Source organism: Melanerpes formicivorus, unplaced genomic scaffold (genome assembly GCF_026170545.1).
Source record: "Melanerpes formicivorus ecotype bairdi unplaced genomic scaffold, bMelFor1.0.p_v2 SCAF_15, whole genome shotgun sequence".
Lineage (NCBI taxonomy): Eukaryota > Metazoa > Chordata > Aves > Piciformes > Picidae > Melanerpes > Melanerpes formicivorus.
The window spans coordinates 12,398,868-12,651,374 of NW_027142367.1; the positions used below are offsets into that span (position 1 = coordinate 12,398,868).

The following is a 252,507-nucleotide window of genomic DNA, read 5'->3' on the forward strand; positions in this document are numbered from 1 at the left end:
GGATCTGGTGGTGCTTCATTTTGCAGCAGAACAGGAAAGTTATCAAAACCAGCTGGGATTCTATGGTTATCCTTGACTACTTAATAAGACCTTATGTGTCTAATAAACTATCTTCTTACCCTGGCCCTACTTGCCACCAGGCAGAATCACAACAGTTGTGGGCTGTGGCCCAGCAGCTGCAGGTCATGCTGGGCATTTGTTCAATGAAAAGGCATTTTTGTGAAGGTTCTGACCTCTTAATGAGATGAGTGAGTTTTAAGGTCCCTCTGTGACTTACTCTAGGCAGCCTTGCTCTATCTAGCAGGAAATTTGGACTAGATGATCTTCAGAGGTCCCTTTCAACTCCCACCACTCTGGAATTTTCTGAAATCTGATTTATTGGAAGGCCTCTGCAGGTCAGATAGAATAGAATTAACCAGGTTGGAAGAGAACTCATCCATAAGAGCTCCTAATTTGGGGCTCTGCTGGTATGATACTTTCCCTTCTTACTCTTCTTTCATTTTGCTTCTAACCTAGTTAAAAGCTGCAGCTGCAGTTCAGGATCAGGTCTCAACCTGACCACACCAAGGTGGATCATGCCCTTTCCAGCTGTGCTGTGTAAGCAGTGGTGATCACTGTCTTTAGCTAGCCCAAGGATGCCAGACCAAGGCTGGGTCATTTGAAAGAACTTTTTATTAGTAATGCATAAACAAGAAATTGCATTTCAGTACCACATAACATGAAAACAAGCAGAAGACAATTCTATTGCCTTTCTCCATTAGAGCTGATGCTCCTGTTCTACCTGAAGCTGCAGAGATGGTACATGCACAGTGACAGCACAGAAGCAGAAGTTCAAAGGAGAAGGGTTTGTGCTTTCGGCCTCTTCATGTCCAAAAAGTGCATCTCCTGTTTGGGATTACCTTTCTTCCCTTTATTAAAGGAGAGGGGTTGGGGAGGGGGAACCAGCTCAAACACACTTCTCATTGTGTCTTTGCTTTGCTTTCTAGTTCACAGGTGCTGTGACCACCAGCCCTTACAATAGAACATGTCCCTCTTATATGTCTAAGCCAAACTGGGCCTCGGCCTCTCTCCCTTGCCTGTAAACTGGGCCATGCAAATGCAGCCCCAATATATACACATGAACTTTACTGATGCTTATTTCCACTGAACTTTGGAAGCCAACTTTCTGCAGCAGAGGCATCAACTCATGCCCATGCCCATTAATTCTGGGTTTAGCAGCCCCTGAAATCCAGGTTAACAACATATGGCCGACAGTCTGTCCTGCAAATGCCAAAGCATTGCTGGCTCCTGGACCAGCAGCTTACTGTAAAGGCTACAGCTGCATGGGAGGCACCAGGAATGTGTGTTTCCATACTGGATCTTCACCTTTTTTGCACTTGCAGGGCTTTTTTTAATCACATGGGTAAATAACCAAACAGGTCTTTCCCAGCTGTGAACTGTACATGAAGCATCCTGGCACCTCCAAAGACTTAACTGATCTGCTTAAAAATGTGGTGTTTTATGAAGCTACAGAAAGGTCTGTTCCAAGGGGTGTCCTCTAGAACTGTTCTACAAAGACCATCCTGACACCTTTGCAGACTGCAGCAGCTTCCATCACTGTTTCAAAACAGATCCTGAGCTACTTGTGTATCCAACACTGGGTTCCACCAGGCACAGCCTCTGCAAAAAACAGCCCAACTAGAGGAGACATGGGAAAAACCCTGAACTGCAGTTTAGTAGAACTAAGCAAAGCCACCACCACATAAGATTTCCGGTGTCCATTTGATAACTCTTTATCTCCATGTCCTGATTATGCTCCATCTCCCTTCATTATGACACATCTGTTGAGTGCAGACTACTGTGGTAAACTCAAACATCTGCTTGTCAAGTGTTGTAAAGTTTCAGCTACCTGGATTTCAGTGCACCTGAAGTGGTACCACTTTGTATCAGGTATCAACAGCTGGTGGAAAGCTGCAGTGCAGGATCCTGCTAGCTCTGACACTGAGCTCCCATCTCTTCCTCAGCATCTCTCAAAGGTCTTTATACACTTGGCAGTCCCTGTTTCTGCTGATGGAGCCCTAGGACACAGAAAGGCTCACAGCTTGTACCAGGTCAACCGAGCAACAAGAGCAGTGCTGGGATCTTCAGGGAGGACCATGGGCTCCTTCTGCTTGGGGCTGCTGGAGCTGGTGGGTGCTGCACACCCCTTGCACTGGGTCGCTGGCACTAACTCACCCAGTGGGAGAGGACTGTGGTGCTGGACTCTATTGAACTGCCATGGGCACAGTGCTCATGAACTTAGGTGTGAGGGAACAGGTTCTCTGTCTTTGTGTGCCACGTCAGGCTGGACTGATGCCCCCTCTGGTTGTTTTCCTACCAGGAACCTTTGGTGAACAGTAATTTCAGGTACCCAAAAAATCAGAAGCACAATAGTAAAAATCAGACAGCAGCAACAAAACAGATCTTTACAGCCAGAATTGATGGTCATAAACATTCCCAATTTGCCCTTAAGATGCATACATACAAAAGAAGAAGAAATAAACCAGAGCAGCTCCGAGTTATCCACAGGGAAATGGTCTAAAACGTTGTGGTACCACTGACAGAACCCATAAGCTGTAGCACCAGAGCATACAGTCACAGCACCTTTCCCTGATGCCTGTGTGCTGTCACTGTTTTACATATGAGTGTGAGCTCGTAAGAAACATTCCTAAGAGAGGTACAGAGCTGCTGGATGAATTAAAGCATGAAGGTAGCGATCAGGAGCCTGAAGTTGGAGCTTCTGAAATGAGTTCTTAACCTATAGAGAGCATGCAGCCAGTAACTAACTGTGGCAGCTGATGCTGAACCTGCCTGGGGAAAAAGAGGAGCTTGAAAGAGAAGAGAACATCAACAGTTGTGAGAAAAATGTCTCCAATTCTAGTTTAAAAACTAAATCAATCAAAAAACTTCTCCAAAAGCCTTCTAGCATTTCCCTCCAAAGATGAGAAGTGGAGAACTTGTCCTGGGCAACACACAGGTACAGACCTTCAGTGCTGGAAGCAGCAATACATTGGCCACAGAGGGGGTTGGCTGGAAATGGTGACCAGGTGCTAGTCACAGCACTGGGGTCACACAAGCAGTTTTATTGCTATTCTCAGAGTACTGTGGACACATTTCTGTCCCTTCATGCAGCCCAGCCAGCGTTCAGCTCTCACACCATCATCTTCATTAACAATTCTTTGACAAAAGGAACATCTGACTGATCTTGCCAAGCTACAAAAGCATGAAAAGGGAGAGACAGAACCTCTAAGCCAGTTTCCACATGAATAATTAACACAGACAAGGGCCATAATGGAAAGGGATTTTATTTTTGCCAGGTAACACCCCTCTCCGTGGAAAGGAAGCAATGGGGAAATGGTACAAACCCAGCAACACCCCCGCACTACTGTCACCACCAACAGCTGGAAGATCAGATCTGAGAGCTGCGGCCAAGGTCTGCTTGTTCCCTTCATCACCACTGTGAGGCAGAGCCGAATTCCCCACAACCAGGCTCACAGGCAAAACACGGTAAGCGATGCTGCCAGTGCTGTTTTTCACTCCTTGGGTCCCCCTGTGATTTATTTCAACAGACTTTGGGCATATTAATAAAGCTACCAAAACCAGTAACATATCAAAAACCCCTGACAGGGAGCTGAGTGTGGCACTTCTGCTTGCTCACCGGCAGTGCTTTGCTCTAAAAGTGCCTACGTGGAGGGCAGTCAGTGTTAAGGGGCCGAAAGCTTTAACTCTACTCGAGGTAACAGCCAGCACACACATAAATAGGACTCATTTCCTTCGTGGAACACCATGAGAGAGTCAATGCCCGTTGCATGATTGAGGGAGGCTTCTAAGTATTAGTAAATATATTACAACTATTTACAAAGCTTCTGGTCCCACCCCCTGAGGCTCTGGTGAGGTTCTGATGCTAACTAGGACAGGCTGGCCAGTGTCTGCGGCAGCTTCAGGATGCTGGTGCAGGCGAAGAGATGGAAAGCTAAAAATAGCCAGAGAGCCAGGCAGCCAGTAAGGCCTGCTCCCTCTGCCTTCCCCTGACTAACCAACCCACTGCTGCTGCTGCCAGAGCACAGCGAAATGCAGGAGAATGTGGAGCAGCTGTGCCACAGAGGAAAGGATAGGAGGGTGAGGCAGTCTCTGTATATTTTCTGAAGCCTGCCACAGTGTGTCAGCAGCACAGTGTTCTCTCCAGGTAAAAAGGGAGGTTATCCAGGCCCTGGCCCAATGTGGGGCAGTTTGTATGACTGGGGCCGTTTGTATGACTACCGTGTTGTCGCAGCAGAGCCTGGCCTGAGCCAAGGGCTGCCAGGCAGCCCTTGAGGGCAAAGCCTGGATGATGAGGCTCCAGCACTTCCCCAAGGCCACTCAGACATTGCCAAGGTGTAGTGGAGCACCAAGGGTCTTTTTGCACTTCAGACTCTCAAGCTTTACTTAGTCCTTCATCCTGCCTGTTCTGCAACATCCTGTATCCCTCTCAAAGAAACATGCTGGCTACCCTGCACCACAGTGACTCGAGGGAAGAGGACTTTGTGCAGAGGCCTAAGCAATCCTACTGTGTGGCTGGGGCAATTCCGGGAGAAAAGGCTAAGAAGGACAAGAGGGGAGGTGCCAAGTGAGATGTCACCTTGTCCTCCAGTCTCCCTTTCCTGAAGCACTGTGTAGCAAACATGCAGCCTGGTTTTGGCACGGAAACAAGACAAAGTGCTGATGTGACTGAGACCAGGCGACCCCTCTAGCAGCAGCAGAGCTGCCAGATCAGCCTGCCCGTGCTGCTCACCGCATGCAGTCCTACACCCCTGCCTCACACCAGAACTCCAGGTGCTTTCATGTGCAAGACATTGTTCCCAGAGGAACCCCAAGGCCAGGTCAATGACAGCTGACCTTACACAGGACAGCTTTGAGGGGACTCAGCCCTGAGCCCTGCTTTTCCTGTCTGCATCAGTTCAGCAAAAAACCACCCCAGTATTCTGATAGGCCCTGCATCTGTCCACATTCTCATTGTCCAAGGGCGCATTCAAAGAGATTAGGAGTGGATGACACCCTGGGAAGGTTTAAGGAGACTTTTCATGTGCTTTTCAAATCAACTCAAAAGGTAAGATGTGAGTGGCTGCTCCCAAGGCTGCAACATAACGTGCAAATACACTCTGTTGGGGAAGCCCTCTTCCCCTGGGCAGCAGAAGGCAACTCATGGTGGGGCTGGAGCCCAGCTACCACATGGGAGGGAGCTAAGCACCCCTGGCACCCCACAGAGAGCCTCACCAGGGCCAGCCCTTCTGGGCTTTCCAGTGTATGAGGGAGGATCTGGTTTGATGACCAGGTCTTTCAAATCACATCACAGAAACCAAGTCCCAACTACTTTGGAGCAGTTCTGAGGTATCTCTCATTAATGCAAAGTATAGAAATGTTAATAAATAGATCTGAAACTTCTCTGCTATGTCACTCTATAATACACCACTTGTAAGATATTAAATATGCCTCAGGGTATTAAAAAATCTACGAAAAAGTTACAGTAGTTGATTTTCAAGTATTAATAACTTGGCTATGTTAGCTTGGTTTTAAACACCAAAATTATCTGCTCCCTCCCCCAGTTATTGACTAAACTCTGCCTATGCCTGAATGAAAAGAAAAAAAAAGGCATTTTGAATGTAAAAAAAGTGCAAAAAAAAGAAAGAAAAAGGCATGAGATGTCAATGTCACACTGCTGGAGCTTCTCAACAGCTAGTCTAGCACTCTTCTGTGAGTGAATTAGAAAGGGAAAAAGAAAACACAAAACCAAAAAGAGAGAGATTGCTCCCAATCTGAGACATCTCTGTCCCAAATTATCAGCAGAACACGAATTTTTACAGCCAAGTTACAAGCCCCAGAAAAAATGGGGCTGACAGTGGACATGCTGCTGCCAGACACAACCACAGCAGCATCCCTGTGCTCCGTTATAATACAAATGTACACCTCACCCGCCCTGCCCTCTCAGGAACCACCAGAACAGCTTCCCAGCTGTTCAGATGAGAAGCCTCCCTTATTTCCCATCCTCCTCATCACCTGTACAGCTCTGTCTGCTACTAAAGTAAACTGCTACTAGTAGTTGTTGCCATCATACATTCAAGATAGAAAGTAAACTACTAAAAGCTGCTCAGGAGACACTTGGAAGTACACTAAGGCTTAAAGAAGTACAGCAGCTCAGGGGAATTGCCGACCACAGGGGCAAAGAGCTTCAGTGCCTCTTTTGCCCTAGGACACAGACGTTGTGGAGTCCTGTGTTGAACCCTGATCAACCCAAAGGGCTCAAGGAAAGACGGTTTTGAGCACAGCCGCTCACACTGGGGGCCTCGTGCACGCCACAACCCTTTGCTGGCTCAGCTAGGTCGTGTCAGATGGTGGTGACACCACAGTGACTTACTGTTGGCTACTGTGCTAACACTGACACTTGGAGACTGGGCTCTCCTTTGAACATTTGCAGCTCATCTCCTGAAAAAATGACTCAAAGCATGATTAAAAACAGACTGAAAGCAAGAAAAGGCTTCCTAGTTTCCACACCCATGTACGGAGGAGGCAACAATTTCAAACCCTTGCTTTCCTTCCAGCACCAGCAACTGCCCCAGTATGCGGTGTTCTGCGGAGCCCCTGGCGTGGCGTTCTGTGCCCCTGGGAACCACTGGAGTGGGGATTCCTAATGCAAATCCACACCAGTTGAGTGAGACAAAGCAACGGAACGAGAACCTGGTTTCGGTGACCGTGCTGATGGACAATGACCTCATGAAGACAGAAGCAAAGCAAAAGGCACAGGGCTCAGATCTCATTGATAGTCCTTTCCGAGGGGCAGTACTCCGAGGTTCCCGGTGACGACATGTAGAAGGACTGTGTCTTCCTTTTTAACCTGGCTCGCTTGTTGGCCAGGGACAGGCTGCGCCGGCTCGAATTGATGATTTCTGAAATAAACTTCTTGCAGTCCACACACACCTCCATTGTGCTCCAGTCCTCCATCAACTCTTTGGGAAACTCTTCCTGGGACTTATCCACAGATTTGGACCTCGATGTCAACCTGGAGGGCAGAAGAGCAGGAACTGTCATGTTATTGAACAGTGGCCCATGGGACACCCCCTTCAGGGAAACAGCACTCATCAGAATGAGCTTGAGCCCAATCTTCTTCTCTCCTGTCTCAAAAACAACACCAGGAGAGCAAATACCAGACAGGACAGCTTCTGCCTGCCTCAGCCAGACTGCAGGGTCACTGAGGGCACGGTAACACTGACTTTGGCTAAAACAGCCTTACTCATTACTATAAGGAGATGACACACTTGGCTAATTTGACCCACCATCAGAGTGACTCATGCACAGGGCTCCTACTGTAGATGTCCTCATAAAGGAGCTTCTACTTTAATTTCTTTGGTTTGCTTTGGCAACCACATGTGTATAAGATACAAAACCAGTAGGTAGCTTGATAATATCAAAGTGAGAAAAGAGTCAACCATAAAAAGCATAGAATGGTTTGGGTTGGAAGGGACCTTTAAATGATCATCTAGTCCAACCCCTCTGCAGTCAGCAGGGATATCTGCAACTAGAGCAGGTTGTTCAGAGCTCCAAACAACCCGACGTGGACTGGTTCAGGGATGGAGCACTACCGCCTCCCTGGGCAACCTGGGATAAGGGTTTCACTACCCTCACTGTAAAACATTTCTTCCTAATATCCAGTCTAAATCTCCCCTCTTTTAAGTTTAAAACCATCACCCCTTGTCCTGTGCAACAGGTCCTGTTAAAAAGTCTTACAGGCCCCTTTCAGTCCTTTAAGTCCTAAAGGCCACAGGAAGGTCTCCCCAGAGCCAAACAACCCAAACTCTCTCAGCCTGTCCTCACAGCAGAGGGGTTCCAGCCCTCTAATCATTTTTGTGGCCTCCTCTGGATCCTATCCAACAGGGTAATGTCCTTGTGCTGAGGACTCCAGAGCTGAGCACAGCACTCCAGATAATGAGAAAAAATAGGGAAAATAAAAGCTAAATCTGTGCAAGACATCACTGAATTCCCATTCAGGGAGTGATTCCAGCCTGCCAGATTGATCTCTGGAGAGTTTACTGACACCAGGATAAGACACCATTGACAGAGGTACTCCACAACTAAAGTTATAGAATCACAGAATCATTTAGGTTGGAAGAGACCTTGAAGATCAAGTCCAGCTGTTAACCCAGCACTGCCAGGTCACCACTGAAGCAGCACAGCATCACACGTGTCAGTTGGCCCAGAGTCATTTTTCACCTATAATGTGGAAGAGGTTTCAGATATGCTGATAGCATTGCTGTAGATCAAAGCAATGAGCAGAGGGGACAGGGACTGTCAAGCTTCCAAAAGGTTACTACAAGCATTAGAAACATTGGCAACAACAATTAGGGTGGTGGAACACTGGAACAGGTTGCCCAGGGAGGTGGTTGGAGGCCCCATCCCTGAAGATATTCAGGGTGAGGCTTGACAGGGCTCTGGGCAACCTGATCTAGTTGAGGATGTCCCTGCTGACTGCAGAGGGGCTAGGATTAGATGACCTTTGGAGGTCCCTTCCAACCCAGACCATTCTATGATTCTATGAGCAAACAAGGCAGGCAGCATCTTCTTAAAGATTGATAACTCAACATGCAAGATGGAGGAAGGGCTGTTTCCCACCTGGACATGCTCCGCAGCGAATGGTGGTGACTGGTGGAGGGTTTCTCTGGCCTCATAAAGCTCTCTCCTCTTTGCAAGGTGGAAGGACCCAGTGAGAAGATGGGGAGAGTTGAATATGGCTTCGATGGCAACCGCATCTGTTGAGATGGAACATGCAGTGTCACCACAAAGTCTGCAGCTACATTTTAGGAGGGGTCTCACCATAAGGTTACTTACTTTCTTGCAGCAGTGTGAGCACACAGGCCTGTGTAAGAAAGGGAAAGCAGGAATCATTTCACTGGCAAAAATGACATTCAAATCAATGAAAAGCAGTATGTTTGGGAGCTGGAATCCTCCCCTGTGCTTCCCTGAAGCAAATGTATTTATTGTTAAAGCTACTTCAGTGCAATAGCTCCAGTCAGGACATGAAGCCAAAAGCAAGGAGAAATGCTAAACAACTATGGCTAAATCAAAAAAGAGAGGGAAAAAAGGCAAACTGGTTTTGCTCTAAAGAGTACTCTTTTTGTGAGGAGGTAAGTCAGTGATTCCACACATCTCCAGACTTCACCATTTCACTTAAAATTCCCTTTCCCTTCTTCCCCCATCAATACTCCAAAAATAATGCACAAGGAAATGTTTCCCCCAGCAACAGAGATTATGGAACTGTTGCCTGGGGAGTCTGAGTAAATGCCATCTCATTCTCCCATCAGCTTAAAGAAGAAATGAGCCTTCCTCTCACCTTCAGCCAGGAGTTTCAGTCCAAGGAGGCAATTCCATCACTGAGGAAAGAACTCCCTTGGCATAATTTTTCTGTAACATTGGCTGTTACAGAAATCAAAGCAATTGAGAGGAAACAGCAGAAACATCTGAACGTTTCTAACCTGTCAGTCATCATTTTCCCCTCTGAAGCACTACTCATTTACTACCAGATACTAAATACTTACCTCTTACAGAACTGACAAGTGTAAGACCAGGTAAAGAAAGAAAACCTTCTTGTTCGGCAGCAAAAGCAGAGCTAGAAGAAGAACGCAGAGAGCAACTGTTAGAAGAACACAAGAACAAATGGACATAAACCTCTGTCATGACAACAGGCAATATCTGGACATACTGAATGATACTTTCAGATTCTTGTTCCTCCACCTTAAATGCATTAAATCTTTAGATTAAATCTGCACAGTAGACACAGGTAAGCCTGTAAGTAAAACACTGCTGTGAGGGCAGAATACACTTGCTGGAGGTGTTGAAGCACAAGACAGAAGTGTGAGGAAAGGACACTGCTGGTAAATACCAGTTCCCAGTCTGTACTTTACAGAATATGATGTGGTAATTAATGGGTTCCCTAATAATAAACCTCCTCCTGTGGTCACATGTTGTCTGACTTCTCTGAAGGCTTTCATTCCTTCTTTGCTTGATAGCAAGGAGTCATGTGAAGAACTTGTAGTTCCCTACTGCTTTCTGCATTTTCTGGAACAGAAATGCTAAGCAGTGCTGCAGAAGGACAGAAATCCCTTCAGCCTGTGAAGTTCACGCGCACACACACACAGAGAAACGTACTCTGCTAACAGCAGATGCTCCTGCATTTCACAGACAACCTAAACAAACAAGGGACTATCATGATGAGTTGTGGTAATTCAAGGAAGCTGACCCATGTGCCTGGTGGATGCCTCCTCTCCAGCACAGGGTAAGAAACAAATGTGCACCAGCCTCCCATAATAAGCCTTGGAGCCTCCCCATAGCCAGCCCTACCTTTCCTTTCTTGAGAGCAGTGTAGACATCTTTATACTGCTGGTACTTTTCCAGCTCTGCCTTCACCAGCACCTGACGGATGTGCATGACCTCCTCCACCGTTAGAGCTAGGCATTCCACTGGGTAGCAGAACTCCTCCTGGAAGCCAAAGAAAGGGTGTTATTTTGGAGTCAGAGGGCTTCTTCCAGACATCAACCTAGACAACCAGCCACCTGGTTAGTAACTCCAGAAACAGAGGGCTTCTCCCTTCCAACTGGAATAGCACTGGCTCTTTCATGGGCATCACATGAGTTCCAGACCATCAGAGACTGCGTGTGATCTAAATGGTCTGATGTTCAGCCCTTGCAACAATGGCAGTTTGCTTCATCTTTCCTCCTCCAACCACTTGACTGTCTCTGATACTGTAAAGATTGGTTTCAAAGCACTCAACATCCAGGTTTGCGATTTGACAGGGAAAAGGTAATTTGGCAGATGGCATTGCTTTTAAAGACAGTGTTTGAAGACACGCAGCTTCTCTGAGACTTTGTGATACCCAGGGTGGCCAAGGAAAGTTGTTAGTAGCCCACTCTAGCAGAAATTTTTATTCAGTGGTACCACATCTTGGTGCTCACATCACCGGAATCACACCAAGACTGCTAAAAGTTACATCAGTTCCGACAGGAAAGTTCTCCTTTCTGCCCCAGGAAGGGAACAGCTGCAATGTAAGCTTTACAGAGTAATCTCCCAACAGGAAGCAGGAGAACTGGTTACCCAGCGTTGCATTATTAATGGCAGAGACTCACACAGAGGCTAGCAACACAACTTCCCACTTGGAAAATGGTGCATCTCTCCTGTATTCCAGCATTTAGAAGAATATTGAGCAGAGAGCTCCTGAATTTGGTACCAGAGAATAAAGAACACCAACCCAATTTGTAATCCAGCCCTGTAGTTGATTACACATTTCCAACAGAAAGACAGAAACCTCTGTAGGAACTCCCATCGCTTTATGCTCGGCGAACCTTTTCAGTCAGCCCAGAGGGGCTACTGTGCAGGAGCAACAATGTCATGCACTGCTCCCTGAATAAATGAAGGGAATGTCTCCTGCAAATACAAAGAGGTGGCTGACAGTTCCGAGGCCTCATTTACAAACTGAAGCGATGGATGGGATTAGCTGTGCAATGCTCCATTTCTGTCTCCTCAGAGGTCTGTTCTGTCTTTCCATTAGGTCAAAAAGAAAAATCTTTCTAGGTTGCAGACCTGGCAAACATTAGCATTTAGGAACCACCACATTTTTAAAAGCTGTTGTCTTACCTATCTAGAAAGGGAACACAAAGAAACTTCGCTCTGTTTAAGGTACCCCACAAAAGCCTAGGATTAACTTTGTTAGATTTGCCAGCTAAGCCTTTGGGGCAGAGGGCCCCCTGGTTTTCTGGACAGAGCAAGCTCCATCAAAAGCAACTGCAGTTTGCTCTGAGGTGTGAAACTGCACAGCCACAACAAGGTGACCTCTGCTCCTCAGGAGCAAGTGTACAGCTAACAGGCAGCTCTCAACGTTTCTTTCTGGGTTCTTCCCATAGCAACTGCCTGGCTATGGAGAGGGCACCGCTGAAAGCTGGGACAGATGGGAGAGGAAGTGGGTGGGAAAGCCTCACGCAGACAATGCCAGCAACACCCCTCCGGTCTGCATCCTGGGAGCCTGAGGGAAGCTGTCCCGGCTGAATGAGCCTGACTGAATACTTGTAATCAATCAGAGCTTTAAGTCCTTTAGAAGTAGGTGTCTTACTTGAAGCTCTTCCTTCCCCCTCATGAACGCCCATTCCTTTAACCATTCCTTTAATTTACAGAGCGATGACGTCAGGGAAGTTTGCTCCTTTGAAGAAAGTCTGCAGATCTGCTACAGGTGTAGAGCAGGCACTAGGGGAATAGTGTGGGCCTGTTGTTGTACCAATCAAAAATGGTCATCACTAAGGCATGTAGAAAGAGCCAGCAGGCAACAGGGCAAACATAGAAAATGTCCACATGTTTAAATGCTAATGTTTTAATTCCAGAGGTTACACAAGGACAACAAAATGTTAATGCAACATTAAATCAAAGATAAATATTACGCTGATTTCAGAAAAAACCCTCTTCTTGTGGTGCTTTTTGGTTTGGTTTTTTTTGTCCCTTTTTTGGAGTAAAAAGTACACAAGAAAATCTTTTGTTTCTACACTACCTCTAAGGCATTGAAATTAATTAAAAGTATGCTAAAAGCTGACTAAACTTCATTACACAACGACGCCTTGGAATTCTTGCTCAAACTTCCAGCGGGGATCTACACTCCAGGCCTCTCACCTATAGCTGCCTCTCTGCAACACTTGCATACAGCAGAACGTACCACAGACAAAAAGGGGGGTGACTGGTCTTGGTCTTTCTGGGACTGTACTCAACACTCATTGCAATATTCAAGACAAGTCAGAATTGGTAGCTTTAAAGGAAAAAACCCCTCTTACTTAAAACCAGTATTTCTGAAGTTTCCAAGCTCCTCATGAGAACTGGCTTAACACTCTGTGCAGTCTTACTCTATACACCATAATAACTTCAGATGTAATTTTGGTTGTACTCAGGAAAAGCAGGTAGTAAGAATTGCATCTCCCTAATGTGAAATAAAGTGCTTTGTAGGTCACTTTCAGCAAACAACGCCCCTAAAAGCTCCTTGTGACTAACTGGTTCTTACAGTAAGAAAGCCCTCATAAAAGTCCTCATTAAAGGCTGGCACCAGGCATTCAAATGAGCTGGCCCAGTAAACTGCAATATGAGCAAGTGCAGGATTAGCCTCTAAACTCTGCAACTCACAATGAGGCAAGCACTTTAAACACTGCTTGCTTCTGCAGACTGACATTTTCCAAGAAGTCACCTGGGCATCTCAACTATAAATTCTCCTGCAGCAGGTCTCACACTCTCACTTACCATCTGGGACAAGAAAAAGAAGGGGGGAAAAAACTTATTCCTGTTCAGGGATAAAGGGAACTGGGTTTTTTGTTAGGGAATTCACCTGTCCTGGTGCATGGCCACTAGTTACTGCATGTTCTGATACCTGAGGATCAAAACCACATGTAGGTTTTCAAGTAAAACCAACTGCAAATATCTTTCCACTCTACACTTTTGTTAGAAACAGAAAGCCTTATTCTTTTCAACACAGTCCAAGGATTGCAATGGTTCTGCTGGATTTTTGCTGCAGGATCTTCAAGTGCTGTAACATTTAAGGTCTGTCCCATTGATAATCTTGTCATGTTGCATTTTTAGTTTGCTGTCCTTTCAGGATTGATTTCTTTTCCCCATGAGGTGATTGAAGACACACAAATATCCTACACACATTGAAATCAGTGTCAATCAGGTGCAGTGTCCCAGCCTGAGCTTTAATTCTTGCCACAGCTTAGGAAGTGCTCCCCTAGGCGAGGGAACATGCTGGTGAAGGTGATTTCCAAAGCCAGCAAAAAGAGGCAAACCTTTGTGGGTTTCCACCTGCTGGCAAAAGCTCTCTCACAGAGATAGTACATAGCCCCTGCCACCCCACACATGGCTGCTTCAACGGGATGAGAGCTGAGCAGAGAAGCTGTTTGCACAGTTGAAAAAAGTGGTCTGAAACTCATCCTTGGAAATAAACTGGTTATCCTAGGAACCTGAACAATAGATAGGAAGCAGAGAAGCGAACGCTGTGTGTAAACAAAACCATTAGCTTTGGTCCTCTGGGTCAGGAAAAATAATCATGATAATAATTCAAAAAGCAATCAGACATTCATTTGTACATCACAGGACACTGGCTTCTCCTCACCAATTACGCACCGCATCAGCTCACTCCAGCAAGCATCTCACCAGGCTGCTCCCCCCCAAAAAACCTGAGCAGCCCTGCCTCTCCATGTTGGGTGACATATCAAAAGGACTCCACTGGGCATCTTTCCAAGCCTGTTTCCCCTCCCCACCTACTTAGGTCTAACTCCCTCTGTCTGATGAGATGCCAGTTGACAAAACCATCGTTAGTATGCAAGACAGAGCAGTTTGTTGCTAATCCTGCTAAGAGACGGTAGCAAACTCCTGCCTGTTTTCACTGGCATAGTTATTGACGAGGTCTCCTTCACCTTGGAGAGAAACTGCGGTCACAGGAGCAGGTTGATAAGAAATGAAACTCCATCAGTCCTGGAGGAAGGGATCAAGAAGTCAAGTAACAAAGTCAGTTACACTCTGCACTCAGCAAGCACGCTTGCTCCGGGAACAGCAATGTTACATACGCGGCATCTGGTGCAGCCACTGAAGGGAGCTGACATCTCTCCAGGGAGGGGAAGGTTTGCAGTAAGCCAGAGAGTGGACCTGGGCCAGTGCCAGCATATCAGAAATCATCTACTAACACTGGAAACAAAAGTGTTGTGGGGATTGGCTGTCACACCCTAGAGGGCACTATTGCTAAGGTAAAGAATTCACTATCCAGGCATCACATGAAACAATCTTATTAACACAGCATCACCTCACTATTGATTTTCCTTCCTTCTCACTTCACAGCCAAAGCCAAGCCAGGGGACTGTTCTCTGAAGTTTTAAACCACTCAACAAAACATAAAAGAAAACCCCAAAATTAACCAGTAAAACCTCTCTCATATGTCCCCACATTAGCCTGACTGACTCAATGGCTTGTTCATACAGTCACAGAATGGTTTGGGTTGGAACGAACCTTAAAGATCATCTAGTTCCAAGATCCCTGCCATGGGCAGGGACACCTTCCACTAGATCAAGTTGCTCAAGACCTCATCTGACCTGGCCTTGAACACCTGCAGGGAGCAGGCATCCACAGCCTCCTTGGGCAACCTGTTCCAGTTTCTTATCATCCTCAATACAAAGAATGTCTTCACTTTTCCTTTAGCATTTCTAAGAGGGAGTGGAATAATTGAATTCATTTTTCTGCAGTGGATTCATTTTGGATATCTTCTTCTAGGTGTATGTCAGGGAAGAGACTGACAGAGGGAAAAAATGTGCTCAAAAAGGTCCTATTAAGAAGCTGTCTGACCTATTTAAAATAGCAGCTTAATTAGAGGATTTTAAGTTGTGTGATCCCTTTGAATATAATTGAGATGACTTTTTCAGGGTAAGATACTTAGATGCACTACAAGTGTGATGGAGCAAATGCCTTAGTGTAGCATACAACTCTCTCTCCCCTCTGCCCCTTAAACAGTGAATGACTCTGGGCCTATCAGAAAATAAAACTTGTGCTTCCACATGCAGTGAGGGCAGTAGGCAATGACAAGGCAAGCCATTTCACATGGCAGGATTTTCAAATGCATGCTGAAGAAACTTCCAGCTTGGTTCTGGTGCAGCATGTTCTGCTCCAAGTTGTCTTTGGCAGAAGACTACTCATGTTGTGCATTCACCAACATGCTACTGCCTGACTTCCACCTGGAACGAGAAACTAGATTCTAGATGGAAGGGTACAATGAACCAAATCTGGCAGACCCTCTGAAAAGCAGGAAGCATGTTGTGGGAATATTTGGAAGTTACTTTCCATCTAAGAAGTTTGGATCCTGGCTGCCATCTCTCAGGCCAAGAGGAGCAGTCTTCAAAGCCCATTAATACACTGCACAGCAAGTGATGGGGTGGCTATTCCCTTCCCTTCCAGACTAGAGTGTGTTTATTGATTTCTCTTTTCACCAGCACCTCATGGGGCGTACTTCAAAACCCTGCTGTTAGGAAAAGAGTTGAGGAACATATCCTGCATGAAATGCCAAAGCACCAAATCAGCAGGTCAGCATAAACACACCAGGATTTCATACCCTTGGCTGTTTATACTCTGTTGGAAAACATCTCATAATTAAAGCTAATTGATCAAATGTACTGTGCTTTCTTTTCAAGCCATAGCACAGGGGGGGTTTACCTCAGTAACCTCAAGAAGGTAACAAAGACAAACCTTGATTTGGATTACTGCAAGTGCTTTCATGTGTATAAACATTACCACTTGAGCTCTTAAGGTGGGCAGAAAAGAAACCATTCCACTCCTACTAAAACACCTCTGACAACTACAAAGTCCCCCCACATCCATCCACTGCTTTGGAATTGTCTCTGTTCAAAGAGAAAATCAGCAGGGTGAAGTTCCTCTGTGTTGTTAACGCTCTGAAATAAAATCACGACACGTGGCCTTACCCAGAGTCCCACTCAGTGCCAGTGCTCCCTGAGGCACGAGGACCCGGGCTCTTGGATACACACACTAGAGAGACAAAGTTCAGTCTTGACTTCAGAACACCTTTAGCAGCCGAGGGCTGTTTCGGAATTGAGAGAGCTTGCTTTGAGTCAAGTTCTAATCACACTGCAGCCAAGCTTTAATTTTCATTACACTCTTAGCATGCCTCTTTTTCTCTCTCCTACCACCCACTCCACTTACAAGTGATCTGGAGCTCTGTTTTGAAGGTGGTAGGAACTGTCTCACATTGGTTGGCGTTTCCTTTTCAATGGAGTGTCTTCTCTGAGGTGGCTGCCGTCTCTCAGGCTGGGGTGTAGATGATATGGGCAAGAACTTCGGAGGCGCTAAGGATTCACCCAGGATGAAAAAAATTAGTTCTTTTAGGATTGACTGACCCTTGGATAAGGTTGTGCTTTACACTGTACTTAAACCAGACATTGATTTGCTCCAATTCCCACCACTGGTGGCTGAAGTTACATCCATACCAAAGAGCATCTTCAAGATGCGTATCACGTTCACCCCCCTTTCCAGGTTGAGAGCACAGAAATACTCCTAAACCCCACCAATGCGGGTGTGCTACTGCCCAGACACCACTGCACACAAATTCAATGTTTCAGGGTTATTCTGCCTATTTCCCCACTAAGCACAGCACACACATGCAGATCCTCCTCTCTTCCCAGTAAGGAGTCAGGAGAAATAGTGGTGGTTCTCTGTCTTTCAAGCATTTGCCATGGCAACAGAGATGCAGGAAACATTTAAACCGGTCTTAGATTAGAGGATGTTTCTGCAGCAACAGATTCTTTTATGAGCTGAACATGACCAAATTACCCCCCAGTTACTTGTGTTATCCTCTGCAGTTCCACAGCAGGTATGAAATCTTTTGCTTCACAAAGATATCCACACACAATGGAGACTGTTGCCTTCCCATCCTTAATCACATTTCATCTATTCAGCAGGCTCTAGGGCTCAGCTTTAGAGATGTATTTCATTAACAACACTCAGCTTCAGCCTTCTAGAAAAGTTCCAGACCAAGTTCACAGCACAGAAGATAACAGAAGTGTGCAAAAGTATGGAGGTCTCTCATCAAAACTCACTCTTTCTGCTGCTGGTGCCTTCTTGAGAGGGGTCTTCTGCTTGAGAGGGGGAGATGCTACTGCTACTTCCTGATTTGGGCACTGACTCCTCCTGTGTGGCAAGAGGTAAAGAAACAGAATCCATCAGGGATTGTTTCAAATTGTCCTACTGATTCCCAGCACAAAGAAATCACGGATTCACACATTGCATTGGGTTGGAAAAAAACCTTCAAGGTCATCTTGTCTAAGCCCCCTGCAATGATAAGAACACCTCCAACTAGATGAGGTTGCCCAGGGCCACATCAAGTCTGATCTTGAGTATCTCCAGGGACAGGACTTCAACCCCATCCCTATCCCATCACAAGCTATCAAAGGTATTTTGCACCACTCAATCACTCAGAGCCCTAGATGAAGTCCTCAGGAAAACACAGCACCAAGTAAACAGCATTTCCAACACCCAGTTTCATTAAAACCTGGTAAAAGAATGGCACGTAGCTGGAATTCACTGTATTTAACTATCTTGTGAAAGGACAAGATCAGAAGAGAGGTTCATGAGTCCACTGGGACCTGTTGATTTTCCTTGCTGTATTCAAGGACTCCTAAGATTTGCAGCTACAGCAGACATGTTAGCTCAGCTTTGTATCTCAGGCTATCAAGGAATGATCAGCACTTCGATTTCCCTGGTCTCCAAAAGAATGAGAGCCACTCATACAAGAAACCCAGGGAAAGAGAAGCTAATCTGGTCTCTGCTGCACTAACCCCGAGTCCTGGTGCATTTCTCCTTTCTTCTGTATTCAGAAGCAATCTCAGACTTTACACAAGCATCACAACAGCCCAGAGCAATTCCTGCAAGATGAAGGTGAAATGGGCTTTGACCAACACCTTTCAGCTGGCTAAAGCGTTATGCCACTCAAATCCTTTGCTTGCACCTAAACGCTCTGTCTTCAGACACCAGATACCAGCAAGATACAGATCATGACAGAAGCCTCCCTAAGGAACAGAGCTGAAGGACTGAGTGTGAATGCTCTTTAGCTCTAATGTGAATGCTTTCAACTACGGAGACTGGCAGCAGTTAAACTGTCAGCATTTACAGATCAAACAAGTGACTGCTCCAAACCAAGCTCAGCAAGTGGCTGAGCTTCTCTCTCACAGATCTCCTGAGCTAGAAGAATTGCATGCAGGAAAGCCTCTGGCTGCGTGGTTGGATTCTATGGTCACAGCAAGTCAGGAATAAAAGCTGGCAGGATTGCCTCAATGAACACCATGCATCACAGGACAGAGGCCTCTATATATGCCAGTCAGGTGATCTGTGCTTCATGCTTAGCTCCAGGGTATGTGTTGTGTGCGAGGACACTGTGCTATGTACTGTTTGTGTCTATGGATTTAAGGAAGAAATCTTTTATGCTGAAGGTGGTGAAATGCTGGCCCAGGCTGCCCAGGGAGCTTGTGGAGTTTCCTTCTCTGGAGAGATTCCAAAGTCTCCTAGACAAGGTTCTGTACAACCCTGCTCTGGGTGACCCTGCTTCAGCAGAGGGGTTGGACTAGGTGATTTTCAGAGGTCACTTCCAACCCCTACTCTTCTGTGATTCTGTGGTTTCCGGAGGTAAAACAGCTGATACAGCTAAATGTGCTCTCAAACTTGCCTACAAGCTTCCCATCACAACTGTATAAACAACCACCCCAGAGAGAAGGGAATCACAGAATGGCTCAGGTTGGAAAGGACCTCCAACCTCCTGTCATGGACAGAGATGCCTCTCCACTAGAGCTGGCTGCTTAAGGCTTCATCCAATCTGGCCTTAAACACTTCCATGGAGGGGGCATCCACAACCTCTCTGGGCAACCTGTTCCAGAGTCTCATCATCCCTGTACTGAAGAACTTCTTCCTAAGATGCAATCTAAACCTACTCTCCCTCAGCTTAAAACCATTCACCTTTGTCCTGTCACGGGACACCCTTATGAAAAGTCCCTCTCCAGCCTTTCAGTAGGCTCCCTTCAGGTACTGGAAGGCAGCTACAAGGTGCCCCCAGAGTCTTCTCTTCTCCAGGCTGAGCTCAGCCTATCCTCATAGCAGAGGTGCTCCAGCCCTTGGATCATCTTTCTGGCCCTCCTCTGAACTCAATCCAACAGTTCTATGTCTGGATGGCTGCAGCTTCATTAAGAAGATGCCGTTTTTATATCTGCATCAAAAATCACTCTTAGTTTGCTGCTCCTGTCTGCTACACCAAGACAAATGGCATTTCCTGCTCCCCCTCTGAAACTGTGACTTCAGTTGTGATGCAGAAAAAAGCCAGGGCAGAAAGCAGGAGAGGTTTGTACAATCTTCATTCTTGCCAGCAAAGGGCACAGGGCTGTGTCAGACCTTCCCTTTCACCTCCAACCGGCACCACCAAGTGTTGGGTGTAGTCTGCATCACAACACGGCTGAGAGAACAAAGGGGATGCAGAAGGAAGAAAAAGTGTCTGTGTCACAGCTCATTTTGAGGTCCACAGCTCAGCAGGACAGCCTGTCATTTAGGGCATTACACAGCCATAATTTAACTCCCAGTGAGTGAATAGGTTAATTCAAATTGCAGGTACAGAGGTGGCCAAGTCCTTTACAGACAATGCTACACACAAAGTAAAAGTCAGCACAGAAAGAAGACATTTTGACAGAGCAACCTATACTTCCTTCAAACGTGCCACATCCAACCTCCTTCATCAGCTCAGGGGATTCCACCCAAACCCCCCTCAGTCTGTCTATTTACACTACCTCAGCACTGCTCCTGAGCCCCAACCACTATTCTGCTGGGCATTAATTGTCTTAGCTGCTTCACCAGCCACTTCTGTTGACTCCAACCAGCACAGCAGCTGTTCTCTGTGACAAGTCCATGTGGCTGATTTATTTTCTGCTTATCTACTTCTTCTATAGGACTTTGTTTGCCTACACAGTATTCCCTAATCAATAGTCAGTCAGATACCTGATTTCCCCCCACTACAAGACCAACTTCGTGTTTTCCTATGCAGAGTTGTATTTCCTGACTTCTGCTTATTTTTCCATGTGAAGCATCGGGTTGCAATAGCTTCAGGATGCACAGAGATACAAGCTGGGAAGCTCTAAGTTCCAGATCCAGCTCTCACTGACAGGTCTTTTACTGTCCTGCCCAGTTTCATTCATACTACCAAAACCCCAGGCAGCCTCTACTGCTGAGGGATGTCAGAATGCAAAAGAACTTCTGCTCTCAGAACAAATGCACCAAATTATGCACCCACATGAGTCACCCATAGGACAACCCCTAACACAGAGGGCCAGCCTTTCAAAGACCAAGGAAGTATGCAAAGAGATAAATTTCTCCCCACATATATTTCTCTCCAGCCTCCTCTCTTGCAGCTTGGTCACCATTGTAAGCAGCCTGTCAGGAAACCCCTCCTTCCCCATTGACTAGAGAGAAAGAGATTCAGGGAAAGCTGCCTTCCCCATGTTGAAATTAGGCTCTGTGAAGGAACCCCACCTACGTGTGCTTCCCAGGCAGCTTCACTGTCAGAAAGGTCCAAACTCAATTAATAACAGTACTGGTCCAGAAGCAAAAGCTCATGCTGGAGGATGTAAACTGTTGGTAAAGGATCATACATCATGCAGCTTTTGAGGCTAGAGAGCTTTTTTCAACTCTCTCTTTTTTTAGGCTTTTAAAAATCTTTAACTCTTCATTTGAAAGAGGATGGATCCAAAGTTGTTTCTCCATCTAAATGGTATTTGCTTGTCCCTATCTGTGAAACAGTTGTTGGGTGTTACTGCCCGAGCCTACGCAGAAGGCTAATGACCTGACATCTGCACCAAACTGCAGCCCCTCTGGCACAGCTCATGTTCTTTATTTGAAAGCTGGTACTGTGAGTCATAGAATCATAGGATGGGCTCAGTCGGAAGGGGCCTCCAAAGGTCATCTAGTTCAACCACCTCTGCAGTCAGCAGGGGCACCCTCAACGAGATTAGATTAAGCCGCACCTGTTCCAGTGTCCTCATGGTAAAGAACTTTTTCCTAGCATCCAATCTAAATATACTCTTCTCTAGTTTGAAGTCATTACCCCTTGTCCTGTCACTACAGTCCTGCAGTGACAGCTCCTGCATGACTGCCAGAAGGGTGCAACACATCTACCTGCATTCCCTATGCAGAATGTGGAGAGACAATGGGCATTCAGAAAATAAGTGAATCACAGAAGGTTTTGGTTGGAAGGGACCTTTAAAGGTCTTTTAGTTCAACTCCTCTGCAGTCAGCAGGGCCATCTTCAACTACAGCTGGATGCTCAGAGCCCTGTCCAACCTGACCTGGAACAGCATTAGAGGTGGGGCTTCTACCACCTCTCCGGGCAACCTGGGCCAGGGTTTCACCACCCTCAGTGTGAAAAAGTTCTTCCTTCTCAGTAATGTAAATCTCCTTCTTTTAGTTTAAAACCATTGCCCCTTGTCCTGTCACAGCAGGCCCTGCTAAGGCTGGCCCCATCTTTCTCATAGGCCCTCTCTAAGTTTTGAAATGCCCCAATGAGGTCTCTCCAGAGCCTTCTCTTCTCCAGGCCGAACAGCCCCAACTCTCTCAGCTGTCTGCACAGGACAGTAAATGCTTGGTTTAAGGCAAAAATGAGTGTTTAACCTTTTAAAAGACTATTTCCTTTACAGAGGTCAGATACAACATTTTTGAAGGTCTGTGGGCTGACAAAGCAGTGATGGAGAACTCAAATGATAACCTGCAAAAATCACTTCTCATCTGATCAGTCCAGGAGATTAAGGAAGAAGACTCAGTTCTGACATCCAGAAGCAAGCTGTGTCTGGATTTTTTTTACCTCAGAATCTGAGCTGTCAAGTTCAGCCAACGTGGGAGCCTTAAGGAGCCTCTTGCGTTGCACTGTCACCTGTGTGGCCCCATTCTGCTTCCCTTGTGGTGCCAGGCCACCGTTCGCTACAGAGGCATCCGCTGCTTTTCTTCCAGCTTCTGGCGTAGGCACATCTAGCAAAAGAAACAGAGCAATTGGTGTTTGGACCCAGTTTTCATTTTGCCTTCTGAAGCCTTACTGCCAAGGCAATACACACAAAAGGAAAGCAAATAATTGTGATAGATGTGTGCAACTGTTTGGCTTTAGCAATACATTGCTCAGAGAACTACAGGCAGTGGCTTGTGCTACAGAAGCATTATGAAAGAATGAAAGCAGTGGAAAAAGCAGCGTGCACAAAACTGAATACCAACCTCAGACCAGCAGCAGTGGACTTTAAATAAAGATCCTGTGTTATACCTGAAAATTTCTGCCCTTCAACTCACTCTGCAATTAACTACATAGCAAGTATCAGAAGAATGCACAATTCCATCTGGACAAGTGGGTTTCCAATCAATCTGCAGACTACAGCACCCAGAAATGAGGAGATTTGGAATGAAGTAAACCTAGCTTTATCCTGTGAGGACAGAAGCACACTCTATTCTGCAGCAGAGAGAAGAGGAATGAAAATGAGCTAACCAGCTAGCATTCATCAAAAATATGCAGAATTCTTAGGCTTGCATGGTCATTTGTATTAAACATAGGTCTGTGATGTCAAACCTTCATGTAAGAGGCTGAAACATGAAGCTCCAGTTCTGCTTTCATTTACCTGAGTTTTACAAGGATGCAACTCCACTAAGTAAATTACTCAGGATTTCTGCCAGCATGCAATGAAGATGCAGCTTGGATAATGTAAACCTTGGGTCTGCTGTGTGTAGCCTAGCTTAGAAATTAAGATAATGACCTAGGCTTTGATACTTTAGGAAAGCTTAGAGTTTGGTCTGATAAATTAGTTTTATCCCTGTAAAAGTACAAAGTGCAGTACTCCAATCCAAAGAAAATTATGTTGGAGGGACAAAGAAGAGAAGCTTCTAATCTCCCATTTGCATGCATGCCTAAGCATCTGCTCTTTCTGCAAATGGATTTTTCTACCCATGTAATTATAGGACTCCCTCCCCAGGCTTGTAATGACAAAGTACCTCCTGGTATTTAAGTCTAGGGTAATGATGAGTTATTATTCCCATTTTTATACATGGTGAAAAGAGGCCCAGAAGGTCAGGTGGCTCATACCTTAGGTTACCAGGAGGTCCACGACACAGAAACAGTATCACCCAGGTGCCACCAGTGCCACCAATGTAAGCACTCACACATGGTTTGGAGTTACTTACATAGCTGCCCTGGTACAAACAGACACAGTCACTGCTGCCACAACACACATGGGTAAAAGTCATTCTTGGAGTAGGAAAATTAAAACTACACAGTCTAGGCAAAGCCTCAGCTGCAGTAGTAGGCCTGGTTTACAACATTCTCACCAGAGCACCTACTGAAAAGGAATAAGGAAAGGACTAAGTTAAATCAATATATATTTTAAAGAATTAATTGGGTTGTTGTTAAATGCTGGAAAGTGGGCAGGAAGGACAGAGGATGTATTACATTACAGTTCCTCTGTAAACCATACCTTCCACTGGGTGTATCAGAAAAGGTGATGATTTGGACTATTAAAGTCATGGAGACATTCCAAACCCATGAATCTGTGTAGTGCAGTCCTATTATTGCCTTTGGGTCCTCCCTACAAAGAGCTTCAATCAAAGACTTAGACTCTCTAACCCTTAGTTCCTATCTTCAAAGGCTTTGCTAATGGGTGTCCTGACTAGCACCACGGCTTACAGGTCATGGGGTTGTTTTTCTTCTCCTGGATTTCAGTGAGCACAGCACAGGCGTCCTTCCACATCAAATACATTCCTGCTCTAACAGCCGCTCAATGCCATCCCAGCAAGTGGCAGCAACAAACCAAGAACCCCTCCCTGCTGCCAATACCACTGCTTCAGAACTCATAATTAGCTGGCATGCAGCTGACTGAAGAAGCCCAGGGTTTCCCAAATGAGCAAAACTTCTGATTTGTGTTTTGGTGGCACAGGGCAGTTCCTGAGTGGACCATCCAGTGAAGCAGCCCCTGCACCATCAGCGCAACAGCGAAAGGTGGTGTCCCCTTTTTCAAACTTCTTGGGTGGTGACCTCCCTGCCTCCTGCTTGGGAGTGTGAAGAATAGCCTCTAAGTACTGTTGGACTCACTGGGAGAATAAATGATGAGAAGGCCAACAGCACTGCACTCCCTCCAAAAAAAACCCAAATCACATGATAGAGCTGGGGACAGGAAAGAGGAGGGGACCTCCACCAGACATCCCCTAACACTATGGGAGGTGATGGAACCGATATCCAGGGTGCACCACAGCTTGTTTTCTGTTGGGTTTGTTGTTGCTTTTATATATATATATATACACACACATAATTGTGTGTGTGTGTGTGTGCATGTTTTGTTTCCTAAGAATTTAGGCTAAATTTCTTTAGGCTTTAGAACTGGAAATTTCTGATCCCTTCTGGAAGTAATTTATAGAGCCAATCACTATCTCCAAAGCCTAATGTGAATTTAAATAACATGTAAGAGCTGTTCACACATCTAAGAGCTGTTCAGACATATTGTTGTGTTGTTCATACACTGTTTTATAAGTCTTCTTGAAACACCAGAGAAGTTTTAGGTGAACCAAGAAGCTAATGCAAAATAGCATTTGTTTTGAAGGACCCTTCAGGGGGAAATGTCATTGACCACCTCTAAAGGAAAAACAAAAACCAAACCAGGGAGTTCTTAGAACTTGCAAGCACTGAAGAATTACAACAACCAAACAAACCTATCAAACTCCCCAAAAAAGCAAAATTAGAAACCCACCCAATTTATAAAATGGTTGGTCAATGGTGCCCAAGTTGAGACCATCATTCCTGCACTTCCAGTACTGGATAATCCATGAACAAATGGATGCTCATAATTTAAGGAAAGGCTCATGAAACTTTACAGTTTAGATTGTATCTGGTTCCAAAATGAAACCCAGAATTTGGTAGCAAATTATTACTTGAAGCTATTTTAATGATGTACCTGCATTACTAGGAAGCATTACTAGGTGAGAGATAATTGTACATCATCATAAACAAGGTAAAATTAGTCAGGGTAAACCAGTCAGAAACAAACCATGGACTGATGCTTACCAAAATGCCAATCTGACAGAAAAAATCAATGGCCAGTTCTTTGAAACAAACCTCCAGTTTTACTTTTCTTTTTCAAATGGATAGTAGTTCACAACCCCTAGTTTAACAGAAAACCTACATGTTTTGAGGATGATTCAAATGATATGTTAAAAGGCTTGTGCTAGTAAGAGAGTGGGGTTACGATTTTATTAGAGTCAGACACCCTGGGAGGGTCTCGTTTCTCCCTCTTCTCAGGCAGCAAGCACAACCAACAGCACCTGCAAACTGGATGAATGTTTTTGGTTTCTTTGGAGTTTCTTGTAAACTATCATTGCAACAAACAAATGGAAGAAGGGAAGGCCTGGATTTGGTTACTTGATATTTGTGCTGTCCTTCCCTGAGTTGTCTTAAGAAGAGGGAGACCAACAACTCCACCCTAGGATAATATGAAATGAGCCTTTATTTACAGGCAAGATTATGACTCTTGTGAAAGAAGGAATTAAGCAGACCACAGATGACATGGAAACCACAGCAGGCATGTAACCAGATGATGTCTGCCTCCTCACCAGCTCTCCTTGGCAAATAATAACAACAGAAACCTGAATTTTGTTCTATACAGCTCATTTGAGGACAAACTTACCGTTTTTGAAGTTTAAAAGAAGGTTAAAATGGGTTAGCAGAATTAATATGTTTATTTTTTGCTAGCTGTGATAATACACTTGAAAAGATCATATAATGAATAATGGAAAAACAATGTGCTGCTCCTTTCAGGGGATTTACATGTTGAAGCCAAACCTAAGAACTGAGAAATTGGTAGACCAAACTGCCAGTCTTTTCCTGGTGTTTGCATCCCATTTCTTGTTGTGTTATTTAAATTAAGAGATTACCAGGACCTGGTAAAGTTCCCTCCTCACACTAGTCTGAGGCATAGATTGTGTAACACTAACAGTGATACACATCACTTTACAGCAATAATCCCTGTGAAATCTGGACTGAAATCATGTTTCCTTTTGCTTCTCTTCCTGCAGCCCCCCACCTCCAAAATGTACAAACTGTTTCTGAAGCAGCAGCTTCAAAGCACACAGCATTGGGGTAGGAGCTTGAGTGTTTAGAGTGGGAATGGCTGATCTGGTGAGCTGCATTCAACACACTGCTTCGAAATTAAGCTACTTTTAAGCTATTTTTTCTGTTAGAGGAAGTGGGCAATGACTGCTCTGGTCTTTAGTTGATACTCAGACTACCCTCATTACAGGTGATTACTGCTTGTTCCTTCTATTCTACCAGTAGGAACCAGCAATGTAAAATGAGGTCCTCCTCTCCCTTTCAGAATAACAGCAGGGAGGTGAGTGGAGCTGTGCAGTGTGGCATACCAACTACACTGTCTTGATGCCAGCAGAAGTCCCCTCAGAATTGGTCTGCATCATCCCAGTCACAGAGCAAGCACGCTAAAAGCCTGCACCTGCCCTTTAGCACTGGGTAGGAAACACTTTAGTTTTTCAGCTGGTTTGTGTTTTCACAACAGCAGTTCCATCAAGCAGAGAGCAATGAAAGCAGTGAAAAAGCAAGTGTGTAGAAAGAGTGATGAAAGCACAGCATAGTTTCCCCACCTTCAAAACAAAGCTAAGAGGAAAAGCACACAGAGCAACAACATTCAAAACTTCTGCTTATCTGCCTCCTATCAATATCCCAACCCATCTCAGTCATTTGTGCTGCTCATCTGCTGCCTCACATCTAACTGGAATGTTTTATTAATCATCTAGAGTTTATTTCTAAAGACAACTTATCAGATCACTCAGTCTTGCCACATCATACTACTTGCTGAGAACCACAACTTGAAAAACAAAACCAATCACATTTGGAAGATGGATAAAGAAAACAAGAAGAGTTCTTCAGTGGTCAGTCAAAAAGAGCAAATTCCAATAGAGTACAGATTGCTATGAAGGTAACCTCTTTGCAACAAAAACATGATGGCAATGAATTAATGGATCATGAAGGGAGCTTTGACAAAATCTTGTCTGGATTTAAACAAACGAGGATGTCTCGGGATTCTTACAAACAAAAAGCAAAAGAAGAAGCAGACAAAACACACGAAGAAGGACAGGTCTGAACGTTCACCTTTTGCTGGTCACTGGCACGTTCAGGTTTAGTCTTCAACCTGAAGGAACTTTTGGCCTATCTGAAAGTAGGAAGACTTTCTGGCAACTGAAGTTTGCCTGTTTGTATTGTTACCTGAGCCCCCTGGGGACCTGCCAGCTTTCAGGGGATTAAAACATGACACCAAGTACATATGTAATGCGTATGCCATCAGGCAGATGTACAATATGCCATGAGTGTAAGGTTTCACAAAAGGGTTTGAGCTGGATCAACAGCTTGCCACCACGTTTGATGGGGAGAGCCTGTTCCTCCCATCCACCCATGCTCATCCCCTGCCCTCAGCAAGCTCTCTGATCATCTGATCAGATAAGTGAGCAGGTTTAAAACACTAAAAAGCAGAAAACCAATCTGGTTAAAAAAAATACATAGCCTGTTCCTGGCTTATGTGAGTTTAACCAGGTCATCTTGTGAGTAAATGAGCAGGACTGGCACAGAAGAGGAAAGGGAATCACACGCTTGAAGGGGAGCTTGGGGAGAAGGAGGAAGAGCCAATGTAAGAGATCTCTTTGGAGACTAATAGCAAATATTTCCAACCTCCGTGATGAAGGTTTTAGACCTGAGCATCCTGGAAGTTTGTTGTATAATGAAGGAGGAATGAATTTATTTTCTGGCTCATAGGTATAAAATCTGTCTGATGTTGCTGTTTTGGAATCATAGAATCGTAGAATTGTCAGGGTTGGAAGGGACCTCAAGGATCATCTAGTTCCAACTTCTCTACCATGGGCAGGGACACCTCACACTACATCAGGTTGCTCAGAGCCCCATCCAGCCTGGCCTTAAAAACCTTCAGGGATGGGGCTTCTAGCACCTCCCTGGATGACGTGTTCCAGCATCAAGAAGTAGAACATGCTCCTACAGTTACTGAATGTCCTAGCTACTGGCTCACAAGAGGAAACTTTAAATGTGGTATGTGAGAAATTGTAGTATTTGGCTTTCACAAGGGGAATTGCTGGGGACTGTGAGGTTTGATCTTTGGGTTGATTGGTTGGTTGTCGTCTTTGTTGTGTGGGGTTCGATCCTTGTGTATTGGGAGAGAAAGGTGAGGCATCGACATGCATTCTGCAATCCTTTCTAGAGTCTGGAAAAACTCTGGGCTGCCTTATTTTGGTTATTTATTTAAAGAGACTTCCATCACTCTATTTCAGGTGAAACATAGTTATTTCCTATACTGTAGCAGTTTGGGCCAGGTGCCCCCTGCTGTGGCCACATAAAGACACATCTCCAGTGTCCCGAAGGTCCAGCCCAGTGGGTGGACACGGGAAGCTGCACATTCCATCCCACAATGTCCTGCTCCCTATAAATTTACCTGCAAAGTCCTGCACTTCCTCTTTCTTCCCTCACTGCTGTCTGGTAATGGGGGGAGCTATCTCGTGGCCTCTTGGGCCTGGCTGGAGGTGGGAGATTCAGGCTAGATGTGAGGAGGAGGTTCTTTACCATGAGAGTGGTGAAACCCTGGAATGGGTTGTCCAGGGAGGTGGTCGAGGCCCTGTCCCTGGAGGTGTTTAAGACCAGGCTGGATGAGGCTCTGGCCAGCCTGATGTAGTGTGGGGTGTCCCTGCCCATGGCAGGGGGGTTGGAACTAGATGATCCTTGTGGTCCCTTCCAACCCTGAATGATACTATGATACTAAGACCGGGGGAAAGGGCAATGTCAGATCTGGCCAGCTGAGATTAGCCTAACAGTGGAGGGGGGGCCAGGAGGGGGGGGGAGGAAGAAAACCCTGGGGGTTTTGGGTGTACCCTCAGGTGGGGATGGGATGCTTTGGGTATGCTTTGGGATCTCTTTTGTCACTGTGCCTGCGGTTCTCTGTAAAATATTCACTGCTTTTCCATTTAAACTTTCCACCACTTTTGCAATCCGTTTGTCTGAGTCTCATGTTTTGCCCACCGTGTATACCTTGGCATCCTTTTGTGGCATGGGAAATGTAAGTATGGATAAGTAATTGATTTTCATTTTTATTTTCACTGACCATATCATGGAAGAATCCCTTCAAGTTTCTTTCTTAGATGGGAATACAACAAACAGATGGAACAAATGTCACAACAAACACAAAACCCACGTCAGGTGTTGCTGCACCTTTTACCTGACAAGTCAAAACTGTAAGACATGCTAAGTGGTCGGATTGCTGCGAAAAACAAAAAGAACAAAGAAACAACAAAAAGAAAACAATTTAGCTGTTAGGAAAGCAGAGGGGGAAGGGAAACAAAAGATTAATTCTACTTGAGACGTTTTGGATTCTGCTGTCTAAATCCAAAATGTGTCAGCAATGCTATATTGCTTTACTGTAGTAAAGCTCAGGCTACAGTAGCATAAATGGGGCTTGCAAACAGAGCAATCATAAATGTATTTGTACAGTTGTAACATGAGACTTGGAGAATTCAATAAATCAAAGTGCAAGTATCTTAAAATTGGAGTATTGTGAATTAAAATGCCATGAAAAGAGGGAAAGGAGAGAGGAGAAAGAGAAGGGAAAGAAAGACAGAGAAAAAGGTGGGAAAAAAATTGAAAGTGCAAAGCCACATTTCACACAACTTTCAGTGACCTGAAATAAAGATAGTTCTGATTTTTTAAAGCATAATCTGCAATGATTATAATTAAACTAATAAAGAGAGACACTCAAGCTAAGCTTGAGCAGTAGTTTCCTTGAAGAGGATGGAACAAAAGGCCAAACACAGTGTGATTTGTGTCAATTCCTGTTCCTTTCAAAAACCTTAGGTGGATTTAGCCTTTAAAATCTATCCCTAATATTATCCTCTTGTTTCTGGGCCTCTAACCATTTTATTCCTAGATAAGAAAGTGCTCAGATGTTCTTTATGTCTGGAAAGACCTACCTTTATTTCCAATTCAACAGTGTAATTCAGGGAGTGACACTCCAAATGCCTCTCAACTGAACCCAAAATTTCAGTGCACTAATCCAAACAAACAAGCTAAGCCAAGTGATAAGAATGCACCAGAACACATCAAAACTGACATGTGCTGATCTGGTTTACTTAGGTGATAAATGTGCAAGTGGGTATGAGAAGGCCTGGCAGCTGACATACCACTGCTTTAAAAGACGGTGAAAAACAAGGTGCTGGGACAATTTTTGCTTATGAGAATAAATCTGTGCAGTAGGAGTTGGTTGGCTGAGTCAGAGTAAATGAACTGTGGGTATTTTTCCCACAGGTCATTAACTAGACATCAGCCCCAGACAAGAGCTACAGATACAGTATCTTAAGTCCTTGTCCAAACTTAGCATAAAGGCAAACGCATTTTAAAGCATAAGGGTGTTACCACCTAACGCTGAGTCCTGACTAAAGGTTGATAAAACCTCTCCAAGCTCCATTAGCTCAACTTGCTTGAGCCACAAATTCATGCTTTTAATTAAAAGGACATGTAGCTTGAGGCTGTGTTTGTCTGGATAGCTTACTCTGGTGAGTTTAGGTCATTTGAAAGCTCACTCCAATTCCTCCACTTAATCCTCTCCCTTTGTGAGAACTGCCACCAAGATTCAATTACCATTCTCAAAGAAGTTTTAGACTGAGTGCCCAGCCACACACTGGCTTTTCTCTGTGGCAGCTCAAGGTACAGAAGATCTTACTTGCATGCATGGGCAGAGCAGATGGACAAATCTTGTGGCTGCTGGGAAACACGTAGCATAGGTCCACTCAGATCACTGAGGAGGGACTGCAGCAATGCAACTCCCCTCACTTCAAGAGTAGTTGTGCACTTGAGTAACAAGGAATAACTCTGGCACATGTGTAATGTACCTTATAGTCCCAAACATTTCACTTCAGTGCTCTTTTTTGCTTCTACTACTTCTCTTTAATAAAAAGTATTTCTGTCCAGATGGTGCAAGTGCCTCACATGGTGTTTCTACTTTGATTTATAATCCTTAAACCTCATTACCTTACACATAGTTACACTAAATTATGTTCAGTAGTCATCACTAGCATCACTCCACTCCCAATTCTGCACAAACACATTTTATTCTAAGAGGAATTTCAGACAGAACAATCATTTCATTGTGAGAAAGAACAAAATCACTTTTTTTGACATAAGAAAAAATTATCTTGAAGGCCTTTGCTCTTTGTTCTCCTTTATGCCAGCAGCAAATAAACACTTGGGAAATAAAACTTGCGTGCATCCCTTTTACACCTCCAATCATATGGCTTTTAATTTGAACACTTCACTGACTGAAGAGGAATTACCACAGTTTCAGACCTCAAAAGTGAAATACTTTAACAAAAAAATGAAGATTTGATGGAAGACAGGCCTCCCTCACTGGAGGCCATGCCCTGAAGTGAGCCCAGGAAATCCTAATGAGTAATACACCAAAATGTAACATCCTTTCAAGAAACTGTTTATTAAATGAGCCATTTTGTCAGTGAGAAATATGAAAGATCTACTAGATCAAATCTGCTGTCCCTGAGAGAAAATGATAGGTCCCAGATGGAGAACATTTAAAATATTGAGACTGAATGTTTGAAAAAAAAGGAAGGAATCATTCAGTGTTTTTACAAGCTTTCTTCATCTGGAAAAATATCTAGGCCTATTAGAAACATTAATTGAAGCAGCAAGCATAAACTCAATCCCAATCAAAACCTGGAAGGCCCCCCCAAAAACAATATACAAAACACCGTGCTTCGAAAAATGCACCCAAGCAGTCAGCAAACTCTGCTGAGCACTTCAAAAACAATGCAACAAAGCAAGACTGATGAAATTGTTTTTCTCTGGAGACAATGGGTTGTCACAGTCAACTCGAAATCTGGATGAGAGCCTTTAAGCACATGTGCAAACACAAATATTTTGCATAAGGCAGTTAGAGAGAGTACACAGATGAGTTATTTCATGGGTTTCAGCCATAATAAGCCACTTTTGCCCTTGAAAAATCCAGCTAGCTCAGCTTTTCTGATACAGATAAAACCCCATGCTCTTAAAGCAAAGGGAATCACAATGTAAGGCTACATTGGCCATGCTTCTGTCATCAGAACTATTGAACCAATGTAAATTGGTGAGCATTGGGAGAGCCCAATATCTGAATAACTGTTGAATATGCAGTGCAGTGCAAGCCTGAGTTATTTGCCCCCTCAAAATACATTCAATCACAGGTTCCACAACACAGACAATGAAGCAAAGATTTAGATTTAGAAGAAAAGCAAAAGATTCAGCGAACAAAAACAGGTTTCAAATTAAAGTAAGGAAGCTGATGATGCTAATAATAGGAAACAAAGAGAACAAAATTAATCAAGACAGACAGGCAAAGAATACTTGCAGATAAGTAAGGAATAGTGCTCTGGGGAGAAGCAATTCACAGATTGCATTGGGTTTGAAGGGACCCTCAAAGGTCATCTTGTCCAACCCCCCTGCAGTCAACAGGGACACCTCTAAGTAGACAAGGCTGCCCAGGGCCACATCAAGTCTGATCTTGAATGTCTCTAGGGACAAGACCTCAACCACACCCCTGGGCATCCTGATCCAGTATTTCACCATCCTCATTGTGCAGAACGTCCTCCTTATGTCCAACCTAAATCTCCCTTGCTCCAATTTCAAACCCGTTACCACAAGCCCTTCTGAACAGTCCTCCCCCAGCCTTCCTGTAGGTCGTCTTCAGATACTGAAATGTAGCTATAAGGTCTCCTCAGAGCCGTCTCCTCTCCAGGCTGAACAGCCCAAATTCTTTCAGCCTGTCATTTTAACTGTTCATGTGCAACAAACAAAATAATGCCATTAAATTAATCTAATACTGACATTAAAAACTTGAAGGGAATCAAGTCCTGATCCGCATAGGATCTTGTTTTAAAGTACAACTTAGCACAACAAATGCATAACCCTAGCAAAGCCTGGAGGTTCTTTCTTTATCTGAAGGGACAAGAATCATTTTACTTTCCTTGACATCTGCACAGCCCATCACTAAAATTGCTGCTTCTTAGGTGGGAAGTTTGCTGTGGATACTGCAGGTAAAAACCAGGAGTGTGCTTACCCAGCCTGCTGCGCCGTATCTCGTCGGGGGAGACCGGACGTAGCTTCCTCTCTGACTTGATTTCCTCCAGTATCCTTTCATGAAGGCTACGTGGCCGTGGTGGGGTTGGTTTCAGTTTTCTTGCTGAGGCCTCAGGAAATGAAGATAATCAAATTTACATCAAACAGTGCTAAAGGAGATTTCACAGGGTTTTGAGGGAAAAAGTGTGGAGTCCTGTGGTCTGATTTTACATGCGCTCAGCTATAAACTGGAAAGAGGATTGTATTTTCCCCCGACTCATCATGATTTCCCAAAGATAAAAGGCTGCTGGGAAAAGCAACTGTTAATGGGAGGGTGGCAGATATTCCACACTGTTCTTTTAAGAGATTATGTTCTATATACAGACAACAATATTTTGAAAGCCCATGGCAGACAATGTAATACTTAACATATTCCCTGGACAGAAATGTCCTTTTTAATGGCACATTTTTGTTAGGAATGAAGCCCACTGGATTACGTACAGGATTTAGTGGAGGTCGGGATCGGATGAAATCCAGGATTATTTCATGGGCACTCTTTTTTAATCGAGGTGGAATGTCACCATTGACCTGGAAAAGAGAAAGCAAAAGATGTATTTCTGTGGTCTGGATTCATAGTCATGCAGATGATGAAATCAACTTGAAAACTCACAGCAACCCTGACAGTGCTTGCAGTATTCTGACACCTGCACCAGAAAACCACACCAGTTCTGTGCACAGCAACAATCCATATGCAGAGCACAAGCAAAATGCAGGTAACGGCTTTTCAGCTTTGCTGCACAACAATCACAACTGCAGCAGCTTTCATCAGCAACATTTAGGATTTGGAAATGATTCAATTGAATGTCAAGGATGCAATTGTGTCCATGGAGAGAATGCAGGTGAAGAAAGCATCTTCCTTTGAGGAAAAGGAGAACACCAATTTTAAGAACATTTAAGAGCATTAAGAATTTTAAGAACATCAATTTGAACCATGTCTCACTGCTGACCGTTACAGTCTCTGATGCTATGTTTTTAGCTCCTGAGGGAACATGGGTGCTTTTCAAAGGCCCCAGTTTTCTTGATCTCTTACCATCTCAAGGGTCTAGAGCACAGATGTTATGAGGAATGGTTGAGGGATCTGAAGTTGTTTAGCCTAGAGAAGAGATTCAGAGGAACCCTTATTCTCTACAACTGCCTGGAAGGCAAGGTTGGGTTGGTCTCTTCTCCCAAGTAGCAAGTGACAGGACAACAGGAAATGGTAGAATTATCAGGGTTGGAAGGGACTTCAAGGATCATCCAGTTCCATCCCTCCTGCCATAGGCAGGAACACTTCCACTAGATCACATTGCCCAGAGCCATATCCAGCCTGGCCTTAATAACCTCCAGGGATGGGGCTTCCACCACCTCTTTGGGCAACCTGCTCCAGTGTCTCACCACCCTTATGGTGAAGAACTTCTACCTAATGTCTAATCTAAATCTACCCTCCTCTAAGTTAGTCCTATCACTACCTGACACCCTAAAAAGTCCCTCACCAGCTTTCTTGTAGGCCCCCTTCAGGTAATAGAAGGTCACAATAAAGTCTCCTTGGAGCTTTCTCTTCCCTAAATTGAACAATTCCAACTCTCTCAGCCTGTTCTCATACCAGAGGTGCTCCAGCCCTCTGATCATCCTCATAGTCCTTCTCTGGACACATTCCAGTCAGCCCCTTAGAGAAGATTCTGCCCTTCCCAGATAAGGAAATGGATGCAGAGTCCCTCCTAGGGAACATTTCATTGCATTTTTGGGCACTCTTTCTGGAGGGACGCTTTCCAAGTTCCCTTTGTTCCCCACCACCACTCCCTTAGCTTGCCTGGAATGAATGTCACACAGCTTGGCACAGAATACCAAGCTGATAAACCCTGCAAAACACATCAGCTTCCTAAATTTAGCTCAGAAAAATTAAAATGGAAAAGGTTTATACTAAAGGGTGATTTGACACTTCTTGATGAGGACAGTAATATTTACAGTGGTGTGATTGACGACTTCTGTTTAAAGCCTGAGCACTTTTTTGAGGCCAGCATGTTTTGTGGGATTATTAATGAAACGGGAAGTCTCTCTTCCTGGGGTTACTGTTCATCAGATGTCAAAGTTGATAGCTGAAGTAGAGACTTATTACCATCAAAACAGCCATTTTGTCAACTGATAATCTTCACTCCAGCCTTGGGGAACAGCTCTCTGCATGACAATAGGAAATAAATAATACATGGCTCTGAGCCTTTCACCTCAGGGCACTTTATGCCCTGACTTAAAGCCACCAGGGTACAATTAGTATCAACATTCCCATTTGATTGGAAAAGGAGAAATGTAAGATTTGCTTAAGTGATTTTCTACAGGATACATGGGGAGCTGGTGGCAAAGCAAGTGAATGTTCCACAGCCAAGAGCAGGAGCACTGGTGGCAGGACCTACATTCTCATACTTGGCACTCAGACACTGATATGAAAGACACTCAAGGGAAGCTTTTATCCTCTCTGTTCACACTACATCTATTTCTTTGCTCGAAGTCTCTCCATAAATAGCAATTTCACATGCATCTTTTAATTAATGAAAAGTCATGGCTCTTGATTGAAGTCTAAATCAGATATACATTGCACAAATGTAACCATGACACATGTGGGGGGGGGAACAAACAGTAAGATTATCTTTACCTTTTTCTTTTCTCATACCAAATTGGCCCCAACTGCAAAACAGGATTTAAATAAATCATAGAATGTTAGGGGTTGGAATAGACCTCCAGAGATCATCCAGATCCCACTGCCAAAGCAGGATTACCTAGGGCAGGCCATACAGGAACATATCCAGGTGGGTTTTGTAAGTCTCCAGAGAAGGAGACTCCACAACCTCCCTGGGCAGCCTGTTCCAGCACTCCATCACCCTCACAGCAAAGAAGTTTCTCCTCATTTTGAGGTGGAACTTTCTGTGTTCCAGTTTATCCCCATTCTTCCTTGTACTGTGTCTAGGCACCACCAAAAAGAGACTGAAACCTTCATCTTGACAGCCACTCCTCAGAGATTTATGGCTATTAATAAGATCCCCTCTCAGCCTTCTCTTCTCAAGACTATATAGCCCCAGGTGTCTCAGCCTTTCTTCATAGGAAAGATACTCAAAATACTGTCAAACTATCTTACGTCTTCATGTGTGTAACCCAGTTGTTGCAGTGCAGAAAAGCATAACCAGTAATTATTAAAAAATCAACCAGAAATTTAAAGATTTAAGAAGCCAGGGCACAGAAAAATTAGTGTGTTGTCAATCTCCTCACTCACAACCTGCTACCATCCCATTTTAATGTATAAAGGTGGAGTTCCAATTAAAAAGCCCCTGCAAGTGGCACTTAGTAACCTTTGGCTGAAGCCTGAGCTTTAAAAGCAGTGATGCCAAACAAGAAGTACATAGCACAATGCTTTCACAAAACCCACAGCACTTATCACTGATACTCAATTATTTAGTTGTGTCACTGTCAAAGGTGACAGCATTAAGAACGAGAGTGCTACCTCTGCCATAAAGCGTGATTAGGAACTGTAAAGCTCACTGCTGTACTCCACTCTGCAGGAAAGTGATGAAGGCAAAAGATGAAAAGAGATGGTTCTCTGAGTAGAGCAGCTGAAAGCAGCTGAAAGCAGCTGAAAGCAGCACCTGCTACAATTAAGATCTGTCCATAAGAAAACAACAGACTTTGTAACGCCCAGCTGGGCAAAATAGACATTCAAATTGAGGGAGAGGATTCTGTCCCTCTGCTCCACTCTGCTGAGACACCACCTGAAATGCTGGGTTCACCTCTGGAGTCCTCAGCACAGGAGAGACACGGACCTGCTGGAACAGGGCCTGAGGAGGTTATGAAAATGATGTGAGGGATGGAATGTTTCTGCTCTGACACCAGGTTGGAAGAGTTGGGGTTGTTCAGCTTGGAGAAGAGGAGGGTCTGAGGAGACCTTCTTGTGGCCTTTCAGTATTTAAATGATGCTTATAAGAAAGATGAGGACAATCTTCTTAACAGGGCCTGCTAAACCAAAAGAAGGGAGATTCAGGAAGAAATTTTTTACAGTGAGGCTTGTGAAACTCTGGCCCAGGTTGCCCAGAGAGGTGGGAACTGTTGCATTCTTGAAGACATTCTAGGTCAGGTTGAACAAGGCTCTGAGCAATCTGATCTAGCTGAAGATGCCCCTCTGTGATGTGACCTGATGGCCATGCAACAAGTAAGTAACGTAAGAGTCTTCAGTTACTGTTCACTAAACACTGCTCAAGAAATACAGTGAATGGTGCACATCTTGCAGCAGTGACAGGAGAGAGAACTAACTGTGAATCACTGTGGAATTAAAAGCTGTATCTTAACACTTAAGCATTGTAAGGAAACCTTAAGCCTGTAATTTAATTCTTAAATTTCCCAGTTTCCAAGTGCCAACTCTAGAAATGCTCACAATTACTGTTTGGGAGTGAAAGCTCCATAGGAGAAAAAAAATACTATTAAATCTCTCCAGGAAGATAGTTAAAGATTAGTAAATGCCAGAATGAAAGTTATCTTGTTCCCACAACAACCACAGAAACAAGAATTCTTGCCTTGTAGGGCCAGAGAGATGACAGATTTAAAGCTATTTTGATAGGTACTGAAATGCCAGCATCACTGAAACTAACTCACTCAGTTGCTTACACAAAACCCAGTACTTGGTATTTTACATCTTGGAAACATAGAACAGAACAGAACAGAATAGAATAGAATAGACCAGACCACACAGAATTAGGTCTCTCCTAACTCAGGCCTCACTCATTCTGTGTCAAGCTGCAGTCCTTTTTTGTTCATGCTTTGCAAATTGTTCAAGCAGACTGCAGCAAAATGCAAGTTACTGAATGTAAGGTATCTAATAAGAAATACTATTTTTCTAACCAAATGTCATTAACAGTTGTCAGGCTTAGCCAGTAATCACATTGCAGGCAGTGCTACAGGTACTGAACCTGCAGGTGATTGTAGTCCCAGTTCCTGTTTATGCTCAGAGGTCACTTTGGATATCTACCCAGTCAACCAGACATCAGGACAAAAATAGATGCTCGTAGGGATTTTGTGTGCAGTGAGAATCTGGATGAGCAAAGCAGCTGCTGTGCCTTGAAGACCTACCAATATAATGAAGAAGATCGCTTCTGAAGAGGCAGAAGCTCAATGAATTAAAGGCCAGTCTGACAAGAGCAACCCAGGCATTCCTGTTCAAACAAACTATCCTGATTGCACCTAGTCATCAAGGTCCTGAGGGGGCTGCTCATCTTTTGCAGGGGACAGTGAGAACCACTCAGCTCAGTTCTCTGTGTTGTCAGTGGAAAGACAGATGACATAATCACCTGGCTATGTTTTTTACCCCACTCATTTCACACTTAAGCCACATCTACTGCAGCAAATAAAATCCATCCAGATCTTGATAAGGAAAATACTTTCAGCTCATATATAAAAAGTATTTATATTTGCAACAGAACTCATGTATTTGCTCCCCATGTATTTGTCTCAATTTTTCTCTCCTTTACTTCTTTTTCTCTAACAATCTCTGATAGAATAAACTGCAGGCTTTCTGTCTGTTTTGTCTGCCCACCATTTCCCTCACTGTGTCTGAATTGTTCTGGTGGAATCATGGCTTTCTCACTAACAAAGGTTGGATGACACCTTGAGCAACCTGGTCTAGTGGAAGGTGTCCTTGCCCATGGTAGGGGGATTTGAACTAGATGATCTTTAAGGTCCCTTCCAACCCAAACCATTCTATGAATCTCTAATTTACTGTTCACATGGAATCATCATTTTAAGGTTCTCAGGAAGAAAAAAAAGAGAAGATCAAAAAAGGAAAAGAAGCTTTCAGGTTAGACAAACACTAATGATTCTCTTACCATGACCTTCCTTAAGGTATAGCGCTTGGATCTAATGTCATCCATCAGCATTTCATAGGGTGTGAGCTGGTACTCTATTGGGAGTGGGTTGTACTGACGCTCTTGGACTTTCTTCAGTTTAACACCATTCCGTAAATCTCGCATCACTTGGACCCAGAAACGAGCCTGGAGAGAAAAGAGACATTTTATTTGATACCTTGCCCTTCAATATCCCTTCAGATTAAACCAAAGTTGTCCATTAAGACTGACAGAACTGGGGCTGTTTGGTCTTGAGAGGCTGAAAGGGGATCTTATCCACATCTATAAATATCTGAGAGGTGGCTGTCAAGATGAAGGTTCCAGTCTCTTCTTGGTGGTGCCTAGACACAGTACAAGGAACAATGGGGATAAACTGGAACACAGGAAGTTCCACCTCAAAATGAGGAGAAACTTCTTTGCTGTGAGGGTGATGGAGTGCTGGAACAGGCTGCCCAGGGAGGTTGTGGAGTCTCCTTCTCTGGAGACTTTCAAAACCCACCTGGATGTGTTCCTGTGTGGCGTGCCCTAGGTGATCCTGCTTTGGCAGTGGGATCTGGATGATCTCTGGAGGTCCCTTCCAACCTTATGATTGTATGATTCCCCTTTCAGGGCACCAGCAAATACATACAGATGTAGTCCTTTATTTTTAACACATCAATCAAAAGCCATTTTATTTAATGTAAGCCTGTTTTGAACCCTCATGAGTGTAACACTTTGTTGCAACTTGCAGGACTGCAGAGTCTCACCTCAAGTGATGTTCATCTTTAAGATAACAGATAATAAGGATTTCAAATTTTCATACCATAAATCTGTGTTTCCATTTCAAGTTTACTGCAAGCACATCAGGAAAGTTTCCAGACTTATAGCTAGCACTGTGTGCCACAACACAAATTGAATCCAAAACTTTGTTTCTCATAGGATCAGAACTTTCTTGCCAAGTTTCCCAACAGTTGTTTTTCAGACAGACATTTTGCAAGGGACTCAATTGGTGACTCTGCCTACTGCCTGGCTGTCCCTTTGAAGGGCAGTCAACATGATACCTGCATAAATCCTCCTGGAGGCACTACTGACACAGAAGAATAGTGAAGAGGTGATTTGGTACAGTCAGCATGGCTTCACCAAGAGCAAATCCTGCCTGACAAACCTGGTGGCCTTCTATGAGCAGGTCACAACATTAATAGATGAGGGGCAAGCAACTGATGTCATTTACCTGGACCTGAGCAAAGCCTTCGACACTGTCCCGCACCACATCCTGCTCTCCAAACTGGTGACACAGGGGTTTGATGGGTGGACCACTAGATGGATAAAGAACTGGCTTGATGGCTGCACCCAAAGAGTGGCTGTCAATGGGTCCATGTCCCAGTGGAGGCCAGGGACAAGTGGAGTCCCTCAGAGATCAGTCCTGGGACCTGTCTTGTTTAACATCTTTGTCGGTGACATGGACAGTGGCATTGAGTGCACCCTCAGCAAGTTTGCTGATGACACCAAGCTGTGTGGTGCAGCAGACAGGCTGGAGGGAAGGGAGGCCATCCAGAGGGACCTTCACAGGCTGGAGAGGTGGGAACAAGCCAACCTCGTGAGGTTCAACAAGAGCAAGTGCAGGGTCCTGCATCTGGGTCAAGGCAATCCCAGGCACAAATACAGGCTGGGCAGTGACTGGCTGGAAAGCAGCCCTGAGGAGAGAGACTTGGGGGTGCTGGTGGACAAAAAGCGCAACATGAGCTCTCAGTGTGCACTTTCAGCCCAGAAGGCAAATCAGATCCTGGGCTGCATCAAGAGAAGTGTGGCCAGCAGGTCAAGGGAGGTGATCCTCCCCCTCCACTCAGCTCTGGTGAGACCCCTCCTGGAGTACTGTGTCCAGTTCTGGAGCCCCTATTACAAGAGGGACATGGAAATGCTGGAAGGTGTCCAGAGAAGGGCCATGAGGATGATCAGAGGGCTGGAGCACCTCTCCTATGAGGACAGATTGAAGGAGTTGGGGCTGTTCAGTCTGGAGAAAAGAAGGCTCTGAGGTGACCTAATTGTGGCCTTCCAGTATCTGAAGGGGGCATACAGGAGGGCTGGGGAGGAACTTCTTAGGATATCAAGTAGTGATAGGACTAGGGGGAATGGAATGAAGCTGGAGGTGGGGAGATTCAGGCTGGACGTGAGGAAGAAGTTCTTCACCATGAGAGTGGTGAAACCCTGGAATGTGTAGTCCAGGGAGGTGGATGAGGCCCCACCCCTGGAGGTGTTTAAGCCCAGGCTGGATGAGGCTCTGTCCAGCCTGATCTAGTGTGGGGTGTCCCTGCCCATGGCAGGGGGGTTGGAACTAGATGATCCTTGTGGTCCCTGCCAACCCTCACTGATTCTGTGATTCTGTAAATGTACACTCTCTTTAAATTGCAAAAGCTTCTCCATGAACACAGTCTAAAGGAAAACTGTAATCCCGGGATACTTGCATTGTTTCACCTGTTTGAGAAGGGAGGCTGAGACTCCATTTGGTTCTAACTTGTGAAGAGTTACTAATAACCGATACGTTAAAAAAACAGACACTGGTTTTAACATAAACCAAACAGCTTTAGGTAATCATTATAAAGAAATACCAACTACTGGCAATGATGCTGAATCATCATTAAGTTCTTATCTTACCCAGTCAGCATTTTTTAAGTCATCGAGATCTGTACTGGATTCATCGCTTGCTTCTTTGTCCATCTCCTGAATCTTCTTCAGATTCTGCCAATGAAAAGAAAATGAGTCAATGAATGCATGATGGCATTGCCCTCCAGTAAAACTGCAGCCTACTTTTTGACATCTGCTGAATTATATTGTTTGGGTATTCTACTGAATGTTTCATGACTTGAACAGCAATACTGTAAAAGTAACTCAGAATGCTGTTTGAATATTTCTCTTAATTGAAAAGTGGACCTTAAATGCAGGGAAGCAAATCCTAAGTTTTGAGTATGGAAGGACTTCATATAACAGCATGACAGAGGACAAGCTACAGACAGCCATTTTAATATTCCTTAAATTGGGCTATTTACAGGAAAAACCCCCAAACACCCAACCACATAGCAGGTCTGTTAAGCTACAATGCAGAAAAATGTTACTGACTTGGCAAGGATCCCATTCATAGCAAAATTATTATTATGGGCTGAACTCAGGGCAGCTCATTTCTCTAGGAGAAGAAATTCCCAGAAAGGTACTTGTGAAAAGAAATAAAATACTAGAAATCCTTTGCACTGAACTGTGACTGTGTACTGAAATGAAGTAGTCTGTATGACTACACTATTACAGACTGATCTAGTGTGGCGTGTCCCTGCCCATGGCAGGGGGGTTGGAACTAGATGATCCTTGTGGTCCCTTCCAATGATACCCTGAATGATACTATGAAAATAAATAATAAGGTAAGTAGAAAAAATAGTAAGTAATAAAATCAGGTAAGGAAGAGGAACAGATATTTCAAAGGTAAAAGCTGCTATTTAAGAGCAAGACTGGACCACACATATTTGGAAATGATTGTCTGCAAAGCAGCAAAAGAAAAAAAAAAAGGCTTTCACACTAACAAGAATAAGAAAGATAATTAAAAGTTAAAGGAGACCAAAGAAGAGACAAGCTTGCACACAGACAAGATTGTAAAGGCTTTGCAGAAATTATCTTACACACATAAACAGCTACACGGGGTGCATCAAGAAAAGCGTGTCCAGCAGGTCTAGGGAGGTTCTCCTCACCCTCTACTCTGCCCTGGTGAGACCACACCTGGACCATCATATCTAGTTTTGGGCTGCCCAATTCAAGACAGAGAGGGATCTACTGGAGAGAGTCCAATGAAGAGCTATGAGGATGATTAAGGTACTGTGTGGCCTGCTCTGGGTGATCCTGTTTTGGCAGGGGGGTTGGACTGCATGATCTCTTGAGGTCCCTTCCAACCCCTAACATTCTGTGATTCAGTGATGTTCAAAATGCTATCTCTTTTTTTGATTACTTCTGTATTGAAATGATCTGGAATCAGCAGTACAAACAAATTCTCAATACTTCACTTGTACAGAGATTTTCCCAGGAAATCTTTAACAATATCAATCTGTTAACAATGTTTGATCTGTTTACTAAGTCCTCACTAATGTATTCAAAATGGACAGTTAAATCCTCTGCTAACTACTTGTTTATTTTATGAGACTAAAGCAGCAGGTCAGAGATCTGACAGATACATTTATCTATCAAAAATCTTGTTCTCACTGCTAAGTACTCAAGCTTTTCCTTTAAAGAAATGAAACAGTATCAGTTTAGCTTCTGAGCTTTCCAGAAAACTTTAAACCAATTGTATTCTGTGAACTGTTTCTTTTTTTTTTCTGAAAGTAGTTCCAAAGCTGCCTACACATCCCTGGAAGAAAGTGCAGCACTGGAAGAATACTTAACTTGCACATTTAACAGAGTGTAAGTATCAATCAAGCTTGGTTCCAGAGATGGCACATGTGAGTCAGCCACCACAGAGGTTTTGGAAAGAGAGCAGATGGGTTATTTATTGTCTTATTTAAATAAGTGACACACTTGCTTTCACATGAAGGAAGAAATACTATCACTAACTATAAAAATAAAATATGTAATTTACAGGAGGATTCTAAAAAAAACTCAAAGCACCAGCATTACAGAAGGAAATGTATCATGGGATGATGTGGGGACATTTTGGCATGACTTGCAGTATCACCACAGGATACCCAACTGGGAAAGAATGCCTTCGTGGAAACTTGCATCAGTCCTGTTGCTGTGGCCAGCAATGACACTTACAGGCAATCAGCTTTTTCCAGGGAAAACAGGCAGAAATAGGAAGAAGGATATCATAAAGGCCTCACTTACTCGTATTTTTCAGCCCAGGTTTCTTCTTTTCTGTGCCATACAGTCACAATAACCATTTCAAAAACAGTATTCACAGTATCACAGTATAACTTAGGTTGGAAAGGACCTCGAGGATCATCGAGTCCAACCTATCAACACAGACCCCATGACTAGACCATGGCACCAAGTGCCACGTCCAATCTCCTCTTGAACACCTCCAGGGACAGTGACTCCACCACCTCCCTGGGCAGCACATTCCAATGACAAATGACTTGCTCGGTGAAGAATTTCCTCCTCAGGTCCAGTCTAAACCTCCCCGGTGCAGCTTGAGACGGTGTCCCCTTGTTCTGGTGCTGGTTGCCTGGGAGAAGAGACCAACCCCTTCCTGGCTACAACCACCTTTCAGGTAGTTGTAGAGGGCAATGAGGTCACCCCTGAGCTTCCTCTTCTCCAGGCTAAACAATCCCAGCTCCCTCAGCCTCTCCTCATAGGGCTTGTGTTCAAGGCCTCTCCCCAGCCTTGTTGCCCTTCTCTGGACACTTTCAAGTGTTTCGATGCCCTTCTTAAACTGAGGGGCCCAGAACTGGACACAGTACTCAAGGTGTGGCCTAACCAAAGCAGAGTACAGGGGCACAATGACTTCCCTGCTCCTGCTGGCCACACTATTCCTAATGCAGGCCAGGATGCCATTGGCCCTCCTGGCCACCTGGGCACACTGCTGGCTCAAATATTTGTGAATTGGTGAGTCCAGCAGATTCCACACAGATGCTGAGGGGACTGGAGCATCTCTCTGATGAAGAGAGGCTCTGAGACCTGGGACTGTATAACCTGTACTGAGAGGGGATCTTATCAATACTTAAAGGTTGAGAGTCAAGCGGATGGGGCCAGATTCTTTTCATTGGTGTTCAGCAATGGGCACAAACTAGGACAGAGGAGATTTCACTTGAACATAAAGAAAAACTTCTTTCCTGTTGAGGGTGCCTGGAGGATTGGTCCTGGCTTCCCAGAAAGATTCCAGAGTCCTTCACGGGAGATACTCCAAATCCACCTGGACATTGTGATCCTGTAAAACCTGCTGTGGGTAACCCTGCTTTAGCAGGGGTTAGACTGTATGATCCCCAGAGATCACTACCAGCTCCTATTGTCCTCTGATTCTATGAACTGTAAACTATGTGTTTTCTTGCAAACTACTAACATCTGCTGATAAACTGTAAACCAGAAAATCATTCTGATATTTTCTCCTTTTCCTAGTTGTAATAAAAAAGCTAACTTCAGTAAATGAGTTCACAACTCTCAGATACATTCCTCCTTTCCATAATGGAAGGTACATACTCATTTTTTGTAAATTTCCATGTTCCAGCTGCTTAACCTTTACTGAACTGTTCCAAAAAATTTGCAGCAATTACCCATCTCAGCAATCATGTTCCCTACTGTACAGTTTATGCCCAAAGGCTCATGCCTTTGACTGACATAAATATGCCATCAAGCTAAAAAGATTACAACCTGTTTTTCTTAACAGCAGAAAACAAGAAGGAAAAATACCAAAACCTTGAATAGCTGAAAGTTCTTCCAAATAAGGCAACCATTTAATTAGTTTCTCTGGAACATAGCTGGAGGGGGAGTTTCTATCCCAGAAAGTGCAGGTGTAAGCAGTGCTGGCTACACTGGGGAGCTGCAAGAGCAGAACCTGCCAACCAACAGAGAAGTCTCTCAAAAAGTCTTTTGATCCAAATGAGCTGATAGAAACATAGGCTACTGCCAAAGCTGTGCTCCTAATCTTTCCTCATCCTACCCAATTGCTCTAGCTGTTTCTTTCATAACCAGCACTAATCTAGGGATAGTTCATTCACCTCCCTGGCACCTAGTTCAGACCCCTAAACACAGCTCATCATTCAATTTAGTCAAGAACAGCAGGAAGGAAAGAATTTCCATCATTACAGAAGGCAGAAAGCCGTGGAGGATTGGGTAGAAAAAGAAACAGCAAGCGCTCAGTCCTTGTAGTCAGTGCTTAGGAAGGTGGCTTTAAATTTCCACGACCTGTCAGGTGCAGCTTGGGAAGGAATAAATTCACTGTGACAAATGATTATGTTTAAGCTTCTAGACTAAATGAAATATTATCACTTGCCTCCAGCATCCCCAGCCAGCATCAGCAGGTTTCACATTTGTTTCCATCGTAAATTATGGAAACCAACATATTTACAATACAGGAAAGCATTTGTCAGAACTTAACTGTGATCCAAACCCCACAAGCAGCCTCAGTGGCTGCAGTCATTTGTTCTTACCCTGGGGACAAGGGCCTAAAATAAAAAAGCTACTCCAGTGGAATAAATACATGGCCTAAATGGGTTTCCATTCCACAAAGCAGAAACATCTTATAAGGGTTTTTCTGAACCATCTCAGAACCTCAGACCCATACCACAGTCCTGATTCACCTATTACAGCCTGGGTGTTCACGTGAAAGGAAGGGGCAGATGTGTAGGAAGCAAATGTTTTTCACTAGCTTCAGCTTTTTCTAAACCATGACAGCACTTGGTCATTTTATAAAATCCCCTGCAATTTGTGACAAAAGCTAGCAATAAAAATATCAGATGTCTCCAAGTGAGACTTGCTGCACTATTAAAAGCAGGCAGTTGATTTGCTGCTGTGTGTCCCACATTTGAGACACAGCTCTCCTGGCTTTGGTGACAGATGGGGAGTTTATATAAGACACTTGTCAGCACAGCATCAAAAACCTGCTTCCACAAAATGCTCTCTAAAATGCAACATTTTAATGAAGACAGCATTCGTGGGAATTCAGATCTGGCCTTTGTGTTTCACCAATTGCAGGATAGTCTACAGCAGTTTCCAGTTTATCTTCTTTATTTGGAATCATTTGTTTGCTGATGCAAGGAATTCTTATGCTGCTATCTGCAGGACTAACAAAATAATCTTGCACATCTAGGCTCAATTTAGCAATACACAACCTCCACAAAGAGGAAAAACAGCTTTTAAGATATTCAGCTATCCCACTTGGGTTTAAATTCCAAGGGCTTGGCCAGCAGCATTACTCCAGTTCTCTAAAAAGACCCAAACCCCATTTAATTCAAACAGGACTGGTTAAATCAGTCACTGAAAAGCTCTAAAGCAGTATCAAATTTCTCCATATAAAGATTGTATGGGTCAAGGTATTTTGCTCAGCTCTGGAAAGGGTAGTAGTCACCATGATGTTCAACAAAACTGTTCAAGAATAGAGGGGGGGGAAAAATCTCCAAACCAAGTGCTTGGTTACTCAGTAACAGTTACTGAGTGACAGGGGCTGCATCCCTTGAAAAAACAAAATAAAACAAAACAACCAGTAAAAAGCCCTCCCCACCCAAAGAAAAACAGACAAACAAACAAAAAACCAACCACCAAATCAGCAACATTTTCCTTATTAAAGCTCCTAGCTGGGAGTATCAAACAAATCCTTATTATTTTACTTTGCTCTGGTGAGGCCTCACCTGGAGTACTGCACCTAGGTCTGGAGCCCTCAGTATAGGAAGGACATGGACCTGATGGAGCTGGTCCAGAGCAGGGCCACAAAAATAATCAGGGGGTTGAAGCACTTCTGCTGTGAGGACAGGCTGAGGGAGCTGGGGGTGTTCAGCCTGGAGAAGGGAAGGCCCTGGGGAGGCCTAATAGCGGCCTTCCCGCTCCTGAAGAGGGCCTACAAGAAGGATGGAGAGAGCCTCTTTACAAAGGCCTGGAGTGACAGGGCAAGGGACAATGCCTTCAAAATAGAAAAGAGCAGATTTAGATTGGATGTTAGGAACAGGTTCTTTACTATGAGGGTGGAGGAACACTGGAACAGGTTGCCCAGGGAGGTGGTTGGGGCCCCATCCCTGGAGCACCTTGAGTCCTGTGTCCAGTTCTGGGCCCCTCAGTTTAAGAAGGACATTGAGACACTTGAATGTGTCCAGAGAAGGGCAACAAGGCTGGGGAGAGGCCTTGAGCACAAGCCCTATGAGGAGAGGCTGAGGGAGCTGGGATTGTTTAGCCTGGAGAAGAGGAGGCTCAGGGGTGACCTCATTGCCCTCTACAACTACCTGAGGGGTGGTTGTAGCCGGGAAGGGGTTGGTCTCTTCTCCCAGGCAACCAGCACCAGAACAAGGGGACACAGTCTCAAGCTGCGCCAGGGGAGGTTTAGACTCGAGGTGAGGAGGAAGTTCTTCACCGAGCGAGTCATTAGTCATTGGAATGTGCTGCCCCGGGAGGTGGTGGAGTCACCATCCCTGGAGGCGTTCAAGAGGAGATTGGACGTGGCACTTGGTGCCATGGTCTAGTCATGGGGTCTGTGTTGATAGGTTGGACTCGATGATCCTCGAGGGCCTTTCCAACCTAAGTGATACTGTGATACTGTGAGATATTCAAGGTGAGGCTTGATGGGGCTCTGGGCAGCCTGATCTAGCTGAGGATGTCCCTGCTGACTGCAAAGGGGGTTGGACTAGATGACCTTTGGGGGTCCCTTTCAACCCAGACCATTCTAAGATTCCATGACTCTATGAAATCAAGATGGGGCTACAAGCCTGATGACAGCACAGTTGGTAAAGTGGAGTCACTGGAAGCTTAGAAGTGTAGGCAAAAGTGAAGGTATGAGCAGAGAAGCTGGTGAATCAGTTTCTTTCTCCAGCTGTACTTTCTGCAACTTCAAGGAGCAGGGTATTTAGCAGGCTTTACAGTCACAAGGCTATCAAGAGTAACTTGGCTAATGATGGTATTTTGAAAATAAGTTAGCCATTAACGTTGTTTAGGTACCTATTAACTACCTCCATTATCATATTTTGTACAAATAATACACCAGTAAGGGCACATCAAATGGAAAGTAGCACATGACTTTGTTGTTTTCCAATTGAGCCTTTGCATGGCATGAAACTAGGAGGAAAAAAAGGAAGGAAGAATATAGAATAGAATAGAATAGAATAGAATAGAATAGAATAGAATAGAATAGAATAGAATAGAATAGAATAGAATAGAATAGACCAGACCAGACCAGGTTGGAAGAGACCTTTGAGATCATCGTGTCCAACCCATCATCCAACACCATCTAATCAACTAAACCATAGCACCAAGCACCCCATCAAGTCTCCTCCTAAATACCTCCTGTACTTAATTGGAACTTGTGAGTTTATGTTGTCATAGAGATCAGACTGAAATATATCCAGGCAGACTGAAAGAATGTCTTTACATCAGGAAGGACAGAAATGAAAGACAACATGATTTAAAAGAAAAGTAAGAAGATGCCAGCTTGGGAGCTTTATCTGTATTCTACCAAAAACCTTAATTGCAAGGCAAACTGTGGATAATGAAATTATGGGTGAGCTTTTGATTGCAGTGAAAGTCCATACTCATCAAAGACAATTATAAAAACATACAGTCTTAATTAGTTTGGAAGGAATATTAATCTTGATGCCTTAAGGTGTAGTATCAATGTCTAAAAAATTTTAAGATGAGTCAAATCTACAGCAGCATATTAAAAGCTATCTGCCTCATGGACACTTCTTGTATTTGATGCTGGTCTGTATCACATGGTGTCTTTCACCACCAGTTGTGGAGTTTATCACCCACCACCCACTCATGAATGCCTAGCTCTGCTGTAGGTTGGTATTTACTGGTACCACTCACAGATTCACACAGTGGTTGAGGCTGAAATGATCTCTGGTCAGCTGGTCCAGCCTCCCTGCTTAGGCAGAGCCATTCAAAGCCAGTTTCTCAGCACCATGTCCAGGTGGCTTCTTAGTATCTCCAAGGATGGAGAATCCACAATCTCCTTGGGACAACCTGTGACAGTGCTTGGTCACTCTCAGTCAAAAAGTGTTCCAGATATTCAGAAAGAACCTCCCGTGCTTCAGGGTGTGCCCACTGCTTCTGCTCCTGTCACTGGGCACCAAGGGAAAGAGACTGGCTCCATCCTCCTTGCATTCTTCCTTCAGCTATTTACAGACATTGATGAGATCTCCCTGACCCTTCTCTTCTCCAGTCAGAACAGACCCAGGTTGCTCAGACTTTCTTCACAGGAGAGATGCTCCAGTCCCTTCATGTTTGTGACCCCTCACTGGACTCTCTCCAGTATGTCCATGTCTCTCTTGTACTGTGGAGCCCAGACACTGAACACAATACTCAAGATGTGGCATCACAGGACAGAGTAGAGGGGTAGGAGAACCTTCCCCAACCTGCAAGCAGTATTTCTCCCAGTGCAGCTCAGGAAACTGCAAGGTTTCTTTGTGACAAGGGCACACTGCTGGTTCACTCAGCCATTAAGTGCTCATGGAGCATTAACTCCAGCAGAAGGAAAGCCTGGGCAGTAACAGGGAGCTGAAGGAGGGTGAGGGCAGATAACCCCTCAATAAAGCAGGTTCCCAGTGTGGATGGCAGACCAGGTGGATCCCCAGTCTGATTCAGAGCAGCAATTTCTGCATTCCTGTGCTCATGTTGTCTCTCCCTGTCTCTCAGTGACACCTGGATGCCTCTTCTGAGCAATGTGGGTGACCTTTTCAGGTACTTCACATCAGGAACATTTGCTCATGGACATCACTTACTTGTACCTACAGTTCTGTCTATGGCTAGGTGACAGGAAAGATGATCTCAGTGACTTTTGGATGACCCTGATGAAGATTTTTTTTTTGTTATACGTGAGGTCCATTTTTATCAGATATTCAAATGATCTTTCTCCTCACCATACACACGTGCATTTTCCCCACCTTATTGACCACTTTTCCCGACACATAAACAAAAATAAAAAGGGAGAGGTCCTCCTCTTGTGGAATTTTGCCACTGCAATTTTAAAAGCTCACTGCTTGAGATGAGAAACAAGCTGCACTCCATTTTTGTCACCAGCTATAAATGCTTAAACAGCAAGATAGAGAGTTTGGAAGTCTTGGCCCAACAAAAGACCACTTCTGGGTGGCAGCAGATGGTACTCAGGGTGGATCTGCAGCAAGGACACCTTTCACAGAGCCTAAGGAGCATAGAGATGCTGCCAGCAATATCTCCCCAGTAAACTTGGTGGAACACATCACCTTGCAGAAAGATGCAAGTTAGATCACATTAGTTAATTGAATTTCAACCCCACCTTTGAAGCTGCTATACCACAGAAATATGTGATTTTTACTACTGTCTGTCTGTCTATCTATCTACCTACCTATCTACCTATTTATCTATCTATCTACCTACCTACCTACCTATCTATCTATCTATCTATCTATCTATCACTATCTATCACATGGTAGTATTGCACCTTTCTCAACTCTGCCTTGAGTCCTGTCCTATGCATCCACTACACTAAACATTCCATTCTCTTTAAGACCAGAATTAGGATCTCCCTAGGTTTTATTGCTGACCTTTCATACAAAGGGAATCAGACTGGAAATAAAAACCACACGGCATCAAGTACGTGACAAAGTGCCCAAACCATTTCATGAGACATCTATTGAGATGACCTGAGCAGCTCACTCATTGCTTCATCATTTCTGATGAATGCATTCACCCACAAGCAGGCCAGTAAAACCCTTTCTAAAGCCACACTCCATTTGTTACATGACAGTGATGCTCACATGATAGACTGGAGAGCACATAACAACTCAGTATATGTATTAGCAGCAAAACACATTACAGCTCTACAGGCCTATCCGTCCTGCCTCCTGATCTATCTGTCTGGAAATCCTGTAGCTTTCAAAATCCTGGCAAGTTTTAAAGTGCCAAATTGAAAACAGCATCACAGCAGTATTTTGGTTTTTCTTTTCATCTTTCACAGCTTATTTCTCTCCTAAACCTGTCCTAGGTTATAGCATAAAGAAGATCAGATTTGGTCCACTCCCAGCAAGTGAATTTCTACTGTTAAAAATTATCCCTAACAGCAATGTTAGCTTTTTAAGAACCTACTGAGTAAAAAATATTAACTTCATATATCTGGGAAACAGATGCCCAGATGCCATCCAGTGGTCCTAGAAGGAATCCAAGACCGTATAGCAGCCCTCCAGTACCTGAAGGAGGCCTACAAGAAAGATGGGAAGGGACTTTTGACACAGGCTTGTAGTGATAGGACAAGAGGTAATGGACTGAAGTTTGAGAATGGTAGATTTAGATTGGATATTAGGAAGAAAATCTTTACAGTGAGGGTTCCCCAGGGAGGTTGTGAAAGTTGTGGAAGCTGCCTCCCTGGAGGTGTTCAAAGCTATGTTGGATGAGGCCTTGAGCAACCTGGTCTGGTAGAAGGTGTCCCTGCTCATGGAAGGTGGGTTGCACCTAGATGATCTTTATGATCTCTTCCAATCAAAACCATTCTATGAATCTATGGATTTCAAAGTAATTTTTATACATAGGAAAGTTATTTTAAGTAATTTTAGAGGATTCTTCCCCTTCCACTTTGATCTCACATCCTTAACTGTGTCTAGGTGTGAGGGATTCTAAAGGAGGATCTCCAAATATACTGACAGTTTAGAATTCTTGGCATCTTTAGTGTCACAAACACAATACTAAAGTATAAGGTTGTTTGTGGTGGGTTTTGTTGTGTGGTAGTTTGTTTTTTTTTAATTAGAGTTGATTTATGTAAGTTCTTTGTTTTTTCCTCCCCAGTTATCTGCCAAGGCAATCACCACAAATGTCCTTATTGAAGTATTCTTTCCCTCCCTAATATTTTTATGACAATAATAAAAGGAATTTATTGACTTGAATTGTATTTAACCATGCTTCTCAAGAATTAAGATTGATGTCTTTTCAAGAGAGAAGAGGATATAAACAATACCACAGCTTTTACTGGCACAAACTGACTGTGATCATATGATCCCTGTTTGCCTGAAGTATAAACTGTAGAGGTCATTTTTAAATGGTGTAACAAGGTTTACAGCATTCTCTTTGTCTTGGCTTCATACTTATTTTTGTAATTTGTACACTGCATTATTTTCAACATTAAATACATTCCAAATCATAACACAGTTGGATGAAAGCTATAAGCAAGAATCAAGCACGACATAAAATCAAAGTATTTGGATTCCAGAAGCTGCTTGTGAGATTATTTTCTTGGGCACTTTTTGTATGCCTACTGAGGGACTGACCCAGAGTAAAATGAAATCAAAAGATAAAAGATCTGGCCTTGGCTAGGTGCAGCAATAAAAGTCTTACTGAACTCAGTAGGGCCAAAATTCCATCTGTAAGGATTACTTCCTTTGACCTAAATGTGCTTTGAATCAATCCCTAATAGCCTTTGAGAGGCAAATGGCTTCTTTCATTTGGGATTAACTCAGTGTGTGCTCTATGCTGTGATCAGATGTTGTTGGGCTTTCATGTCCAGTTACAAGGTGATTAAATAATTTGCAAATTCAAAACACTACTTTTAACAATCATTTAAAATGTTGATAAAACACAGTGACACTGACAACAGACATGACTTACTAGCAGACATGACTTACTGCTGCTTACTGCGGTCAAAATGGTCAAGAATTACTGGAACATTCATTCCTTTCTGAGCAGAAAGAAGAACGCTAAAAGATCTTTCGTATCTTTGAGCCTCAACATGGACTTTTCAATAGCTGTTAGTTGAGATGTTTCTAGCACAGGTCCCTCAGTTAGTGTATCAGACCTTTAAGGGGCAGTCATCAAAAGCTGAGATGTGACATTAATGATGTCAAGGTTCAAGAGATGTATTTAGCACAGAGATACTGTATCCTGACTGCTCTCTCTACCATTGGACGTATATGAATCGTACCATTGGCACTTCAGAAAATGAGTGGCTCTTCAGCTATGCTGACACAGTCAGAATTATCCTTGTATGACACTGCTTGAGTTTAAAAATTTATTTCATTCTGAGTAGGACTGGAGGAAAAATAGAGGAAGAATTTGACCTCATGCAACACAAAAATATTTCTGAAGGATTCTCCTCTTTGGATGTATGCTGCTCAGCCAGGAAGGAAAGACAGCATCAGACCCTTATGTCTGTGATTTGGTTTGCATATTCCACCATCAGCTTAAGGATAAAAGCTCTCTTGTGCTGCTCTGAGGCTCATCTGCCTCTTTAATGAGCTGATTCAGCTCATTAACCTGACAAGGAATGACTCCTCTTTTTTTGTTTTGTTTTGCATTTGCTGTATTTATTTCCTAGAACCAGAGGAAGAAAAACAGTGAGAGCATGTGTGTATGGGTGGAACAGCTCTGCCTCTTTCAGCTGCAAAATTTTCAGATCAGCCTATAAGATCTTATCCTGCTTTTCAAAGGTACTGTAGCTCTTGACTTACAAAAGAAAATCCTTCAGGGATTCATTAAAAAATATGGAAGTGTGGTTACTTGACATGCTGTCTTTGATGAAGAAACCAGCTTCAGGAAGCATGTTTCCCCTCCTGCCCTTCCCCTCCTGCCCTTCACCTCACCCACCAGCTTTCCAACGTAACCAAGACCTCCACCAGGTTAATACAGTTGCTTATGGAACTGTTCTGCAGGTCAGGTCACTGAAACTACCTTTACTAAAAATCGATCTCAAATTATTCTTCAGCCAGACCATTTAACTGCAGTCGTTCAGAAGATGGCCTACCAGTCATGAGGAAGAGCCAAGCAGGCAGTGGAAATAAGCATAACAACCAAGAGGCAGAAATTTTCCTTTAAGTTGGCTCGGCTGTGCAGCTGTGTGACAGACAAAGAAACCAATCGTACATCAAAGGTAAGGGAAGCTGCTGACTGAGGACAAAAAACAGGCAAAAGGAATCTCAGACAATTTTCACACGAAGATAAGGCATGAGAAGGAGCTGAGGAAACAAAATGAGATGAGGAACAACAGGCAAAGCTCTGAAGCTTCACAACATCCCTGGAACACCACAGAAGAAAAACTTTGAAGAAAAACTTCCAAGAAAAACTTCTGCTTTATTCCTGAATAGACTAGTCACAATTGATAGAAAGAGACCTGTAAATGGTGATAAGGTCAAAAGTAAAAAACCTTTAGCTGCAGAACTGCTCTCCCTGAACACTACAGATCATTTCCCCTAGCATCTTGACATTCACTACTGGCTGGGCACAGAAGTGATTTTGTAAGCCTAATTCACACAGTAATGAGCTCAAAAGCAGAAAACCTTCTCAGACTGCTTACCTCTTTTGCACTTTTGATTTTGGCCAGGAAAGTGTACAGCTCCATGGTTTCGGCAAACAGAGCCCGACATACTGCTTGGTAGTGGTTCGGCGCCTCCGACCGGGTTGGCAGGTGGGCAGCACACAGCTAGAGAGAAGAACAAAGAGCAATATCAAAACAATGCCCAACCACCTCTGCTACTGCTGCAGAGCATGAGGTGACATGAAAGCAAATGAAAAGGAACATTTAGGGAACAAATATCCACTTGAGTTTAGGCAGAGATTGGGGGGTGTCTTCTAAATCTTCTGCTGTCATTTATAAGGAGTTCTATATGGGTGGTAAAAGGATTGGTTGACTGCATCCTGGAAACCTCTGCAAATGAAAACATTGCCTTTTCACAGAATCATAAAGGTTGGGAAAGACCTCCAAAATTATTGAGTCCAAACATTAACCCACCATTGCCAAGCCCACCACTAAACCATGCCCCTAAACAACACACCTACATGCTTTTTTAACACTTCCAGACACAGCGACTCCACCACTTCTCTGAGCAGCCTGTTCCAGGGCTTAATCACTCCTTCAGTGAATAAATTTTTCCTAATGTCGAATCTAAATGTCCCCTGGTGCAACTTGAAGGCATTTCCTCTCATCTGGTCACTTGTTACTTGGGAGAAGAGACTGTTTCCCACCTTGCTCCAACCTCCTTTCAGGTGGCTGTAGAGAATGAGAAGGTCTCCCCTCAGTTTGTTTTTCTCCAGGCTAAGCAACCCCAGTTCCCTCAGCTGCTCCTCACAACTCATTTTCTTGACCCTTCACCACCTTTGTTGCCCTTCTTTGCACATGCTCCAGCACCTCCAATGCCCCAAATATTTTTCATTTAACAAACAAATAAAACAATGACAAAAAAAAGATGATGTAACTGTGATGGGGAAAAAAACGCAGCCTTGCCATGTCCCAGTGGAGGCCAGTGACAAGCGGAGTCCCTCAGGGATCAGTCCTGGGACCTGTCTTATTCAACATCTTTGTGGGTGGCATGGACAGTGGCATTGAGTGCACCCTCAGCAAGTTTGCTGATGACACCAAGCTGTGTGGTGCAGCAGACAGGCTGGAGGGAAGGGAGGCCATCCAGAGGGACCTTGACAGGCTGGAGAGGTGGGCACAAGCCAACCTCATGAAGTTCAATAAGAGCAAGTGCAGGGTCCTGCATCTGGGTCAAGGCAATCCCAGGCACAAATCCAGGCTGGGCAGTGACTGGCTGGAAAGCAGCCCTGAGGAGAGAGACTTGGGGGTGCTGGTGGACAAGAAGCTCAACAGGAGCTCTCAGTGTGCACTTGCAGCCCACAAAGCCAGTCAGATCCTGGGCAGCATCAGGAGAAGTGTGGCCAGCAGGTCGAGGGAGGTGATCCTCCCCCTCTCCTCATCCCTGGTGAGACCCCACCTGGAGTACTGTGTCCAGTTCTTGAGCCCCTATTACAAGAGGGATGTGGAGGTGCTGGAACAAAGTGTCCAGAGAAGGGCCACAAGGATGATCAGAGGGCTGGAGCACCTCTCCTATGAGGACAGACTGAAGGAGTTGGGGCTGTTCAGTCTGCAGAAGAGAAGGCTCCGAGGTGACCTCATTGTGGCCTTCCAGTATCTGAAGGGGGCCTACAGGAAGGCTGGGGAAGGACTTCTCAGGATCTCAGGTAGTGATAGGACTAGGGGGAATGGAATGAAGCTGGAGGTGGGGAGATTCAGGCTGGATGTGAGGAGGAGGTTCTTCACCATGAGAGTGGTGAGACCCTGGAATGGGTTGTCCAGGGAGGTGGTTGAGGCCCCGTCTCTGGGGGTGTTTAAGACCAGGCTGGATGAGGCTCTGGCCAGCCTGATCTAGTGTGTGGTGTCCCTGCCCATGGCAGGGGGGTTGGAACTAGATGATCCTTGTGGTCCCTCCCAACCTTGACTGATACTATGATACTATGATTTTAAAAATCAGCAAGAGCCATGGAAGCACAGGCTTCACCTCAGACATTCATGAATATTTCCAAACAGACAGAGCTGATGTTTGAAGCCTGCAAACCTCTGAAAGCCTTCTCAAATCAGTACGAATCACTCACAGCTATGGCTAAGCAGTCGGTCCAGCATTGCTTTTAGACTAAAACATGCAGCTCCCATTTTCAGCGAAGAGAAATTCCACTGAAACCAGACTTTATATTTCCAACAGCGAAGCTGAATGGTATGAGCAACATCCAGCTTCTACTACTGCAGAATAGCTCAGCATTGACACTAATAGTTACAGTATCTTTTTCCACTAAGTTAAAACCACGGCCTCTAAGTATTTTTCACAGACATCTTGGCTGGAAGGGGACAGAACAAAGTTACATCTCTAATTTTTTCCCTAAACAGTTTTAAATTAAAACCCTCCCCAAAGCTGAAACTAGAGCACCCATATCATGAATCACACTGCTGTAGATGTTAAAAATAACCCCAAAACTTAACAAAGGCCTTAACATCTGTCTTGTTACTGTTGTTTTATTATACCTATAAATACAACCATATACATAATAAACCAGCTATAGAGTGAAAACTAAGAAGTCCAGCACCTGAAGGGAGCCTACAAGAAAGCCAGGAAGGGACTTCTTACAAAAGCTTGTAGCAGTAAGACAAGAGGGAATGGATTGAAGCTTGAGGAAGGCAAATTTAGACTGGATTTTAGAAAGAAATTCTTTACAGTGAGGGTGATGAGACACTGGAACAGGTTGCCCAGGGAGGCTGTGGATGCCCCCTCCCTGGTGTCTCTGACAATGGCAGTGGGGTTGAAAATGGATGAGGTCTCTTTCAACCCTTCAAGGTGCTTCCCAGCCCAAGCCATTCCATGCATCTATTAGCAAGCTGAAACCTGAGACAGTAGCCGGCTACAGTCAGATCTCAGAACTAAAGCCTGAGACAAAAGCCTGTTTAGAAAGGCCCTTAATTAGCCTAGTGGCATATTGGTCTAAATCTCTCCTGTTATTACAGTGAACACTGTGGTTACAAGGGCCACAATGCAAGTAAAGTTCAAGATGCTTTTGCATATCGCTTTCAGTGTGATTTAAACCCAGACTGCCACTGCAAGGTGTGGTGCCGTGGCCTTCAGGTGTCCATACACACTGATGCCATTTTGCTGACATCAGGGCTTGTGCCCTAACTCCAAGAGGAACACTCAGCCAGACAAAAATTAACAATGCAGAGGAAGCAGAGCAAGTGACAGTGATCCTCCATGGCATGGACACACCCACAGAGGTGCAGGCAAAACAGAGCAAGGGGAACATGCTGCCCAAGTGGGCAAAGGGAGGAAGGGTTGACCCACTGCTTTTGGTGGTGGTCAGGTTTAGATTGGCTCAGTCTCACTGGCAAGTTCTTTTCTAAGGCCATAGGTTCCTTGCTAGCTTTTATGTTCTCCAATTAGTGCAACAATAGAGAGCTCAGTGGTCCCCCTTGCTCAATTTCTTAGATTCATTTTTACAAGCATAATATGGACTCTTGCAGTATCATGTTCTACTTATTGTACCCTTACACCTTTCTACTTTTAGTGGTAAAAAAAAGAATATATATAAGGAAGGGTTATATACATGAGAGTGTATTTTCCTTCCTTCCTTACACATAGGGAATGCAAAGCAGACATGTCCACAGAACTGCCCTTGATCTGTCCCCTTTCAAATTCTATACTGTTTATGATAATGGCTAAAATTCTCTTACACTCTTCAGATTTATTTCTGGAAAAGGACAAAGTTGACAGGGAAAAAAAATTCCCCCTTCCTTTTTTTCTTCCTTTTTCTTTCCTTCTCACCACCCTCTCCCTATTTTTTTGTTTTTCTTTCCTTTTTTCCCTTTTTAACAAATCATACTATCTCCTTTGTAAGTAAAGAAACTCCAAACCAGCTGCACCTCAAATGTGTGCGACAGTGGTGATGCACACCACACAGACAGAAGCTATTAAATCTTTCTTTTGTCTTCATGAAAAAGATTAGTTAAAGAAATAAATTCTGTGTTCCTTTCCCTCAATAACTAATCAAGTTCTTACCTGCCTTACTATGCTTTCAGTAAGCTATTTCTGGTTATTAATTATAGTGCAGATAAAAAGGGTTTCATTCCAAAATACAGCTCTTACAGGAATAACAATGACTATATGAATAACAACAGCAATTTCAGAAAGGTCATAAAATGTTGTAAGTCTTCATAGCTGAGAATAAAACCTTATTATTATAGAGATGGCACACAGGGTTTTGAGATTCCCCCCCCCCCCCCCCCCTTATTTAGAAACATATTAATTAGAAACAATTTGCATCAAATATTGAGAAACTTAATGAAATGCAGCAGTAGCGAGTTCAAGCAGGGGATGGATATAAACTTCATTCTATTACTGAACACAAAGCCAAGCAAAAAAGAGATTAACTGGCTGCTCCTGAACTTAGTTGCAAAAGCAACCACATAAAAAGTTAACCTTTTGGTTTGCAAACATTAGGCTGCAGATATTAAAAGAGGGCCAGCAGCTAACTTTCATGTTCTGAAAAATCAAACCCTGAGTGAGCTTTTATTATGTGAAGATGCATTACATATAAAAACTCTTTGTGGTAGCATTAAGTCAAGTGCCTCTGCATACATTTATGGACTGGGGAAAGTAAGTCTGAAGAAAAATGAAATGCAAATAGGACAGACTGATTTTTTTTTTACTTTTTTTTGCTCTCTGGGGCCCCCAACACAAGAAGGAGATGGACCTGCTGGCGTGGGTCCAGAGGATGACCATGGAGATGATCAGAGGGCTGGGACACTTCTCCTGTGAGGACAGGCTGAAGGAGTTGGGGCTGTTCAGCCTGGAGAAGGCCACTTTTCAGTATCTGAAGGGGATCTACAGGAAGGCTGGGAACTGTTTAGAAGAGCTTGTGGTGACAAGATGAGGGGCAATGGTTTGAAACTGGAGCAGGGCAGATTTAGGTTGGACATAAGGAGGAAGGTCTTTACAATGAGGGTGGTGAAATACTGGAACAGGTTGTCCAAGGATGTGGTTGAAGCCCCATCCCTAGAGACACTCAAGAACAAGTTTGATGTGGTCCTGAGCAACCTGATCTAGCTGGAGATGTCCAACTGCAGGGGGGTTGGACAAGGTGACCTTTGAGGGTCCCTTCCAACATGATGTATTCTATGATTCTATGATTTATTGTAATGCATTGTACTTGCATGCTGTTCAGAGTACCTGACAAGCTAGAACTTCTAGCACGAGCTCAGCATATTTATCCACGTTAAAAAAGCATTTAAAATCACATCTCATTTTATGACAGCATTTGAAAAGCAACGTTAATTGTAACACACTACAAGAATCACATTCTGAATCTTTTAATAACTGAGATAAGAAAGGACAAGCACCTAACAAAGTCCTCCTCCCCCTCTTACTATGACATAGCAGGCATGGTGCAAGAAGGATAAAGATGAGGTCTGGTTTTTTTTGTCCCCAGTCATTCAGAATGCACTCAGGAAAGGAAGTTCCTCTGCGTGCTGCTTATTCCAACACTTGTCTTTTCATCCCTCCTCTTACAACTTAAAACTATCCTTAGAAGAACAAATGTGAACAGTGCCCAGAGCTTAGTACAAGGGCTAGTTGTTCTGTTTCCAAAACGTCTCAAGAAGTATGGCTGAAAATAAATGAAGTGGTTCTCGCAAACTGGTGAAATACCAAAAATATTATCAACTACTGAAAGATTAATCAGCTCCATCTGTAAGTATCTCCATTTGCAGTCATTGTGAAGAGCTGGGATCTAGCTAAATTTCGTTTTCTAACTAAGTCTATCCAAAACCCAGCTTGACCCAATGCATTCAATCTTTGCTTAGATTGCTAAGAAGATTAAAGACTCTTTCCATCCACATTCAGGGTTCACAGAGAAAAAAGGCATTATGTAAATAACACAGCCTTGCCAGCTCCTCTGTCCAAATTCATCCTCAACTGACTAGGAGACAGAGTGCACCAAGCCAAATCAGTGTTAACAGAAATCAGCATTTAACCATCCAAAGAGATCTAACAGCATTTCTTGCATCTGTTTAAATACATTCCATCAAAGGCTCCATACAAGTCATTCACCCACAAAAATTCAGGCAAGGTTGGGAAAACCTTTTTGGCTAGGTATATACTGGAAGTTTCATGAAAACACCTGGCCTGCTAGAATTAAGATTTTAAAAGACAAGAAGTGTTTCCACTTGCAATCATCTTGGGCAGAGAGCCTGTGAGGATGCTCCAGAGAGAAGAAAAGCTCTTTTTCCCATGAGCCACAAAGACAAGCTATGCAAAAATATACTCTAGCAGCCTGCAAACACCAGGTTAAGTGTTCTAAGAGCCTTGGAGTTATTAACACAGCCTTAAAAGATGTGCTTTTTTCTTAAGCAACATGAAGAAATTACTTTAACCAACAGATCACCAAGACTGCAACCGTACTAGGTATTTGCCTTAGCCTTTGCAGTGTGGTAATGAGAGAGGTTTGAAAAATAAACCAGCTTGGGATGCCTTTCCAACTCAAGGTTATTTTGGGAAAGATTTTCTCTCTTCTTTTTTTTTTTCCTCTCTTCTTTTTTTTTCTCTCTTCTTTTTTTTTCCTCTCTTCTTTTCTCTTTTATTTTCTTTCCTTTTTTTTTTTTAATACATAACCTTTTATTCTTATCAATATGAAAACCAAGGAGCCATCTGCCTGATCAGAAACATCTTAACACACAGCACCTATGTATTTGTAAGACTCAACTGAGCATTTTCTGAAATGCTTCTTTTGCTTTATTATCCAGAACAAAGTGTTCAGAGGTTCAAGAAGTGTTTTGACAGGGGTTTGTAAGATGTTTCTGTCTGCTAGGACCATCCCTTTGCACAGGAATTAGGCACTGTGCAAGTTTTGAGGTGACATCTGGAGCCAGCTTACCTCCTCCCTACTAGTTCACAGCTCCTCTTTCAAACTTTTCAGGCAGAGATTTGCCCCTGGCTCCAACATTTGTAACTGCAGTGGGCCAAGCACCCACCGATCCCTGATACAGGACTTTAGGGATACAATTGTGAGGTAAGACAAAAGGGATGGGAGCAGAGATAGCTATTAAACCACAGAACAAATTCACAGAGAGTACAGAAATTACTCACAGAAAGTTGCTCTTCTCAAAGATACCTGCAGAAGGTTTGTAACTTTTTTTTTTCTAATTGGTATTTTAATTTTGCAAGTAGCATGCAATGTCCATGTGCTTGATGTATGAGCTCCTCAGTAATTTCACCCACCTCAAGGAAAAGGTAGTTTTTGTGGAAATTAACAGATGGGCAGAGTCCAAGGGCATGGGATTTCACATGTCTAAGTGCCAGGTTCTACACACTGGTCACAACAACCCCAAGCAGGGCTACAGGCTGGGGTCAGAGTGGCTGGAGAGCAGCCAGGCAGAAAGGGACCTGGGGGTACTGGTTGATAGTAGGCTGAACATGAGGCAGCAGTGTGCCCAGGTGGCCAAGAAGGCCAATGGCATCCTGGCCTGTATCAGGAATAGTGTGGCCAGCAGGAGCAAAGAAGTCATTCTGCCCCTGTACTCAGCACTGGTTAGGCCACACCTTGAGTCCTGTGTCCAGTTCTGGGCCCCTCACTTTAGGAAAGATGTTGACTTGCTGGAATGTGTCCAGAGAAGGGCAACAAAGCTGGGGAGGGGTTTGGAGCACAAGCCCTATGAGGAGAGACTGAGGGAGCTGGGGTTGCTTAGCCTGGAGAAGAGTTGTCAGAGGAGACCTTATTTCTGCTTACAACTACCTGAAGGCAGGTTGTAGCCAGGTGGCAGTTGGTCTCTTCTCCAAAGCAGCCAGCACCAGAACAAGAGGACACAGTCTCAAGCTGCACCAGGGGAGGTTTAGGCTGCATGTGAGGAAGAAGTACTTCATAGAAAGAGTGACTGGCCATTGGAATGTGCAGCCCAGGGAGGCGGTGGAGTCACCATCACCAGAGGTGTTTAAGAAGAGACTGGATGGGATGCCGGGTGCCATGGTTTAGTTGATTAGATAGTGTTGGATGATAGGTTGGACTCAATGATCTCAAAGGTCTTTTCCAACCTGGTTAATTCTATTCTATTCTAAATCACTATTTTGTTGATGTCAAGCACCTCATTATTTACAAGTTTTCCTTCAAGCCTGGTCAGGCTTTCCCCTTGAGCCGGTAGTTGCTGTTTTGATCCATGTCTTTCGTCGCTTTGTGGATGACAAGAGAAGAACTATTTAGTGCTCTACTCACACAAGTTCATAATTTAATGGCTTAAGTAATCCTCCCCATAAAATGGCTTAGCAAATGCATTCTGTCTTTACTGACTTCTCTTTCTAATATGAAAACCCCAAGGCAGGAACAAAGCTTTTGCATTTATAGTGATCTTGGTTTCCTCTTAAGGATTGTGAAAACAAACAAACAAACAAATGTAGCTGCTGAAATCAAAGACAAAACTACAAATGGGAATTAGATGATGCAAGAACTGAAAACAGTGCTTTGCATAAAATCTTGATCCATAAAAGAAGTGTCCAGCAGTCTGTATCATACAATCTTCATCATCACTAACTACTCTCTGCTTTGCAAACTCCAAGGATTAAAGACCTTGAGCAAATTACTTATATACGTGGTTACATGTCACACAGGAATGGACTACGAGATGTTTTCATATGCTTTTCTGCATCAAAACTTAAGTCAGTGTGGAATTTGAAAGACTCAGATGGGTAGACTGTGTTTGGGAAATGCTGCAGTGCCATTTCATGTCCTGTGGTTGGTTTGGGAAACACAAAGCCCCATTTGAGCAATTCAGCAATGCACAGGACAAAACCGGCACACAACACAGGACTTTCTTCTCACTATTTACAGTGAGGGTTGTGGATGTCCCCTCCCTGGAGGTGTTCAAGGCCAGGCTGGATACTGTGAGACTCAGGGGTGACCTTATCACTCTCTACAGCTCCCTGAAGGGAGGTTGTAGACAGGCAGAGGTTGGTCTCTTCTCCCAAGCAACCAGTACTAGAACAAGAGGACACAGTCTCACGCTGTGCCAGGGGAGGTTTAGGTTGGCTGTTAGGAAGAAGTTCTATACAGAAAGAGTGATTGCCCATTGGAATGGGCTGCCTGGGGAGGTGGTGGAGTCACCATCACTGGAGGTGTTCAGGAGGAGACTTGATAGGGTGCTTGGTGCCATGGGTTAGTTGATTAGGTGATGTTGGATGATAGGTTGGACACGATGATCTTGAAGGTCTCTTCCAACCTGGTCTGGTCTGGTCTGGTCTATTCTATTCTATTCTATTCTATTCTAACCTGGTCCAGTGGAAGATGTCCCTGCCCATGATGATGATCTTTGAGGTCCCTTCCAACCTAAACCATTCTATGAATGAATTCTGTTTTCTTCTAAACAGAGTATCTGTCATGACATTGTTTCCTTCAGGTAATGTTTGCCTTGAGGTGCTAAGCACTGTGATTCATTTTTTTTCTTAAAATCCTACATTTCACAGCTACATGAAGAGCTTTAATTAATTTTCCACACTATTAAGACTGAATTTAAGCAGTGATGAAAGTCTTGTTAAAATTTCAGCAGACAGTAGCTGTAAGACTAACACTCCACTGAAACACCTCACTTAGAAACCTGAACCTTTTCCAGCAGCAGACACAATTAAAGGTGAAGACAATTTGTATTCTGTTACATTTATACTAGACTGGCTTTAGGAAAACAAGTCCTACAAATATTTAACATGACTACAAACGTTCAAAACTCACAAGGGTGTTAAGGAATGGAGAGCAAACTACAGTGTCCATTACTGACTACATTTCAATTTTGAAGCCAAATCCTGTACTTTCTCATGCTCAGTGAACCCTATACTTACTCTTTATTAGCTTTCTAAACACAGAATGAAGACCTCAACCATCAAAACAGACTTCAAACGAAGGTCAAGTTGTGTTTTTGTAAGACAATGATATTTCCACTGGATATTTTGATATTGTTTTTCCTCAATGGCTGAGTAATTTTATGTGCTAGGGCAGATTTCTTGCATGCACATAAAATTTCATTTCTTCTTGAAAGCTATTAAGCTATTTTCACTCCTCAATTACACACACCCCCGCCCCGAGATGTTTCTGGACTATGTGTTAGGTGTACTGTCTTTACACAGTGGACTAACAATATCCTGCTTCTCAAAGAGGAGAGTTTCAAAAGAGCCAATTAAGTGAAAACCAATTCTGCATTCTCCCTTAGTTTGAGAGAAAGTGGTGTGTTGTTCCTTAGCAGAAGAATGGAGGAATTAATCATATAAATATGCAGTAATCTGAACTTGCTAGCTCTCCTTCTTTGACTATTCAGTGGCACATCAATGGGATTATTCATGAGCAAGGGAGAAATCAGACAATTTCTATTTTTCCCCTTCTTTTACAGGAAATGTCAACCAACTCCTGCAGCATTTTAGCAAAACTACAAGTTAGCCTGTCAGCAGCAACCCATTTCTGAATCTCTGCCTCTCAAAGCATCAGCTCTGTGTACACTGGGCTGCTGTCATCTGTGCCATTCACACACCTGCATTTCGTGCAGGAGCAGTAGCGTGAAGAACAGGACGGAGGCATCTGGGTAAGGGAAAAAGCTTCAGAAGCTGAGTTGAAGCGTAGATGGGGAAACATGATAAAAATGGATAATTAAAGGACAAGGGGAGTGGCTGCACACATTCACAGGGTGACCTGTAGTTATTTAGCTAACAGCCCATTAAGCTGTGGAACCACCCTTTACATTATTAAATAACATACACCCAAACAACTGATAACAAAGAGTTGCACCCCTGTAATGTCACTTTGTATGGTTGTTTGCTGTGCTTCTCAGGCCCTCCTCAGGGCTGGAGGGTGCCTTCCTACTGGAATTACTACGTCTGTTCAGCAGAAAAGAGGAGAGTTGGGATTGTGTGAGGATGCTTGGCATACGCAGCAGAGAATGAGAGCAGGATGGATGCCCTTCTTTCTTCCCCTCTCCCCAAGCCTCCATACAAACATACAAAGCAGCCATTACACTCAGGGTACTGCTTGAAAGACAGCAAAAAGAAAACCAACCCAGAACACCTCTGGAAAAACAGGAGAAAATAGTGATTACTTTTTTTTTCAACAGAATAAGACCCAATTTTATCCAAACTCAGCAGGAAATGGTAGGGAATGACTCCTAAATCAGGAACCAAATTTGACACACAGCGAAAAGTACAGAAAGAATAACTCAGGAAAGGTTTCTCTATCAATTTTTCAATAATACCCATCAGTCTCATTCCTGCCGAGTTCAGATGTTTGCATACTCACTGAAAGAGAGATAATACATTAATGTAAGGCAGTTTTATTCATGAGTCACTTAAAATCCAATTAAAATACATCAACTAAAATAAAAACATGCACTTTTCTTGGCAGCAATTTAGAGTTCATGTATAGAACTTTAAAAAAATGTGTGTGGGAAGCTTGTTTGTTTTTATGTAAAGCACTGAAACTTCTCTCTGTAGACATAATAATAATTTGCTTTCATGTTTTGTCCTGAAGCATGACTTTTTATTCCCATCCAAAAAAACCAGATTTCCAGCTGCATAACTACACAGAACAAGCTTTTAAGCTTCACTCCCAATGAATAAATCCAGCAACTTCTAAGCAGTCTCATTTTCCTTTCATAAGATCTCAGTGTGTGAAACCTATGCTGATCCTTCATGTGCCATACTCCTTATTTGCAGTAACTTTTGTCAGGAAAACCAGGCCTGGAAACTGACTGCATGAAAAAGCCCTACAGAAAAATTCTTCCTCTTCTTCTAGGTGAGCATGATTAATATTTTCTTCTTAAAAGTTACAGCCACTGAATTTACACTGCCATTGTCTTAGCAAGCATACCAGTTATATAACTGTTACTACTTAAAACATTAAATCTCCCCCCCCCAAGAGAAGTACTAAGAAAATAATATCACCCACAAGTTATTGATCATCTGGTTAAAAATAAAGTACTGCAGTTTTGATTCAAATACATATCCTTGCTTGTTTAAGTGTTCCCCTCAATTGTTTATAGTGGAGCTGTCCTTTTCTTCTAAGCACACTGCATTCCTGGAAATTGTCTCCAGTATGGCAATTACTAGAAACTGAATCTGACTCAATGGCTTTGACATACACCCTGGATATAGGTGGGATTAACCACCTGTAGGGATTGCAGATGGTGTTTATACTGCTCTGAATGCTCAGAGACTTGAGGAAAAGGTAGCTTTACTGCTTTGCTTTGGCTCTACACATTTCTTGCCAACAGGAGTAAAACCACCACTCTGTCAGGCATTCAAGGCCACACCATACATCCCAGGTATCACTAAGCCTACACCACGGGGACTGGAGTGATGTTGGAGGGGCTTCCTCACCACAGTTGCCTCACAGTCCGTGCTGAATGCATCCTCTCATCCTTGTGACACTAGAAATGACCAATTCAATTTTGCCAATGGAGATCTGAGGCTGATGCAAAGCCCACTGAGCTGCTCAGGAGTCTCTTCCTATAAGGAAAATTAAAAGATACTGGATCAAAGCCATAGCTGACTAAATCACAAAGGGTGCTGGAGGGCATTTTTTATCACTGTGCTTTGATGGTCCATTTCTAATCTTATCTGCAAAAAATATTTCAGTCCCCATATAGAAATTGAGAACACACAACTGTAGGGAATTATTATGCATCTTGTTGTACGTTTTAGGTCCCGATCACGTAGGCATAGTTATGAAATACAATCTTCATGATTTCTAATCAAGAGATTGTGAAGATTCCCGTACAAGCTAAAGGCTGATCTCTCAAACTTGGTTTTATTTTCACATTGTTATTCCTTGGAGGGGACAGGAATGAGTCCTTGCTTCCAAAGAGGATGAACAACACATGATGAGAGCCCAAAGATACAGAGCTAAAGAGATCCTCTCTTGCTAATGAACTGAATTCAGGAACATTTCTTTTCTTCCCTGGGATCTGCTTTTTCTAACAGTTATCTTGATTATTTCAAAACATGCCACTTGAGGAAGGGGGCAAAGCCACGCACCTTGGCCAACCTCCAACTGCAAAAACAAGCAAAGTTTGGTCTATTTTCAAAAAGAGATACCTGAACTTTCAAATGCTGAGTATTCTTTTTGAAAACAGTTTCTTTGTACATATGCAAAAAAAAGGCATTGGAAAAGACACACAGAATTTAAAGTGTTTGAAGAGCCTTCCTAATTCTTATTACCTTGCTTTTAAGTAGCATAATGCAAGTTTGCACTTTTCAACCACATCACATCCACTCTTATCTAAGAAGTAACTTTGTTGATACAAGAATGTTCTGCAGAAAAAGGGCTATGGCCTTGACAGAGAATAATTCAGGAGAAAAATAAACAATGAGAAACAGCAATAAAGAGAAATGCACAGCACAACCCAGCTACCAGGCATCTCCTCATCAAAATATTATTATTTGAAGGAAAGAAGAGAAAATGGAAGGAGGCAAATCACTGCCCTAGTTCTCCAGTCAGCTGCTGCACGAGCACTTTGTTTTCAAACACAGCTCTTAAAATAATTAAACTACCCTGTGCCAAGTGCTCCAAGGACCTGCACCATAGATAATTGTTTACCTGTTCTCAGTTACATATCACGAAAGATCTATCTCTGCAAGTCAGGGAGGAACTCCCAGCTCAATTCTTCAACTTCAAAGCTACCTTTAAAAAGCCCTGGCACTTGTAGAGGTATCTACTCCATGTCTGTTGCAATTGATGCTTTTTTGTGATACGTTTACCAATGCTTTCCAAAGCTGAAATGTCAAAGGCATTAAATCTTTGGAAGGTAATTAATACTGTAGTGACCTCAGTCCATGGAGAATAAGGTTATCAAAGGGGTGATCATGGTAAAGCACTCTCCTGTGTGTAGTCAAAGACCAATTGTTACTCTTGGGTAACTCTCTTCTGTACTGACATTTTTCATGATAAAGCCACCTTTGAGGGCCAAAACTTAGGGCAATTCTTTTTAAAATAAACAAGAGCAAAGTACAGGTAATGAGATACTGAGATATGTAAATCTGTTTCAAACATTGCTACCCTTGGCAAGATGAAAGCCAGTTTAACACCCACTTCATATAGAAAAACTTGATAGTGATGGATAACTGGCAAAGTGCCTTGACTAGGAGTTTGTTGACAGCTCTGAACTGAATTTAGGATGTACCATCACATCTACAAAGGGGCTGGTGTAAAAGTGATGAGTGTTAAAGCTTGCAGCTTGTTCTGCCAGCAAAGATGGCTGAAGACATTGCTTTCTTGTCAAAAAGCACCAAACTAAGCATTTCTGAAGGACTTCTTGCCAATATTTTTAAGTATACATCAGAGTCCCACAAGAAGGACAACTTCAGGTGGAAGCTTGGGGAGGCAGGGAAAGGGAGGGGGGCTTGGTTCCCTCAAACTCTGTGTGATGCCAGCAGGGAGCTGCCAAGAAACCATTCTGCTTGCAGCATCTTCATTAGAAGGCCTTGACAGCTGCCAAATTAATCTCAGAGAGAGGTTATCTTTACTTGTCAGAGAGGTAAAGAAAATTATTATTCATTTTATTGTGGTAGGCATGTAAGACAATGGAGGTTAGTGGGGGGTGGCCTACTTATCTTGCCAGTTATCTCACCTCTGCCATGCACCCAGGCAGAAGTAATAGCCAGTGGGAATTCTTCAGTTTAATCTTTAAGGTAGGAAGTGTCCCGGATGTGACAGACACACAGATCCTGTTTTACCTGCTCACTTGACCCTAGAGCCAGGCTGAGGGCAGATGAGTGTCATGCATCTCCCGTCCACCAGGAAAGCACCTGAAAGGAGCTGGCATATTCCTTCTTCCTCTCTCCTACTTCAGCCACTTGTGACAAAAAGTGGGCCCAGGTAGGAAAGCAAACCCAACTTGTAGTGTTCAGAGGTACACTTTTAACAACTATTAGTTTTTAAATGGTTTTATAGAATCACAAAATCACAGAATGGTTTGGGTTGGAATGGACCTTTAAAGGTTACTTGCTGAACTCCCCTGCAGAAAGGACATCTTCAACCAGAGCAGGTTGCTCAGTGCCTAGTGCAAATTGACCTGGAACAGTTCCAGGGATGGAGCTTCTACCAACCCTCTGGGAAACCCAGCATTTCACCACCCTCAGTGCAAAAAATGTCTTCCTTCTCTCTAGTCTAAATCTCCCCTCTTTCAGTTTAAAACCATCACTCCTTGTCTTATCACAACATGTCCTGCTAAAAAGACTGTCCCCATCTTTCTTCTATGCTTCCTTTAAGTACTGAAAGGCTGCAATAATGTCTCCCTGGAGCCTTCTCCAGGTTGGACAAACTCCAGCTCTCTGTCTGTCCTCACAAGAGGCCTGTAAGGACAGATTTCAACACTTCAGCTGAAGGTGACACCCTGAAGCCAAGTGCCTCTGGGAGGCAGACTCTTCACTGGAAAGTCCCTGGCCAAGTGCCTTGGTTCCAAAGGCAGGAAGCACCATCCCCAAGACAAGGAACTGCAGTAAACACCTCTCCTTGGCTCACTAACACATTCAAATGTGGAAAGCACTGACACCACCCTTTTAAACCCAGCACAGTGGTTACTTTCAAAGCAAAGCAGACCATGGGCTGACCTCCAGTTACACTGCCAGAATGAAAAACCAGGACAACTCTTTCAGACACCAACTGACGTCACCTTAATAAATGAAACCTATCAACGTAATTCACTTAAATACTTTGTCACATTCAAAGCTGCTTTAAAATTACATTAAAGGGATTTATACCTACTGTCCCCAGCTTTCCTGATGAAGCTTAGGTACAGGAATCCCTTCACTTTCTGTCCAGCTTGATAGGGGCAAAATTAACTTAGTGAATACTTTTATTTCCAAATGCCTTTTGTGTTTTCTTCATGTTTTGTTGTTGTTGTTTCTGTCTCTGGGGTTTGTTCGTTTGCTTGTTAGTTTTTTTCACCCCGAGCCATTAAAAATATTTCTAGTGTGACATGGTTAGTCTCTCCTGACATGAAAAGACCTAATAAATGTCTGACTAATACTCTCCTGAACCTCAGGTTTTTCATTAGTTTGTTAGTATTAGATGCTACTGCAGAAGTTAAATCTATTATATAAAAACTTAACCCTATAGCTCATTTTCCTCCCCCCGATGCCATCATGGTTTTAAACATCACTTTATAATCACTCCTTTTTAAAAAGTGGATTGAAGGCAGGGGTATTTTATGGCCACCTATTCAGTTGTCTGTGACTGTATAAAATAGCTTTTTACACATGAGATAGTGGACTGGCTGACACAACATGATAAGAAGAGATCAGTTCATAAAGAGATACGGCATCATGAGAATTTGCTCATCTGAAGCAAGTGTCAGTCTTAGTGCTCACATCAAGAAATCCTGGCATGCCAAAACAGAAAAACAAACACAATTGCTCACTAGGACCTTCTTGCCTCAATTCCAAGCTTGCTTTGTCCAAACAGAAAGCCAAGTGAAAAAACCATGCAGCTCTTTTTTGGTTTAAATCACCCAGAGTAGCTTGTTCTTCCTTGCCATCATGAACTCAGTAACAATAAAACAAATACCTGGTTCTTCTAGTGTTTAAAATCAAGTTGATAGCCTCTTTCTCAGAGATGCAAATACATAAATAATAGTAAAACAAAGAGGTTTGTTCTCTCTCAGGGTCAAAGGGAAAGAAAAAACCTCCTCTGTTTTCCATCCAACCAGGCTTCCGAAAAATGTCTTCATAGTGCCTTCCTGACAGGCTTTCAACAAAGCAAACTCAGAGTAGCACACAAAGCATTACCTCCATGTGCAGCTGGCTTCCTTCAGCACAATCCCTTAGTTCCATGCCCCTGCCAATCCCTCAGCTAAATCTTCTTTGTACAATTTAGTTTGGGTCTCCAAACAACGAGGAGCCACAGTTAGTGCTCAGTGCTGCCAGCAATCGCACTTCACCTCCCCACATAAAATGCCTGAACTCCCAGGCCTGCTGACTTCCTACAGCACCCAGCTAGCCTACACCTTCCCTTCAACACACGCTCTGTTAAACTTCACAAAGAGCTCCTCTCTTGGGGCTACTGCACAAGTTGCTGTGAGTTATTAGGAAGGCTGCAGAATGAAATAGTTCTCCACAACTGTTCAGTCTGCAGAAGAGAAGGCTCCGAGGTGACCTAATTGTGGCCTTCCAGTACCTGAAGGGGGCCTACAGGAAGGCTGGGGAAGGACTTGTCAGGATCTCAGGTAGTGATAGGGGAAATGGAATGAAGCTGGAGGTGGGGAGATTCAGGCTAGATGTGAGGAGGAGGTTCTTCCCCATGAGAGTGGTGAAGCCCTGGAATGGGTTGTCCAGGGAGGTGGTCGAGGCCCCGTCCCTGGAGGTGTTTAAGAGCAGGCTGGATGGGGCTGTGGCCAGCCTGATGTAGTGTGGGGTGTCCCTGCCCATGGCAGGGGGGTTGGAACTAGATGATCCTTGTGGTCCCGTCCAACCCTGAATGATACTATGATACTACGAACTACTTATCCAAGGCTTGTGTGTGCAGATGATGCACAAGCTTTGGGATGGGGTGGCCCAAGCAGTGCAGTAAAGCAAAGCTAAGACGACCCACTGAAGCCATCAGCTAGAATACTGCTTGTCCCATTGTGTGATTCCATTAAAACTATTTAGAAATCAATCACTTAAAACTGGGAGATCTTATTGTGGCCTTTCAGTACTTAGAGGGGGCTGGTAAGAAAGATGGCGACAGTCTTTTTAGCAGGACTTGTTGTGACAGGACAAGGGGTGATGGTTTTAAACTAACAGAGAGGAGATTTAGATTACATACAAAGGAAGAAGGTTTCTTTTAAAAAAAGGATGGTCAAATACTGACCCAGCTTGCACAGAGAGGTGGTAGATGTGCCATCCCTGGAAACATTCAAGGTCAAGTTGTAAGGGGTTCTGATCAACCTCATCTAGTCCTTGCTTAATTGCAGGGAGGTTGGACTAGATGACCTTTGCAGGTCCCTTCCAACGCAAACCATGCTATGACTCTATGAAATCCACTCAGGGTCATGTATCCAGCAGACAACAGTCTTTTGAAAGCTACTTCTTATGACTGCTTCAGTTACAATACTATTGAAGTATGTTGCAACTACAGGTTTTAAACAAACCCTTTAAACAAAATCCTTCAACTAAGAAATGTAAAACATTCTCTGTCTTCAGAGCAATCTTTGGGATAAATATGATATTCTGACTCTTAGATTCAGATCTTCTTGGGGTCAGCAAACATTACTTATTTCTTTGTATCAAATGACCTTATCTCACTTCAGTGTTTTTCTAAAATACAGCATGCAGCAGTGCACTGAGCAAAGGGGAGCAGAAAATAGCACCATGGGAACACAGTAATCAAGAGCATATTAAAAACATCACATAGCTAAAATAGAAAGAGTAATATTGTGGAAAATTAGAGGTACTTAAGTCAATTCAAACAACTTTCCCCCAAATGTTTAATTTCTTTTAATGCTGTTACTGGTACTGAAATAAATGCACCAAAAGAAACTTTGCCTCAAGCCCAAGGCTCCCTCTTGAATAATTCAAAAAGCAAGAAGATCACAGTGGCTTAATTAAAGGTCCCTTTCTCTGTTTCTTTCCTTTTCCCATGTTGCTGTTACAGTACAATATGCCTCTGTGAGGAATTAAGTAAGCATCTATCTTTGTACCATCTCTGCTGCTTCCATTTTGTTTGGCAATGCAATTATGCCACCCTTAAAGTAACTGAACTAGCAATATCAACAGCTGCCATACCCATAGGTTTTTACACAACTGCTAGCAGTAAGAAAAACTTCTGAGCATTCTCAAATTTAGCCAGAACTAGGAAAGGGAAAGCTTCCACAACTACTTTTCCTCTCCTGAATGGGGCAATTGATTGTGAGGCTCCAACAGCTCACAGAAGTTAAAGATAGCAAATTTACAGTGGACAAGCACTTGGAGATTCTGCTGGTGGACCTTTCATTTCAGGCTGGAAGGGCTAACGTATTTCTCCCCAGTTAAATCAACTGGCCTAATTAAGAAGCTCTCTCCCACACCATAAATCCTGCTTCTCTGGTACCTGTAGAGCATGAGAAGAACACCTATACTGCCCATTTCAAACATGCACAACTGTACATGCACAACTTCAAAACCGCAGAAACAAGTTAATCTGCTGTTTGGATTTTAGCCTGTGAGGGCAGCTACTTCAGCATGTTGAGCACATAATGCTACATGAGAGAGAAAAAGGTACAGCAGCTTTGCTTGTCACCCTTCATTTTCTTGGCTACTAAAACATGTATCACACACATGGTGTAAATAATACATGGAGTACTGATCACATATATGGGGTATTCCCTACGGAACGCTGGCATTACATGGTAATCAATGAACACTTGTGCCTTACAGTCATGACAGAAGATGTCATGTGAATCTGTATAAAAGCAGCCTGCACTTTTCAAGTAGCACGAGGAGTCAGTACAGCTAAAAAGTTATCTGCAACACCATGAACATCCCAGACTGCAAAGTCTGTGTGGTTGGGAACTAGATTCCAACAAGATGAACCTTTGCCAAACCCTTATATAAGACAAGCTGCTGTCCTGGCTAATTTTTCTGAGCAGATCTACTGCCTTTACCAGGCTGACAGTGAATCTGAAACATGCATCGTGGCCTCATGTCCTCATGTGCCCTATCAGCTTTAACACCTGGAGAGGGTAGGTGAGTTGAAGAGACATACATGCTGAAGATCCCTTCAGCTTTGGGCAGGGCAGGCTGCATTGCCTGGCTGAGCACTGGGGTTCATTTGTTGGGCAGAGAAGATATGGGTCACTTTTGTAACAGCAGCTCTGCTTTGGTTTTACTTTGTTATGGGTCACTATAGCACTGTGTTAATTGCCCATTACCCTGATTTCTAGTCATTAGTTAGGATTTCAAATTAATCTGATCAAACAAAACGTACCTTGTGAAAGTAAACACTCATTGATCTGCTTTAGCCTCCTGGCTCTATTTTAGGCGGCTCAGGCTAACACAAGCTCTTTGATGGATGCTTCAGACTAAACCTCAGGTTCAGACGTGTTATCGCTAGCAGATTGCTTTGCACATTTGACATATCTGCGTTCTGGAAGGGAAAACTGAAGCTCTGTCATGACCAAGCCTGCATTTTATACACTACAGGACACCACCACCACCAAAGAATTCTTCCACCTCTACTAAAAACTGCACATTTTTTTAGCCATGTATAAATTATTTATAATAACTGCAGTACAAAACAGAAGGCAAAAAAAGTCTATGCCCTGTGCTGCTTATTTCAGGTGCATAAAAGCCACACAAATTTCAGGTGGATTGTAACCTCCCCGTACATTAAAACAATCTGAACACTCCATCTGTGTTTCCTGTTGTTGTTGGACAACTCCTTGGATTCCTCAGGCTATTTTAGACCCTAGACAGGTTATACCAGTGTAATTATGAGAATTATAGGTACAAGGGTTTGTAACTGGTGCAGATGCATTACAGGGAGCCACAATGGGAAGATAAAAATCATCACAGAAAATGTGATATATTTTTTTTCTTTCCTGGCCTAGAATAAGAAACTCCAATCTATCTAAGCCCATGCTGATGGAAGAGATTGTTTCCACTGCTGTATGTGAGAACAGAGCAAGGGGGGTGGGGGGTGGGGGAAGAGGAAAGCTCATTTTCTAATGGGAAGACCAAAGTCATGGCATACAATTTCCTTCCAAGCACATTTGGTATAATGCAGTTCTATGCTAAACCTCTCAAAACAAACACTGTGAAGAGTACAAAATTACTTCCACTTCTACTCAGTTGCCATAAATCCATTTGCTCTGCAGCTGTTTATAAAGCCCTTCAGATCAAACCTCTATTATTGCTGTTAAATCATTTTATTTTTAAACCCAACAACATGGAGATATTGCTTACACATTACAAAGACTCAGACATGGAGAGAGACACTTCTGCTCTATTTTGCATTGTCTGTCCTCCACACAGCCTGCACAGTTACCAGAGCTTCAAACACTGACTCCTTTCATGGCTCAGTCAGCAGCACAGTTTACTCAGCCTGCACAAATAGAATCATAGAATCATTTTGGTTAGAAAAGACCTTTAAGATTATTGAGTCCAAGCCTTACCTAACACTACACTAACAGATGGGCAGAATCCAACAGCATGAGATTTAACACATCCAAGTGCCGGGTTCTGCACATTGGCCACAACAACCCCATGCAGGGCTACAGGCTGGGGTCAGAGTGTCTGGAGAGCAGCCAGGCAGAGAGGGACCTGGGAGTGCTGGTTGATGGTAGGCTGAACATGAGCCTGCAGTGTGCCCAGGCAGCCAAGAGGGCAAATGGCATCCTGGCCTGCATCAAGAACAGTGTGGCCAGCAGGAGCAGGGAGGTCATTCTGCCCCTGTACACTGCACTGGTTAGGCCACACCTCGAGTCCTGTGTCCAGTTCTGGGCCCCTCAGTTTAGGAAGGAGGTTGACTTGCTGGAACGAGTCCAGAGAAGAGCAACAAAGTTGGTGAGGGGTTTGGAACACAAGCCCTATGAGGAGAGGCTGAGGGAGCTGGGGTTGCTCAGCCTGGAGAAGAGGAGACTCAGGGGTGACCTTATCACTCTCTACAACTACCTGAAGGGAGGTTGTAGACAGGCGGATGATGGTCTCTTCTCCCAGGCACCCAGTACCAGAACAAGAGGACACAGTCTCAGGCTGCACCAGGGGAGGTTCAGGTTGGATGTTAGGAAGAAGTTCTATACAGAAAGAGTGATTGCCCATTGGAATGGGTTGCCCGGGGAGGTGGTGGAGTCGCCGTCATTGAAGGTGTTCAGAAGGAGACTTGATGGGGTGCTTGGTGCCATGGGTTAGCTGTTTGGGTGGGTTGGATTGGTTGATGGGTTGGACACGATGATCTTGAAGGTCTCTTCCAACCTGGTTTGTTTTATTCTAATAAAGGTTTATTCTACCAAGTCTGATGCTAAGCCACGTCCCCAAAGAGTTACACTGCTAAAAAGAACAGCCAAGGAGAGCTTGCCCCCTCATAATTTCAGAGGTACAAAAGTTAGACAGTTGCACTTTCAGGGAATCAAACAGCTGGGATTACAAAAAGGGCCTCAAGACACCAGGTCTGTGGGGGACAACTGAAGATTCACAGGTAGAAGATGATTAATTTTTGGCTAAGCCAGCAAATCAACCTCAGGTACTGTTACAACAAAAGTAAAGGGAACCCTCATGTGGAGGCACAGAATCCCTTCTCCCAAAAGAAGATGCATCAAGATCAAGAACAGCAATGTGATGCTAAAGTGCACTAAGAGCAGGTCTCAGGAGAAGAGAGCTGATCACTTGTATTCATATATTGACTGCAATGGTTTTGAAAAATGCTATCTGCCCAGAGTGGTTGTAGAAGGCCCCTTCCCTGGAGGTGTTCAAGGCCAGACTGGATGAGACTTTGGGCAACAAGTCTGGTTGACAGCTGTCTCTGTCCATGGCAGGGGGGGGTTGGATTAGATGATCTTTGAGGTTCCTTCCAACCTAAGCAGCTCTAAGATTCTAAAATATGATTCCATATTTAATGCTGCTGCCTTTCTTTTTAACATAAAATGTACTGATAACACTTGGGGCACTGGTTACCATCTCAGTATGGCTCCAAAATATTCACCAGCTACAGAGAGTTACAAGGTACACTCCAAGATGCTTGCTTTGAATTGAAACATAAACACTCCTCTGCAGGCTCCTATAAAAACCCTAAAGCAAACCCAGAACTAAACAGACTTCCACTCCAAGAAAGCTGAACCTACTTTAAACCTCATGGATTAGGCAAAAATTACAGGCCTTGGAATTCCATCAACATGAACTCCAGGCCTTTTAGCAGCATGAACTCTGTCACAAGCAAACATCCAGACTGTTTGTTTTTCACTGCATTTTCTGGTTCATCTGTGACAGGGTCATGCCATAATAACGTATGTTCTCAGAGGGAGCCTCCAGAATTCTTAGATCTAAATGTAGATGTTCTCATCCCACCTGTAATTGCATGGAGAAAGAACATTCTCTCCTTTTCCACTACAAATATACACATGCCATAGATAGTTGATCTGTGCTACCATCAGAGTATTCAAAGCAAAACAGAAGCAGATCAGTATCATCACTGTAAATTTCAGTTCCTTCCAGGTGAAAGAGGTCAGTCCTATAGCTGATCTACCAAGGCATATGAGTTACCTAAATTTACAAGTTTCTCATTTACAGACCATGCCAATGATCAAAGGACAATATAGAATCATAAAATCAACCAGGTTGGAAGAGACCTCCAAGATCATCCAGTCCAACCTATCACCCAGCCCTAGCCAATCAACTAGACCATGGCAATAAGTGCCTCATCCAGTCTTTTCCTGAAGATCTCCAGGGATGGCAACTCCACCACCTCTTTGGGCAGCCCATTCCAATGGCAAATCACTCTCTCTGTGAAGAACTTCTTCCTAACATCCAGCCTGAACCTCCCCTGGCACAACTTGAGACTGTGTCCTCTCATTCTGTTGCTGGTTGCCTAGGAGAACAGACTGACCCCCACCTGGCTACAGCCTCCCTTCAGGTAGTTGTAGACAGTAATGAGGTCTCTCCCGAGCCTCCTCCTCTCCAGGCTAAGCAACCCCAGCTCCCTCAGCCTCTCCTCATAGGGACTGTGCTCCAAACCCCTCACCAGCTTTGTTGTCCTTCCCTGGACATGTTCCAGTACCTCAACATCTGTCTTGAATTAAGGGGCCCAGAAGTAGACATAGGACTCAAGGTGTGGCCTGACCAGTGCTGAGTACAGGGGAAGAGTAACCTCCCTTGCTCCTGCTGGCCTCACTATTCCTGATACAGGCCAGGATGCCATTGGCTCTCCAGGACACCTGGGCACACTGCTGGCCCATGTTCAGCCTACTATCTACCAGCACCCCCAGGTCCCTTTCTGCCTGGCTGCTCTCCAGCCACTCTGTCCCCAGCCTATAGCGATGCTTGGGGCTGTTGTGGCCTAGAAATCTGAAATATGGGTGCTTTTTGGACAGAAACAGAACCAGTTCTTCCTCTTCACTTACAAAACAAAGCACAAAGATGGATTCCTACCAATAAAGATATTGCAAATCATTACCTTGTATATTCTGCCCCTCTACACTACTCTGGTGAGACCCACCTGCAGTGCTGTGTCCAGCTCTAGAGCCACAACACAAGAAGGACATGAACCTGTTGGGGTGGGTCCAGATGAAGCCACAAAAGGGACAGGAGGGCTGGAGCACCTCTGCTGTGAGGACAGGCTGATAGAGTTGGGAGGCCTTCAGTATTTGAAGGGGGCCTATGGGATAGCTGGAGAGGGACTTTTTACAAAGTCATCCAGCAACAGAATGAGGGCTAATGGCTTCAAACTGGAAGAAACTCAATTTAGATTAGACATTAGGAAGAAATTTTTCTCCATGAGAGTGGTGAGGCACTGGAACAGGTCGCCCAGGGAAGCTGTGCAGGCTCCAAGCCTGGGATGTGTTCAAAACCAGCTTGAATGGGGCCTTGAGCAACCTGGTCTAGCAGGAGGTGTCCCTGCCCATGGTGGGGGGGTTGGAACTAGATGATCTTTAAGGTCCCTTCTAAGACAAACCACTCTATGATTTCTTTTAACAAGATCACACAATACTGCACATGCTGCACTAAAACGAATTTTCATATCAATTCAATGCTCTGTGCAGAGATTTCCTAAGTAAGGAACCTTACTTAGGGGACCTGGGTCACTAATTCATCTTTGTGAAGCAGCAGTTGCACAACAGTTAAGTTCTGGTCAGAATTAATGAATACTATTACTGCACCACCAAGAAGTAATTGCTTAGGCAAGGCCACTGAGCACTGGGGGCCATCCACCTATATTTGTGTCTGAGACAACAAGGTGTGGCATGGGTACAGATAAAGCTCCTGTTAAAATTAACTGTCAGGAACAAAAGGTGAAGATAAGTATGAGCAAAACATAGGTTCAGAAAAACCACTGCCGCCTCGGATGATTTCTACAAGACCTGCAGAAAAAAAAAGTAGCAGAGACAGTGACAAAGGTTAGTGTCACAACCTGCAGATTCTGCTGAGAACCTCTGCTCTGAAGAAGAACCTCTACTCCCTCTACCCTGAAGAAGAGCTAAGTCTAGTACTGGCAGTAGTAATTTGGCTATAGTGATGTTGAAAGCTGGAAGCAATGACAGGGCTGGGGCTAGGACTGCAGTTCAGCCCAGCAAAATCAGTACAGACTAAAAACTGCTACTGAGAGGTTCTATGGCCTTATTTACATCTGAAATTAGAAGGGAATGCTGGCCAAGAATAAAGGATAATACTGGAATTAGGGTTAGGATTGAGACTCAAGCCAGCGGATATTGATGAAATGCAGCTTAGAAAGTGTCAGCAGGTTAAACCGAAAAGTCGTGCTGGCTTAAGCCATCTGGCTGCACAGATCTTTGAGATAAGGACTGAGATAACATTAAGATTAGGAGTGGAATTAGGGTTTGACCATACTCTGGAAGAGGTTGATAAACTGCCTCATCTTGTTTCAGTATCAGGGAGGGCCACACGTCTTGATAAAGGTGCCACATGACAGGACTTCACACACCCTTAGCAAGCCCAACACCACCCAGCATGCCAGGCCTACTCTGTCCATACCCTCTGTTGACCCAAGGCTCCTCAAGCCATATATGTGTTGACAGCCTGCCGCATTCCTAATCCTTTAGGGTCACTGTACACATGTACAGTGTCCTTGTGTATGTGCAGAGCGAGCTTGGCACTCCCGAGATCTACAGCTTTGCTGTACCCTGTACGTGCATTGTGTGTGGAGACTGCAGATGAGGGCAGGGAAGAGGGCCCCAAACAAGGGAAGCATCTGCCTCAAAACATCCACTCCTTACAGTCTCTTCCTCTGCACTAAGGCTGCCATATCCAAAACACATCAATGATTAAAAGACTTAAGTGTCTGGCAACCAACGTCTCCTCCCTTCATAGATACAGTTTTCAAAACAGTGGATGGAGTCTGTGCAGCAGGTTAGTCCTGCCAAGGAAATCAAAAGTCAAATCAGCCAAATACACTGAGAAGCAGCACAAAAGCTTGTCTGTGCCTTCTCCAAACAAGAGCTCTGCCAATGATGATCTTGGCAGTGCTATTTAGCACTTACCAGTTCTTGGGAGCAGTTGTCCACCACATTAATCAGCATTTTCCAGGTTAGAGGAGGGGTCAGGATTGACTTTCCCTACTCTACATTACAGAAAAACTTACACATATCTATCTTTGTTTTAAACATGAAATAGGCTCACCTACATTACTGATTTATGGTGAAAAACTCAAGTCTTGGTGGCAGGCAGGCCTTGGACCTTCCAGTATCTGAAAGGGGCCTACAAGGATAGAAAAGGACTGTTTACAAAGGCCTGGAGTGATAGGATGAGGGGCAATGGTTTCAAATTAGAGAAGAGTAGATTTAGGAACAAGTTCTCTACCATGAGGGTAGTGGAATATTGGAACAGGTTGCCCAGGGAGCTGGATGGGGCCTCATCCCTGGAGATATTCAAGGTGAGGCTCGACAGGGCTCTGGGCCACATGATCTAGTTGAGGATGCCCCTACTCACTGCAGAGGGGGATAGACTAGATGACCTTCAGAGGTCCCTTCCAACCCAGACCATTCTGTGATTTTGTGTGATTCTGTGGACCTGACAATGAGACTTTCTGTAGAAGGATAAAAGAATTCAAGGACAAAATCATGTTCATGCTGGAGACTGAATAGTTAAAAACCTTAAAAAATCAATATAAGCAGCACAAATCCCATCTCTGCCATTGTCCAAGCTTGCACTTCAGAGAATGCAGGGTAGGCAGGAATGACAGTTGCTCAATTCAAGAAGCAAACCTCCTTCATCATTCACTATCATCTGTGAGGAGAAAGCTCCATGGTGAGCCTTGCCAAGAGGAAATTACAATAATCGAGCCTCATGGTCACAAGATCACACACTACTGTTGTGAATCAGTCACTAGGTACATAAGGGTGTAGCCTGCAACTTAGATTCTCACTTGTGGAAAAAAAAAACCAACAAACAACCAAGAACACAAAACCAAACAACCCACACAAAAAACCCACCAAAAAAAAATCCACAAGCAAAACATGGTCTTAGCCCTCAAAAGGTACAAAGTCAAGAAAAAAGATGCGCCGAGTTTGCAGTCTTGTAACAATTGTGGCAGAATGATGCAGGCTCTGCCACTGCAGTAGTGACACAGAGCAGGGAATACAGCCCAGGCAAAGAGCTAAGCCTGCAGCAAATATGTCATGCAAAAGCAGCAACAGAGAAGAGGTTTCATAGATTCATGGAACCATTTGGTTAGGAGGAACCTCAAAGATCATCTAGCTCCAACCCCCCTGCCATGGGCAGGGACACCTTCCACTAGACTAGGTTCAAGGCCTTACACACCCCCAGGGAGGGGGCATCCATGACTTCCCTGGGCAATCTGTTCCAGTGTCTTACTACCCTCAATACAAAGAATTTCTTCATAATATCCAGTCTAATTCTGCCCTCCTCAAGCTTCAATCCATTCCCTCTTGCCCTATCACTACAAGTCCCTTCCCAGCTTTCTTGTAGGTCCCTTTCAGGTACTGGACAGCTGTGGGGGAGTAGAAGTTAGGATGATGTAGAAATGCCAGCTGAACATCAGTTCAGCAAGGTGAAGTCACAAAAGCAGTACATTTGCAGAATGACAAAAAATTCATGGCAATAGAGGCTGCAAGTTAAAATGTCTGATGTTGATGTTCAAGCCTATAAATAGGCAGGTTCTTCAGACCAGCAGAGATAAGATATTAATGAAGCAGTCCAGAAAGATGCCATTCACTGGCCTTAACAGCTGAAACCTGACCAAACATCTTCTTACCCTTTTTTGTGTTTCAGGGATGTGCACCAGAGGAACTGACAGGAGTTCAGAAACATTTTTGCAGCTTAGCTCTTCTTGTGTACAGAAATAACAGCCTTGTAAAATAATCACTTCTACTAGCCACTGCTCTCGGCTCTGTGTATACAAAGCTCTCATATGCCTTTGCACTAAGCAAAACTACCTCTAACAATCCAACTTTGATTATAAGGCCATTCTTCAACCTTATCCTAACCTGGGCAATGGTGAGTAACAACCCAACTTTGATTATAAGGCCATTCTTCAACCTTCCCCTAACCTGGATGATGGTGAGTAACATAGTGAACACCTATTCCCAAGAACTGGGACTGCATTTTGCCAGACTGGAGGAAAAGAGGATATAGGATACAGAATACAGAATTAACCAGGTTGGAAAAGACCTTCGAGATCATTAAGTCCAACCTATCACTCAATACTATCTAATCAACTAAACCATGGCATGAAGTGCCTTATCCAGTCTCTTTTTAAACACCTCCAGTAACGGTGACTCCACCACCCATCTGGGCAGCACATTCCAATGGCCAATCTCTCTTTCTGTGAAGAACTTCTTCTTAACATCCAGCCTAAACTTCCCCTGGAACAGCTTGAGACTTTGCCCTCTTGTTCTGGTGCTGGTTGCCTGGGAGAAGAGACTAACCCCCACCTGGCTACAACCTCCCTTCATGTAGTTGTAGACAGCAATAAGGTCTCCCCTGAGCCTCCTGTTCTCCAGGCTAAGCAACCCCAGCTTTATTTAGAATAAACCTTTATTTAGAATAAACCAAACCAGGTTGGAAGAGACCTGCATCTACACAACAGCATGCTGTTTGGAGCAGCTCCATGAGGGTGCTGCTAGCCACCTCTAAAGAAGGTGAGTGGGCAAAGGGAGTGGCAGAGAGAGGCGAGAGCAAAGCCACCTTTGCTCCTGCTCACAGCAAGGGCATGGACTCAGCACAGCAGGGGCTCAAAGGACAGAGTACTTCACCCAGCCAAGCTCTGCCCATCACAGGGAACGCATTTATCTAACTCTTGCTTCTCTGAGGCAGGGATCAAAAACAAAGGCATGAAGCATTTAGCTTTATTTCTGTTTGCAGAAACAATACAAAGGCATCTCAAAAGTTATTCCCATTCCTGTCTTCCTCCTTTACAGTCAATACATCCGAAGTTGCTTGTTTCAGGAGGGTCCTGTACCTGTGTGTTAAAGTGTCCTGATGTGCAATCTGGGACGCTCTTCTAGTGTCAGAGTGCATCGCCGCACTCTGAATTTTTGTGGCATACTAAGCTTCTGGTTCTTAACTATGACCTGCATTTATGAAGTAGTAATAACCAGCACACAATTTTCCAACCTGTATTAAAACTCTCAGATTATTTACAAGTTTAACCTCTTAGACAAATTTTGTCAAAATCCATGCTCACTAATACCTTTGTCTGTACTAAGAGCTCACTGGGCTGTAAAATTTGTACTAAAGACTATTCTGCAGAGATTAGAGGGTTATACTTCCAAAGGATTGTTCACAGTAGCCCAGATAACATTAAAGAACTTGTTGCAATTAAAATTCATCAGCCCTATTTCCAAATCTCACAGCTCAGCTCCAGGACCACAGCTATGATGATCACCACTAAAATACTGTGTCCTGACTCACTCCCTACAAATAAGCTACCCTTATAAAAGCACTCCTTCATCAGAGAAGGATGGCAATGGAAAAAGCTGATAAGAAATAATTAATACCACACTAATGAAAAGGTGAATTAATTGAAACAAAGTGTCCAAGTGTACACAAAGTAATTCAACGTGGAAGGATGACTGTTCAGTGCATGGTTGACATCAGAATGGGATGTTAATGCTACATCCAATGATAAATTTAATCATGGATTTTCTGTTGCTTACTGTCAAACATGAAATACTCCTGCGTGTCATTTTTGCAAGCAAACCTTACAGAATGACCAGGGAAATCAGAAAATTATACAGCCAGTGCCACAACTGGACAATAACACACAAAAGAGGGTTTATTTTCTTGCTGATAAAACCAGTGAAATAGGAGATAAACCGCCCATTGCTGTACCTTCATGACGTCTTTATAGGAACGAATGGCCTCAACTTCCTCATCGTCGTCATCCTCCTCCACTCCTTCATCCAGAGCATCATAGCCTTCATCCCTACTCCCATCTGTTTCTGTGGAATTAGTCATGTGGTCAATAAGCTGCTCCAGCGGAGGACTTAATTCCCGCTCTTCATTGTCCTTCAAACCATAGTCCAGGGCTTTGTATATAATAATCCCCAGCAACTCGATAACCTATACAAATGAAAAAGAAATATTTAGTAATGCCATTTACATGGATGAAGGTCAGCCCAGAGACACCCTTTTCTGGTGTCTGTATAACAAGCTTAGCATTGAAGAGGGCAATAAACAACAAAATTAAAGAGAAAATGGAACTTCTAACATAGTAGAACTTCAGTAATGCAACACAGTATCACAGTATAACTTAGGCTGGAAAGGACCTCGAGGATCATCAAGTCCAACCTATCAACACAGACCCCATGACTAGACCATGGCATCAAGTGCCATGTCCAATCTCCCCTTGAATGCCTCCAGGGACAGCGACTCAACCACCTCCCTGGGCAGCCCGTTCCAATGACGAATGACTTGCTCGGTGAAGAACTTCCTCCTCACCTCAAGTCTAAACCTCCCCTGGCGCAGCTTGAGACTGTGTCCCCTTGTTCTGGTGCTGGTTGCCTGGGAGAAGAGACCAACCCCTTCCTGGCTACAACCACCCCCCAGGTAGTTGTAGAGGGCAATGAGGTCACCCCTGAGCCTTCTCTTCTCCAGGCTAAACAATCCCAGCTCCCTCAGCCTCTCCTCATAGGGCTTGTGCTCAAGGCCTCTCCCCAGCCTTGTTGCCCTTCTCTGGACACGTTCAAGTGTTTCGATGTCCTTCTTAAACTGAGGGGCCCAGAACTAGACCCAGGACTCAAGGTGCAGCCTAACCAAAGCAGAGTACAGGGGCACAATGACTTCCCTGCTCCTGCTGGCCACACTATTCCTAATGCAGGCCAGGATGCCATTGGCCCTCTTGGCCACCTGGGCACACTGCTGGCAACACAGAGCACGCAAGAGCCACACCCCTACTGCTTTATTATTTCAAAGTGTGAAGCTAAAGTTTGCAATTTAAAAAAAAAAAAGATTTCCCTTTTTCATTCCAATCTAACAAACCTCAAAATAACATTGCTGTAGATTCCTAAGACTGTATTACACACATATAACTGGTTTAGGTGGAGGCAGGGATAGACAAAATTAAAGGAAAGACCGAACTAAGATGAGATGCTTCCCTCCTCCCACAAATTAATGTCATTTGGAAAATGCCCTTCAGTTTCTGCAGCTCTTCATCGACCTAAGAAGCAGCTGGACACAGCTCTGGACATCCCAGTGTTAGCTCGCTAAGCACTGGGACATCGGCCCACAGGAAGTCTCCTGCCTGTGGCACAGCTTGCAGAGGTACACTGAAACTACCTACAACTGGATTTCATAGTAATGAGATAGTGTCTCCATTTTTCATTGAACTTGAGGCTTCCATTGTGTACTCTGTCAAGAGCAGAACGAACAGACAACCTCGGAGTGTAAGCTGGCAAAAAAATATCATGAACGTACCAAAATGCTAAATGCACATTTTCTTTCTTGGCATCAATTGTTTTCTTTATGAGTGATATTGAAGCTTCTAGCATTTTAAAACTGTGAAGATGGCACTTCAAAGTGAGGAGTCTGGAAATGGGTATTAGTGGAGAGGGAAGGTAAAACAGGCTTCCCAGAGTAAACCACAAGAAGGTAATGTCACTGCTGGAGATCCTTGTCTGACAATGGGAGTAGGACTGGAGCTGTTGCATGTAATCTCTGATCTTCCATGTGTGTTGTGACAGCTGGCATGTCACAGAAACAAGCAGGCTCCAGTGTAGGAGGAGTTGGCACTACAACAACATTAATAACAGGGGCATTCCTAAACACACCAAGCCTTGTTATCAAATGCCATTTCCTCTCAGCTGGCTACTGGTACTACCCTGCTCAACACACTTTTTAATGCACATTTTTTAAAATTCTATTTGGCTGAATAGGACAAACCCAGATGGGTTCTTAAAACATTGTATTTGACTCAGGTAGCAAAGTATTTTGGTCCTAGAAGCTGGAGGTTAGCAAAGACTTCAAGTGATATCCTATTAGTTTATTAAGCTGGAGGTTAGCAAAGACTTCAAGTGATATCCTATTAGTTTATTAATACAGAAAATTTAATGAAGTAGCTGTGGTCTGACAGCTTTACACTTGCATACTTCATTCCTCTGCTGGGATCACTTTACAGCACAAATTCGCTTTGCACAAACAAGCAAACATAAAACCCACCAGCCTCTTCCAAATTACTTCCAATACTTTTGGTAACTCTATTCAATATAAATAATTTCCCAATGCTACTCTATTGAAATGTTTTTATATGTATTTGGAAAATAATCTTACAATTAAAATAAGAAAAGTGATTACACAAATTAATGAAGGAAAACCTCACTTCATTTATAATTTTGGAGAACAATTTCTGACTTGGGAAATGCCAGTGAGGCAGAAAAGTATACCAGGGAAGCATCACTGCCTGCTTGCTCAGTTCTCATACCCTTCCTCAGACTAAAGCATGATATAATTGTAAGATTGGAAGAGACTTTTAAAGGTCATCTAGTAAAATCCCCCTGCACTGAGCAGGGACATCTTCAACCAGAGCAGGTTGCTCTGAACCCCATTCAACCTTACCTGGAATGTTTCTATGGATGGTACATCCACCACTTCTCTGGGCAAAACTTGCACCAGTGTTTCACCACCCTCACCATAAAAATAATTTCTCTCTAGCCTAAATCTCCCCTCTTTCAGCTTAAAACCACCACCCTTTGTCCTCTCACAGCAGGCCCTGCTAGAAACTGTCCCCATCTTTCTTCCAGGCCTCCTTTAAGTACTGAAAGGCTGCAGTAAGGTCTGCCCAAAGCCTTCTCTTCTCCAGGCTAAGCAACCCTAACTCTCTCGGCCTGTCCTCACAGCAGAGGGATTCCAGACCTCAGATAATTTTCCAGCTTCTTCTGGACCTGCTCTAGCAGGTCCATGTCCTTCTTGTGCTGAGGGCTCCAGAGCTGGAGCTGGGCATACTTCTGTCCTCACCCACTTTGGAGACGGAACACTGTACCATATAAACCCTAAAACCAGCTGTAACAGATCAGCCTTTATGTTTACAGCATATCTGGCTTGCTTTTCAGAGAAGGTATTTTGTAGTAACCATCTTCTAGAATATATCTTGTAGAAAATGTGAAAAATGTCACCAAATAAAATATATTCTAGTGGTAGACGTGTTTTCCCTGTAACTCAGCTCCTGAAACAACCTCAACACACACCCCTTCACCAACTGAAAGGGAACAAGGAATACCAACTTCATTTCAATTTGAAGTAGACCCCAATGAAAGTGAAGGATAACTGAATAATGACTTTGATATTTTAAACACCTAGGAGTAAAAACCAATGTAAGCTACCTCTAACTTTAATAAGAACTAAATTTGAAATAACTTAACATATATAAGGAGGACTGCAATGGCCAAATAGGATGCAAGGAAAAGAATGTCTTGTGCCATGTAGCGGTGGCTGCTGAACACAGCTTCTGCATTTTGCTACACCAACACTTCAAATGAATAGAAGGGGAGGTATAAAGAGCACTCTCTCTGCCTCCTATTTGGGAAGAGGATTAAGGCATTCAAAAGCACCATGGCTAAAACTGGATGACAGCTGCTGCTTTCTTTGATATATCAGCAGTGGGGCTTTTGCAGTTCAGTAATATGGTTTGTGCATTTTCATATGCTACGAACAGATTCCATAATACATGCAAAGCTGACACAATGCAGAAGGCTGCAAAGGCACCAATTCAGACCTGAATTTCAGTCTCTCAGCTCCTTACGTAGAAGCTGTCTTATTTATTCAGTGACTGTCAGTATCACAAATTCTTTTTGCTGAATTACAAAGCAGCAAACATCTTAAGTGAGAAACTTAGCTTTGACTTGCAGTGGAACAGCACACTCAGCACTTTCAGTAGTAATGGTTTACTGAGGATCTTGTAGAACCACACAAGTGCCATGCAAACATCAAACAAAAGGCACAGAGTCATCAATGCTTCCAAAAAAAGTCACACAAATAAAATTTAAGTCTACATAACTAGAAACAGAACATACAAGTTTAGACAGTCAGCCCACTGCTGCTTAAATGCTTGAGTGCTGTCACTTGGCCTGTAATACAAATCAAATACACACAAGAAAAGGAAAAGCTTTTCACAGATGAATGGATGAATTGATAAATATGTGGGGGGTTGCAAACAAGAACCTATTTTTTTTTTTAAAAGCATTAACTACTTACAAAGAGTCACTGGTTCTAAACTGCACTGTTTGCTAACTTCCCACAAAATAAATACTTCTGGCACCTAACAGGTGACAAGCACTGGCATAGTTTTCAATTTGATGTGAAAACAGAGGCATAACAGGAAAATAAAGGGGTAAGAAAGGACTTAGCAAGGCTCTTTTAAAGCAGAATTGTACACTGACACACCAAAACAACTCCAGGATGCTGAAGTTAAGTGCCAGCACAAACAAATATGAAAGAAGTAAGACTGGGGGCGGGGGAAGGAAGTTCTGCACCTTGAACTTTAGAACTCATTTGCTCCTGATTGCTTGAAATTTTGCAAAGGACCTGGTCTTTGCAAATCAGTATGTGGCTAAATAACTTTTAAAAAATAAGCAAGGAAGTCTGCATTATTATGCTTCACACCTTTTCACCAAGTTCTTTTGAAAGCCATGGCTTCAGACCAAAACCAATCCTAACACACCGTCACTTCCCACAGACTGAACTTGTACTCTGTTGTGCTTAAAACATTACCAAGAGGGGAATTTTATTTCACTGTGAGTGTTCTTTCCATTCCTACACCAGTCTGGATTGGTATTACACTGCTCCTCTCTAGCAGCTTGTGATAAAGCTCCTGCAGCACTTCAAACACAATGCACAAACAGTATTCTCATGGTCCTTACACAGGCAGCAAAACCCAAACAAAAACTCTTCAGGTTATTTTGGTACACAAACACTGCCTGGAACTTTCCATTCAGTAGCCCTTCCTCCCACACTGCCTCTTGGAAAGGGATGCATTATGGTTTTAGGTCTTTTACATGACACCAATTACGCTCTTACAATGAACACTGCCAATTTCAGACTCTCATAAACTCCTCAAATACACAGCCTTTGTACAGGAATAAAACTTGTTTGAGACTTGCAGAAGTCTTGAGTGAAATGACTGCAAGGGGGGTTAACTTCAGGGAAGAATCCTTTTTTCCCCTCCCTTTAGCATATATATCCCTGTGACTCTTCCTGAAGCTTGGATGCAAACAGGCAGAATCTGGATGCCATCCCCCCACTCCCCCCACACACAATAGAGCACGGTCTGAGCTTTCATCTCCTTCCTAGGCTTGCCCCCGTTTTCAAACAAAGCCACAAAGCCTAAGGACAGACTTGTACTTCCAGCAGCAGAGGGTTTTTTTTTTTCAGCTCAAATGTCTGTCCCCCTCTGAAGTTCTCCCTTCTTCCAAGAGCCACTCAGGTTTTGTATCCCTAACAACAAGTCTGAAGATGCTGTAAAGCTCCAGCTCCTAAGGTGAGTCAACTAACTGTTGAGCTTTCCCATTGGAACCTCAGATAGGGCAAGCAGTCCCAACAATATTTGCATTACTACTGTGCTGTCCCTTTATGACCTATAATAATTTATTATTAGAAATTTATACTACTATTAATTTTAAGAGCTCCCATTTCTTAGCAGCAGATGAACTCCAACACACCTCACAAGCAGAATGACTCTACCTTACAGTAAGAGTGTTGAGAGTTCAGAGCTGGCATTAGCCATGGCACTCCTTAAAGCAGAGCTTCTCTCTGCCACCACCCCTGGAATTAGGCAGCACTTAGTCAATCTGCAAAGACCAACCTGCCTTTGCTGATGCTAAATTAGAAGCTCCACGTCATGCTTCTGGAATCGTAACATGCAGAGTAAACACATCCACAGACAGCCTTGAAGTCAAGAGTTATGTATCTTTGGAGAAGACACACAAACACACACAAGTTTGTGTGCTAAAATTCTGTAATACAGTCCAGAAGATAGGCACATTAGCATTGTCTGTAAACCCAACCATCTCTCTCCAGCTAGATGACACAGAGAGAAATACTCTGGTTTTCATCTCCATTTGTAATTTGTTGTTTGTTCAGTGTCCAACTCTGGAACTGAAAAAGACCAAGCTTTTAGGAAGGGTGAACAAATATTGAGGTTAGGATAAACCAAAGTAAACTTCTGGTTATTTACCTCATCCTTAGATGCCCTACATAACTCATGGAAAAGTATGTCTCAATAGGTCATTCCAAGAGATGCATTGCTGCCACTGCATAGCTCAGGTACACTTCAGTAGTCTTTACTACAGCATCCCCTGTGAAAACAGGCTGGCATTACCCAGGTCTTGATAGCTGGGGACACTGCTAAATTTAAATATGACCTTCACTAAATTAGAGCAACTTGTAATAGACCATCAAATGAGATCAGTGAAAAAACTTTCAAGTGTATCCAGGCAAGCAGCAAGGATTCCTAACAGTTCCAGTGAAACAGATGAATCACTCATTTCCAAAGAATACAGACTTAAGATACCGGATTATTTAGCTTCCAGGCAACGTTGGTTTGCACTGAAATGAGGAGATATTGCTTTCTGCAATATAATGAGCCCTGCTACTCAAGGCAAAGCAGAATAAGAATGAAGAAAAAACAAACAAGCAAACAAACCCCAAACAAAAAAAAACAAACAACTCCACAACACAACAAAAACAACAAACCCACAAGCAAACAAACAAAAAAAAAAAACCCAACCCAGAGTATATCAGGTCTAATAGAAAATAAATATGAATGGATATTAAATACATCCTTTAACAAGATTCAGTCTGGTTTTGATACAGTCAGAGTTAGGAAGTTTTCTCTGCTGTATTCAGGGCAGACCTTTTTCAAAACAATTTCATAGCCATGCATCTCTGAATGCACTACGTGGGTAGTGAGACAGACTTACTGAATTCTTTCCACTATTCACGTATATGTAAAGAAGATTCAGTGGAAGACACAAAACAAGCCTAAAATGTAGAAAAAGAGGATAGTTTGGGGTTTGGGCATTTTTTGTTCCCCCCAAAGTGCACATGAATATATTGAGCTCATTTGTCTCTAAGGAAGAAGCAGTAATTCAGCTGTAAGTATCATAGTATCATTCAGGGTTGGAAGGGACCACAAGGATCATCTAGTTCCAACCCCTCTGCCATGGGCAGGGACACCACACACTAGATCAGGCTGGCCACAGCCTCATCCAGCCTGCTCTTAAACACCCCCAGGGACGGGGCCTCAACCACCTCCCTGGACAACCCATTCCAGGGTCTCACCACTCTCATGGGGAAGAACCTCCTCCTCACATCTAGCCTCAATCTCCCCACCTCCAGCTTCATTCCATTCCCCCTAGTCCTATCACTACCTGACATCCTGAGAAGTCCTTCCCCAGCCTTCCTGGAGGCCCCCTTCAGATACTGGAAGGCCACAATTAGGTCACCTCGGAGCCTTCTCTTCTGCAGACTGAACAGCCCCAACTCCTTCAGTCTGTCCTCATAGGAGAGGTGCTCCAGCCCTCTGGTCATCCTTGTGGCCCTTCTCTGGACATGTTCCAGCACCTCCACATCCCTCTTGTAATAGGGGCTCCAGAACTGGACACATTACTCCAGGTGGGGTCTCACCAAGTAGATTAAGGCTGAAAATGCAATATACACCCACAACTTATTCAAAAGTTCTGATCATTTTCAACGTGTTTTTTGGTTGGTCAAGTTTCACTATAGTTATTATGTAAGGAGAACTAGCATTTACTAGCACAGATGAAAGCAGAATTTATTCCATTGTATCAGTCTCAACCTACATTTTATCTGCTATATTCAAATACTGAAACAAAACCCTCATTTTCTTCTAGTTTTTGTTCATACATTACAATCCCCAAGATTAAGACAAATTGTCACTCTGTTACTAAAGAATTTATCTAATCTGAAGGAATTTCATCAAAGTGACAGGCCATCCTGAAATTAAATTCCCTGATTTAACTGTGGAGACTCCAGTTAACAGCTGAAGCTCCAGGAAAAGAATTAGGTGCAATAATTAAGTAAAGCAGATGGTGAAAGTCATTTGAAAGTTCATCAATCATCTGTTCACATCGCTGTTTGAAATCCAGGTCATGTTTTCGTGATCCTTCTTAAGTGAGGCACAGAGACAGTGATGACATGAACAATTCTATGGTTGGAATCCATTTGCTTACACAAACAGGCAGAATGGGCATCACCACATTCCTTACTCTGGGCTTAAAACTACCTCCAAATTGTCTTGAAATATCCTACCTATTTAGGATTTCAGGCACAGTACCACATCTGGATTTTTTAAGAAACATTATTTTTATCACAGGCTATAGAGACAGAAGCTTAACTTCAAAGCTGCTAATATTCTGAACGAAGTACATAAAAATGAAGTTTGTGGAGAACAGGTCTTACAAAGAGTGGCTGAGGGAACTGGACTTGTTTAGCCTCGAGAAGAGGAGGCTGAGGAGAGACCTCATTGCTGTCTCCAACTACCTGAAAGGAGGTTGGAGTGAGGTGGGGGTCAGCTTTTTCTCCCTATTATCAGGTGATAGGACAAGAGGAAATGGCCTGAAATGGTGCCAGGGGAGGCTTAGGTTGGAAATTAGGGAAAATCTCTTTACAGAAAGAGTGGTTAGGCAGTGGAACAAGAACAGACTGGCACAGGCTGCCCAGGGAGGTGGTGGAGTCACCACTCCTAGAGGTTCAAGAAACATGTGGACATGGCACTTCACGACGTGGTTTAATGGCCATGCTGGTGTCAGGTTGATGGTTAGATTTGATGCTCTTAGAGGTCTTTTCCAACCAAAACAATTCCATGATTCTGTGAAAGCCCCAATGACTGTGTAAATGCTACTTCAAGACACAAAGTCAAACTACATTGTTTACTTCTGTTCTAGTTCCCATCTCATGTAAAGCCATAAAACTGCTATTACTGTTCAGAATCATAGAATCACAAAATCATTCGGGTTGGAAAAGACCTTTAAGATCGAGTCCAACCATAACCCAACTACCATAACCACTAAACTATATCTTGAACACCATGTCTACACACTTCTTGAACAGCTCCAGGGACAGTGATTCCACCACCTCCCTGGGCAGCCTCTTCCAATGCCTCACCATCCTTTCCGCAAAGAAATTTTTCCTAATATCCAACCCAAACTTTTCCTGGCACAATGCTTCTTACAGAGAAAAGGTGTTGTGTTTTTTTAACAATAGTTTCAATGCAGCACTAATCTGATAAATCAGCAGATGGTATTATCACAGCAGAACCATTTAATGCTGCACCTATCCAACCAAATCAATTATTACTCTTTTCAGCATGTGTAACCCATCAGCATTGCTGACTTCACTAAATAAAGCCAGGCCTAAACAAAGTTTTGTTTTAATGAAGAAATATAGTTAAACATCTACATATAGTTTTAGATAGAAATAAAAGGTAGCTGAACTCCGTGAGTAAGCCAAGAGAAGAATCAAAGACCTCAGCTGAGTACCAAAAACATGACCAGGCCACAGAAACTCCAAGAGGGTCAAATCGTGCAAGAGAAAGAAACTGGTGTTTGCCATATCAGCCCTTTGAATAAAGCTTTATCTAGTTCATATGAGAGTACCAGATTAACTACAGCAAGAGGTTTTGTAGCGAGAGGGAGAAACGACCAGCTCACGGAAAACTGGTGGAGAGGAGAATGAAACTAGTTCAGTAGCTCTGATCCTGTGTATTTGTGCATGACTGGTTTAAATTTGGCTGATTATTGCATATCTGCCCATGGTCTGTCAGACAAGCTGTAGAAGAAAGATAATAAAATGCTTACAGTAGCTTTGATTTGGTTCAGTTTATGGTAAGCATTAAGCAATGCAAAAATCAATACCACTTTTCTTCAAAGTATCTACACAGCTCAACTAATCTACTCCAAAAGTCACTTTGCATTAACTTCTCCATCTTCTCACACATCTCATTTAAACCACTGCAGCTGCCTGCTACAGACTTGGCTCCCTTTTAACTAATCCAAAAATCAAAGTGAGTTAACGCTTGCTGCAATATAAACCATCTCTTCTGTGAGTCAAGAACTTTCTCACACTGATTTTCCCCAAAACTGACTGCCAAAGCCAAGCAAACAAAATACCTGTGCCATGAAAGGGATTATTTCAAATAAAAATTCTTGATTAAAGATTTACATTTGCCCATATGCCTTAGAATCTTTCCAGCAGCAGCTCTCCATAGATCTCACAAAACTTAGCCTGGTTTCACCATTTGTCAGAGTTATGTGGTGGACATTTCAAGTGTCTCACAGATGATGGGCTTCACAAGAGACAGATGAAGCACCTCAACAAGTTCACAGTTGAGAACCTGACAACTCTTCTGGTTCAACTGCAGCTTTCCTAAAATCCATCTTCAATTGCTGAAAACAACATGTGCTTCTGACTCCTAGCAGGCTTCTCTTATCAGTTAAATGGACTAATTCCAAGACTTCACGCTGACACAAAATGATGTCAAGAAACAAGCCCAAATGTAACCACAGAACAGATTCACAGATTGCATCAGGTTGGAAGGGACCCTCAAAGGTCATCTTATCCAACCCTCCTGCAGTCAGCAAGGACACCTCCAACTAGATCAAGCTGCCCAGGGCCACATCGAGCCTGATCTTGAATGTCTCCAGGGATGCGGTCTCAACCACATCCCTGGGCAACCTGTTCCAGTATTTCACCACTCTCACTGTGAAGAACTGTCCAACCTGATCTGGAATGTTTTCACCCCTTGTCCTGTCACAACAGGCCCTGCTAAAAAGATTGTCCTCATCTTACTTATATGCCACTCTAGGTACTGATATGCCAACAGTAAGATTTCCTGCTGCCTTCTCTTCTTGAGGCTGAACAACCCTGTGGTGGGTTGACATTTCCACCCAACATTAACTTTACCAGACCACCTCAGCTGGAAGCAAATGGAAGCTGTATTTACAAGCAAAACTATCACAAACCCCAACTCTCTCAGACTGTCAAGATAGCAGAGGGGTTCCAACCATCTGATAATTTTTATAGCCTCCTCTGGACCTGCTCCAACAAGTCCATGCCTTTCCTGTGCTTGGTGGCTTGTCCAGCTCTCCAAACACCAGCACCCTCAAGTCCTTCTCCACAGGGCTGATCCCAATCCATTCATCCACCAGCTTGTGTTGATAACAAGGACTGCACTGACCCAGATGAAGGACTTCACTCTTGGTCTTCTTGAACCTCATGAAGTTCACATGGGCTTACTTCTCAAGCTTGTCCAGGTCCCTCTGGACATCATCCTGTCCTTCAGGCATGTCAACCACCCAACTTATCATAGTGTCATCTGCAAAATTGCTGAGATGAAAATTCTTTCTAGTGAAATCCTCTATCCTGTTCAGTGCATTTTTCACTGCTTGGGAAACTTGAGAGGCTCATAAATCAGGCTAAAAGATCCAATCCTGAGTCTCTCCTGTGCTGGGACCTTGTTAATGGATGTGCTAAAGTTAGTTTCTATACAAGCCATTCACTTGTCCTCAGCACAAGGCAAAACAAGATATGTGAACATGTATCTGAGGTAACATGGCTGCAAGGGGAAGGAGGAACAACCAGGGCAGAGGGACTGGTCACATCTACAGCAACATTCTAGGTCAGATCTAATGTGGCCCTAAACAATTAATCCCCGGATCAAGGATTCCCAGCAAACTCCTCCAAGATTCCTCACTGGCTTGCAAAGAACAGAGAAACACAGGGAGTATAAATCCTCTTGGACTTCTGACACTTTGAAAACAAGAATAACACAGCAGTATTATGCCATCTTCCCAGCCACATTAGCATCCTTTAAGTGACAGAATGGGATCCCTGCCTGTAAAAAAAGGACAGGGCATTCATTACGTTGATACTGCAGCTAGCTTCCTGACTAGGAAAACATCACACTTTGTAAAATACCAACCACAATTCTGAGTGTATAGCTTGCAGGTAAGTGTTGCCACACCACCTTTAAGTTGGAACATAGTGGCCTAGTCTTAACACACAAAAAAACCCAACCACAGCATTCAAATCCTACATCAGTCTCATCTTTACACTCCCCAAACTCCCCAGCAAAATAAGATGAGCTGCCCTTCCTAAACGACACTGTAAACCAGGCATTACCTCTTCCACCCAGTACTGGAGAGCCAACTTCCCATGCAGAAGGCATATGGGATGAAGGTCCTGTGGTGTTTCCCTAATTGCTATTTTCTTGTAAAACCTTACACTGGTCATTTTCTCTCTTCTACAACAACGTTACCACCTGTTACATGAGGATATTGACCTGTTTTCAAAGCTTGAGATGAGAAGTGCTGTGCAAATCTAAATTGTATTCCTGCATGTCACACTCACAGGCTTAAACACAGCTGAAAGTGCCTCTAATCATCCAGTTTCCCCTATGATTTTTTTCCCCTATAAACTAGGGGAAGGGAAAAGGAGGACAAGTACATGCCTGAGGCTAATGGTGAGGCTTATCAGCTGGGTGAAATGCAAGGCACAAAACTGCTTTTCTTTGAGAATATAAAGCAAGTGATTTATTTAAATGTAAGTAGCACAGGTAGCCAGAGAAAACAGCTCCTAAAATTCGACTACCAGAGTGTTCTAAACTTCAGAGGAAATAAATTCTGACAGCATCATCCCTTTGTCTTGTTATACCAATGCAATTATACCTACCAGTCTACAGAATTAATGACTTCAAGTTTAAGAATCAGGAGAAAAGGCAAGGTCTGAATGATTTGGGATGTTGTGGCTTTAAATTCCAGTCCTTAATTTAATGAATAATCCCAAAGTATTTTTTTATATCCTTTAGGAATTTAACATTTTACAAACTTTATCATACCCACACGCTCTTCTGGAATATCTTTTGCAGCATGACAGTTCCTATTATACCTCCAAAAGAAATTGCCTGACAATTCCTAGATCAAACAAAATGAAAACAAGGTTGCTTCTGCAGAGACTTCTCCTACAAGTGAAATCATTTTACCTTGAGGAAATAAATAAGGAGGGTTGCAGGTTTTGTTTGGTGTGGGGGCAGGGGTTGTTTGTTTACTTTTTTAAAGCAATGAAACATTCAGAAGGCTCCCGCTCACTGCAGGGATGTTGGACCAGATGACCTTTAAAGGTCCCTTCCAGCCCCAAATAGTCTATAATTCTATGATTACAGAAGGAACAATAAATTCTGCTGGACTTCCATAAGCTTTGGAACCACCATTCCTGCCTAGACAAGAAACAAGTTACTCAAAATTAATCTCTTCAAATTGGAGAGACATCCCTTTGATTCTATCAGAGAACCTTTGTTCCTTGTTCTCTTATTTTGTAGCTCCCCCAATAAAACTGTCATTGTATTACAAATATAAGCCTAGATTTCAACTAAATGAGCTCAGTCATCATTGAATTGTAGAAACATAGAATTCTAGGGGTTGGATGGGACCTCCAGAGATCATCCAGCCCAACCCTCCTGCAAAGCAAGACCACTTAGTGCAGGTCACACAGGAATGCATCCAGTTGGGTTTTGAAGATCTCTAGAGGAGACTCCACAACCTCTCTGGGCAGCCTGTTCCAGTGCTCAGGCACCTCCACAGTAAAAAATTTTTTTATCATGTTGAAAATGGAATTTCCTGTGATTGAGTTTACATCCACTGCCCCTTGTCCTATCATTGGGTATCACTGCAAAGAGACTGGCTCCATCTTCCAGTCAGCCACCCTCCAGAGCTTTGTAGACATTGATAAGGTCTCCTCTCAGCCTTTTCTTCTCCATACTAAACAGCCACAGATCTCTCAGTCTTTCCTCATAAGAGAAATGATCCAGTCCCTTAGCCATCCTTGTAGCTCTCCATTGAACTCTCTCCAGTAGTTTACTGTCCCTGGGGGGCAGTAAACCAGGGAGCCCAGAACTGTACAGGATACTCCCAAGTATAACACTGACCTTTCTGGCCACCAGGGCACATTGCTGTTTCATGGATAACTTCCTATGAACCAGGACTCCAAGGTCCTTCTCTGTGGAGGTATGCTCCAGCAGGTCAACCCCTAACCTGTACTGGTGCATGGTGCTAGTCTTGAAGGAGTTAATGATCTTTAATTAAATTAGTTTCAAAGAGCATCTACTCAACTACTTCCAGGGAATCAAAGGTTCAACGTTTCAAATGCCAGTGAACAATTCATATCTGTGACTTCTGGAGCTCCGAGTTACTGCAGAATTTGGGTTTGATTTCTCCTCATTAACTTTTGCATGGATTATTTTTCTCCTTTGTCCAGCTGTACTGTGCTTCAGAAGGCTGTGCTCTCACATAAACTGTCAAACAGCCTGCACTCTGCCACTGTTAATGTCCTCACCTAGGAGGAGAGTCTTGTTTAAAGACTGGGACCATGAGTACGTGACGGACAAAGTGCAGTGAAACAATTTCAGAGTACATTGGTTTTAAGGAATAACTATTACTGCTCAAACCGGGGCAGGTGGGTGGGTGTCACCCCCACCTCTCCTCTGCTAACATGAAAGTCCTTGTGCTGCAATGTGGTCTTGCCAGATCTGACTGCTGAAGAAAGTCATGCTTTCTTGACTGCCCAAAACTAAATTCTCTGTGCTACTGTGTGCACTCTCCATGCATGTGCAGATGCACTCTCTGCCTTACCACACATCAGCTTTGGCTTTAGGCCAAAAGAGAGCACAGCACTGCAGAAACCTCAAAGCTGTACTTAAAAAAGAAGTTGCATTTTAAAAATAAAATACAAGTGTCCATTGTAATATGAAGAGCTAAACTCAGCCTTAACAAGGAGTGACAGCATGGCTGTTTGCCATAACTATTTAATATTTTCAGATAAAATGCTTGGTGTAAATATAATTATAATATATCATATATTATAAAATATAATATATAATAATATAATATATAATAATATAATATATAATAATATAATATATAATATATAAAATATATAATTATCCTGGCCTGCATCAGGAACAGTGTGGCCAGCAGGAGCAGGGAGGTCATTCTGCCCCTGTACACTGCACTGGTTAGGCCACACCTCAAGTACTGTGTCCAGTTCTGGGCCCCTCACTTTAGGAAGGAGGTTGACTTGCTGGAACGAGTCCAGAGAAGAGCAACAAAGTTGGTGAGGGGTTTGGAACACAAGCCCTATGAGGAGAGGCTGAGGGAGCTGGGGTTGCTCAGCCTGGAGAAGAGGAGACTCAGGGGTGACCTTATCACTCTCTACAACTACCTGAAGGGAGGTTGTAGACAGGCAGATGATGGTCTCTTCTCCCAGGCAGCCAGTACCAGAACAAGAGGACACAGTCTCAGGCTGCGCCAGGGGAGGTTCAGGTTGGATGTTAGGAAGAAGTTCTATACAGAGAGAGTGATTGCCCATTGGAATGGGCTGCCCAAGGAGGTGGTCATTGGAGGTGTTCAGGAGGAGACTTGATGGGGTACTTGGTGCCATGGGTTAGCTGTTTGGGTGGGTTGGATTGGCTGATGGGTTGGATGCAATGATCTTGAAGGTCTCTTCCAACCTGGTTTGGTTTATTCTAAAAATTCTAAATAATCCTCTCTGACAATTTGTCCAGGTTTTTACAATACTCTGGCTGCCTTGATCTCCAGTTGTGCCTATGAATATTGCCTCTTCACCAAATACTTGTTACAGCAGCTAGGAAATGCCAGCAGGTTTTGCTTTTTATAGTTAAAAGAAGAAGAAAAAGGAAAAAAAGAAGTCTGGTTACTTTAAAATTATGAAGATAAGTTGAGTCAGCAAAAAAAGCAAGACAAAGCATAAATCAAATTGTAGTATTATTTTAAACTGAGATGTATTGGTAAGTGAAATAGAGTATTAAAGAGATTTCAGAGTGGAGCAAAATCACAGAATGGCTTAGGTTGGAAGGGGCCTTAAAGATCATCTACTCCAATCTCCCTGCCATGGGCAGGGATTCCTCTCAGCTACATTTGGTTGCTCAAGCCTCATCCAATCTGGCCTTGAACACCTCCAGGGAGGGAGCATCTACAGTCTCCCTGGGCAGCCTATTCCAGTGTCTCACCACCCTCTTATTGAAGAACTTCTTCTAGTCTAAACCTACTTTCCCCCTCAGCTTAAAAGCAAATACAGTGTTTTCTTTTAGATTAATAACTTTTTTAACCAAATGGAAAAAAACAAAACAAAACAAAACAAAACCTTAACATTTTTAAGGACCTTTCCATTATACTTAGATGCATTTTCATGGAGCAATACATGACATTGCAGCACAGCCCATGTGCAAAGGAACAAGCAGACTGGAAATTCAACCCCTTCCCTGCTCATTTGCCTTATCTAATTAAGCTAATAAAACCTATTCTACCAGAAGAAATGAAGCTTTTCTCTGTTCTGGAAAGCTCTCTATTTTTAGATGCTCAAACTGAGGTAATTAAAAATATTTATAACAATGTTAAATACATCTCCCAGCTGAAATGTATTCCATGACTTGACCAACCAATGGGACTATGTGTCTGACCTAGAAACTTGTACCACAAAAATTTCAAGATAAAAAAAATTACTTTTGGTTTTTCCTTCAGCAGAAGGTAGTCCTTGAGCTGCTCATTAGAAAGCTCTGCCTCAGGGATAATCTTCCTCCAGCAAGCAGATGCTTCAGTAGTTCCTGCTCGTGTAAGAGCACGATATGAAATATGAAAATTAGGCAGGATCGCCAGCAGCCACCACAGATACAGACTGCAACAAGTCCTGAGAAATGTTCAGCTGAAGGCAAGACTTAGTATTCTTAGAGTAGATAGAATATTAGCTTACATCTCCCCAGTCATTTGACCACAGCTAATTTTTCTGGACTGATTTATAGTTTCTCCCATCTTGTTACAAAGCTTTCAGTTAATTTTCTGTTGGACTATATCGAGCTTACAAAGTTTAAGAAAAAATTCTGGCCATATGTTAAGTTCACAACAGACCATTTGTTACTGTTTTGTAAGGAACAGCAGCCACTGTGAGAGGAACCTTGAGATGACTATCAGACCTACCAGGTCTGATTTGAACATTCATAGTATCATAGTATCAGTCAGGGTTGGAAGGGACCACAAGGATCATCTAGTTCCAACCCCCCTGCCATGGGCAGGGACACCCCACACTACATCAGGCTGGCCAGAGCCTCATCCAGCCTGCTCTTAAACACCTCCAGGGACAGGGCCTCGACCACCTCCCTGGACAACCCATTCCAGGGTTTCACCACTCTCATGGGGAAGAACCTCCTCCTCACATCTAGCCTGAATATCCCCACCTCCAGCTTCATTCCATTCCCCCTAGTCCTATCACTACCTGACATCCTGAGAAGTCCTTCCCCAGCCTTCCTGTAGGCCCCCTTCAGATACTGGAAGGCCACAGTGAGGTCACCTCGGAGCCTTCTCTTCTGCAGACCGAACAGCCCCAACTCCTTCAGTCTGTCCTCATAGGAGAGGTGCTCCAGCCCTCTGATCATCCTTGTGGCCCTTCTCTGGACACTTTGTTCCAGCACCTCCACATCCCTCTTGTAATAGGGGCTCCAGAACTGGACACAGTACTCCAGGTGGGGTCTCACCAGGGCTGAGTAGAGGGGGAGGATCACCTCCCTCCACCTGCTGGCCACACTTCTGATGCAGCCCAGGATCTGATTGGCTTTGCGGGCTGCAAGTGCACATTGAGAGCTCATGTTGAGCTTTTTGTCCACCAGCACCCCAAAGTCTCTCTCCTCAGGGCTACTTTCCAGCCAGTCACTGCCCAGCCTGTATTTGTGCCTGGGATTGCCTCGACCCAGGTGCAGGACCCTGCACTTGCTCTTATTGAACCTCATGAGGTTGGCTTGAGCCTGTCAAGGTCCCTCTGGATGGCCTCCCTTCCCTCCAGCGTGTCTGCTGCACCACACAGCAGACCAATTCCGCATCATTCAACACTGAGGGCCCACATATACCACTCTTGTTCACTCATATTTTGGGGCTACTGCACTAAAAAAACTACTAGACCTGTAAAAAAATTTTCTCTTTTTCTTCTATAACTTGCTAATTAAGAAGTTACTGCTCATGAATTATAAAGGGATAGAAAATACATTCACACTCCTGCATTCATTACATATCCTGTGCTGAATGTGGAATGATGTCTCAGCTCACTGTGGGTTCACAGTATCACAGTATAACTTAGGTTGGAAAGGACCTTGAGGATCATCGAGTCCAACCTATCAATACAGACCCCATGACTAGACCATGGCACCAAGTGCCACGTCCACAAAGTGAGTTTTCAAGTAAAAGTTTTCAAGTAAAATGAACTTTTATTAACCTTACTATAAGGGATTTTTGACTGATCACATTCCTGTTTGGGGAACTCATGTTAGTATTGATGTTAAGAGATCAGGACAGAGGTTCTGAAGTGAACCTGCCCACCATCTCTCTCTGAGCTTTTGGGTTGCATCATGGCATCCTGTGCAAAATGGGGCTCCTTTGGGACACAGTTAAAAAGGAAGATGAAATCCAGCAGCACATCTAACATACTCACTTTGTGGATGGCACACTCAGAAAAAAAGTCTAATGTGCAATAAAGCATCTGGGACAGGTATTCCATGGACACCAGGTCCTCTACAGTCTTGCAACATGGTATTTGTTAATGCAACAGATTGAGACTGAAATATCATAAATAACTTCAATGCAAGGCTAAAGAACAACTGGAAAGTTGTAAAATAACCACAAAACTATTAAGCCAGCACAGAAAGAATAACAGCAGCCAGTAGCTAGGCCAAAATTCTGTAATACAAGCCCTGTGGCTTTAGTGGGGCAGCTCAGATGCAGCCTTTTACTGATAAATGGAAGTTTATGGGGGGTAGTTGCACCTCTGGGATACTTTGGGCAGCACTCACACACCCTGTGTTGAGCATCTAGCAGCATTCACTGGAATTCCTTCCCCTATCTAAAGGGGGATGAATATCATTGTGGCTGGATATGCTGTTGGCAGGGGAGACAGTTTAATACCTTTATTATCACAATACATAGAATAGTAGGTAGGAAGGCACCCCAAGGATCATCTGGTGCAATTTTTCTTGGGAAAAGCACAGTCTAAACAAAATGGCCCAGCACCCTGTCCAATGTTGGAGACTCCTGGGAAGATCATTCCAATGGCTGATTGTCTTTGCTGTCAAAGACCCTCATCTTTTCCACATGACTCCTGGTAGAATGGGAGTTTCTTACCTCAGGTCCACATTCAATGGGACTACTACATCAATTTATCATTTATTGATGAATTAAGGTTATAATTACATGCTAGACATGTCCAATGTTCTGTGAACTATTACAGCACATGATTTCTGATCTCCCAAGTCACACCTTTCCTGTGTAGGATTCTTGTCACCTACATAGTATCTAGCATACAAGTCTGGGGTCTCCTCTCTGCTGAGCAGAAAACCAAGATGGGAGTGATGTGAGAGAGGAAATTCACCATGACCCAGTCACTCCTAAAACCAGAAGGTGGTTGCATTTTCCAGTACCTAAAACACTCACCAATTAAGGCCCTTTTTCCAAGCCTTTTTTTTTTACCCCAAGGTTAAATCCCCTAACACTTTTCAGTCAGGAACTGGGGGAACAGCAGCTTCTCAAGGAAAATCAAACAGAGACTGCAATCTAAATTCTCAAAAAGGTGAGAAACATTTCCTCTGCCAAACAAAATCATGCTATGCATAACCTTAAAAAGTCAGGAAAGGTGCTATATGGAAACAGCTACTATCAAGAAACTACATGCCTGATTAAAAGACATAGTGGAACCAAAACATAGACCCACCAAAAAGTTCCTCAGGGTAGAAAAGGTGGCTTTCAAACATTAATAAGCACTTGATTCATGACAGCAAACATTATCAGATTACTTTGGACACAATGTAATCTCATCTCACAGCAGCTGATAAACTCCCTCTGCTCTTCCAAAGTTCTGTTCTTTACACCATAGACTTTGCAACAGGATAAAAATTCCATACAGACAAATCCCTCACATTTTTAGCCACACAGCCCTCCCCTGGGAGGACTCGGTCCCTACAAGAAATTCCTGTATTTGAAAGGAAATGCTCAGAGGTGTGAAATCTCAGGAAACTGCAAATGTGGTGGCATCACAAAGAGGAATGAGAGATCAGAACCAGGGGTGGGAAAAGGGAGGAGAACTGCAAGGAAATGGTGTGCTGAAGAGTAACTTACGCCTTACCCAACCACTCACACATACATGAAACTGCACTGCTGAATTTCTGTGGGAAAAGAAGGAATCAAAAAGCCAAGAGAAAACTGATAACCTTTGTGAAATGCACCTGAAAATACTCATTAATTGTGATCCATGGTCCCTCAAATGCATGGCACTGGAAACAGAGGTGGATGCAGTGCTCTAAGCTGCTTCACCATACAGATCTTTATCAGAGATCCCTCTCAAATGAGCATTTATTCCAACGAGGAGATAACTTCTGGGCAGATCAGCATTGGTCCAACATCACCTTGAACAGTTTGCCAGGCTGGAGCTACGCTACAAGAGGCTACAAAGGACTCTAATGAGGACTTGACTCACAAAGCAGCATTGATGCACAAACCCACTTTACAAGTAGTTATTGTATGTATTTCACAATGCCCAGCCTGTGTGATGCAATCTCAGGTGGTCTACACCTGTTCTGCAGGGCTTTGGGCTGTCAAGGTCAGATATCTTGAGCTGGTTGTAACTTGAACTCTGGTGGAGTTCAGATAAAGGCAGTTAAAGAGAGAAGAGAAAGCGTTCGTGTCTCCTGAGTATCCTATTCCAACAAAGAGCAACGGGAAACAGAAAGTTTGTGTTGTAACACAGGCTTGGCTCTGTCTTTTTTCCTTCCCTCTCCTGGTTCCTGAACCCACAGGCATTGTTGGATCTCTAATTTTAGTTTCATGCAGCAGGTATCTTTTTCATAGCTTCTCCAAGCAAAAGGACATAATAATGGGGGACTTCTTCAAATTTTAAGAGGCAGAAGAGAATTTGTAGAATCTCTTGCTCCTACTGTTAATTATGCACACTAAACAGACTTAATTACAACCAACAACATAGAAAACCATTTGTAGTCTATGCCTTTGGTACAGTGTGAACCATACAAAGGGCAACAAAGCAACCTCCTGCAGGACACCTTCAATAATGTCAATTATTGTATTTTAAGACCAGGATTCAGCAAGGATATTTATACTATGTGACATATTATAAAGGATAAGCTTTAAAACCATATTACATTTTGAGACAGTAGAATGCCTCATCATGACACATGAAAGTCTCATTATGTGAGCACAAGTAGTTTCCTGTTGTGATTGAATGGACAATGCTCCTTTTGCTGTTTCCCAGCTCTCACATGCAGTAGTTCATAGGTTTTATTTTATCAAAGCAAGGAGTAAGAAAAGGAGGTGGGAGAGCTAACAAAAATTAACTATGTCAAAGCATTGTTATCAAGACTTCAACCCAGAACCTAAGCAGAATATGAGGCTGCTATCTTTCACATGGACTGATTTATCCTTGCAGAATGAAAGTGGCCTCCCTGATACTTCTGAACAGCAAGACTTCAAAAGTGTGTGGCCCGTCTCTGTTCCACCTCCAAGATCCTCAATCTATCCTTCACCTAGCTATCTCTCCTAAGGGGAAAAAATAATGAAGATAAATTGTGCTGAGCTTGGGAAACCTTTAACAGGTAAAGCTTTAGTCCTAATGATTGGAAGGTTGTCATAAAACATACGTGAGTACTCATGGCTTTGGTTTCAGGAATGATTTTCCTTCCATTTAGTCACATGAGACCTTTAGAAATACTCACAAGATCTGCCACAGATCAGAGGCACTGAACCACCAGCACTGAACTGCAAATCAGTAAAAGCTGTGCTCTCCATGCTTCAAATGCTGTATAGCATGAAGTACTCTCAGAGTTGGGTATTCAGAATGGAGCACCAAAAATTGTATTACCTATATGGCAAAATGCAAACCTACCATGACATTTGTAAAACCACTTGAAATTACATCAGTTTACATAATGGTGAAGTCCATGGCAGAGTCAACCCTTCTTTGAAAACTAAATTGAATGTTGCAAGTATAACCTGGGATGACTCTGCCAAAAACCTGTGGAAAACCGGTCAGATGATGCAAACATGGAAAGAAACCAAACTGCTCTTGCTAAGCCACCGCCAATTATGGTATCACAGTATCACAGTATAACTAAGGTTGGAAGAGACCTTGAGGATCATTGAGTCCAACCTATCAACACAGACCCCATGACTAGACCATGGCACCAAGTGCCACGTCCAATCCCCTCTTGAACACCTCCAGGGACGGTGACTCCACCACCTCCCTGGGCAGCACGTTCCAATGATGAACGACTCGCTCGGTGAAGAACTTCCTCCTCACCTTGAGTCTAAACCTCCCCTGGCACACCTTGAGACTGTGTCCCCTTGTTCTGGTGCTGGTTGTCTGGGAGAAGAGACCAACCCCTTCCTGGCTACAACCACCTACAGTAGGTCATTCTGAGCTTGTTAACTCCTGAATTTACAACCTCAGTAAGTTTTCCCTTTTTTAAATACAGAATCATTAAGGTTGGAAAAGACCTTCAAGATCGTTGAGTTTCAGCATTTACCCAAAACAGTCAAGTCCACCACTAAATCAGGTCCTAAGCACCACATCTACATGGGTTTTGTATACTTCCATGGATGGTGATTCTAGCACTTCCTTGGCCAACCTGTTCCAGAGCTTAACCACTCTTTTAGTGAAGAAATGTTTTCCTAATATCCAACCTAAACTTACCCTGGTCCAACTTGAGGCTATTTCCTCTCATCCTGACACTTATGAGCTAGGAAAGAGACTGACTCCCACCTCACTACAACCTCCTTTCTGGTAGTTGCAGAGAGTGAGGTGGTCTCCCCTTAGCCTCCTTTCTTCTGGCTGAACAACTCCAGTTCCCTCAGCTGCTCCTCATAAGATCTGTTCTCCAGACCCTTCAACCAGCTTCACTGCCCTTCCTTAGATACACTCCAGCAACTCAGTGCCCTTCTTGTACTGAGAGGCCCAAAAGTGAACCCAGTATTCAAGATGTGGTCTCACCAGTGCTGAGTACAGGGAGACAACCGCTTCCCTACTCCTGTTAGCTACATTATTGCTGATACAGGCCAAGATGCTGTTTGCCTTCTTGGCCACCTAGGCACACATTGGCTCATATTCATGTGGCTGTCATCCAGGTCCTTTTTTGCCAGGCATCTTTCCAGCTGCTCTGCCCCAAGCCTGGAGTGTTGCACAGGGTTGTTGTGACACCACTGCAGGACCTGGCACTTGGCCTTGTTTAACCTCATACAACTCGTCTCAGCCCATTGATCCAGCCTGTCCAACTTCCTTGTAGAGCCTTCCAACAGATCATCCCTTCCATTGCACTTGTCTGTAACATGCATATGTGTAAGAAGCAGTATCACACAGAGAACTTCCTTCAAAACAACCTTGCAAAACCAATCTGAGCACAGCCCCCTTTTACTACGCTTGGACACGTGTGCAGGTACGGTACACACACGTGGGAGTGCTCATGGGCAGATACGCACACAGAAACACTATCACCCACTGCAGTAAATGATTCTCCCATCTACCCCTGCTACAGCTTTGAAGCTAAGCTGCTTATGAGTTCAACCTGCTGTGTTTATTCTGGAAGCTTATCAGAAGCAGCAATTTTACACTGCAACTGTCAGAGGGGTAATTGCTTTAAGAAAGCAAACAGAAACCAAAAAAAAGCTTTGCCTTTTTCTGAAGACCATAAAATGTTCAACTCTCTGTCTTGCACCTGAGCATTTCACAAAGTAGAGAGCAAACCTGTACTTCAGTAGCTTTACTCCTGTGGAAGAAGCTGCTACAGAGAGGCCAGGCAGTCTTTGAGATAAGGCTGTCTGAGCCCATTTAGGGCTTTGAACCTAAGCAGCCAGATTTAGAGCCGCACCCAAGATGGGACTGGCAGCTTGGAGTAATGCAGGATGCAGGCACAGCGCTAAGTGCTCTCATCAGTTAGCTCCACAGCGTAAAACTGGCATTTGTTCCCTTCATGCGGCCTCTTAGTCATCCCATAGTGAGCCACTGATATCATAATTGTCCTTCACAAGCCAACTATTAACTACAGCCAAAGAAGCAGTCAAGAGGAAAGGTGTTCAGAGTCTCATTAGCAAAAGCTATCAGTCATTAACCATCACCATTTATTAGCAGCTTGCTTTACATTGAAACTAGTAACTTAGAGAAATTATGCAAGCTTTTCTTAACTACCACCTGCTAGTACCATCTACAAATTTGAAGCACTACATGAGTTCCACAGAGCTTGTGAATATCAGCTTATCATAGTATCATTCAGGGTGGGAAGGGACCACAAGGATCATCTAGTTCCAACCCCCCTGCCATGGGCAGGGACACCCCACACTACATCAGGCTGCCCAGAGCCTCATCCAGCCTGGGCTTAAACACCTCCAGGGACAGGGCCTCGACCACCTCCCTGGACAACCCATTCCAGGGTTTCACCACTCTCATGGGGAAGAACCTCCTCCTCACATCCAGCCTGAATCTCCCCACCTCCAGCTTCATTCCATTCCCCCTAGTCCTATCACTACCTGACATCCTGAGAAGTCCTTCCCCAGCCTTCCTGTAGGCCCCCTTCAGATACTGGAAGGCCACAATTAGGTCACCTTGGAGCCTTCTCTTCTGCAGACTGGACAGCCCCAACTCCTTCAGTCTGTCCTCACAGGAGAGGTGCTCCAGCCCTCTGATCATCCTTGTGGCCCTTCTCTGGACACGTTCCAGCACCTCCACATCCCTCTTGTAATAGGGGCTCCAGAACTGGACACAGTACTCCAGGTGGGGTCTCACCAGGGCTGAGGAGAGGGGGAGGATCACCTCCCTTGACCTGCTGGCCACACTTCTCCTGATGCAGCCCAGGATCTGATTGGTTTTGCAGGCTGCAAGTGCACATTGAGAGCTCCTGTTGAGCTTTTTGTCCGCCAGCACCCCCAAGTCTCTCTCCTCAGGGCTGCTTTCCAGCCAGTTACTGCCCAGCCTGTATGTTTTTTTAATGCTTAATATCAGCAAGTCTCGTTCACAAGCATTTTACAGCACGGTACAGGGCAAGGATACATTGAATGTACAGAGGTTCCACTTATGAAATGTGACTTGAAGAGGTATTATGTGAAATTAATTGAGAAAATAATAATCTAGAACACAGTAATTACCTTTTCAAAATGAAACCCTCAGCTAGTTCACTGCTATCACCCAGAATTAGGGAGTTCATAGTTATTATCTCAAATACATTGCTGTCCTTGACGATACTTTTAGTTTTGGTTGGCTTGTTGAAGTTTTTTTTTTTTAAAGGAAACTTTTTTAACAGATGAACCTTTACAATCCCATTGCTCTTTCAAATTAATGATGCCATACAGGGAACAAAAGAGCAATTATTTCTGAACATTCAACAGCCTCAAAGATTTTTAAATCAGCTCTTAATAAGATCATGGATGAACATGTGAGCATCCAAACATCTTCAGAGATGTATGAGGATAAAGAGAAATATTTCAGTCAATACAAGTATTACCATTAAGCTGGACTGAGAGATATTTGTCATGACAGAATGGCTTCACTTTTTTTTTTGCACATGCTTTTACTCTACTTAGTCACTTCAAAGTATTCTGTAGGATTACAGAGTACAGCATTAACCAGGTTGGAAAAGACCTTCGAGATCATTGAGTCCAACCTATCACCCAAAACCATCTAATCAACTAAGCCATGGCACCAAGTGCCCCATCCAGTCTCTTTTTAAACACCTCCAGTGATGGTAAGCCCACCACCTCCCTGGGCTGCCCATTCCAATGGCAAATCACTCATTCTGTGAAGAATTTCTTCCTAACTTCCAGACTTTTTAGGGTGGTGGGTAGTGACATGACTAGGAGGAATGGAGCAAAAGTAGAAATGGGATGTTAGAAGAAGTATAGTAGAAGACTGGATGTTAGGAAGTTCTTCACCATGAGGCTGGTGAGACACTGGAACAGGTTGCCTAGGGAGGTGGTAGAAGTCCCATCCCTGGAGGTTTTTAAGGCCAGGCTGGATGTGGATCTCAGCAACCTATCTAGTGTGAGGCGTCTCTACCCATGGCATGGTTGGAACTAGGTGATCCTTGAGGTCCCTTCCAGCCCTGACAATGCTGTGATTCCATGTCAACACAGTTTCAAACACTCTTGCCAGCAACTGCTGAAAAAAATGTATAAAAAAGTCAAGGATGATTCCCCTGTTCAATTATTCATTAAGCCTGTTCAATTCTGGTCTCTTGTCTGTATATCTTGTGAGACTGGAGTGTATGATAGTAGGAGAAAAGAACTTTGGAAAGATATGCAAATATTCTGCCTAATACAGAAAATAATCTGAATATTAATGTCACAAGTAGGCAGAATAGATAGCACCAGTGAGGATTTCCTGGTGGCTTCTAATTAGAGAGCTTGTTGGTAAACATACTGACTATCAGCACAGCTAGGAATTTTGCTCTGTGCCTGCAAGGGTAGAAAGGTCAGGAGCACAAAGCTCCTTTTTTTTATGAGCAGGAAGAAAAGAAGGTCAAAGAAAGCGTCACAAAAGGATCTTTTTCTTCTCTCCTTGCTTTCAAAAAAATAAGGGACTGGAGAAAATCTTGGTTAACTTTTAATCCAACACCAAGAAGGAGCATAAAAGAGCAGTTTTATTACAGCAAGTACCTCTGTTTTGCTGCTATATGAAGACAAACAAAACAAAACAACCCATCACAATAACTCCTGAGAACGTTCTGAAGATCTTGAACCATATCCTGGGCTGCATCAAAAGAGGCGTGACCAGCAGGATTAGGGAGGGGATTCTCCACCTCTACTCTCATGAGACCCCAAGTACTGCATCCAGTTCTGCTGCTCCCTGCATAAGAAGGACATGGAACTGCTAAAGCAGATTCAGAGGAGGCTATGAAGATGATCAGAGAGCTGGAGCCTGTCCCCTCTGGGAACAGGCTGACAGAGTTGGGGGCTGTTCAGGAGAAGAGAAGGTTCTAGGAAGACCTTAGAGCAACGCTCCAGCACCTGGAAGGACCTACAAGAAAGCTGGGATTTTTTTACAAGGGCTTATAATGACAGGATGAGCCTGAGAAGGGGAGATTTAGACTGGATATTAGAAAGAAATTCTTTACAGTGAGGGTAGTGAGACACTGGAACAGGTTACCCAGGGAGGTTGTGGATGCCCCTTCCCCAGAGGTGTTCAAGACTAGCTTGGATGAGGCCGTCAGCAACCTGGCCTGGTGGAAGGTGTCCCTGCCCATAGCAGGGGGTTGGAATTGGATGATCATAGAATCAACCAGGTTGGAAGAGACCTCCAAGATCATCCAGCCCAACCTATCACCCAGCCCTAGCCAATCAACTAGACCATGGCAATAAGTGCCTCATCCAGTCTTTTCTTGAAGATCTCCAGGGATGGCAACTCCACCACCTCTTTGGGCAGCCCATTCCAATGGCAAATCACTCTCTCTGTGAAGAACTTCTTCCTAACATCCAGCCTGAACCTCCCCTGGCACAACTTCAGACTGTGTCCTCTCATTCTGTTGCTGGTTGCCTAGGAGAACAGACTGACCCCCACCTGGCTACAGCCTCCCTTCAGGTAGTTGTAGAGAGTAATGAGGTCTCTCCTGAGCCTTCTCTTCTCCAAGCTAAACAACCCCAGCTCCCTCAGCCTCTCCTCATAGGGATTGTGTCCAGGCCCCTCACCAGTTTTGTCGCCTTTCTCTGGACACGTTCAAGTGTTTCGATGTCCTTCTTAAACTGAGGGGCCCAGAACTGGACACAGCACTCAAGATGTGCCCTACCCAGTGCTGAGTACAGGGGAAGAATAACCTCCCTTGTCCTGCTGGCCTCACTATTCCTGATACAGGCCAGGATGCCATTGGTCCTCCTGGCCCCCGGGGCACACTGCTGGCCCATACTGACCGGCACCTCCAGGTCCCTTTCTGCCTGGCTGCTCTCCAGCCACTGTGTCCCCAGCCTATAGCAATGCTTGGGGTTGTTGTGGCCAATGTGTAGAACCCTGCACTTAGCCTTGTTAAATCTCATCCCATTGGCTTCTGCCCACTCATCCAGCCTGTCAAAGTCATTCTGCAGGGCCCTCCTATCCTCCAACAGATCGACACCTGCTCCTAACTTGGTGTCATTTGCAAACTTACTGATGATGGACTCAGTCCCCTTGTCCAGATCATCAATAAAGATGCTGAATAGGACAGAACCCAGCACTGATACCTGGGGGACAGCAATAGTAACTGGCCACCAACTGGATGTGGCACCATTCACCACCACTCTCTGGGCCTGGCCCTCCAGCCAGTTCTTGACCCATTTCAGAGTAAATTTGTCCAAGCCACGAGCTGCCAGCTTTGCCAGGAGTTTGTTGTGGCAGACAGTGTCAAAGGCCTTGCTGAAGTCCAGGTAGGCTACACCCACAGCCTTCCTCACATCCAGCAGGCTGGTAACCTGATGGTAAAAAGGAGATCCGGTTGGTCAGGCAGGACCTGCCCCTCCTAAATCTATGCTGGCTGGGCCTGATCCCTTGGCCATCCTGTAGGTGCTGTGTGGTTACACTCAGAATGACCTGTTCATAATTGTGCCTGGCACTGAGGTCAGGCTGACAGGTCTGTAATTCCCTGGTTCCTCCTTCCAGCCTTTCTTGTGGATAGGCATCACACTGGCCAGCTTCCGGTCATTAGGGACCTCTCCAGTGAGCAAGGACTCTTGAGAAATGATGGATCTCAAGGTCACTTGCAACCCAAACCATTCTATGAATCACCAGTGTGAACAAAGGATGACCAGAGTATCACAGCAACTGCCAGTAAAATAAATGAGAAAGATCTTTGGGTTTTAAAAGCACATAGGAAATGTCTCTTTGACAGACGGACTGCTTTCCCAACATACCACACTGCTTCCATGGGCACTAATTCAAAACTATTGATGTATTTCATATACCTCCACTTATTCTTACAGCTCATTTAAACCATGTGTTGATGAAGCAATCCAAGATTGAAGAGCTGAGCAAATAGATAAGCAGATAGTATGGAAAAGCTCATTATACTGTGTGGCAATCATAGCAATAAGTGGTGTGAGCAACCTGGCAATATAAGCTTAGAGCTTGACATAGTGGCAGGCCTTGCTTAGCATAAGTGTAGAAGTAGCTAGCAGTTCAGCAAAATAGAGCTGTGCTTGCAGTGTGTACCTAAAGCAAGGTACTGGTAGCTGCAAACAGAGAATTATCTGGGAATAACAGGATGCATACGTCGATCGACAACCTCACGTGAAATCAGTAGTTTAACCAATAATGTACAGCAGTGCGATGTGGGGTCAGTTGTGGGGAACCAATGAAGCTATGCCAAGGATGCTCTGTGAGTCTATATGAGCTGTAGAGGTTCCTTAATTAAACTAACGATACTGGATCATACTGGTCGTCCGTACTGATTCCATACTCCATCATCAACAATACTGCACGCTTCAAAAGCTTAAGACCCCTCCTCATTAAGATTTTACTTTGAATCATTAACATACCCTGTACTCTTATCATAACAAGGTTCTTCTATCTTTGTAATGCCCTATTTCAAAGCAGTGAGTTCCCCAGACCAGGCTTTGGCTGTGAATAGACTGCTTCCTTTCTCCTCAACTTGACAAAGTTCTAGAGGTGTTCCCCTCCCTGCCTCTGCTCTAATTAGTCCCTGAGTGTTATTTTACAGTCTCTTAAAATGTAATTTCTTGAAATATATTTATTCAAAAACCATAAACCCCAAGAACTAAAAAAGTTAGGAAAACATCTTCCAAGATTTCAACCTCTTTCAATGTCTACCCTTCCAACTGCTACCATTCTGTGATAATCCCTGGATGAGACCCTGTTCACTTGCTTTGTTACAGATCATAAAATCATAGAATATCAGGAGTTGGAAGGCACCTCTAGAGATCATCTAGTCCAACCCCCCTGCCAAAGTAGGATCACCTAGGGCAGGCCACACAAGGACACATCCAGGAAGGTTTTGAAAGCCTCCAGAGAATGAGACTCCACAACCACCCTGGACAACCAAATGTAGTGAAGAACTAAAAGTCACTAAGAGCCAGAACCCATATTCCTGATGCAGTAACTCCATTTGTGCCATCTGATTTAGCTACCTTCAGTGTGATACCAACTATAAATGCATCCACACACTCACAGAGATGTGCAGGTTACAAAAGACCTTTAAGATTATCCAGTCCAACCATTATCCCAACACTGCCAAGTCTGCTGCGTTTAGCATGTCCCTAAACACATCTTTTAAATACCTCTTCCAAGCCTCTATTTTAACAGGAAGAACACCAGCTTGGAGAGTCAACTCCCAATAGAAGTTGGGATGGCTCTATGTCATATGTGAAAGACAGCAAGTAGGAATGGATCAGACATAGTAGGGAACACAGCTAGCAAGATGCCAGTATATTCAGGAAAACTCCTGAGTTATGCAGATACTTAATCAAAAAGATCAATACTCATTATTTTGATACAGTTTAATTGACTTTGATTCAGAGAAGTGTTGCTGTTTGACAGAGCTGACTCTGAAATATCATGCAGAGGATGCCATAAAATCTAGGTCATTCTTCTCAGCAATTAGGGAATGCACAAGATGCTTCCAGCAGAAGAGCCAGCCTGCACTAGCAACACAAAAAGCAGAAATTATGCCAAATGACAGTTCAATTGATGGGTCATATCCAGAGATGGTTCACACACAATACATTTATTTCTTCCCCCTCCAAGAGGAGGCTTCATTACAAAGCTATAAATCTTCAGACAACCCAAAAGGCATTTGTTTATTTGCTGCACTTGACACTGACTTTTGCCAAATAAAAAGGCAACACTTTCTGCCTTTTTCTTTCCTAAAATAATATGTAAATACTATTTTCACTTCCAGTGATAGAACATTGCATATTTTACCTGCATCAGATGAATACAGCAATGCAATTTATGACCTAGGCAAACTTTGGGAGTCCAATAAAACTGATCTCAAATTGTATAAGGAAAACAAAGACAAACCCTTACACCAAAGAAATCTTGGTTTAAGACAACTGATGAGGTCTGTAGCACAGCAGTTACAAAAGACTATCTAGTCATGTTTGTACTAAAACCTGCTCTGTCTTGAGACATTCCAATGGCACTTGAAGTACAACATACTGATTCTCATGATTTCATCAAAGGACTCAAGCAATTCTGTGTATTCCTTACAGGCACAATTCCTGACTGGTGAAAGAGAGGTTAAAGGGTTTTGCTTGCTCCTTTTAAAGTGAAGGCTCTTTTAGACTTTAAAATAAGTAAAAAATAAAACTGAAACCCCAGGAATTCTAAAAGGCTTGGGGCCATAAGGAGGAAATGAAAGCAAATGTGTGCATTTCTGAGGGGGGAAAAAAGGGCTTTCTAAAGCCTGACCCATTTTCATGTGCTTGGGTTTTATATCAGTGCTTTGCTACATTTTGGATTTGTCATTTCCACACTAATCATTATATAACTTCTGCTTTTTGACAGCTTCAGATTTCCCGGGATGCTTGAGATACTTGGGGTCTCTATACATTTTACACCATCACTGTTAAGTGCTAGGGAGGAAAAAGAAAAAGAGGGGGATAAAACCAAACTCACACTATCATCATTTTTGCTCCTACAGACATGAAGCTGAACAACAGTCAAATCCAGATCAAAAAGGGCAGTATTACTAGTGATCATCACAAAATTTTAAAATGCTAAGGGTTGAAAGGGACTTCTAGAGATCATCTAGTCCAACGCCCCTGACAAAGCAGGATCACCAAGGGCAGGATGCACAGGAACGCATCCAGGCAAGCTTGGAAATTGTCCTGAGAAGGAGACTCCACAACCTCTCTGGGCAGCCTGTTCCAGGGCTCCAGAACCCTCACAGCAGTTTCTTTTCATTCTGAGGTGGAACTTCCTGTGTTCCAGCTTACGCCTGTTGCTCCTGGTCCTGTTACTGGGCACCACCAAAAAGAGCCTGGCACCTTCATCTTTACACTGACCCCTCAGATAGTTATAGATGTTAATAAGATCCTCTCTCAGTCTTTTCAAGACTGAACAGCTCCAGGTCTCTCAGTCTTTCTTCACAGAAGAGATGTTCTAGTCCCTATGATACTTTCACTCTATCACTCTAATACTTTGCCAGTACCTAATTAACCAAGGCCAAAAGACACATTACAAACTTCAAGCTTACTGCACATCTATAAATCTATAAATTACATTCAGGAAATTACATTCAAGCAATTTACTTAATGTAGCTTAGAAAATAAAATGCAAAAGGAAAAAAAAAAAAGGCCCTATCTTTCAAAAAGTATTAAACATTCAAGAAATGGCTTTTACATTCAATGTCTCTTGAACTTAATTCAGACCAGGCAGCCCTTTATTATATCCAAAGGCTTTAAGGAAACAGGAAATATCATTGATAGAACATTGACAGCATAGGTGGGAGATCATAGATGGTTTGGGTTGGAAGGGACCTTAAACATCATCTAGTCCCAGACCCCCTGCCATGGGTAGGACACCCCCTACTAGACCAAGTTGCTCAAGACCCCATCCAACCTAGCTTTCAGGCTTGGAGCCTCCACAACTTCTCTGGACAACCTGTTGCAGTGCCTCACCACCCCCATGTGAAGAATTGCTTCCCAATGCCTCCAGCATCTATTGCATTACGTTAACTCGAAGGCATGAAAGTCACCACCTAGAAAGCAAAAGATAAGGACTCACATATCTTCAAAGCATTTATCTTCTTTCTTGGGAGAGAACAACAAAGAGGAGCAGAACAGGAATAAACCAGCAAATCAACAGCTTTTCTATGAAGAAACCATTTAGTGAGTGAAGGGCAATGGCATCACTTCTTGCTCTTTTTCCATTTCCATGTAGAAAGGAGAATTATACAAGATTTCTAAAAGTGTCCTCTATCTACATGTTTATGATTCTCTGCTCAATACAGCTTCAGGCAGCTATAATCACCAAAGATTAAGTATGCAAGATATCATGAGACCTAAGAAATAGAATGTTTCTTTTGTTCTGATGAGACAGCAAGAGCCTAAAAATACTTTTCACCATTCTTCTGAAGAGACAGACAGTCTATTTATAGCACAGCATTCTTCTCTTGCAAGTTTATCTCTCTCACAGAATTTCATCTAAGACCTGCAGACCTGTGAGATTTCCCATTTTCACATTCTGCTGCCAAAGGATGAAAAAGACACCCCAACCAGCCGCCCATGATATGACAACTTTTGACTTATCATAAGACTTGACATTAGTTTGGGGTGCATCTGTTAGGTTGGCACATGGAAGTACTGTGAAGCAACTTCTGTCTAATCTTCCTTCAGAAAGTACATTTATATAATGCTGGGAGGTTTGTATAAGATATTGCTTCCCAGCTTATGATCACAGAGTAGCTCACTAGCTTTATGCAACAGGGAAATACTATTCCATATTCAGTCTGGAGGAGAGAAGGTTGAGGGGAGATCTCTGCAACTACCTGAAAGGAGGTTGGAGTGAGGCCGGTGTTGGCCTCCTCTCCCAAGTAACCAGCAATAGGACAAGAGAAAATGAGCTTGAATTGTGCCAGGGGAGGTTTAAGTGGGATATTAGGAAAAATATCTTTACTGAAAGAGTGGTGAGACATTGGAACAGGCTGCCCAGGGAGGTGGTGGAGTCACCATCCCTGACAGTGTTCAAGAAGCATGTAGATGTGGTGCTTCAGGATATCATTTAATGGTCATGGTAGCTGGGTTATGGTTGGACTCAATGATCCTAAAGGACTTTTCTGATGATTCTATGATTCTATAATGAAATTGTGAGTCCATTCACCACAGTTTTTTCCTTGCTCATAGTGGAAAAATGTCGCAACAGGCAAGGTCAGAGAGAGTAATCAAAAGAGATGGGGAGGGGGAAGGCATTTTCCCAGAAAAGTAAAAAAAATCACTTGTTCCTTGCCTCCCTGATGCTTGAGCCAAAGTACCCTGAATATCTTCTGAAATCACAATAAGTTTGACTGATCATACCCTGCATTAGAGATCAGCACTCTACATCCAGTAGAGAAGGACTCTACACCCAGTTTTGCTACCAAAGAGTATGTTATAGCAGGAAGCAGAGCATCTATTCTGTGTTGACTTTGAGTGTACAAAGCATATATCCATATCATGCACTTCACCAAATTTTCCAGCAAGCTACAGCTCACTCCAGAAAACTCTGCTGCAGGCAAACTACTTTCCAGTAGCATCGCCCACATGAAGCTGTGGGCCGCCACGGCTACCTGCATTCAGACATAGCTCAGGCAGGCTGAAAAGAGCAGCCAGGTATTTTCTGTGGCTACAAGTATCAAATTTTGTATTTTCTGTTTGGAATGTTAGGGACCTGGGGGTGCTGATTGACAGCTGCCTAAACATGAGCCAGCAGTGTGCCCAGGTGGCCAAGAGGGCCAATGGCATCCTGGCCTGCATTAGGAATAGTGTGGCCAGCAGGAGCAGGGAAGTCATTGTGCCCCTGTACTCTGCATTGGTTAGGCCACACCTTCAGTACTGTGTCCAGTTCTGGGCCCCTCAGTTTAAGAAGAACATCGAGAAGGGCAACAAGGCTGGGGAGAGGCCTTGAACACAAGCCCTATGAGGAGAGGCTGAGGGAGCTGGGGTTGTTTAGCCTGGAGAAGAGGAAGCTCAGGGGTGACCTCATTGCCCTCTACAACTACCTGAAAGGTGGTTGTAGCCAGGAAGGGGAGTGGTCTCTTCTCCCAGGCAACCAGCACCAGAACAAGAGGACACAGTCTCAAGCTGCACCAGGGGAAGTTTAGGCTCGAGGTGAGGAGAAAGTTCTTCACCGAGGGAGTCATTGGTCATTGGAATGGGCTGCCCAGGGAGATGGTGGAGTCACCATCCCTCGAGGTGTTCAAGAGGAGACTGGATGTGGCACTTGGTGCCATGGTCTAGTCATGAGGTCTGTGGTGACAGGTTGGACTCGATGATCCTTGAGGTCTCTCCCAACCTTAGCGATACTGTGGTACTGTGAATTCATGGCTGTCAGAATCTCTCAGCAAGAGAGACTCAGAGCGCAAGCTCCTGCACACTGAAGGGCAATCGTTGAGCCAAGAGTTAGTTACTTTTCCAATTGAGGTAACAAGCATTTATCCAACAGAGGTGATCCTTCTATATTAGATACTGGTATTTAGATGGCAACATCACAGATACAGAGAGTTATGGGTTTAAAACAATAAATATTTCAGCACAAGACATTCACTTGTTGGAGCAGGTACAGAGGAGGCGCAGAGGGCTGGAGCCCTTCTGCTGTGAGGACAGGCTGAGAGAGTTGGGGTTGTTCAGCCTGAAGAAGGCTCCAGGGAGAGCCTACACAAAGGGGCCTAGATGAAAGATGGGGACAGTCTTTTTAGCAGGGCCTGTTGTGACAGGACAAGAGGCAATTGTTTCAAATTAAAAGAGGGTACATTTAGACCAGATATATGGAAGACATTTTTTATGCTGAGGGTGGTGAAAACCTGGCCCAGGTTGCCCGGAAAGGTGGTAGAAGCCCTATCCGTGGAAATATTCCAGGTGAAGCAGGACAGGGCTCTGTGCAACCTGCTGTAGTTGAAGATGTCCCTGCTGTTATTAGTGACAAAGCCAATTAAAATTAGATTAAAAATAATTTTTAAAAGAGCTATTTTAAGGCAATAAAAGGCAAGCAAACAGCGCTGGGTGCGCGGGGAGTCTGCGCACCACCAGCACGCACACTAAACACAAGCTAATTCCTCTTTAAATATCATAATCATAAACAACTGGTTATGATAAAGGCTAAAAAAAAAGATTAAAAAATCTTCCCCTAGTTACATATGTCAGTTTCCAGGGTCTGATCCCCTCTTTCACCACTCACGCTTCTGCTTTAGGTTTTACTTTACTCAAGATCATCTAATTGACACAAATTATCACTCCATTCATCACACTGCAGACTGCAGGGAGGGTGAACTAGATGATCTTCAGAGGTCCCTCTGAACCTAAAGTATTCTATTATTCCCTTTCTGGGAAAACTGCATGCTCAAATCCAAAGCATTCTAGTCTCTGCCCCATTAAGCTCAAATACATCATTCAGCTCAAGACAGAACCTCAGCTACAAATCACTAGTTGGGGAACTTCTGCCCACTTCATTTCAATCAGGAAATGACTCAGGCATACTGAAGAGAGTGTTCTTCTTGCAACATGGCTACCAAAAGAATATCTGTAAAGCAATTTATACTCCAACCACACTCCCTGGTTCACAGCCTCAGCCAGTGTGCTTCCAACCTATAGATACCAGCCCAAGAAATAAAGACTTCAGTGTAAGATATATTTTCTCCTCTTGTTTTTAATTCAGTCTCAGTATTTGTAAAATAATTGGAGAAGCCAGAATGGCCAAAAGATGTGAAGGTGGCAAAAGATGATGCTGGGATGCTCATCTTGTATGACTTATTAGATATGTCCAGTTCTGGGCCCCTCAGTTTAGGAAGGAGGTTGACTTGCTGGAACGAGTCCAGAGAAGAGCAACAAAGTTGGTGAGGGGTTTGGAACACAAGCCCTATGAGGAAAGACTGAGGGAGCTGGGATTGCCCAGCCTGGAGAAGAGGAGACTCAGGGGTGACCTTATCACTCTCTACAACTACCTGAAGGGAGGTTGTAGACAGGTGGATGATGGTCTCTTCTCCCAGGCAGCCAGTACCAGAACAAGAGGACACAGTCTCAGGCTGCGCCAGGGGAGGCTCAGGTTGGATGTTAGGAAGAAGTTCTATACAGAAAGAGTGATTGCCCATTGGAATGGGCTGCCCAGGGAGGTGGTGGAGTCGCCATCATTGGAGGTGTTCAGGAGGAGACTTGATGGGGTGCTTGGTGCCATGGGTTAGTTGTTTGGGTGGGTTGGATTGGTTGATGGGTTGGACACGATGATCTTGAAGGTCTCTTCCAACCTGGTTTGGTTTATTCTAAAGGTTTATTCTAACTATAACCAGTTAACTACCAGACTCTTCATTTAACACATGACTCTTATCATTCATTCAGATAGTAACTGTCATCTGCTGAGCTTTTTTGAAACACTGTCTCATCAATTCAGAAAAGGAAAGCTGCTGAAGTTTTGTGCTCCTTTGACAGTTCGCAACAACAGCATAAGCAAAGCTATCTAGTAAGTACTTCTAACAACTGCACCACAGATACATGAAGTACCTTGTCAATCCTCTTTGAAGAGCAATGAAAATGGGCAAAGGACAATTTTTTGTGTTCTGTAGAGCTCAAAATTAACTTTGTCATGAAAGTAAGACTACTTTTGACTATTAACACTATGGAAGTTACAAGACTGACATTTCCTGAAAACAGCTCCCCATTTAGATGTTGAAAGCAGAGGAAAGATACAGCATTGACCTGATTATGCATCCTTAGAAAAGACTGTTCCTGTTCACAGGAAGGGAATCACAGAATCACAGAATGTTAGGGGGTGGAAAGGACCTCAACAAATCATCCAGTCTGACCCCACTGCTAGAGCAGGTACTACCCTCTCATCACAGAGAGAACACACATAAAATGTATCAGTTAGCTTTAAAGCTGTTTTTGCAGTACTGTGTGATGATGCAAACACTGCTAATGAAAAAATAGGAGGCACTTACAGTACTAGACGAGATTTAGTCTTTATTTTATTAGTTTTTGTTAGCCTGAGAGTTTTAAGCCTGCTCTTTTTTTGACTCATAAAGTAGACAGCATAATTTCTCTTCTCAGAAGTTCAACAGTTCTTTCCAAATATAATTTGCTATGAAACAATTGAGATGTTTGTGATTGGGAAAAATTCCTGTGTGGAAAAACAAACATGTCCCTGACCTTCAAGTGAGCAAGCACAATGACCCCTGTAATAATCTAAAATTGTATTGTGAGTTGTTCACAAGAGCCACTTAAAACAGCCATTGAGTTTGGGAAGATGGAACAATGGATAGGCCACAGAATTTCACTGGCTGATTGGTGGCCTTTCCTCTGATCATCATGACATCTCCATTGTCTGGGGAGAAACCCAGAATTAATTTCTCAGACACTGGGGCATGCTGACTCTTCTCAGCAGTTAGGGCATGGTAATACACCAGGGTAAACAAAGGACACCTCCTTGATATTTACTTTGATATCCCATCATGATGCTCTCAAGAGAGATGAGCCATTGAAGTGATGACTTTTCCAGATCATTCATAACTTCACCTTAAAATCCTTTGTCTTCTGTGCTCTGCAAACCTCTACTCACATGCATGTGTTTGTTGCCACTGCTGCAGGGAAAGAAAAGAAGGGTGTGCATCCCCACCTACAGGGTTCAGCATCCACGCCTGCCTCTGTTTTCTTTATTGGCCTTTTATGCTGTGATCAGAGAAAGGAAACATGCTTTTCTGATTTGGAATTAGCAAAGAAAACCACGTGAGGAACCAGCAAGGGCAGCCACCTCTGCAACAGAAGGTGATTCAGGAGCTGAGGGTGACCACAACAAAGGCAGGGGCATAGCCCTTGCTGACCAGGGACGCAGTCCCAGGTACCCAGACAGGAAAAGCAGAGCAGGTCTGGTGACAGAAACCTGGGTCAGTCATGGTCCACAATCACTTAAGAAGTGCAAGGGTGAGGAGGCAGGTCTGAGGCTTGGCCAGAAAGGCAATCTGGTGGGTCAGGTTTAGCAAGGGCCATGGTTGGGCACAGAAGAGCTACAGCTTGGGACAAAATGCAAAGGCTCAGCTTAAATGTGCTCCTGTGAAAAAAAAAAAAGAGCAATGCCTGTGAGGAGGCTTCTCATAGCTCTTTGCAGCTCTGACACAGCTGTTTTCACAGCCATCTGATCCAAGGGTACGGCCACACCATAGCCCAGCTGACCCTGGGAACAAGCAGCCCACAAAGCTACCAGGAGTGTGTGTAGGCCCCTGGCACAGGGTGCTGTGTTTCAGTACCAGGAAATACCAAAACACCAGGAAGAAAAGTGTTATCCTTATCCTAAATGGAATGTGGCAACTATCCACAAAAACAAAGTGTGACTGAAAAAGCAGACCTCTAAGTCACGATCAAGAACAATCCAGGCTCCTGGCATAATGTAAGATACTGAAATATAAAATGGACCTGGGAAGTTAGCTTCTGAGAGAGCTGCACTGAACTTTGTATTTACAATCTGTAGCTTTCCTGACCCATGAGACAAAATACCAATCATGTTCTTCATGAAGGGAAGCTTCATCCTCTGACAGCCATCTGATGCCGATGATCTAGCAATTTGCTTATGAGGCTTGTTTCATATCTGATCATGAGACCTACTAACAAACCCATGTTGTTAATATTTTAATCAAATTAAGTCTATTATATTTGGGAATCTGCTGGGGGGAAAAAATGTACTAAAGTAATTGCTGGGTTTGTGTTAGCAAACAATAGCCTTTTTCAGCCAATATCATTTAGGAAACTGATACCAATTAGATCCATCAACAGCATCACATAAACAGAAAGAAAGAAGAAAGGAAACCAGTAACTATTGCAGGAATCACTGAAAACAAAGAGGCACATGATATTCCCACCCACGAATCAGTCCTGTGTGACACATTACTGTGACTCCTGCACTGGCAGATTCATTTTGGGTAGCCTCCCCAGTGCACACATGGGTGCTGTAGCAGTAGTATCTTTGCTCTGTTTGCATTCTTCCTTCATATGAGCCTCTAACTCTTTCAAGAAGCTGAACTGCTGCACCCAACACCATGGCTCATCCCTTCCAGCCATCTGACCAGCCTACACTCCCAGTGACACTCTTGTGAGTCAGTCAATAGTCTGAGTAGCCAGGACAACACTTCTGCCTCTTCCCTGAAAACTCTCTGCACCATCTCTGACACCTCATCTCCATACATGAGGTCAGCGTGGGTGTTCCAAGCCATTGTACTATTTCAGCACTCCCATGCCTTGCACTCCCTCTCTCCTCTCTGAGGAGATTTCCATCAAACACTTGGAGAAGATAATGCAGATAAATAAATAAACAAATAAAATAATCCTGACATAGCATTTGAGGAGCAATAAAAAAGAATTGATTTACACAAATGGATTTGGTCTTTTTAACATGAAATATTTCATTAGAGCAGTGTGAACAAACAAATCAAAGCACTCCAAAGAGCCTATGTTTAGGCTGGTCTAACCAAATGAAAAGATTACTAATATCTGGGAAATACATGACAAGTTTATCTTAAAGCCTACCATGAAGCCTTCTTGGTCACAGTGAGACACTGGAACAGGTTGCCCAGGGAGGTCATAGGTACCCCCTCCCTGAAGGTGTTCAAGGCCAGGTTGAATGAGGCCTCAAGCAACCTGGTGTAGGGGAAGGTGTCCCTGCCTATGACAGGGGAGCTGGAACTAGATGATCTTTAATGTCCCTTCCAACACAAACCATTCTATCCATGAATCATTCTAAAACCAAATTATATATCTAGATAGGTATAGATACATAAAAAGCTGTCCTGTAAGAAATGTAAAGTGCTCTCAGGTACTTCAAGCCTATACAAATATCCACTGGCAAACTTGTATCTACATTTAAGACATCTGACTTGTTTGCTGTTTCACCATGACAAGAAGAAATGTAAATACATATACACACACATAGGTGGTTTTCTTGGCTATGCATGATGAAGCACAAACATTGTACGATAAAAGTAAACAAATTAATATCAAACAGAACCTTAGAAAGAGTTGCAAAGTTTAAATAAGATCACCTAGTCAAGACTGACATGAAATCACTGGGATGAAAACAAGGATAGCCATTTTTTGAGCATACAAATACAAGTAACTCGCAGAAACTCAGAACAAAAGGTTTGCTGCCAGTGATCCAAGTTCCTCAAGATCTGTAACCTAAAGCTGTAGTACAGAAGGGCATTAGAGGGTGGAAAGTCTACTTCTAGCTTGAGCAGTACTCTGAGAAGGAGCTCATGCCTGTGTCTTTCATGCTGTGCCACCACATCAATGCTCTGCTCTGAGCACTAACCTCCATGCCCTTGGTATTTCTCAACCTGCAATCCAAACAAGTGCTAGTAGCTGAAAGACAAGACAGAAATAATGTACTCACACCTCTGGATGACATTTTTAACCAACTACAGCCACTACTAAGAATTTCTGTGTTTAGATGGGCATCTGCATGTGCATTCTTCACAGCAGGGTGGTGAAACAAAGGTGTAGATACCCCACAGAGGTTATGGGATTTCCAACTTTGGATGCCATCAAAGCCTGACTTGACAAGATCCTTATCAATCTCATTTAACTTGAAGTTAGCATTATTTTCAGCATGCTGGTCATCTGGTTCACCTCAAAGGTCCCTTCAAAAAGTCCCTTCTAACTGTATTATTTTACAATTCAATAACATTGTAATGGAGGCCAATTTCAAGCTCTGTCTTAACAAAGTACAGTATTAAAGAGAAGATCACAGAGGACTTCATCCATGCAGGGATGCACAGCCCTTAGCAAACAGCATTGTTGCCCGTGTTTTAAGCAATGCCACAGGGCTTAATGAAGGTACAGAGCTCCTGGTGGCCATACCAAACAACTCAGTGCTGGAAACCTTCCCAACATCAACTCTAATGCAGCTAAGGCTCTGATAAAATAAATGGAAATCAATAAAGCCAGCACAGCCACAGCTAACACAAATCAGCCTTGGCACAACACATTAGCCATGCCAAAAGGATTTAAGTAGAGATGGCCAACCCCCACAGCTGCTCCACAATGGAGACAAAAATCTGAGAGGTACTATGAAGAGCTTAGAGCTGTGAATGTTAAAAGACAATTTTACAGATTAGGAGCAAGTAATAAACCCTGTAAACTTTATCCACCCAGACAGAAATCACTAGTAAATTGTCTACAGAGGAAGAGTTGGCATAAGATCTACAACGTCAATAAATAAGGCTGGAGATAGGAGGAAGGACAACTTCATAGACACAACAATAATTCTGCTGCCAAAGGTATACATTCAATAGGATACTGTACTAGTCTCATGATAGAGGAATCAGGTTGCTTAGCATCTCATGACCCAACAGCATTCTCTGCATGCTAGGAAAGGACAATGCTTGGTTTTATTGAGCCTAGAAATTTCAGAAGACATCCTTAAATCATTCTCTGTAGTGGAAGAAGCAGAGGAAGTCACAGGCTTCCTCTGTATCTCTAAAATGGACTGTAGCAGCATGAGTTTTTCCTACACCTCAGTGTCAAGAGGATGCAGTGCCTCACAGACCAGGAGTCATGGGGGTCAGGTGCCAAAAACATATGACAGAAGGTATTGAGAGGGATACAGCATCCATAGGAGTCAACTGTACACTCAGGACCCTGACTCTTTGTAGCTGGAGAGAGTGCAATGGCAGCAGCTGCAAGGCTTACAGTGATCAGAATTCAGCAGAACTTGTGCTGAGAGCAGCTATGCTTCCTGCATCCGTCCCTATGTGTTTCTTTTGTTCGGGATACCCTCATGAGATCTGCAGGTGAAATCCTGCAGTAGGATGCCGAAGGCCCTGCAATTTGCAAATCCTAGGGGCACAGCAGAAGTGGATCAAGCTTGGGGCAACAGTGGAATTAACCTGGAATACCAACAGGGCCAACATGGTCTAAAAAGCCACCCATCTCCCTCACAAGGAAGGATTCTGCAGATCTGGACTTTGCTCCCTCTGCTTGTGAGGCTTGAGACCACTGACAACTCATACTTAGTTACTGCATCTCCCCAGAGGAGTAGAGAGACTCTGAATGTGGGTGGATAACAAGAAGTATGCTTTGAAGAGGTGGTTCTCAGGAGGTAGATTGATGTCTATTACCAATTTGAAGGAATGCAGTAAAAAGGCAGGCTGGGATCTTCATTCACTGAGAATTTAAAGAGGTGACACTACAAAGTGACAGACAAAATAAGTAGAAAATAGTTATTTTAAGGTAGAAAGGGGTGTAGAAGAATAGTAAAAGTGAGTCAAGAACACTTCAACAGAATGAATCATAGAAAAGTAAATTCAGAGAACACATTCATAATACAAAGTTCCTGCTGTGCTGGGTGATTCAGAGGGATGGACACGCTCTTAACTACATCTTCTGCACATCACAGGGAGCCATGACAGAGCCAACTTGAGTGAGCACCATAAGAACCTCTGGTCATGTGTGCTGGTGGTGCACAACAATCCAGGTTCTGAACCAACCACAGGAACTACCACTTAGAGGCATCGTTCCTCATTCACATGTATGTGTCCATGTAAGTGTCATTACACAGTTGCTTTGGATATGGAATTGAGACTCTAAACCCCTAGTTTTTGAGGAAAACGGTATGCTGGTTTGTAGTTTCTGTACCACTGATGCTAGAAGGGCTTTTCATTTTGAAGTCTAATTCTCCATTTCACTGTGTCAAAGCCACAGGCGTTGCAACTACCACAAAGCCTGAAGCAGCTGATGTTCTTTGTTTCTACAGCCATTAAGGCAGGAAAAAGCACAGTAAGCAATCAACACTTTCCTGTCTTCTAGTCAGAAAGCTGTTTGAAAACTTGCTTTCACAGTCACTTCATAAAATCTGTAATAGGCCATGTAAAAAAACAAACCCTCCAGTGTCACATAAATTCAGCCACCTTTGATGAACACAATATTTTACTTACAACAAAATACAAATGCAAATGCAAAGGTCCATCACTCCATGACATTCAAGTTTTTGTGCCAAGACTCTGTGCGTGTGTCTACCTGCTGCAGTACCTGCTGCCTGCTACAAACCGTCCATCTAGACAGTCACACAGACATAGAATCATGGAGCTACAGAATGTCAAGGATTGGAAGGGACCTCTAGAGATCATCCAGTCCAACCCCCCTGACAAAGCAGGATCACCTAGGGCAGACCATGCAGGAACACATACAGGCAGGTTTGGAAAGTCTCCAGAGAAGGAGACTCAACAACCTCTCTGGGCAGCCTGTTCCAGGGCTCCAGCACCCTCCTAGTAAAGAAGTTTCTCCTCATGTTGAGGTGTAATCTCCTGTGTTCAAGCTTATCCCTGTTGTTTCTTGTCCTATTACTGGGCACCACCAAAAAGAACCTAGCACCTTCATCTTGACCCACCCCTCAAATATTTATAGACATCAGTAAGATTCCCTCTCAGCCTTCTGTTCTCCAGGCTAAACAGCCCCAGTTGTCTCAGTCTTTCTTCACAGGAGAGATGTTCAAGTCCCTTAATCATTCCTAAACATAAGATTGAAGACCCAAGGTCTTCATGCATACACAAGCCATCTTTCTCAAAAACCAAAGGATGAGCCACTGACAGGGAAGTGCTTGGAAGCTGATTAATTTGACACTTTCTGTTTCAACGTGACATTTGAAGTGCTAGAACAACACTGAAATGCTGACTTGCACTGTAAATCCACAGCAAGGTTCAGGCTGGTTTTAATCATTAGCTCTCCTTTCATGAAACATCTGATGGAAAATTATATCAGCCCTCTGAAGCAGATGTCGAGAAATTCTATTTTGGGGTCCACTGCCTGGCTCACTTCTAACAAATGGATTTTTTCCTTCAAGTTATCTGCCCTATTACTTAGTACTACAGTATTGCCACACTGTTAAGCTAAACATCATTTCATCCACATTGTAATGACAACACACCTCATTTGCTTCACTGCCTTTCCAAATGCTGCAAGAAAGAAAGGTTTCCTTGTTCTGTATTAGCTTTGATGGTTCTTTCCCTTATTACTGGAAAAAAAGTCCCCTATTCTCAGATGTGACTAAATGTGACTCCTACTTTAAATGCCTCTAAGTGGGCTTTCTTTTCTTCTATGAAGCTCTTCATTTTGATTTTCCCCCAGACATTCTGCATTTTCCTTGAACTGCTTTCTCTGTCTGAGACATATACAGGAAATTTAGGGGTAACTTTGTCTTCTGTGTAGAACAAAGCTCAGTCTATCCACTGCCAGTAAGTGAACAATAGAAAGCAAAGTCTGCCTTTGTACTAGCATGGCAACATCTTTATGCATAACCCTGAAAGATAAGAGATTTATTTTGAAAGAGAATGAGATACTACCACTATAGACTTTGAAAGGATTTAAGAAACCTATAAAGAATAAAGGGATACCCCAGCTTGAAAGTAAATTCCTAGTATCTTGATGAAGTGTCTCTCAGGGCAGTTATTCCCTTGGCAGGAAAGTAACAGGCTTGCTATTTTAGGTAGTATTTAAAACCTGAAGAGAGATTTTTGGGTTTGTGATAAAGGTTTAAAAAAAATATATGCTGCCAAATGTCACCCAGTGTTTTCAAACTTAATCTTTCCTTCTCTAAAATAAGAACAGCACTTCTTTTCTCCCATCAGACTACTTTTTTTCCCATCTTGCCCACTTTAGAGTTCATATAATTAAGTCACTGAGGCAACTCAGAGAACTGCAGGTGCATCACATACCTCAGTTACTGCTGCTCTGGGTTTTAAGCCGTAAAGTCTGCCACTGTATTTCCATATATAACCAGCATAACAAGACCCAGAAATCAGCTGGAGGATCCAAGAGCTGAAAGCAGACCATGCTCCAGAAAGATGGGAGTCCAAGAATTAAAAACATCTTAACTTTTAAATAAGCATTTTACTTGTGTCAGAGAATTAAGTACTATAAATGAAAAAATAATGCTGCTATAATCCTCTAAGTAAGTGGTAAAACTCTATCATAACATGGTTTTTCTCCCTTTCCCTCATTTAACAATTCTTACCTAAGTTTTTCAGAGTAACTTTTTATTGAACATCCAGTAACAAGTCTGAAACATAAAAAAAAACCAAATTATATGCCAATACATTTTCCTAGTGCCAATGCTTTAAATGTTACAGGCAGAAACACGCAGCTGGCTCTCCACAAGCACGCAGTGGTACTGTTCAAATCTGCTTTAGACTGTGCAATAAAAAAAACCCACCAGACCTCATAAAGTCAGGTCCAGCACTAGCTCTCCCTACCACTGCTGAATAAAAAAACTGACAAAAGTAAAGGCCAAAAATTTGAAGAAAAATGTACTAAAATAAAAAGTTTACTAAATAAAATCGCAGCCAAAGTCTCAAGTACATTAAGCTAAAAGTAGCATGACAAAAAATAATTCTGGTTATTATGAACACATCCTGGGCAACAAAGTTCAGAATTATTATTTGTTATATAGACAGACTAAAAAATAAAGGAGGGAAAAGATCTATTTTCTGTTGCCTTACTGGTTGTGGGTTTAAAGCAAACCCCAGTAGCAAACAACAAAGAGTTATAAACAAGAGCAGCCCTTTGGAAAATTACAAGGCAAAAAGTGGCCGAGGACCAGAGACTACAATTACTTCACTGTTCTCATGCAATTTCAACTGCATTTATTTTCTTCACACCCAACTAAATGAAAAATTTGTGGAAGACCTAGGAATTGCATGGAGCTCTCACTCAGAGAAAAGAAGTGAAACACTTAAATATTCTATCTGTAATGTAATTCAATCATGTAATAGGATGCATTACAGAGGATTTTCAAAGGCAGGTATTGATTCATAGAATCACAGAATCGTCAGGGTTGGAAGGGACCTCAAGGATCATCTAGTTCCAACCCCATTGCCATGGGCACTAGATCAGGTTGCCCAGAGCCACATACAGCTTGGCCTTAAAAACTTCCAGGGATAGGGCTTCCACCACCTCTTTGGTCAACCTGTTCCAGTGTCTCACCACCCTCATGGTGAAGAACTTCCTAATGTCTAATCTAAATCTCCCTTCTAGCTTGGATCCATTCCCCCTAGTCCTATAACTACCCATCACCCTAAAAAGTTCCTCACTAGCTTTCTTGTAGGCCCCCTTCGGACACTGGAAGGCCACAATAAGGTCTTCTCGGAGCCTTCTCTTCTCCAAACTGAACAATCACCAAATGGTGAAAGAGTGAGAAATACAAAGTTTAGAAGAACATAAGCACATTTTTCTCATGTGTTCTCTGAAACATTTGTAAGAGCTTTGCTCCAAAGCAAACAGAATGCACAGCACAAAGAACAGCAGATCTTCCTAAAGGAACAGACCAGATGGAGCAACTTGTTTGCTTTGCAGTCAGTGTCTGCTTCAGACCTACTACAGTAGGAAGAAAAGAGTCTGAACATGTAGGCCAGAGTTGAAGAGAGAAGCAACTTCAAACCCACAATGCAGCCAGAGATGAGTCTTTCAAAGAACTCTGAAGAAATATTTCACATCATTGCCAAGAAAGGAGTAGGTGGCAGGCAGTTTGCATTAGCCAAGACAACCAAAAAACAACAAAAAAACCCACACCCAAAAAAAACACCACCACAAAGCCTGACTTATCATCTTGGCAACAGAGAAGAGAGGGGTGCCTTGAGCAGACGGCAATTAAGGACTTGGCAAGCATCTGGAGGAAAGGAAGGAGTGTGAGTCAAAGATAACGCTAATATCACAAGTCCAGATAACAAAGATAAAAACACAATGAGAAACACACAGCAAAGAAATAATGAATTCAGATAGCAGCACAGCATCCACTAGGACCAACAGAAGAAACAAGCAGAGTGCAGAGAACTGTGAAATAACATATTCGGAGCAGAGTCATCTCTGCAACATCGAGAGTCATCAAATATAGGGCAGAGGCAGTAACACACACACCCCCATGAAAGCAGATGATTAACTTTTTGGTTAGGGAGAAAGAGAAATAAAAGAAGTTAATGACTGAACTGTAAAAGAGAAAAAGAAACAGGAGAGGGAAGCTCAGAAGTAAAGGGACAACACAGATAAGAAACGGTGACAGGAGATTCAGGCAAGGGTGTTCCAGGCTTAGGGATGAATACACAGAAGAGAAAAACCTTCAGTTTAACCAAATACTCCTAACACCTTAAATGAAGCAGGAGTTAATCTACTATGTGTGAACAGCTTGCCTTGTCCTAGTTAATTATTTAACCTTCAGTTTTTGCTGAGGGTGAAGTACTGAAAGCATTAAAGGTGCTTCAGAATTACTACTGGTTAAAAAAAGAGAGGGACACGATGAAATACACATTTAGAATTCAGTCACGCCTTTGTTTTTTCTGCATGTTTAATTTACCCTCTTTATTTCCTTTTAGTACATTAAAGATTTTTACGTGCTATGAGCCACTAAATGATCTCAAACAGTTCATTCAGCACTGAACATCTTTTAGTCTTTCCTTCATGCCACTGAGGGGAGATCTCAGAGCTTGCTTGATTTTCCCATGATCGACATTAGAAACATGTAAGCAGCAGACAAAATTAAACAGTTTAAGATGAAAATGTTCGTGCTGGTAGGTCATGAGGAGTGCAGAAACTTAGCAGTTGCTAAAAGTTCACCTTGGAACAAAAGCTGAAATGAGCTGCGCTGTGGCAAGTCAAACAAAAGAAAGCACAAAACTAACAAAACCTCCTTTTTGCCTCAGTGAGCCCCAAGACTGATTCTGTATCCTCTCAGCCAAAGACAGCACAGAGTGCTGCACACTCTCATGGCTCAACTGCAAGTCTTGCTTTGTTTTAACATCTCAGCTTCTCAGGTCAAGTGATTTAAATGAAAAACTACATGTTAGTGTTCTTGTGAAGGGAAACATTTAGCCACAGAATGGCAAATTGAAAAATAAAAATGTATTTGAGTATGTATTAACCACACTAGAGACTAACAGTTTGGTTTTTGCTGATCTCACTGTGTGCTAGAATAAGCCTAGTGATTCCCGAATGCTCAGACACTGTTCCTGGGAATTTCTGAACTGGCCACTATGACCCTCTCTATTATTAACCTACTGAATAAGTGTATCTGACTGCAATTCTAATTCAGCTTTACTCTTAAGTCTTTTTCCTGAGTAACCCTCAGAAATGCTGTGAGGGGACTTCACATTTCTCCTCCAATCTGCAGTAACTCGAGCTTCTGCACGTTCACAACCAGAGGACAGAAGCTCCCAGCAGAGAGATAAGAAAACAGCAATAAGACAAACTAAAGGCTGACCAAAGAGTAACCACAGTATTTGTTCATACAAATTCAACATGTTCATCTGCATTAGGTCAGCTACAGCTTCATTTAAAAAACAAAACAAAACAAAAAACCTTTCATAATGTTTTATTCCCCCAAATATAAACTACTGAGCATCCTACATGTTAAGTGTAAAGTGCTTAAAAAGAACTTACGGTAACACATTACCTGTTTCATAGAAGAATGGTTTAGATAAACTAGATCAGTATTTCCAAGCACATTCAAAGCAGGAATGTTAGAATCACTCAATGTTAATGCAAGTTATCACTGAAAAGAGCAGCACAGGCCTCGTCAAACAAAGCAGGTGGTAGGTGGGAGCAAAGTGGATTCACCTCATCCATAAAGAACTTATTTCTCCCACTTTAAATCTCTTCAATTTTGCAAATAAACTGACTGATATTATTAATCCTTCAATCCTTGCCTCATTTTCTTAATGGGTACATTTAGAACACCGTTTGCTTTTAAATCACAAGTTGGGACATGGGTACCTGGTAACTGAGCTGCTGAAGTGACACAGAGTGTTTAGCTCCTCAAGAGTTGCTGTATTCTTTGACCACTGACCAAATTCAAAACTGATAAAGAAGCAGTTAGGTTATCTTAGTTCTCTTGCATGTTACAGCTGAAATAATGCTGCTTAGATATTCAAGGGTCTTTATTTTTAGAGTCAGAGAGAGCTACTAAACCAAACCACCCAGAAAATTAGAGGTCAACTAGGAACACGCACACAAAATAATCCCAAAGGTCCATTTGAACATTTTTCTTTCTTTAGGTGATTTAATTATCTAGGAGGACTATAGTATTTTACCAAAATAAATAATAATTGCTTTTCATTAAACACCACTAATACCCACTTCAGTCAGAGGAAGTTACTGATGTCCTTCAGTGATATATTTATTGTATCAACAGAAGAATAACTGGGAGGAAAAATGCAGTACAAAATTAATGCAATACTATATCTGGACACTTAAGCAGCTCACCAAAATTCTCCTTGCTCTCCTAAAACATATGTGAAGTGTGATTTCCCTTGGCTCTGCCCTCCCTGCCCACCCCCAAAAAACAACAACCAAACCACCCACTGAACCTATTCAGTACTCCTAACTTCATCCCTGCAAGTGTCAAGGGCTACATGGATTGAAATAGTGCAGGGAAAAATGGTCCTAAACAAGACATCTTCACAGATTCAGCCTCTTGGCTTTTTGTCTGTTATTTAGTCTAATGTACTTCATTCTCATCACCTGTAAATCTTTTGCATACTATTTGCTTTGTGGATATTGGACTTCTGAGTGAAGAGAAATATTCAAGAAAGGAAGGTGTGGGTTAGTTTTTGTTCCTTGTAGACCAACACGATCAGGTCAAACTTACCACTGAAACTGAACTTGGGGCTGTATTTTACCTCAGTTTCAGAACTGCCCTAGGCAAAATCCACCAAGAAATAATGAAGAGCTCCCTCCAAGCAATCACTAAGAAGCATTACCCATTTTCTATTCATCCCCAGAGCTACCCTTTGTTTGGACTATGTTTTACTATGAACTATTTGGTACTTAGCTAAGAGGCAGGAAAACACAGTGTCTCTCAACAGAAATCCAAACTGGCAGACTACATAGAAAAACAAAGTCATATGATCTCAAAAGTCTTTGAGGCATTTTGCAGACCAGTTCTAACCTTTGTAGCATAAAATTTATTTGTGATAACAAGCAAAAAAACCCACCCACAAACAAAACCAACCCAGTACGAAACACAGCACACTCATTTCAAACTGATACTCTAAACTTGCCTTTTACTACATACGAAAAGACAATACAAAGCACCATTAATTAATAGGCATACAAACAACATCTAAAGCTTATTCTTTTTTCCTGCAGTTTGAATGAGATTACCCTCTTGGGCTGAACAGATAGGCAAACATGTCTATTGGCACTGCTGTACTGAAAAAATGGCACCTTAGAGTTAATGGATACTATAGCTATTGTATGTGCTGATTGATATGACAGCCAACATAGATTCATAGAAGGGGTTGGGTTGGAAGGGACCTTTAAGGGTCGTCTAGTTGAAACCCCACACAGTGAGCAGGGACATCTTCAACTAGAGCAGGTTGCTCAGACCCTTGTTCTACCTGGCCTGCAATGTTTCCAGGGATGGGGTTCCTACCACCTCTCTGGAAACCTGTGCCAGGGTTTCTCCACCCTCAGCATAAAAAATTCTGCCTACTATCTAGACTGAATCTCTCCTTTTTTAGTTTTAAACCACCACCCATTGTTCTGTAACAGTGGGTCTTTCTAAAAAGTCTGTCCACATCTTTCTTACAGGCCCCTTCATGTACTGAAAGCCCACAATAATGTCTCCCAGGAACCTTCTCCAGGCTGAACAACCCCAACTCTGTCAGTCTTTGCTCACAGCAGAGATGCTTCAGCCCTCTAGTAATTTTTGTAACCCTCCTCTGGACCCACTCCAGTAGGTTCATGACAGCATGCCACTGATATGGCAAGTATCCTCTCAAGCACAATATTACACAGTTTAAATGGGAAGGGTTCTACAATAAACTGTAGACTTGTACAAATAACTTGATTCTCCCAACACTCTGAGATCACTTTCAGAGTCATACAAACTATATTTGCAAAATTCCACATTTAATCTCATGATAAAAACTGGGGAATCCTGTAGTTACCACAGGGTAACTATGCAGGAAATATTTCTATGTTAAAACAAAACCAAACCGTCAAAAAAAAACACCAACACCACCTAAAATAATGCTCCAGCTCTGCTGTTTTTGTGCTTTTCAAAGGCAAAACGTCCCCTGGAGCAACCAAAGTGACTGCAAGACCTCGTTTTTCACCAGCCATTATCTGAAACTGTGAGAAGACAAGGCTGAAATCTGCCTCTGGACTCTTCCCCAGCTGATGGCAAGGTTTACCAGTGGCATCACTGGAATGAAGATTTCGTCATAAATCCTGTCTGACTTTAGGGCGTGTAGATTATTATAGGCACATCTTGGCACACTGCAAAATCACAAAGCCTTTACAAGGAACAGCTGAATTCTCTTGGAGACTCTGGACAGATGGCAGGATTTGAGTATCACTAAATCAGCTTAGTCAAATACATTATCAGTTCTCCAGCCCAATACTCACTGTGTATTCCTAATGAAAATGCTGAATAAAAAGGGCAACATGCCAAGCCTGTATCAAATAGGAAGCAGAAATCCTGCTTCCTCCATGAAGTGCTGTAAACCCCTCTATGAATTAAAGAAAAACAAAGCTCCTCTTGAAAAAGCAGCTCATCACAAAACCTAAATTCTACTTTTGTGTGTATTTACTGTCTAATCCAGCATCTGTTAAGCTGTTTGTTAGTGACTGTGAAGTAATTCAGGAAAATTAGGAGGTCAGACTGCCACAGAACCACCACATGAATGAAGCAGCATATGGGCTTTCAGGTATCTTAAATAACGGGTCCCTCAAAGGCTGGACATGCAGCTCTTGTGTGCAGTAATTCAATCAGCAAGGGATGAGCACTTCACTTACCAGAACTGGCACATAATGCTCAAGCACAGCTTAATGCTTACAATAAAAGATGCAGGATTCTGCTTGGGTTTCTAGAAAGCAATCTTCTGTTTGTGTTAATTCCCCTCAACAGCACAAGAAATCAAAAGCTTTCAAAGATTTGTAACCAAGCATTCACACAGAATTGTATTTTTTTCAATGCATAATTGTGCTGGGTTGAGGCAGCCCCCTTCCCCACCACTAGCAACAATAAACACTCAGACAAAAGGATTGCAAAAGTGATGGAAAGTTTCAATAGAAAGCAGTGAACATTTACAGAAAAAAACAAAAGCGCAGTGACAAAGAAAGATCCCAAAACAGACCCAGAGAGATCCCATCCCTACCTGAGGGTACACCCAAGACCCCCAGGGCTCCTTCTTCCCCCTCCCACTGCTAGGCTAGTCTCAGCTGGCCAGATCTGAGACTGCCCATCCCCCCATGGCCTTGGGCCTAGCCAGGCCCAAAGCCAGGAGACATCTCCCCCAGTTACCGGCTGACAGAGGAGGAAGAAAAGAGGAGGTGCTAGACTCTGCACTGCATCTTATAGGGGTGCAAAGAATTGTGGTAGGAAATACTACATAATTTCCTGTGTCTTTATTTAGAATAAACCAAACCAGGTTGGAAGAGACCTTCAAGATCATCGTGTCCAACCCATCAATCAATCCAACCCACCCAAACAGCTAACCCATGGCACCAAGCACCCCATCAAGTCTCCTCCTGAACACCTCCAATGACGGCGACTCCACCACCTCCCCGGGCAGCCCATTCCAATGGGCAATCACTCTCTCTGTATAGAACTTCTTCCTAATATCCAACCTGAACCTCCCCTGGCACAGCCTGAGACTGTGTCCTCTTGTTCTGGTACTGGCCACCTGGGAGAAGAGACCATCATCCGCCTGTCCACAACCTCCCTTCAGGTAGTTGTAGAGAGTGATAAGGTCACCCCTGAGTCTCCTCTTCTCCAGGCTGAGCAATCCCAGCTCCCTCAGCCTCTCCTCATAGGGCTTGTGTTCCAAACCCCTCACCAACTTTGTTGCTCTTCTCTGGACACGCTCCAGCAAGTCAACATCCTTCCTAAACTGAGGGGCCCAGAACTGGACACAGTACTCGAGGTGTGGCCTAACCAGTGCAGTATACAGGGGCAGCCCCTCTGGGCTGGACGCCGAGACACAGGAAGTAAACATTGCAGGGGGGCACCCAGCTCAAACTGCAACAATAATCAACTTACTCCTGAAGGAAATCACACTCAGTCACTAAGTTAAATCATTCTCATAAAAACATCTTTTTTTTTGCCACCTTCCTCCTCATTACCATAAGGTTAATGCTCAGGGAGTAAAACAAAGTGACTCTCACAGTGCACAGTGATTGTTTGCTGCATCAATTACCCCTCAGTCAGAATGTTACTTGTATTTATACTCAACAGCGATTTACAAAACCAAGAATCCCAGACATGAGTACAGGCTAAATACACCCATTTTACACTGCTTGACTTGTGAGCAGCTTAACACTTTAATGTAGGTGTGGCACTGGGTTTAGTGCTCAATTATGACACCTCTTTTGAAATTCTAATATTCTGTGCTATTAAATACATGCTCTCATGTGCATCAGCATGAGAGAGGTGGCTGATTTTGTTTGCATCAGTACAAAGAACTAACAAGTGTATACTTATTTTCACCACAGCAAATACAGTGTCCTTATAATCTACATATCTGTTTCCCAAAATTATTTTAAATATAGTCAACATTTCAACCTGCAAATGAAAAAGGTAAAAAGGGGCAATTTTAGCTCCTCAGACAAGCAGCATAATTTTCACTGTATGTTAAGATTTTAAATCGTTAGAGACACGTAACTGATAGCTCATTAATAGAATTTGCATAGAGAACACACAAAAGTCACCCTAAAATATTTCTACAATTGATTTCTTTTGTGATTTGACATGAGCACATCAGTGTTCTGCAATTTATCCAGCACTGTTTGGGCCAGGCTGTTTTAATTCACTTCTGACTTTTAAACAGCTGTGAGAGGCTGAGTCTACCTTTCTATCAGCACACATCATCCATAGCAGGCCTGTGCTCACTTAGGTGGGTCTTTTCAAACACAGGGCAATTAAACCCTCCTACACATGAATCACTTTGCATTCACAGAATACTTTCTATATGAGTACTAAATATTTACCAATGAGGCTGGCATATTTTCTATCATCTCACCATCTCAGCTGAGAGGACTAAGGAGTGCTGTTATGTACATAGCAGAGTCATGGGCAGATGCAGATTAAACCAGGTCATCTTATTCCTTAACCCATCTTCCCACTATGGCTATGGCATCCAACCTCTGAGCTTAACACACCCCTTCTATAGCTTGACATAAATGGTGTCCCAATTCTGAATACTCTACAAGCTTTGTAAAACTGTTGCAGCCGTTACCACAATTTTACTATTCCAATATTCAATATGTATTCTAATACATTCCATCAGGCCACACTCACTCTTTTTCACAGCAATCAAAAAGTGAGGTGGGCTTGCTGAATTCCTAGTTCCAAAAAACGCAAACACCATCAATTCCAAGTCTAAAGCTGCAGCCCCAAAGGAATGTTGGAGGAGGAAAAAGCCACTGACTCCTTCACAACCTCCTTCAAAATGACAAAGATAAACAGAAGAGCCAATATGCTAATGGTCACAGTGCTGCTTATTAGAAACAATTTAAAATGAAGCCTCTGTCTCATGGGAAATTGCAATCTGCCTTTCTTTCCAACTAGCAACAAAACATACTTTAAAGGACCAAAATTCAAAAACCTCTTTTCCCCTGGCAGATGAAGCATTACATAGCCAAATCACTCTCACTACATATTTTTTGTGTGAACCAACTGCTTTCCCAAAATTAAGTATTTTATGTTTTGTTAGAAATATTTTAACAGAGGTTTGCTATCTGTATTCTTAGTGTCGGGGCCTGTCATTACCTTCTACTGAAAAACAGGCAAAGCAAAATTGTAAACAATATTTAGAATGCAAAATAAGTGACACATCAGGTTACCATTTGTAAATGAGGTACTAAGTTTATGAGCAGAGATTTTACAAATGCTGGAACAAAACCCAGGATGCATTTGCTTAAACTGACCCAGACAAAGGAACAAAGTGTGCCCGCTTCCTATTTCTGTACTTACATCAGTTTGGATTACTCCTGACGCTGCACCCTGCAGAAAGGACATTTCCTTTTTCTATTAATACTTGCAAAAAGCTGGACTGTCCTAGAATTTTACCATTTGTAACTGATTTAGCTGGCCTTTCGGTTTTCCTTTAAAGAGGCATTTTCATGCACAGTTTATCTCCGTACAAACCACTTTGTCACCTCCATATGCATTATTGATGAGCAAACAGACAACCCGCCAATTAAGATGTGTGCACTTGCCCCATCTCCAGGCTCAGCCTGAGGTCCTGATGAAACAGCCGAAGGAAAAACTCAGTTTTACATTTCAAAGAAAGTTCAAAGGCAAGGAGAAAAGACTGCCCTGCAAAGGACTCAGAAATGTTATGTATTGCTGGAAAAGTTTATTTAAGGAGTAGACTATATTATTTACTCTGTATGATAATCAATGTTATACTATGAGTCCACATCTTGTTCAGCAAGACCTTCTACTGAAGTGTCCCTCGTAGTCTTGGATTAAATTTATGAATCTGACACAATGGTAGTTCAAAACATTCTCCTAACACCAGTCACAGCTTAATATCAAAGATACAGAGTGAAATAATGGTGAAGACATAAATGAAGCAGATATAACAGGATTTGTGTTTCTGTTGTTATCCCAGCGAGACATTAAAAAATTTTGGGGGGACCCAAAATACTACCCATAAAGGAAATATTTTAAAATATCTGAAATTGGATTCTCTTTAGATGGAGAAACAACCCTGAGAACAGTTGTCTTCCCTGCTTCCATCCAAATTCTTGGCTTGTCAAAAATCACCCAAGCCATTCCATACACTGAGTATTTATTCCACAACCTAATAGCCCTTTCTAAAGTAAATGTAACGACAGCATTTATCCCATGGAGATTACCTAGAATGTTCTGCTAAAAACATGTATTGTAAAGAAATTAATATCACACAAGACTGCATAACATACTTCTAACCTTGTTTTCAGAAACCACATGGCCTTTCTTTTCTTTGTTTTCAAACATAAGGCCACATTAAGACATATGCAGCTGTTCAGGACAGCCATAAATACAATGCACACTTCACAGTACAGCTTTGCAATGCTAACTCCACTTTATAAACGTGCCACATTTAGACTGTAAGTTAATGAAAAGGAGCTGAGCTAAGTCAGCACTAGCAAGAAACACAAAATCTTCCTCTTACCTCCAATTCTGTGCAGTGTAAGCGGCCCGATTTATCTGCAATTGAGAGAGAGAAAAAAAGGTTTTCAAACTAAGTGAAAGATGAACAAATAAAACTAACACTTGAGATACTTCTTCATTATTTGAGCAAATGTCAAATACTTTTTGCTTTACTTAAATCACACATTTCAATAATGTTCCCCATTATATGTACATCACAGAATTAACAATAAGGCCCTGCCCTGTCTTTTTTCTTTAGATCCTTCACAATATTCCCTTTCAAAAAATATGCCTTTAATGCCTGGCTTCATTATTTAAATTGTGTGACTGATGCTTGGCCATGGAGGGAACATCAAAACATGATGGCTTAAATTAAGCAGCAGCAAATAATTATTTCAAAAAGGAAAAACAAAACAAGAACAAAAGAAAACAAAAAACCTCACTAATTTATAAACCAGGGAAAAGCCACTGCTTCATCTGATACTCCTGGGATATCAAAGAGTTCAACAGCACCACGAAATTCAAGCAATTAAAGTTGAAATATTACTGCAATATTTTTAGAAATCACTGAAATCACAGAAAACATCTGGTTGGAAGAGGCATCAAAGATCATCCAGTGCAATCTTTGACCCAGCTTAGGGTCAACCCCAAACCATGTCCCTAAGCACCAGGTCCCATGTGCTGCTTAAACACCTCCAGGAATGGCAACTCCCTGGGCAGATCACTCCAATGTTTGAGAACACTCTCTGGGAAGAAATATTTCCTAGCACCCAGCCTTAACCTCCTCTGGCACAGCTTGAAACCATTTACTCTAGTCCTGTCGCTGACACAAAGGAGAAGAGGCTGCCCCTTCCTCACTCCAACCTCCCTTCAGGTAATTGTAGAGAGCAATGAGGTCTCCCCTAAGCCTCCTCTTCTCCAGACTGAACAGCCCCATCGCCCTCAGATGCTCTTCCTAGGCCATGTGCTCCAGGCCCTTCAATGGCCTTATTGCCCTTCTATGGACACGCTCCAGAACCTCAATGTCCTTCTTGTAGTGAGGGGCCCAGAACTGAACACACTACTTGAGGTGTGGCCTCACCAGTGCTGAGTGTAGGGAGATGATCACCTCCCTGTTCCTGCTGGCCACCACATCTCTCATACAAGCCAGGATGCCACTGGCTTTCTCAGCCACCTGGCCACACTGCTGACTCATATTTAATCGACCCTCAACCAATACCCCCAGGTCCCTCTCTGAGTGCCTCATGTCAATTTTTGCATTTTCTCCAAGTTCAGAAACATAACTCTGAAATTTATCTAACACAGAGAAATTAGGTTTCTGGATTGGTTCATCAAATTGAAATCTCAATTCTCTCCAAGACAAAGCACTGTGGTATAAGGATGCAAGTGGCTTGTCAGCTTCTAAAAAGACTGAAATTTCACAGCATATTTAGGAAGATACCATTGTAGTCAAAGCAGCAAATTTACTGTTCCATGTTAATAATTCATACCAAAGTAGAGTGAAGTAGTTCTGACAGGATGATTTGGAAAAACAACATTCAAGGAAGTGAGATATTGCACAGAAATACATCCTTTTCAAAGGGGAGATACCCAAAACTTCAATGTCAAAACATACAGATATTAAACATTACTCTTCTTATCAGCATTGCACCCACACTGCTAGTTTAAAACTGGCATCTTTGGGCCTGATGGCACTGACCCTAGGAAAAGTCTGACACAACTGAGTCCCCATGCATTAAAACATTAGAATGAAAGGCGTTCGCTAGACTGTGCATAGGTAGAGAGCACCTTTGAGGTGATGGGTGCTGAACACCACCAGCCAGGCTGAGGGGTTCACTGCAATAGTCAGGCAAAACCTGCAATTTGTAGCCAGAACTGGAAGGACTGTTTTATCATAAAATGGCTTAAGTTGGAAGGGACCTTAGAGATCATCTATTACAACCTCCCTGCCATGGGCAGGGGTGCCTCTCAACTAGACTTGATTGCTCAAGGCCTCATCCAACCTGGCTTTTAACACCTCCAGGGAGGGAACATCCAAAATCTGTGATAGATCTTTTTAAAATAACATTTCCCCAAAAGCTGTACTTGAAGGAAAGCACTCACATTCTGAAAGAGAAAATGGCCTCAACTTGTCCCAGGTTTAGGCTGGCTAGTAGGAAAAAAATTTCCACAGAAAGTATTATCAAGCCCTGGGACAGGCTGCCCAGGGCAGTCCTAGAATCACCATTCCTGGAAGTATTTAAAGGAGGTGTAGACATTGTGCTGATGGACTGTTTAGTGGTGACTTGGTAGTGTTGGGTTAATGGTTGGCTTCCATGACCCAACCAGAACAACTCTCTGATTCCATAACTTTGTACATGGTATTGCCAAAGTTAACTGCTGCTTTCAAAGTAAGTTATATTTGTTTTGTTGTTGCTGTATTAGAAAAATACAGGGGACATCTTAAACTGGATTATTTATTTTCATTATCCCACTATTTAAAAAAACAATGGTATTGTCATGATTCTACATGCCTGGAGGAAGAGGAAATAACAAGTAGTTTGTCTCAGAGAGCTCAAACGCACAGCAGAGGGTATTTTAGGCGGGTGCAAACTACCAGCTGACTGACAGACATTTTCATATATACTGCATTATGGTAATCATTAACCATACCATTTCACATGCCTCTGTACCTTGAGTCCAGCTCTACACTTTGCTGATTTCCCTGAGCTGTTTGCAGTGACTTACAGACCTCTTCCATGAGGAATTTCCTACCTTTCTGAAGAGATCAGAATTAACAGCATTGACCCAAGAAAGAGGCGCTTCATGGCAGAAATTAATTTGCTTTTGTATGGCTGAGGGTAGAAATTTCTTCTCTCCTCAAATGACATGACTAAAAAAAGCAAAACCTCTTAAATGTAGCCTAAGGGTCACACTTTCTTAATTGGCACCAGGAGGGAAAAAAAACCCAAACAATCCCTTTAAGAAGTCACAGCATAGTCTCTGTCTGCCCGCAGTATTAAGTGCTTATCTGGTAAATAAGTGCAGGCTTACAAAATCATTTCAGCTGCTGCTTCTTAGGATAGATGCAGCCTTCTCCACACTTCACAATCAAACTAGATACTAATCCCTGTGGTATTTTCACCACTCTTGTTGCCAAAAAAGATGCAACAGTATTTTTCCATGACAGCTTTCAAATATTGACTAATGCCTTACCAGTAAATAGCATGACTTTAAACTATCAAGTTAACTTCAGCTTATAAAAAAGCTACAGTTTGGGAGATTTTTTTCATTCACAGACTGTTGAAAAAAGAACGGTTTTTGCAAGCAGGAAAAAAGACTTCAGTTGGAGGTTTCTTCTGTCTCTGCAAAGAGCCTTTAAAAAGATGTATTTGCCACCAAAAGAAACCATCCAAAAGTCAGAAGGAACCCTAAATTGTCCCATTTGTTTTTCATTCAGAAAATTTCTACTTGAAAATGCTTCTTATTTCAAACCCTCAACACGAAGAGCCATGCCAAACTTTCATCAAGCATTAGGGCACACTGTCTCATCTCTCAAGGCAGGAGCTTCAGGCTGCTATTTAGACCGGAAAAAAACAATTCTTTTAAAAAAAAATCGCTCAGAATGCTGTTTAAAAAATTATCTACAGCTTGTGCTTCACTAAAGCACAATTTCCCTGCCTTGCAAAGATTAACAGGTCACAACTAGAAAGTGTCTTCATGGATTTAAAACCAAATAGCCAGCAGATCAGATACTGCTGGCAGGAGTAAGAAACACACACCTAAGACTGAATTTTAACAGCAAAACAGGTAATACATCATGCTGAAATGGACTGACACAGGGTATTTGGATGAAAGCACACAGGATGTGCAGAATCCTTTCCACTTTGCTGTCCAAAGAAAAATTAAGCTCCAGAGTTGAGGTGAGTGATGTGACACCACAATCAGATGGCCACTGTTTCAGCTATACCAGCTGCTCTAAGAGCCCTGAAGCTCAGAACATCTTCCTATAACCTTCCTCTGGTGTCTCAGATTCCTCTGCACAGATCCAAAAGCATTTTTCCCAACACAGCTTCTTGCAGAATTGAGATAAACAGCACTGAATTTCAGGCAACAATGTACCTGATGTATGCATTGGCAACAAACCTGAAACTTGTGTTGTGCTAAAAATGAATACTCTAATTAAATGCCATGGCCCATTTATGCAGAACCAAGTTCCCTTCAGGAAAGACAGTCACTGCCCATACATTGTGTAGAACAGTGGAAGAGGTGGCTGGAGAAGGAAAGGACACAAGGAAGAAAGTGGGAGTCACTAAATCAAAAACTTTGAACAGTCTTTAGTCAGGCCCCCAAATTAACAGAAGTTGAATTTGTATTTGCTTTCCAGCCTTGACATCTTCAGGAGGCACTGTAGGCTGCTCCCTGCCCTTAAGAGAATGAGGAACTCCAATTAAATACTGAAACATCTGACTGCAGGAACTGGAGCATTAGGTCAAATCTGGCAAGACTGTCAATACAAGAGTCAATACAAGATTAGTACCAATAACAGGATAAGGAGGAAGGAAAAAAACCCAAAGACGATAGCAAAGGCATCCAGGTCAAGAAGATGAATGTGCAAAGAACAGGATTCATAATTAAATGGAGAGGAAAATACTGATGTGGCAGGAGAGAGCCAGACTTCTGGCAGAGGATGGGTAATCCAAGAGAAACAGCAGGACAGAGAAATCTTACATGATAACAAGAAACAGATAAAAGAGAAAACAAAGCCTAATCTAGGTAAAATACATTTTAGGAGTAGGAGGCATCAGGCTGCAAAGAAGACAGCTGAGAAGAGAGAAAAAACAAGAAAGGAGAAGGAAGCAGACTGGATTAAGAGAGGTAATTTGAGACTCTTTCGAGCAGTGAGCACAGGGACCCATGTTTTTAAGTAAAACACTTAGGCTCTGAGGGTCAACATATCCATCCTTTCAGCTGTGTAATTAGAAGGTACCAAGAAATGAGATGAGTTTCTACAGCTTGTGGCTTTTTGGATCTGACTCATGATTTCTGTCTCAGCCTACAGTGGATGATTTAGAAACGGTATGTCTCATTTTCCTACTTGGGAGCAGACAACTGGAAGAAATTTGAAAGAAAACAGAAGGAAAAAAAATCAGGAAGTGACTAGGTAGAAAATGTCAAGAACCTTCTTTCCCTGCCTCAATCTTTTTTCATGCCTTCACCTTTCTCCATTCAACACTTCACTGAAGTCACTTTGCACAGTCATAAGCACAGAATTATTGAGGCTGGAATAGACTTCTGAGATCAAGCCCAGCCTATGACCTAACAGCACCATATTGACCAGACCATGTCACTAAGTGCCACATCCAATCCTTCCTTAAACACCTCCAGGGACAGCAACTCCACCACCTGCCTGGGCAGTCCATTCCAGTGTCTAATTACCCTTTCCATGAGGAAGTGCTTCCTAACATCCAACTCAAAGCCCTCCTGGCACAGCTTCAGGCCATACCCTCTCATCTTGTCACAAGCTGCCTGGGAGAAGAGCCCAACACCCACCTTACTACAACTTCCCTTCAGGTAGTTGTAGAGTGTGATAAGGTCCCCCCTGAGTCTCCTCTTCTGCAAGCTAAACAACCCCAGCTCCCTCAGCCTCTCCTCATATGATTTTCCCACTGCTCACCCTCTAGTAAACCTGTGTGTATACCTAAGGATCACACCAATTTTTATTATTCTAAGATAAATATTGTACTAGGTTGACATCTCCAAGTGCTGCTGAGTGGTATCTGTAGCTGCCAGCTTCTCCTGCAGATGTTTAAGTACAGATTATGTAGCTGCCAGCTTCTCCTGCAGATGTTTAAGTACAGATTATTAGACTCACTCCTCTGGTTTGGCCAGCCATCAACCCTTTTCAAAAAGCATGAACTTGCAGAGTTCATATCTCAGTGAGAGTTTTTTGTTTTGTTTTGGGTTTTTTAAGGTTCTTTTAGTCTACCCATAGCCTACTTCTTCCTGGAGCTATCCACTTGCTTGCTCCTTCAACAAGTATGTGAGCTTGAGGCAGAATTCTGCCTCCACTTGAAGTCACTAGTAGTGTCTGCCCTCATGATTGATGGATCTGGAGTTTCAGGCAGGTCGCGGCTTTTTCAAATTGATAGCACTGCTGGATCTGTGAAGGACTTTGACCAGATGTTAATAAATTCTCTCAAGTAGGTGAAAAAGGAATTCTTCTCTGCCTTGGCTGCATCTTCACAGTCTTGTATTTACACTGTACAAACTGACTCATCTCCTTTGTTCCTCTGAAAGTGCAGAGTAATAACATTCAGTAACACGCACATAATTGCTTGTGTCAGGCAAGCTAAAGGTTTTACAGAACTGAACACTCACAGAATATTGTTCTATGAATGCAAATATTGCATCCAGTTCTGCACACCCCAGTTCAAGAGGGACAGGGATCTGTTTGAGAGTCCAACAGATGGCTAGAAGGATGGTTAAGGGACTGGAGTACTGCCGGATAAGGAAAGGCTGAGAGCCCTGGGGCTGTTTAGTCTGGAGAGAAGACTGGAAGAGGAGGGCTGGCTATCAAGAAGGCAGCAACAGCCTCTTCTCGCTCGTGCCCTATGATAGGACAAGGGACAATGGAGTCAAACTACAGCACAGGAAGTTCTACCTCGACATGAGGAAGAACTTCTTTACTCTCAGGGTCACAGAGCACTGGAACAGGCTCCCCAGAGAGGTTGTGGAGTCTGTTCTCTGGAGCCTTCCCAGACTCATCTGGATGTGTTCCTGTGCAAACTGCACCAGATCCTATGGTCCTGCTCTGGCAGTGGGTTAGAGCTCAAAGATCTCCAGAGGTCCCTTCCAACACATAACATCCTGTGATCATGTGATTACCGAGTCCAACTATCAACCCAAGCCCATGGTGGTGATTAAACCTTATCCCAACTGAATCCAGCGCTGTAAGGTAATAAATTAATTCAGAAACAGGGAGTGAACACCCTCCAGTTTCCTTTTAACTTATGAAAAAGCTTCCCCACTTTTAGATCTATGCCAACATGGATCCAGGACGCTGTGTAACTTTAATCCTCCTGTCACCCACACCATACCTAGTGCTGCACACTTGGCAAGTACAGTTATGCTCAGGTGAGGCTCATTCACAGCGCTGCTGCTGTGTGGGTCATTTTCATTGCCTGTCAGTCTGATCACATCCTGCTCCCTGAATCATCCTCTCAGAGGCACTTGCTCTCTGTCACATCATACACTACTACTCTCTTCATTTTCAAAGCCCTTCTCATGTTACCCTAGCCCTACCCCACACCTCTCACTGGGTACTGTGGGGTAAACTCTCACTTCCAGCCAACCCTACGACTTGGGCTCCTTTACCCAGTACTCTTCAAAAGCATCTTTGTTCTTTCCCCAGTGATGGTCCACAGGGACATGACATTAACCCTCTGCAACATCGCAGCAGATGTTTCATTTTTCACCCTACTCTTCAATCACTTATCAGCAACCATTCCACTTCCCTTTCCACAGCAACATTTTTTACTGCATTACTCACAAAAGTCTCCCTTAACTTACAAATATGTGATCTTTTACTTTAAGTCACTGGGAACATCAAGAGCCCATGATTGCTGTAAGCTCTTTGCTCCTATGTTTTCCTTAGGAACACGCACAGATTTCCTACAACACCAAATTAAGTCTATTTCTTACCATCTTCAACATTTCTGCATGCAAATATAGTTAACCAAGGTCACTTACCACTGCTGGCAACTTCCCTCTACTTCTTTTGCGCAGGCAGTTGGAATATACTCTGTTTGATTGGGGTTTTTTTGCCAGAGATGCTATTTTAGGTTGAGGTCTTATCTTTGCTTATTTTGCCCTCCCCCACCAGAGCTGTCTACAATAGGGTCCCCAGCCATCTGCCAACATTCACAGAGAGCCCATGTAACCCCCAGCACACAGGATGCATCACCATAAGCCACGACTGGAAGCCTTCCAGTTTACTCTTACATCCTGGGAACCACACTGATCGCAGAAAGCTTAGCATAAATAAGGCCTAAGCTTTCTCTCTTGCACAGCAGAGCAAGTGGGCAGAGATAAAGTATCAACTCACTGAGGCTCCTCTCTTCTGTCTAGGGCCATTTTCTTCCTACCTTGACATCCAATATTAACATTAGCTAGAGATACACACACACATACAAACATCTATTTGTCTTAAAATTGCTGCAGGAAAAGATGAGGCTCAACACATAAAACCTTACTATTTTTAAATGTAGATGTTTCTGAACACCCTTAAACAAAATCTGTATTCAGGGCATAATTAAGTCTCAGTTCTAGAGGTACTATTTATTTTAGCAGTATTCAAAGCAACACCTGTTTTGAAAAGAGCAAGGAAGGCTACACCCACTCATTCTCTTTCAGAAGTGTCAAGAAATTTAGAAGTAAAATGTCAGCACATTCATTCTCCTCTAAAAGTCCTGCACATTTCCCCTCAATGCTCCACAAGAGACTGGCAGATGAGAAAGTCGTGAGGCACACAAGCTAAATTTGCATTCATTCATCCTATATTTCTCCACACTGCCTTCCAATACCTGGGCACACAGGGGTGTAAGGACACAAATGTTATTAAAACTGGCCAAAACAACATTAAGTTATTCCTCTCCAGCGTGCCTCCTCACCCTTTGGCCTCTGAGTCCCATGAAAGCCACAGCACAGTCAGTTTTTCTGTGATCTTTTTGATTCCAAGCCAGAATCCTCCATGCTCCTGCTGAACACCTGGCTGCTTTCCAAGAGAAAAAAATCTGCATAGTACTTGCTGCTGATAAAGCCAGCAGTTATTTCCCTCTGTGCTTTCTCTTCCAGGGCTGAAGGACAAGGCAAAGGAAGGGCCACCAACACCAGCCACAGAGACACGCTTTCAGGAGGTAGAGGGAAGGCCAAAGAATGCCATCTGTGTGCCAGCCCTCAACAGCCAATGGTTGGAAGTCAGCACAGTTTGGTTTTCTATACACTGGCCTTCACCCTTTCTAAGACCTTCAAGGCTGTTCACAGAATCACAGAATGTTAGGGGTTAGAAGGGACCTCTAGATATCATCCAGTCCCCCATGCCAAACCAGGATCACTTAGGGCAGGCCACACAGGAATGCATCCAGGTGGGTTTTGAGAGCCTCCAGAGAACACTCCACAACCTCTCTGGGCAGCCTGGTCCAGCCCTCTGTCACCCTCACCATAAAGAAGTGTCTCCTCACTTCAGGAGTTCAGTGCAATGTCCAAAATCAGCAGCTGCCTTTGCTAAACCAGGGATCTGGCACTAACAAAACACACGAGGAAAACTCCATTTTTCCTCATTCTCTGAATTGTCCCACGGGAAGGTGGTGCAGCCAGCATGCCAAGAAGCAAAAGCCCTTTATCCAACTCACAGCAACAATGACTACGAAACAGCCTCCTGTGCCCTACAGCATTCTGCTACCACTAAATACTGGGCACAAGGTTGATAGCTCCTGTGTGGGTTTTCTGCTCCTGAATCCATTGGTCTATTATTGCTTTAGGTTTGTAAAAACACCTCTAAGCACTGTCTGCAAGAAGGGAGCTTGGAGGATATAAACCACAGGTTTTACACCAAACATTTCAGTTCATTCAAGTCAATTTTTACTGCATCTGGCACATTACTAGATGCCATTGTTAGCTCATCTCACATAAATTGCACATAACAGACAGCTACAACATCCATTAGGTAGAAAACTTTCTACTCTATCTCCAATTTCATTGTGGGTATTTCTAAGCAACCCACATTTCTGCGGTATTCAGATGTCAGCCAGTTACAGTGATTCATACCAAGATGACCACAGCAAGATCCTCATTTTTTGCATATTCATGTTTACTTCTTACTGACTTCAGTTCTGACAAAGTGGTAAGGTTTGCACCACACCACGGAACACCACCTTGTGAGTGTCTCGAAAGCAAACTCCGTGACATGGCTGCGTTTGCTCCTGACTTTGTCCCAGCCCCACTGACAGGCATGACTAATCACATCCTTCTTCCCAATCCTGAACAAAGCCCGAATGTTCACTACCCAAAGACACCATTCTTCAGGGACTCCTTCATTTGCCCACACAGGACTCTGTTGTTTACAAAATGAGGAACTAACAGCCAATATTTGTCCCTGTGAATTATCCAAACCTATGCACCGACCTACAGCTATGCATACTTTAATGCATTACTAGAACCAAAGAGCTTTACAGCTCAGAGCATTAACTTGCAGAAGCCCTATGGCTCTAACAAACTTCCTGGCACAGCCATTTCAACCCCAGTTACCTGAAATACAAAGAAAAGAAAACAATTAGCAGGAATTATAGAAACATAGAGTCATAGAATGATCCAGGCTGGAGGGGACCTCCAAAGGTCATTTGGTCTGACCTCCCCACAGCCAGCAGGGACATCCGCAACTAGATCAGGCTGCCCAGGCCCTGTCAAGCCTCACCTTGAGTATCTCCAGGGAAGGGGCATCAACCACCTCCCTGGGCAACCTGTTCCAGTGCTCCAATACCCTCATACTAAAGAACTTGTTCCTAACACCCAAACTAAATCTGATATTCTCTAGTTTGAAGGCATTGCCCCTCATCATGTCACTGCAGGCCTCTGTAAGCATCCTGATCCTCCTCTTGTCCAGGATTCAGGTAATATGAAAGCCTATGTGAAAATAAAAAACTGAGAGATGCTTTCATTCTTCTTACTTCCATTTAACTAAAAGCCTACTGATTTGTTTTAAATGAGAGAATTAAAAAATCATAGTCTACCTAGATATAACTGGGAAGGTCTGAGAATCAGTCTCTGGGTTTGGTTAAGGACAAGGATTCAACTCCAAGGCTGTTTTTCCACCCTGGTATCAGTGAACTCATCTTTGTTCCCTACCTCAAGGACGTTTTATTCAATTTCTAGGTATTTTCACTTGGAATTTCAACTATTGATGCTTCAACTGCTTCACAAGAAACAGTTCTGGAAAAGCACCATTGGCTTCCACATAATCAGGACTTCTGAAGAAAACTTTAATTTGTATCTCAAGTGTCAAATTAATGTAGCCAGTCAGCTTCAGGGACCATGCTACAACATACTAGCTCCTCAAGTCATAGCACCAGGGCAATGGTTCTTCTGAAGCACTCACTGCTACTAAGCAGAACACATAAGCCTAAGAATAAACACTCATTCAAGAGGCTCAAGCTGAAGTTGGCTCAGAAAGCTCATTAATCATCACCTAAGGACACTGCAGTGAGCAGTAAGGAACTGGCACAGTTCAAAAGATATCAAAGAGAAGCAAATCTACAGTCAATATTCAGTACAGTGAATTACCAACCTTCACTGTATCACACGTGACTTTTTGCCAGTGAAAACCTGCTACAGTTCCACAAACCAAAGAATAAAAGCCAGCTGACCACAATCACCTTTGTTTTATGTTGTTGACAGCTATCCCTACAAAGACACAAACTCCTCTGTGAAAGCTTGAAGGCTGAGCAACGGTCTCTATTGCAGAAGCCTTTTCAGAGTTGTGGAGATGAAGAGTAGAGCAGGGAGAGGACTCTGAGAGGAATACTGGCTCCTTTCAAATCCAGGTGCCTACCAACCTGCAGCTGGTGCAAAAGTGAGATCACTGAGTATAATTTGGGAAAGGACATCTCACAGAAATCTCCTCTCCTCTTTTGTATCATGTGCACCAGATGGGGGTGGGGTGGGGTAGTCCCCTTGGTTATCCCCCCACTCATGCTTTCCTGGGAAGTCTTAGCAGACTGGTTATCTTTTTATTTACATGTATGTAAACACATGTGCACTAAGATTTTCCAAAAGCAAGCACACATACAGAGTGTTAACTGATGTACAATGTGAGACTGAGAGGTAACATAAGACCTACAAGAGTAAGCTAAAAAAAACCAAAGAAGAGGTAAGAGAAAAGTATGTCAGGATTGGAAGATTCTAAGAGTTCTAATCCAGCCAAAGATTTAAACGTGGCATAAGCACACACAGGCTAGAACACGTTAACCAAAACATCTTGAAAGATTCATGCAGATGTGGCATGCAGCTTTAACAAACTAAACATGCTGAATTGCTGAATGTCAGTCAGCAAGGGGCTTGAGCTTTATATGCAGGTAGAAAGTTCGCAACATACCCAGCACCTTCCTACAGGCCACTTAGGATGTGCTACAAGAGGAAATGGAGCAAGCCTAAAAAAAGCCAGGAAAAAAAGCAATCAAATAAAAACCTGCATAGTAAATCAATATATTTCCTATGTGAGCAAAGAGGAAAGAAGAAGTCTGATATAATCTCACAACACTAAGTGAAGGTAGCACACAATATGCAATACAGAGCTCTTCAGTGTTCTTGTGACATGCAGATGCCTTGCTCAGTCAAGTATTTTCCTGGAACTTCTGGGTGTTGGTCTGGCATTTTATTAACATTACAATAAACTACTTTAAAACAACTAATTTAAAAGGCACATCAGATCATATTTCAATGGAAGTCATTATTAGAGTCACTTCAGTTGCAGAAGAGAATTATGTTCCTTCTTCCACCAAGTACATTTTGATATTTCCATGTAGCCCCAGCTCCAAACTGGAGTACTGCAAAGCTCTTCCAAAAGATTTTTCAGACAGGCACTGTATTACAAGGCTTCATTAAATTGTAATGTCAGGCATACTATCCATGTTTTAAATGCTGAGGACTCAATTAATCCCGCTTTGTGCATTTACCACTGCCTTCTGCTTCACACAACTTTAAAATGGCAAAACTTCTATCCTCCCGGAAAATTCAGAGGTGCTGAACATGGACTAGGTTGCTCCTGGAGAATATCACGCGTGTGTTAATGCATCCCTGGCTAGCTTTAGTTTCCTTTCAAAAAGCAAGCTCGACTTGCCACAAAAACATTATCCTTTCTATATTCATAACCAGAAGCTTTGAAATTCCAAGGAAAAGACATATACCCTTCTTTTCCAATGCAAAGTATGTTTTCCCGGGTATTTTAACGAAATAGCTGGTAGATGTTTAGCCCCTGGTAGGTGCTCATGGCTTATTTAACTTAATGCCAGAATAACTCCGAGCTGATCTATTTCTAATGGGTGCCTTCTGACGCCGAACTACTTCTGAAAGGCACGGTAGGATGAGCAGTATGGGCAGAGGAACTCCCCAAGCAGGCGCTCTAGGTGCGGATGACACACTGCTACGCACCGAAAGACGACGCAATTATAAAACACTGAACCCGCGTACACCTCCCCTGTACCCACACGCTGGCGGCTAAATCCAAGGCGACAGTTTCTCCCTTTCCACGCAGGACGCCGAGATGATGCAAGGACACCCACAGCCGGCACGGCTGAGGAGCCGTGCGCTCGCTCATCTCAATCCTCCGGCGGGAAGGAGACCGCTTCCTCCCGGCCGCCACAGCCCAGGGACAAAGGCAGGGGAAGAAGGGCGGCAGCCCGCACCCGACGCCCGCCTGCCGCCCTTGTTGGCCCGGGCAGGGTCGAGCGGTACCGGAGGGCCGGTGGTGGAGAAAGCCGGGCTTGGCCTTACCTGAAGCAGGTGGAGACGGCCGGTGGGGCTCATCCTGCTCCAGGGTGACTGTGCCATCCCGCCAGACGCGAAGGTGGGCGGCCGCCCCCAGCCTAGCGGTGGGGGTCTCTCTGCGGCGGGCGCGGGCCCGCAGCGAGCCGCAGCATTGGTAGCACACGGCCCACGCCTGCTCCTCGTTGATGGGCTGGTTGTAGAGCCTAAGGATCTCCTCCAGCGACAGCGCCTCCGGCTGCCCGCCGGCCCCACCACCGCTGTCCTCCTCCTCATCGGCGGCGGGGCGGGAGACGCCGGGCTGGGACTCCGCGCCGCGTTCCCCGGGCAGCGCCATACCCAGCCTCCGCCGCGGTGCTCCCTCAGGCTCACTGACCGGCCCCGCCGCGGCGGCTACTGCTGTTTGTGCTGCCGCCCGCTCCCGCCGTGCTCATCCTCCCCGCCCCGCTGGTACCACCAGACCGCCGGACAGCCCGGTCCGCGCAGCAGGCAGGCAGAGGTAGCAGCGGCCGGCAGCGGGAGGAGCGGCGCTCGGGCCGCCCGCCGCTGCCAGCGCCGCAGGGGGAGCCAGCTCATAGCAACGCAATGGCGTCCCCGCCCGCCCCTGCAGCCAGCGCCCGGCGCCACAGCGCCCCCTGCTGCCCCTAGCCATAGCCTGCCGCAGCTATAATGGCGGCTTGCCTCACAGCTGTGTGGCACAGGAAAGGAGGAATTCGCTCCTGGGGCTTTCATGGCTACCTCAGCGTCCATGGACAGCGCTCGAAAGTCCTTGGTAGGTGCCTGGATTTCACGTTTGCCTTAGATACCTATAACGACGTGTCCTTACGCTATAACCAGCCTCCTCCTGCAACTCTCCATCCGCTGTAGCAGCAAGGCACTGGTGTACACAGAGGCTGACAGTAGCAGAACCAGCCAAGTCTGGAAAGGGCCAAAAGGAACTAGAACCTTACAAAGAAAGGCTGCCAGAACTGGGGACGTTCAGCCTGGAGAAGAGAGTGTGGGAGAAATCTCATTACTGCTTATTACTACGAGAGTTGCAGGAGGACAGAGCCAGACTCTTTCCAGTGGTGTCCAGTAATGGGACAAGTGAATGGACATGAACTGGAACGCTACAGGTTCCATGTAAATACAAGGGGGAAATTTTTCATCTTGAGGGTGGCAGAGCATGGGTAGAGGCCACCCAGAGGAGGTGTGAAGTCTCAGAGGGTGAGAAGTCTCTATCTGCAGAGGTATTCAAAACCCACATGGAGATGTTGCTCTCTGATTTACACTGATTGACCCCTGCTTTAGGAGCAGGGTGGACAAGGTGGTCTTCATTCTGTGTGATTCCAAATAACTGGGAACTGATATTCCTGCCCGTGAGCACAACTGGGCACCAGTAGGGCAGAGGCAGCCAGTACCAAGTCAATGGGCACAGCACAGAGGAAAAAGCTTCCCTTTATTTTTTTCTTTAGTAATCTACAATTTTACTTATGATATGTTAAAAGAAAGAAAGAAACAAAACAATCTCCTCTTAGCAGCATCCCCTTCTGTGCTTCAGCGTACTGCATGCTGGACAAGCCATGCAATACCCCACTTCAACAGTAAGAGTGTTTCATATTTCGTTTTCAGCTGTATGGCGGGTTTTTTTTCCTCTTGGAGTGATACATGTTACATACACCACTGCAAAGATGATAGAACTGGTATTTAAATAAAGCTATTAAACTTAGAAATATTCACCATACAGTATGATCCAGCCTTTCAGATTGTATGAGATAATGAAAGTGGTAGAGAAGTTTTATTGCCTGAATAGACCTGTGTGATGTACAAGAGCCAAATTTTGTTCTTCGAAGTATAAAGAGAAAGGTAACACAAATCCAGCTTCAAGCACTGTGAAATATTTGAAACTTGTTAGCAGCAGGACCAGCAACTATGTAACACACTATTAGAACTTCAAGTCAGCACACAATGTATTACTAAAATTTCGAGTTAAAACCCAAGGCCTGCAGGAGGCAGCATTAACATTTCTGGAGAAAAGACAGAAATAGTGTCAGGCTACCACAGTGCTGATTAAATGTGTAGGTAAAATCTTCACGCCTGCTGCGTGTGTTGGGAGCTTCTCTAGGGTTATTGCGGTTTCTCTTTGCTCCAGCATCAGCAGAAAGATTTGAATCTCTCTTACAAGCAGAACAGGTGGAGGTGGACATGGGTTATCAGACCTAGGGAATAGCTTCCAGAAGAAATCAAATAGTTTGGGATTCTTCAGTCTCAAAACAAGATGGCTGAAGCCTGCAGAGCAAAAAACATGAGAGGCATGGTGAAGTTCACAAAGCCCAGTTGCTTGCTTTGCCACAAAGCATAAAGACTACAAGACACTCAGTAAAAATCATCATCCACAAGTTTAAGACAAACAATGAAGTATGGATTTAAGTGTCAAAATTAGACAAAATCATGAATGATTGTTAAGCAAAATGGCCTCTCTACAACTTCTACCTCAGGAGCTTTCCAAGCTAATATCAGGAAAAAGGCACAAAGTCCATAAAATCATAGAATGGTCTGGATTGGAAGGGACCTCTAAAGGTCATCTAGTCCAACCATTTCCACAGTAAACAGGGGCATCCTCAACTAGACCAGTTAAACCACTTATGTAACCCAGCATTGATAGTCAAATGTTCAGGTACTCAAGACTTTAATTTAAATATCAGGGAGGGGAAAAAAAAATATCCAGAAATCACTCAATTGATAAATTAACAGGATTACCCACACCTGACTGAACTGTTCTTAAAAGCTGAATATAGAAGCTAGTGCTGGGTCCAAGAAAGGCAGAAGTTTTGCAGTGGAAAGAACACGTGCTTGAATTTCAGTATTTTTGGATCTTAGTCACTCACAAAGTATACCTTGAATGCTATAAGGAGAGGCAAGGAAAGGTAAACCAGTCTTTTACGCTGAAGAGGTAAACCACTTTTTCCACATGAAAAACTGCAACAGTATTTTCTGCACACATTTTAGTAACTTGACCTGCTGGAGCCTGGCCTGTCTTGAAGCGTTAGCATAAGCAACTCAGAGAGATATAAGCAGCTAATTTAGAATGTGATCTATGATAGCTTTGTTCAGAATATGTATTATGATGGCCTTGTAAAAGAACATGAACTGCTGTCCTCATAAACAACCGTTGGGTAAGTTAGCTACAAGAAGACAATGTAACACAACAGGGGATGTGAATCTGGGACTGTCATTCATAGTTTCATAGTTTCATTCAGGGTTGGAAGGGACCACAAGGATCATCTAGTTCCAAACCCCCTGCCATGGGCAGGGACACCCCACACTACATCAGGCTGGCCAGAGCCTCATCCAGCCTGGGCTTAAACACCCCCAGGGACGGGGCCTCGACCACCTCCCTGGACAACCCATTCCAGGGTTTCACCACTCTCATGGGGAAGAACCTCCTCCTCACATCCAGCCTGAATCTCCCCACCTCCAGCTTCATTCCATTCCCCCTAGTCCTATCACTACCTGACATCCTGAGAAGTCCTTCCCCAGCCTTCCTGTAGGCCCCCTTCAGATACTGGAAGGCCACAATTAGGTCACCTCGGAGCCTTCTCTTCTGCAGACTGAACAGCCCCAACTCCTTCAGTCTGTCCTCATAGGAGAGGTGCTCCAGCCCTCTGATCATCCTTGTGGCCCTTCTCTGGACACCTTCCAGCACCTCCACATCCCTCTTGTAATAGGGGCTCCAGAACTGGACACAGTACTCCAGGTGGGGTCTCACCAGGGCTGAGTAGAGGGGGAGGATCACCTCCCTCGACCTGCTGGCCACACTTCTCCTGATGCAGCCCAGGATCTGATTGGCCTTGCGGGCTGCAAGTGCACACTGAGAGCTCATGTTGAGCTTTTTGTCCATTCAATCTGCACAAAACATCAGCAACAACCAGATCGATCAAAAGGATGCGTGGACAGCCCGTGAGGATGCAGAACAGCCTATCATATTGCAGCATAGTGTGAGTATACAGTATCAAAGTAGCGCTGATCGTTACAAAGTTTATGCATCACATTGGTGCCGTGTGGTTCCTGCTCCTGCAGGGATTTTAAAAGGCCCTGGCATTGACTCACACTTCTGCAAATATTAAAAGTAACTTTTATTAAAAATATATTCTCTTTGTACATAATCATTGCTGTATACACAACCCTCGTTGAAACACAAACCGTGGTATTCAAAAATCAGTGGCTCTTAGATCAAATACACCTGCATCCATTATTGTGCAGCTCTAAAAGTATCTAAATTACCTGCTTGGTTTTTTTTCAGAGGACAGAGCGGTATTTACAAGCAAACATGATCCAAACAGCACATGCAGATTCTGGGTATGGAAACACTCTGGCACGAACTGCAAGTTTCACTTGGTCCCCCCTACAACAGACTATTTCTTCACAGAGAGGAGATCTGTGGGACAAAAAGTGAAAACAAGAGGAACAGATATTACTAAGCTGCTATTAAAAATTTCAATTACAAGTGGAATTTTTCTAAATGTGACTAATAATTAACCTTAAGTGCCATGAGTCTGACATTACAAGTAATATTGTTCTGTAATGCAGGGGCTATTACCTTGGAGGTAAAAAAGACAAGCACTGATCATCTTTAACAAGTGCAGAGAAATTAACTCATTGTTCTCTCATTTAACACATGAGAAGTCTACTATCACTGAACTCACCACTGTAACACAGAATAAGACAAAATGACCTCAAGTTGCACCAGGGGAGGTTTAGGTATTAGAAGAAACTTCCTCACTGAAAAGGTTCTGAAACATTGGAACAAGCTCCCCAGGAAAGTGGTTGAATCCCCATCCCTGGGGATTCATGGAATACCAGGTTGAAAAAGACCTCAAGGATCATTTAGGAGAATCACACTAAGTATCTAGTTTAAATGAGATGGCCCAGCACCCAGTCAAGCTAGTCCTTGAAACTGTCTAACGCAGGGAAAATCACCACCCTCCCTTGGGAATTTATTCCAATGTCTAAATAGTTCAAATGGTGAAAAAAAAATTTCTGGCATCCAGTCCAAATTTCCCCGTTAGCAACGTGTACCCACGTTTAAAAGATGCAGGAATGTGGTGCTGAGGAACACCAGACTTCACAGCGTTAGATAATGGTTGCATTAATTGATCTTAAAGGTCTTTTCTAACCAAAACAATACTATGATTCTCTGACAAAAGCTCTGCTCCCTGCCATCTCTTCTTCCAGTTGTAATTAAGGAAATAAACTTTAACTAAGTGTCATTATTCAAAAAAGAGTTGCAGTTCACCACTGCTACTATTTGGCTTGAACATATCAGTAAATTAAACCTACCGAAGACACGTGGCAAAAGCTCTCCTGGCATTTATGTATCCAAACTGGATGGGGAACCCTTTAAAGGTGTGACCATCAGGTACTGCTCTTCTGATAGCGTCTTGAAACTCTTCATTTCCTGCAGAAACGCCTGTTATACGTTCAAGCTCGTAGGCTGCTAACGCTGGTGCCAACAGGTAGGACAGATGGTCATCCCAAACAGTAGAAAGGCCAAGATCCTGTGAGGCAAGTCACAGAATGATGACAACCATGTAGAATGAACATTAGGGTATGACTAAGCTTGTATGCTGTATACATTCAGATAAACCCACAACAAATCATTCATTTGCAGTTCATGGAAGTGAATCCATGCAGCAGTAAGAGATGTTGACTCACACAGCAAGTAGAACAATCAAACACCACCAACAAGCTCTCAAACAGTTAACAAGAAATTAAGTTAGACTGCTAGATTAAAACCATACCAGCAGAGTTAAAACTAGATGTTTTAGCTACAGTATCTCTACAGGAAATGCAAGAAGATAGCATAAGGTCAGCTAAGATTTGCTTCATGTTTTTCCAATGTCTCTCATGAAAGCTCACTTCAGAAAAGACAACACAACAGCTGCCCAGAACACATTCAGGTGTACATGAGCCTTACTCTTGTCATCCCACAAGTGCAAAGTAGATAAAGCTACCATGTACGTACTCAGTGTTGCAGAGACTCGCACTCTGAGAACTATTTACTACCCCAGAGGCTAAGCATTGTGTGGGGAGATAAACACAACCAGAAGGCCCATTAAAAACAGACATAAGTATCTCCTTCATATCCAGCACAGGAAGAATTGTTTCAGGCACATTATTCTTCTAAAACTCATGAATCAGAGCAAAACTAGCTTCAAGAAATACCTTCTGATTTTGTCAAGCAGTCAGAGTAAGCTCATAAAAGCCTGCTTTTGTCTAGGGACCAAAACCATTTGTGATAGACAGGCAAAGCCCAATAACAATCAGATTTATCTCCCCAGCTCCTTCACAGACCACTCATAGGTAGCCTGCAGGTGCCAGTAAACTGAGGACCACAGACCTGGAATAAGAGGCAGAGGAGGGGTGAGGGAAAGAGCCCACACATGAGACTCCAAATCACCACTGCAAACAATAAGGTGTCTAAGCTAGTTCAGTGAAGCCTTTCCAAACTGTTTTCCAATCGTTTCACTTTTCACATGCACCATTTCTGCAAAAGCTGATGGAAAACACACTGCAGTTATGAGTAGGTGAACTAACAAATGGTTATTCAAGACAAGCACACAGTAAAACCATGCACCCTTATTACAACAGAAGGAGGACAATCTTGACACAGCATTTATTACCTTTCTGTGTTCAGTGACCAGTGTTCTCAGCTGTAGCTCTACCATGTTGCTTGCTACTGGAGCAACTACTGTGGAGGCACACAGAGGAGGAAAAGGGGGAACTGAAGATGTGTTTCCAGGAGGACATACAGATTTTATCGCTTCTTCACTCATGGGTTTCCATTTAGATTCATCGTGCAGGTCAAACACACAGACCTCCACAGCATCTGAGGGCTGACAGTTTCCCAGGAACTTCTGATGGTTGAAGATGCAGCCTATTGTGCGGTAAGGATGCTGTAGCTTGGGTTGCTCCACGAGTGGAGGGGCATCAGGGTTGACAGGTATGTGGATGTACCTAATTAAAACCATCCTTTATGTGATTACTATAACTTATTTTAAGCCAAGATAAAAGTATTTAGATGGGGCAGATACAAGCTGTTTCTACTTTCAAATATTCAACCCAAGTCTGTTAAGAATTGTTTTATTCTCCAAAGTGGCATTCATTTATTTACCTGACAGTAATTCAACACATTTTGGAGGCAAAACATACCATGAAGTAACACGGCGCTACTTTTGGGGTTTTTTAATTTCCTTCAAAATTGAAGCTTGAGGAGGGCACATTCAGACTGGATATTAGGAAGAAATTCTTTACAGTGAGGGTGGTGAGACACCAGAACAAGTTGCCCAGGAAGGTTGTGGATGCAACCTCTCTGGAGGTGTTCAAGGCCAGATTGGAAGAGACCTTGAGCAACTTGGTCTAGTGGAAGGTGTCCCTGCCCATGGCAGAAGGGTTGGAACTAGATGATCTGTAGGGTTCCTTCCAACCCAAACCATTCTATGAATCAAGCAGATAGTCAACATCAATTAAATTTTGTAACTTTAACAAAATGACCAAGAAGGGATTCCATCCCATGGGTGTCATCTTTAGGATCAAGCCGAGGGATCACCAGGGTCAAGCATCTTCTTCAATGACTGGAGTCCAAGCAGGACTCTGTCCATTCTGCCTTCAATCCCAATCTATGTGTTTCTGAGTCCAGCTGCAGAATTCAGCTTCTGAATCAAGTTCACATCTGCTGGTGAGTTCAGCCTGGGGCTTCCTAGTGCCTGCCCCCAGCATCAGTGGTGACAGTGACATCAGGGGTTTGGATTCAACATTGGTTCATATCTACTTGTATTTATTCCATTTTACTGGTGTTATTTTCATTAAAGTAGTTTTAGTTTTCCCACCCATCAGTCTCTCTCCCTTATTCCTTTTCTTCCCCTTTGGGAAGGGAGAAGAGTTCATAGGGAGTTTGTCACTGATGCCAAGCTCTGACCCAAGGACACTCTGCAGTTTCCCCACTACTCATCACATTTGGAGAAATACATCTCCAAAAGCTCCTAAAAGATATACAAACAGTGGCAAAACAGGATGGCATATTTTCAACACTGTAGATGACAGGTTCCAGAAATTTTGCAACCACTACCTGTGCCCTTCTAAAGTGACTCAATGAGAGAAGATCTCAGAGAACTTGCAGAGATTTCTGCGGGGAGCGCAGGGGAAGTATTGTAACACTGATTTCATAGATGAAACAAGGGAAAAAGTGTGTGTTCCTAAACATTCACATTAGATTTCATCTCCTCTACAAGTGCTGGCAGTGACAGCATCAGTGGCAACCAGTTGTCATAAGACACAAAGTAGTTACTAGATGGTATTAAAGCCACTGAAAACTCTATTACAAACTGCTGAAATATTTCACTTCACACTGAAGCAGTTAGCTTCCCAACAAAAGCAGTGCACAGAAAAAACAAAAAGATGTAAAGACAAAAGTCATCTGGATGTCACGGGTCAGGGCTGGGCCAGCCACTGGACAAGTGAAAGAAGCTCCCTATGAATGCCTCTGACTTCCCAAAGTGAAGGGAAAGGGAGTACGGGAGAGAGACTGATAGACTGGGAAAGAAAACTAAACCATCTGAAATGGAAATTGATAATAGCAAAATGAACTAGATACAAACAGTTACAAACCAGTATGAAATCCAACCCCTTGATGTCAATTGCATCACCATTACCACTGATGTTATGAGCAGGCACTGAAAAAGTCCCAGGCTGGACTCATCATGAGATGAGAACTCGATTAAGGAGTTGGATTCTGCAACTGGACTCAGGAACACACAGGTTGGGATTGAAGGCAGGATGGACCAAAGTCTTCCTTAGACACCAGACACTGAAGAAAAGGCTTGACTCTGCTGTTCCCTCAGCTTGATCCTGAGGATGCTGTCCATGGGATAGGGACGGAATTCCTCATTGGTCAGTTTAGGGTCAACTGTCTTGTCCATTCCTCCCCACAAGTGGCACTCTTACTTACTGCACCCCAACATAGCACACAAGATTTAGAAGAGCCCTTGGTGTGCACAGGAGCAAGTCTAAGCCAGAGCCATTCTGCAGCCAAGCCATTAGCAGTAATTCTCTCCATCAGTGTTCTCACTGTTAGAAGCAGCCACTGGATGTGCAAACACACCCTGAGCTTCAGAACGTACCCTCAATGAGCAGAGACTAAGGTGAGAAGTCACAGCACCGACCAGAATTAGTTCTGTTCTAGCTCAAACCAGGACACTGGATCACATGACAGTTACATGACAGGGTCCATGGGTCAAAACCCAAAAATCAACAACAAAAGCATCAATAAACAAGGTTCAGTTTTCTTATATTCCTTTTACTCACCTATGTCCTGTTAAGCTTTCCCAAAAAGTAATTGTTCCAGCAGTTCCACAAGTCATTACCCAAGTGTGAGGGACTCCTTTCGCTTTTGTTCCAACGCACACAAAGGCTTGCAACCCAAACCCCAGGAGGAGACTGCACAGAAGGTTAGCATGATCTTCACAGTCACCCTAGACAGTAAATACCAGTAAGTTGGTTTGAGTATCAGCCATGGATAAATCTTGAAAGGAAGTAGTGGTATTTCTCTAACCATTTCATAACAAGTCAAGTTTTCCCTCTGTTCACCCAAAGCAGGTATCAGGAATCAGGATTTTAAGATTTAAACCTGCCTAATTTTAGTATTCTGTAATAGAATTAATCAGTTAAAAATATTAGTATCTTCTAATGATAGACCATTTGAATCTTTTATTCCACTACAGTATAAACACAGGAAAACATTTCTCATGATTATGAAGACACCTTCAATAATCCTGAACCAGAATCTATTGGCCCATGAAGACAAAACCAGTATTCTAATTAAAGACTACATAGGGGAGGGGGAAGTAGTAGTACTACTAGAAATTACACAGTATTTGGACACAGTGAGGAAGTTAACCATTTGAAATGTGATTCAACTACTATTGCACTGCCTGGAATGTGTAGTCAAAGTTCAGAAATCAAAAAAAGCTGCAACAACCTCCCTCACAGATCTAAATATAAACCAATTGAAAGTCACATGTAGCTGCTTTGCCTTCCAGTCAGAAAAATATTTCTTTCATAAACACATTACTACTGTTCATAATTCACAGAAAACTGTTTTCAAACGTGGTATCTAGGATTCTGTGTCTCTTAAGCTCTTTACACAGGTTAGCTGTCAGGCAGGTAAGAACAAAAATTCCTCATGCAGTGAAACTTTCATAATACCAAACAGCACTGAGAAGTGGAAGAGTAAAGCTCCTTAGTCCCTGCCACACAGGGACTGATTTCGCATACCTTGTTCCTGGATAAAAAAGCAAGAAGGGTGCACCACTGCTCTTGTTTGCCACCACCTCCTCCAATGACTGGAGCTCTTTCATACCCCAGGACGCTGACAAACCGTGCTGCCTGTCTAGGTGTGTCCAGTAAGCGGCCTGCTCGAAACGGTCTGACGTATGTACATACAGGACGATTCACTCCATTTTCATCCTGCATATAGGAAACATGGTTACTTGCCAGCCACACAAATAGCACAAAAGATTTATCTCAAATACTTTTGCAGTGGGATGTATTCATCCTCAAACACATATTGCTCAAAAATATTCACACAAAAATACTTCCACAATTCAGACATCAGACCATTAAACCATTTAGAGACATTACAGTAAGATTTTTCTGCTGGCTCTGTCACTTGTAGGACACTCTGGACTAAATGTTTGTGACCTGGAGCAGCTACAATTCATTTTCTTAAATAGGTGAGTAACTGTTCATGCTCACCCATTATCAATTCCCACATTAACATCCAGCAAAAGCCACCAGACTAATATACAGAGACACCAAACCCCACACCAATCCCTAACAACCATCACTGAAACATTAAGGATTTGTCAGCTGATTTGAGTTTAAAGGTGACTATTTGCTTCTAAATTTGAATACCTCCTGTTGTAACACCAAGCAGCAGTAAAATTTACTCACAATAAAGTAACTAGGCTTAGCTAAATTAGGAGAAAAATAACACTAAGAATTTGTAATTTCTTGGGAAAATGAGCAAATAAGATATCTGGGAAAAAAAGAAGTTTTTTTACTACATGCTGCAGGGAAATACAACAATTATCAACTATTAGAATTATTTCAAGACTACTTTTCCCTCACTGAGCTAAATTGGTACTTCTATGCTCATATATTTTAAGAGATCAAAGCCCTTAAGTCCCTGCAGCTTCAGGAAATTATAGTCTCATAGTTCTACTGTAGTCACATATTGCCTCCATTTATGTTTTGTCACTTTGCTGTTAAGAAAAGCAGCATTTATTTGAAGCTAACTAGAATCTTGTTGAAAATTATTTCACAGCTGGAAAGCAATCAAGAAAACAAACACAGGTGGGATACATTCACTACACATCAAATACTGTCACTGCACCTTAAGTACCAGATTCAGTTTTGGCCCCCTGAGAATGTCACTTCACCTGGAAGTAGTGATGAGTGATTGTCTCTGGGTCACTTTTTTCCTTCCCCTCTTCCTTTCTTTCCTTCATTTCGTCTCAATTCCTGAGCTTTTCTACACTTTGGCCCTTTTTGTTCCCATCCCATTCCCACTCAAATGAGTGAGAATGGGTGGGGACTCAGCTGCAGGTTGGGATTTGGAAGTTCACATTACTACTGAAGACTCAAAGTACAGCCAGAATGGAAGTTACGACTTCACTGAAGAGAAGCAGGCACAGATCACTTCAGGATGCTACTCTGAGATAAATTACTGCACAATATCTGTGCTAGGAAATTCATAGCATGAAAAACAGAAGGTTCATATCACTCCTGAGGGAGACTTGGCAAGGAGCAACTGAGACAGTAACTTATGACTCCACAATTGTTATATCCATAGCTATTTTGTGTTATTAAACAGACAGATTGTTTTACAGACCACAGAGAGCTCAAATATTGTGTGGATCTGTTCTAGTAGAGCTAGCAGAGTCCATTTTTCACAACCATTTTGTCTGACATAAAATGTGTTTGAAATAGTTGACACCAATCATTTAAGTCTTTGCCATTTGTATTGAAGACCTTAAAGGAAAAGGCAAGAGTTTACTACCTCATACATGAGAGGTGGTAGGAACAACCCCTCTGTCTGCAGCATGCTCTGAAGCTTCAATACACTAACAGAAGTTCAATTACCACAAATTTTATGTCGTGCTTGATGCACCACATGCTGGCCTGACCCGCCTGTGACCACATCATTACACACAGATTCTATATACACATCAGCTTCAAAATATATCAAACAATGAAAGGCTAACTTAAGCAACTGGGATACAAACCTGTGCAAATATCTTCACTAGCCTTACATTGTGTGTAGGCCTAATCTGTAGGTATTCCTTCCACCACTGCTTAGCATACGCAAGAAATAACCGCTCTTTTTCTGCTGTTTTCATGTGCTCCAATGCAAACTGCAGGTAAGAAAACCATAACTGATCAGTTTTTTTAACCACAAACAGGAAAAACATCACATAATCAATAAATGCATTATCAACAAATCCTGTCATACGTAAAATAAAGCTTCATGTGTAAAGTATCCCAGGCTAAATGCTGAAGAACAGTATTTTAAAATGAAAATCCAATGCACTAAAGTTTGAAGTAGTGTTCATCTTAAGTGCATTTCTGTGAAGAAAGTACAAGTAATTAGGAAAACTACTACAGTAGTAGTATTCCAAATCATGTAATGTTCAGCATAACATGTAATACAGCCTGAGAGTTGGGTTGCTCAGACAAGAACAGGCTCCAAAAAGGCCTTTCAGTACTTAAAGGGGGCCTAGAAGAAAGATGGCCACAATCATTTTAGCAGGGCCTGCTGAAACAGGACAAATGGTGATGGTTTTAAACTAGAAGAGGGGAGATTTAGACTAGATAGAAGGAAGAATTTCTTCCAACAAAGGTGGTGAAACACTGGCCCAGGCTGCCCAGAGAGGTGGTAGAAGCCCCATCCCTGGAAACATTCCAGGTCAGGCTAGATGGGTCTCTGAGCAACGTACTCTAGTTGGAAATGCCCCTGCTTTAAAGATCACTTCCAACCTAAACCATTCTAAGATTCTATAAACAAAGTAGCTTTTAAAAAAAGGAAATTATATTTAGATTTAATGGGGAAAAAAAAAAAATCCCACATCTCTCAACACCTACAAGTAATCCTATATTGAGTTTCCTCCACCAAAAAAGAACAAGTCAGTTTACCTCCACTCCAGTTACTTACTTGAGTATTTGTTACTTCTGGAGACAGTGTCTTATCAAGCTGTGGATACATTTCCAGTCTGATGTTTAAAACACCAACAGAAACCTTAGATTCTGTACCTTCAAACCAAAATAAATTTTGATCAGTTCTCTCAAATTTGATTTACTTCTAACATTTCAGCCAGGCAGGACCAAGCACTTAAAGATGATAGCTCTATAACCACAAAAACCAACTAAACTTCTTTAAATATAGGCAAAATAAGCATATTTAAATCTCAAGTGCATGTGAGGCTCTAAGAAAGCATAATCTGGCCAAAGCAAAAAAGGAAATATCTATATATGAGGTAATTACCCTAGGCCCTCTTTGCAGCCAGTACCAAGATGTATGAAATGAATGACATTCTAGAAACATCTAGAACAGACATCTAAAAAAGAGTAGGAGAGTCACACACTCCATTTATCTGAGATAGCAGCATGCTTTGGTGGTCTTGCTGCATTTTGTACAGTGGCAAAACTTCAGAAGAGGTAAAAATACACTGCATTTAGAGGCTTGATACTTCATTATTTGGAAAAACACTACTGATTATTAAACTGCTCTCACCACCCATTTCAGTACTTACTTGTTATGCACTGCCACATCACTATAAATACAGAAACTCTCGATTTAAGAGAATATCCAAACCCATACTGCTTACTAAACTTGGCCAATGTTAGCATTTTCAGAAGGAAAATGAAGCTAACAAACACATTAGCAATTAAAGCTTACCAGAGTTGTACTTGCTGGATAAAACACTGCACCAAATCACACACCCCCCATAACAGCAGGCAAAAGTGGCAACAATGAGTAACTTTCCTTGTGTTTTATACCTTCAAAAATATTTTGAAGGTATAATTTAAACTCTTTTAAATCTGTCAACAACTGCTCACCCACCTAACAGGAAAAGAAACTGAAACAAAGAATTAGCAGCTACCATCTGACAAAACTTTAGGATAGCTGATGTAGAACCCCTTAAATCCATTCCCCCTCATCCTATCACTACAAGTCCCTGTAAAAAGTCCCTTACCAGCTTTCCTCTAAGTCCTCCCTTTAAGTACTGAAAGGCCACAATAAAGTCTTCCCAGAGCCTTCTTTTCTGCAGGCTGAAGAGCCCCAACTCTCACAGCCTGTCCCCACAGGGGACATGCTCTAGCTCTCTATCCTAAGACAAAGCTGCTTTACCCTTTCTGTCAGAAAACATACTTCCAACCACTGCAATAAACGGCAATACAAAAGAGATCACTTGCTCTGGTAGTTGCCAGTTTGCTGGGAAAGGGACACAAGCAGGCTTTTACTCTCCAGTGCACAGGTCTGATACATTACTGGAGATTAACTGCTTGATTCTTGGTTGGTTGGTATTTGGCAACTTCTCAAGATTTTGCAGAAAATCAATAGTGGGAGTTCCAGACATGAGGCCTATCACTACACAGGATCTGGAATATACATTTGTAGTATTTCAGCAACAACAAAATCTGACCATTAGTCTCCTACACATTTTCTATGGATACTTTATAGTTATTTATAAGTTGGACTAAAACTAAACTACATCCCAAATACTCTATTAAGCTTACAAGCAAGCTCAGTACCCAGTATTCTAAGTTATTGAAGTCTTCTCTGTTCTTACCTACACCCAGAAGTTCAACAGCAACATTGGTTACACCATTCTCCGCAGCTAAGACAGATCTCCACTCCAAAAAATAGGATGCAACTAGTGTTGTCTCACCAAACGTGTCTGTTTTGATCAGAACCATGTGCACTGGATCACATATAGATAACATAGTGGTTGCATCCACCATTTTACTTCCATCACCTGCCATTATTAAAACAAGACAAGAGAGCAAGAATGTTATCATCCCAAGTATTCCAGTGTACCTGGTTCAAATGCACAAAAATTACAATGGAATTAAGATTTAAGAAAATAAAGAACATCGAAGTACCATGAAGTAGGAGGCATTGAAAAGTGTTTTTAATAAACTGGGATGCATCAATATCAATATGATTGATAAGCAAGCTTCAACTTTATTGTTCAAAAGCATGGCTTATAAAGCATCTCAGCTAAATATGCACAAGTGTCATTATTCCATTGGCTATTATCCAGCCTACTTGCAGTTAGGCCTACATGCAACTTCACAACCTCCTTTCTCAGTAGTTCTTTGTTTCCCATATGCTTTGTATCACATACTACTATCTTATAAGTAACTACTTCACATGGTGCTATCTTATGAGAAACTGCAAGCACAGTCACAGGGCTGTGGTGGCCTTGCTGCATCAGCACACCAGCTAAGCTGTGAGCAGTAAACAGCAAGATGGAGTCTGGCCTACACACTCTGTTCAAAACAGCTGTTCCATAGAACCATGTCCCTGCAATTCAAGCCATTCCTCAACACCTGGGTCCTTTGAATTTCTGGTATGTTCACTCCCCTCCCCAAGTGCAGCTGCAGTACTTCTGGCTTCCTCTCTGTTTCCTGATATTCCTGGGTTTCTACAAAGATTCAGACAATTTCCAGAAGACTTTTCACAAAAAACTTAGCTCCTACCAAAAGAAGAGTAAGAGTCTGTGGATGGCTGTCTCTGAGACAGGTAAACTGCACTCACACTGAAGTTCTTGCTTTCATGTGACAACAAATTTGTGTTTTCATTCTTCGCTTGTCACAAGCCACCACAATACCTCTTTACTATCTCTGATACTATCATCTCACTGTCAATTATGGATAAAGTAAAATCAAACTGCAATTTGACCAAACGTGTAAAAGAAGGAAAAGAAGAGGTAAGAGCAGAGAAAGATCTGCAAGTGCCATAACCTAATATAGTAATCAGGTTCCTTAGGAAAATATGATAAAAATAGGAAAGAAAGCCACTAAACACATTTCACAACAACTCTGAAGCCAGAAAAAAAGCCAACACCATCAGCTTTAAATGCACAACATTGCTTACCTAGGCTCTCCTTGTGCACTTCAAGCAAAAACCCATCATGAAAGTCTGGCTCACAGGCACAGGGTACAGGCTTAGTATGGAAGCGCTGATTCCGAAAATGCAAATGGAGAGTGAAGGTGGAACAGGTCTGTCCAGGCAGAGGCTCAGGCTCCTGAAGATGTTCCAGAAAAGCTTTTCCACCCAAAACCTGAAGGTAAAGATACCTCCGTGTCGGGTCGATGTTAGCTGTAAAGTGTAGCAATAAAAATTAACAGACTACAAACAGATCTTAGGAAGCATCTTAAATATCAGTTAACTAACAGGGGATTGGGAAAAAAACCCAAAGCAAAACACTTTTTTGAAACAAGTGCTTAAGAGAAGGTGATTTTTCAAATGCAAGAAAACCATCTTAATGTAAAATAACTAAATTTAAAACCACATTCCATTTTTGTGCAAGACTAACTGCTACAGCTTACACAAATTTACTTCCTGCAGACAAGCAAGGAAAAAACATCCACTTTTAGGGCAGTTCCTAGCAGACTGCTGTGTCAGAGTTCAAAAATCACACACTTAAAATTTCTCTCACACCTAAGATCCCGACATTAAAACAAAAAAGCAGCGTACTTTTTTTCAAAGCTGCTGGCTCTCTGTCAACAAAATGTGTGAATGGTTTTGGAGCTGAAGTCTTCTCCTTTTCATGCACATCCTGGAATTACAATTAAAACTTTTTGAGGCATGAAGAATCCTCTGTTTCAACTGAATGCCATTCCTCAAATCTTTTTCCTCCTGGAGGAACCACTGGAGACGTAACAAAACTGAACAAATACTTTCAATATCACATTATCATTAAATCAGTTCTAGCATATGCATTAAACTGCTCTGCTCCTAATATGTCACAAATCATTAAAGCCATTACACACCTTCAGAAGCAGTGCCAAAACCCCAAGACAATAGAAGGAATAAAAAAGCAAAATACACTTTCACTTTTTAAAACCAACTTACAGTTACAAACTTAAGTTCCTTCATAACATCATCAATGATTCCTTGTTGTCTTAAGGCTTTTATCAAATCTTCTGTGGATACCTGCTGATGCTCAGGTGCTAGCTCCTCGCACATAGTCTTAGCAAGGACTTCTCTGATCCTGCCACGGACATCCATCTGAAATACAGTCACTATATGCTACAAACTTTGCATGATAGCTCTTATGACTAACCAGTCACTCTGTAAAACTAAAGGTATTCTCCTAAGAAGATAGAAATGACTACACCAAAATATGAATCGTTGCAGAACTAATTGAACTAGTCACAGCACCTCACTGAAGCAGTTCTACCAGTTTAAAAAAATCATAAGCATACCGAAACTGAGCATTTTCATTGCTCTTGACAGCATCCCCTGCCTTGAACTTCCCTCCTTACAAACAGGTATGCAAATCCATCAGCTATAAAATAGTCACTCTTTTAAATTCTTGTTACCCTCTAAATTCAAACTTAAAATGGAACAACCCTGCAGAAGATGACTTGGTGGTACTGGTGGATGAAAAACCAAATATAACCCAGCAATGTATGCTTACAACCCAGAAAGCCAACTGCATCAAAAACGTAGCCAGCAGGTTGAGGGAAAAGATTATGCCCCTCTACTCCACTCTGGTAAGATGCCACCTGCAGTGCCGGGTCCATCTCTGGAATCCTCACCACAGGAAAGAGATGGACCTGTCGGAGCTGGTCCAGAGGAGGCCACAAAAATTATCAGAGGGGTGCAAAACCTCTCCTGTGAGGACAGGATGAGAGTTGAGGTTGTTCAAGGGAGGTCTAATCATGGCCTTTAACTACTTAAAGTGGGCTAATAGCAAAGATGAGGAGGGACACTTTATCAGTAAGTGTAGTGATAGGATAAGGGTTAACAGTTTCAAATTGAAAGAGGGTAGAATTAAAATAGGTATTAGGAATACAGTCTTTACTTTGAGGGTAATAAGACACTCGAACAGGTTGACCCAGAGCAGCTGTGGATGACCCCTCCCTGGAGGTGTCTGATCTAGTAGAAGGTGTCGCTGGCCATTGCAGGGGGGTTGGAAGTACCTGATCTTTAATGTTCCCTCCAACCCAAACTACTTTATGATAATAATTTCTTACTTTAGAAGGGAAAAATTACCCCCTGCTATGCTTATATCACAGAGGCACAAAAGTATTAATTCTCCACTGCAAACTTCCCTTACGCTCAAAGGGAGGTCACCTCGGCTGTGAAACTGCACGGATTTATAAAGCTGTTTCTCACACAGGTGGGATGTTAAGGCCACGGCCACCGGAACTTAAAATACTTTGTGATATACGAGCTAAAGCACTCGTATTTACCCCGTGTCAGTTCAAGACCCAGACCAAGAACTCAGCGCAGAGAGCAGCAAGAAAAGAAAAAAAATATGAATAAAAAAATTCAGCGACAGAGCGAAAAAGCAGCAGCAACCCGGGGTAGGAAAAGGAGCTAGGGCGGCATGGCCTCAGGTCCACCTCTCCATAGTGCACGGAACAGGAGGTTGAAGAGGTGAGGACGAGGAGCAGAGGCGGTAGAGACAGCGGGGGAAAGGCGCAAAGCGGGTCAGGCATTAGGCCACAGCGCGAACGGCCGCTGGCCCTCCTGGGAGGGAGCAACACCGGTAAGACCAAACGATGCCTGAAAGCCACCCGAAGCGACGGAGAGAGAGCGGACACACAGCGAGGGGCCCTTCGCCTCCCCCGGGACTTCCCTTGGCTCTACCGCGGAGACAACCCCACCAACCTTAACCAGCTGCTGGCGGATAATCTGCTTCAGTTCGGACGCTTTCTCCGGCGGCAGAGACATGGCGTCAGGACAAGAGATGAACGGCGACACTTCGCGCGCCAGGAGTGCGGGGACGGCACAGCCTCCTTGCCGACGAGCGCGCGGGGAGACTGGAGGCGGGCGGCCACGGCCGTTACTCCCCGCCACGCCTCCTCTGCTTTCCACTCCCCTGAGGCGAGCGCGCAGCACCGCCTCTCTCTTCCTGCCTCCCTCCTTTTCTGCTTCCCTCCTTTTCTTCCTGCCTTTCAGGCCGGCATGTTTGTTCCCTGCGACCGTGGCGGGGGCTCGGCTAGCACCGACTTTACAGGATTCACTCTGCTCATGGTAGGTGGGTTTTCTGCTTCTCCTTCCCGATGGGCTTGAGAGGAACCCCCCCGGAGCGGCCGAGGGCTTTTGCCTCCTCTGTGAGGCCCACAGGGTCTTCTTTTTCTGGCTCACCCCCCTCGTCGGAAAAAAAATTCTTCCTTCTATCTAATCTAAATCGCTCCTTTTTTTCATGTAAAACCATTATCCTTTGTCGTGTCACAACAGGTCCTGCTGAAAAGTCTGTCCCCATCTTATAGACCCCCTTTACGTACTGAAGGGCCACAAGAAAGTTACCCCGCAGCCTTCTCCAGGCTCTCTCAGCCTGTCATTACAGCAGAAGGATTCCAGCCCCTGCATCATTTTTATGGATTCCGCTTTACCAACAGGTCCATATCCAAAAGGGTCATCTGTGGATATATGCCTGTGACCCTCCCCCCCTTGTTTTTTGCTCCTGTCAAGCTGCTCTGTGGTGAGCTGTAGCTATCTACTGTCGCTCTGAGATTAAAATACCCTCAGGATTTGTGCTGCCTGGGGGTTTCCACTGGAAAAAAAGGTTATTTTTACTTTTTTTTTTATGTGATATATAAATGTTTTCAGTGGAAAAAAAACCACCTATCTCTGCTCTATGTAAACTGTGATTAGGATTATTTTGGCAAGTGTTTCAGTAATAGTCATGTATCTATGAAATTTATGATCGTCTACCTGGGGTTACTTTGTTTGTTGTTGGCTAAGAGTTGCAGTGCAGACTGAGAAGTAGCCAACCATTATTTTTCCTACCAGTGAGATCCTATACTGTATTACTTTAACCTTATTATTGCCTTTCACCGGGGGCTGCACAGCCTGGGATGACTCTGCAGGCTGCACGGGAAGTTATTCCGCATCAGCTGACTGGCCACAGGAAATAGATCTCAGCTTTTTCTATGTCTGGGAGTGACAGGGTACTAAACAGCAGCCAATTTGTAGTAAGAGCCTGTAAGTGCTATTTCCTGAGCTTGTCATCATCACATTTGGGGTGTTTCTGCAACTGGTGGCGGCAGCAGCAGCAGCAGCGATTTGTACACACAGACGTGCTCAGAAACTAGAGGGAAGCAATCGAAAATAGTACTGTTGTCTTCCTGGAACAGTTTCTGTAGGACACAAACTTGAATTGCTCTTTCTGTGCCATCAGAGGAGGTCAGTGTCTGCCCCAACTGGTGATAACCGTTGGCAGTTCCTATTAAATGGTCAGGATCATTGTTAGAAGATAAATATCTGTGCTTGTATATTAGTACAGCTGAGATCTGCAGGTTTAATGTGTAATAGTCAGCGTCACCATTAGATGTCACTTGGGGGCTGCTAGTCTCAGCATGGCTCGCTTTTGAGTGACTATTACCTAATCTATACCCAAAGAAAGGAGGAGGAGGCAAGTTGTCAAGCCTTTGTTTAAATGTACAGTGAGACAGGAGTATTCACAGAAGTGGTCAGTGTGTTTCTATGGGACAAGGACCAAAGTCTGTGTAAAGAAATTAGTTAAGAAACAGTCACCTTTGTCAGATGATTGAGCAGCCACTTCTAGAGATCATGTTTGACCAGAACTAAGTAATCTAAGCCTTTACTATTCAAAAAAGCATCTTGTATTGTCCAGAAGCTGTGTCGTAATACAATAACTTCTGCTCCTTCAGCCAGCAGTGTCAGTGGGAAATGTTGGTCAGCTGGCAATAGACCTGGTGATTTCTACACTGGACATGACCAAAATTGGTTACTTCTACACTGACTGCCTGGTGCCAATGGTTGGAAATAATCCATATGCAACATCAGAGGAAAACTCAAAGGAACTGAGTATTAATGCTGAAGGTGGGTCTGGAATGCTGAAGGTGCACAGAACATCACATTGACTTTATTCTATTTTGCTTTTGTAAATTATGTTTCAGGTCAGTAATGACAACTCCAGTAGCTTACAGACAACCATGTACTTACACTTCACAGAGGAAGCTGTATATTGTTCTTTTTGTATAACCAATTTGATGCATGGAACCAGTAAGAAATGTTGGATTTTCAACTACATTACAGAGCAAATTGAATTTCTGTTGTAGAAAGATACTTTCCCTCCCTCCTATGTTTGCTTTTTCCCCTGTGTAGTGTTTTTCCCTGTCCCTGCTTCATTTTCTTGGTTTCTTTTCCTATATTGATAATTTCATTATCTTTTTTTTAATCTTAAGTCATGGAATTCTCAGAATATTCTGACAATCTTTGCAAAGCTGCATGAAGAGATTAGGTGAATCATGACAGGAGATACATTTTTTTTATACTTTGAATGTATGACACGTGAACTTAAGTCCAATGAAGAAAATGCATAGAAAATACCTATTTTTAATACTGTGGATATTGCCAGGCATTCCATATGAACCAAGAACTGAATGGTTTGTAAACTGGACTACTATGGATACTTCTAAACCAAGATCTCCTTTTTGCTTTCTTCTTGTAGTGTATTCATTACCTTCAAAGAAGCTTGTAGTTCTGCAGATCAGATCACCTTTTATAAAGGTATGTTCACTGATAGATCTTCCTTCGCTGTTCACCTTGAGCAGTTCTGCTGGCAAACACTTTTAAGTGGTCTAGCAAAATACTTTTCCACTTTGTGATGTAACACCTTCTGTAGTTGACACAGTTTCAGCTAACAAAAACTGACTTCTCCATTCACTGAGGGTTGAGGTTTGGGTTTGGTTTTCCAAGCCCCAGAGCTGCCCACCTGTGTTGATAGATGTTAGTGTAAATATGTCCTTAGATATTAACAGCCTGGGAAATATACAGTGCTATTAAAAAACATATCTGAAGCTGCAAACTAAATGGATATGAACAAGACCTACCTCACTGCTAAGCATTATCTGTAACATCATTGTTAGCTTTTGGCTCCTTTTTTAAGGACACTGTATTTTTCATGTTTTCTCTCTGCCTCTCCACAAAGAACAAGTACAGACCATTCTGTGACACACTGCTTTCTTGGGTGAAAAGCAACAACTGTGCCAGAGTGGTCGTTCTGTCCAGCAGCCACGCGTACCAGTGTGATGATGAGCAGCTCCTTGGGTATGTTTGTGGCATTAGAGGACCGAATGAATATTTCTATTCTGTTGAGGGCTCTTTTGCTTGGCTGTGTACATAAGTCATGAAATATTTACTATCCTAAACATTATGTCATACGGGATTGGAGCATCTCTCTTATGAGGAAGGGCTGAGATACCTGGGGCTGTTTAGCTTGTAGAAGAGAGGACTGAGAGATGATCTTCTCAGTGTTGATCAGTATGTAAAGGAGCTGGGGGGGGCGGGAACAAGAGGATGAGCCAGGCTGTCTTCAGCAGTGCCCAGCAACATGACGAGGGGCAGTGGCCACAAACTGGAACCCAGGAGGTTCCATCTGAAAATGAGGAAAAACTTTCCTGTGATGATGCTGGAGCACAGGACCAGACTGTCCAGAGAGATTGTGATGTCTGTGATGTCTCCTTCTCTAGAGTGATTCCAAACCTGCCTGTATTCTGATTTGCTTATAGGACACCACTGCGCTACCTGCTTACACCTGATCTCGAGAAAGTAGTTGGAGGCCCTATACAGGAGCTGAAGTGGAAAGAAATGGAAAAAGTAGCAGCTTACCCTGGAGTAAATGATACAGAAAAGGTTCTGCATATTCCTGGAGGTGGCATCACAAAACTGTTGTTTACTGAGAGGTCAGTTGCCTAAAGAGAAGCAGAAAGAGATATTAGAAGTCTTGAGTTTAATACATGAGTAAAATTCTCTTTTAAACTGCCATGTCATACCAAAAGACTTTATAGGAATAGAACTTCTTCCAGACTGAGCCCATCATTAAAGGAAAGAAACATGGAATTCTGCATCACAAAGTTAAAGTATAAAAATACAAACATGTGGAAGAGGCCCCTGAGTAACTCTTTTATTTTCTTACCTGTTGTTTTCGACAGTTGCCAAAACTGTTGCACCCAACAGCAGAAGAATTACTAGTGTCATCCTTCCTTTGTACTGGCTTCAGTATGGAAACAATGTACAAATGCAAAGGAAAATATCTCCCAGGACTTTAGAAAAGAAATATAAAAACATAATCTGAATATCTAAATGAAAAAATGTGAATGTTGTGAGCAGAGATCTGCAGTCTGGAAAACTCCACATAAAGATACAAAGTGATTGTATTAAAGGATGTGTGTAGTACTATACAGAGAGAGTGATTGCCCATTGGAATGGGCTGCCCTGGGAGGTAGTGGAGTCGCCGTCATTGGAGGTGTTCAGGAGGAGACTTGATGGGGTGCTTGGTGCCATGGGTTAGCTGTTTGGGTGGGTTGGATTGGTTGATGGGTTGGACGCGATGATCTTGAAGGTCTCTTCCAACCTGGTTTGGTTTATTCTAAGTTTATTCTAAATGCCTCACCAGCACAAAAATGCTAACTAAGGATGTGAAAGAGGCCCTGGGTAACTCTTCCATGACACAGGATTCCGGTGTGATAAACAAAGAACAAATTGAAGACTAAGAAAAAGAACCTGAAGTGTGAAAATGTAGCCAAGGAACTATGGAAGGGGGGGCGGTGGAAAACCAAGGCTATATATGCACAGATGTATTTATTTTTTAAAAGCCTCATGCAGATTGTTACTCTTTATACAAATTATAATTCTTCAGGATTTAGAAGAGAAATAGAAACTGACTTGCAGCTCATTTTTATTGCAGCTGTTCAAAAGGAATCCAAATGGCAGTTCTTCTGAAATTCTGCTCAGAAGGGGACAACATCCCTGATGCATTTGCTCTTGTAAACTATCTTAATGAATGGCTCCAGCTGATTAAGAGTGAAGTAAGTGCTGCTTGATCTGAAGTTCTTGCTTTTCTATTTTATATCCATTATTTTTCTTCAATCTGGAACATGAAATATGTTACTTAGCTGAATTTTAGAACAGTTATAAAGGCATGAGTTGGGTTTGCTTTGGCCCTTGATCATCAAGGATACACCAAACTAAAGATACCTTTTGATTAAAATCTCACTGGGAATTTCCTTGCCTCAAAAGCCAAATGTAAACTCCAGTCCCTTTGACAGATGAGGGGGAAACGTTGTGTAGATGTTTGGTTAAGTTTGATCTCTAAAGCAACCGACAAGGATATTGACACTGGAGATGCCGCCCACTGTTTTAATCCATGAACCAGAGATAGAATCACATCACTACTATATAAAACTTACTGAACTATTCCTTTTTTGTTGCAGAGCAACAACTCCACAGATAGTTTTTCCCAGTGGAAAGCACCAAGTTCTTGGCGCTTGCTGTTCGGCAGCGGTCTTCCCCCTGCACTCTTCTGATCAGGTCTGAACACTCTGTAAGTGCTTTGAGAAGGTGATTCCATAGTCATTGCCAAGTAACAGCAACTTACTTTGTTCTGTACATAAATTCTTTATTTAAGAAAAATTCCTTTTACATGTGTGGGTAGCTAAAGAGATGAAGATAACTGTCACAAATTGGCCAAAGAAATAAGTTTTGTACAGATGCTTATTGAATAACTTGGGTTAGAGGTTTTTCTAATAAAATGGTTTTGTACAAATAACTGCTGTGGAAACTCTTCTGGTGCCCCTTCTTAATGTGGCTGAGAACTTGAATCATAGAATGCTTTAGGTTGAAAGGGACCTTTAAAGGTCATTTAGCCAGCCCCCTTGCAGTGAGCAGGGATATGTCAAACGAGATCAGGTTGCTCAAAGCCCTGTCCAACCTGACCTAGAATGTTTCCAGGAATGGGGTTTTCTATGACCTCTCTGGGCAACCTGGGCCTGGGTTTCACCATCCTCAGGGTAAAAAAACATTCTTCCTTCTGTTTTATCTAAATCTCCCTCTTATACTTCAAAACCATCATCCCTTGTCCTGTTGCAACAGGCCCTGCTAAAAAAATTGGCCTCATCTTTCTTCTGGGCCCTTTTAAGTACTGTAAGGCCACAAGAAGATCTTCCTCAAGCCTCCTCCAGGCTGAACAACCCCAACTCTCTCAGCTTGTTCTCACAGCAGAGGGGTTCCAGCTTGCCCATCATTATTGTGGCCTACTCTGGCACTGCTCCAACATGTCCATGTCTCTCCTGTGCTGAGGACTCGGGACCTGAGGACCCAGCACTGCAGGTGGGGTCTTGGCAGAGCAGAAGGGCAGAATACCCTCCCTCCACCTGCTGCCCACACTGCTTTGCATGCAGCCCAGACACAGCTGTGTTCTGAGCTGCAAGTGCACATTGCCAGGTCATGGCCATCTTCTCATCCTCTAAGGCCTTCTCCACAGGGCTGCTCTCAATCCACTCATCTTCCAGCCTGCATTGATTCCTGGATTTGCTCTGAGCCAGGTGCAGGACCTTGCACTTTGCTTTGTTGAACATCATGAGGTTCACAGAGGCCCACTTCTTGAGCTTGTCCTGTCAGTCTGGTGTGACAGCTGTACCACTCAGTTAAATATCATCTGCAAACCTGCTGAGGGTGCACTCATTTCTGCTGTGCCATTGATGAAGGGATTAACCAGTGCTGGATTTTTCAGATAATCAATGAAGATAAAAAATGGCAACTAGAGTTTGATGTTGAGGTGTCAATGTTCTTATGAAGATAATCCCTGCTATTTCATGTTAGCTGTGACCTTGGCTTTTTGCCAAAACCTTCCATTTCAGAGCAGCTGAAGCAAAGACTGTGGGAAGCAGCAACAGTTAAGTCCTGTGGGAAAAGATCAGATGCCAGATTGAGGCAAGCGGTGACTTTTCTGGTAAGGGCAGGCAGGGGCTGGCGCATACAGCCCCAGGCAGGACCCAGCAGCCTGAGGAGCTAAAGCAACGGCGAGGCGGCAGGGCTGTGACCCAGCACGGGCTGTCTGGACACCCCTAGGGAGCGCCAGCGACCCAGAGGACAGGCAAACGGCATGGTTCGGCAGTTTGCAGGCAGGGGGAAGTCTCTCTCTGCTGTACAGGTCAGACAGTCCTGACGATCCTTCAGGCAGTAGGGTGAGTGACAGTGAGCAGGGGTTGCACTCCTGGCAAGGGAGGTGCGCACTGCCTCCATAGAGCTGCCGAAGTCAGACACAACTTTGCAGACCTTGAGCTATGGGCACTGCCTCATCCAGTCAGTCTCACTTCTGTGCCTGGCAAGATGATGGAGCAGATCCTCATGAAGGCTTTGCTAAGGCATACAGAAAACTAAGCTAGGTACCAGCATTCCTGGATGTTCCTGTAATGCATAGATGATGACTTCCTCCTCCAAATGGTAGAGGAACCAATGAGAAAAGGTGTTGTGCTGGACCTTGTTCCCACCAATAGGGAAGGGTTGGTCACCAATATGAGGCTCAGGGATAACCTGGGCTGCAGTGACCATGAAGCAGTAGAATTTAAGATCCCCAGGGCAACTAGGAGGATGTATTTCAAGCTTGCAACCCTAGATTTTAGGCATGCAGTCTTTGATCACTTCTGGGAATCTACTGGCCAAAGTATCGTGGGACAAAGCCCTAAGAGGGAAAAGGGGCCCAGGACAGCTGGTCAGTGTTCAAGGATCACCTTCTCCATGCCCAGGAGCAAAGTATAACCACAAAGAGGAAAGCAGGAAAGAATGCTAGGAGACTTGTCTGGATGAGCAAGGAGCTCCTGGACGTGCTGTCAAACAAAAAGAAACTACAAGGAGTGGAAGAAAGGACAACTGGAATGGGGGCATATAAGGAAGCTGCCTGAGCAGCAAGAGACCTGGTTACAAAAGCTAAAGCTCAGTTAGAATTAAATCTAGCCAGGAAGATCAAGTGGAACAGTAAAAATTTCTATAGGTATGTTAATGGTAAAAAGAAGACTAGGGAAGGTGTGGGCCCCCTCAGAAAGGAAACAGGTGAGCTGGTGACAAGTGACATGGAGAAGGCTGAGGTTCTCAATGACTACCTCAGTCTTCACTGGCAAGGGCTCCAGCCACACTCCCAGAATAAAGGAAGATAATGGCAGGGACTGGAAGAAGGAACTGCCCATGGTGAGTGAAGATCAGGTTTGTGACCATCTGAAGAACCTGATAGTGTTCAAGTCCATGGGACCTGATGAGATACACCCACGGGTGCTAAGGGAACAGGCAGAGGAGGTTGCTAAACCGCTCTCCATCATATTCCAAAAGTCATGGCAGTCTGGAGAGGTCCCCACTGATTGGAAAAGGGGAAATATAACTCACATTTTCAGAAAGGGAAAGAGGGATGACCAAGGGAACTACAGGCCAGTCAGACTCACCTCTGTGCCCGGTAAGATCATGGAGCAGATTCTCCTGGAGGCACTGCTGAGGCAGAAGAATAACAAAAAAGTGATTGGGTACAATCAGCATGACTTCACCAAAGGCAAATCCGGCCTGACAAACCTGGTGACCTTCTATGACAAGGTCACAACATTAATAGATGAAGGCCAAGCAACAGATGTCATCTACCTGGACCTGAGCAAAGCCTTCAACACTGTCCCCCACCACATCCTGGTCTCCAAGCTGGTGCAGTATGGGTTCCATGGGACCATTCAGTGGATAAAGAACTGGCTTGATGGCTGCACACAAAGGTTGGCTGTCAATGGGTCCATGGCCCAGTGACAAGTGGAGTCCCTCAGGGATCAGTCCTGGGACCTGTCTTGTTCAACAGCTTTGTGGGGGACATGGACAGTGGCATTGAGTGCACCCTCAGCAAGTTTGCTGATGACACCAAGCTGTGTGGTGCAGCAGACACGCTGGAGGGAAGGGAGGCCATCCAGAGGGACCTTGACAGGCTGGAGAGGTGGGCACAAGCCAACCTCATGAGGTTCAATATGAGCAAGTGCAGGGTCCTGCATCTGGGTCGGGGCAATCCCAAGCACTGACATAGGCTGGGCACTGCCTGGCTTGAGAGCAGCCCTGAAGAAAAGGACTTGGGGGTGCTGGTGGATGAGAAGCTCAACATGAGCCACCAGTGTGCACTTGCAGCCCAGAAAGCCAATCACATCCTGGGCTGCATCAAGAGAAGCATAGCCAGCAGGTCGAGGGAGGTGATTCTCCCCCTCTATTCCACTCTGGTGAGACCCCACCTGGAGTACTGTGTCCAGATCTGGAGCCTCTATTGTAGGAAGGATCCAGAGAAGGGCCACGAGGATGATTAGAGAGCTGAAACACCTCTCCTATGAGAAGAGACTGAGGGAGTTGGGGTTGTTCAGTCTGGAGAAGGCTCTGAGGAGACCTTATTGTGACCCTCCAGTATCTTAAAGGGGTCTACAAGAAAATTGGTGAGGGACTTTTTAGGGTGTCAGGTAATGACAGGAGTAAGAAGAAGGGGGGGGGGGGGGGGGAACAAAACCAGAAATGGGTAGATTCAGATTGGATGTTAGGAAGGAGTTCTTCACCATGAGGGGGGTGAGACACTGGAACAGGTTGCCCAGGGAGGTGGTAGAAGCCCCATCCCTGGAGGTTTTTAAGGCAAGGCTGGATGTGGCTCTGAGCAACCTGATCTAGTGTGAGGTTGGAACTAGATGATCCTTGAGGTCCCTTCCAACCCAACAATTCTGATTCTAAGAGGTAATTGGTGGTAACAAACATAGCTTCACCAAGGGTAAATCGTGACTGATGAACTTAGTGGCCTTTCATGATGGAGTTACAGCATCAGTGGATAAGGGAAGAGCAACCAATGTCATCTACCTGACTTGTGTAAATTTTGACACTGTCACACATAACATTGTGGTCACCAAGTTGGCAGAGTATGGATTTGGGTGGAGCACTTGCTGGATAAGGAATTGGCTTGATGGCCACCCTCAAGAGAGTTGTGGTCAACAGCTCAATGTCCACATAGAGACCAGTGACAAGTTGTCGGTACTGGGACCAGTGCTGTTTAACATCTTTGCCAGGGATATAAACAGTGAGATTGACAGATCTGAAGGCTGTGCTGCCATTCAGTGAGACCTGGAGATTTGGATAGGGAGAAAATGAATGAAATAAACCAAGGACAAGTATAGAGTCTTGCATCTTGCAAATAATGCAACCAAAACTCTTGAGCAGTTCCTCAGTGTTTCTAATTCCAGCTGTGCTGGTTGTCCCCTATGATGTGTGTGCTCAGAGGCTGGGCAGGCAGCTGGCCAGACATTGCACTGACCACCTGCTGTGGAGGCTAACAGGAACTGGGAATGAATGTTGGTTTTGGACGAGACACTGCCCCCACCACCTTCTGTTCCCTCTGTAGTTACAGATCTGAGGAAACTCTGTTTGCGCACTAGCTCAGAGAACACGTCATAGGTGAAGGCAGCAGCTAAGATATTTATAACATAATGGCAAGACTCCCAACCAGACACAAATCAGCACTCAAATGTATTTTAACCCCAAAACACCATCACCTAGTTAACTAGCAATAGCTTGGGTGGCTTTTCTACCTCCTGAAGATGTTCTTTAATGGCTTCTTAGCCTTTTTATGGAAGTCTTGCAATAAATTAATGAGAAAGGCAGGCAATGAAGAATACAAAATCATACAAAGACTTTTGGGTCTTTTTCATTGGACCAACCCTTAGGTATCTATGCTGGCTGTGAGCAGTTTTCCACCACCCTTACCAGAGAGTCAAAGCTGTAAAAATGATGCCACAGCTCCATCTTCAAGTCATGAAGGAGCCAGACTCAGGGGATGGTGATACAGCAGAGAAGCCTAGTCTAAATCTTGGCTTATAAACTACACAGCTGATAGTAAGGATGGAGCCTTGACCATTCCAGACAGGGAATGAAGACTTTTTATTAAACCTATTGTGAAAAATAATAATCCCTGTAGCCCAAAACCCAGGATTCCCCAGAGTAGTGCTCACTACAGCTATCTGAAAGGAGGCTGTCATGAGGTGTCAGTCTCTTCTCCCAAATGGCAACTGAGGAAACGGCCTCAAGTTGCACCAAGGGAGGTCGAGGATGGAAAGTCCACTGTGTGTCCTAGGGCCACAGGCTCTGAGCCTAACTGCTGTGCCCACTTTGTCTGCCAGCCCTTCTGCATGCCAAAGCCTGGCTGCAGAGCTGGTTTTCCTCCTGTCAAGACTAGCGAAATAACACCAATGCCTCTGCAACAACACTCTACCCTATCCCTGGAAGTTCTTAAAAGCTGTCTAGATGTGGTGCTGATGGACATAGTTTAGTAGTGACTTGGCAGTGCTGGATTAACAGTTAGATGTGATGATTCGAAAGGTCTTTGCCAACCAAAACAATTTTGTAATTCTCAGATTTCTCTTGAACATGGAAGAAAAAAACCAAAACACCAAACCAGCAGCCAGTGAACCATAGCCTTTTCACTTGAAAATCTGCCTGTCCATCATCTAACCCCATGTCTTTTAAGGCTGCCATAGACACTGAGCTGTCTTTTCTGTCAGAGGGCATCCTCTCCCCTTCCTCCCACCTTGTTTAAATACATTGTGCCAGTAGCAGTTAAGAATTGTGCCCTTGTGTAGAAACAACAAAACAAGTGCCTATGTCAGAAGTTCTTGGTTCAGTAAGTAAAGAGTTCTGCTGGCACAAGGCAGTCCTCAATAAAACCTGATGAAGCTCTGGGTTTAGAACTACTCCATCACCTTTGCCCACTTGTCAAATTAGCCTGACAGCAAACATAGTCCAACAGCTGCTGAGAAAGAAACCATTTGAAAACCAAGAGAAATCAGTATTTTGGTTACAAGAGTCCATGGTGCACCAAGAGCCAAAGTGCATTCAGCCCTCTACACCCTACAAGATAAAACGAGCCAGCTGCATATTGGATAATTATCTGTGACAGCAGCATGTAAAATCATGAGGCATGTGCCTGTCTCCAGCAGCCTTACTGGCAGTCTGTGCTTACTGGCAATTCAAAGAGGACCAAAACAATGAAAGCCTAAGTCACAGCTGAAAGTGAAAGGCACAGAGCGCTGAAAGCCAAATCCAGAGGTGTGTCAAGTGGTATGAACAGGCTCCATTTCCATACTCAACAACAGGGTTTAGTGCAGTGGCTGTGCCAGAACTTGATCCCTCATTATCAACAGTCCTGGGCTCACAGCTGCACCAACATGGAAATGAAAGCTGCACCAAGTTACGCTGGTTTAGCCTCCAACACAGGCTGGGAATAACACTCATCATCTACAGAAATTAAAGTATTCAGATGAACTGGACTCGTGATTTGAAGTTTTCTGAGATGGTGTCAAGCACATATTTAGCTCACCTAATGGCCATTAAGTCCTCCCCTGAATCAGCTTCAAGTTAAGCACAACTCAGAGTACAGTTGCTTTCAGGAGTGAGCCTCAAAACCAAACCCCACACTAAATTCCCCCCTCTTCCATGCTTTACTATTAGCAGCTGTGTGACTTGTACAAAAAGACTTGTTACAAAAGTAGGCCAAGTACAAATTGCATACAATTTCCAACCCCCGAAGTAGTTCAACAGCCATAGTAAACAGAGGGGTCTGATGAACTCTCTAAGAAAGTGTCAGAGAACATCAGCAAGTGCAAAATTGCTACCAGCTCTGTCACAGCAAGTGCAGGGCTAGAAACTCTGCAGAGTCCATTGGAACCCCCCTAAGCAGCATTCGAGTTCACCCCTTTGCTGTTCAGATTGTCAGTCTCCTCTCCAACAGGAGATGTGAAATGTCATACATACAACACACCGTGGTGGCACAATCCAAAACCCTTTTAATTAAAGACACCATTGACCTTGTGAGGTCTGCACCTGGCCCTCAGGTGCCAGGAAGGAGGTCACATTTCCCATGTGTCTCCTTACTTTGAAGCATCACCAACAAACCCCTTTCCCTTCACAAAGTGACTCTGAACATCTTGTACCATATTTTCTAGCAAATACCTGCTGGATTCTCAACCCAACCCCTCAGATTAATGAAATAATATTCTTAGTGGTGTATTACAGGAGAAACGTGCAAGAGTGCCTCCCAGCTCAGACTACAACTCTTAGCATTGATGAAAATCGTTGCATAAAACACATTCTAATCATTCTGCCATTTTCCACATATGACATCAGGAAACCTTAAGGCAAAAACAATGCTTGCCTTTTTTCCCTTCCCCCCCTCCTCCACCCCCCCCCAAGTTCTTAACAGTTTCTCCCTAACATAATGTGCACACGAGAACATATTGTCCATTTAAAAAAATATTTAATGCTGCCAGAAAAGTATAAAAATACAATAAGAATGGCAGTACAAAACAAAATCTCTCCTAAATCGTTTCTTTTACATCTTTCTACATTAATACACAGTATAAAAAAAACACAAGATGGCAAATGGGTTTGGTTTTGCAAAGTAGCACACTGCTGCTGCTGGTGGTCTTCATCCCCTCGACGCAGTTTACGCTGTAAACAGATAACTGAGGTCTTCTTGGTACTTAACAGACCTCACTTGGTTCCCGAAGAGGGGCTCATGTCTCACTTTGCATGTCATTAATTTGCAGTTTATAGCTGCAGAATATTCACAAGTCTTGAAGGCTTAGGTGTCAGTCAGTCTCGGCCTGCGACATACAACGCAAAAGAAAGTCACCGATTCAGTACACAAAATGGGAGGGGAGGGGGAAAAAAAAAGGTAAGTCAGAACAGCTAGTGGGTTTGGAACTCACTCTAACACCCAACAGCTTCTCATGCACTCCCTGCAGCAAGCCCCCTCGGGAAGCCACATCTCCACATTGCAACATAAAGCACACACTTGCTGGAGAACTTCAGGTACAGGTCTCAGACCACCAAACCACCTACTCGTGTGTCTAACCCCAAGCGCTGCAAAGCTCTGCTCAGGCCTTAGTGGGACTACAGGAGGCTGCACCTCAAACACTGAACTCCACCTCTTACGGCTTTGAGGCCAGTCCTGGCACAGATTAAACATTTTGAGGCACAGGCTGTTCACAGTGAGGAAGACATCCCCACACTGGACATTGTGTTCTTAGGGATGGTAAAGCTCTGCTCTGAGGAAGAGAGAAAGAACTTGGTACTTAAAAGAGTGCTACAAGTAAAACCCTTCTAAGTTCTGCAAGCACTACTCTGATTCATAAACCAGCTTGCTTTGATCAGTTAAGACATACTAAGGAAATTCTTCCAAGTGTTGATCCTTCCAATTTAAATAAAGACTCAGACAGAGATGCAGTTTTGAACACATTTATTTTTCATACATAAAAACCAAAAACTGACCTAAAACACTGGGGGGAAAACAAAGCCCAGGAAGACTACAGCAGCTTTGCAAATTCTGTCCTCTGACTTAAGCCACTTGGCCATGCAGAGACTTCTTTTGTCACCATTAATTTAGTATCTCGTGCAGTCCTCAAGTGTCTCAGGTTTAACTCAACATCAAACAGCAAACTCAACGTGGGTAACACTCATTACACTTGGAGCTAGCCAGGCTTTTTGGTCACCAGCACAACCCAATCACACACACTAGCAAATAGTTACACTCTTCCCTTCTCAGTGGGATCTAAGCTGATGCCAGTAAACCATTTTACTCGAGGTTTAAGGAAATAAGCTTGCAGCATCTCACTTAGATAAACTAAATGTCTAGTTTTCTTTCAAATTACTGTTTTCACTCTGAATTAACTTCTTTTAAATGAAAATAATGGTCAGCAACACTGAGGTACTGTCCCTCTTGGAGGGATGTCCTGTCCCTGCATCACAAACACAAACCCTGGTGGACTCATTCTGAATTCACAAACCCCTTCCAAAATTCCTTAGTGACTTTTGTATAATAGCATTCACAGTCTGTACATTCACATTCATCTGAAAACCAAACATTTGTCAATCCAGTTCAAGGAGGCCCATTAGGCATCAAATCTTTTGACTGATGTATTTCCAAGAACAAAGGGTAAAACCCAGCACCACGAGGCTTTGAATTGAGTGCAATGGCATTTTAGAAACAGCAGAGAACCACCAGAAACTGGGGAGGCAGGGGAGGGGGTCAGAAAGCACATCCTTCAGTTTTATTCTTTAAGGGTTTCCTGTAACAAAGGTCATTGGGATTGATGGTTTCTTCATTCTGGCCCCTATTTGTTCTTAGTTAGCATCCAAGTTAAACAAAGCTGCTGCGAGTTTTAATCCTACAGAATAGCAATGTACCACAAGGGTTCAGTCTGCAGTGAAGAGAAGGAGCCTCCCTCACATTTGGGGTTTTCAGGATTACTGACAGACCAGCAAGAAGAGTTTTATCCCAATTATCTCCTGGAATGTACTAAGGGATCCAATTTCCCTTCCTACACTCATGCTGTCGAGGACAAGTCACTACACAGCATAGTTTTGTCCAAGACTTGAGTTGTTTCATGGTCCTTAGATTATTAACAGTCAAGACTCCTGGGATAGATTCAACAGTAGAACCAAAGCACATCCTTACAGACCAGCTGTGGGGAGTGCAAGTCCTGCTTTATTGCATCAAGAAGTGTGAGATGATGAAAGATGGTGCTCTCATGCCCTGCTCCACCCAGAAAAGAGGGAACAAAAAGAGCCAGACTTTGGAGGATGGAATCAGGAAAAAAGAATTCAAGTGACAACTTGAGCCACAGCTAGTCATTGGCCACCAGGAAATCAGGTGATAAATGAGGGTGTGACTTCAGTCAAGGTTGCACCTTCACTTTTTCCATAGCTGCTTTTCACTATTTAGAATAAGATCCAGAATACTTCTGTTATAAAAATATTTAATCACATTTTGCCTGCTTTTCCATAACCTACCTATCATCTTTTATAAGGCACCTACATTTACACCTACATTGTCCAGCTGATGCTGGAGGAAAGAAAAACAACAACAAAACAACCCCCAACAAACTGTTTTCCTAATTTCAAAGGAAGAAAATTCTTGTTGGCTAACAGTTGTTATGGGTATAAAATGATGACAAAATCTGCAAGCTGCCTGCTGACAGCCTGCCACAGCCAGCAGCAAGTCATCTTGCTCTTGGAGCTGCAGAGCAGGTTGGTAAGGCCAGAGGACAAACTGTCCCGTTTCACTGACGCAGGCTCTCCCAAACTCAGGACTGCCTGGAAGGACGCTTGTTTTCCTTCCCCAGCCCCTGAAGTGTGTTTACTATCCAAGCAGCCCTGTCCAAAATAGTCCCAACTGTTGTGAAATGAGACTTTCAAAGAGTAAACTCAAGCTGAGCTTTGTGTAGCACATGTTGGGCTATCTGGGCCCCGTGCCTGCTATGTTACTACTAAGCTAAAACATCCTGGAAGCTTTTCAAGTTAATGCTTTTGGATAGGGAGCAAAGTAATTATCCAGCTCTTTTAGTACTGGATCCAAGAAGTGTTTTACAACAGGAGGCGGGGAGAACAGGGGAGAAAAAGAAAGCCTTCCCCGAAAACCCTCACACCCAGAAGAAACCAACCAAGCTAGGAAAATTCAGGGAGGGAACACAACTTCTGAAGGCACCCAGCAAGGTGATGTTTGAATAAATAAAATTCAGGTGTCAGAGCACAGCCCAACACTACAGACCAGTAGGTCTCAATCTGAGCAACGGCAAGCTCCACACAGCCACGTACTATCTTGGTACTCTAAGAGAGCTGAAAGGACTTGTGCTGAGTTACCATTCAGCTAGGGTATGGCCCATGGAATGGAAGGGGAGTGTGCCGTTTCAAAGGCATTGCCAAAGTGTCAGCCATCGAGTGGTTTACTGTCCTGCCTCTAACAGCGCTGGGGAACCTGGAAAGCAATACTAAGACCTTTTGAATAGAATAAACCAGGTTGGAAGAGACCTTCAAGATCATCGCGTCCAACCCATCATCCAACAACACCTAATCAACTAAACCATGCAACCAACCACGCTATCAAGTCTCCTCCTGAACATCTCCAATTATGGTGAGTCCAGCACCTCCCCGGGAGTGGCTCACAAAGCTGAGCATACAGGAGAGTGCCACCAACCAACCTGTTTTCTATTCAAACCACTCTAGGAATTCCTACAGTTCCCTTTTTAGGTGCTTCCTATCCCTGTTACTGCCCAAGGCATCGTATTCTTTCTGGCAAGTAAAATCTCTATAGACACACAAACCACTCTCTTTCACATTTAAAGGAATGTCAGAACTTGAACAGATGTTGGCCTCCAAACAGTAGTTGAAGTCTGAGTACATTAAGTCTGCTCTGCAGTGGGGGCTAAGTCCTCAAAAGCCTTAAAACCAAAGTCCAAGCCTGACTTAAATAAAACTACCAAAAAAATAAATAAGGAATGCAAATGAACTGAGTAGAAGTTGGTGGGTGCTTGATTAGACCCCTAGCTGCTCATGTTGTAACTTGGAGAGTCAAGATCTGGGGAATGGTCACACTGGTATTTTCATGCAGAAGTCATAAATACATTTAGTTTCAAAATCAAATCCTTTTTTGGTCAGAAATTTGTACAAACTGAGCTTTTTAAAAGTACAGTGAACTACAAAAAGATTAAATATGCAATTATAAAATAGATTTATCCTAGAGTCATAAGAATATAAAATGTTTATGCTCATGTCACTAGTACATTACACATTACAGACATCGAAGGATAACTTCTTCTCATTAATAATGTAAAGGATACAACACTGTTTATTGCTTATGTCAGGCAAGTAACTTTAAATCCAGACAGCCTTCAGGAGCTAAACCTCTGCGGTTCAGGGTTTGCTTAAGATCTGGGAGAACACCATTTAAAAAGTGTATAAACAGTTGCAGCAAGTTTGTACCTGCCCATATAAACAAGAACCCATCAGTTTGGTTGGGGGGGCAGCAGTTTCAGTTTTGTAAGTACCTGCAGTGGAAAGTCCTGAGATGTTGACATGGGATCAAGTTTTAGGTGAGTCACTTCTCTATGGTATGTAACAGTCTGTACCCATTCCAGGTGCAAGGATTTACTGCTTAGAAGTCACACCCCTGGTCACTGACTGGCAGCAAAAGCAGCTGCTGGAGCAGACAGGCTTACTCTTTACTTACAAGGAATGTTCTTGAAAGTACATTTTCCAGCAAGAATAAATACCAGCTAAAATCAGTGTGCCAAACCCAATCTTAATGAGAATAGGTTTCCAATATAACCACCTTTTTCTTTTTCTTTCAGTCTCATTTAGCTTCTGCTTCATCTGCTGCAGCTTCTGTGCTGTGTTGGCTTTTCTATCCTCTCGCAGTCGTTTTCGGACAGAACTGAAAGAAAGAAAGAAAACAAGTACAAAGTAAATCTTCAACTGCAGAACAGCAACAGAGGCAGTTTGAAGCACATCTCTCCCAACACACACCCAAGTGTTAACCCACCAGCAGCATATGGCAGCAGTATGTATGACCTAAATTAAGCAATCCTGATTCCGTTTTAACAGCCTTGATGGGCACAGCTTCAGGTCAGCCCCACAAACTAAGCAAATAACAGGGAACGGTGTAAGCGGTGCCTGACCAACGTGTTCAGTGGGGCACACACAATTAGCTCAATTACCTGAGCTTAGTCTTTCCTCCCCATCAGTGCACTGGAGGCTGCTTTCATAAGCACTGCCAGGTACCACACGTAGATATTCACAGGGTTTCAGCCTGTGCTTCCACTACAGAGCTCAGAGCCATCCCAACCTGCTCATGTCTGCATGCAGAAATAATGCTGCTCCTCTTGGGCTGTAAACCAAGACTTGATCAAGGCCATAAGCTACATATCAGTTGTGTGTTGTTATGCTGTCAGGGCTGCTTTGTAACTCTTGACTCCAAAGGTATCTTCACAACCTAACTCTGACACAAAACCTGATTTGATTGTCTCAAGTCCTGGCACATAACCACTACATGGATCCCACTTGTGAGGGGCTTCTTCAACCATCTACACAACTGTTGCCATTGTCTCAAAACACCATAAGTACTTGGAAAGCCAAACTCATGAGGGCACCAAGGGGCTATCTCTTATTTCAGAATCTTGGTCTGTCTACACTGAACTGCTGCATCCCATCCCAGCCTGCAGCCTCTTGGGACACACTGGGCTGCACAGCTTGGCACATCCCAGTCAACTTCCTGGCTCTCTGGCTATGGATCCACATTTGGCTACCTCACGTGGGCAGGCCGAAGGGACACAGAGCTTGAAGGGACAGCAATTCTGTCAGTAATTCCCAATACAGCAGCTCACAGTGAGCCACTGCTACTCATAAGCCAGAGAAACTTGACAAATTCACGTGCCAGAGCCCTGTGACAGATTGAAAATGAGTGGAGGGTAATGTGTGGCTTCACTGGAACACTTTCAAACACCACATGGAAAGCAGCAGGTGATAAAAAAACAAACCTTTGGAACACTGTAAAATACCTCCAAAGCACGTTGTGAAATGCCATGGCCACACGTTTCTTGAAGACTTCCAGAGACAGTGACTCCACTGCCTCCCTGGGCAGCCTGTTCCAATGCCTGATCACTCTTTAATTAATTTTCCCCAATATCCAACCTAACCTCCTGGCACAGTTTCTGGACATCTCCTCTCCTCCTGCCATCTGCTACTAGAGAGAACAGACTGACCCCCACCTCACTCTAACCTCCTTTCAGAGAGTTGTAGAGAGCAATGAGGTCTCCCCTCAGCCTCCTTTTCTCCAGACTAAACAAACCCAGGTCCCTCAGCCACTTGTCACTAGACCTGTTCTCTAGACCCTTCACCAGCCTCATTGTCCTTCTCTGGCCACACTCCAGTAGTTTAATGTTTGTCTTGTAGTGAGGAACCCCAAACTGAACCCAGTATTTGAGGTGCTGAGTACAGGGGCATGATCACTTACCTACTCCTGCTGACCACACCATTATTAAGAGTCAAATACCACCTGTCCTTATCCCTCTGATGAAGAAAGATATTGAAGCTTTCTTATGACAAGATCATGATTGAACATTTCAGCCTTTTAAGCAAGTGTATCTGCCTTCTAAATGGCTTCTTCATCTTGCCTACCTTTCAATGTTTCCATCTGTGAGATCTTGAACTTTAGTGGAGTTCAGGTCAGTATTTATTTTCTCCATTTGATCTTTGTTCTCCAGGCCTATGCTGTTCCCATTGTACTTCTCTGTGGTTAGTTTGGTTGGGTTTGAAGGAGACTGCTCAGAACTTGGTGCTTGGTCCTCCTTAGAAAGCTCTTTCCACCGTTTCTGCAAACAAGAAGAGATTTCAGACATTCCCCTAACACTGCAGGCTGCTGCTCATCTTTATTAGGAAGGGATTTCACAGAAATCTTTTCTCCAGAGAGATTCCAGACCCTCCTGGACACAATCCCGTACAGCCTACTGTGGCGACGTGCTTTAGCAAGGGGTTGGACTAAATGATCTCCAGAGGCCCCTTCCAACCCCCACTATGCTGGGATTCTGTGAAATCAAAACTTCAATCTTGTTCCACCTCACCCAGTTTAGGTAGTGCAGCGCTGTGTTGTAATTAGGAAGCGACTCATTGTTTCAGCTACGGCACCATGCAGTGATGCACAAATCACACACCTCTGCAGGGCAACCCAGGAGTGTCTGATCCCTCCTTGCAATCACTGGTGAAGATCCCGATGGTGCTACATGAGAGATTCCCCATTCCACGATGCAAGTGTTGCAGTTGCAGCCACCAGCTGTAAGCAAGTACTGGTTTAAGCATACCTGGTGCTTGCACAGTTTAGTGACTTCTGAAATCCATGGAGATCTCAGATTTGAACAATCACAGAATCCTTTAGGTTGGAAAAGACCTTTCAGATCATCAAGTCCAACCATTAAATGTAAGGTTATAGTAAAGGAACATTCAAGGACTTCGTGCCTTCCCTTATCCTTAGCAGAATGAAGTTTCTAACTCTAGTTAGAAATTAAGAAAACCATCTAGCTGACCTTGAAAGGAGAACCACTCCTATTAAGTACTGCCAATTGATTTTCTCCACGTGACCCTGAGGCGTTAAGACAAAAGCACCAGGACAACTGCCTGCACTGATGAAGATACTGGCTTAGAAAAGCTTATCTGAACAATCATAAGAAATCAAGAACACATGAGAAGTGCACCCCTCAGGCACTACCTTGGGTTAGGCATTCTCTTAGGGGGAAGAAGTGACAGGCTTGAACTTGCCAAGCAGCGTTTTGAGGTGACAATGCCCCCTTGTATCCAGAAATGAGAAAGCCTGTGACCTAGATGGGTAAATGTGGGAGCAAAGCTGCTCATTTTAGAGCATGTTTTTTGGTTTGGCTTTCCTTGGGTGGTTGTTTTTTTTTAAGGCAGAAAGATTATTGGAGGAAGGACCCTTAATACCACCAGAAACAGCTTCCAGATATCAGGAGGCAGAATTGCTGTTTGCATTAAGATGACTTTTGCGGTCTCCTAGGCACACGGTGCAGGTGTGGGACCAGCAGCATACTCCCTAGGTGCTGTTTAGTGGTTGTGCAAAATTATTTTCTTGTTTACAGAACAAGTCAAGAAACATCTGTCCAAAAGAAGAGCCTGGCAGCTATCCCAGCAAAGAGTTTAAGTGTTTCAGTTCAGCTGCTTCATTCGTGATTTTAAGAGATCAGCAAAACCAAAATGCTCTAGCAGAAGAAAGCAGAATTATGGCTGTTTCACAGGCTCTCCTTTCAGTCCTTCCTCCCCCTGCCCCTGCCACTTAAAACAGCTGTAGCTACTGCTAAATCTGCAAGCCACACTGATGGAATAGTAAGATCTGGTCATCTCTTTACCCTTTTTAAAGGACATGGAACTTTACTAATAAACCTGATCAGGCAACTTAATTATTAGGAAAATAAAGATCAGTAAATTCTAAACAGACCCTTGCCATCTTTTCAAAGTGATACTGGGCGTGAACTTGACCTTCCAGTATTAAAGATTCATTTTCTTTCTTTCTAAATACATAGGATTAAAGTTTAGCTGACAGAAGATACTCATTGGATATCCTTTAAAACCTTGTAGGCATCCACTGAAAAAGGTGAATTATTTAAACCCCACATGTTTTTAATAGCTTGGGGGTCCTTCTTAACCACTATTAGTGTTTGAGCTAAACATTTACCTGTATAGTGGAATCTCCCATTATAAATTTTGCTCCTTCTATTACAGCCATATAGGAAAATCTTAGTTGATCAGGAGTTTGAATAAGTCCCATTCGGTATTTTCTCATATCCAGCAATACCTTCTTAATATCTACAGAAAATGGGTCTTTTTTCTCCATCTGTAGAAAAAGTTACATCAAAAGCATCATTACTACCAACAGAAAGCACATATACAAGTAAAAATGAGTCATGAAGTTGCATGTATAAATACAATTTCTTCATATTACACTTCTGTTCATTATATACAAAGTCAACATCAATGATTGTTAAATTGTTTTTACAGGGAGGGGGGAAAAGTTAACCACCTAATGAAAACCTTTTAGGAACAAATCAATGATCAAGTATTCACCAAATAAATCAGTATCTTCATATCTAGTCTTAAAATGAAGATATTTTTATATGCTTGATTTTATTCAGGCATGTCTTTGTACTTTGAAATAGGACCATAAGAATCAAAACGGCATGAGATTGAACACATCCAAGTGCCGGGTTCTGCACATCGGCCACAACAACCCCATGCAGTGCTACAGGTTGGGGTCAGAGTGGCTGGAGAGCAGCCAGGCAGAGAGGGACCTGGGGGTGCTGGTCGATGGTAGGCTGAACATGAGCCTGCAGTGTGCCCAGGCGGCCAGGAGGGCCAATGGCATCCTGGCCTGCATCAAGAACAGTGTGGCCAGCAGGAGCAGGGAGGTCATTCTGCCCCTGTACACTGCACTGGTTAGGCTGCACCTCGAGTCCTGTGTCCAGTTCTGGGCCCCTCAGTTTAGGAAGGAGGTTGACTTGCTGGAATGTGTCCAGAGAAGGGCAACAAAGTTGGTGAGGGGCTTGGAACACAAGCCCTATGAGGAGAGGCTCAGGGAGCTGGGGCTACTTAGCCTGGAGAAGAGGAGACTCAGGGGTGACCTTATTGCTCTCTACAACTACCTGAAGGGAGGTTGTGGACAGGCAGAGGTTGGTCTCTTCTCCCAGGCAGCCAGCACCAGAACAAGAGGACACAGTCTCAGGCTGGAGGTCAGGAGGAAGTTTTACACAGAGAGAGTGACTGCCCACTGGAATGGGCTGCCTGGGTAGGTGTTGGAATCACCATCACTGGAGGTGTTCAGGAGGAGACTTGACATGGTGCTTGGTTGCATGGTTAGTTGATTAGGTGGTGTTGGATGATAGGTTGGACACAATGATCTTGAAGGTTTCTTCCAACCTGGTTTATTCTATTCTATTCTATTCCAAAACCATAGAATCACAGGAAAGGACTTCTGGAGATCATCCAGTCCAACCCCCCTGCCAAAGCAGGATCACCTAGGGCAGATCACCAAGGAATGCATCCAGATGGGTCTCAAAAAGTCTCCAGAGAAGATGACTCCACAACTTTGCTGGGCAGCCTGTTCCAGTGCTCAAGAGCCTTCACAGGATAAAAGTTTCTCCTCATGTTGAGGTGGAACTTCCCGTGTTCCAGCTTGTACCTGCTGTTCCTTGTCCTGTCACTGGGCACCACCAGAAAGAGCCTGGCACCTTCATCTTGACACCCACCCCTCAGATATTTATACACCTTGATAAGGATCCCTCTCAGCCTTCTCTTCTCAAGACTACACAGCCCCACATCTCTCAGGCTTTCTTCACAGGAGAGATGTTCAAGCTCCTGAATCATCCTCATACCTCTCTGCTGGATTCTCTCCAGTAGATGCCTGCCTGTCTTGAGCTGGGGAGCCCATAAAGCACTATTGTCTACTGCTGCTGACAGAGCATCAGTTTAGAATGACTGAATGTGGAGAAGATTCCTCCTTTAAAACAGAATCCCTAATCCAAGCAATGCACACTTGTCCCCACACTACATTCATGGTTTTTTTTTTTCAACCATGTAATTGCACTTCTTGCAATGTTTGCTTTAATTCGTCTAACATTAAACTATACTTGCATAAAAACATACACAATAGACAAATTACAGTGGCTGAGGGATTCTGGAGGAGGCTAAGGGGAGATTTCACCGCTTTGTACAACTACCTGAAGGGAGGTTGGAGCAAGGAGGAGGTCAGTCTTTTCTCCTTGCAAGTGACAGGACTAGAGGAAATGGTTTCAAGCTGTGCCAAGGGAGGTTTAGGATGGGTATTAGCAAATATTTCTTCACTGAAAAGCTTCTCAAACAGAGCAGTGGTGGAGTCACCATCCCTGGGGGTGTTTAAGTAGGGTGTGGACCTGGTGCTTAGGGACATGTTTTAAGGGTTGACCCTTTAGTGCTGAGCTGAAAGTTGGACTGGCTGATCCTGAACATCTTTTCCAACTGGATATATTCTGTGATATGCCCCAAGTTCAGGTATCAATTTTCTGCAACCTTAAGAGGCCTGTCAGACCTGCAAGATACTCCATGTTTAGAAGAAAAGACTTTGAGATTCAGTTGTCTCAATATATATTCACAAGCCTAACTTTATGGTCATGTTAAAAATAAACAGCCAGCCTTCTCCAAGCACCATATCGATCAAAGGAAAAGACTGCTCACTCAGCTTTCCAGGAAGCTCTGAGAACATGTCACACATTTCAAGATAGGGTTACAAATGCATTTCAAGAACTGTGGTTTTAAACCATCAAAATATGTGAGCAAGCACAATGTATGATTAGTAATGGAAGTCTTCACTGGCATGTTATGAACTTAAATGCTTTTAAAGCCTTCTTACTGAAAAAGCCAGTGTGAAGGAAGGTGGGGTATCAGGAGGAGGAAAGGACTGACAGAGAAAATGACCAAGCACTTACCAGAACAAGACAAGTGTCCACTAATGAAAAGGTGCCAGAGCGTCCTATGCCTGCGCTGCAGTGAATGACTGCAGGTCCGTGCTCAGGACTTAGTGACCCAGATTCTCGGACTTTGAAGAGGAAGTTCAGGAATGAAGCTGGGGATTCAGGAACTCCGAAGTCTGGCCACGTCGTATAATGAAAATGAAAGATCATCCTGGACTCGCCACTCTAGAAGTGAAGACAAACAGATAATACAAGTGGGAAGCTTTCTGCTTTTGTTTAGTCAGCACACCTCTCCTCCATCTAAATCAAGAGCTGTTTTCATTTTAAAGTCCCATTCACACAAACAGTAACTTCGAGTTGGATGATAACAAACACTGCAACCTGAAACAGTTTTTCATCCAAGTTGCTAGTTTTCCCCTTTGTAATTATCACCATTTTTTTCTTCTCAAACTTCCAATATTATATCTAGGTAGGTTTAGTATTTCCTTCCAAATACTAAGTTTTTTTTTTCCCCTTTTATCACTTCTCCCTAGCAACAAGCAATAGGATGAGAGGAAAATGGCTTCAAGTTGCACCAGGGGAGGTTTAAGTTGAACATTAGAAGAAATTTTTTCACTGAAAACATTCTCAAAGACTGGAGCAGACTCTCCAGAGAGGTGGTTGAATCCCCAACCTGGAGCTGTTTAAAAGACAAAGGGAGGGACAGAGTTTAGCAATATCCTCAGCAGAGTCAAATAATGGTTCAATCTGATGATCTTGAAAGTCTTTTCAAACTAAAATGATTGTGTGATAATGCAGCTTCATGTCTGACAGCAGTTACTGACTGGAAAAGGTACCCACCAGCACTGTAAATACTTTGCACTCTTGCTCCCCTCCTCACATAGCCAACTGACTGCAAGTATTGAAATGACAGCAAGAGAGTATGCACATATCATCATCACAGTATCATAGTATCATTCAGGGTTGGAAGGGATCACAAGGATCATCTAGTACCAACCCCCCTGCCATGGGCAGGGACACCCCACACTACATCAGGCTGGACAGAGCCTCATCCAGCCTGCTCTTAAACACCCCCAGGGACGGGGCCTCGACCACCTCCCTGGACAACCCATTCCAGGGTTTCACCACTCTCATGGGGAAGAACCTCCTCCTCACATCCAGCCTGAATCTCCCCACCTCCAGCTTCATTCCATTCCCCCTAGTCCTAGCACTACCTGACATCCTGAGAAGTCCTTCCCCAGCCTTCTTGTAGGCCCCCTTCAGATACTGGAAGGGCACAATTAGGTCACCTGGGAGCCTTCTCTTCTGCAGACTGAACAGCCCCAACTCCTTCAGTCTGTCCTCATAGGAGAGGTGCTCCAGCCCTCTGATCATCCTTGTGGCCCTTCTCTGGACACGTTCCAGCACCTCCACATCCCTCTTGTAATAGGGGCTCCAGAACTGGGCACAGTACTCCAGGTGGGGTCTCACCAGGACTGAGTAGAGGGGGAGGATCACCTCCCTCGACCTGCTGGCCACACTTCTCCTGATGCAGCCCAGGATCTGATTGGCTTTGCGGGCTGCAAGTGCACACTGAGAGCTCCTGTTGAGCTTTTTGTCCACCAGCACCCCCAAGTCTCTCTCCTCAGGGCTGCTTTCCAGCCAGTTAAAGCTTTGATGACAAATTTGGACCTGCTGTTAAACGCTTGTCTTTACCCCAGCGATTCTGAAACAACTCCATCACTGATGAAACTTGGGCATTTCAGAGAGGTTCAGCTATTTTTATCCTGCCTCCATTGAATCTTTTTTTCCACATAGATTGAAGCCTACATAAACCTCCACAGAGTTAGATCAGAAGTAGATTTGAAACATCCAGAAAAAGCTATTTTTAACTTTTCAGCAACACTAAACTATAGTGATGAAATTCAAATAAATTCTACTCTTAACTTTTTCTTGGGAAGCTGCTTTGTGCAACTAAAATAGAGTTCAGGTCACAACAGTAACGCAAATAGAATAGACCAGACCAGACCAGACCAGACCAGGTTGGAAGAGACCTTCAAGCTCATCGCGCCCAACCCATCAACCAACACGCTCTCCCATCTTGTCTTTTGCCTTCACTGCCTGATACTGCCAACCTGCCAGGACTTCCAAACAAAACAGTGGATATCAACACAACTCAAATCACTCTCAAATGCACAATTCTCTTCCAGGAATATCTTGCCTCTTGGCTAAGATCTCAACAAGGACAACAAAGCCCAATCCATCATTATAGGAGAATGAGCACACAGGAAGATTTCAAAGGGGGAAAAAATTCCACCAAGGCCTAAATTGGCTAAGTGCACTGGGATTTCCCTTCTTTATTTGTCTGAAGCAAAGCATGAAAAGAAGTTTGAATTTTCAGCTGAGATATTCTACTGATCTTCTGTACCTACTCTTTCAACGAGTGAGTTAACTGACTAATCAACTGAAAGGACCCATTTGCTTAAAAATCATGGAGATTAAAATTCTGTAATTCCCATATTTATGATACCAATAAAGAGAACTCTTCTTAAGCAGCTTCCTGTTTCCAAAACAACTGATCCATCCATTTACAAACAAAATTAAGAGGAAAACAGGAGAATAGAGCTAAATGCACATAGTAGGTAGAGAGAAGGTTTAAAGTTGTTTCCTGTGAAGCTAGATGATCCTTGGAAGTGATAAGTGATACTCTCCCCCTCCAGGTTCTTAAACCGCTTTCCAGATGAAAGCCTGCCTTACACCTTCAAAATGCCCTTATCTAAACAAAAGTGATCTGTGGGGGTTTTGTTGGGTTTATTTTCAACTCCTATACCGTAACAACCACTAGCATCCTGCTCCCAAAACACTTGTAGTGCTCCAAGCACATGGCTACTGGTCACCCTGCTCATCCTCTGACCTTAACGTAGGTGTTTCTGCACAGAGGTAACAGTACTATTGTACATCTCATCGACCTCTAAACCACAGAGCTACTCTTTCCTTCATCCCCAGTATGAAAGCTTTTATCCATCCCACCATTTTCTATCACTCCAGCTCATCTTAACACCTCATCTTTCACCTTTCTGCATGAGCCCCATTTCAGGTTTCAGTGCACCACAACTGGCTGACTTTAAACTTGCAGCTTCAACTCATATGGGCAAATCCCCTTGGAATATTTAAGCCTCCCACATTCTCCCTCTCAACCAGAATGGCTCTTTCAAGTGGTGCCTGGCAGTCAGGTTGCAGAGCTGAAACACTGTCTTTGTGTGAGCATCTGACAGAAGCCCCCTTGTCACCCAGCCATGCACACATGAAGTCATGCAGAACAGTTAACTAGAAAAGGTTGGGCTTACTGGAGATTCACAACAGGAATTCAATTTTAGAGAACAACTAATTTTATTTCAAGTGTTATCAGGAAACTAGATATTCTTCTGAAGAAAAAAAAAGGCTGAACTTCCAAGATTCAAGCAGTAATAAAAAAAAGCTTATAAAAAGGAACACACTTCTGCATAACTGAAAAGCAGCTTCCACTGTGGTCATCACAATGTATTCTTCCAAGATTTATTCCCCAAGAGGAGCTACCAGAAAACAACAAATCTTGAATAATCCTGGGACAGCTTTTAAACAAACAAACTTGTCAAGAAAATAGAAACTTTTCAACCTGGACAGGCTGGTGAGTTGGGTGGAGAGGAACCTAATGAAGTTCAACAAGGGCAAGTGAAGAGTCCTGCACCTATGCAGGAATAACCCCATGCACCAGTACAGGTGAGGGGTTAACCTGATGGAAATCAGCTCCACAAAGCAGGACCTGGGAGTCCTGGTAGACAAACAGCTCACCCTGAACCAGCAGCGTGCTCTTGCATTCAAAAAGGTCAATAGTATCCTGGGATGCATTAAGAAGTATGTCCGAGAGGTTGAGGGAGGTTCTCCTCCCCATCTACTCTGCCATAGTGAGACAACATCTGAAGTACTTGGTCCAGTTCTGGACTCTCCAGGTCAAAAAAGAACAGGGAATTACTGAGGAGTCCAGAAGAGGACTATGAAGACGAGGGAACTGGAGCACCTCTCTAACAAAAGCTGAGAGACCTGGAGCTGTTTAGCCAGGAGAAGACTGGGAGAGGATCTCATCAATGCTAAACAATATTTGAACAGCAAGTGTCAAGAGGATGGGGCCAAGCTCTTTTCAGTGGTGTCCAGCAACAGGACAAGAGGCAATGGGCACTAACTGGAACCCAGGAGGTCCCATGTGAACACTAAGTAAAACTACTTTCCTATGAGGATGCCAGAGCACTGGAAGAGGCTGCCCAGAGAGGTTGTGGAGTCTCCTTCTCTGGAGAGATTCCAAAACCTACCTGGTCATTGCAGTTCTGGGCAACCTGCTTTGGGTGCCCCTGCTTTAGCAGGGAGGTTGTACTAGAGGATCTCCAGACATTTCCTACAACCCTTATTATTCTGTGTGATTCCATGAAAATGAGTCAAATCATTCTAGTGGAAGTTTCACAAACTACTGGGGTAAGTTTTCAGTAAATAACCAATACAGCCAAAAGTGATAAACTCCAAAGGTTAGCTCCATACTGCACAGTTCTCCGCTGACTGCTGGCAACACTGCAGCATAAACAAAGGATGACCAAGCCACAAGCCATGCTCCAGGTTACAAGCAGACACCCACAAAAGGACTTCTGCAGAACAATAATACAATGCCATTACATGGATTTTCATCAAAACAAGCCCTGTCATAGTTTTTTTACAGTGATTAGTCAATCACTCAAAACAAACAGGTACAAATATCTTTGCAACAACTTTGGGTTGTTGGGCTACTTGAGAGTAAGAACATAAAATACTACCAAAATGCTCAAAGAAAGCTGACACCTTCGATGTGAAGCAAAACAGATGAAGGCAGAAAAATGCTGGTCTGTCACATTTCACACCCCTCTCATAAGGCCTTCACTCATTTCATAGTTTAATGACTACTGAAATGGTCTAATATATGAAGGTGCTGAACACACATGCAGCCCCATAGTTATCCTGTATGTAATGATCATGCCTTGAGCACATTAACAACTCCATTGACTCCCTGGAAGTGAGAAGCTCCTGTAAGGGCAACAAACACTCTGAGCACTGAAATTGGAAAACCTTAAATCAATTCTCACCACAACCTCTTCTATTTGTTCATTCTAATGCTTGGCAAAGTGGTTTTTAAAACGTACATAAAAATGGCAAGGAAGATAATGGACCAAATAATCCTCATAAATAGTCTGGGGCTTGTGTTGGTGTTTTTTTAATAACTACTGCATACCTTGCAAGTCAACTTGGCAATAGCTATGCCCACTGAATCCTCAAAACACTTCACAAGTCTGGATTCTCTCTTCCTGTGAGACATCAATACCTTTCCTAATGCCTCAGTCCTATTTCTGTGGCCACGAAGACCAAAAATTAATCCGTGCTGCAGTTTGACAGAGTGATATGAGGACATCCCACAAGTTTAAAAGCAAGTGTATGCTGTGTTTCAGAAATCCCTTCACAGCCCTACAGGAATTCCATCCACCCACACATCCTGATGCAGATACCACTAGATCCCAGAACATCACCGGCCGTGACACTGCTTGCTTCCACAAGCAAAAGATCTTCCCAGAGTAGGTAAACTATTGGGCATTGTGAACTACAAGCAAGGCAAATCTTGTCTCCTTGAACTCCACTGACTCTTCCTGGTTCATCCATAGGATCTGACAGTGAGGGCCATGAAGCAGCCTTGCATCACTTCAATCTGACAGCAATGGACAGACAAGCTTGGTACTAAGTGGAGGAGCCATTCTGCTAGCTAATGGGGTTTTCCAAATACTATGTGCGGAGGACTCAGGCTTCCACTTGGGGTCATCTAATTGTCCTCACACCACCAGTGTCACATCTGGTTCATTTCTTCTCCAGCAAATATTTTCCTTGTAAACCTTTCCTTCAGCTGCTTTATTTTTATTTCTAGGAACCCACTCTGAGATATATTCATCAAGGTTCCTCCAGTAATTTCATTTCCTTTCCACTGCCCCATTTCTTTATCTAGTCAATCCATGATTGCCCTCCCACAACTTCCTGCAATTTCCCAGTATCAAGACAGTGGAGTTTTCCTCACAAGCAATCATTATGTGTCACGTTGGAGCTTTCTCCTGGTTATCTGGGTTGCCACATCAGAAATCACTGAAAAGTTTTTTTTCCCCTCTGAAGGCCAGCACTTACACTTGTGACAAGGAAAGCTGAAAGTAGCAAATATGAATGCAAACATAAACATAGACATTAAAAAAGAATAATATAAATATATATATTCAACACAAGGTGGAGTCTTCCAGAAGACAGCTGTCAATATCTAAAAACTCTCCCATAATGCTATCAACAAAAGACAGCAACCCCATCCAATACAATTATTTGACACTAATTTTCCTTCTACCTGTAGACGACGGAGATAGGAATCAATACGGCTGACCAATATGATCAAGTATTGTTCCTTTATTGTTCCAGTGTTGCAGGCCTATAGTGCAAGTATAGCACAGTAAAGTGTAGAAGAAACAGGAGACAGGAGAGGCAGAAGTGCATAGCAAGGCAACTGCTACAACTTATATAAACTCGGAGTGCCTTGTTGGCATAGCTCCATTGGTTCCCCCCACACATTGCACTATTACAGATTATTGGTGCAACTACTACTGACACAACGAGGTTGTTGATGCAGGTGCATGTCCTGTTGTCCCAAGATAACTGTCCATGTTTATAGCTACCAGTGCCCTGCTTTAGTTACATGCTGCAGGCACAGCACTGTTTTGCTCCACTGCTAGCTAACTCTGCATTTATGCTGAGCGTGGCCTACCACCATGTCAGGCTCTAGGCCTGCACTGCCAGATTGCTCACACCGCTCGTCGCTGGCATTGCCACATCTACCCTTCATTCACAAAGGCAAGAATTTGGGGAAGCCTTCACAGTCAGTCTTTCCCCAAGGAGACTTCTGAACCTGAAGCAACCGCAGCATAAAGTAGTGGTAAACTTTCATGAGAGCTGACAACTGACATCGGTTTGTGTGCTTCACGCACAGTGAAGCACAGTGGGAAGGCAGCTTCATCTTGACTTTGTAAAACAGAGCCTAGGTCAGGAGAAAGACCAAAACAAAAACAAAAATTCTGCAATAATGGCCAGAAAGACAAAGCACCTTTGGAACACTTTCCAAACTTTTGGAAAGATACCAATAAACACCACCTCCTCTCAGGGCTCTACCAGACTACACAAGCCCCAACAGCACAGCAAACGTTTGCTTACAACAGACAGAAACAAGTAAAACTGCCAAAGGCCTTTTAATCCTAAAAACCAGACACTGTCCCCACCAAACCCCACCTGTAATTCTAGCTGGTCTTTAACAAACAAAACCAAATCACCATCACCAAAGCCAACCAAATTCAGATGGGTGGTAACATTAAACAAGCACTCTACACGCAGGTTTTATGCTTAAGCATTAGAGAAGTTTGTTGCAGTACCACCAGTTTAGTGACGTTCAGAATGGTCATGTGACAGAGACACCTCTAATTCTCTCTGTTTTCAGGGGAATATACTAACATTCTTAAAGTATTTTTGGAATTCAGAGTATATTTTGTTCGTGAGTCATCTTATATTCCAGGCGTCAAGTGGGTAAATGTCTTATTACTCTGCCTCCACCAAAACCCTCTCCAGAATAGTTGTATAAACATAGCTGAGCTCACATTTCAAGCCACTGTGAATGCTCAGTTCCCACAAGTTTTTTTGGTACAATTATCAAATTCTTCCCCTTTACATTTGCAGTGTTAGTCTAGAAACTATGCTGGTTTTCTGTTTGAGTACCCAACTATGGTCTACTTGCAGCTCATTTTTGTAACAAATGTTCTTTGAAGTTAATATTCATGGAGCCTTAAAGGAGTGCTGAGGCATTAGAATACAACTACAACACAGTTAGTCTGCTAAACACTTGTGAAACTGATTTAGGTGATAGACGAGGTTCTGTACAGTGTTGATGAGCCTGCAGATCAAACTCAGACATTCAAGCGCTCCACAGCTCCAACTCTACTGTAATACATATTGTGCTGGTCCTCAAGAGATTTCTGCATCTTCCAGCTAATGTTACATTCAAAAGATACACATATCCAGTATCTGAAGGGGGCCTACAGGAAGGCTGGGGAAGGACTTCTCAGGATCTCAGGTAGTGATAGGACTAGGGGGAATGGAATGAAGCTGGAGGTGGGGAGATTCAGGCTAGATGTGAGGAGGAGGTTCTTCATCATGAGAGTGGTGAAGCCCTGGAATGGGTTGTCCGGGGAGGTGGTCGAGGCCCTGTCCCTGGAGGTGTTTAAGCCCAGGCTGGATGAGGCTCTGGCCAGCCTGATCTAGTGTGGGGTGTCCCTGCCCATGGCAGGGGGGTTGGAACTAGATGATCCTTGTGATCCCTTCCAACCCTGAATTATACTATGATACTATGTTCTGTGAAGTTAATATTCATGGAGCCTTAAAGGAGTGCTGAGGCATTAGAATACAACTACAACACAGTTAGTCTGCTAAACACTTGTGAAACTGATTTAGGTGATAGACGAGGTTCTGTACAGTGTTGATGAGCCTGCAGATCAAACTCAGACATTCAAGCGCTCCACAGCTCCAACTCTAATGTAATACATATTGTGCTGGTCCTCAAGAGATTTCTGCATCTTCCAGCTAATGTTACATTCAAAAGATACACATATAATGAAAAATGAACCTTTGAAAACAGCAAGTTTAAGATTAGAGGTCAATGTCAGCCAGGTAATTCCACAAAGAAGCCTTTTCAGTACTTAAAATAATTCTCCTCAGAGAATAGCTGAGGCAAGTTTTCCTTTCTGAGGCATCAGCTTGCAAGCACTACTCCTCTGTTCTTTGCCTTTCCTGACAATAAACAAATAACTCAACAGAACCTCTTCAGGTCAATAGGACAGAATTTCATAAACCTCTTCTTACACTGAATATACCAAGGAACAACATGCCAAGGCTTATCATGTTGATCTCATACGGCAAATTCCAGTAATTTTGACCAAATATATCAATCTTTAGTTATAAAAACAGTATGTAGAGGAACATCTTCAAGCTTTCTTTTTCCCCAAATCCACTGCCAATACAACCTTGAATAAAACTTGCCATGGCAGCACTTGCAATTAATATAAGGCAAGGTTTATAGGGGCAGAAAATCTCTTACGAGACAAGCTCTTCAATCCTGTCTACAGCTCTGAAACAGAAGCAGCAAATTCCAAACTAAGTTCAAGCCAGAAACTTTTTTTTCCCTTTTTTTTTAAATTAACTTGATTAAATTGTCAAAGTGCTTAATTTTTAAAAGGATGGCTGGTCCTGTGGAGCAGAAGGGAAAGTAAGCAAGAGGAAATGAAGTTACCTACCTACAGGTTGTAATCACCATTCCCCAGAAAAAACAGTTTAAGAGAGCTGGAGTAAATTACATGGAAAACTCAAATTTCATTATAGTTTCATAGTTCCATTCAGGGTTGGAAGGGACCACAAGGATCATCTAGTTCCAACCCCCCTGCCATGGGCAGGGACACCCCACACTAGATCAGGCTGGCCAGAGCCACATCCAGCCTGCTCTTAAACACCCCCAGGGACGGGGCCTCGACCACCTCCCTGGACAACCCATTCCAGGGTTTCACCACTCTCATGGGGAAGAACCTCCTCCTCACATCTAGCCCGAATCTCCCCACCTCCAGCTTCATCCCATTCCCCCTAGTCCTATCACTGTCTGAGATCCTGAGAAGTCCTTCCCCAGCCTTCCTGTAGGCCCCCTTCAGATACTGGAAGGCCACAATGAGGTCACCTCGGAGCCTTCTCTTCTGCAGACTGAACAGCCCCAACTCCTTCAGTCTGTCCTCACAGGAGAGGTGCTCCAGCCCTCTGATCACAGTATCACAGTATCACAGTATCACTTAGGTTGGAAAGGACCTCGAGGATCATCGAGTCCAACCTGACACCGCAGACCCCATGCCTAGACCATCGCACCAAGTGCCACGTCCAATCTCCCCTTGAACGCCTCCAGGGTCGATGACTCAACCACCTCCCTGGGCAACCCATTCCAATGCCGAATGACTCGCTCGGTGAAGAACTTCCTCCTCACCTCGAGTCTGAACCTCCCCTGGCGCAGCTTGAGACTGTGTCCCCTTGTTCTGGTGCTGGTTGCCTGGGAGAAGAGGCCAACTCCCTCCTGGCTACAACCACCCTTCAGGTAGTTGTAGAGGGCAATAAGGTCACCCCTGAGCCTCCTCTTCTCCAGGCTAAACAATCCCAGCTCCCTCAGCCTCTCCTCATAGGGCTTGTGTTCAAGGCCTCTCACCAGCCTTGTTGCCCTTCTCTGGACACGCTCAAGTGTCTCAATGTCCTTCTTAAACTGAGGAGCCCAGAACTGGACACAGTACTCAAGGTGCGGCCTAACCAGAGCAGAGTACAGGGGCACTATGACCTCCCTGCTCCTGCTGGCCACACTATTCCTAATGCAGGCCAGAATGCTATTGGCCCTCCTGGCCACCTGAGCACACTGCTGGCTCATATTCAGGTGGCTGTCGATCAGCACACCCAGGTCCCTCTCTGTCTGGGAGCTCTCCAGCCACTCCGACCCCAGCCTATAGCTCTGCATGGGATTGCCATAGCCAAAGTGCAGCACTCGGCACTTGGACTTGTTGAAAGCCATCCCATTGGACTCTGCCCATCTTTCCAGTCGGTCGAGGTCCCTCTGCAGAGCCTTTCTACCCTCTAATTGACTAACATCTGCCCCTAACTTGGTGTCATCTGCAAACTTGCTGATGACTGACTCTACCCCTTCATCCAGATCATCAACGAATATGTTGAAGAGGACAGGGCCCAGCACTGATCCCTGGGGGACACCACTGGTGACTGGCCTCCAGCTGGATGCGGCACCGTTCACGACCACTCTCTGGGCCCGGCCCTCCAGCCAGTTCCTAACCCAGCACAGAGTGTAGTGGTCCAATCCACAGGCTGACAGCTTAGTCAGCAGTTTGCTGTGGGGGACGGTGTCAAAGGCCTTGCTGAAGTCTAGGTAGACCACATCCACAGGCCTCCCCACATCCACCAGGCGGGTCACCTGATCATCCTTGTGGCCCTTAAACTATTATAAAAAACCCCAATCAACCAAAACCAAACCAACCAACCCCAAGCAAACAAAAAACCCCCACCCAAAACCAAACAATCAAACCCCCCCAACCAGTAGTTACTGAGTCTGATTTACGATAGTCAAAAGAAATCACAATTTTCACCTCCTAGCTTCCTCCTTTTAGGGTATTTCTTACACCTTCTCTCAGAATCACCACTACCATCAATTACAATTCAGCACCTGAAGACACTGCCAGGTGGAGAATGTGGATACTAAAGCTGTATTTTAAACACAGGTTAATTCAAGACTTACCCCTTTGCTACCATGCCACATATACATCTTCATCAGAAGCAAAACACATTACAATTTTCAGTCAAAAAGCTGAACCAAATCCCCAGTGACAATATGCTGAACCCTTTTCATTACATGCTTAAGCCCAGGAACAGAAGATAGACTGAGAAAGGCTTACATTGATATTTTCTAACTGCAGTAGATGTACTGTGTAATAGGATTTGATGTCTTCAGATACTAGCCTCACACGGAAACCTGTTTCACTGAATGTCATAACATCCTCTTCTTTTGTTGGCCAGTACTGTGCACACTTCACCTAATTTAGTTTAAAAAAAAAAAAGAAGAAAAAAGCATAAAGAATCTGATTAAGCATCCTGGTACCACAGGCTTTGCATGAGCACAATCTGAGACCCTCTTATTTGATACGTAGACTCAAAAGTACCTACTCCAAGTTTAAGGAATTCTCACAGTCCATCATGTTCACTGGCAAGCCACTACAGCTGTTTCATTAGCTATTGAGCTTTCCAGAATTATCTGGTTGTGCTTTCACTTTATCACAGGGCTAGCACATGTTTTGAGAAAACAAAACCTCAACACTTCTTCCTCTCCCCCCTCTACTTCTCTACAGTGAACAGAGATTTTTTACTCAGCTCAACATTTCCCCATCCATTTCTGATATGCACACACATTTACATAACTGCTGTAACACATTCAGTTTTCCCAAGGCTTCCTGAATAGTTAGATTCTGGTGAAACAAAAGAATGAACTACCTAAAGCAATGCAAAACCCGCCTGAGTCCTTTATACTTCTTACCCTACACTCAAAATTTCTGTACAATAACTCCTGTATGATAAAATAAGTGACTTTTTAATGGACTAAGCAAATATTTTGCACTAACAAATCTATTCTGCAGAAAACCCTTAGCCTCAAATGACATGCATTTAAAACTAAAATCCACAGTGTTTTAGGTACATAAGCAGAAAAACTACATCATGTCAGAACACATCCAAGTGCCGGGTTCTGCACATCGGCCACAACACCCCCATGCAGTGCTACAGGTTGGGGTCAGAGTGGCTGGAGAGCAGCCAGGCAGAGAGGGACCTGGGGGTACTGGTTGATGGTAGGCTGAACATGAGCCTGCAGTGTGCCCAGGCAGCCAGGAGGGCCAATGGCATCCTGGCCTGCATCAAGAACAGTGTGGCCAGCAGGAGCAGGGAGGTCATTCTGCCCCTGTACACTGCACTGCTCAGGCCACACCTCGAGTCCTGTGTCCAGTTCTGGGCCCCTCAGTTTAGGAAGGAGGTTGACTTGCTGGAACGAGTCCAGAGAAGGGCAACAAAGTTGGTGAGGGGTTTGGAACACAAGCCCTATGAGGAGAGGCTGAGGGAGCTGGGGTTGCTTAGCCTGGAGAAGAGGAGACTCAGGGGTGACCTGATTGCTCTCTACAACTACCTGAAGGGAGGTTGTGGACAAGCAGAGGTTGGTCTCTTCTCCCAGGCAGCCAGCACCAGAACAAGAGGACACAGTCTCAGGCTGCACCAGGGGAGGTTCAGGCTGGAGGTCAGGAGGAAGTTTTACACAGAGAGAGTGATTGCCCATTGGAATGGGCTGCCCGGGGAGGTGGTGGAGTCGCCATTGCTGGAGGTGTTCAGGAGACTTGACAGGGTGCTTGATTGCATGGGTTAGTTGATTAGGTGGTGTTGGATGATAGGTTGGACGCGATGATCTTGAGGGTCTCTTCCAACCTGGTCTATTCTATTCTATTCTAAAGTGATCTGTATTCTGCACCTACCCCACCAGCTGGTAAAGAATCAAAACCAGTTAGGTAAGTTTGATAGTTGCTCGGCAGCAGCTTGTTGCCATTGCTACCGACAGTTAAGATCACTATATAGCCAATCTCTGCTTTCTTAGATTTAGAAGAAATGATCTAAAAGTAAATTAGAACAGATTTGTTTTCCCACTTTCCATTTTGTTCTAGAACATCTTACACTGCTTCTACTCCTTCATACTTGTGTTTGCACATCCTCCACTTTCAGGACGCTACTTTGTCTTATGTAGATGTATATTTATTAGCTGCTGTTCTCACCCAACTGACATTTATTTAGAATAAACCAAACCAGGTTGGAAGAGACCTTCAAGATCATCACATCCAACCCATCAACCAATCCAGCCCACCCAAACAGCTAACCCATGGCACCAAGCACCCCATCAAGTCTCCTCCTGAACACCTCCAATGATGGCAACTCCACCACCTCCTTGGGCAGCCCATTCCAATGGGCAATCACTCTCTCTGTATAGAACTTCTTCCTAACATCCAACCTGAACCTCCCCTGGCGCAGCCTGAGACTGTGTCCTCTTGTTCTGGTACTGGCCGCCTGGGAGAAGAGACCATCATCCGCCTGTCTACAACCTCCCTTCAGGTAGTTGTAGAGAGTGATAAGGTCACCCCTGAGTCTCCTCTTCTCCAGGTTGAGCAACCCCAGCTCCCTGTCTTTCCTCTTAGGGCTTGTGTTCCAAACCCCTCACCAACTTTGTTGCTCTTCTCTGGACTCACTCCAGCAAGTCAACATCCTTCCTAAACTGAGGGAGACATTCACTGAGGACATTCACATCTTAGCTCCATCACTTTAATGTCACATGAAATACCGGTTATGCTGTACCCCACTTAGAACGTCTGTTACTTCTTCTAACAGAACAATCACACATCTTCAACTGTATTGCAATTATGTGGCTAACTTTACTACTTTAGGCCTGATACTACTTACCGAGTCTTTCTCAACAATTCTGTTCAGCATCACAACTGCTTTGGTTTGTTGCTGCCATACCATTAGCCAAAAATGACAACACGTATTTGGTAGTGGACCCTGCGGAGCAAACGACAACACAATGGGTGTGAGAATGTTTAGGCAAAGCAGTGTTTGAGTAGAGATAACAGCTCCCTGTGTGAAACAGGGGAAGGAAAAAAAAAGTCTTCCTCTAAAAAGTTTAACAAATTATCAACAGCATGAGAGAAATACAGGCAAGAAAGAAACCACACTGCATCATTCTACTACTTAAAAAGTTTGGGGGTTCTTTGTTTGGTTTTATTTAATGAAAAAACAAACAACAAAACCATCAAGAACTCAGGGACGGGATGTTCCAGTTTGGGCCTCAACATTAGTGTGCTTTTAGAAGAAAAATCTACTGCAGGCACGCTCAGAAGGTGCAAGATGAAATAAGGGGGGAAAAGTATTGTTGTGACCTGCTTCCAAAGGAACTGAAGAACAAAAAATACTTTAAAAGCTTTGTAGTATGTAATATGTAGTAAACAACTCAAAACACTTAATTCCCTTCATCTTTTTCTTAAAATCAGATCCTGGGCTGCATCAGGAGAAGTGTGGCCAGCAGGTCGAGGGAGGTGACTCTCCCCCTCTACTCAGCTCTGGTGAGACCCCACCTGGAGTACTGTGTCCAGTTCTGGAGCCCCTATTACAAGAGGGATGTGGAGGTGCTGGAGCACGTCCAGAGAAGGGCCACAAGGATGATCAGAGGGCTGGAGCACCTCTCCTATGAGGACAGACTGAAGGAGTTGGGGCTGTTCAGTCTGCAGAAGAGAAGGCTCCGAGGTGACCTCATTGTGGCCTTCCAGTATCTGAAGGGGGCCTACAAGAAGGCTGGGGAAGGACTTTTCAGGATCTCAGGTAGTGATAGGACTAGGGGGAATGGAATGAAGCTGGAGGTGGGGAGATTCAGGCTAGATGTGAGGAAGATGTTCTTCACTATGAGAGTGGTGAAACCCTGGAATGGGTTGTCCAGGGAGGTGGTCGAGGCCCCGTCCCTGGAGGTGTTTAAGCCCAGGCTGGATGAGGCTCTGGCCAGCCTGATGTAGTGTGGGGTGTCCCTGCCCATGGCAGGGGGGTTGGAACTAGATGATCCTTGTGGTCCCTTCCAACCCTGAATGATACTACGAAAATATAAATAGATGTGTTCTCAACTAGATCAAACAGGCAGTTAGTATGAGATAGATCACAGAACGTTGTTAGGGGTTGGAAGGGACCTTTAGAGATCACTGAAGTCCAACTCCCCTGCCAAAGCAGGATCACCTAGTGGAGGCCGCACAGGAACACACCTAGGTGGGTGTTGAGTCTCCAGAGAAGGAGACTCCACAACTGTCCTGGGCAGCCTGTTCCAGTGCTCCATCACCCTCACAGGAAAGAAGTTTCTCATGTTGAGGTGGAACATCCTGTGTTCCAGTTTGTACACATTATTTCGTGTCCCATCACTGGGCACCACCAAAAACATTAATATCATTTACAGAGAACAACATCTTTTAAAATACAAATCACAACTGTACAAATGCCCCTTCCCCAGCTCCTCAATCCCCATAACCACCTAGTAACTGGTACTACTCACCTGTGTTAAAATGTAGTATCTCTGGGCTTCTTCTATGACCACTAGGCTGGCATTGATATAGTCATTCTCTGTGTTCTGCAGCTTTACACGGCTATGATCATCTAAAATGCAAAGAAAATCAAGAATGAATGATGCTCCCATCTCAATAACTCTCTAACAGGCAAGCTTAAGTCTGACAAGCCATTAGAAAGAAATTCTGCAGTACTCACCAAATGGCCAAATACAGGTGAGGCTCATTTCTCATGTCACTTTGATAACTGCCTCATTCTCCCCTCTGCATTCCACCAGAACAATTTCAAGCAGCTATTAATAGAGGCTGCTCAGACAACTGGAACATCCAGTTTTCTTAAATCAGCCAGATGCAACACATGCTGGAAGGTACTCACAGGGTCCCTCAACAATTGCCTTTCCTTAATACAGCAGCACCACAACACAGACCAGAGGCAACACCCTGCCCTGTCACACCAGATCACACTACTGCATGGTTTCATTCCAGTTCAGAATTCAGAATCATAAAGTTAAACCCCCACAGCTGAAGAAAAAAATAATAGCTACTTGCAATATTTCAAACCAAGCTTTGGTCAGTTTCTTTTTACCTGTAGCATATTGCTTAATACTAGGCATAATAAAAATATCGAAGAGATGGCACATGCAAAAAAGCACCTATTTGACACATTCAACAATTAAATGAAGCCTAATTGCACAGTTTCAATCCCTTGTAATTACACAGCCAAAACACAACACTTCCTTATTTATCACAGAATCACACAATGGTTTGGGTTGGAAGGGACCTTAAAGATCATCTAGTTACAACTCCACTGCCACAGGCAGGGACATCCCCTGCTAGACCAGATTGCTCGAGGCCCCATCCAACCTGTCTCTGAACACTTCCAGGCTTGGAGCCTCCACAACATCCCTGGGCAACCTGTTCCAGTGCTTCACCACCTTCATGAGGAAGAATTTCTTCCTCAGACCTAGCCCAAACCTAAATCAAGCTTCTTCCAGCCTGGAGCCATTATCCCTCATCCTGTCACTTTTTACGAACTCCCTCTGCAGCTGTCCTGTAGGTCCCTTCAAACTCTGGAAGGCTGTTCTAAGGTCTCCCCAGAGCCTCTCTCTTCTCCAGGACAAACAACTCCAACCATTCAGCCTGTCCTCACAGAAGAGGTGCTCCAGCCCTTTGATCATCTTCATGGCCCTCAGCTCCCTGTCCTTGTGCTGGGGCTCCAGAGCTGGACAGACTACTCCAGGTGGAGTAAAGAGAATACCAGACAGGGAGAATCCTCTCCCTCAACCTGCAGGCATTGCTGCTTTAAGGAAGAGTCAAGCAAAGGACTCTATTTAAAGTTCTAACTTGAATGCAAGAAAGATTATCATCCACTCACTGTGGCTGTTTCTAGAACCTTTCAGTACCTGATTTTTCAACCTGTGGAAGATGTTTAGGTAATCAGACTTGTTCCCAGTAAGTAATCCCTCAGTCATTCATTAGAACTGTATTAAATAAACAGCATTTTTTGCTTACATTTTATACATGACTGCATGCCAGGAAATGAGATCCAACTGACTGCAAGGCCCCTGAAGCTCAACAGCTTAGACAGACTGTTTAGGAGGAGAATAAATCAACAGCAAACTGGAATGACTTTCAGAGACTTCAACACATTTCAGGAAAAGATGGGAAAGACTTCATAAAGAGACAGAACTAAGAGTTTTTAACCTATGTCCATCTGGTTCAACCCACAGAACCCATTTTGGGTGCAGACTGCTGGCACAGCTGCTATGAAAACGTCAGCCCACTTCTCCCTCTCCCATCCCCGCACCAAAAGGCTAAAGCTTCCTTCTGACAAGCCCCTTAGGACATGTACAGAATCCCTGAGTTCAGGCACGAGCAACCACCAAGTATCACATTAATCAGATTAAGTCCCTGTATCACAGCCAGTCTATACAGCACAAGACTTATCCAGGAAATCCATTAATATGACCCCAGAAAGCCAAGAAGCTGATGGGAATCAAAAAATAGTTACTGAATTGGGCTCTTGTTCTATGAGCTGCTCATGATTTTATAAACACTTTCCATATGTTTGGAGACCTGAAAAAAAGTACATTTGCTAGGTCTTGATCTGCTTTTATACCATCCCTCATCTATTGGCAACTGTCAAAGAGGATCTTGCTGGATTCAAGGAAATAAATCAACAATGCATGGCTTTTTTTGTCCTGTTTTTCTGAAGGACTGAGATTTGGGGTTGTTATCCTGCCTCCTTGAGCTGCTAGGTTTCACACGCAGCCACATCTAAGCGCACAGAGAACAGAAATATGCTGAAAAATCTATTTTTAATATAGAAGTATGAGAAAGTTACTGGTTTAGTCTGATTTCATTAACATTCCAGCTGTAAGGTAATGCATTTTTGACTTTGAGGAGTCTGAAAACAATTCATCATACATCTGTATGAAGAAGAAAACGTTACCAAGCTGAGGCACAGCAGCAAAATGAAGACAGACATGCAATTTAAAGTCAAATTTACCTCCCTGTACTCTTTTGCCTGGATAGGAAAGCGTTACTTTTTCATTTCATGTATCACTTTATCTGAAATGTTTCTACTGGAGAGAAACCAAGACCTTTGTAAATATTACATGCCATTTGCCAACAGGAAAAACTTAAGCTCTTGTTATAGTAAATCACACATACCGGTGCTGGTGTTCTCGGAAAGGTGACGTCAGCCCGGGCTGTTAACAGTTTAATCACCCAGCAGCAGCTGCTGCACTGCAGTCCGCAGGAGATAACTGCCAGGGCCCTCAGGAGGTTTCCTACAGTAATCCTTACACACGCTTTCAGCCTCATTTTTTCCTTGTCATAAATTATGCTTTGTAAACAGGACGAAAAAAATTCACTGTTTTAGCTAAAAGCCCCTTTAACAACTAATTCTCAGCTTCCCTCCTCCTCCCCAACTAAACCAAAGTTGATCCTTCAAATGCACTGGCACACGCTCTAGAGGACTAAACGAGCCACTCGAACATATTGATTTCCCTTCTTTCAAGTGAAAATGTTCCTAAAGGACACAATGACCTAGAAACCTCATTCAAGCCCTGGCTTGCTCTTCTGAATGCAATGAAGCAAGCCAGCCTCTGACAGCGAGTTGGCTGTAACATATCTCCTGTATGTAAATCATTTCCAGTTATGAAGTACTTGAGATTTATATGAATGATATAATCTATCTTAACTCTCATCCTAAAGATTTGTCTTAAATGCTGCCATGCCCACAACAGCTAATGTACAGTATTCACCTTCTGAAGTGCCAATTTCCCCTATTTCAACCACCTAAGCAGCCCAAAAAGGAAGGGGAAACCTGAAAAACGTTTCTTATTCTGGCTCCTGCACCAAGAAGACTACTCTGAAAAGGACCCCATCGGAGATAAGCAAACTCTTACTACTACCCACTTCAAGCAAAGCCCTGTCCCACTGATATCACTGACAACACTCCTCCTGTCTCGAATATGGTCAAGACTTCACATTACACATCTATTTACCCACTCCCTGGAAAAAAGAAAATGACATATCAGCTACAGCTGAGATGTGTAACATTTGGCATTCTACCTCACCCAGTTCTTGCAGTTGGTTACAGAAAAGTTTTTATTTGCAGACAACTGAGTGTCTGGAAGTTAAACCATTGTAGAACTTAATTTTTTTCTATCCACCAGATGTCTCAGGTTCCCCAAACATAGAGCTATTAACAACAAAGAAGGGTGATATGCTACTTAGGGGATTAAAGAAAGTCATAAATAAAACATGCAGCCATAAGCTATGCCAGTGACCCAGACTGACCCTTTCCCGCCTAGCAGCAAATCCCCTTCATTTCACTAATCTCGGTCAAGTCTATTAGAGCTGCTAAATTATTCAAATTACAATACTCTGTCACTAGACTCACAGCCTCAAGCTTCAGAGGTAGCCTAAGGCAAAGGAAAGGCAAAGTGACATTTCCCCCACCCTGTCACTGGCTGTACACAATGAATGGCATCGTATCAACCATGAGTGAACTCATCAATGAGAGGTGTTTGCACTGAAATGTACATAACTGCTGCGCAGGATCCTTGCACTTTCAAGCAGAAAGATGCAATAAAGTTTAGATCAGTATGTGCTATAAAACTCCCCTCTTCCTCAACTGCAAAGGGAAAAAAAGGATCTCTAAAAGCAGTATGTCGACTTGGTATTTCTGGTAACGAGACATTTTAGAGAACCATTAGATAACATCATAGAAATGATCGATGGCAGCTTCTAATACAGACACCAAGAAGTGCAGTAGAGGCTTATTTTGGACAGAACATCTCCTGGTTCTCAGCACACAAGCTCAAAACACAGAACAAAAAGGGAACATTTTTGCAATGATCATTAATCAGCACTATGTGCAAAACCATCCACGTCAGCTCTAACGCTGTTCCCTGTAAAGCACAAAACTCTTCATCTTCTGCTTTCCCCAGCATAGGCTGTAACCCAGTGGTTGAAAGGTGCAACACAAAACACACCAACAGCCACAGAAAGAGAGAGGATCACAAGAGAAAATAGCAGCATCTACACACCACATTACAAAGGAAGGCTAAAGATCAAACTGTGTAAACCATCAACTACCCTCCTTAAGCAAAAGGGGAAAATCAAAACCCCGCCAGTTTTGCCAAGGTGTTTTCCTTCTTGCCTCTAAAGCTGGGAGCACAGTAGGCAGACCTCTAAAGTTGTTTATGGTCAATCTCAGACATAATCCTCTGGTATTAACTAGGTGCAAGGCTTAGCAGGAAAGCAGTAACAGAAATCTTGGAGTTCCATTCAGGTAATCAGTAACGTGTAACAACCTCACAAGTTACTTTCCTCTCTTAGTATTTTCTGAGAAATGGTTTCATCTGTCAGGAAATGACTGGCTGTCAAACCATACCTATTTCAGATTGACTTCCTGTTTCTATAGCACTACATAGTCAAAATATTCCTCTCCCTATTCTAGACTAATACCAAACCACTATTTTTTTTGGGCAGCGACTCTTGAAGGATTTCACCCAACCAAACTTACATGCACACAATAGCTCAAAGCCAATAAAACTGGAAATTAACAAAAATAGTTATGAAACTGGAGACAACGTGCAAAGGGCAAAGACTATGAAACCTTCCCAGCTAACAGAAATCAGCTTTTACTTTAAGATGTATGGAATGGACAAAAATTGGTTTCAGTGTAACTGTATTATGGCTGAAATGGGGCAAACCAAACCAAAGTATTTTTTTCCCTGCACTTGTAATTGACACCTTTCCCATAAGACAGAATAATGTTTGCATTTCCTCTTGCCAGCACAGCACCTCAGATTTCAGACTGGCTTGGCCTCTGTCTAGATAAACAATTTTTTCCACCACTGTGGAGATGTAAACCATTTTTGTCAAGTTATGTCTTACAACATGTTTGAACAGCTAGATCACAAAGCGTAACTGATAGTTCTGAAGGCCTTCGACCATCAAAGACTTTTTCATTTAAACACTGTCAAAGAGCAGTACATTTGCAAAGTGAAAGACCGAGATGCTAAGATGTTGTAAGACAGATGTGGCTCGCATTTCTGTTGTGATTAGATGTGTTCACCACGGTGACCAAACTGCACAGCTTTTCACACACAGAACCACAGACTGGTAGGGATTGGAAGTGATTTCTGGGCATCATCTAGTCCAAGCCTGCGGCTAAAGCAAGGTGACCCACAGCAGGATGACTAGGATCACAATGTCCAGGTGCCATGGCACTTGGTGCCATGGTCTAGTCATGGGGTCTGTGTTGATAGGTTGGACTTGATGATCTTCGAGGTCCTTTCCAACCTAAGTTATACTGTGATACTGTGGTTTGAAATCTCTCCAGAAAAGGAGGCTCTACCTCTGAACCTCTCTGAGCAGTCTATTCCAGTGGTCTATCACACTCAAAGGAAAGAAGTTTTTCCCTGTATTTAAGCAGAACTTCCTGTGCTCTAAGTTTGTGTCTCTTGCCCCTTTTCCTGTCACAGGGCACCACCCCAGCAGCTTTGAAATTTAGGCAGTGGTGTCTTGGAAAGTTATTTATCATACATTCCGTTCCAGGTCCCTTTCTCCTTTCAACTCTCACCATTGTTACAGAAACAATTACAAGTCATTTGAAAAGACACAGATGTCAAATTCAGCAGGAATTGGTTCAAACAGTATTTTGCTCTGTTCTGCTCATCCAGCCTTGCTCTTGGTGCACAGTTCTGCAGGCTGTCTTGGTAGCCCAATTCAAACCTTTCTTCTTTCCTAAATGCCAAAAACTCAAGACATACCTCTAAGTTCACCATCTTAGCTCACTGTTCATGTTATACTTCACATCAACTAGCATGTGATGACCCCAGCCATCTCCTGAGCCCAAGACTAGATATGATGTGTCTTTCTGCTCTTGCACAGAGTCCAGGGATTTCCTCCTGGCTAAACAAGCAGTTCAGAGGCATGCCTTGCCATGGCTTAAGTGGTTGGTGTTCTTCTCTATTGCAAAAGGCATGTCACGATTAAGGAACATTTTGAGCTCCAAAAAAGCTACAGGAGATTAATACAAAGCACATCTCTATGTGATGCTGCTGCAGGTATTATTGGATGCTACTTAAACAACACAATGCCCTTTTTTATTTAACCAGTGTCTTTTTTGAAACCTTAATTTTAGAAGCAATCTTTTCTCTTTTAAAAAGAAAGAAAACACACAAACACACTGAAGGAAGGTTGCCATTCTCTCTGTGGTAGTGCCTAACAAATTAAATCCATGGATGGGAGAAGTAGTAAACACACAAATATAGCTTCTGTACAGGATATTGGATCCAGAAATAGAACTTGTCTATCACTGGCTCAACTCCAATTTCCTAACTTCTCTTTTTACATCTCTCATCCCACTTTAGAGATGAAATGGAAAGTGAATAAAATATGATCTACTTTACTACTAGTAAGACGCTACAGCTGCTGCGGTAGGAGGACAGCAAACCTAGGACACACAAATAGCCCTGCACAGACCAGCAGAGGCCCATTTCCCTTTGCCAAGCACACAGCAGAAGATAGTAAGCCTTAGCTAACATGAGGCATCTTCTCCAGAGCCATATCCCATCACAGACCATACTAGGAATGCCATGCAGACACAGCAGAAAGGCTGCCTGTTGAACTCGGAAGCACAGCGTCATCAGAGCACAGCACTGAGAAGCAGAATTAAGCCAAGCTAGATCCCTTTGGACAAGGCCCTTCCGTTGCCTTAGGCTACCCTGGGCGAGTTCTGGCAGCAGCCAACCAACCAGCCAGCAGACAGCAGTGTGGCTTGTGACCAGCGTGACTCAACCCAAGACCTTTTCCATGGCATTTTGAGAAGTGCAATGCGTATGCTGTTACCACAACTTTCAGCTGGAAACAAGGAGCCCAACACTTCTCCAAATCCTACAATAGGTTATGCAGAGCAGGCTCTCAAACAGAAAGCCCCAGTACACCAGCAACCCTTCAAAAATTCGAGGTCCAGTAACCAAGTGGCATTTGTGAGCATCTGGTGCTCAGGGAAACTTCATACTAAAGAGCAGACGTTTAGCCTGAAGGCCAGCCTGATCTAGTGTGGGGTGTCCCTGCCCATGGCAGGGGGGTTGGAACTAGATGATCCTTGTGGTCCCTTCCAACCCTGAATGATACTATGATACTATGAATTTCAGTGTATTGTGGAAAAAAGAAATAAATAAGGCTGCACTAATTTTTTCCTAGTCTGTTTGAAATTGATTTATGACGGCTTTCTCCAGCTGGAACTCCATATTGGTCATCTTCCACTAACATTTTTTTGCTAAGATTTTTGATTACAGTTTGTGAAGTAAATGCTGCTGAAAAAAAGCCCACAGTACCTCAGTAGCAAAGAAGCTGGTCAAAACAAAAAAATATCTCTCTCAATGAGAGATGGAAATCATTGTGTCCAAAATATCATGTTATGCCAGTTAGTAAAATAGAAAGCATTCCATACCTTACCTACTTGCACTGAGAAAATTAAAGGAAACTTCATGCAAGCATTTTTTACAAATGGAAGAAAAATAACCAAGTCTCAAGTATTTTTTACAGCAACAGCAGAAATCAAGTGGCATTTACCCACAAATCCTATAACTGTGCAGAATCACTTAGCCTAAAGGCAAACTGTTTACGTTAGTCGAGACTTATTCACTTAATTTCTGTGGTCAGCAAACGCTGAGGGGGTTTTATGACACATAAAGCAATATTAAACAAATAATTTCCTTTTGAAAAAAAAAAACCACCATCTTTGAAATGTTACTCTGCAGCTCACAAACTTTCACCTAGATACTAATAAACATCTCTCATTCACCACTCAGCACAGACACTTCTCCCTCCTGTTCATACCGATTTGCCTGTGTCACAAAACCCCCCCTGTTTACCGTAAGGTACACAGAAATTAGCAAAGGGCCTACAGATATTAGCAAAACACTGAACCTACAACAACCATAACTTACAGGTGAACTTGCCAGACTAAGTAAAAAGTCTAGAAAGTGTACTTCAAGAGTTACAAATAAGAGATACTCACAGGGACTAACATCTCTGTATCTGTTCCGATTTCTGTTTTCTGGGTATTTTGCAACTCTGTGAGGGTAGTCACTGGATTTATGTCGAATTTCCTTTAAAAGGCAAAGCAAACAAACAACAACATAATTATTTTTAGCTAGTAAGTTGATTAAAGGTTAGCATTCTACGCATCCCATTGGAAGACTGTCAAGTTTATTAATAATTAACATTTTAAACCCAACCTTTACTACACCTGGTTTTTTCATGCAGAAAATGTGTCTCTCACATAAGTGAGGAAGCAACTGATAAGTTGCTAAGCAACTGATGTGGCAGGAATAAAGGGGGAAAACCCCAGCTGCTTGTTATGCTTAAAGTTTACCTCAGATTTTATTTTATCTCCCACAGTAATAAGAAACTCAGATAGATAGAACTGCTCCATTACACCAACTGGCGGCACAAATCCCCACAAAGGTAACTAACTAGTTCATCATTTTATGGCTGCTGTTAACAGCCACAAGATTACTCTCAGTGGTTTGATGGCTCAACCCATAAAGCTGTAATTTAATGTGACCCAATATGAAGGAACAATACTAGACTTGCAATGTGAAATCGAAGTTTCCTCCTCCCCAGGCATTAACAGAAACCTTTTGATTAGCTGCTCGTGGAAGATATGCAAACATTGACACAATTTTAAGAGCATCCTGGTCATATACTCTCCATGTTCAATTAATTTTTTCCCTTCTAGTGTATTTTTCCACAGCTTCCCCGTGAGATTTCCTCATGCAGACAACTGAAAATACAACTGAAGTGCTACTGATGTGCAGCTTCCAATGAACTGAACTTTACTCCTCCATGATGATGCCATCTCAGAGGATAAGGTGCAAGACACAGAATTAACAGTATTTTTATCCAAATTCACCTTTTGTTTTCAGATGCTGCTGCTACATGGGAGCATTAAACCCCAAAGAGCATTTAAACTTCTCTTTATAACTAAGCATTCTCTGACCTTCTCTATGCTTCCACTGTATTTTGTTTTTTCAAACTTCCTAAATACTCTATATACTCCCAGGCAATGAAGACAACCATAGAGGACTTAAGTGGAAATCTAACATACACAAGGAAGCTCCATTTTTAAGCATCTGGTGTGTGACATTACTTCAGTGCAGTGTCAAGCACAATGTGGGGCAGCAGCTATCAAGCACCAACATGCTCCACATTTGTATAAAAATCCCCTGGTTTGTTAGACAATCAGGGGTTCTATTTTGATACAGCACAATGGAACTTGCCTTCTCTAGTTTACATGGCTTACAAGCTTTGGGAGCAACTATGTGCACATTGAATAAATGCATCTGGCAGGCATTCACTACCAAGTTCCCGTGAAATGCAAGTTCTGTGTTACAAGATTCAGCATACTTGATTTTGAAAAGCACTGGCATCTTCTGTGCACAGAAACAAACCTGGAGAATAGAATAAGAATAGACCAAACCAGGTTGGAAGAGACCTTCAAGATCATCACGTCCAACCCATCATCCAACACCATTTGGTCAAGAAACACTAAAACCGCTAAAAACACTATTGCAGGGATGGGGGGTGTGTGTGTGTGTGCCAATAAACCTAAGTAGGCTTAATGACTGTTCTTAAAATCAGTTTTCCCACATATGATCCAGTCATCACAAACTGAAGAAACAAACCAGCCAGGTGCCAGATGTAGCTTAAGGCATATTAGACAAGAAAAACTTGCACCGGGAAAAAGATTAAAAAAGTCAAAAGCATTTATTTATTCAGTCACTAATGCAAATTGGATAGGAACTCTGGGAGACAGCATAAATATTCCAAGCTTCACAGGACTGTAACACAAGTCTTGGCAAATTAATGGAACTGAAGGGCAAAGACATGAAACCCATCTCAGCAAGAAGAATTTAAAACAGGAAAAACACCCACAGCGTTTTCTTCAGAGAAACTTACACTTCTCAAATCAAGGATGTGTTTCTTACTCTACTATCATCAGAAAACACCTTTCTAAACAAAAACTCAGTGTAAAAACAAGTCAGCAATTCAGAGTAATTATAAGCATGTGCTATGTAAACCCAAAAGATGCTATTTTATCTTTTTAAGCACGCCTGTATTGTTTATATAACAAAACAAATGCCATAATTACCCTGAAAAAAATCCAGAGTTCACAAAAAATTACATATCTAACACAAAAATCTTTATTGAAAAATGCTTTACAGCATAGCTGTAATAAGATTATGAAATCTGTATACAAAGTTCAGCAGAGCTTAATATATAATTTGCTCTTTAGTTTATGGAACATTTTGGGTTGGAAGTGACCTTAAAGATCATCTGCTCCCACCTCCCCATGCCACAGGCAGGGACTACTACTACTACATGACCAGGCTGATCAAGGCCCCATCCAACCTGGCTTTCAACACTTTTAGGCTTGAAGCCTCCACATTTCTCCAGGAAATCTGTTCCGTTGCCTCACCGCTCTCAGGGCAAAGAATTTCTTCCTAATGCCTAACCTAAATCCAGCATCTTCCAGTTCGAAGCCACTAATGCCCTTGTCCTGTCACTCCACACTTTTTACCCAAAAAAAATCAATTCATCTCAAGCTTTCCTGGAGTCCACTTCAAACACCAGAGAAGGCTTACTTCTCCAACAGCAACTACATAATACTAGAAGGACTTGGGGTAGCTCTCTTGCTCAGTTTGGATATACCAGATCAAACATGTGTGCTCATTTCCCTACACCACAAAAAATGCCAGATACAGAACTTTTTCCTTCAAGTTTTATCTCATTATCCCAGCACAGTTTATTTCTGCTACTCTCTGTTAAATCCAAGCCACAGTTGGGCTGGAAGGGACCTTTAAAGATCCTCTAGTCCAACCTTCCTGCAGTGAGCAGGGCTATCTTCAATTAGATCAGGTCTGAACAGCTAGCGATGGTGTATTTGAAATACACAGAGAAAAGGCAAGTCAGTGAGAGAACGTGCATTCTGGGTTGTTTCTCCCCGTTGGAAGAACACTGTAGATACATAAATGTTCTAGTAACTGCTCTTTTATTATAAGCTTACACACGAAGTGTAAGAACTTCGGAAGCAGTGGACTCAGACTATTGTTGGAAGTCAGAAATCTCGCTGTTGCTGGAGAAAACGAGCGTGTCGTGTGTTTTCTGAACGACAGCCGTGCATGCCTGCTGTAGACGGAGGTGAGTGCAGCGGTAACCGCCGGATGAGGAGACGGGGTGAGGGAGCGCTTAAGAAACGGCAGAGCAGCACTTTCGGCTGAGCCCCCCGCGCCCGCCGCCAGCAGCCGGCTAACGGGCCGCGGGCGGTCCGGTGCATGCGCAGTAAGCCGCCGGTAGCCCGCCGCCGGTAGCCCTCCGCCGGGCGGCGCGCAGGCGCAGAAGCACAGCCCGCCGCAGCACGCATGCGCATTGCACCGCCTCCAGGGCCAACCGGCCGCCTCCGCCTGCCGGGAGCATGCGCAGTGCCTTGGCCGCAGTTTCGCCGTGCCTGCACCTGAAAACCAGCCCTGGCCCAGCTAGTTCCGCTCCCCGCCGAGACGGCATAGGCCGGTCACAGACAGTAGAGACCAGCAACGACCGCCGCCGACTCACCACCCTCTCCGTGTCGTCCTCCTTGCCGGGCAAAAGCCGAAGCGACTCCTCTTTACTCACCAGATAACGCGCCTGCCAGTCGTTAGTGGCATCGATCTCCTGAAACTCCTGTTCGATAATGGCGGACATGGCGGTGGCGGAGGCCAGAGCTTGAGCCTCTCCGGAGGCCGGCGAGCTCCCGACCACACAGGAGCGGCGAGGGCTCTCATACGCTCGCAGCGGCTCCCGCTGCCGCCGTTGCCAGGCGCATGCGCGGCGCTCGCCCCCGCCCACCGGGTCTGCCCAGGCCACGCCTCCGGGAGGGCGGGAATCACCTGGGGGCACGTCACGGGCCGGGAGGAGTGGTGTGTTGCCCTCAGGTAACCGGGACGGGGTGAGAGGCCGCGCCTCCGCCGAGTGAAGCGCGGCTTCGGTGGCAAAGCAGGTAAAGAGCTTTTGTCATAAGATCGTCTCGGTTGGAAAAGACCTTGGCTATCACCGAGTCCAACCGTTCTCTAACTCTGCTAAGGCTGGTGTTGAACCATGTCCCTTCGCACCACATCTCTGCGCCTTTTAAACACCTCCAGCAATGGGGATTCAACTGGGGAGCCTATTCCAGTGTCTGAGAAGCCTTTTATTGAAGAAGTTTCTTTTAATATCCAACCTAAACCTCCCCTAGTGCAACCTAAAGCCATTTTCTCTTGTCCTATCACTTGTGACTTGGGAGAGGATACCGACCCACACCTCACTACAACCTACTTTCAGGTAATTCTGGAGAGCAAGGAGGTCTCCCCACAGCCTTCTTCAAACCAAACCACCCTGGTTCCCTCAGCCACCCCTCACAGTACCTTCTTTCCAGAGCCTTCAGCAGTTTCATTGGCATTCTCTCAACCTGCTCCAGAACCTTGCAGTCTTTCTTGCAGTGAAAGGCCCCAAACTGAACCCAGTGTTGGAGGTGGGCCAAGACTAACCACAGGCAGAGACTGGTGAGGTGATGAGACCTTCCAGACAGTGATCACCTGGCCTAGTTCAGCCAGGTGCCAGGGGGCCTACAAGAATGCTGGAGAGGAGCTTTTTACGAGGGGTTGTAGTAATAGGAAGAGGGAGTATGGATTTAAACTGGAAGAGGGTAGATTTAGACTGGATATTTGGAAGAAATTCTTTAGAGTTAGGTTGGTGAGACAGTGGAACTGGTTGCCAGGGAGGTTGTTAATGCCCACTCTCTGAAGGTGTTCAAGGCAAGGATAGACAAAGCCTTGAGCAACCTGGTCTAATGGAGGCCCGTGGGGGGCGGGGGGGTAGAACCAGATGATCATACAGGTCCCTTACAAAGCAAACTATTCTATGATTCAGCTGCTTGTCTTAAAAAGCAGAAGTACATAAATACGTCAGGCAGGCAAATCCTGGTGGGACTTGCTGTCCCAAAAGCAGAAGTGCAGCAAGGCAGAACGCAGTAGCTTTCTACTGTCTCTCCTTGGTGAGCAGCTTCAGTAATGCTCAGGAAACCCAAATGTCCTGGCCACGTTGTACAAGTTGTGGGGATGACAGCACCTGCTTAACATCGTGGAGAGGTGCCTGGAGGCCTTCGGACAGGCAAGTTACACTTCACAGTGCAGGCTGATGATAAATGTAGGGCAAATGTAAAAGCACAGAGCATTAACTGCAATGAGGAAGAGATTCGGGTGTCACACCACACCCTCTCCGTAAGGTCCTTCACCCTGCAGGGTGTTCTCCCCCTCTCCCAACACGTGCCCTAAAGAACTGGGACCTTTCCACCGCGGAAGGACCTCGTCCCTGCGCCATGCCCCAACAGCTCCCCTGAGCTCCCCGGCGCAGCCGCTCACTTGCGGTTAACCCCGCCCCGTGCTGTCAATCATCCCCGTGGGCCTGCCCCAAACGGTGGGTGCCGCCCTGCTCTGCCGGCCCTTGGCGGATAGCCCCGCCCCGTTCTGCGCCGTCAGGTGGCGGTGCAAGGTCCTCGCGGCGCGGGGACTGGGCTCCCCCAGACTCCCTCAGGCTCATCAGAGTGCCCCGTGACCGGGTCCCCGAGCATGGCATCTACAGCCATCACGATAGTACAGTCCTTTGGGTGGCTAATACTGCCACCCGAACAGGTTGCCCAGAGAGGCGGTAGAAGCCCCGTCCCTGGAGACGTTCAAGGTCAGGCTTCATGGGACTCTGAGCTACCTGATCTGGTTGAAGAGGTCCCTGCTTAATGCAGTGGGTTTGAACTAGATGATCTTTAAAGGTCCTTTCCAAACCAAACCGTTCTATGATTCTCTGCATGTGGTCGCTGAAGCTCCGAGGCTGGAGCTTAAGTGATGTTTAACACCTTTGGACTTGAGACATGAGGAGGTAAGGCTGACAGAGCAAAGCACTCACATCTGACAGCATGCTGATGCAGCTCCGTCCATAAGCTGCTGTCCACCATTAAAGCAACACAGCATGAAGGCCACAGTAACACAGGCAGCCTGGGACAGTGCACAGCATGAACATTACCCATGTGGCACCTAAGTGCTGGCAGCTGCATTCTGAAGAAATGTGGCCTCAGTGCCAGGTGAGCTTGAGTTCGTGCTCCCCTCCCTGTGGTGTTTCATAGCTAGAGAACAGCACTGAAAGTCACTCAGCATAACCTGAGAAGTGAATGTGTGGTTACACATAAAAGAAGTATTTTTTTAATAGATTTCTGGTTTTGACTAAATATCTCTCATTGGCTGGTGAATTTCCTGCATGTCTGCGGGCTGCAGTGTAGGCCAGTGCTCCAAATCAAATTGATAGTCTCCAAATTGATGTGCTCCCTCCAGTCCTGCGGTGAAAACTGATACTTTGTACACCAGGGGCTGCATGATGCCCATCTGAAGCATACCTGCTGGGACAGTATGCAGTTCATAACCTGTCTCTCCAGGTAACTCAAGGAAACGTTGCATAGGATTTTCTTGAACTTTGGGTTCAGGCTTTGAAATCAATATAATTAGTAGCTTTTCTGGATTTTTCTCCCTGCAAGACTGAGGGACAAGCCATATTCATAGTTCTGCAGGTGTTACTCAGGGTGCCCCATGCGCTTAGTTATGAAAGAAGTATCAAAGACAACATTTCATAGTTTCATAGTTTCATTCAGGGTTGGAAGGGACCACAAGGATCATCTAGTTCCAACCCCCCTGCCATGGGCAGGGACACCCCACACTACATCAGGCTGGCCAGAGCCTCATCCAGCCTGCTCTTAAACACCCCCAGGGACGAGGCCTCGACCACCTCCCTGGACAACCCATTCCAGGGTTTCACCACTCTCATGGGGAAGAACCTCCTCCTCACATCTAGCGTGAATCTCCCCACCTCTAGCTTCATTCCATTCCCCCTAGTCCTATCACTACCTGAGATCCTGAGAAGTCCTTCCCCAGCCTTCCTGTAGGCCCCCTTGAGGAGTACAGAGAAGACTCTAAGTGCCCATCTTCAAAGTACTGATTCTTATTAATTTAAAATATCTTTTCTCTTAATTCATGTTTCAATTAACAGAGAGTCTTCCTTACTTTGGAAAACTGATCTTGCTCAGGCTGGGTCCAAGAAAGTAAATGGATACCCAGAAACAGTCTCCCAAATAATGACTGTTAATAAGGAAATTAAATTATAAAACTTCCTCATTGATTTTAACCTTCAGTAGGCTTTTCTTTGGATATGAACTTGCTGACTGATTTGTGTGTGTAGCATTTGTTCTTGGAGTCTTTTTTATCCCTTCTGTGATGTGCACGAAACCATCTGACATGGATCACAGATAAAGGAGGCTCAGTCACTGTCCTGTCAGTTCAGAGAACAGGCAATTACAGACAAGTTACTTCATTCTACTGCAAAAGCCAGGAAAGTCTTGGAGGTGACTGCCCATGGAGTGTGAGAAGATGTCACACTTGAGTCCAAGGACAGCTTTATGAGCTATGGAGCACCCCATGTGTATCAGCTAAGTAGGCCATTGACACACTGGTGTGTTTGGATAAATAGTTTTGATATATAACCACAGGAATATGTATCCTGCCTTTCTGATCAGCAGCTGTGATGCATATGAGAAGCTTGTGCTTGTCATTGCTTGTGATATTTGGAGATGTGGTTCATCTAGGGAAAGCAATGGAATTATGTTATTTGGAGAGGGAGGTTTATGGTAGCAGCTATGTTTAGAATCTGTAATGCAAATCAGTGCCCAGAGACAGCTCATGGAAAACTAAAGGAAGTGTTTATCAATTGTGATCTGCAGCTGGCTTAGAGGAGGAATAACTTGTAAACAAGGGATTTCTGGAAAAATTGCCACTGTTTGCTTCTTTTAGTTGTTAATTTTTGCTGCAAACATGCTGGAAATGTTGGACCAGTTTTCTAGTTTTGGGGAATTAAGCCCAGGATAGGCCTAGAACTACAGTAAAAATGGTCTATGTAGGAGAATTGTATACACAACGTAAACCAAGTATGCTCGTTAGGAAACTTGATTTATTCTGTTGGCAAGTTTTGTTTTAGCTGTGCAGCCAAACCCAGATGAACATCTACAGAAACTCTTAAACCCTTGAGATAGCCTGAGACACAGGCAGAGCAGGGCCATGGAATTGTTGTGTGGTACATTGTGTGTTTGCTCTCTCTGTATAAATACAAACAAGTAGTTATGGCAATGCTTCCTTATTAAAATGTCTGGTCACTCAAGAAGCTCGTTGCTGTGATGACAAAACACTCACCTCAGGGTAACTGATATCCACAGCAGTGCTGATCTCAGAATTAGGTTTGTGTCCTTTCTCATACAAATTAAGAAGACCAATCAACTTAACTTTAAATGGTGTTTGTCCAGCAACCTTGGCTGAGCAATTAATTTTAGGACCAGCCTGGAATGGACTAAGTACCTCTTCCTTCATGGGTCATTCACTGGAATTATTTAGTATCATTTATTGGAAATGCTCTGTTTTGTGATGCTTTTCTGAGAACCATTTTGGATACTGTTAGATGGAGAACAAATTCTTCCCTGAGGTGGTTTTGTTCACAAATACACTCCATATCTGCCTTAGCTGTCAAGGAAGAAAACTGTAATGTGCTTCAGCTTACCACGATGTGAGAGGATGAGAACACATCTTTCCTGATTTAGTTCTCACAGCCCAGGGCCTAAAGATGAAGAGGATCCTCCCTCCGCCTCCAAAAGGTCCAATGGCCAGGATGAAAGTTTCATTTATTCTGTGCATTTATTCTGTACATTTACAGGGGAGTCTTCCTACTTCAGACTGAGAGGGGACTGTGTTCCTTGTTCAAGTGACTATTAAAGGGTGTCAAGGGCCAGACTCTTCCCAGCGGTGCCCAGCAACAGGACAGGGGACAAAAGGCACAAACTGGAACACCAGAAGTTCCATCTAAATATAAGGAAAAACTTCTTTCCTTTGAGGTTGCCAAAGCACTGGAGGAGGCTGCTCAGAGAGTTTGTGGAGTCTCCTGCACAGAGATTCCAAACCCACCTGGACATTGTTATCATAGAACCAATAAGGTTGGAAAAGACCTCAGAGATCATCAAGTCCAATCTGTCACCCAGCACCTCATGACTAACTAAACCATGGCTTCAAGTGCTACATCCAATCCCCTCTTGAGCACCTCCAAGGACTGTGACTCCACCACCTGTCCCTGGGCAGGACATTCCAATGGCCAACAACTCTTTCTGTGAAGAACTTTGGGGCTGTTCAGTCTGGAAGAGAAGGCTCCAAGGTGACCCAATTATGGCCTTCCAGTATCTGAAGGGAGCCTACAAGAAGGCTGGGGAAGGACTTCTCAGGATCTCAGGTAGTGATAGGACTAGGGGGAATGGAATGAAGCTGGAGGTGGGGAGATACAGGCTGGATGCGAGGAGGAGGTTCTTCACCATGAGAGTGGTGAAACCCTGGAATGGGTTGTCCAGGGAGGTTGTTGAGGCCCTGACCATGGAGGTGTTTAAGCCCAGGCTGGATGAGGCTCTGTCCAGCCTGATCTAGTGTGGGGTGTCCCTGCCCATGGCAGGGGGGTTGGAACTAGATGATCATTGTGGTCCCTTCCAACCCTGAATGATACTATGATACAATGATACCTCAAGCCTAAACTTCCCCTGGCACAGCTTGAGACTATATCCTCGTGTTCTGGTGCTGGTTGCCTGGGAGAAGAGACCAACCCCCACCTGTCTACAACCTCCCTTCAGGTAGTTGTAGAGAGCAATAAGGTCTCCCCTGAGCCTTTTCTTCTCCAGGCTAAACAACCCCAATTCCCTCAGCCTCTCCTCATAGGGCTTGGGCAACCTGATCTGGTGACCCTGCTTTAGCAGGGGGATTGGACTAGATGATCCCCAGATGTCTCTTCTAACCCCCACCATGCTTGATTCTGTGATTAAAACTCCTATTACTGAAAGTGAGTGCCAGTGCAAATACCTGTTGTCAGACACATTATTGATTTCCTCCTTCTGCCCAGAACTGTATTTTGGCACACAACAAAAGTGAAAAACACTTTAAAATTTATGTAGCAAAATGTGAATCCCTGTGGCAGCAACAGCAGCAGAAGTGTGAGGGGCCCAGACATGTTTGCATCCAGCTCAGGAAGTCTGTCACATCAGTTCCAGGTCCAGGGCAGTGGGATTTGAGTATCCAATGTCTAGCTATGTACCTAAAGTGATGGAATTTTGGAAACTGTAATTAGGTTTTGACAAGAAGGACAATACAGCTGTGCCCAGACTAAATGATTGCCCAAACTGCAGGTTGGAGCTCGAGGTAGAAGAATTTCATGGCCAAGGAAAAAAGAAAGGATTACAGTCTGTTAATGACACCTGCTGTGTAGTTCAGAGACCTGTGCCAGTCTGTATGGCACTGGACTCCTAGGGGGAACTGAAGTAATTGTTCAATGTGAAAAGAAAATTGGCAGAAGTGTTGTCACAAGTGGATGGAGACTCGCTAGCAGAACAGTCAGCCAGCTAGGATGTCTGGTGGGTAGCATGACTTCAGGCTCTGCTGTGGCTTTGTGGAACAGCCCTTCCAGCAACCTCAGCCACCAAACCTAACTCCTGTGAGTCAATGCAGGGGGTGTGGGGTACAGCTACAGGAAGAGGCACAAATACAGGCACAAATACAGGCTGAGCAGTAACTGGCTGGAAAGCTGCCCTGAGGAGAGAGACTTGGGGGTGCTGGTGGACAAAAAGCTCAACAGGAGCTCTCACTGTGCACTTGCAGCCCGCAAAGCAAATCAGATCCTGGGCTGCATCAGGAGAAGTGTGGCCAGCAGGCCGAGGGAGGTGATCCTCCCCCTCTACTCAGCTCTGGTGAGACCCCACCTGGAGTATTGTGTCCAGTTCTGGAGCCCCTGTTACAAGAGGGATGTGGAGGTGCTGGAACGTGTCCAGAGAAGGGCCACAAGGATGATCAGAGGGCTGGAGCACCTCTCCTATGAGGACAGACTGAAGGAGTTGGGGCTGTTCAGTCTGCAGAAGAGAAGGCTCCGAGGTGACCTCATTGTGGCCTTCCAGTATCTGAAGGGGGCCTCCAGGAAGGCTGGGGAAGGACTTCTCAGGATCTCAGGTAGTGATAGGACTAGGGGGAATGGAATGAAGCTGGAGGTGGGGAGATTCAGGCTAGATGTGAGGAGGAGGTTCTTCCCCATGAGAGTGGTGAAACCCTGGAATGGGTTGTCCAGGGAGGTGGTCAAGGCCCTGTCCCTGGAGGTGTTTAAGCCCAGGCTGGATGAGGCTCTGGCCAGCCTGATCTAGTGTGGGGTGTCCCTGCCCATGGCAGGGGGGTTGGAACTAGATGATCCTTGTGGTCCCTTCCAACCCTGAATGATACTATGATACTATGAAGAACCGTTTTCAAGAGAACAATGACTCCAAGTTAGTATTTTGTTGCTGGTAGAGGGGATCTTGCTTGCTGGGGGTGGTCTCTGTATATTACTTGCTTTTCCATCCCTCCTTTCTTTTCACCTCTAGCTACAGTGACATTTATTAAAATCATAGTTTGCAAGTGAGAAAGTCTAATTCAGTGAGTGTCCAGAGTAGCTTGATGTCATTCCATGTTCCTGGTTAGCAGGTAGATTTTTTACTAGAAGTTGCACCTGTAGAAACTGCCTATAGATGACTCTAAGTTTTCACACTGAAAAATTATGTGACTTGCATTTGTTTGAAGGTCACAGATTTTAAAATTGTTTTCCTCACAAACTGATTAAGGCCATCCCATGCTTACACCTTTTCTAATCTCACAGTTATTATTTCAAAACATCACTTTACTGTATAATGGTTAAGGAGATGTTGAAACTGCAGTTCTGGAAATACTTTTATATTGCTCAGTGAGTCTTTAATTCACTCATAATTCTCTCGTCATGTTGACACAGTTTGTACCTTGTGTATAGGAATGTTAAGGGTTAGGGCTGGGCTGGCCAATAAATGAGTGAGAGTTGCTCTCTGTGAACCTCTCTTCCTTCCCAAAGGGAAGAGAAAGGGAATAAGGGGGACTTAAGACTTTGGCAAAGAAAACTAAACCCACTTTCTTGGAGTGTCAGTAAATGTTTCTGCCACAAATTTGTGTTCTCAGTTTTATGTGTTCCAGTTTTCTTTTGGAATTCTTAGCATACAAACAAAGCAACTATGCCTATTTTCATGGGTGTAAAAATCTCCAAATTGTGTTTGTATTTATTTTTTTCCCCAATAGTTTGAAAAAGAGTAAGAAAATGATAATAATTCTTTTTTGGTGATGTGATTTAGGATTGTAATCCATTTGGTTATTTATGTTTCTTGCAGACAACCTGAAATGCCAGTGACAGGAAAGGGTTTTCTTTTACTATTAGCTGTAATAATGGTGTTTAAAATCTTATCAACTTCATGGAAACTTACTATGTAGTGGTGAGCCTTCAGCATATATTATAATAACAGCTTCTTTCTTGTGCTAGCAGAGGTAGAGCTGTGCAAGATTTGTGATATCTTTGCCTGTTTTCAAACTGACATTAATACATCTGATTTCATACAGTTTCCCGTAGAAGCTTGTCCTGTTGAGATAATCAGCAGCCCTGCAGGAGCCACATTCTCTGAGTCACTGTTTGGATGGCAGGGTTCCATGAATGTGTGGCTGGTTCTGCCTGCTGAGATGTCCTTTGGTATGTTTTATAGAGCAAGGTGTTGACACTTGTGTCACTGTGTAAAGACATTGATTCTTGTAAGGACCATGGAATACTAGATAACAATTTGCACGGCTACTTTTAGTTGGCAGGGCAGGACCACATTAATCAATGAACCTCTCTTTTTGCCCTCAAAGCAAATCAGAAAGTAAGGAGTGAAACAGATTTTGCTTGTAGGTAGCAAAGAGCCATGAAAAAAAATGTTTACTTTTTAGACAGTGTGATTTTCTAATGCAAGCGAAGTAGTAGTAGCACATGTAAAATTCATCTTTCCTTTTATTCGATGCTGATGTTTCTTATAACAATGGGTTTGAAACTAATCTACAAAAGTAAAGAGTCTTCAAAAAGTCCGTTTGGCATGACAAGCATATTCCAGCTGAATGTATGCTTTGTTTGCTTCGGTCCCAGCATTTAAAACCTCTAATTCATACCCTTATGGCATGTGAATTGCTGTAACTGCTAAACCAATTTGTTTGTTTTCTCAACAAAACAAAACAAAACCAAACCCTGAGTGTAATGTGCCCAAAGAAGGATCCACAGGACCACTTTTCCAATTGGAATGCTGTCAAGGTTTTTAACATCCTATTTTAGCCAGTGGAATGGTTCCAGCAGCTCATGTCATGACACTGCCACTTAGTGGAATTAACAACCCAGGGAGAAAAGTGCCCTCATAGAGAACGTCTCATCAAAATGGATGTATGAGATCTCATTTCCTACTATCTTACTGCATGCAAAGAGACACCACCAGTCATCAAAAGAGATACTCTTATTTTAAAAAACTGTATGGTTCCACTTCTCAAGAAGACCACCACAGCTTCTTTACTGGCAGACAGCAGCATCTCCTAAATACAGTGGAAGCAACTGAGGCAATTTGTCACAAAGAAAACACTCAAGGTGTCCTAGTACGCCATTTTCTTTGCAACCTTTTTATATCAGAAATGTCTTGGTTGTGTGTTAGATCACTCAGAGCCAGATTCTTCTCAATGTTTAAGTATAAAATAATGCATTTCCTAACATAGATTTGTGGTGATAGAAATCAAGTATGTTATTAAGATTCTATTTGTCAAGGAATATCCTCCAGAGTCACTTCAGCATCTCAGCTAGCCTCTTGCTGCAATTCCCTTACACTAATTTTGGAATCTCTAGTCACTTGAAATTGATTTTCTGTAAGATTTCTTCTTCTTCCAAGATTTTTTTTTTCTTACCAGCCCAATCTTAAGCACCAAATATAACTTTTTTTTTTTTTTTCCCTGTGTTGAAGCAAGACCACTTTAATTCTGCCCTTTATTTTTTTTTTTCTTTATTGAATTTGAATATGAGTTGAATCTGGTGATTAGATTCTTGGAAGTGATTCTTTGAGGAGAGGATTAAGACATATGACTGCCATAAACCCACATGTGTGTATACTGAGCAGTTGTTTTGTCAACATTTGTACCATAGTCAGTATGCTCCTGATTTCATAGAATTATGGAATAGTTTTGCTTGGATGATACTTTTAAGGTCATCAAGTCCAACTGTTAACCCAGCACAGCCAGGTCACCATTAAACCATGTCCCTCAGCACCACATCTCCATGTCTTTCAAATCCCTCCAGGGATGGTGACACCAGCACTTCCCTGGGCAGCCTATTCCAGGGCTTAACAACTCTTTAGGGGAAGAATTTTTTTCCCCAGAGTCCAGTCCTGGTGCAATATGAGACCATTTCCTCTCATCCTGTCACTTCTTGGGAGAAGAGACAAACCTCCACCTTAGTACAACATCTTTTCATATAGTTGCAGAGAGCAGGAAGATCTCCCCTGAGTCCTTTTCTTCAGGCTAAACAACCACAGTTTCCTCAGCTGTTCCTCCTATGACTGGTGATACCTTATACATCATTTCAGAAGGTACAAATGTACAATCTAATTTCTAGATTCAAAATATACTGTGGCTGATGAATACCATATAAGGAATAAATATGACAGCAGCAGTGGTGAAAGAAGTGATGTTATTTGTGGAATGCTGCCACATATATGCTCTTGGTTTTCTCTGGGGAACTTCTTGGTCCTGTAGAAACTGGTAAGGATAATTCTGACTTAATATCCAGAGTTTGAGCCACCTTGGAAGGTAGGATGAAGCTAACAGGTGAAGGAAGTAACTGCTAGGAGCTATTACAGCTAAACCTGCTGTCAAATATGCAGCAATCCTGTGCATTATTGATCTGGAATTTATGCAGTTCTGTCACAGCAAGTGGAACAAATTCTGAATACCTTTGAAAAGGAGGTTCCAGTGAAATAATGCAATGATTATATTTTAAAGACATAAATATATATATATATATATATATTTATGCTTATAAGGGTGACATTAAAACTTTCCCTTCTCTTTCATTTACCTCTCACTTTCCCAAGAGAGGAAGTAATTGAGAATGCCTTGTTCACACAGAGGAGTGACTCACTAATAATTCAAAAATTCAGTAATGAATTGGATTAATGAAGTATACACTGCAAATTACCCCCCCACCCCCAGTTACTGAAATTGGAAACTCACACATGCAGCATTTTATGCACTCTTTTTTTTCCTCCACTACCTTCAAATCTACCAAATGTGACCAAATGTGATGGAAATTTAGCTAATTAGCTTTACCCATTGCTGAATTATATTTTCCTCAGCAATTTAAAAACATTTATATAAAAATTTGGGCAGATGCTATTAACACTCATGCAGATTAACTGCATTATTAAGTCATTGAAGTTTACTTCTTGCAACATTAGAATATAGCATTATTGGGGAATAAACTAAATAACATTTTCCTTTGATCAATCTGTGAAACTCAAGAGATGGTGGATAAGTAGACTCCATGCACAGAACATTTCTGTTCAGCATTTCATGCATGTGTTTATATTCTGTGCATAACACCTCTGTATATAAATATCTGTTCCTGCTATCCTCCCACAGAGCACTGCAATGTGTTGTGTATTCTTTTTCTGTTTCAGATATCTCAAGGACATAGGCTCCAAAGTTATGCTCAGTACTTGGGGACAATACATCAGCCACACCCAAAATCCTTGAATCCAAACACGGTGGGGGTTGAAAGGGACATTTGGAGATCATCTAGTACAGGATCATGTCTAGGCAAGTTTTGAATCTCTCCCAAGAAGGAGACTCAACATTCTCTCTGGTCAGCCTGGTTCAGTGCTCTGTCACCCTTACAGGAAAGAATTTTTCCCTATGTTCAGATGGAACTACTTAGGTTGCAGTCTGTGCCAGTTGCCTGTCGTCCTGTTGCTGGGCACTAATGAATCTGTCCCCATGCTCTTGACTGCCACCCTTTAGATATTGATCAGCATTGATAAGATCCCCTCTCAGACTGCTCTTCTCCAGGCTACAAATCTGAAATCATCAGAGTTCAGTTTGTACAAAAGCAAATAATTCCTGTGAAGCGAAGAGGTGGTGTCCGTAGCAGTGATGCCTGTCAGCTATGCACTGTTTTCTCCACAATGTGGTGTGAGAGTTACCTTCGGCAGGATGCAGTTGCTGGTAATTAACGTCAGGTAGCTGGCCTTTGCTGAAAGGAACATTCAGTGTTCAGCAGCTGCTAGTCAGCCTCCACAGCAGAGCTGTGTGGGAACATTCCAAGTGCCATTAATCCTCAGGCACAACGTGAACATGCCTCCAAATACCCAAGTACCAGAGTGCTCTTTTCAGGGGGCTTGTACAGTGGATGGATGCTGTCTTAGCTTTGGGTTGTGTTTGTTCAGACACGTGTCTCGAGTCAGATCTCTGTCACAGCACAAACATCCCTCATTCCTGTAAGGCCAGCTGACCACACTAATTAGTACGGGTCTGTGGCAAACAGACTCAACGTGACCCAGACCTGATTTCTGTCTTGCAACAGTGAAGTTTAGAAATAATTGAAAATATGTCAACATAAACTCTGACCACACAGTTTACACAATAACAATTTAAAATTATGAACATTCGTAGCTGCATCTAATGACATGTCCCTTGGGTAATCTGTTCCCATAGCAATTCCTGTTAGCAATGTCTCCTTGTTATAATTCTGATCTAATAGAACTAATAGAACTTCTGGGTTGGGACACATGATGAATAAAGTGGTTGCTGACTGGTATAAAATCAACAGCTTCTTCTTGAAGGGAGTGCACCCGTAGGGCTGACTGTAAGGCAGTATTTTTGTCAGAATTTCACTGGTGGGGAAGAAGCCTTGAGCACAAGAAAACAATTTCAGAATTACCAGTGAATGGGAAATGAGCTTTTGTGGTCACGTGTCTTCTAGAAATCTGCGTTCTCCTGGAATCTTGTCTGGGATTTCATTGCGTGTTCTTACTCCAGATGTCTCAAATGCTTTGGAAACAATAAGCTATTACTATTTGTCAGAATAAATTCACTGCCTCTGCTTTTTAAAATGTCAGAGAGAGGAGGAATGTGCATCAGATATCTAGGGAGCCTTTTGGTGTTCTCTCTACTGGAATCTGAAACCTTCCTAGACACACATGCTTAGCTTCTCCTCATGGTGGTCACCCTAGACAGTTACACCAGCACTGTCCACTTACCACTTGCTGATGTGTAACATCTGGACTATTTTCCCAGGCGGTTCCTTAGTTAAATAAACTTCATGTTGTTATGTCTCACAGTGATCTAAAAGCTATAGATAATGGAGGGAATTCATAAATGGGTGATTCCAAATCTATTACTCAATTGTGGTGATTTGAGCCTTAACTGGTGTTTAATCTACAAAAAAAAAAAATAATCTGGAGTTGGTTTGGAAATAGGAGAAGTACATTTTTAAACTATATATCTAGCAATAACAGGGTGGATTTACAAGGTTAAGGAACAAGGATGAGTAGGAGAATATACAAAACCCAATTTGGATGGCCTTGTATCTCCCTCAATGTATGTGTATTTCAGCCCTTTAGAGAAGTGTGGATGTGGTAGGGAGAAGATCAGGCCTGACCACGTGGCAGAACCAGGAGGCCAGCAGCAGTGGTGAGTCCTTTCAAATAGGCAAGGCAGGAGCAAAGATGGCTGCCAGGGCCTCCCCTTTATAGTCTTGCTGGACAGGAAGGGGGAGCGGAACAGACCAATTTAGGCCCCGAGGACCCCTCCTCTCAGGAGGGAGAAACCATGTCCACCTGGATCAGGTTTCTTTTGTCCCCTGGAGGAGGCAGGGCTCTTGCAACCCAGCCCCAGGGTGGTGTAACCCAGCACAATAGTCTTCCACGTGAAAATCTGAAATCAGAGAAAGAGAGTCTATTCCACATAAGAAGATATTGATGTGTCTTCTAACAGTTTGAAAACCTTGGCTAAGCCCATTCACATTTCCCTTTCAACAATATTCCTTGAAGCTTGAATTAAGTACAGCCAATTCTCCTAGCTGGGTTTCCTGTTAGCCCTGGAGCATGTCATAGACTGTGACTCCTTAAGCACTTACTTCTAGTGCTAGATAGATGAAAATGGCCCCAGGGATTATTCTTTTGCTGGAAGTCAGGGCTGTTTGCCCTGCATTTGTTGAACTGCTGCCCTTGTAGATGCAGAAATATATTAATGTCTTTGTAAAGATACTTAGATAAGTTTGGTTTGTTTTTTAAATCAGTAATCCTGCTGGGTTTGAGGAATATGATGTTTTCCTGAAAACATCACTCTCAAAAGCTCTTTAGTCTATTCTAGCTAAACAGCATTTTAATCAAACAGGTTTGTCACACCAGTAACAAAAGTATTGATACCGTAACAAGAGTAACAGGGTTACTTCCATAGCTAATACTGCAAAGATACTGTGTTGTCACCTTTCAAATTGCATTCTTTTACCTCTGCTGCAGTAGAAGTTCAGATCTTTAGCAGACAAATCTTCAGCATTTAGTCTTCTCTTTCCAAATGAGATTAAAATTCTTGTAGAAATTTATTTTTACTGATAAGCAATGCTGAATTTTCCATTTTAACGTTAGAGTCTGTCTTTTATTTGCCTAGAGAACAGCAGGGCCAGCTGCAGATAGTTGGGGCTATTCAGCTTGGAGAAAAGCAGGCTCCAGGGTGACATTATAGCAGCCTTTCAGTGCCTGAAAGTGGCCCACAAGAAAGCCATTAAGGGACTTTTTACAAGGGCTTGTAGTGATAGGACAAGAGGGAAAGGACTGAAGCTTGAGGAGGGCAGGTTTTGACTGGATATTAGGAAGAAATTCTTTGCAATGAGGGTAATGAGGCACTGGAACAGGTTGCCCAGGGATGTTGTGGATGCCTCCTCCCTGGGGATGTTCGAGGACAGGTTGGATGAGGCTTGGTCTAGCGGAAGGTGTCCCTGTCCATGGCAGGGGGGTTGGAACTAGATGATCTTTAAGGACCCTTCCAACCCAAACCATTCTATGATTCTATACACAACATATGCAGATTGCTTGTGGATGCAGATGTTCAGGATGGCAAAAAAGCTTCAGTAAAGAGCAGACAAAGCTCTGCTCCCTCCTCTGCCATGGCCTTTTTCCTGTGGAGAAGAAGACCACACATTGGAGCTGTTCAAGTTATGTGAACAATTGATTTCTACCTCCTGTCAGTAAACTCTCTCAGCTTGAGCAATTTAACTTTGATATTATATTTATGTGTGTGCTAGTCTCTAATGTACAGCAGGCAGTAGCATCAGACCTGACCCTTCTGACTTCCCCTCTACTCTGTCCTAATGAGGCCACATATGGAATACTGGGTCCAGTTCTGGTCTCTCCCCATTCAAGAGAGACAGAGAACTACCAGAGAGAATCCACTGAAGGGCTACAAAGCTGATAAGGAGTTTGGAGCATCTCTCTGATGAGGAAGCGCTGAGAGACCAGGGTCTGTTTAGGCTGCAGCATCATAGATTCATAGAATCATAGAATTGTTTCACCTGGAAAAGACCTCTAAGATCATCGAGTCTAACCATCAACTTAACACCACCATGGGCATTAAACCATGTCCCAAAGTGCTATGTCCACACATTTCTTGAACACCTCCAGGAATGGTGACACCACCACCTCCCTGGGCAGCCTGTTCCAGTGCCTGACCACTCTTTCTGTAAATAATTTTATTCCTAATATCCAACCCTGGCACAATTTCAGGCTGTGTCCTCTCATGCTATCACCTGATACTAGGGAGAAGAGACTGACCCTCACGTCTTTACAACCTCATTTCAGGGAATTGTAGAGGGCAATAAGGTCTCCCTTAAGTGTCCTCTGGACTAAACAATGCCAGTTCCCTCAGCCACTCCTCACAATACCAGGCCCTTCACCAGATTTGTTGCCCTTCTCTGGATACACTCCAGCACCTCAATGTCCTTCTTGTACCGAAGGACCCAAACCTGAACCCAGTATTCAAGGTGTGGCCTTACCAATGCCAAGTACAGGGGCACAATCACTTCCCTGCTCCTGCTGGCCACACTATTGCTGATACAGGCCAGGACGCTGTTGGCCTCTTTGCCACCTGAGCACACTGCTGGCTCATGTTCAGACAGCTGTCAACCAGCACCCCCAAGGTCCTTTTCTGCCAGGCAACTTTCCAGACACTCTTTCGCAAGCCTGGATCATTGCATGGGGTGCTTGTGACCCAAGTGCAGGACCCAGTACTTGGCCTTATAAAATCTCATGCAACTGACCTTGGCCCATTGATCCAACCTGTCCAGATCTCTTTGCAGATCTTTCCTACCTTCAAACAGATCAACACTCCCAGCCATTTTAGTGTCATCTGCTGAAAAGAGAAAACTGAGAGGAAAACTTCTCAATATTGATCAATATCTAAAGGGCAAGTGTCAAGAGGATGGAGCCAGACTCTTTTCAGTGCTGTCCAGCAACAGGACAAAGGGAAATGGGCACAAGCTGGAACACAGGAGGTTTCATCTGAACATGACAAGAGAAGAAGAACCATTAGTGGGGTAAGGTCCCCTAATGACGAAATATTACTACGGCATCTGGTGGTGCTGTGAAATCCTTTTTAAGGCAGCGAAAGATTGATGTTACCACCCACCAATAAAAGCACTAATGGCATCCTTAGCTCATACACAAGCATAAACACCCATTCTGCAAGCAACAGCTTTAATAGTGCATGTGATATTTGATCATAATTGTGGTCTGCAAAAGTGGTTTAACTGTCAACTTCGTCATCAAATTCTACATCTTCTTCTGCTGTGTCTTTCCACGCACACCAAAAGAGGCAGAGAAAAACCACCACTGCTAAGTTTAAACTTTTCTGTCTGATCTTACTGTGAAAATTCTCAGGGCCAGCTATTTTCCATTTTTACTCCTACAAGCTCAGTTTCTATTTCCCAACCTGAGATCACTAGTTTAAAGATAGCTCTGATGTAGTTGCACAATCTGAGACCAACCTTCATATTCAACCTGTTACAAAGCCATATGTATTCCCTCCCTAGCTGTCAGGTATGTTGCTTGTCAGTCTGTCATTCCCATTTTTCCTTCCATGTCTTTGCACACTGATGTGACTGAGAATAGTTTTCCATCCATAAGCCACCTGGCTGTATAACATCACTTCTTTTTCTCCTCAACTCATCTTTTAACAGCTGCCAAAGCTATACTTGATTATGAGTGGGCAACTGTTCTGCTCAAATGGCATTTCTAGGGCTAATCAATTATTATTTTGCTTGTTTCCTGTACTCTATTTTTACAATATGTGGTAATCACAGAACTACAGAATCACAGAATTTCAGGGGCTGGAAGGGACCTCACAAAGTCATCTAGTCCAACCCCCCTGCCTGGTAAAAAGTAATTTTATGAATGTAGAGCTTATCTTTTTCTTGCCACTTTCTAATAGACCTTTCTGAGGTAAACAGCAAGGTTTTATTCCAGTTGGAACACTCACTTGATTTCCTAGCAAAACAAATAATAGCAGGTTGCAAGTGGAACTCTGCAGCACCAACAAAGCAAGGTGAGGTAGAAAGAAAGATTCACTCCTCTGCCTTCTTTGAAGGCTTGTAAGAGGTTTACTCACGTGAAGACTTGGGAACTTGATGTACCCTCATATTTGCCCATGAGATCCAATTTAGCTAATAATTTCTTTTTGTGATCTGACAGTCATGCCTGGTAAGTGATCTTACTTTGACTTCACTGTCATCATCATCACTAATTCTGGGGAGGGGCACTGGGGAAGTTCCATACTGGACTCAGTGGCAGACAGGACCCAGATTCAGGAGTTGGATTCTGGAATTAGATTCAGGAACACAAGGGTAGGCAGAAGAATAGACAGAGTCCTCCTTGGATACCAGTCACTGAAGAAGAGAACTTAACTTTTGTGATCCCTTAGCTTTATACTGAAGACGATGGCCATGGAATGGAATTCCTTGTTGGTTAGTGTAGGGTCACCTGTTCTGTCCACTTGTCCCCACTGGTGCCACCTGTGACTTCCTGCATCCCAAAATAGGGCACAAGATGTAGCAGTGCCCTTGGTCTGCACAGGAGTAAATTTAAGCCAGAGCCTTTCTGCAGCCCAGCCCTTAGCAGTAACTTGCCCCATCAGTGTTCTCACTGCTAGAAGCAGCCACTGGCCGTGCAGTCCTGCCCTGAACTTCAGAAATTGTCCTCACTGTGCAGAGATTGAGCTGAGAAGTCACAGCACTGACCAGAAGTGGTTCTGGTCTATCTTAAACCAGGACAATGACACAATGCATTGCACATACAAGACCACTTGCTGGCAGCATGCCTAACATGTTTCCTGAATCTTGTTGCGCTATATAATACCACTTTGTATTTCCACAGTGCCTTCATCTAGAAATCTCAGAATAATAGATATTATGTTACTCACCATGAAATATTATTAATTATTGGGAATCCAACATTTAAGTTAAGGTGAATGTGGTACAGAAAAGTGTATGAATTTCACAGGTCTTCCCTATCAATAGTAATATTTGTAAATGTTTGTCAGGAATGGTACCTTTAACTATACTGTGAGCTGTGAGCATGATAATCCTTAATTGTCTGTAACAGAGCAGCTTCCAGTGCAGGTAAGACCAAAGCTTATGACAGAGGTAGCCGTGCAGGACAGGGTTCCTCAGCCTCTATCCTATGATGGATGATTTATTTTGGGCAGCATTACTTTCTTTTATAACCTCCCTCTACAGGCAAGAGCATCTTTTTACTTGAAGAAAGTTGTCAAAAGGGAAAAGTACTAAATGTCTTTTCCTTAAAGCCGAAGCAGTGTCAGTTCTAGACATTTTGAGAATACCTCTACCAGTGCTAACACAGTTGCACTTAACTTCCAGCAGAAGTAAACTGAGTCACACAAGTTTAGACAGTCAACTTGATAATGGAATTGACCTAATCAGTCAAAAGTGAAAAATTAACTTTATTGTACTTTTTTTCTCTCCTATGCTGTGGTCCAATCTAATTTAATCTAGAGATAATACTGCGCCCAAACGTTAAAAAGTATGTATCAAGGTTGTCACAATTCAGTGTAGTCTTCCTCTGCATGTGATCAAACAATGAGCAAGGTTAAAATATGACTGTCTTTGCCACTTCATGCACACCACTGCCATGAATTGAATGTTTCTCCTTACTGCTCAGCTCCAGCTGTAAGAGGAAGTCATTGAGGTCAGCTACCAGATGAATCCTAATTCATGGCTCAATAACTGGAAGCTGCAAATAGTTGCAAATTTCCCGGGGCTCCCATGAGTTCAGGCATGCTTCCCATCACCACACTGCGTGGCACACAGTGCTCTGGTGACCAGCAGTAATGGTAGCTGCTTGTGCCCTCCTGACCATGGCCAGGGTGGCTGTCCACCATCAGTGTGCAGCTCAGATCATCCTGTTGTGCACCAATTGCCTCTTTGGAGAAGCAGCAGGAGCCTCAGCACTTTTCAGCGCTCACTGTCTTGCTTTTCAGCTTTGCTACACCATTGAAAGGGAATGTCTTGCTAGGCAGCAATCTTGAATTCATTCTTTATATTGCCTAGATTAAGATAAAAAGAAGTATTTGCCATGAGATGAAAAAATAGGCCACAGAATAACAAAGGTTTATATTAGACCTAAGTGAGGAAGTAAAGCATTTAAATTACACACATGATTCACATTACTTCCTTCCAATTTACCTTACTACTCTAGATGTCAAGACTTTTGTGATCCTTTTATCTTATGCTCACATTACACCACTGGAAAATCCCTCTTTTGGGGTGTTGGCTGTAGCATGTTAGCTTTTCTAGACCATTTATTTTATAGCATTTGAAATCTTCCTGAAGAGGTCCAGAGAGATTTAATCTTATCCAACAAATGGTATTTTACTTTTAATCCGGGAGATAATCTGGCCACCTAAAAAAATTTGAATAAGCATAATTTTATTACCCAGAAAATGCAAATGCCTCTGTTAGTGGATGCCTTCTCCTCTATGTGTCTACTGACTGATTGCCTTAAGAAAGCATCTATCTTGTCCCCTCATCCCTTTGGTCATTTAGTGATTCACTATGAAGTGTTTGCTCTGTTAGAAGCATAGAATCATTAAGGTTGGAAAAGATCTCCAAGATCATCAGGTCCAGCTATTAACTTAACACTGCCAGGTCACCACTAGTCCATGCCCTGAGCACCTAATCTGCACATTTTTTGGACACTTCCAGGGATGGTGTCTCCACCACTTCCCTGCACAGCCTGTTCCAGGTCTTAACACACATTTTCAGTGAGGAAGGTTTTCCTAACATCCAATCTAAACTTCTCCTGGCACAACCTGGGGCTGTTTCTTCTTGTCCTACGATTTGTTATTTGGGAGAAGAGACCAACACCTGCCTTACTACAACCTGCTTTCAAGGAGCTATAGAGTGAGTCTCCCCTCAACCCCTTTTCTCCAGGCTAAAGAATCCCAGTTCCCTCAGCTGCTCCTCATTGGACTTGCTCTCTAGACTTCACCAGCTTCATTTCCCTGCTCTGGGCACTCTCCAGCACCTTAATGTGCTTCTTGTAGTAAGTGGCATAAAACTGAACCCAGTATTCAAGGTGCCAAGTACAGGGTAACAATCATTTCCCTAGTCCTGCCAGGGAGCCTTAGACACAACTGTCTACTTGGGACAAACCTACTCATCTCACTGCTGAGTACTGACTGCAATCAGACATGATGGCAAATTAGCTATCTGAGATCACAATCTCCCACATATTTCCTGGATTTCTTTTATTAAACAAGTAAAGATTTTAGACCCAGTTTCTAAATAGCTGACCTACTTGCATTGAAGCCCAATGGGGAGAGGCTGAGGGAGCTGGGATTGTTTAGCCTGGAGAGGAGGAGGCTCAGGGGTGACCTCATTGCCCTCTACAACTACCTGAGGGGTGGTTGTGGCCAGGAAGGGGTTGGTCTCTTCTCCCAGGCAACCAGCACCAGAACAAGGGGACACAGTCTCAAGTTGCGCCAGGGGAGGTTTAGACTCAAGGTGAGGAGGAAGTTCTTCACCGAGCGAGTCGCTCGTCATTGGAACGGGTTGCCCAGGGAGGTGGTGGAGTCACTGTCTCTGGAGGCATTCAAGAGGAGATTGGACGTGGCACTTGGTGCCATGGTCTAGTCATGGGGTGTGTGTTGATAGGTTGGACTCGATGATCCTCGAGGTCCTTTCCAACCTAAGTTATACTGTGATACTGTGATACTGTGAATATAGAGACTGAGTACAGGGGTAGATGGTATTTAACTGAATAAACAATTGTGTAAGTGTATATGTATTGAAAAAGATTATTTTTTTGTGTACTGATGAAAGTACAAGGGAAAAGGTCTAGTCTTAGTATCATAGCATCATAGTATCAGTCAGGGTTGGAAGGGACCACAAGGATCATCTAGTTCCAACCCCCCTGCCATGGGCAGGGACACCCCACACTAGAGCAGGCTGGCCAGAGCCTCATCCAGCCTGCTCTTAAACACCTCCAGGGACAGGGCCTCAACCACCTCCCTGGACAACACATTCCAGGGTTTCACCACTCTCATGGTGAAGAACCTCCTCCTCACCTCCAGCCTGAATCTCCCCACCTCCAGCTTCATCCCATTCCCCCTAGTCCTATCACTACCTGAGATCCTGAGAAGTCCTTCCTCAGCCTTCTTGTAGGCCCCCTTCAGATACTGGAAGGCCACAATTAGGTCACCTCGGAGCCTTCTCTTCTGCAGACGGAACAGCCCCAACTCCTTCAGTCTGTCCTCATAGGAGAGGTGCTCCAGCCCTCTGATCATCCTCCTGGCCCTTCTCTGGACACGTTCCAGCACCTCCACATCCCTCTTGTAATAGGGGCTCCAGAACTGGACACAGTACTGCAGGTGGGGTCTCACCAGGGCTGAGTAGAGGGGGAGAATCACCTCCCTCGACCTGCTGGCCACACTTCTCCTGATGCAGCCCAGGATCTGATTGGCTTTGTGGGCTGCAAGTGCACACTGAGAGCTCCTGTTGAGCTTTTTGTCCACCAGCACCCCCAAGTCTCTCTCCTCAGGGCTGCTTTCCAGCCAGTCACTGCCCAGCCTGTATTTGTGCCTGGGATTGCCTCGACCCAGATGCAGGACCCTGCACTTGCTCTTATTGAACTTCATGAGGTTGGCTTGTGCCCACCTCTCCAGCCTGTCAAGGTCCCTCTGGATGGCCTCCCTTCCCTCCAGCGTGTCTGCTGCACCACACAGCTTGGTGTCATCAGCAAACTTGCTGAGGGTGCACTCAATGCCACTGTCCATGTCACCCACAAAGCTGTTGAACAAGACAGGTCCCAGGACTGATCCCTGAGGGACTCTGCTTGTCCCTGGCCTCCACTGGGACATGGAGCCATTGACAGCCACTCTTTGGGTGCAGCCATCAAGCCAGTTCCTTATCCTTAGTCTTGATATCAAGTGTATGATTTTTATTGTCTTGTCAAAGAAAATAAACTTTGTTTAGGTCAAACAAAAGCATGCATTTTTGCCTCATTCAGATATTTCTGTGTTTTTCAAATGAAACAGATCGATGCCAGTTATTTGTGAATCTGACAGTTCTGTCCTGCCCCAACTATACTGACCTATATAACTGGCTGAACAATAAGCTACACTTAAGCAGGTGAAAAACATGAGTTCTCTGGTTGTAACATGCTCTGTGTTTTGACAAAATCATTACATTACTAAAAATTGCATAAGAATGGGGTTTTGACAGCTGAATCACTGGCTGGAAACAATTCTGGAAAAAAAAACCCAACCAACTTTATTTTTTTTTTAATATATAAATATAACCAACAGTTTACAGTAGAAGATGTTTCCCAAAAATAGCTGCCAAAAGTGAGCATTCAGAGACACTGCCACGAACTTCTAAGCTAGCTTTCATGTTTTCATTAGGCGCCCTGTATCTCCACTTCTTTGAATGAAGCAGTAAATGATTTTCAAAATATATAATGTCTCAAGTCATGCACCAAGGAGATTAAAAAACACCCAAGTCCAAGTAAGTACAAGAGTAAGTACAAGAGTAATGCCTTGTTTCATGCCTTCTTTTTTTTCATGTTTTTTAAAATTTCATTTTATTTAGACTAAACCTTTATTTAGAATAAACCAAACCAGGTTGGAAGAGACCTTCAAGATCATCGTGTCCAACCCATCAACCAATCCAACCCACCCAAACAGCTAACCCATGGCACCAAGCACCCCATCAAGTCTTCTCCTGAACACCTCCAATGATGGGGACTCCATCACCTCCCTGGGCAGCCCATTCCATAGCACAATCACTCTTTCTGTATAGAACTTCTTCCTGATATCCAACCTGAACCTCCCCTGGCGCAGCCTGAGACTGTGTCCTCTTGTTCTGGTACTGGCTGCCTGGGAGAAGAGACCAACATCCGCCTGTCTACAACCTGCCTTCAGGTAGTTGTAGAGAGTGACAAGGTCACCCCTGAGTCTCCTCTTTTCCAGGCTGAGCAATCCCAGCTCCCTCAGCCTCTCCTCATAGGACTTGTGCTCCAAACCCCTCACCAACTTTGTTGCACTTCTCTGGACTCGTTCCAGCAAGTCAACCTCCTTCCTAAACTGAGGGGCCCAGAACTGGACACAGGACTCAAGGTGTGGCCTAACCAGTGCAGTGTACAGGGGCAGAATGACCTCCCTGCTCCTGCTGGCCACACTGTTCCTGATGCAGGCCAGGATGCCATTGGCCCTCTTGGCTGCCTGGGCACACTGCAGGCTCATGTTCAGCCTGCCATCGACCAGTACTCGCTGGTCCCTCTCTGCCTGGCTGCTCTCCAGCCACTCTGACCCCAGCCTGTAGCACTGCATGGGATTGTTGTGGCCGATGTGCAGAACCCGGCACTTGGATGTGTTCAATCTCCTGCCCCTGGACTCTGCCCATCTGTCCAGCCTGTCGAGGTCTCTCTGCAGAGCCTTTCTACCCTCCAGCAGATCAACTCCTGCCCCCAGCTTGGTATCATCAGCAAATTTACTGATGATGGACTCAGTGCCCTCATCCAGATCATCAATAAAGATGATTCTTATGTATGTTTCTAGTGTGCAAACAAGAATACCTCACCAATTACAGCACTGGAACTATCAAGAACAATCGGCTTTGCTTAACTGTCTCGTTTCCCGGTTTGTGCT

The 252,507-nt window shown here is 43.6% G+C and overlaps 4 protein-coding genes across 10 annotated transcripts; 1 reads left to right on the plus strand and 3 right to left on the minus strand.

Moving 5' to 3' along the window:
• Positions 1–658: 658 nt before the first annotated feature.
• On the minus strand, positions 659–156,541 carry SPIRE1 (spire type actin nucleation factor 1). 4 transcript variants are annotated; one of them, XM_068147640.1, is made up of 18 exons: positions 156,054–156,541; positions 142,549–142,583; positions 85,530–85,760; positions 55,577–55,702; positions 42,310–42,393; positions 39,661–39,825; positions 34,265–34,351; positions 33,765–33,894; positions 29,886–29,927; positions 22,445–22,608; positions 17,655–17,745; positions 16,762–16,904; positions 13,848–14,021; positions 10,384–10,521; positions 9,582–9,652; positions 8,875–8,902; positions 8,659–8,795; positions 659–7,051 (listed from the first exon to the last, which is right to left on the minus strand). In XM_068147640.1, exons 1-18 carry the CDS (start codon positions 156,379–156,381, stop codon positions 6,799–6,801), a joined length of 2,427 nt encoding a protein of 808 aa, XP_068003741.1. In that variant the 5' UTR covers positions 156,382–156,541; the 3' UTR covers positions 659–6,798. The 4 variants fall into 4 exon arrangements, with proteins under 4 accessions (XP_068003741.1, XP_068003742.1, XP_068003743.1 ...); XM_068147641.1 differs by lacking the exon at positions 29,886–29,927 and having other exon boundaries at positions 156,054–156,540; XM_068147642.1 differs by lacking the exon at positions 13,848–14,021 and having other exon boundaries at positions 156,054–156,539.
• A 935-nt stretch (positions 156,542–157,476) lies between these two features.
• CEP76 (centrosomal protein 76) lies at positions 157,477–175,149 on the minus strand. Of its 2 annotated transcripts, XM_068147644.1 has the most exons (13): positions 174,991–175,149; positions 173,224–173,379; positions 172,846–172,927; positions 172,243–172,467; positions 170,933–171,118; positions 169,294–169,391; positions 168,368–168,496; positions 166,356–166,547; positions 165,387–165,553; positions 162,707–163,040; positions 161,364–161,581; positions 160,308–160,461; positions 157,477–158,312 (listed from the first exon to the last, which is right to left on the minus strand). In XM_068147644.1, the coding sequence occupies exons 1-12, from the start codon at positions 175,051–175,053 to the stop codon at positions 160,323–160,325; spliced, it is 1,989 nt and encodes a 662-aa protein (XP_068003745.1). In that variant the 5' UTR covers positions 175,054–175,149; the 3' UTR covers positions 157,477–158,312; positions 160,308–160,322. The 2 variants fall into 2 exon arrangements, with proteins under 2 accessions (XP_068003745.1, XP_068003746.1); XM_068147645.1 differs by lacking the exon at positions 173,224–173,379.
• A 69-nt stretch (positions 175,150–175,218) lies between these two features.
• PSMG2 (proteasome assembly chaperone 2) lies at positions 175,219–180,901 on the plus strand. Its single transcript, XM_068147647.1, has 7 exons — positions 175,219–175,356; positions 177,000–177,171; positions 177,803–177,861; positions 178,283–178,401; positions 178,863–179,036; positions 180,041–180,161; positions 180,567–180,901. The coding sequence occupies exons 1-7, from the start codon at positions 175,288–175,290 to the stop codon at positions 180,657–180,659; spliced, it is 807 nt and encodes a 268-aa protein (XP_068003748.1). The 5' UTR covers positions 175,219–175,287; the 3' UTR covers positions 180,660–180,901.
• A 7,477-nt stretch (positions 180,902–188,378) lies between these two features.
• On the minus strand, positions 188,379–228,140 carry PTPN2 (protein tyrosine phosphatase non-receptor type 2). Of its 3 annotated transcripts, XM_068147648.1 has the most exons (10): positions 227,960–228,119; positions 224,304–224,394; positions 215,746–215,846; positions 214,119–214,217; positions 211,532–211,669; positions 199,968–200,177; positions 197,186–197,344; positions 195,124–195,317; positions 193,280–193,381; positions 188,379–188,774 (listed from the first exon to the last, which is right to left on the minus strand). In XM_068147648.1, exons 1-10 carry the CDS (start codon positions 228,026–228,028, stop codon positions 188,753–188,755), a joined length of 1,185 nt encoding a protein of 394 aa, XP_068003749.1. In that variant the 5' UTR covers positions 228,029–228,119; the 3' UTR covers positions 188,379–188,752. The 3 variants fall into 3 exon arrangements, with proteins under 3 accessions (XP_068003749.1, XP_068003751.1, XP_068003750.1); XM_068147650.1 differs by lacking the exon at positions 188,379–188,774 and having other exon boundaries at positions 189,393–193,381; positions 227,960–228,140; XM_068147649.1 differs by lacking the exons at positions 188,379–188,774; positions 224,304–224,394; positions 227,960–228,119 and adding an exon at positions 215,955–216,050 and having other exon boundaries at positions 189,393–193,381.
• Positions 228,141–252,507: the final 24,367 nt, after the last annotated feature.

Coding starts and splice junctions, on each gene's coding strand:
- CEP76 (XM_068147644.1), bottom strand. CDS start 175,053: ATGTCTCTGCCGCCGGAGAAAGCGTCCGAACTGAAGCAGATTATCCGC. Junction 169,392..170,932: donor TGTTGAACTTCTGGGTGTAG/GTAAGAACAGAG, acceptor TTTGGTTTGAAG/GTACAGAATCTAAGGTTTCT. Junction 168,497..169,293: donor CAGAAGTAACAAATACTCAA/GTAAGTAACTGG, acceptor TCTTACCTGCAG/TTTGCATTGGAGCACATGAA.
- SPIRE1 (XM_068147640.1), bottom strand. CDS start 156,381: ATGGCGCTGCCCGGGGAACGCGGCGCGGAGTCCCAGCCCGGCGTCTCC. Junction 42,394..55,576: donor AAATCAAAAGTGCAAAAGAG/GTAAGCAGTCTG, acceptor TTTCATTGGCAG/AATCTGAAGAAGATTCAGGA. Junction 16,905..17,654: donor AGGCACCAGCAGCAGAAAGA/GTGAGTTTTGAT, acceptor GTGAATCCTTAG/CGCCTCCGAAGTTCTTGCCC.
- PSMG2 (XM_068147647.1), top strand. CDS start 175,288: ATGTTTGTTCCCTGCGACCGTGGCGGGGGCTCGGCTAGCACCGACTTT. Junction 177,862..178,282: donor TCAGATCACCTTTTATAAAG/GTATGTTCACTG, acceptor CTCTCCACAAAG/AACAAGTACAGACCATTCTG. Junction 179,037..180,040: donor AAACTGTTGTTTACTGAGAG/GTCAGTTGCCTA, acceptor TTTTTATTGCAG/CTGTTCAAAAGGAATCCAAA.
- PTPN2 (XM_068147650.1), bottom strand. CDS start 228,028: ATGTCCGCCATTATCGAACAGGAGTTTCAGGAGATCGATGCCACTAAC. Junction 197,345..199,967: donor TGGACACTTGTCTTGTTCTG/GTAAGTGCTTGG, acceptor CTTTTTCTACAG/ATGGAGAAAAAAGACCCATT. Junction 195,318..197,185: donor TGGGAGATTCCACTATACAG/GTAAATGTTTAG, acceptor TCTTGTTTGCAG/AAACGGTGGAAAGAGCTTTC.